Below are 229552 nucleotides of genomic sequence, written 5' to 3' on the forward strand. Positions count from 1 at the left end.
GCCACTTCGTCACATCTGGCCTCCAAGCCAGCAAGCGTTGCAGCTCATGGCGGGGAGCGACGGGTCATCGAACACTGCCGGCGGAGCTCCTCGTAGCTCTGGCACAGTGTGATGACCTCAGCCTCTGCATCGGGGTTTTTGATGAGCAGCATCGTGAAGTCATCATCGTCAATGCCTTTCACGATGTTTTGGATCTTGTCAGACTCGGACATGGTGTGAATGAATTTGTTGCATGGGTCCAGGACATCTTCAATATAGCTGGTAAATGATCGACTAACCAGCCTGCTGAGCACGTTCACGTAAGCGCTGCTCGGCTTGCAGCTTGCGAACGGCAGGGTGGCCGAAAACGTTGATTACAGCGGTCTTAAAATCGGACCAGGTTGCCATATCCGACGCATGGCTGTTTTACCACAAACTGGCTACGCCCGCAAGATATAACACCAAGTTTGTCAACCTGCAAACCTCGTACCATTTGTTGGGGACGCTCATGCGCTCGTGAATGGTGAGCCAGTCCTCCACGTCAGTGCCATCGACGCCTGTGAAGATGGGTGGATCGTGGATCCTGGGGACACCGGGACAAGGGAGTGGCATGGGAATAGGCGTTTGCTGAGAGGTTTCGTTGGGCATGGAAGATGGTAGGGTACGAGGTCGAAGCTCCAAGGGCATCGAAAAGGAACGCAGCACACTCCACCAATTTGTTAAGGCGTTTATTAGCCGGCAACCAGCAATCATACGCTATGGCGACAGTCACGGCCAAGCACGGACTCACAGCGTGAGCGGCGTCCTTGTTTGGTACTTCGTGCATCCTACTGGGTGTTGTTTTGCGTGAAAGCAAAATTGTTTTCGAGTTGTTGTTGGTCGATTTACACTGGTTCGCACTCAATCAGGTATTTTCGACGTGTTTTACTTGTCAAGCGAATTAGGCGTGCCTATCTGCCACTCTAAATTTTTTTCTACTAACACACCTGAGCGTTGTGAGCGTTTCTACACCTGAGCGTTGTGAAATTTGTTGCATTGTCGTTTATCGCGTGTGTAACCTAAACTCGGCAAGGTTTCACATGCCTGTTCTTACCAGGTGTCGCGCTATGCAGCTGCGCAAATTATATATAAGTACTTGTGTCGCATCTTTCTTGCCGTCTGAGTGTAGCTTTTTGTTTCTTACGATGGTGGATCTGTACCAACTAGTGCAATCTACTTGTCTGCTAAATCTGCAGATTAAATAACAGAAAAAATGTATCCTTACCATCAGCGATGCTTGATGCATCTTGGGCCGGACATTTAACGATGGCCAAACGTGCCATAATGAAGCGCCTTCATAATTCGCAAGTGCGCTTCTCTGCAATGCATATTTGCCCAAGTGATGGCGCCACCTGTCATGCTTCAAGCGCACACGCGGTCGTAGTTGAACGTGCTGGGACTTGTCTGTTATAAGTGCTTATATCAAAAGAGTCGACTGTACATTTTCTACGTCATTGTGAAAGTAAACCTCGCTTGAACGGGCTATTGGTAGTAAAAGACTGGCCGCTATTAGTTATTCAACCTGCATAGCAGGAAAGCTAACTTTACAATTTTTAACAAGTTCTATTGAAGGGTATTTTCCTTGCGCATGTTATGAAAATGCGCCCTTAAGATCGGTATTGTAGACGCTGTCTGTGTGTGTTTTTTTCAACTTGAAAGGTACGTGTGCATAACCTAAAATCAGGAATATTTCTTTAGTTCTCGCAATCAACTGATAGGTCACCTTGCTGAATTACTTCTTCATTGTTTAGGTGCTATTTTTGCCATTTACGTCTTATCGCTACACTTATATTTTAATGTCTCGAACATTTAAATGCAAAGCATTTTTTTCATACTACAAGAACTCTTGGCGTATCTATCTATCTATCTATCTATCTATCTATCTATCTATCTATCTATCTATCTATCTATCTATCTATCTATCTATCTATCTATCTATCTATCTATCTATCTATCTATCTATCTATCTATCTATCTATCTCAACGTTACTAGATTAAACCGAGTTTGAAAGCTCCGCTGGAGAGGCGGACCGCGTGGCGGTCACGAGAACTAGCGGCGCTGCAGAACGATCTTGCTTTGAGTTACAGTATATGCTACCTAAAGGTAGCATATACAATAACTCCAATCTTGCTCTATGACGCGGGCGCGCATGTTGTGATCGGCGGCGGTGACGTGCAAGTGGCTACCACGAATGGTGTGTCACTTCTCGAACTGTTCTTTGGCACTGCGTAGTTTCTTGTGCGAAAACGCGTTTGTGATGTATGAAATGAGCGAGAAGGAGCAGATTTATTTACATTGAGATACGCCGGCTAGTTTTGCGCCAGGCTCCAACAGCGGCGAGCGCAATGACGACTCTCCTTTACGCAACTTGTTCATTCATTTCTTCGTTTATTCATTAACCTATTTTCTGCGTAAACACGGTTACTAAGTGGCGCGGGTCAACATGAAAGCTGCTATAAGCAGCTTGAGAACCTCATATATGTGGCCTTCGATCTCTTTCGCCCAGCGGTGATCAGATGACCGATCGTAAGCGATTTTGCTATCCAGCCTTGCAAGTTACCCGAGAGAATTCATATTGTAGTGCAAATAGAAATTATTATTATTATTATTATTATTATTATTATTACTATTATTATTATTATTATTATTATTATTATTATTATTATTATTATTATTATTATTATTATTATTATTATTATTATTATTATTATTATTATTATTATTATTATTATTATTATTATTATTATTATTATTATTACATGCTGCAGCAATTGGTGAATATGGCAGAGGTGAGTGTTATGTATATTGTGTGACAACAAATACACAACAGTCCCAAACAAAACAATTACAAAACTTGGAGGAAGCTTGAGCTTCTTCTTCAAGAGTACACTACCATAACGTAACCGGACCCTGTGCGAATCACCTTCTCAATTACTAGCCTAGTTTCGCTCCCGGTGTATGCCTCAACCGTGCCTTGAGCGATCGAACGACTGTGCACGCAACACTGGCTGTTTCAAAGTATTCTAGAGTATCTACTGCAAGTACAGTTGCGAAGTGCCCACTGCGCCATATTTCTTCGTTTTGTGAATCGGCGAACGGGCCTTTACGCGTGCGCCAAGCAACACGCGAACATGTAGTGAGCGCCCTGTAATGGCTGGGCCTTTCTGACACCTACTGGTTGCGCATTTCACTTGTTTAGATGGCTGATGCGATTCTATGCTTGTATCACTTATTATTGTGTGGTTTGAAGAAATTGCTTCTACTACATGAACAAAAGAAGTTTACACATAAGGCCTCGGTTTTTTTTTATGCTGGACGCAATATAAATGAGAACTCCTATTACATGAAATTCATATTGTTTTTTTTTTTTTCGTATCAGTTTCGACCATTGGTGTGCCTCTCTGGTACAACACCTGATTGCCCCGCAGAGAAGCTGGGATCTATCCTCACTCGTACTGAAATTATCTTAGAAGCTGGGATCTATCCTCACTCGTAATGAATGGTTAAGTTCAGTAACAGTACAACAAGAAAGGCAGCGCGAGGAACAGCGCCGCGAACCGCCGTGGTACGCCGCCGTAGCCGACGATGCGCCGAGAGTAGCCCAAGATCAGACTCCAGCGCCGCTAGTTCTCGCGACCGCCAATCGGCCAATCTTCCTCCGCTGGCGGAGATGCGGAGAGATAGATAGATAGATAGATAGATAGATAGATAGATAGATAGATAGATAGATAGATAGATAGATAGATAGATAGATAGATAGATAGATAGATAGATAGATAGATAGATAGATAGATAGATAGATAGATAGATAGATAGATAGATAGATAGATAGATAGATAGATGTTCGGGAAGCGTTAGTTGTGGTTGCAGCTGCCTATGTGATTTTATAAAGCTTTCATACGGACACTTTTAATAGAGCGGTCACGTCATGTTAATTTATGTAGCAGCCTACAGGGCCAGCATCCTCGCGACCATCAGCTTTTCATATCAGCTTCAATACGCATGTTCCAGCTGGCGTCGTTGCGGAAGTGCAAACAACTGGTTATATAAACATCTGGAATTCTTCAACATATGTCTCTGCGTGCAACATTTGTACATATATTTGGAATCATTTCATGTCGTGTCGCGCAATAAAAACGTTACAGCCCAGTTACATTCCCTCCGCATGCTTCGTATACCATGACATCGATTCCCAAGGTACATGGGATTTGTTAATGTTTTCCATTTTTAAATATGCATACAAAGCTGTGGAATCTGAACGAATTAAACGAACCGTTAGCATGTCCTACTGCCAGCCTCCTGCACTCTGTAGATTGAAAACGTACTATTCGTCAGCCACACACTACCCTTCGTGTATCGCATTTTGCTATTTAATTGAAGGGAAGTACATGCAACGTCACATGCAGTATTTTTCACTGTCGTTTTAGAAGTTCAATTCTGTGCATTTTATCTATAACAGCTCTTATGCGCTGCCCATGCCCCCTAAACATAGGAAATTCTCCCTTAAGCATTACAGACGTTTAATAGTGACTCATAAATTTTTCATGTGGATCGAGCTTATGTGTATTTCAAATGCACTCTGTGTTTCGCGTTCTGCGCAAGGTTACCTTATTGCTGCAGTGTTATACACTTTTTTTTCTGTATTATTTTGCTGTTCTTAACGCAATCGCCCTGCTTCTTTTGTTTATTCATTATATATTTTTTCTTCTTTTTGCTGTTTTTCTTGTCCATGTTGCATGGCTGGTGTTTTGTAGGGGATTATTTCTTTTCACATTTATTAAAGACGAAAAAGAAAGTCAAATTGCCAAAAAGCCCCACAGATGTACCACTTGTACGCACTTTGCCGATTCATCATCGTGTGCGTTACCACATGTAACACCGTCATCACCCTCGTCAGCACCAACGTGGTCGTCGAGCACTATAGACGGTTATTCATAAGCCTGCTCTCGACGTTTCGTACCTACTGGAAAGAAGCAACCGTGGAAACGTGCATATATAGACCCGGAAGTCTATCACGATATTGCCATGAAATATGACAGGCACCATCACGCCAGCACAATGAGCCCTGACAACCCGGTTCTTGCGCATACGCTGAGCACTTTTTTTATTAGCAACAGCATATACAAATAGTTCATTGTGTATGTCAACAGGTTTAAAAATGAAATACAACAATGCCTGCTACATTCTCGCGATTAGCGACACGATCACATGAAATAAGGACAGAGCGCCTATGGTACAACAATAAATAATGTGCAAACGTGAGCTTGCGATGAAGCAAGCACGATGGCAGTAGTGGCGAACCAGGAACTACTGTACAGAAAGGCACACAGCACAACTATTCACACAGCACAACACACATGAGAAAGAGGGAAAAAAAACGAAGGAAGAAGTAAAAAAAGGGCTTCGGAGTAAAAGCAGCGCCTTTGAAATGGCTCAGTGAAAAGTGGAGCATCCCATTTTTTCTGAAGTTCAGTGAATCGCATAAAAATTAAGCCTTCTTGATGAACTTGGCAACTTTAATTCTCGTTTATAGTTGCTGCTAACCGCTCCGAAATGGTTGATGTTTCATCAATGCCGTGTACTAAGGGATCGCGAACACTGAGTGGTTAGTATAAGCTTTGGTTTTGTGTGTATCGTGCAAAACGAGCAGTACTTAAAAAAGTAGGCTTCTTTTTTTTACAAACATACATAACAGTAACACGACCTGCTGCTTTATACTTTATAACTTATCGCCATTTTTGTTTCGCTCACGAGAATCCCACGTGCACTTTTCTGTCGAGCAATTACATTTCTCCTTTAAAGAAAGAAGTCCCCTGCTTCTAGTAGGTTCGTCAGGTTGTTGACACGCGTCAGGTTGTTGACACATACTGAGAGGGAAAACCTCTGGATGACATAAAATAATGCTTCAAACACTTTTGTAGGTTTGCGGTGCATTTAAATGAAAGCACTTCGGAGGTGTTCACGCAAACACACACATATACACACAAAAAAACAAGAGAAAACTGCTTACATGGTCATTGGTTATAGAAGCAAACGTGAGCCAATTATGTCGCGGGGTCATAAGATTAGACACTACCTGCCAGCCACAAAAGGCAATGCCTAACAAAAGGCTATGCGACTTTGAATTCATTGCCAATATTCAGAAATACCATTACGGTGAAATTAATCGGGAGGAAAAATTCGGCAAGCCATAGAGCTAGGCTTAACATCAGTGAAGCCTGCTATTCATTGATAATGAGCGCATACAGTCCACCCTTCGTGAATTGGGCCCTTTTTTTACTCAAGTCTTGAACAGATAATAAAACGAGGCGTACAGGGACATCTGAACCTCCAATTAGCGGAAGTACCGTGACTCGTTGGCTGAACGTAAATATATTGGACTCAAGAAAATGTAACCGCACGTGCACAAAACCTCTCCACAACCAACGCAACCAAAGCCTGTATTATCTAAAACCCATGGTGCTAGATGTCTTCGGTTTCAGTAATTCATAATATAGCACATATCATTAGTGAAGATGACCGGCCAAGAAAAAGCGCACTTGCGAACAAAAAGCACAATGCAATCTGCCCCAAACAGGCTCTGAAGGATGTAGCTTGCATAGACAAAGAGTTTTCACGTCACACAGAAAGTAAAGTAATTGCACTTCTAATGTTTAGTGAAAATAAGCACAACTAGCCTGCAGCTGTTCGAAGCGTCGTTTCAAGAGGCAAGTACCGTCTTACTTATTGCCCAGGAATTTCGCTGCATGAAAAGGCTTGAATTTAGGAATGTTTTACAATCAAATTAAGTGCAGCGTGAAGTGTGTTCTATCGAGCTCATCTTCAGGAAGACGTTTGAACATTGGTCGGCCCAAGCATTGACAACCTTTTCAGTTAGTCGAGTAGCCTTCTCCGAAACAATCTTGAATACTCAAACAGTGGCTTCTATTGCATAATCAAGTGCTCAGCAACGTCGAGAGGTTCCAGGTTAACAGCGTCGATCTCCCCATACTTTATTCTCTCTTTTTTTTTCTTCCTTGGAACCCACACGTTTGCTGAAGTTACAATAGGCAAACATACGAATGAACTAGACGGAAGACGCCATTACTGGTAGAACCTCCTGTTAAACTTGAACTGACGAATTTTACAGAAACCTTGGCGCAACCAAAAGTGGTGACACATGTAACGAAAAGACGCCTTTGTGCAATAATTAGTTGCGTAGTTCACAGTTCTTATTGTGCCCAGTTTTTCATTACGCACGTGGTGGAGTCATTGTTTGACCGTTCCACAAGAGTTAGTTTTTTTTTCAGATTTTCAGTCTTATCAAATCTACTGGTCACTCCATCGCCCGTGCATCAACGTGAGCTTGACATAAGGTAAACACCGGGGCGTCAGGCAGTATGAAAGAGGTGGTCTTCAAGCAACGTGCATCGGGTCCATGCCTTGCTTCTTCGTCGCTTCCGAGGGCGTGCACCTTGACTACAGTTACCGCATCGATAAGCTGCATTCATGTGAGCAAACACAGATAAACAAAGGGGGCAAGCATGACATCAAAATAGATGGAAAAGATTGTTCGCACTGCGGCTATCTGGTGATGTAGTCGATGATGGGGTGATAGGAGTAGTTTATCTTCTTCGCCACGTCTCTGGTCGTAGATGGCTCAGTGGTGGTGACGACTTGGAAGCGCTTGCCGTACGGCCTCTGGCGCACGGGCTCCACGAGCAGCACGTCACCACGTGGTGCCGCGGTCGGCCCGTGGGCCAGCCGCACGTCCGCCGAGCCCTGCGACGCCTGGCCAACGTGCGGGTGCCGCTCTCGCGCCGGTTCGTGGTACCTGCGTGACAGCGGCTCAATCTGCCTGAGCACGACGAACGTCGTGCCTCCGCTGCTTCTTCGGGGTTGAAGGTCGGTGTTAGAAGAAGAGCAGAGCGTGCCAAGAGAGAAGAGAAGACAGGAGACCAGTCAATCAGGTCAGTGAGGAGTTACTGGAAACTGGCTGAACTAAAGAAAGGGTCGGAAACATTGTGCTAAGTTGTATTAGTGGTTAGAATTTTCAGCGTGACCCTTCCACACGAGCAATCGACGTTGTTGCGGTGGTGAACGACGTATATCCTGAAACGTCTCGGAGCTAAGAAAAATATTGTGCTTTCGTCATGTGCAGAGTGACAAAAGGGCTAGCCTTTTTGTGAGTTCTTTTCGAAGCGCAACGAAGAAAACAATCAGCTGTCGTATTTGTCTTTTCCAGTATTCTTTCAGTGTGCTGCAGAAAGATCTTTCTGGTGGAGTCAAAGGTCTGCAAGGCAAATCCTCGTTAGGTCTGCTTGCCATTTTTGCTAACAGGGTGGAAAATATGTCACTGGGTCCTGAAGAATAACAAAAAAAACTAAGGTGCTCTACGTAGGCACCAAACTCTTTCAACTGGCAGCTGTTCAATACAAGCTTAATAAGAATTGTTTGCTAATTGATGAAAAGATAAAGCTTAAAGATTCCAAGGAATCAAACTGTGGACATATACTAAGGCTTTAGTTTGTAAGACCTCCCCCTCTTTATTTTATTCACCATTTATATTGCTAGGACAAAGTGCAACAATTCACGCTTGGACAGTGGAGTCAATCTTTTCGCAACTATGCTACTCATTTCAATTCACGAAAAGCATTTTTTTTGTCATCTTAAAGTGTGCATCGTAGGTTGCAATGTGGTTCTACTTGCCCAGAGGTCACAGCTAAAAGGACTGATTAGTACACTTTGGTGGGTCTCGGTGACGTTCAAAAAGATGAGGGTGAAATTATTAGTCTTTGTTCAAAGTTGTCTGGTTACTTCATTTTACAAAGAGTTAAAATAAGGTAGATGGATTGAAATATGCAAAGGTGTAGGAAAAAAAGATACATAGTGATATTAGAAGTCGTCTTTGACAGTGCATTTTGTTAAATAGACAAAAAAGTTTAAATTGAAGATTGTTGAGAGTGAGTTTTGAAATATGCGTGAAAAAAGAGCCTTTCAAAATGGAAGTAAATTTAAAAAACACGCTGCTAATATAAAAGTACAAGATGAACGTAATTTCAGTGAGTGTCCTCAAAGTCACATGCCATGCTACTTCTGACTGAAGTATAAGCATACACCTAATCTTTTGCGATGCGTGTCTCAACACTTGAACTACCTTTTAAAGAACCTAATTGGTAATCTGCTGCAATGAAAATTACCTTGCATGCTGAAAACGCTACATTTACCTGGTTTTAAAGACAATTTCTAGCAGAGCAGGTGCTAATAATATTAAGTTTGTCGCACTAATACTGAAGCAGCAGAACATTACCTAAAAAATAAGCTATCGTGAGGCTCTAGTTGCATTAGGCAACGCTATCACGCAGTGTGGATGCTTGATAGAACAAATCTTGAAATAATCAACTTATATAAACCCATTTCTGGATCTTTATCAGCAACATATGCGAGAAGTGATATCCAAGTACTACCAATCATGATAAAATGAATTATCTCTCGCGCCCTACTTTTTTATTAGGAAATATTTTCATAATATAAAACACCATATCTCTTACAGCCCATTATTGCGCTCCTTCAAGAGACTTACTTAGTTTAGAAACATTCGAGTGCTTTTAAGAAAAATCTGAAGCGTTAAGATAACTGATTGGTAAAATATCTTAAATCTCCTGTAATGCGTGCCTAATTACGTGTAATGCGATATAACATTTTCGCATCACACGTAAAACCGTTTGTTGACAAATGCAAAGCACTCATGTGGTTCATCTAAACAGTTTGCCAAGTGACACGGGCAGCGTTTGACTGTTCTGCGGCTGCATGGCAGTCTTGGGCTCGTGACTTCAGAGAAATGCGTCGTTGTATATAGTCGTAGTAACAGCTGCCTTTCATAGACAATATCGTTCCTCATAGACGCCGAATACTTGACAAAAGGGCCATTCTGCACATTCTTTGCCCCGAAATATTCTTTATAGAACATTATGAAATATTGAAACTAAAGTACTACTATAGACGAGTCACGTATATGTGGCACAAGATCCTGTGAATTGGCAGTATATAACCTAAACATTTTCTGCCTAGTAGAACTCAATGTTGGGCTATTTGGTACATGTCTGAAATAAATAGTCAACTTCGGGCCAAAATCACAACTACACAGAAGAAGAAAACACATAGACAGGACGAATAACGGCTGCACGATTTCAGAGGCGTATCAGTATGTAAAGTTTTGCAGGTACGTCACTCACAAATTCCACTGGATATAAGCACTTATTATATCCCTGGCACCAATCGTTTTGTGACACGTGTAAACTAGAAGTCGCCATTACGAAACTGCGCTGTAAGTGGCCGAAACTAAATTTTCACCAACCCAGGCCTGGTCAGGCTCTTTATTATTGTGCGCCTTCTGTGGCGAGCTAGAAACTATGGATCATTTTTTTTTACCCGTAGGCAATTTACTATAGCTCGTAGATCCTAGTTAGAAAGTCCTTTACGTGCTAATCGAATAATTTTATCCATGCCAATGATTCTGTCTTTTGGAGCCTTTATTTCTGAGTTTGCCAATGTGAAAGTTTGCGTGGTAATGCGGAATTACCAGAATGATACCTAAAGACTAACCAACTAATCTATATTACTATTATTCTTTGTTGACATACGCATAACTTTTCTTTTTTGAAGTTGAGTTTTGATCTAGGTTATTATCTTTTACTAATACAAAGGCATCATAGTAGTTATATTTCAGTGAGCATCAAAATTTCGTTCTAAAGTTCGTAAAGTTTTCATTTTATAACTTCTTCCACTCTAAAATTGAGTAAGATTCTATAAGACCACTGAATTATTGTCTAATTCCCTACAGTGCGTTTGAGCCACAGCAGAAGGTCAACAAGAACAAAAAAAAACAAGAAGGATCGCCCGTCCTGGCTACGTTTGCTGCTTCTGTGTGTTCATGGTTGGGATTTTAGCGCGAAGTTGGCTAATTTTCTGGCTAGCGTCCTTATCTCCTTTTATCGTCGGCTAAACTCTTGATCTGTGCAAGCCGAAATTGTTAGATTTTAGGAACTGATTAGGCTAAAAGTACATTAAAATCCGAAATAATATATTGCAGTTCGCATTGTCCCTTAGTACCGTCCTTACACAACGCGCTAAGAAGTATCTATAGAGAAGACTGGTTTGATGCGATGGCAATCTGCTCATGCATGCGGCTATTTTCTCATGTTTCGATGTGGTGGTAGATGCATAATGTTGTATTTAGGTAAGTCGACGGTGGGAATCTATGGCTTCTTCTCACGCTTATGGTGTATCTACAAAATTATGCTAGAGCTCATAAATATTGTGACGTTCAAGAGACCCTCTAATTTGTAATAGAAGGAATAGGGTATGGTTAATCAGACTATAAAGCAATGAACATCTTTGAATTATTCGCATCACAGGAGTACAAGGCCTGTGTTCACTAAAATCCCTTACGCGACAATTATTCGTAAGAAAATGTTTCAACCAATGCTAATGCTGGCTGAAGCCGATTAGCAGAGGCCAAGGGGAAATATGACCTACAAACGAAACAATTTGTAGTTTTGGCTTTAGTGTCACCGTTAAACCATTTTCGCGCATCAGGAAAACGCGGTAATTGCTTCATTGAGTAAGCTAACAGCTCATATATCTACGCAGTTACCTGTCACCATTCAATTTATTGCCGTGCACAATGAGCATGAGCACTTCTATCTAACAATATCGCGCTATTCATTTTGGGAGTTGGAGGGGGGGGGGGGGGGCATCGCGTGTGGTGCTTATGGTCGTATGGTTTTCTTGTTCTTGGTAAAGCGCATTCATTTGGTATCGGAGTCAACTACGCGCAACGTTTTTAATCTCACGAAACACCGCAAAGAATGACCAATCGTACTGCTCACAGTGTTGATCTTAGAAGCTCGCAAGAAAGCGCCTTCCATGTAACAGCTAGAGTCTGTATAGGCTTACTGCGACGTCATTTCGGTTGGTTGATGCTTTTTTCGCATCATGCTTCGTACAAAGAGAGGTCATGGCAATGATAGGCGCTGGATCCCCTACATCGATGAAGAGATTGTTTGTCTACGCCCGCTACGTGCAGCCGGCTCCTTTGTGATGCTTCCTCAGAGGTGTAAGCATAATGTCGACAGTAACGGCAGAGGGGAAGGCTTCGTAGTAAACCGCATGATTGGTCAAGACGTGTTATGAATGAAATTGAGTTCTGCACTGAGGGGTAAATGGTGTAAAAATTGACGTCCCAGTGATTGTCCATGGCGGCACCCTCACCTCGTAAAAAGAGCGTCCTCCTCAGACGCCTTAAATGGCTTCTGATAGTAGCGCGGCCTGGCGCCAGGTGGGAGGGCGTCATCTGCTTCATAGTCGGTGGGCGTCTGTGGCTGTGGCGGAGGCCTCCTGATGCGGTTAGGCTGCACGTACTTGAAGGGCTCGTTCGCCACGGTGCTTTGCGACCACCGAGGTGGCGCGGCGTTCAGCAACTGTGGCCTCTCTTCTCGTGTCTTGTGCGTGCTGCCGTAGTGGTGGACACCATAGCCGGGCGTCCTTGTCGGCTCGGTCCTCGTGTATGGCCTCTGGTATTCGTCCGCCTCGTTCCCCAGCTCGCGCACATTCTCGCCTTGCGACAACTGCTCGGCAAGCTGTGGGTACTGCCTCAGCTGCTGCAAGAGTCGAGCCTGCAGAACGTGGGCATGAGGAGGAATGCATTTACATACAGGTTGTAATTGCCTTCTAAACGCAGATTCATTTGTAAAGGACTTTAAAAAGAGAAAAGCGTGATTAAAATTAAGTAACCTATTTTTATTTTCTGTCATGCAGCCTTGTTCATATATCTGCACTTAGTTCGCAATTAGTGTAGAGGCTGTTGTTGAAGTCACTACATTTTCTTGTTGTTTTACTTCTGTTTTGCTTTGTTTTGTTTTCATTTACAATATGCACGATCTGTCTAGGAGATTCCTGACCTCTGCAGAATTTCGTTACATACATTTGCGCATGTACCTTACATTGGCGGCCGAAATGTTCCGCCTTTAGTCTTGGCTGAAACATAAGTCTATTACTACTACTACTGTTGATTACTAAAAGGTTACGGACCCTTAAGCTTACGCTGAGGAGAGCACAAGCGAAACCATAAGCTCTCACGAAACACTCTTACATTTCGCTGCGATAGCGTCATAGTCTAAATGGCATTTCTTTTTACAAAAGTTATAGCGAACACACGATTTTTTTCTTTTTGTCCCAATCTGTATGTGCAGCGACCTTTATAACGTTCATTAGGTTACTTCAACGATCACAGTTGATTGCACAGTTCCTCCTTCGTCTCCCTGCCCCAGCTTTCTGCACGTTTTCTGGAATCAGACAATTTTTGAGATCGGCCCACCTTTGACAAAGTGACGATGTCATGCTAAGATCTCTTCAGATGACGTCATGTCTGTCAAAGTTAATGACGTAATGATAATGTCAAACATTCTGGTGGTATATGGGGTCATGTGAACTTATTTTTATATAGAGTTCGTGATGTCAATTCTGCACGCCAGATTTTTCAACTCACCACTTACATGTCCGACCTACGCCTTAATCAAAGCGCTCATTTTGCGACTGTGCGTATTGTAAAATGCTGTGGGGCTGTTTCCAAGACTGTTCGTTTCTTGACGTACATATTTATCTGCTACAACAATTTTAGATGTAGATTATAAGAATGTCAAAAACTCTCAATCTCGCTTATCTTGCTTATTCAACACATTTACAGACGTACAATCTGAAAAAAAAACACCTGTTAAAAGTATATATTAAAGAATCTGCTGCCGCATGAAGTATGTGCACTCCCCATACAGGTACCCATGTAATCGCTATCGATTTCAAAATATATACTTTTGTTGGCACTCATTGCTTATAGAAGTCAGTGCCTCGTAGTGGTTATTCAGAAGTAATGCGCTCGTACTTTGAAGCTTTCGTTATCCGAAGTCAAGACATTAAGGCTTGTAATTACGGTTACAGGCACCTATGGTGCATACCTTCAAAAGATTCTATCATGGTGACTGCAGTTTTGAAAGCACGACTAGGAGACGTGAAACTCATTTCAATTTTTATTTTAAAGCATCCGCGCTGAATATTTGTGTCAGGGCTCGGACTCACGTGTTCGATTCACTCAGAGGAAACAGTGATCAACTTTTCTGTTATTAAAGGTAGCGCTCTACCAATCATTACATTATACATCGCGATTGACCTTGCATTGAATATCGCATTTGAGACTGCTTTTGTGGCACTTGTGCGACACTCGACACTTGGGGGTGTCGAGTGTCGTTTTCTGACTTGCTGTACTAACGAAGATTAAGGTGCTATAACTAATAATATAGTAGCTATGGTGGTCTAATATCCTAAAACCACAATATGACTACGACAGACGCCGTAGAAGAAGGCTCCGGCAATCGCGATGAGTCTGGGTTCTTTAACGTGCACCGACTTCTGAGTACACGGGCGTTAAGCATTTTCGTGTTCTTCGAAAATGGCCCCGCCGCCGTGGTCTAGTGGCTAAGCCACTCGGCTGCTGACCCACAGGTCGCGAGTTCAAATCCCCACTGCGGGGCCGGACTTCCGATTGAGGCAAAAATGCTGTAGGCCCGTGTGCTCAGATTTGGGTGCATGTTAAAGAACCCCAGGTGGTCGAAATTTCCGGAGCCCTCCACTACGGCATCTCTCATAATCATATGGCGGTTTTGGGACGTTAAACCTCACATATCAATCATTGTTAGAAAATGGGCATGACTCCTGGTGACATATAACAATGTTTAGATCGGTTGTATCATGAACAACTGCGAATATTGGACGATTAGCTGCTAATGAAAGCCTGATTACTTCCCTCGGTCAGTGGAAAAAATTTTGAAATAGTGCAGACTACCTAACGGGTACGTGACCGCTTCAGGGACCTTAAGGTGAGGCAATTAGGAGGCTCTAATGGAAAACCTCACTGTTCATCAAATGGTGCTTTCAAATATCGTCATCACTTTCTCTTACTCTAAGAGCGTGAAATTGCAAGAGCTGTTCCTAGCAGTAAGCACTGCGTGTACAGCAATGTAGTGGTGGGCATAGTAATAATCATATATCTGAGGCCTGGTGGTAGATAGTACCTGCCTTTCATCTCGTCGTGGTCTGTCATGTTTTCAATTACGATAGTTTTTCTTGGGGACCTTCGGCGCAAAAATTTTGGTCTGTCTGTCTTTATGTCTGTCTCTCTGTGCATTTGTCGGTTTGTCCGCCGTAACGAAACTCCAAACGGCACGAAACGATATCCCAAACGGCCAACACCATCCGCAACGCCATTCGCAGCGCCAACCATTATTGGTCAAGATTCAGCATTCATGCTTGTGCGATTGTCGATTAAAAGCAATAATTGCGCATGTCTGAGGCACCATAAAAACACGTCAATACTCTCTATGTGTGGCTTTATACCAGAGAACGTATACATAAGTATTTCCAAGGACCGTAGCGTCTATCACGCTGCGCTGACAATGTAACGCGATGCTCAAAAAGGCAACAGTTTCCAACGCTTCGCTAAGACGACCTGGTGGTGGCACCTGCCCGCCGCTTTGCGTTCTACACCTTATCGCCTCCGAGACATGCGACCACACGTATTCCTTTGTTTTCGAAGTGCCAGATAGCACTCATGTCTAACTTGCCTCGATGCGCTCTTTCGCCTTTGGTGCACAAATTGAGACTCTCTAACGCAGCGCCTCCAGAGTACAATTCACCAATTTTCTCGCACAGAATATCAAATAAACGTTTTGTTCACTCTCTCCTGACGCAATACTATCGTCTTTCGACAAACTTTGCAGTGAAACATGCACATACGGGCCCGGGTCAATTATTTTCTTCTTGGCTTGCCCTCTTCGTATACTCTCATTTTCTATGGTTTCTTATATAACGAGTAGACAGGAATTTCGTCCCATTTAGTGGCAGCTGACAGCCTCGTCATTCCTTTTTTTCTTCGATATATCACTCTCTCATGGATAAAAAAAGCCAGGCCTGCGCGGAAAACGCAGCTTAGTCACAGTGAAAGCTGGAAGAGCGGCCTTTCAGAACCTTTTCGAAACACTAATTGGGTAACACTTCAAAGAAATTTTTTGCCAATTGTCAATGCAGTGGCTGACGACTATGAGGAATCATGGCTGAAGTGGGTATGCGCCACAGTTGATAGGGAAACAAGAACAAGCTTTTGTGATAGGTTTGGGCATTGGACGGTCCACTCGTTACGCTATTTACATATTGCGACGACTGGTTGATCTTTCACTGTTTTGAAACGGTTTATAAGTCATATTAACGCGATCGCTTTCCCGACATCAAGCCTGCCTAAGGCAAGTTTGACAACAAAGCACAATCAGACTAAAGAAAGGTGGTTTAGCCTTGCCACACTTATTTTTGAGGCAGGTTGCATCAAGGTTTCACTTTCTACGAGATCAACATGATCCGTTTTTACGTACAATACTTCAAATCAGGCTAGCATCGGCATTGCCGAACTTTATTGTTACCTCGAATGATGAATTCCGCTATGGTGTCAGCACCTTTCTTCGGGAAGTTGTTGCAGCTTTTCGATTTCTTAGTGCTAGATTTAGTTTGTAGTACTTATCTAATGTCACTCGGAAGAGTTTGTCGAGAGACTTGATTGAAACTGTTTTTCCTGTTTCTTGGTATCATTTTATGTATAGTGGAAGCCAAAGAAAGACATTTTGAAAAGAGTTAAAAAGATGATCGTACCAGCTGGAGTTAAAACGTTCTTTTATAAGCTGCACACAAATACGCTGCCGGTTAAAACGTGGCTAGAACAAAGAGGCGATTTTTTACTGTGGGGATCAAACTGCTTATTGTGCCGAAAGCCCGAGTCGGTAGAGCATGTTTTTATCGATTTCTGGCACGCATTTTTGTTCTGGGATGTTCTACAAAGAACACTTAAAAAAGATTTACCTCTCACTTCACATGGAATTCGATTTTTAGCAGTAGAACCTGGCCTACTAATATATGATATGTTCTTTCTCCTTGGCTTACACAGCATATGGCTAATCCGCATGGCAGTTAGACATTGTGATTTAGACGCACGGCCAGTACGTATTTATTTTATTGAACATATGTGCAAGTTGCGAGAAGTTTTTGCAAAACTTTGCTACATTGATGAACTGCTAAATGTTATGGGTGAATTATGTCATTTGAAACTATTTTAAGTATCTGTGGCAAATGGCTCATCTGCCTTGAAGCCATGAAATGGAGCTAGAAGCTCAGTCCGAGTGTGTTTGCTGTAGTTTGAATGTCACATGCTGCAATAAAGAAAAAAAAAAACGGTGTAGCTCGATGGTAACATAATGGGCTGGTAACCAGCGGACCCGTGTTCGAGCCCCGCTGCCTCATTGTTGCTAGGTTTTCTTTTTCTAATTTTGCATGATGTGGTTACGGACACCGGTGGCAGTGGCGGCGGTGGACAAATGCGCGTGACCAGACTTGTGATCTCATAACAGCTTTTGCTGTAAAACGAAGATGAATAAATATTAATATTATTATTATTAATCAATGAATAATTTATTTAACGTACCCTGGAACAACCATGAGTTATTAGTGCAGGCACACGCAAAAATAAAACAACATATTTTAACAACAACAACAACAACACTCTTTTTTAACAACAACACATATTTCAACAACAGACACTCTTTAGAAAAAATAAAAACACTGAAAACACACAGAAAAAGAGAAATCAGCGCAAATTGGGAAGAATAAAAAGATCAGACGAGAATCATCGAATCGGAGTGAAAAATAAAGGGGAATATACACAACTATGTAGAAAGCTTCTTGAATGACGGAAAAGGGAAGAATCTGCACATGCTGAAAAATTATTATAAGGCATTACAGAGCTGAGATAAAAACAATGATAGTAAACTGTGAAAAACGTCAAGATCTTGAAAGTTACATTATGTAGATTTTGTATTCTGTGAACAGTAGAGGGTTGCAATAAGTTGTGGAATGGTCCAATCTTTCCGGTTAACTTACGTGGAATTCGAAAATATACACCACTGAGAAGTAAAGGGCAGGATATCATAAAATATATGATAATTAAAGTGAATAAACAATTCGTGCTAAGTAATGAAAAAAAGTACAGGTTGTATTAACACACCACTACCATTAACATTCAAAACATCGTTTCTTTACCGCTTTTTCGTTTTTGTTTTTTTAGTCCATAATAGCTGGGACACCATGTAGAGCGCATAACCTGTGAGTTCTCCATGGAATTGTCGAAAGTGTGATGTTTTCAATCAACGCCTCCACAAGAGGATCGACATGTGTGGATACAGCTTCTGTTGATGCATCTTCTACGCATATGGTTGTCACACGCCGTGCTCTCATCGTGCAGCAAAGGTATGACACTCAGACCTCTAGCGCCGAGCTTCTTACGGCGGAGGTAAATGCCGAAGTTAATGTAGGACGTATAGACATCGTCAGCGGCGTTGGTGTTCTACTTGTGGACATTTTGCTTTCAACTTCCTAGTAACAACAGCACTGAGCAGATGAACACCCGCGTGTAAAATCATCAAACACGCACTGAGAAAAACTGCATGGCTGCCGTGTTGTTTAAACTTGGGCTCATGACGTGTAGCAAGATACTTGACATTGTTGCGCAATGACGTTGTAAAGTTCACAATGTGAACAAATAAATGCCACAGCCATTGAGAATCTGAAGAGACACGATGGTCGTTTATGCAAGTGAGTTTGCGTGCTTCCAAAGGTGGAAAGAGGCGGTCGCTTTTTGTAGGTGCTATTATCCTCAGTACTCCACCTGTTTAATCTGGCAGATCACGTTATCTCACAAACGCGAGAAACCACTCAACCCGTCAGCTTACTTCAGTTCACGCTCTTCATCACGCCAGCGGCAACAATGCAGCTGCTGTAACCACCACTCAAACACACGTCGAAGCACTCAGCAAGCACGCACCCAAACGAACGGAGCCCATAGCGATGGCTCCCGATTGGTTACAATATCAGAATTCTAGCTGAGATGAAAGCAACTTGTCAACACGTGTTTTAGCTAGTTGGTTCATACTGTGAAAAATAGTAACAGCGGAAAGCAAAAAAAAAGAGGAAAACAGGAAAGGGCATCCTTTTGCTCTATGTGAAGAATAAAGGTTCACTTTTAAACAGAACAGCCATTTGCGCAATTAAATTTCCGTCAATAAGGCACAACCGCATTACAACTCAATTATGCTTTAAAAATCGTTTTGCTCTCTACGCACGGTCACTGGCGTATCAATGGTACACATATCACATTTAATATTCATGAAGTAGGCCAAGCATTATGCTACCATGCATTGGTATTGCTTTTTCTGAGTATGCGGACACTGATAGGATCTGGCCCAAACACTCGCTATTTACAGTGCATTGGTAAATTTGCGTTAATCTTCCTTGTTGTTGATCAATATTTCGTATTTCCTCCTTTTTTCATTAACGTTGCGGCCGTTGTAACAGACGCATACTTTGGCGCATCTAAGTGACGCTCTTTCCTGTCAGCCTTTGAACGAGATGAGGGCATTTAAAGGTCGTCACCTTGGTTTCCGGATCGAGGTCCTTTCCATTGCCCAATATTATCCACAGCGTGTTGTTCCCTCTCCCACCGCCATTGTCGGGCTCCTTGGCGGCTGCAAGGCTAGTCGCGCTGGTGTACGCGGTTCGGTCGTACTCGAACGGTGGCTGTTGGCGCACCGGTGTGACAGGCTCGTCATGGCGTTGGAATGGGATGAAACCCTTCACGTGGCAGGAGCAGCTTGACGGTACGCGGAATATGTCGATGTGCAGCCCCTTGCCTTTCTCGAAGGTGAGCAGCCGCTGGTAGCTGTATACTTGGCTGCAGGAACTCTGGTATTTCTCCAGCACGTACGAGCATGGCCGATTCGGCCTCCTGTGGTGGAAAATATCCCGGAAGAAAGACTCACATACGGTGAAGTTTTGGAGCCCAGGGAGCAAATCAATTGTAATTAACTAGGTATACACGATAGAAAGCAAACATCACTTGAAGGCCCCAAACTGCTAGAGAAAAACATTCCATCTACAGTACCCAAACAGCAACGGAAGAAAACAGAGAAATGATTATCATGCCGAGATTCATCTGTCACAAAGAAAAAAAACAAGCTTTTATATGAAATATATTCAAGAAAGCACCACAGAAAAGTGAGATTTCTGCTTTTGAAGGGGGCTGAACTGACCAGAAAAGTGAATCCACGGATCAGCGGTTGCGTATGGCCGGGGTAAATTGGACAGACTCATATGTCTTGAATAACATGCAAGATGCAGCAAAGAGGAAGAGTAAAGAAATAATAAATGGAGACTCCGACACTGAAATTCGTTTTGCAGTTTTTCTCTGGTTCCTGCGATTCCTTCGTTTTTCTCTTTGCTTGCGGTTGCTTGGCAGCAATGACAGAAAGAAGCAAAAACCTTGCCTGTGCTCAGCAGTATGGCACGCGTAAACAGCGCCAATCACAAAAGGAGACAGGTGCGAGAAGACAGATTGCCTTTGTCATCTAGGCAACAAATAAATGGGCGATGCATTGGTAATGAAGGTCTTCTTACAGGCACTTCTCCAGGCGCATGGTCTGGCGGTACTCGCCAATGTTCACGATCACCTTCCAGACACCCAGGTGGTTGCGGGCTCGGCGCGGCCGCTCGTACAGGATTTCTGACGGACAAAGGAACCCGCCGTCGGGTGCGTAGTCCCGTGGACGGCCATCGCGCTCGCTGCCGCCGAAGTAGTGGCGCATTGTGTACCGCTCTTCCTGCTTGCGTGTCACGCCATCCACCTGGGGGCTCCGATCACGGACCTCCGCATACATGGTGTCGAAGCGTGATCGCTGCCGGCTGATCGTGTCCAGAATGGCTGCCCTGCAAAACGCAGACATTGGTCAGGAAGCCAAAAATTATCCACAAGGAATAATATCATGCAAATGAGCCCTACGGGGCTAACGAACCATCAAACAATATTGCACCCCCCCCCCCACATCAAGATGGCCTGCGCGTGCAAAGCGTCCCTTCCCACTCTTGTTCTCGTCTCAATTACAGACCATTTGACCTGATAGTTGTCTTTAGATTGAGGCATGCAATGGGAAAGCCTGAATTGCACCTGATGTCGCGGAACATTATGTATACATTTGAAAATTATAATTCAGGTTCAGGAATAAGAAAACATGACTGGAATGCACGGTTGCCCGATTTTGTCAATATGGCAAATGCGTTTGCAGAATCCCGCAATGTGTGGGAAAGGCTTATGAAAAGCAGTATTGGTGGTAACGCGTTACAAGTAATGCCGTTACCGGTAACACCTTGCTTTTTTCGATAACTTCATAATGTATTCTTTACGATTTCGTAACTGTAACTGGTAACGAATACTTACGTTACAATTTTTCAGCAATGTGAGGTGTCACGTTACTCGTTACGTTTTCAGTTTGTAGGTGCCATTTTCCCAGAGCTCACTCCGATGAATTGTTTTGTCGCAGCGTCGGATAGCTATCCGCCTGCATGCTTCGACAAAAAAAGCTGGCGTGGAATAGCTTTCATTTTGTGCAAACTGCGGATATAAATTCCTCAAACGCGCCAACTCTATGTGGAGAGTTTTGGCCCATCGCCACACAAAGCTTGAAGAAAGCCGCAGAATCTGCCACGACAAACTGTGGAAACACGCTTTTCGTGGAAGTGGATTGTAGGAGGCGTGTTGCTGGCCCCAGCGCCTTTCCGGGCCCAGAATACAGGCTGCCCGACAGAAAGTGCATAGGCTGGTTTATTCTATACCACGTGGTGATTGTCGCGCTTCGTACGTGGGAGAAGTAAAGAACTTTTTCGAGATTCTGCAGCAACGTAAAACCGTTGTCTGCAAGTACGAGTGTCAAAGGAGTGCACTAGTTGAGCACAGCGGGGTGAACAACCACCGCATGAAATTGGACAAGTTCGGTATCATAGACTTATAGTCCGATTTATAAGCGGATTTTTGTCAAAATCTGGCCCATCAAGGATACATCCGGTAACTTATCCGGCCTACAAGTGCACTGCCGATGAAGAGCCTGCCTAAACAAAATTCTGCGCATCATGACAGTAAGTTCGACCCCAAGGCAGGAAGAAATCTTTAAAAAGAATTTGAGGGAGACGCTAAACGTCCAAATTTTCTTGTGAAGAAAAAAAAGGTTTTTATTTTTTTCTCGCTCCCTTGGTTGGCTCAGTTTTCGTTACCCATAATTACCGCTGTCACACCAACAGTATGAGTATAACCACAGTTACAGGCAGTTACATGGCAGACATAACCACACTTAATCTCTTAATCGTGATTATCGCAAACTAGGGACTTCGGCAGAAATTTTTTTGCGGGGGGGGGGAAGAGGGGGCACATTTATAGGCTCAAGAGGGGGAGGGGGAGGCAAATGGCGCGCTATATATGTACGTCATGACGAAAAACATTTCAAGGGAGGGGGGTACGGGCTCGGTGTGCCCCCGCTCCTGGCCATGCTACTGTCGCAAGCGGGTCATTCCACGAGAGATACACATGAATCCACAAAAGAATATTTTAGATTCGATTTCATATTTACGCTATAGAACCCAGTAGCCCGAAAATAGTCTCGGTTTTTTTAACTGCATAATTTACGACGCAAAAATTATGGAACATATTTAACACGAAGTAACTAAATTCATGACCTGTAGTTCTCTAAAGTTCATAATCATCCAACAAAGAAATGTTACCGCTACAAGGAAGACATCTTGTGTGCGAATGTCATGTCCAACACAGAGTAAAGGAACATTGTTTGAAAGTTTTAGAGCAAAGACAACTATTTTTGAAGAAATGTGTAAATATGAGACGTTTCATTGTACTTGCAGCAAAATAGTTGCTACAATATTGATAAAAATTATAAACTTTGGTTTAAATCAACCTTTGCTTCTTTTTTTCTGTTAAGACAGCTGCGTTTTTGGTTACTGATCTCCTGAGCCAGTGAGGCTGATCTTGAACTCGTGCACATAACCGCTCGCAAAGTTTTGCGGTGATTATACAAGCGAAAGTGAACGAGCACTTTTTATGCCCAAATATTTTTCGGGTGACTAGGCCAAGAAGCATTTCTTTCGCGAGCTTTCAGAATGGGCCTTTTCTGCGTAGGTCATTCGCGCATGCGTGTCGGCATCAATGAGGTACACGCCATGAATTTTGGTGGTATACCAACAAGATGAAAGGAGTAAGACAGAAGAGCAGGAGTGGATCAATGGACGTCTGGTGTCGCAAACGTGCAAATTTAAAAAGAAAAAAGCACCAGTGCAGTCCTACTGGCGTGTGGCGTGAAATTTCAGAGGCCAAAAACCACCACTTTCGATTTCGACGATCTCAACTTAAGCGGCTGTTCAGACCCGGAAAAAATCCGATTACAACAACTTTCTTGCGAATTTATCGATGCTTTCTTTGTGGCTAGCATGTATGATTGAATTTGATATTTTGTACAATTTCGCATGTAGAAAAAGGGCTTCACCATGTGCCACTGAGTCACAAGCCATCACATGTAATCCCACAAGCAACTCTAAGCCACCATAGCGTTGCTAAGGTCTGGTACATTTGTGCAAATAGCACACTGAATATAAATAATATATAATGAGCACATTGAATATAATCCTTGTTTTAGGTTAGAAGTTTTACGTGACACATAAGTTAGAGATATCACAAATTCCTATTGTGAATTCCTGTAGCAAAGACACTTTGATTGAAATTTAAGATTGTGCTGTAAGAGTAGAGGCAACATTTGTTACTTATTTTCGGTAACTCTAAGGCATTACTTTTTGTTATAGGTATAACGCAGGGTGGTAACACATTTTTTTTGTCGGACTAACAAGGAACGTATTTAGTAACTTTTTTTTTGGTAACGGATACAACACTGATGAACAGGAAGCTTGTCGTCCACCTCTTTCGCGGACGACAGATTGCTTCATAAAACACAGGGACTATGTGAGAGAGCACTAAGCGTTAGACCAATCAGAATTTTGCGGTTTTCAGCTACAGCATGTATCTACGTTTTCCAAGTCGAAAACTCACAAGATAAAGTGAAACCTGTCTTCAAATACAAGTCAATACGAAAGTACGACCGGATGGTAAAGCAGTGTAGAAGGCCATTCTCGACTAATTTCACTTGCAGACAGATCAATAAAGAGCTCATTTCCTGATGACGTCACATTATTATACTGCTGACGTCGTGAGTTATGCCGGAAAGACTGATAACTTCATGCAAGAATATATCGCTCATTTTTGTCCGTTGACGGCGTTTGCGTTGTGCGCTGCAGCTGCCGCAGACGATGATGTTAATTGATTGATGATTGATTATTTGTTTGATATGTGGGGTTTAACGTCCCAAAACCACTATATGATTATGAGAGACGCCATAGTGGAGGGCTCCGGAAATTGCGATCACCTGGGGTTCTTTAACGTGCACCCAAATCGGAGCACACGGGCCTACAACATTTCCGCTTCCATCGGAAAAGCAGCCGCCGCAGCCGAGATTTGAACCCGCGACCTGCGGGTCAGCAGCCGAGTACCTTAGCCACAAGACCACCGCGGCGGCGCGACCATGATGTTAATGACTATGAAGAACAAGCGCGTTCCAGACCACTCATACTCCTTCTGCCATCACGGTACAGCACATTCAAGTACCCACTATACGTCATGACAGTGACGATGACCCTGATAGCGATGATGACATAGGCACTCGTGAGATGTTTAGGCACTGGAACCCTGAACAATACTAAGCAAAAACGGCCGCAGTCTGCAATATTGCTATTTTAGGAAAAAAAAACATGATGAAAGGAGCATATTAAAATGACCAGCCAACACCACCTAGACTTGATAAAAGCATCGGAAATGTTGTAAACCCATATGCTCAGATTTCGGTGCACGATAAAAAACCCCAGGTGGTCGAAATTTGCAGAGCTGCCCACTACGGCGTCTCTCATATTTATATTGTGGTTTTGGGACGTTAAACACCACATATCAATCAACCAATCAATCAATCAAAGCTTGCTCGTCGCGTCCAGTGACATCAGGGACAAGTAATGAAAAAAATAACCATGGAATGGCATCACCATTTAAGAATGACGTCACTAATTGCCATTCCAGTTACGTAATTATTGCGTTACCATGACGTCACGTGAAGTATGACATGATGACATCATCCCATTATATCGTACTTTGTTCAAAAGTCGTTCAATCAGGGAGGCAATGCAAAACCAGGTGACGTGCACCCGATATCGGAGGCAGTGGAACCACGTTAGATGTAGAAAGCTTTCTAATGGGTGTCAGGGAGAACGAATACATCAACTGAGAAGAGAGTGTCATATTAAGTGAATGCTTGACGGAGTTTTTCAATACGGGAGGGTTTCTATGCCGACTCATCTATAAGTGTATAAAAAAATCTCCCATCCCTGTGGCACGAAAGACGAATTGCTATTAAACAATAAATGAACAAAAGTTTTTGTGTGTGTGTGATGGATGATTTCGAATCTCCCGGTGGTTCTACACCCACTGGTCCAAACAGCCACACTCGCAGAAAGTAAATATATCTGATCCGCATGAAAGCGTTGCAGCGCGGACACAAAAAGTGTAAACGAACACTGCCTTTATATGAAGGCTGTGGTAAAACATTTAAAGGTAGTAGTACAGGAGCCCTTTCTACGACAGCAAGTAAAGCTGTCTTGAAGCATCGTAAATCTCACGAGAGTTTCAACTGTCAAAAAAAAAATACAGACCGGTGTTTCTGTACTCGCGGGGCACGTCTTCCATTGGAGTACTGCATAGACTGACGAGCGCTGGAAATGAGTTGAAAGAATCCCTGCTGCTGATGCCTGACTACAGCGTTCTACGGACGGTGGTATCGTAAGTTAAGCGCAGAAATTTCACTCACGTGGTAGAGGACGTCATTGGGAGCTCGCTACCCAACTCAGCTCAGCATAATACCAATAATACGACGAGCGATTGATTTATATGTAGGGTTTAACGTCCCAAAACCACCATATGATTATGAGAGACGCCGTAGTGGAGGGCTCCGGAAATTTAGACCACCTGTGGTTATTTAACGTGCCACAAATCAGAGCACATGGGCCTACAGCATTTTCGCCTCCATCGAAACACTGTGAGCTTCGGGACCAATTAACAAGTTTTTTACGTGTATCTCCTCTTTACTGTAGGTCTTATGCCGTGTCTAATAGCAGATCCAGCACCAGGATAGGGTGTCATTTGCTCTAGCAAGCTATTTGAGCGCAATTTCTTCTACGAAATTTTTTCAGTCGTGTGTTCGAGGGTATGCTTGTGTTTGTGCGTGTGTCTACGTGTCAGAAACAGAGTGGTACAGCCACGGTGTCATCTTGGTACGTAACGTATCACCTTGGCGTTATGACCTCTGTTTTCGGAACTGTATTTTTATAATAAATATGTGAACCAATATGCTATGCATCTCGAGTAGTTGTCCTGAACTGATTTTGAAAAGAGTGACAAATGAGCTCCTATAGAGATATCGAAGAGGTTCGTAAACAGCGTCAGACTGCTAATCGATGTAATGAAATGACCACGACATAAAAAAAAGCTATAGCGGTTGTCTAGTAGCTAAGGTACTCGGCTGCTGACCAGTAGGTCGCGGGATCGAATCCCGGCTGCGGCAGCTGCATTTCCGATGGAGGCAGAATTGTTGTAGGCCCGTGTGTTCAGATTTGGGTGCACGTTAAAGAATCCCAGGTGGTCGAAATTTCCGTAGCCCTCCACTACAGCGTCTCTCATATTCATAAGATGGTTTTGGGACGTTAAACCCAACATATCAATCAAATCAAAATTTTAGCTATATCCTCGGGAACACATATCACGATGACTCTTGGTGGTAACGCGGTTGACAATGAAGCATTGTTGCAACGCAGCAAAAGGCGTCATGTTTCTTTTGAAAATGCTGTGACCTATTAAAACGCGACCAAAACGTTCACGTGTTATGTCTAAGTTGCACGACCGAGCAATGACAACGCGCACGAACAATGACAGTAGCTGCCTCGCTGACCACACACCTGGCATACGGCGATGTAAGCCCAGTGATCCACAGGTGGACGTGAACTTAGGTTCATTGAAGATCAACTACTTCTTGCGAAATTTTTTTCAGACAACGGATGAAACAGACACAAGAACGCACACCTTAGTAATGTATTGAAGAGTCGCAAATACTATACGCGCGTTCATGCCGCAGCCCGCTAAAGATGAGGAATACTGTCTTTAAGGAATTCGTCTCAGGAGAGTTCGCTAGCGCACTCCGCGGGAAAATAGTCAGCGATTTATCATTTTTTTAATGAAATGATTGGGAAAACGTCAGGAACGCAGATGGTGGCTGGAAAAAAAAATTCGTGAAGTAGCATAAGAATGCTGATTGCGTAGAGAACAATAACGAAGCAATCGAGAAATCTCAATCTGATTTCTCAGCACGCAAAGATATGAAATTCCTGCTCCAGATGGTGCCCACTCGAAATTTTGTAACCGTGCGGATGATGTGTTTGCGCTAGTTCCCACCAGGTCGGATCAATCGTTAATTTGCCGGGGGTACTGCCCTCCACCCACCATCTCTACTACACTTTTTGATCGATGAGGTCTTTTTTATCTCCTCTCTCTTACTTATGGTCTTTTGCCGCGTCCTTGCCGTTTCGACAGCGCCATTTCTCTTTCATGTGTAGCTAGGTCGATGAAATTCGCGGTCGATTCCATTTGTAGGCCTCTCTTTTTTCTACTTTGCAGAAATGGGTCGTACCTAAGTCTGTCAATTCTACTGTTATCAAGGCTCCTGTCAAAAACAAACAACACGTTCACTATGCGGGGTTATTTATGTTCTTTGTGGAAGTCTGAGAGGGAAGAAGCACCGCATGCCAGACGGCCGCCGATATATTCACACAAGAAGGCTGTCTTGCCTCTCTGATTTGCTGAATTGCACGCTTTGTAATATTGGCGTCGGTTGCCAAGGAAGCTCGTGGCGGCGGATGCGCCGCAGACCAGACATTCCAGGTTGGCCTTCGCCTCCAACCCTTTGCTGTTCTTCATGTCGCAGGTATACAGTAAAAAGCCTTTATCAACAAAAGACATCGAAAATAGGCATTGAAAACGTCAGAAGACACAGCGTCCTCGTCATTTGTTATGGTCGGTGATTTTGACGTAGCAAAATATTACATATGACGCTTAGGACACAACAAGCTATGGTGTTTCTCGTTCCCGCACAAACATGCCAACGACGAGGATTCCGCTTCGTTTCAACAAGTGAAGTTCCTCTTGCAGTGTATTTACTGGTGTTAAAGCAAGACAATGAGTTACTGTGTAAGCTGCAGAGCAGTCAACGTGCCTGATGTCACCCCACAGTATGAGCACAATTCAAGTTAAACTGTGACACTGGTCCCCATTGTGGGATTTGGCTTCAAGAGCGGCCTAGGCAGGCGTTAGCTGACTGCTTCGTATGAAATTGATTCCCACAATACGTGAGAACTGTGGAAATTTTTAGGTGTGAAGCAGCTCTTTGACAAGTATGTGTAACGCTTCTCCTCTGTGCGCACCACTCCCCTCGCCGCAGGTGTTGGAGCGGTGCCAAGTCGCTCACGCCCTTAAAGCAGTGCGCAGGAACGTCAGCTGTTTCTCGCTTCTCTCTCTCCACCACTCGCAAAACTCGAGCCCACTCCTCACGTGGGCATCGTCTCACCCGCGCCACTTCCTTCCATCTGTCAGCGCGAAGAAGCCGCGAGCCAGATCTTGCGGCCCCAGCATTGTGGACAGTGCGCCACTGTTTGCCGCGTGATCGCGCCGACGGGCGGGATGCCGTCATGGCATGTTTCCCGCGAGTGCGCACGTACCTTTCCTGGCTGTCGCTGGTGTTGCGAGGGTTAGGGAAGCCGATCGGGTACGCGAATGGCGACGTCAACACCGAGCAGGTGCAAGCCAGAGAAGCCGAACACAAGCGTCGGCCGTTGAAGACCAGCAACACTAACGAGGTGTGAGTCAAGAAGACCGATCGCGTTCGAGAATACAGACGACGCCCGGGTAACACCGACGAGACGCGAGCCAAGGAAGCTGAGCGCAAGTGTTTTCAACGCGTCTCGCCTCCCGCGGCTTTCCGTTTCAAACAAATGTTTACTCGAGTATACGCTACACCGAGTTTCGCTTCAAACCATTCTTCCAGCACCCGCGTCTACGTCCGTTTCAACCGGGTCAACACTGTGCGCACCGCTGCTGCTTCGCATCCCAGCAAGGTTCCCGTCAGAAAGATGGTCAAGAGTTTTTTGTTGCATAAATGTGAATCCTTACTGGAAGGATATTAGAGGATGGTTCCGATGTATGCCATAAGAATCTGGCCTAGCGATTCCAAAAGGACTGTTGTTTTTTTTCTTCTGCTCCTCCTATTTCCCGAAGTCTTTTTGCGCCTCAGTCATCCGCACCAAGTTGCTCAGCGAAATACGATTTCCAGTCAACATTACCCGAGTTTTTTTCATGTACACTTTTGAAACGCAAATGTCCGTGGTGCTTTAGTAGGGCAAGGTCCAAAATAAAAAAAAATATAGAACATAACTGAGCTCCACTTTTGCCTCTAAAGCTTTTGTCTAGCGAAGGCTTCTCCCTTAGGCATTTTCTTTTTTTTTTTACATTTTGTGAATTCGCATACGTCAAGTATGCTGTCAAGTGTCATCATGTCGTTTTGCGACTTCGTTAGACACATTGACTACCCGATCGCCAGTCAGATCTATTTCCTACAAGCTCTCTAAGCTCCTTAAACATTTTACAGAGGTCTTGGGAATACCATAGAACCATTTCGTGCTTCGTGCTTGAAGACTTCGTTTTCTGCCACTTTCTACTTTGGCTGGCATTAATTTTTTGCTTAAAACCAAAAGCAAGACAAAGCGAGAGCATGTGTAGCATGCCCTAAATAGTAAAGTTCATTTTAGGCACCTTGGCTAGGGGTAACAGGTTATAGTTGAGTATTGTCATACATTCGAGAGGTTTTAGCTTGTGAGGTTTTAGCTCTAATAAGATTTCATGTTAAGAAGGTTGCTCATGTTCCTCTTTTACAGAAGGCTGCTGTGCAGGAGAGAATAAGTAAGTAAAGAAAGAAAGAAGGAAGGAAGGAAGGAAGGAAGAAAGGAAGGAAGGTAAGAAAGAAAAAATGAAAGAAAAAGACGCGGAGTGGAGAAGGTTTCTGAGAAATAAATGAAAAGACAGAAAGAGGAGCCAGTAGTTATGCTACAGATCTCCCACTTTTCAGTCCTACGCTTAGCAGAGTCCATGCTCCAGGACGATATTGATATATAGCAGTTGTGATGAGCGAGACAGAGAACAAGAGACAACACCCGATCCTGGGCCAGCTGTCTTATTCTGTCCTCATCTTCCTCTACCTTCCCTTAGCTGCCCACGTGCCGAAGCGCCAGCGTCTTTTTTGGTCATGACACTCGGCCATGACTGCGCGTGGGCGGAGCTGGCGGCAAAGTTTTTGGTGGATGGCACTGGCTGCCTCGATCTGGTCACTCTTTGCACGCCACGATGTATTTCGAAAAAGTGCTGTGGACTCAGGCGGCCGGCACTGGCTGCCCCGTTGTAGTCGACGCTCTCGGCCGCGATTTGGTCCCGGTATTTGCGAAAGGTATTTTGGTGGTCGAATAGTGGCTGCATCTCGGAGGTCGGCCTTGGCCACGCTGAAACTGGGTGCCAGAGTCTTTTACAAGTCTATCGGGAGGTCCAGACTGGCTGCTGTCTGCATCTTGAGCGCCAACTTTCTCCTCATGATCTTGGTCAGTGACACCAGCAGTGGTTACCTTGGGCTCTACCGGCGCCATCACCGTAGGCGGTTCAAGCATAGGCGATGCTGGTGTCTTCACTTGCCTCAGTAAAGGTGATATTGGGGCTGGCTTCTCGAACTGAGCTGTATAAGGACTGGTATCAGCCTCTTCCACTGACATGATGGCATCGAGTACCGGCGCGGGTACTGAGAGCAGCAGTGGCATGTCGCACCTGCGTCTGACATCATTCGTAGGACAGGCGGAGAAGGTTTCTGCCGCGCGGCTGGAGGGCTCCCAGGGACCTCCGAGGTGTTGCTCCACTTCAGCTTGGTGTGCGAATGGGGTTGCGTCGGTGAAGGGCAGTGCAGCACAGTCGAGATGATTCTCTGCGGCTGTTTTGTTGGAGCAACGCCCTTCAAGAGGTCCGACTTCAGTAGCGGCCTCTGGCCGCAGTGAACTTGCTTCGAGTAGCGGCCTCTGGCCGCAGTGAACTTGCTTCGGGGACTTCTCGAGTGGTAAGCTGCAGCGCACAGCTGCAGCCTTGAGGTGCAAAGCCTCTGGAGCTTGCTCCTCGATGCCGGCCAGGTTGGACGGGGTGGTGGTGGAGAGGTGGTAAGGATTACGATGGAAAGCAGCTATGAGCTTGCAGCTCCACTCCGCCCGTGACTGCTGCTTCCAGCCTTCATACCGGTACCACGCCGCTGCACCTTCCTGAAGACGGTCTACAGCCACGGTCCATTTCTGAGATTCCGTCCAGGCCTCGCGCATTGCTAGTGCATTGACGGTTACCACCCAGCTGTCGGCGTCGTTACGGACCCCGTCGAATTCCGGCAGTTCGTAGGTAGACGGCGATGGTGGGGCGGCACGTGGGAATGCGGATATCACTGAGGCAATGCCGTCGAGCTGGTCTGAGAGCTGCAGGAGGGTGCCCAAAGCTGCCTGCGTTGCTCCAATGGGCTTGCCTCAAGGTCGTGCGAGGCAGCTACGTCCAACACGACGTTAGTGGCACGCAATTCTGGCAACATTGTAGGAGCTCGCTCGGAGATCGACGCTGTCAGTTCGTCAGTCTTGACGCGGAGTAGCGCGATGGTACGCCGCAGGTTCGCGGCGCTGTCGTGTGTGAAGTCCGAAGCGTTGGTAATCGCGGTCTTCGGATGAGTAGCGGTTGCAGCACTCACGCCGGTGAGGTTGACGAGCAGAGAAGCCTGGACGGCGTTCCCCGGCAGCTCGTATGTTGAAAGAGTGCGGCAACGGGAATGTAAGTCATGGGAAGCGTGAGCGGCATTCCCAAAGGACAGAAGCCGGTGCGGATCCCTGCTTTCAAATGGTGGCAGGGTGTCAATAAGGTCATGTCCTACAACCCCATGGGAGGCTTGAACGCCGTCCACTGGTGGTTTGAAGGGTAGCTGAAACGGCGGGTGGGACCCCTTTGCCAAGGAAGCGTGAACGGTGTTCCTCGATGGAGAAGCCCGCACTGCCGACGAACCACGAAGACACGTACCGGTGGCTTCCCGCAGAGGGTTCACTTGTCGTCTTGCGCTGACGGCAGAATCCATAGCCAAGGACGCTTGGACGGTGTCCCTGGTGAAATGGTACCGGTAACGCCACTGTAGCCGCCGAGGACGCCTTGACGCCGTCGTCAAGCGGTGCTTATCGCAGCTGTCCTGGATGACGAATTCGGGATGTAAGCCTTCTTCTTTGTCGGCTGCGCCATTGTGATGAGCGAGACAGAGAACAAAAGACAACACCCGATCCTGGGCCAGCTGTTCTTATTCTGTCCTCATCTTCCTCTACCTTCCCTTAGCTGCCCACGCGCCGAAGAGCCAGCGTCTTTCTTGGTCATGACACAGTTGATATGGGGCAGCCAGAAAGAAGCGAAGTCTGCTTTATGGCCACGTAGAAGCTGACACATTTGCGTAATTTTGAGTATGGTTCGAGGCAATGGAAACACAGCGCTCTTCTGAAGTGTGTTATGATTCTCACATAGAGCCGCGTTGCTGTCGTCGTGATAAGGGTTGGCTGGAGTGGCCCACAACTACAAAACTCTTCTTCATCGGCAAATTTGACGGCATCAATGAATCATAGTGCCTTATGCATTATATGTAGCATTTTGTGAAGCTCAGAAGCTCATCGATGTTATTTTGGTAGAACATAATATATGAAGTGTGTCGACGTGCATGTTTTTAAGGAAACTGCAGACACGCTTATCATCACTGTCATTTTAGTTACAGTGTACGACAATAATAACGAAACTTGTTGTTTCTTCTGTCCACTTGGTAGAGAAAAGCCCTCCACATACCTTTTTATTTAATTCAATTTACTTTCATCATATTCCTGAAACATACAACAAAAACATTACATACAAGATAACAAAAATAGAACAGATCAGATACGTTAGGTAACTGTAAGTTAGCACACTATCGTTGAACTGTTACAATAACCACGACCGATATATAGGGACAAAAAAAAACTAGCATCAATAGCAGAAGTGCTCAAGAGGGCACTTATCAGACTTCCACGTCAGAGAACAACTCACGTCTTTCTACTGAAAGCTACGCAGCATTCTCCGAATGCCTTATTGCACTAGCACAATGCCGGGACAGAGTCTCAAGATCTATCGCCTTCGAGAGCACTGTAGAGCTTAATCAGGTTAACGGGGTCCGGAAATAAGGACGCTGATCTTCGTAGCGAGGACAATGAAGGCTGCCGGTCGATCACGTTCTCACATCCTCGATAACCAAGACGTCAGACATCCGAATAAGAAATAAAGAAGGGATTCGAGAACCGGATATCACGTGGGAACGTGCTGAACAGTATATAGCGCTTCGATTGAAGTATCGTCGTCGTCGGTTCCTAGTCTGAGATCCTGTAGTCGCCATGGCAATAGAGTGTTGAATGAAGTTAAGGGCGGAGTGGTACTCACGCAAATTCCTTCAAGTTAGCATGCCCCGAGAAACGAACGCTCCCCATGGGTTTAATTGAAAGCGTGACCAGTTCACGTTAGTCAGCAATTATTGAGCGATGGGAGAGGTCTGCTGACGTTAGGGAGTAATTAGGAAGCAAAGGGAGAGCTTCATCCACAAATTGTCACTTATGACACAGCAGGGATCACAATGATCACTCACACCTGTCATTACAGCCGCTTGCGTGATCATTGGTGACCACAAAACGACACAAGGTGACCGATGTTTATACCTGGATGCGACGTATACACCCTCAGACACACAAAACAGACCTCTACCGGGGTACGTCACAGCATGACGTCACCGGCACCCGTGCAAGGCGGCGGTTGGCAATACATTGTTTCTGGTGCTTCAGCGAGGTATAATAGCGTGATGCTTGGCACAGGTTTTTTTAACTTTCTTTACACTCTTCAGCATACTGCGGCAACGTTAGATGTGGTAGGTGCCAGAAAGTCAAGTACAGTGCATGACGAACTACTTTCCACACTGGCTGGCTGTTTATCCTAAAGAAGTAAACACGCCTGGCGGCCTGTACGAGGAACAGCGGCACCGTATTTGAAAATGTACGGTGTTTATGGTAGCATGTAGTGTGCGTTTAAAGGCATCGAAAGTATTGATTCACCTTTATTGGCGGCGAAACTGAGAATATTGTGTGTGGTGTGTGCGGTTTGAATAACGATGTGTCATGTTTGTGAAAATATTGGCGCTCGTTATACGGGCAAGTGGCAGTAACAAGTGTTCGATGGAGCTTCAAGATTCCGCATTTTATTTCAGGTAAAAAGGCATTGGGTGTGGTCATCTGCATGTGGGTGCATTATATAGCGTTTGCACCGCGTGCAGAAAAAGAAAGAGTGCATCATCTCCGGACTGAAAGATAATTACGACTACGCATAAGCTGTTAGCATGTTTTAGCATTGCCGAAGCTGAATATTCTGTGCCATGGTGAATATGAAAACCCAATAACTTTACAACTCGTCATATAGGAGACCTCACACGCCTCAATCGAAACAGTGGATATTCTTGTTTCTCATATACTTGGTACCTTTACGATTCGATCTTTGTGAAAAGGCAATGCTCATTACACGTTGTGTATCAGATTTAGAAAAGCAAAATAAATATGCAACCACGTTCTAGGCATCAGATGCAGTGAGGCAACTGTGCAAGAGAGCATCTACATAATTAGGTTATCAGTTTTAAATTCACAAAAACTTTTTGTGGGTTTTGAGAAACGCCTTAGGGAGAACTTCTGTCTTGCCGCGGTGGCGTAGTGGCTAACGCACTCGGCTGCTGACTCGCATGTCGCGGGATCGAATCCCGGTTGTGGCGGCTGCATTGCTGATGGAGGCGGAAATGTTGTAGGCCCGCGTGCTCAGATTTAGGTGCACGTTAAAGAACCCCAGGTGGTCAAAATTTCCGGAGCCCTCCACTACGGCGTCTCTCATAATTATATGGTGGTTTTGGGACGTTAAACCCCCCACATAAATCAATTAGGGGGAACTTCACTTTCATTTTCACGAGATTTTGTTAAACTCCGCCTAGCCCACAGCAAAATGTGTTTATTTTTTGCTTTTTTTTCCATTCATCTCAAATTATAACTTTTTGTAGTGAGAATTCTACCGGTGACTTCGCGCACAGCAGATCAAAACCATGCTGCTGCCTTTGTTGTACCTCGTGTAAAACTGCCTTAGAAATGACACGACGGACATTTAGTCCGTTCACACCCAGGCCATACAAATATAGCTCAAAGCGCCAGTCACCGTGAACATGCAGAACGTCCGCTTTCTAATAGGATAAGACTTCTTTTGTGGCTACCATATCGCAAATCGCCACATGTTAACCCAACGGATACGTGCATTACAGGCAGTGATCCTTCTCTTTAAAAGCTGCGACTTTAGGAAACAGCAGCAGGAGTTTCTGTCGACGGAATGTCAACAGACGCAGCGCTGCTATGCAGAAAGATTGCACCGGTGGCATTTCTTGCCAACCAGTACCTGCTCCGAGGGAGACGATAATGAGACGGGTGCTCGCAGTGACGTCGGACTGTTTGAAAACAGGGAAAAGTCTATTCACATCTGCTCGCGTATGGCTCGCATTGCCGTTACTCTGCAAGAGAAGCTTATGTAATGTTCTTGTGAAGGTGATTGGTTCAGAGGTTTGCGACTGCAAAATGAAGCAGCGAGCGCCAAAGCTGTCATTTGTGACTATTTGTGACCTGTCTATTTCAAAGTCTTTTGGTCACTCGACCTGTGTCAGTCGCAGGTGTGAATGACCCTGTAGTGCTACAATTGAAAGCCAACAGCTGCTGCGTGTCAACTGCATGTTATACTTACATTCTTTATATGTATCACTTCAGTTTTTATTGCTTCCTTTCGAAGCTTGCGCTATTGAATCAGCAACAGTAACATCTCGGCAACATTTATAGCTTTGTAAGTTTTTTTCTCAGCACACTTTGTTGTAATACAGTGAAGGTCATGCGTGGAGCAATGTGGACGCTAGAGCAAATGCGCCTGCTACAAGTATGTTTTTGTAGCTCACAGAAAATCTTCCTAGAGCGAAAAATAATGAGAATAATAATCTTAAGTGTGTTCAGTATGATATGCCTCGAAATATGTCATCTCTAACTTTTTCTCATGAAAACCCAAAACAAAAAAAAACGAGCACTCAAAATTTTTTTCTTTCATTCATTTTATTATGAAAGTTACTACTACCATGAAATCTATAAAGTTTACCCGTAACCGAAGGTAAGCTTCTACTGGGTAATAAACTGCTATAGAAGCGAGTGACATGGAGAACATCACCAGCGTTCAACGCAAGAGCTCATGCACGCCAGTGCGGATGCACAAAGAAAGATAACAAAAAGTCTAAGCAAAAAAACTTTAAGAGAAGGAGAGTAAGGATGGGGGAATGGAGTACGAGTTGGTAGCTGAGCTCGTTGTTTTGTCCGGCTTACACGAGAGCAATGAAGCTAGAAGCACTTTTCCAATGCACTCAGCCTTGTCTGTCAAGCCATCTGAACTTACTTCAATATTAACGATAAGGTTCTCAAGAGCAGCTGTTACAGCAAAAGAAAACTTTTTATGTCGAGTAACAAGTCACTATATTCTGTCGCTTATGAATGAAATCAAGGATACCTTGAATAGGTAACAATAGCAAGCTGCATGTGAAGCAATGCAACGCAGGAAAAGAAAGCTGATGACACATCCTCAATCACATACACTCTGAAAGTTCGTGCAGTGTTGAGAGGGACGCTTCGAGCTTGTCTGGAAGGCCGTGAAGCTCAATCAACCTTTAAACAGGTACGGCGTGCATACACCGCTGCACTCCAGTGAGTGACATCCTTTGGAGCACTTTTCTAGCTTTATTGCATTTGCTACTGAGTTTGTTCCGTTTCGAGGCCTAAGCCAATGCATGTTTTCTTATTATATGTTTATTGATTGTAAATGTTGAGTTTCACACAAGAATACCTTTTTTCTTTGCTGTCTCTCATTCATTCTATTGCTTGGGTAACTACATATAGGAATTTTTTTTTTTTTGAAATGCGGATCACAGTGCCATCTTTGTGCGCATCTAAGAAAATGCTGTCAACCTTTCACCAGGACAGCAGCGCAGTGATTACGCATAAGCATAAAGAGAAAAAGAGCAGATTTTGTGCTACCGGGTCAGCTATTTGACAGCTTAGGTCCTTATGTTATAAACGCCAACTTATACCGATTTCATCCTCGATCCGTTACCCTTTCTTAATGCAGAAAAGATACCATGAGAGATTTGCGAGAAAAGGTAAAAATAACTGCAAACGAACTTTAAAGACAACTTTAATGCTTTCTTTATACATTTCCGATGAAAGGGGTGCGAACTTCTCCTATTTCATAAGCTCAATAAAAACAAAAGCGGAACTGAAAAAAGGCACCTACAGTTCACGGCTGGTCAGAACCAGCTGCTACCGCGATTGATCTTTCGACTTGGTTGACGCGCGTAACTTTCACTTCTTCTTCTTCTACGCCTTCTTTTTTAGTGTTTTGTTTTGCTTTTTTATTTCTTTTATTTTCACTTCACGTAGTGCGTCTTTCTGAGAAGCGTAGATAGACGGCGGAAAATCGAAGCCCATCAAGGCGACGACAGTGGCAGCTGCCATATCGAGCGCTGCTCACGGGCAACGCTACGTTTGCACGAGGAATCTTCGAACGAGACGCCGCTCGAAAAATGATCTCTCCGGTTGTTTCCACGCCACCGTCATACATGGTCATACATGTACGTAGCAATGGTGACGTTTCGCACGCGTTTATTTTTAGTGGTGTGGGGATATCAGTCAAGTCAGTTTGGCATCGTTCGCAAACCAAATACCCTTGACGCACCTTAATGTTAATCTTTCGCCGTGTAAAGCTTAAATGTTTTATGCGTCGCGATGCCAAATTGCTGACATTTCTATGCATTAGGGAGAGAGATAAAGATGCAAAGAAAGGCAGGGAGGTTAACCAGACGCACATCCGGTTTGCTACCCTGCACTGGCGAAGAAATGAAGGGAAGAAAAGAGGTTGCAGAGAGATAACAAGGCACACACAATCACAAGCACACTCGGGGGAGCACACACAGTCTACAGGCGGTCGCTCATGTTTGTTGTCGTTGAGTGAAGTAGGAGTGCTTTAGTCGCTTTCTCTGCAATTGAGACAGATGCCCAAGGTTCCAGAATCTTCTGCACACAGAATGGTCTAGAGTCAAGTTGGTTAAAAACCATCCGGAGCTGGCATCGCTGCGTGTCGTAGCAAGCGCAGCTGCACAGGACGTGTTCAATGGTCTCATCAGCTGAGTCGCATGTCGAGGTGTCTGCCATACCAATGCGAAAGGAGTACACCTTTGTTAAGGCAACACCCAACCAAAGGTGGCATAACAGTGTCGCATTGGAGCGGGAAAGTTGTGATGGTAGCTGTATCTTGAGCGAAGGATCCAGTTCATGTAAGTGACACCTTTGGAAGATGGTAGACGACCAGAACGTGCGTGTAAGATCTCGAGCCAGCAAGTGAAGTTGTCTTGCTACATCAGTCCTTAATGGAGAAATCGGGACCACACGGGTTTCTTCATGGGCTGAGCGGGCTGCATCATCGGCTAATTGATTTCCGGTAATACCAATATTTCCAGGAAGCCATTGATATATAATATCATGCCCTAATGTTAGAGCTTTATGATGGCAATGTCTTATTTCATATGCCAACTGTTCATGATTCCTGCTACACATGGCAAACTGCAAACTATGAAATGCTGCCTTCGAATCACAGAATATGACCCATTTTCCTGGACGCTGTTGAACGAGATATTGTAAAGCAGCTCTTATAGCAGCAAGGTCTGATGCCGTAGACGTAGTCATATGCGACAACTTAAATTTGATTGTCATTGCTGCAGCCGGAGTTACAGCGGCATCTGATGAGCTGCTGGACGAGACGGACCCATCAGTGTATATCTGCGTTCGGTCTAAGTACAACTCATTTAATAATAGCAGTGTTGCTTGCTTCAATGCTACTCCGGAGTGATTGCTTTTCTTTTTGATACCCAGAATTTCTAGACGTACTTGCGGCTGGTCGAGGCACCACAAAGGACATGCGATTCTCGTAGCTAGCGTATATCCTGATGGAATGCTGTTTAGGTGCTTGCATGGCTATGACGTCTGAAAGCGTAGCACGTGGTCTTTCGGGGGGGGGGGGGGGGGGTAGAAGGGCGACGTAGTGGTCGGGGACATGGCTAGCATGTCGAATGTGCGCTCTGAGGCAATCCACAACTCTACATGTCCTGACCAGATGGTCTTTGGCAAGCCGGATTGTGGCATAAGTAGAAGCGCATCGGGGCAGTCCTAGGCAGATACGCAGCGCCTAACCCTGCAAACTCTCCAATGAATGATGAGTACTGAATTTACAAGTGTTAGTCAGTACCGGCAAGCCGTAGCACAATAGACCCAGAAATAGGGTCCTGTACAGCTGTAGCATGGAGGCGACAGAAGTTCCCCATGCTTTCCCGCACATGAATTTCATTTCATGTACAATAGATAGCAGTCTCTTATTCAAGTAGGCACAATTTGGGCTCCACGAAAGACTTCTGTCGATTATTATGCCCTGGAAACGATGCGTCCGTGCATATTTGACACTCTGCCCATTGATGTAAACAGGGTATGGCGTCATTGGTTTGCGCGTAAACGCAATCAACGCGCACTCCATAGTTGATATAGGCAGGCCTTGTTTCTGAAGGTAGGCTGTTGTGAGGGTTGCTGCCCGCTGTATTCGTGCACGCACCTGAGGGCGAGTAACTGCCGCACTCCAGAGGCAAATATCATCGGCGTATATGGATAGGCACACCGACTTTGGCAGAACCTTTGCCAGACCAATGAGGGCAACATTGAACAAGGTGGGGCTTAAAACACCTCCCTGAGGTACTCCAGAGTAGGTGTAATGTTCAGTAGTTTAACCCTCATCTGTTTGCACACAAAAAAACCTGCCAGTTATATAATATTTTATCTATTGAAACATTTGTCCACCAATGCCCATTGCTGCGAGAGAAGTGAGGATGGCATCGTGAGCTACATTATCATATGCATTCTTCATGTCAAGGAAAAGTGCCACTGATATACGCTTGCGACTTTGTTCTTGCTGAATAAATGTCGATAAGTCAAGGACCCAGTCGATCGAGGAGTGGCCCCTGCCGAAGCCTGCCATGCAGGAAGGGTAGTTGGTGTATCGTTCCAAGAACCACTCGAGATGAAATAGAACCATTCTTTCCATTACTTTTCCGAGGCAGCTTGCGAGGGCAATAGGGCGATACGCTGTCAAGTCCAATGGTGATTTTTTCCCATTTCAGAAGTGGTATTAATCTACTTATTTTCTATTCTCGGGGAACATTGCCGCTGAGCCAGGAGTTGTTGAAGCATGTTAAAAGTTCTCTTCTGGCTTTTTGTGCAAGATGTCCGAACGCAATATAATACCATCAGGACCTAGCAATGACGTGCGCTTAGAAGCGACTAAGGCACCTTCCAGTTCTTCCATGGTAAATGGAATGTCCATTTTTGGTAATCGTGTCTCAGGAACGGTCACGGCGTCGATGCTCTCGATCATAATATTCCCGGCAACTCTCGTGCAAAATTCTTCAGCCACCTCGAGTTCTGTTTTTCATGATGGAGTGCCAAAGCTTTAAAAGGGTGCCGTTGTTGCGGAGAGGTGCGAAGACCACGAACTGTTCTCCAGATATATGACAGCGGTTTATGAGGGTCTAGAGATTCGCAGAATGCTTTCCAGCGTTCGCTCTCCAGCTTGTCAATGCATCGTTGAATCTTTTTCTGGAGCCGTCTTGCTTCCCTCAGGTCGTAAATTGATCTTGTGCGTCTGTATCGTCGTTCAGCACACCTTCGTATAGTTTGTAATCTTTCCAGTTCGATGTCAAACTGTGCTATTTTATACGAGAATTGTAATTTACATTTGTACGCTTGCATAGCTTCCGCGATGGTATTTTCCAGGCTGCAGGCAAGGCCTTCTTGGCAAGCGTGTTCAACACATGACGTAAACATCGACGAGTTAGTGCCAAATGCAACATCGGAAGAGAATTTTTTTCTGATACCATTGATCTTCACGTAGTTGGGTATGTGTCACCCCATAAGTCTCAATATCGCAAAACCATTTAACTTTGTGAGAGAAGCATCATGATACCAATGTCCGGTCAAAACAACTGCCATACGTGAGACCCCGCAGATATGTGGCAGTACCATCGTTCACGATGGAAATGTTGTAGTCGGAAGCAAATATTCCTGCCTCTGGCATTCATCCTAGTGCACCCCCAAAGCATGTGATGGGTGCTGAAATCACCAGTGATTATCCAAGGCCCATTGGTCCTTATTAGGATGTCTTTTAGTCTGTCGCTGTAAAATCGCGATGATGGAGATATAAATCCACCAATAAGTGTGAACGAAACAGCATTCTTCTTTACACGAAGACACAGGTACTGATTGTCGTCATTTGAACTTATTGGGTGTGAAACATAAGTCAAGTCCGTGTGGATGTAAACAATTACTTTGCTTTGTTCTTCGCAAGTGGCTGAACAAAAAGCTTCATAGCCGGACAATCTATAAGGCGTTAATACGTTTGGTTCACATATGACAAGTATAAGGAATTGATTGACCCGAACAAATTGTCAAAAGTCCAAGATACTGGACTTCATGCCTCTATGCATTAAAAGTGAAAAAGTGAATAGGCATACCAATTTAACGGGGAACTCTGTTTCGTTTATGACCATTATGGGACAATACCGCTTCATATAGTATATAAACAGTCCCGTAACAGCTAGGGTTGTTCATTTTGCCGAGTCATTCGTCAATAATTTTAAATAAGCAATAAACGATGTCTCCAAACTTAAACTCATGTATGGAGCTGCTTCGTGCAGGGTAGACGATGATGTCACAAAATACACTGCACAATAGCACTTAGGATTCTTCTGCGGCGCGAATAGCAAGCTGCCAATGTTTTCCGACATAGAGCCAAGCGGTGCGAGCTCATCTGCGTTTGCCAGCAATGAGTTCAGCGATGAGTGCCGCTGTCTGTGCGCGTAAGCATCGTCGTTTGATTTCGACCCGCCGGCGCGAGAAGCAGTTGATGTGCCGTGCATCGATGGCACCGAGCAGCGGCAACACAAAGAAAGCGCGCACGTCGTCTGTCTGCTGCACGAGGCGAGGTAGGCAAGGGATAGACAGGATGCGTCACGTACACAGGGTGGCACGCAATGAAAGGTGTGAATCCGGAAATGGCTACCAATTTACGAATTAGTTTTGAAAAACTCAATGACTTTCAGCTGTGTAATTCGACTCATATAATCGGCATGCTGAAAAAGCATATGTTGCAAATTTTCTTGAAATTGGTTAATAAAAAAAAACACCGGAGTTACCCTTAACGATGTAAAAGGATTACTGAGAAAATTTGAAGGCATCGTAAAAAGGATACTCTTCGTTTCTTTCGAATGCAGTGTCAACACTTTTCTCGCACCACAGTCAGACAACACGTGCAAATTATTTCACTTTGGTTTTGAAGTTTTCCTCGCTGAGCGTCGGCAAGCCAGCTTCACTGCAATGGACTTTATCCTGACAAATAAAGACAGTTCCTGAATTTGCCAGCTCTGTGTTTTGTATGCAGCCTGAGTCACATGAATATCAATCGGGGTCACTGGGGGAAAATTTGCTCATCGCTGTCAACGCAAATCAGGGTAAAATGAGAGATTTTCCATTCGTATACGCCACCCATTGTTGCATCCACGTGATGTCACACTGCCATGAGACGTCACTGAGAGTCCGGCCCCTTGATATAGAAACTGAAAGTGTGGTTTTGTTCAGGTATAGTGGTAATAAATATATACCACGCGCTCCCATGCACCGCAATATTCGTTTTAGTTTTCTCGACTCCCGTACTTTTATTTAGAACATGTTTTTTTTTTAGATTGTGTCAGCACTCCTTTAACCTTATTGCGTTCTCTGCAGAAACTACAGATGCATTTGCAAGAAAACACCGCAAATGAGGAGGTAATCCCGCCTACTCCACAAAAGCAATGTTCTAGCTTGGTGTCGCGTATTTCTAAAATGACGTTCGCATTTTAAGACCATAAAGCGTTTGCGCTCAAGCTTAAAACGCGCAGAGATGACGTGCACACTTGTGTGCCTGGTTGCTGGCACAAAGTAAATTTACAATAACCACTGGATAATCTGTTAATCTGTCGCGTTGTGGGCGCGTGTGTTGCTTGTTTAAAAAAAGTCGTCGCGATCATCATCATCATCATCATCATCAATAATCTCAGCCTGTATTAGTCCACAGCAGGATGAGGGCCTCTCCCAATGATCTCCTGTCTACTCTATCATGTGCGAGCCGATTCCATTTTATCCCTTCGAACTTCCTCATCTTTATACTACATCTAACTCTCTGCTTTATTGCCGACTGCGTTTTCCATCCCTTGGTGCCCATTCTGTTGCTTTCACTGTCCACTAGTTGTCTGTCTTTTTCTTTGGTGAGAACAGCACGCAAAATGTCATATCTTCTAAATATTCAAAACTTAATACGAAACGAAGAAATGAGGCTACGCCCTTGACGATAAATCGCTGTAGTAATCACCACTAGCAAGGTCCTTCTTGCTATAGAATCAACTAAGCCTAAGGAGTGTCGCAAAAATAGCGATGACCCACGAATGTGTACCTACCAAACAAACAATGTCTTCCCTTATTCGTTTCATGAAAACTTTTCGGGTGCTTTGGAATACTTTATTGTTCACGGGTATTTAGAATGCCTGTAACTCCATTTACTGTTTGAGCCGATCAAAAATAAAAACTGCACGTGTCATGCGTCAATGCACTTTAGAGAACAATTACAGAGCTCTAATGATCTCATGCTGATAATAAACTTCAAAAACTGCGAAGCTTCCGTATTGTGATGAAAGCAACTCAGGCTTGAAACATATGTTCTAGCGTGTGCAATCCAAAATCATACCAAAATTTGAGGAGCTGTAAGTACTTTTGAAAGGCACGCTAGTGGCATATGAACATGACTTGGCTGGTGTAATGTATATTGAAAGGTATATTGTATACTGTCGTGAGCCTGAGCGGGGAAAAAAAAACGCCCATAAAACTGCTCGAAAGCCGTGCCCACTAGGGAGAGTAAATGAAGCTTATGTGTTATTCTCTGAAGCTCATCTAAATAACTGTTGTGAAATAAATATATAGGAAATGATCACTACACTTTATTAACATGAACTATTACTTTCTCTGCACCGCAAATCTACGCCGGTATTCAACAGGCGCCTTTGTGGAACAGTCCGGAAATTGTAATGTCGCCCCTCGGATTTTTCGCGAAGCCTCCGTTATATCTGTCTTATTTTAACATACGAACTGTAGAAAGCTTTTTGATGTATCAATATCCCTGCACTACACATTCGACCACTTCTGTATGATGTCGTGTAAACCATCGCACAAACGGTGGTTATTCAAGTAGAATAAGCAAAATTATGTCCTCTCTCTCCTCTAAAGTAGGGTTTATTGCTCTCCTTGTTTTCAATTCTTGTAGGCCCATGTGCTCAGATTTGGTTGCACGTTAAAGAACCCCAGGAGGTCGAAATTCCCGGAGCCCTCCACTACGGCGTCTCTCATAATCATATGGTGGTTTTGGGACGTTAAGCCCCACATATCAATCAATCAATTGTTTTCAATTCCTCCGCCACTTATTGGCATCCTCACGCTGTTGGCAGCCACACCAACGAAGTTCGGTACCCCTGGTCTATAACTATTTCAAGCGTATTAACGAACATTGAATGGTGAAAATTAATGCGAAGTAGCCTACTGTGTCATCGTTTACGATTCGTGCGGGAATTCAGCAGTGAACCAGTACTGAGATAACCCATACAAAAATAACGATAAATTTGAGGCACTTGGCTAACTTTCGCCTGAATGTGTGTAGACAACAGTTTTGCATTTCACTCTGCTCAAGTTTCAGAAGCTTTGGTCTACAAATTCTGATGAAGTACTATCGTTGTTAAATTAACCTGTACAAAAATATTTCTGGTCTGCTCTACTTCACAATATCGCCCAAGCCACAATTAATATATTGTGCATTCATTCGTGCTAATGACTCATGCATACTCTTGGAAAGCTTCTGCACTGCTTATTTTGAGCTATATATTGCTTACAGTTTAGAGCAACTAATTCGCTTCTAGTGACCAAGCCTTACAAAATGATTCCACCATTTGATTTAGAGCTCAAATGGGCATTCATGCGTGTAGATATTTGTACTTGTTGCTTCGTCTTTCATCCTTATCATTTGGAGTCACATGACTCAGAGAAGTTGATCACATGTGGTCTGATCAATTAAGAGATGTGCCAAGCTGCTGCCAATGTTTTGACAACGAGGGTTGCCATCTTCTAGGTATAGACAAACTACATCAGCCAATAGAATGGCCATTCACAAAAAGGTTTTGTTAATGAGCAAGTTGGTGCGGTGTCCTTTGTGTTGTATTGCCGAAACGAAGGATGGTCACCACACCGGTATTAACACGGACACAGACCGTGCAAGTGCTGCGTGTCGTGAGTTTTGTCCCCTCGTGCAAATAATGGTTGAAACCGGATAAATCTTCCTTTCTTGACATCCACCGGTTTTGATCTTTCTATTACCTTCCACTGCAATTCATTGGCATGTAGACGACACTCTTCATAAAAGGACATTCACACTCGCCAGCCTATGCGGGTCCTTACGTCGGATACTCAAAGTCGTCGAGGCAGATGTCTTCGGAGAAGCGGTCACAGCGTGGCTCCTCCGGCTTGGGACGGCTCACGCGGCTGGGCAAGTTGGCGCTGCCCAGGGTCATGGGCGGCCGTGGTTGTGTGAACGCCGACTCGTGCTCGGCGTTATTTGTTGGCGGCACGGGTGCCATGGCTGCACTAGCCTGGTGCCCCACAGCCCCCGGATACGCCGGCCGCACCACGCGCAGCGGAAGGGCAGGTGGTGGCTGCAGAGCTGGGAAGGCGCCACTCTGCGGAAGAAACAACGGCCACGTGAGCGATCAAGAACGATCAACTGAGGTCACACGCGAAGGAAGAGTCAGCGGAGCAGCAAAATCTTTCATTCACACATGTATTAACCCATGTCGATACAAATGTAACACTCTAGTATTCACACCTTAGAGTAGGACGCTTTAGTACCATATGGCATCTTTTAATTTACGAGGAGGACACGGTAAGGCTTGCGCAATCAGATTGAAGCACTCATGTTTTAGATTTTTCACTCATTAGCTAGGTGAGCAATGGTTCCTTCTGAAGCACTAGTCCTTGCTTTTCTGTTGATTCATAATTGGCATGATAAATATGAAATTGGAGACCAGTTGTTGTCACATTACAAAATCGAAGATATATTGCAAGGATTTGAGAATCACGAAAGCTGAAGAATCATATAATGAAATTCACAGAAGAACCTAAATAGTCATGAACACGACGATTTCAGAAAAAAATAAAGTATAAAAGATAGAGGCAGACACATAATAATAAAATCTGTGGTTTTAAGTCCCAAATTTATGACATGATTATAAGCGACGCCGTAGTGGGGAGCTGCGAAAATGGCGACCATCTGTTTTTTTTAACATGCACTGACATCGCACAGTACACGAATCTCTACTATTTTACCTCCATCCAAATACGACCACTGCGACCGGTACCAAACATACGACCTCGGGGTCAGTAGCCAAGCACTATAGCCACTTTTACACAGTGGCCAACAGATATAGACTCACAAAACATATTTGTGCCCTATCTGCGTTGTGTGTTTTTCTTTCTTGTTGTTCTTTTCTTAACGAGAAATGGAGAAATGCCTAGCGCAAGAACAACGCAGCACAGAAGGAAGACACACAAAGATGTGCCAGGTTTTTCTTGCGCTTATTATTGCCCACCCGTATGCAATATCTAGGCCATCGAAAAGTCCTATTAAGCCATACTTTTTTTCTTCATTTCGTGCAATTCAAGATATTTTACTAGAACACACAAACTAGCATGTAAAGACATTCTATTTAGGCCTCCTTATTTACACTGACTGAAAGAAGCGTGGAGCGCACACACACGAAGTGAACTGGCGCGTCTGGTGAGGGCGCGGTGTGTCTGGCCTCGGCGTCACTCGCACTCTTTCGACAGCAATGTTACGCGATAACAGAGCAGTAGGAACGACCCGTCTTATATTGCAAGCAGCCATCTGCTATATTTATTGTACACGACAATACATACCGCAAAATAATGTTCCAGTTCACACACAACACAAGCCTTGTAGGACAGGCATAATACTCACCTACAAAGGAAGCCTTCTGCCTTGAGGGTAAATTGGCATCGCAATAAATGTGCACATTTTGTCTTTTTCAACCATCTATTACTTGCGCCCTGCTTTAACTACGAAGTATGGTGTATCTGGTTGATCACCTAATTCTATGATGCATCTTTCTCAGCTCTCTTCGTCATACGTCAAAAACTGAGTAGGTAGTACATGTCACCACTCAGTCAATGGTATTACAACACGGTGTTGTTATTTTTGTCAGTGCTAAAGTAAACACTGTTAAAAGACAGCTTCAGAGCCGATTTCACTATGTGCTGCTTGCAAATATAATATAAAAAAGTTTCATTAAAAGTATAGCTTTAAAGAATGAACTCAGCTTTGGGGACAGCAATCGTTCTCTGAACTAGGTGCAAAGCTGAAGTGCCACGGAATGGGGTTGTGTAATGTTCGAGAATGCATGCTATCCTTCATAAAATTACATAAATTACAGTTTTCCAGCTCTATTACATGTCCCGTGTTTAAGTGGCATTTATGCGCCCATGTCGCATGCTGCCTGTGGTTTGGTTATGTGTATGTATATTCTCATGAAAAAAACTGCGGACACCACCCTTGCCGAATAAGAGGATTGCAGAGCCGCTTGTGGCCATGGCGAGAAATTTCGTACCACGACTCAAGGCTCCACTTTGATCTGAAACTGCGTTGTGGCTAATCTCTTACTTCTGGTCTTTCCACCGGAATTCGGATAACCTCTTCGTCCTGGCTGCTGCTGTCTTCAACGGAGGACAGGGAGGGCGGGAACACGGCCACAGGTCCCGCGTAAGGAAACCTTCCTGCAACGGTAAAATACACGACGTCGTCACTCAATCAAGGCTAGAGAGGGCGTAATGCAGAAAAAGGCATCATTTATAAATGTTAGAACAAAAAAATATAGACAGCTCGCACTACTGGTGCAAGGCTGAATTGACAGCGAAGCTTGTGGCTGACCATGATTATTTGCAAAGTCTCAATTCACATTACCTTAATAAGCAATGTCTTATTAGCACAGGCCTAGCTATATTGATAATGAAGGTCATGACTAGGTAAAATTGTAGTTAGACTATAATTAGCATGATTATAATTGACAAAAATTAGTTGGCAAGTTCCTTTCTCTATTCGGGTGTTCCTTTCACTTTCTTCCTCTCTTCTTTTTATCGGTTATTTGCTTTTGTTTTTTATAAGGCACCTATGTATTGAAGAAACACCGGCGTTGAATCCATCATGTCAACGTCAGTTGGTAAGCCGGCTACGGGCCTTATTATATGGCAGATTGATAAGCTATGTCGAAAAGTTTACCATTGCTACCCTCCTTTGTCAAATGAACGTCGCCAGAGCCAACTGTCTGTTTTTAGTCAATCTTAAGATGAAGAACTGAAGAAAGACAGCGGGCACCGGCAAAGTTATTGCTTTGCACGCGCTACAGGCGCAGTTTGGTTTTCCGGTCACGCGAAGCTTCAGAATGAGAATCTCACCCAGCTGCGCTTTTGAAATCTTAACTTTTTGCTCTGTCAAACATTTCAAATTTGATTCAGTGGGAAGTTTTACCAGAATAACTTTCATCTGAATACATGTGAATAATGACACATAGGCTGTGTTCCTATTCTTAGACAGCACGTAGACAGTCTACGCAGACTGCTTAGAAGACAGCACCGAGCCCATTCTGTCCGAGAATTGGAACACGTTTACACGGCTGAATGGATGGATGGATGGATGGATATGGCTGTACCCTTTAGATCGGGCGGTGGCAAGCGCCACCAAGCCGTAATACTTAATGAACCAAAAACTATATTTATTTTTTTCCCTTAAATAGTGAGGTTGAGGATTCGTACTTTGCAGTGAAGAGTTCGATTTTCACTCGTGTCTTGACTTTAGCCACCAATCAGATGACCTCCTTCTAGTTAATTCTACCAGCTTAAGGTCTATTTTGCCCTCACTGTCCCTAAACCCCAGTGCTTTGAAAAATTCTGCGCCATCATCCTGAAATATAGGGTGAAGCCCTTTACAGAACATTATGAAGTGTTCGGAAGTTTCTTCTTCCTCTCCACACGCACTGCATACCGTGTCTACCCCTTCGTATTTGGCCCGATATGTCTTGATTCGCAATACTCCCGTTCTGGCCTCAAACAGCAGAGAATTATCCCGAGTATTATCATAGATCCTTTCCTTGGCAATTTCCTGCTTAAAAGTTCGATAGATCTCTAGTGCGGACTTCTTAATCATGCCAATTCTCCACATACTGGTCTCAGCTTCCTTCACCTTCTTCTTAAACCAATAATTCTTTTTGGTTTGGCCCCCTGCTGTTTTCACAGTATTTACCAGTCAATTTTTTGGTTCGTTTCCGCCATTTTGTATCGACATTCTTCATGTACAAGTAGCTGAATACCTTCCTAGCCCAACGCTCCTCCCCCATTTCTCTCAGTCGCTTCTCAAATTTTATCTTGCTGCTAGCTTCCCTGCCCTCAAATGATGTCCATCCCATATCACGTTGTACTCCCTGATTTGTTGTATTCCCGTGAGCTCCTAGGGCAAGCCTACCTATTCCACGTTGCTTAATTTCTAATTTTGCTTGAACTTCTGATCTCATGCACAAGACCGCATTGCCGAACGTCAGCCCAAGAATCATGACGCCTTTCCATATTCCTCTCACTACATCATACCTATTGGCTTTTACGCGATAAGGCGCCACCTCGCGTCGAGAAGAGAAATCCAAAGTGAACAAACGCAAAAGTTGTATTTTCAGGCCTAATTTGTGTTAAAGTCTGAAAAAAAATTAAACGTTACTCAGATTAGGTTTCTGGATAAGCGTCTGCTTGTGTGCAGACGACCATTCTGGTGATATTCGGTCTATCTGAGCGATTCGCTGAGTCGCCATCTTGGTTAGACAGCAAAGTAGCCTGCATCGTATTTGTCTACGATGCGGTCTTCTCGAAGCTGTCTACTTTGCCGGCTACGTGAGAATTGAAATGGGACTTAAGCTAGCCGCCGTCCATTTAGCCGTCTATTCAGCCGTCTATTCAGCCGTCTACGGTGAGTATTGGAACACACCCATAGGATCATTTGATAAAGGCCCCGCCCATTTCATGGCCGATCCCCGGTGGTGAATTGCGTCAGTTTCCATGAGGGTAAACCAACCAACCACCCGCTGTGACACGCACAAGTTTGGATGTGAGGAGGAAGAGAACGTTTTTGCTGCTCTGGTTCTGGGGCAGACGCTAACCTTATCGGTGGAAAATGTTTTAAGCTGCGGTGCCTAAGGCTTGGGACACTGCCACAGGGATGTCTTTGATGCCGTGTGTAATTTCATTATAACTAACTACCCAACGAGTACAATTTTATTCTGGTATTTAAAGTTTTTTTGTAATTTCAACAAGATGAAACCTAACTAAGTTTTCCAAATTGCTCCAATAGGGTTAATACGACAGTCTGGAATACAAGCTCAAAAGCATAATACTTGTAGTTCAAATTCAATGTATTACGTACTATTGTCACATCATTTTTTTTTCATTTTTAATCACTTGCCATTCTTAAAATAGGATTCAAAAGTCTCAACGTTGCATCCTTGACCACTTCCCTAAACTGGGTACGTGCCATATATTGAAGGAAAACAATCAAACAAACAAACAAACAAACAGAGGATGAGTCATCGCTGCCTTTCTTGTTTCGCCCGCGACATTACTCGCGGAAAGGCGGGTAGCAATCCTCGTACCTCTCACGCATATAGCCCATCCCCGAACATCTCGTGACATTATATTAGTCTCGCTAGGCATTCCCTGCACCAAAAAAATTACATTTTTTGTTTACATAAGTAACTGAGTTTTCATTGAGATGACGTATTATTCTACGGCAATTGTTGCGGATAACAATAAAATTAAAGAGCTTTAAAACCTAATAGTGCTTGCTGATGATTTCATATTCTTTGCAAGAAAAAACACCTCTACAATGACAGATAGTAGGTTTTAAAAAATGAATAAACGTGGAAATTTCTCCTAAGCAAGGGTCATCTTAAACAGAAATCTTACCTGCTTGTTATTGCTCAACTAATTTTGCTTACTGTCGTTGGCCACCATGCTAAATCTCTCTGTGGTTCATTTTACATATGCGCAATCGCATTATACTTTTGTGCTTTATCGAAAGGGAACCCAAAATCACTACCTCTCAAAGTTTTTGTCAGCCCAGCAACAAACATACAAAAGCTCCATTAGGATGTATTCCCGCTTAGAAATGAAACTCGAAAAAGGACGATAATCTACTAAGGGAAATAGGAACGTAGTGCAAAAAGACAAATTGCATATGATGCCGAAGGCTTATTCATATTACGTCGCTGGTTGTGATGGTGTTTCATAGGTCCTATGACAGTGCGGATGGACATTATACAAACAGAAACTATATAGCTGTCGTACTTACGTCTTACTGGAACCACAAAAGGGTTTCTGAAGATCCTTCTGAAAGGAACTCTTGAACTTTCCTTGAAATCAGCCCTCTTCGTTGGGATGTTTCCATCCACGAAATGGGGTATGGCCACGAAGCGTACCACTTCGCCGCCTTCATCAGAGCCACTTTGCCTGCCTTCAGGCTTGATGGCCTCTGTTTCGTTGTGCGTTATCTGGGGTGTTGGTAGATCAGGTAGCTGACCCTTCACTAAGTGCACCCTTGCGGGTACGTCGTTGACCAGGCGTCTTCGGCCATTGGGCCTTTGAACCGACTGGGATAGCTCCAACTCGTCCTTCTCGACTGTTTGAGGCACGGCGTCTCTAATGACGGGTGGCAGAGGACGCAGCGACAACTTCGTTCGAGGCCCAAACCCTGGTGACAAGTCGTCGGGCTTGTAGCGCAGGCCTGAGGGCCTTCGACCCAATCTTGCGAGTGGTGTTGACAGCAGCGGGCGAGTAGTTGACGTTGTGGTTGTGCTTGTGCTCGTCTGGCCATACCAGGATGGAACCTTGCGCTCACCAAATATGAAAGGCCGTCTTGTGGAGGTCGTAGTCGTTGTCGTGGAACTACTTGTAGAGGAAGAAGTGGTGCTGGTGGTGGTCGCCAGCACAGGTCGACGTGGAATGGCTGGAGTGTACTTTCTTCCGGGTAACGCTGGTCTCACGTAAGCCCTTCTCGGTGGGGTGGTCGTTGGTGGCGTGCTCTTAGTTGGTTTGCTCCTATACCCACGAACGAGGGGTGGAAGCTGACGACGGGTTACACCAAACTTCCTCGTGGGATGGGCAGTAGTTGAGGCTTCTGTTGCCTGTTCAGTGGTGAACAGTGTGTGCTCTTTCACTGTACTTTCCTGCTTCGGCCTCAGCTTTCGTCGTCTCTTGGCCGGCAACCTGGATCTCTTGGGGAATGGAGGGCTCTCTGGCACAGCCTTCCAGGCACTGGGACTTAATGGATCAACCTCTGGTGGATGGCCACGCTTAATGTAGGTGGAGCTCGTAAGCGCTGCTGCGGTTGTCGATGGAGGAGGAGGAGGAGAAGGGGGTGGAGGAGAAGGAGTCGTAGTCGTTGTTGTCGTCGTTGTCGTAGAACTCGTCAAAAAAATTGCTCGTGGCCCTGCGGGCGTGGTTGTTTCCCAGTCTGGAGAGCTGACGGAATTTATTACTTTAATGAACGATGGTGGTAATAGAGAATCGGAGAGGCGAGGTCTCGGCTTAGTGTCCTCCTGTGGCCTATTCTGGTTTAGCCCGAGAGCACTGGACGCAGTGCTGTGTTGGTACACAGGCCAAGGAATACGATTTGCGCTGTCGTTCAGCTCTCTGTTTGACTTGTCGATCTGTGCGGCCGTTCCGACAATACAACTGAGGCTGAGCAATGCCAATATCGCAGCCACCGGGTGTTTTTCGCCGCATCTTCTTCTCCCCAACTGAAATATACAAAATAAGAAACACAAAGAGATAAATATTTTCTAATGATTACAATACAGATAACCTTTAATGATGGCAAGTTTCTCTGAAATAATTAACTATGCTAACTAGGGATCATCCAGAAATAAAAAAGCAATAAAAAATTTGGCGGAAAACACAGACGATAAAATGAATGCAGCGCAGGTTCAACTATACACCTATGATTTCATGGAAGTATTCACCTTGTGCTCAATAGGAATGCAGTGAAGGACAGTGTCTGCTAAGTGTTAGCCAGATTCGCACATTCATTTGTTTATTACAGGTGCAAGTAACCGGCGGAGCAGCATTAGTACACCACGGCTACAATTGCTTTTGAAAGTGCATCGCTAATGCTGTAGGCCCATGGGCTCAGATTTGGGTGCACGTTAAAGAACCCCAGGTGGTCTACATTTCCGGAGCCCTCTATTACGGCGTCTCTCATAATCATATGGTGGTTTTGGGACGTTAAACTCCACATATAATCAATTATCAACTGCTCCACTACAGATTATTTTACTGAATTTTCGTGAACAGTGGCTCCAATTCACAGTAAATGAATGAAAAGAAAACCCCATGACTAGATCAAGATGCACTTTAAAAAACCTCACGAGGTCGACATTTTTTGACGATGTCTCGTTGCAGTATGCCTAATGATGACATCTTGATTTTGGTACGCAAAGGCTCAAGGGAGGAAAATAGGAGGAAAAGGATGGCAGGCAGGTTAACCAGCCTATAGGCAGCCGGTTTGCTACCCTGCGCATGGGAGGGGGATGGGGCAGATGAAAGATTGACAGGAAAGAGGGAAGAGAGATAAACACAACAGATTCGGCAGCACATGCATGCAAGGCTCAAAATAACGTTGTTTGCACCGAAGGTGCCGTTTTTCTTGGAGGTGCCGATCAAACATGGCTTATCGAGCCAGTTTTGACATGTGAAAACATCGTAAATGCTGTGGTGAAAAGTAAAAGCGCTGAGAATCGACGAAGTAAGCACTAACGCTTTTTTTTCAGGGTCCACAAAGAGTATTTTTCAAAAAGCAGTAATATATTATCAAAGGTGGTTACTCTAACCGAATGCAGTAGAACGCAGCAACGTGTAAAGTAAAACAGGGACCATGGCATGTATCGAAGATGTAGTACACGTGACAAAACAAGAAGTGGTTCATCCATTTTTTGCAATCACTTGAAGAGACTGGCACACTCGCCTCAATTGTCGCTCGTTTTATCTTGTTTACACGGCGTATTCGCGTGTTTTGGGTCACTGTCCCTTTTTTTCTCTCATAAGTGGGCATTGGGCTTCTTTCAGTCTCAAAAGCGAGTAAAGTAGCACAGCATAATAGTCACCCTGCTTCCGCTACTCTACTGGGTATCAAGATCTGTTGAGCTGATGCGCTTAAAAGGCTTCCAGCAGTTATACCTGTACTCGCGTTTCACTGCTCGACGAAGCGCCTATTGTAGGTAACGAGGCAGTCAACGGGGCGGTGTCGTCCTTTTTGTGGGACCCTGTTCCACTCCGGATGCTGACGGCGCTTCGGGTTCGGTCGCCTTCTCGAAGCACTCAAGCTCGGCAGTGATGACTGCCGCTGTCGACGTGTAGCAGGGCAGGGCGCCAGGGTTGTTTTGATGCGAGATTTATTGGAGGCATCGGTTCGTTTAAGTGGCAGTTTGTTAAGATTAAAAATCTAAGAGTCAGTGTTCAAATTTTGGTGTATAGTTAAACGGGTACATTCCTAGTCACATCTTTCTAATTTGTGGAAGATTACATTTCTGTTTTTAAATCCTAACTTCTTCGGAGAAGTGACTCGGCTTTTTCTTGAGGAGAAAACCCCTACGGTACATTGCTTTGTGTTTAAGTAGCAACGCACAAAAATATCGCTTCTTTCGAGGCGCAAGCTGTTGAAAAGACACTGCGAACCAGTCATCGCCATTATGACATACGACGATTGCGAAAGGGAAGCGCGAATAAATAAATAAACATAAATAATGGCTGAAAGTACGCGTTAAAGAAACTCGCTGGTCTTCCTTAGCGTAAGTCGTTATCGTAATTATTCCCAGAACTTTCCTTGTCCATGAACAGATTGAAGGAGTCATCAATATTTTTATTAGTTTTGGCTATTTTTTAAAGCAGAAACTAATAAATATTAAAGAACCGTTTTCATTGTAGTTCTCAAGCGCAGTGTCTCATATGTCTTATCTCCCCTCATCGTTTGGCAGCTGCCATTCGTTTATTGCTTTGGACCTTTAACGCAACAATAAAACGTAGCTAAGTGATGGCACGCTGAAGTATTTTCTTTTTCAACAGTTCGTTCAGTTTTCTTTGAAAGGTAAATGTATACTCGGACCGTTGTCAGGCCGCCTCATGATTTTTAGTTCTTGCCTCTCAACATGCAATTTTTAACTTGTTTTCAATTTGTAATTCTTTAAAATAGCAAAAAAAAACGTGCACTGCCCACCAGAACCGTCCCACAAAGCCGAGAGGCAATGGAGCCAACCGAAGCATAGGCTGAGTTATTCGTACTTTTACATTGAAGTGGCGTCAATATGGAATAAACGGGAACAGAAGTATACACAAAAAGGAGAAACTTTTCATACCTGGTTAATTTATTTACGACTTGGGTGTTACACGTGCACGGGAGTAACAGAGGGAAAACACAGACAAGGGAGACGACATGGATTATGTCTCCGTGTTCCCCCCCCCCCAAAAAAAAAATGCGTTTTGCTCACTTCTTGAAAACAAAGGATCACGCAGATTTAACGAGTTTAAAATGTATAGGAACAAATTAAGCGTACACCTAAAAAGGCAAAAATGCATATTATAAAACTAAAATCATTCCCGTAATCAGTAACTCCAAACCGCTCTGGGGTGTTGTTGATAAAATTATAGGAACGGAACGACCACGTATACCTACCGAATTACACTATAATGGTAAAACAAATCTTTAGCACGGCGCCTGCATATCTGTTAAATTTCCATTTTCTAGCATCAGGTGCTTTCCAAGGCCCTACAGTAGCACCATTCTCATAATGTACTAATTCGTACTCGGCCTGCACGGATTCTATGTTTTTATCACGTACGGCAGACGACGAGATGGTATTCACCGTGTCCACACTGAAAGACACGCGCTCGCTCGGTTGCGATGAAATCAGCGTTCTGTCTTTCAAAAGCTGCTATCTGTTGAATTGCTGCTTTAGCAAATTATATTGCTAAAGCAGCAATTATATCGCTAAATTATATGCTAAGCAGCAAATATATTGCTAAAGCACGGAGTAAAAACTTCGTCAAGAGACATGTGAGTCTCCTTTTGCTTTACCACTTGGAAATATTTTTTGTGCATATATGTCTTAAATAAACAGACTGAAATATTGCGTGTCGTCTCTCTCGTAGGTAGTGTTTGTGCTGTTACTCCCTTGCTGAACACTAAACCAGCTCCCCCCAAAACAGGTAACGATGGGGCTTTACCGATTGGCCTATGGCAGCGGGCGTTCTTGCCTCCGCTATCCTTGGATTTGCTTTAAATTCGTAATCATGGGAGTGCTAGATAGCACCACTCTTATCTATGGCGGCAAACGCAGAACATTCTTCTCAGTGTGTTCTCTCACCACGTCGACCAAGAATGTCATTTTGCCCCGAGTGAGGGACTCAAAGAAAGCGTCAAATCAAGATAACCGCAAGTGTACACTTGATTTTTGGCATCAGAAAAAGAGGGCAGTGGATTATTACAAAAACAAAGAAAAAAAGGAGAGAAACCACCCGTTCTTTTCTATATGGAAGTGGGTACTGGTTTTTTGCCTTTACACTGTGAATGAAGACACGAAAAGGTGGTTACCGTGACAATCAAAACGCACGCATTTAGTATAGTTTTTTTTTTTTGGAAAGAAGCATCGCTGACAAATAAAACCCTGTTAAGAGGATTCTCTGCTTTGTAGATGAAAAAAAACAGGGACAGAAATTTTGCTGCGTACAACGAGCTCCATATTCTAATGCCTTAACGGTCAGTAACTTACGAAATAAATTTTTTTCTCTTTCGTTTGTGGCCTTAAGTGAAACAAAATAAGAGGAAGTAGGCTGCCTTTCAACCACAAAGTCTGTCTGGAGCCTAACGAGTGCTAACAGAGGAAGTGCGTTACGCTATTGTATGGACGCAATGAAGAGAATACCAGGTCGTTTTTTTTCTGTTCGTTTTTTTTTTCGTTTCACCTTTCGGACGACTCCGGCAGTAATCCGAGCCGTCGTTCACTAGGAGAGAAGGGTTTTGAGTAAATTTGCATGATGGCTGCCAGTTAAGATCAGGCACCGAAACGTTCACGACCACACCAACGTGCACGGCGTTTGATACGTTATCATCATCATCATCATCATCATCAGCCTTTCTACGTCCACTGCAGGACAAAGGCCTCTCCCATGTTCCGCCAGTTAACCCGGTCCTGTGCTTGCTGCTGCCAATTTATACCCGCAAACTTCTTAATCTCATCTGCCCACCTAACCTTCTGTCTTCCCCTAACCCGCTTCCCTTCTCTGGGAATCCAGTTAGTTACCCTTAATGACCAGCGGTTATCCTGTCTACGCGCTACATGTAGTAGCGCATGTAGCACGTAGATACGTTATAGCAGCCAGAAAAAGAATATGAAAGAAAGAAAGAACGAACGAAAGAAAAAGAGAAAGAAAAAGGAAAGAAATGAAGAAAAAAAGAATAAAGACAGACAAAAAGAAAGAAAAGAAAGAAAGAAAGAAAGAAAGAAAGAAAGAAAGAAAGAAAGAAAGAAAGAAAGATCAGACCGTGCCGTAAGCAACGAATTCCTGAATGTTCGAGCTGCAGGCGCACCACTTACGTTTTCAATCTTACCATCAGAAAAATTTCAGAACGCGTGGCAGCAATATATGAAATATATGAAAGCTGCCTCATACATTGGGAATGTTTCCAGTCTAATCTAGAGAAACTAAAACGACTAGGTGCAAACAGACCAGATGGTGTGCTCATTCATTCATGCAAAATATTTCCCACTAAGTGACAGAAATGACATGACCTAGAATGCATATGTGCTAGAGGGCATCCACGTTATTCTTTTTCTTGTCTTTTTGATCTTGTTTCTTAGATGATCAATAAAAACTGTGGCACGCGTAGTCAACCTTGGCGTCATTTCTCAAATAAATGACAACCTTGCAGTCATTTCTCATGGCAATGTATTGTTTTCATTCTACAGCAGCTCGGTGTAGTGTTTAAGGTCTTAAATTTAGTTCACCCGCACTGTATGACCTCATGCTAGCTGCCTGGCTGTAACAATACGAGGCTTAACCCTTTCAGGGTCGAATATTTTCGCCAAATGTGACCCAATAGGGTTCATTCTTTGTTGCTCATTTAAATTCATCAGGAAAAAAATAGGTTTTTAAAGCTACCATACATTCTCAAAAAATGTTTTATGTGGTGACACACACAATTTATTCATGAATAATTAGAAAATTTCTATAAAAAAGCTTACAATAGTGTTAAAAATAATTTCTGTGTGTAGCTCCCAGACGTAACAAAAAATTGGCGCCCGAGGTGGCGTCAAAGAAAAACACCGAGGAAGAAAGACATCATTGACCAAGCCAGCATCGTCTTGCTGCGCACTCGTTTGAGATGTTGCCCCGCCGCGGTGGTCTAGTGGCTAAGGTACTCGGCTGTTGACCCGCAGGTCATGGGATTGAATCCCGGCTGCAGCGGCTGCATTTTCGATGGAGGCGAAAATGCTTGAGGCCCGTGGGCTCAGATTTAGGTGCATGTCAAAGAATCCCAGGTGATCGAAATTTCCGGGGCCCTCCGCTATGGCGTCTGTCATAATCATATGGTGGTTTTGGGACGTTAAACTCCAACAATAATTATTATTAAGATACAACCAGGCACCTTGAGAATCGTGGTCCTCTCGCTTTTGTTACAAGATACATTTACTCCCAATAGTAAGGCGGAAGCGCCCAATTGCAGTCAGTAGTAATGAACGTTGCTTTATGCGTGACGGCTTCTTGCAGTGATGTACTTGGATATCAACCCGTGTGAACTACACCAAACGCTTTTACATAGATAGCCCATGTGTAGGAGTGCCAACTTTAGTTGCGTAGCAATTAAAAAGACGCACAGTAGGGCAGCACAAGCTTTAAAATCAACGAAACAGGCAGGTAATGAGTGAACACTTATTCATTTTGAAACACTTACATAAATAGCAACCTCTGCTATGAATGACTGAAGCAGTTTGCACAACAAATTTTTTTTAGTCGGCTCGTCCGTAGAACGAACGGCTCGCCCGCAAAACCGGAAGATATCAAGCGGAATCGGCAACAAACAGGATATGACTTTTTTTATCGAAAAAGCACGTCTTTTATCAAATATCGCTGCAGTCATACACACTCGTTGTTCTGCTTTCAATTTCATGTCATTTGTAGGTTGAAGGTGAGAAGTATATAATTTTACATTTGTAGATCTTCCTTCCTTGGGTTTCGAACGTGTCTAAGGAGAACAAAATCACTGTACGCGATAATATCTGGAAGATTCTCGTCAAGCGAATGCTGTCGTTTTGGACGCGCTTACATTATTTTATTGCAGGCGTGTATGTGAGGTGTACTAAAGCTCCCAAATTGAAACACCCCAATCTAATTCATTGACCACTGGCTCAAAAGGAAGAAAGAATGTAAAGTTAATTATCGTTATTCAATGAATTTCAGCTTTCTGGGCATTTGAGTTTATTTTTTATATTAATTTTCATATACTTACGGAATCAGACCATATTGTACGTCCTTAACAGCGCAGAATTTCGGTTAACACAAGCGACAACGACGGTCATGCGTTCAAAGTCAGGCGACCGCAAAATGTGGCAACGCGAAATGACAATACGCGTCGGTAAAAAACCAGATTGCCATAATTGATCACCGGCGATTTCAATGTAAGAAGTACTGCGTCCCAAAACAGCGGTATGATTATGAAGAAACACCGTATAGCGGAGGGCTCCGGAAATTTCGACCATCTGATATTTATTATCGTGCACTGATATCGCACTGTACATGGTCATGTATAACTGGTGCCTCCATCGAAATTTGACCGCCGCGGCATGGATTGAACTCACGACCATCGGGGACAGCTACCGAGCTGCACCCCAACCACTACTTCATCGTAGTGGACTGATCGCCGACAAGTCCACGATTAGATGATGAGTTATTGAAAAACGGGGCATACATATACGCATACGATGGAAGCCCACCTTCGTGAAGCCGAACTTCATGATTTTCATGAACTGAAGGGGATTCATGAGTAATGTATACGGTGACCTTGCGTAGTGTTAAAGGTAATGCGAGTTACCTTTACTCACTATAATTACTTGCACTCTGATTTTCCATCTTCTTGCACCGTGAACCTGGTTTCATTTAAAACTGTCAAGCTATCTGTTGGAATGCGGCGTTTTGCTCCGTCCCAGACAGATGCTGAAACTGTATGTGATAAAAACAAGACTGAAAACTCAAGAAAGCCAAATAAGATAACATAGGGATCTCGCTTGTTGTTTTTTTTTTGTGCTCGGTGAAAAATCACGTACATACCTTTTTTCTATTTCCTTTCTTTATTTATTTATTTATTTATTTACTTTTGTAACGCCTACAACTGATATTGTAGCACCATCGAGATTCATGAGTTTAAATAAACTGCAAGCAGCGTACATAACTTCCGCAGCAAAACACGAGTCGCATATTTTTTTTTTTTCTCGAAGAAAACAGATTTCTCTCAGGCCAACGGCGAATGACGAGTCTGACAAACGGCACATATAACAATGAAATGAAATCTAGTTTACTCGCTCTCGGGGATACATAAATATTGACTGTGACAATGAACTATCTTTAGAACAGCTTGCTTCTAGGAGATCGCAACCTAAGCATAAATATGAGCGACGCCAGCCATAGGCCTCACTTTTTTACAATCCGTAGTTTTTCTTGGGGACCTTCGATGCAAAAACTTTGATCTGTTTGCCTGCCTGCCGGCCTGTCTGTCTGTCTGTCTGTCTGTCTGTAGAATTGTCTGTTTGTCCACCGTACCCGCGAACCGGGTACTCCAAACAGCACCAGCCGATACCCCGAACGGCCAACCACATCCACAGCGCCCACCAATGTTGCTCAAGGATCAGCGTTCATACGTGTGCGATTGTCAAATAAAAAACAATTATTGCGCATATCTGAGGCACCATAACAACACGTAAATATTCTGCATGTTCGGATTTTACTAGAAAATGCATACATAAGTAATTCTAAGGACCGTAGCGCTTATCGCGCTGCGCTGACCATGTAACGCTCGCACGAAAAAGTGAGTGTTTCCAACGCTTTGGTAAGACGACACGGTGGCGGCACCTGCCCGTCGCTTTGCGTCCTACACCTTATCACCTCTGAAGCGGGCACGCTCACCCGTCTCAGAGGCACGTGTTAGGTTTTTTACACAAAACTGCCAGATGCCGCTCATTTCTCACGTGTTACGTGATTGTTTTTGTATGTCTTCGCGCAGGAAAGCGAAAAGTGCACAAAATAATAACGACTACAACAAAATGGAGAGTGTGATGATCCTCAGATGATACACATGGCGCGTTCACGTGATGCAAAAAACGCGTTCTTCGTTGCAACTTGCCGCTGCCGAAATAATGGCACACGATAAATGTTCCGAGTGCCGGTCGCTTCACTCTAACATTGAGTCAAAAAAAGCCGTGTTTTCGTCCCACAAAAATAATCTTCATCTATCTTGCGCTCCTTTGCTTCAATTATCACCGCGCGTCCGGTAGTTTCATGTCACGAACGGCATACGCGTTATCAGAGTTACATAGCTAGCATTCTTGATAGAAAACTGGCCAGCGCCGAGTTTTCAAGAAGCGTAGGCAAGCCACATGACTATTATTGTTGGTGAACAAATGATTGATTTGTGGGGTTTAACGTCCCAAAACCACCATATGATTATGAGAGACGCCGTAGTGGAGGGCTCCGGAAATTTTGACCACCTGGGGTTCTTTAACGTGCACCCAAAGCTGAGCACACGGGCCTCGACATTTCCGCCTCCATCGGAAATGCAGCCTACGCAGCCGGGATTTGAACCCGCGACCTGCGGGTCAGCAGCCGAGTACGTTAGCCACTAGACCACCGCGGCGGGGCTATTGTTGGTGAACAAAATGACACTCTTTTTTTTTACTCGACGTTTTGCTCAGATTTGGGTGCACGTTAAAGAACCCCAGGTGGTCTAAATTTCCGGAGCCCTCCACTACGGCGTCTCTCATAATCATATAGTGGTTTTGGGACGTTAAACCCCACATATCAAATCAAATCAAATCTCGACATTTTGTTTTTTAAAGACAATAGTCTTTCTTGGGGACGTTCGACGCAAAAACTTTGGTGTGTCTGTCTGTCTGTACATTTGTCTGTTTTTCCACTCTTTATGACACCTGGTACTTGAAGCGGCTGACCACATCCGCAGCGCCCACCAATGTTGCTCAAGATTTAGCGTTCATACTTGTGCAATCGTCAATTAAAAAGCAATTATTGTGCATTTCTGGGGCACCATAACAACACTTATATATTCTGCATGTGTGTCTTTTACTAGAAAAAACATACATAAGTAATTTTAGAGACCGTAGCGCTTATCACGCTGCACTGACCATGCAACGCTGGCACGAAAAGGCAAGTGTTTCCAACGCTTTGCTGAGACGAGATGGTGGCGGCACCTACCCGTCGCCTTGTGTTCTACACCGTAGTACTTCTGAGACGGCTGCGCACACCCGTCTCGAAGCCACGCGCTTCGTTTTCCAAGAAAACTGGCTGATGACGCTCATGTGTCACGTGTGACGTCACTTGATGTGCTCGTTCGCCTCCGCGGCACGCTCGAGGCACTCTAACGCAGCGCCTCCAGAATACTATTTACCAATTTTCTTGCGCAGAACATCAAATAAACGTTTTGTTCACTCACTTCACACGCAAGACTATCGTCTTTCGACGACATCTGCAGATTAACATGCAGATACGGGATCATTTTTTGGAGTGTTCCGTATACTTCAAACGCTGCGCAATCAGAAACTTCTACTGCATTGAATGCAGCTGGTGAGAGTGACGCTGAGGTGTACGTGCGAACAACAATATGAATGAAGAATAAAAAAATTGCAGGAAGGAGAAGCTTGTGATGAAAAATTTGTAAACACGGTGTTTGTGCTGAGAGCGATGTTTCGAGAAGTGGAAATCTCTTCAGTTGCAGGTTTTGGAAAAGACAAGTCCACCTGTCGAAGCGCAAGCTCTGTCACACACACACACACACACACACACACACGCGCGCGCGCGCGCGTCCGAATTCCTGTTGCCAATGCAGCCATGTCTCACCTCTCTTCTCATTGAACGACTCCATACTGTATTTTGGATTGGTATTTCTACCGCGTGGCTCTCGTACAAACTCAACAACGTTCTTGAACAAAACAACAAGAAAAACACTTGCGAGCTGAAAAAAGGAAAACAAAAATTTAACGTGCCGACAGTTCAAACGCGTCACAACAACCGATCTCCTCGCTCTCAACAAAGCACACTGCCGACGCCAGCAATCGGAAGACCCCCTAGACCTACTCTACCCATGCTCAAACAAAAGCTTGTACGATACCGCGAAAACTGTCGTGCAATGCGCCAAGAGCCCCATATTGGGCGCCAGTGTGGGGTCCCAATATGGCGAGCGCCCCACTCTTGGAGTGAACGGATACAGTTGACATGGTCGGAACGAACCAGAACAACACACATTTAATTAACTACTTTTAGAACGACAATGTTGTCAGCCGAATTATTATACATCAATTGTGATCAACGCGTTGAACAACCTACACAATGTCACAGAACACAAAACAACATAACAAACACAATAACACACACAAAGCGGTTTCGCCAACGCCTGTCTTACAACGAGGACCCACGGTAGACAGCCCGTGGGCCCGTCCACGGCTGGCCCACCGCTAGAGACAACCATTTGCGTCAACTGCCACCCGCCAAAAAGGACCGCTCATATCTCGAGTGCCGTCTCCCAGGCCTCCCGCCAGGCGTCAATGCCGGCGCTACGCACTAACTATGATTATGATAGTGGGAACAAACACTCGCGAGCACGACGCCACCTACCACTCGATAGTTGTCACATCTGAATGCGGCTTATGTGCGAGACACGTGCGCCATAAGAAGCGAACTGCTTTACAGTGGGTGTGAGACACATAGCTTATATAATATCTGGGATTTTACGCGCCAAGACGATATGATTAGAAGCACGACATATTGGAAGCCTACGGAAATTACGAGCATCTGGTGTTCTTCAACGCGCATTAACATAGCACAGCGCACGGGCCGCTGACCATTTTGCCTCCAACGAAATGTGACCACCGTGGCTGGAATCGAACCCGCCACCTTCGGGTCATCAGCACAACACCGTCAGTGCCACCCCACTCTAGCGGATTTCTCCTTAAACTTTACGGCATAAAAAAGTGGCCGCGATTGGAAGGACATTTTAAGCTCGTACAAGTACATTTTACCGTTTACCCTTGTGTTCTCACCAACTATAGTACACAGCCCCGAATAAAACTTATAACAACGAAAGGCTTACTGCGCATTAAGTTTCGCCCACTACTTCGTCACTACTTTGCGTTAAAAACAAAAGTTGGCCACTTCCTTTAAAGGGCCACTTACCACGCTTGACAATTTTGAGCTGACAAGCGCTATGCATAAACGAAACGTTCATGATCCCGTCTAACAAAATTTGCAACGCTACGCGCAGCGGAAATGGATCAAATTTCAAGATAAACGCTGCTCCCCCTCCCTTCTGCCGGCGCGCGCATAGAGAATGAGGGTATGACGTGCGCGTGTGAATGGCCTTACGTACACGGCAACGCAGTGACGTTGGTTCTCTACGTAGACGACTCTGCTCTGACGTTGCAAACAGTGGCACGTGACATGGCAAAAACTATTTAACATGGCATGCGTAGTTTATGTAACTTGTTGCTCGAAGAGATTAATAAAACTTTAGATAAATAATGAGACGCAATAAGAGATTGTGAGAGTCTTTTTTTCTATTTTTCTCTCGCAAATTGCAACGAGATGCGGGGCTAATGTGCCGGCGTTTCGCATGCGTTCATGTCCCCGCGGTCAGCGCATGGAGCAGACGACCACTGTGGAACCCTCCTACGCGTTCGTGCACTCATTGTGCTAATCTATTGTGCCGCGTCTATGCCAGCGTTTCAAATGATCCCGCAGAAACAGGCAGAAGACCACAAAATAACGCTAGTCAACAAAGCAACGCTGCTTGCGTGCGCAGAGGTTGGACTTGTTTGGGCACGTCATGCGCACGTCACCTCTTGGTCGGATGCCGGAGAGGGTGGGGAAGAGATTTGGCTTGCGAAGGCTACGTGGAGGAGCGGCAAGGGTTTCGAGCTCGCCTCTCATCCTCGTTTCGCGCCGCTTCAAAAAACCCGTTTTCTCCACTCGTGATGAACCGATTCAAAAAATTTTTGTGGCAAAATGTTCCTCATCGGACACCCAACAACTTTCACTGTCTAAATAAATTTGGTATGGGGCATGGTGAGTGGCCCTTTAACGTCCTAACTTGAACGGGCAAGTGTTTCCAGGACAGTCGGCTCGATGCAGCTTTCAAACAAGGCAATTTTAAACGAAAAATTTCCTCTCCCTTTCTTGCTTCATTTCTCTCTTAAAAGAACTTTACCTCGTGTCATTCTGTCCTGCGCGATTACATTCAAATACCTTTCACAAAGCTGCATTCCTTTCACATGCAGTGCTGTGTCCTGTGCCAGGTGTATATATAGTCTGAATATTTCTCTGGGTTACCCACTTTACATTCGCTCGAAAAGATGGATGGGTAAAACTTGGCTCTTTCTTTCTTTCTCTCGTTCTCACTTTTATTTTATGTCCAAAGCTTCAGCAGTACCTGAATTTCATTGCCCATTGCTATGCCAATTCAGTCTTGCGGCTAGAACAAGAGGACGATGCGAACCATTTTTCTTGTCATTTCTAAAAAAGATTGATTGATTGATTGATTATTGATATATGGGGTTTAATGTCCCAAAACAACCATATGATTATGAGAGATGCCGTAGTGGAGGGCTCCCGAAATTTCGACAACCTGGGGTTTTTAACGTGTGCCCAAATCTGAGCACACGGGCCTACAACATTACCGCCTCCATCGAAAATGCAGCCGCCGCAGGCGGGATTCGATCCCACGACCTGCGGGTCAGCAGCCCACCTTAGCCCACCTCAGCAGCCCCCCTTAGCCACTAGACCACCACGGCGGGGCTTCTTAAAAAAAAGTAATTCAAAGTATGTCCCTAGCAGTAGTGTGCCCACAGCCTTGAATGCTAGGTGATTATTGAAGATGGTTGACGTTCCCACCAGCAGAAAGTCATTTAAACGAGGTGAGCTATAGATTAACGCATAATATTGTAGATACCTCGTCATCAGGAAAAATAAATAAAAACAGAGGTCGAATTCGCAAGCTCTTATTTCGTAGGTGCTCTTTGCCATTCATCAGCCGCTTTCGCTAATGACATGCACAATTTTATGTTTGGCTGAATGCATCCCTTACCAACAACTTCTAACACCAAAAGAAGTTTTAGCGGATTCGGTCACCATTATTTATGTTACTACCACGAGTTTTGAATTGTTCTTGCTACTTTCTTAAACTGGCGCAGGCTCTTATTGCCTGCACCCACTGCCGCTATCTGATTGCAATGGACGAAAAAAGACGGCGGCGTGAAGAAGTAAGAGCTTTGAAGGGGAACTTACCTGAGTGTTTCATATAACCGTGCAGGCATTTGTGCGCCTCACTGGCTTCGGGTAAAAGCTTCGCGCCTTTTCTACGTGCTTGGCCATACTTTACACTCTCATTGTGTGTTAAGGTCACACGCACTTTTTCTAATTTCACGTGACTTTAATTTTTGCAGAAAGCCTAACGGAAAATTTAATTAGGACAGTCTTTATGAGATTCCGTCCTGAATAGAGAGAGAAAAATGAAGACCTGGAGAGTGCACGCTGCACTTTGTCAATCTGTCTTCCCTTATCGTTTCGGCGAGACACGCATTTAGGCTGGCTTTTTTCAATAAGAAAGGAAACACAGAGAGCTCCAGGTTGCGCGTCGTGACGATGGGCGAAGCCCGACGGAAAGTGCCTGAAAGCTTTCGGCTATTATTATTTATTGTGTTTACAAAACCTTGTTCGCGATCCAAACTTCCTAAAGCTCTTTTAAAACTTTCTGGGTTCCTCGAAAAGCCGCTAGTGGCGTAAGGAGTCGCCCAGTGTTGCGCCAATTTAATTGGATGTCTCTAGAAGATTCCTGCACAAAATGCATCTTAAGCTTAACCCTCCTACTAGATTAGGCAAGCACCAGCTTGCTAAGAGAAAGCGTGTTCGGAACGCATGGATAAAATTTCAGCCAAGCGAACTTTTCAACCTGTTGGCTCAGTCAGATCAAACACTGAGATGTCACTGTGCCTCTGTTGGGGCGGCCCAAGAAAAGAAACCGTAATAGAACATGATTGCTTAGCTGCATGGCAATGGTCGAATCATCAAAGCCTACTTTCGTATAAGCAGTTTTTTGTAAGATTAGAACTCAGCCAGCTCCCCATTCTGGCTGTCTTATGTTCAATATCTAGACCCTAAATTGTCATGATCACTTGTACTATAGAAGCTCGTTCTCTAGCTCACAAAATTCATAACAGCAGCATGGTATCAACGCAATGACTGGAAAAGACAAGTTGAGGGCTAGTGCGTGGTGCATGTGTTTGGGCCTGTGTTTTCCGCTTGTGTGTCTCATTAGCACGCTACATACATCAGCCATGCAATGGCGTTAATCACATTCACGGCTGTAAACATAACAGGTTCAAGAACCTGTTTATTGCAGCTGGACCTGCCCCCTGAATATCTTGCTAGCTGCATCGCTATACTGATGGACATGGCACCACGCTAGAGCTGATGTCACTACCGAATATTATGTTTAGTAGTACCAGGGCTGATCTAACCGATTTATTATGATACAATGTCTTGAGTTTGGGGGCATTTTACTCAATACTTTTTATACAGAGATTAATGATGCAATTGCTGGCTTGGTTATAAACTCAGCAATGATTTGCTTACTGCCTTGCTTACCATAAATACTAGTGCACACATTTTCCTTATCTCGTTACCTATATAAAAATTATGATGCTATTAGTATTAAGAGAGTCCTTGCCAGTTCGCTAATAATGGCATTATAAAAATGGTTTAATAATACAATTATTATTCTTTTTCTCTGGCCATCTCACTATTTTCTCCTAGCATTCCTTGATACGTGCAGGCCAAGTGCCTATGCCAACCGCACCGTTCTATCAGACCTGTCTGTCAAAATTGGCAACCTCAGTCCCTGAGCTTCCAAAGGTATTTTTGATCCAGGAATGTTTTAGCACCCAATGCTACTTGATACAGCTGGAGGCACCCTCCTAGTGGGAGGTGAGTTGCCTTCAGGGTATTGGAGTGTGTTGCCAGTACTCGCTCCCCTGCTGGCAGCCGTCTGGATATTTCAGCCAACGTCGTCGTTTTTTTTTAGTATCTGACTAACAAGGATGGTCCTGCCAGCTCGTGTAGTAGAATTTCCGTGATTTATAAGAGTTCACGCAAGCCGCTTTATATATAGCGTCACAGAAGAGATACCGGCAAATGAACTCAAAGTGTTAAGTGCTTATATAGCAGTCAATTACCTTACCATGGACGCCGATTCCTGATCCCTGCGAAGATTACTGCTAGGGTTTCACGTGCAAAAATCACAAGTTTATTTGAGGTGGACCCTTGTGGACGGGCTACAAATAATAATATCTGGAGATTTACGCGCCAAAATCATGATACCATTAGAAGGGATGCGGTAGTCGAGGGCTTCTGAAATTTCTACCAACTGGTGTTCTTTAACGTGCAAGAAAAATGATAGGCGGGCCAGTTGGCTAGTTGGTTTGTTTGCGCTACCAAGTAGCCATAATGATTCTTTAATGTGCACTGACAACACACAGCATACGGACCTCTTCCACTTAGGTTCCATCGAAATGAGACTGCCAGGGCTGGTATCGAACCCGTGACCCTCGGGTCGTAGAAGCACTATTTATTTCGGCCGCTCTGAATCTATGCCAAGGGGGATTTTTTCGCACTTCTTTCTCATAGAAATATGGAAATCATGACTTGGAGTCGAACCCGCACTGCCGAGCTTAGCAGTGCGACACCTCAAGTGGTAAGCTAGGAAAATGACCGAGTGTCGGGTTTAGCTAAGTGAGCCATTCTATTTTAGTTGGACCAAATGTAGCAAGACCAACTCCCAGCAATTTCATTATAGATTTCAAGCGCTAGTCAGTGCCGGAAGTTGTAGTGGCCTGAACGATAATTTGAACTTGAGAGCTTGAGAACAAGTATGTATTGGGATTTTGCCACGCGAAACGAATGGCAGGTATGCAATGTCGCAAATATACATTTGCACTTTGCCTTTTTTTACCTTCACTTCTCTGGACGGCAGCCAGCTGATGCTCTGCACGTCTCCTACAAGTTGTCTACGTGACCGGTTAGGGCATTAAGTAATCAAGACATATTATGAGCAAAAAAGTTTGCGCATTCAGTATTGACAAAGGCAGAGACTGTCACCGAATCCATTAGGCGCAATCACGATAGTCACCTCCTTAACCAAGAATATGATAACGTAGCAACGGAAAATAATATGAAATAAAAGATAGCTTGAGTGTTTTATTCTCGAGCACTGGCGTTGAGTTTTCAAAATCATGCAGCACATGGACTGCCACACGAATAAACATCAATGTCTTATAAAAGACTAATACAGAAAGTTCCTTCAAAGCGATGATCCACAAGATAATTTTTTGTTATCAGGATCATGCCATGCAGGATGCCAGCTCACGGAGCCAGAGACAATTCTACCCAAAATTGGTCATGTGAGAAAACGACGTAGACAGGGGTCGCGAATTCTTGAGGTGACGAGGAAGCGTTTTGCTGAGCTTAGAGAACTCTCACTACGTTCACTGACTTTGCTGAGAGCAGTAACAGAGATTTTTAACACATTGACAACGGCTGTGTGCTCCTATTCACTCTGAAACAACGCACAACAGCGTGTAGTCGGCATGCAGCTCTACGTGTGACCAGTATGTGAGCTGGGTGTACGCCGAGTTTACACACAATTGGTGATGAACTTAAATCAATGTGAATCTCCGAATGACCACGAAGGGGTGTTACTATATGCGTGTTAATAAAACCGAGAGTTTCATTATTTGGTTTGCAGGAAACGTGGGTTCAGTAAGCACTACTGAATACCACGCTTACTTATTGTATCCCTCGATAATACGGCGTGTTGCTACACTTTTGTGCAATGACGCATGAAATCAAAATTAATTGATTGAATAATTGACTGATTTATTTATTTATTTATTTATTTACTTATTTATTGATTGATTGATTCATTGATTTATATGTGGGGCTCAACGTCCCAAAACCACCATGCGATCATGAAAGATCCCGTAGTGGAGGACTTCGGAAATTTTGACCACCTGGCGTTCTCTAGCGTGCGCCCAAATCTGAGCACACGGGCCCACAGTATTTTCGCCTCTATCGAAAATGCAGTTGCCGCAGTCGGGATTCGATCCCGCGACCTGCGGGTCCGCAGCCGAGTACCTTAGTCACTAGACCATCGCTGCGGGGCTATGCAATATCCATCAATCGGGAGAGATATATCACCAAAATTTCTTGCTTACTTGTGTACTGTTATAGATAAAAAGTGACAGTAGCTCTCTGCCATGGCGCCCCACGTTTTTATGGGAAGAACATGCAAGAACATTCGTTATATGGCAAGCTAAAGAACATCAGGAGGTGACAATTATTCTAGAGGCGGGTCTCATCATCTCATAGTTGTATTCGTACATAAAAAACTAGAACGTAATATGACACAGTCTATTTTATTACACAACACAAATGTTCCTCGAACTCAAACACTCCTCGAATCAGAGGCCTGGAGGTCTCCGATTCTTTTCCTTATTGCATATCGTGACTGAGACTTCAGTGCACTGTACGCATATACATTATCACCACAGTCGATTGGTCCTAACCGGTGAATCACAAGACGCTAAATCAAGGCAAAATATGTTATGCGCTCTATATCTATCACATTTGTGTTTTAGAATTTTGATGATATTATGCTCTGAGCATATGAAATTTCGCATTCTCATTCATACACCTGAAACATTTTTACTTTTTCAATCCGACATACATTTCTCTCTCTCTCTCTCTCTCTCTAAATATATATATATATATATATATATATATATATATATATATAGAGAGAGAGAGAGAGAGAGAAAGAGAGAGAGAGAGAAGTGTATACTTAAGGCCTCCTTTTTCCGTGTTTGACACAATATTATTGAGGTCTAACAGACAATAATGCCAAGGAAAATGTAAGCGAAGTTATTAAACAGAATAGTAATGTGGGTATAAACAAAGAAAGCGGGTGAAAGATAACTTGCCGTGAGCAAGAACCGAACCTGTGAACTTCGAACAACGCGTTCATTGCTCTACCACTGAGCTACCACGACAGCTATCACCCTGCCACTTTATTGGGTTTATATGTGAATTAAAGATAAATATATATATATATATATATATATATATATATATATATATATATATATATATATATATATATATATATATATATATATATCATTGCACATAAATCACAAACATTTCGTAGTAAAAATACACAAATAAATAAACGCTGGAACGGCGGACAAGATAGCCAGGAATGGGTGACCAAAAAGTCGCCTTCTATGTTCTTGGGGGCGCCAATGCGGAGTCTTCCATATTCAATACACAGCGGTTGGCCTCTTTCGTACGCAAGTTGTTTTCGAAGCGCTTGCACTCATTCAGCCACGCCGCGCAACTGGTATGACATTCTCGGCGTTCCGTTGCACGGCTACGGGTACCAGCCCTTGTTTATCGCTATATGTTTGCCCTGCTGCGCTTCTGGCTCGCTTCCCGCCTCGCCGCACGCGAAGGTTGGGCGGGTGGGTCCCACGGGAAGTGCTTAATTGCTCTCCTGTAGAGAAAGCACAAGAAAAAAGGACACTGGCGTCCGTGCGCACATACTGCGTGTGCGCCGGTGGTGACGAGGAATCACTTTCAGCCGGCCCTTCTGGGCGGCGTCCATGAGCGTCGCCAGAGCAGGCCAGGCAAACCAGGCTCATACGGTGGGACGTCGACGCGTGGCAGTCCACCACGCTTGTCCTTTCATGCCTTTTTTTATAGGTCGACAAATGGCTCCTACGATCTCTTGGCAAGGCTGTAACTTTATCGATATAATTGCGCTCAATTGTATAAAACCGGATATTCATATACTCTCGCAGCAAATACAAACTGGATTTTGTTCTTACTTGGCCTCAATGTTAATTCATGAACCTCATAATGCGATGGACTTGATCTCCACGCGCGCAACGGAATCCGCTGATAGCCGTGTGCCTTTCAACTGCAATGTTTCTTCGTTTGCAAGTTTGCTCTCTTGTGGAAGAACTTATAACTTTTCATGAGCGTTGCTTAACCTGGAATGCTGCGGCGACAAATGTTTTAAATTATTTAGCTGTTATTTCATCACCCCATATCAACTTTATCATCGTGTGAAGAGAAAATGATGTATAAGAGAGGAACGATAGGAGCATATATATATATATATATATATATATATATATATATATATATATATATATATATATGGGTATGATATCATTGGGTCCAGTACGATAGATGATTGTAGAGAAGGACACACGTACGAAACTTTAATAAATCTACATTTCGTACGTGCATCCTTCTCTTAAAGCATACACGCACACACACACACACACACACACACACACACACACACATATATATATATATATATATATATATATATATATATATATATATATATGCAACAACGGTAGCGTTGTCTACAAGGATAAATATATTCATTTCCCAACAGTTTCGGGAGAGGTCCTCCCGAAACTGTTGAGGAATAAATATATTTATCCTTGTTGACAACGCTCCCGTTGTGCCATATCCCATACCTTCACAAAGACTAACTGGCCCATTGAATTATTACTCCCACTATATATATATATATATACATATATATATATATATATATATATATATATATATATATATATATATATATATATATATATATATATATATATATATTGCTGACTGCACCATTGTAAGGAATACACGAGATGGAAGTTCGAAAAGATTGAAGTCAGAGAATAGAACAGTAGAGCAGCCGGCCCGAAGCAAGGGTGCTATCTCTGTCTCGTTTATACCTTACAATGGCGCAGTCCGACAATTGAACCTCACGTTTAAGCCACGTGTACGCATCCTCACGGGTCATCTGCGGCGCGGGTCTTGCCATCGAGGAACGCGGTCCACGCCTAGTTGATCATGGAATTCGCATCCCGACCACTGCTGCAGCTACCCACCGATTTATCCGCAGACAGCGTCAAGGCCTCTTCAATGGTTCCAGGGTATAACCTGACAGGAACCTTCCTACCACCTTCGTGTGAGAAGGCGCAAGAGGTCTTGTCGTATGGAAACATCACTTACGCTTCTTGTGGCACGGATCTTATCCCTCAGACTTTTTCTACGGGTGAGCATCCAAGAGAGACCGTTCAGGCTTCCTCAGCATTCCGCAGCGCCAAGACAGTGAGCACATCTTTGTTGGCCGGCGACGCTGCTCACACTTACTGTGGCGAAAACCTCTCGCCGAGTACTTTGTCGGCACCATCGAGTGGTTCGGTTCAAGCTCCCCACGACAAACGACCTGCTAGCGTAAGCACAATCACCACATCAAGCGGATTTCCAGATAGCGCCGCGCACTTACGGCGTACGATCGCGCGACTCCGCGGCATGGTAGACGCATTGACAGCGTCGCACTCTGCGCTGTTTCCTGCCATACTGCCAGCATTGTTCGCCGCCGACGCCATGCTCGACATAGCCGTCTCGCATTACCTGGAGGCCAGCCCACCCTAGCAACGCAGAGAGCTTCGGGATGCCCTCATGCAGCTATCGGACCAGCTTGGCAGCTTCCCGTTGGCGCTCTCCGCACTTTCGCCTGCGGTGCTATGATCGCAAGCCGCCTGCGAAATACCGAAATTCCACAGGTTCCAGAACGACGCAGACGGCTGGGTGGCGACCGTCAGTGCTATAGCAGCGCGAGAGGCCTGGACGTAGCCTCAGAAATGGTCCGTGGCTGTAGACCGCCTTCGTTCGGGAAGGTGCAGTGGCGTGGTTTCGGTATGAAGGCGTGAAGCAGCAGTCATAGGCTGAGTGGAGTGCAGCTCTGATTGCTGTTTTCGGCCCTATTGGCTATGACGCCACCAACGAACCTACTACGTCTTTTACTGGGGTCAAAGCTGGAGAAGCCCATCTCCTCTAGGTTGAACCTGGCACGTCTTTTTCAGAGGCCGAGCTCAAGAGGGCCATCTCCTCGAGGTTGCAACCGCAAACTGCAGTTCATCGGCAGATACCTCTGCTCAACCGGGCCTAAAATAAGCCTCTTGTTGAAGATGTGCTCCAACTCTGCCTCGGCAACCGACACCAAAACAACCCTGCCAGTGTCCGAGAGTGGTACCTAGCTATATCTACCGGGAAAACTTCCCCCATGCTCACCATCGCTTGGACACTTGGGGTCACCGGCACCCGTCGTACTGAAAGCCTTAGCAGCGCACCCGTATGTCTCCACAGATGCCGAGAATACGATGGGTGCCCTATCACTACATGATCCAGGCCTATCTGGAGATCCTGACAAGACGAGTTTTGACCAGGCGGACCCATCTGCCTGGCCACCACGACACTTATTGGAAAGCAAGCACGTGGACGTTTGTTCTGCGCAAAGCGTTCTAAGTGCTACCTCCATGGATGATTCCGACGTGCCTATAGTGTCATCAAGAACTTTATGGTGGAGCCTGAGTTCCCTGCTGGTGATGTGAATTCTGAGTGTTACGGCTCTAATGTTTGTAGCACTTTGTCGGGGACCACCACTACGAGCATCTCGGGGAGCACACCAGAGGTACCGCAAGGGCATGGGGTGCATCGATCGTCAGCACAGATGCTCGTCGCCACTTCTTGAGTAACGGGTGAGAGATCCACGAACAGCGCGAGAAAGTCAACCCATTGCGACATTCAACGGTTGCGAATATGCAGTGCCTCGTCCTGTGTGTACAGCTACGGTGGAACATACGTCAATTGGACCTGTGGCGATCTGGAAATAGTCGGGTACGCCCACGAGAAACATTGTTGGCAAGTTTGTAAGAGGTCACACTGTGCGAAAGAAGAAAGACCGGCCGTAGCGAAAAAGCCGATTCCGACTTCCGGAGAACACATAGCAAGATCTGCACGCCGAGGCGCAGCGTGGCTAGAACTGACCACCGCGATTAAGCAAGTGCCGGCCACCAGAAGTATTAACCGCCTCTCCACAGGCTTCACAGTCATGGCCGAGTGTCGTGACGAAGAAAGAGGGTGGAGCTCGGGCGCGCGGGCAGCGAGAGGAAAGTAGAAGAGAAGAAAGTCAGAGAATAGAACAGCTGGCCCGCAGCAAGGGTGCTCTCTGTCTCGTTTATTCCTTACTATATATATACATATCAAACAGAAGGGGAAGAATATATATATAAATATATATATATATATATATGTGTGTGTGTGTGTGTGTGTGTGTGTGTGTGTGTGTGTGTGTGTGTGTGTGTGTGTGCGTGCGTGCGTGTGTGTGTGTATTCTTCTTCTTATGTTTGATTTATTGTTCTTGAACACTGTACATGAAAGTAGTTATACACGTTGCTTTTTCAACTAACCATGCCTACACCACAGTCCAGAGAAAAAGCGATGATGTGCTTCTTGATACATAAGAGCTAACTGCTGTAGAAGACTGGTTATAAGTTGCACTTGAAAAAAAATGTAAGTGATTACCGGTAGCTAACTATAAAAATTCAATGAATTACCCAGAATGCTACAGATTTAAAAATGTAGATAGATATGTGGGGTTTAACGTCCCAAAACCACTATATGATTATGAGAGACGCCGTAGTGGAGGGCTCCGGAAATTTCGACCACCTGGGGTTCTTTAACGTGCACCCAAATCTGAGCACACGGCCCTACAACATTTCCGCCTCCATCGGAAATGCAGCTGCCGCAGCCGGGATGCGAACCCACGACCTGCGGGTCAGCAGCCGAGTACCTTAGCCACTAGACCACCGCGGCGGGGCAGATTTAAAAATGTAGTCGACTGTATTACAAAATTACAAGAAAATGTAATTGATCACAAGTAATCGTTTATATGTAAAGTGTAACTCAAAGTATCTAATATTTCTCGTCCTCAGGATTGGCGTGTCTGGTAGCAGAGAATGGTGAACGGCGTACGAGCGTGTTATGGCGTTTATATAGCCATCGCTGCACACCCAAAACGTAATCTCTCGCGGATGTAAACACATAACTTTATATACTTCAGTTTCGTCATCTCTACATTTCAGACTGTTACGTGTCGGCAAGGTCAGCGTTGTAAGAATGAAAAAAAAATGACTGTTCAGAGGTTTCAAATCGCAGTGATGTAATTATGGAAGTGGTTACGTCTACTTCAAAGAAAGTGTCATAAGCTTCCCATCGAGTATCCCTCCTACTCAGTATACGCCTACTGATTTATTACGTATAACAAGTCTGCGCAGAGTGCACAGTTGCACATGTGCAATGTTTTGTAAGCGCTTTCGCTAAAGACCTCCCCTGCAAGTCATTTACGACAGCGCAATTGTCTCTATGTTTCTTTTTGGTCCCCCTTGTTTTGCCTTAAGGGCAGTGCGAAGCTAGAGCTGTGCACATGTAATACTTCTAGAATTTTTTGTTTAATATAAAAGGTGGCAGGTTCTCTGAGTCTTCAGTGTTTTTTTTAGCCGAGCCAAATAATAAGGGCATGGTCACAGCGGGAATGTACGCAACGGTCTTCCACGCGTTCATTTGCGAGATAAACAAAGTAAAACTATAACAAAAGTACGCAATAATAAAGTCGGAAACTTTCTGTGTAACGATCTCTAAGCAAACTTCCGCTCAGTCAAGCCCATCGCTAATATAAGCCGCCATTTGTAGCACTGCCCCTTCACCCATTCCGGGAATGGAGATATAGACCTAGACATAACATAAGCTTGCGCAAGTATATACCGCAGTCTGCGGGCAGCATGGAAAACGGTTCTGTGAGAGGAGAAGAAAGAAACTGCACATTTGCGCAAGGGCGGTACAGCATCGCATCGTAACAGCCCTTGCAACGCAGTTCGCAAAGACCTTAGTCCTCTTCTGGCGACGGGCGCCGTAGAGATTTAGTTCTTCGTCGACGGACGCGGTGTAGCGTGATGTGCTGTGACAGCACTTCCCGGCATACTTCCTCGCGCTTGCCCTTGAATGAGCTGACCGCGTGAATTACGTGACCAGAACTTGCCGCTGTACCGACCCGAGGCACGCCCTCGTGTTTGATCGTCACCGTGCATAATCTTCCGGAAGGAGCTGACCCGCCTGGCGGCTTGCTCGCTCGCTCTCCGCACACACCCGTCCCTGTCGTGGGGCGCCGCGACACGGCGTCGTGGTATCTGCAGCTGCTGCTGCGAGCAGTTGTCCCGCGTCATGCCGTGGCCGATCACGCTGCGAGGTATGCGGCAGTCCCTTCGGCCGACGCAACATATGAAGGATGCGGCGAAGACCCGGCCCTTGCCTTGTCACGCGGCATTGCGGTTCGGCTTTCCTTCTCCTGAAACCCTCTCCCACTGTTTCGACCTCTTGTTTGAATATTGAGAAAAGACAGGCGAGAAAGAGAGCAAGAGAGAGGGTCAATACGTATGCTTCGTAGTGTCGTTATGCATCAACGTCGAGTACGCGTCATGGAGTTAGGACGCCCTTTTCTGCGCACTGTCTCGCTCGTTTGGAGAGCGGATTACAAGTGCAACAAATTCGCAAACGCCGTGCTATAAAAGTTCAATCATCTGGCTGAAAGCTCATTCGCTTCGCTGTGCCCTTCTACTGTTTTTTGGCAATATTTCATTTTTACCTTATTCAAGGCAAGTGCTTCTTGTTCAATGTTCAAAAAGGGGGCGGGAAGCTGATCTATGAAAAAGTGGCACTTGTATCAGCGGCTTCCAAGCCTCGTTCCACCCAAGCCTTTCCATGCCTACAAACGAAATTAGTGAACGAAACAAAGGGTACGCAAACTGATTACTCTGAGCTACGACTTCAGAAACAAGGGCGTGCTTGCATTCGTATACCTCGCCCCTTTACTAACATGATCCGTGCATAAATCGGCTTGGTTTTACAAAACAGCGCTCTCGTCTTCATACGCTCTGAGCAAGTGCTAGATACAATTATAGCGTTCTTACGCGGGTAATTTGTAGCACTTGCACCTGTACGCGCACGGCTTCCTTAAATGATTATAGTTAGATGGCTGACTCGGGAGGCCTGTAACCACTGCCTGTAGGAAAGAGACATCTTGATCTTAGATTCTAACATATAGCGCTAAAGACAAGCACAGGGATGCCAACGAAGAGCCAATGTCCACGCTTCTCTTTCAGCGGTAGCATTAGAGGTGAACTAGCCCGAATTCCGCCGCCACGATCAAAGGAACAATCGCCCTCATTCTGCGCAGTGCATGCATTACTGTGCCTACATGCGAACACTCACATCTCAATGACCGCGTCTGTAAGAAGAGACAACCCTGCAACGTATATTGTGATTTGTCATCTCATGTCTCAGATGGAGGGAAATAATATTACTACTTTTTTGCAGACACTGTGAGCATTTTATAATACTTCAAATTAAAAAAAATCTCTTATTAGGAGTTTGAGGATAGCAAAGACGCATACTTCTACGACCTGCGAAGGAGTACGGCTACCGTTAACTATAGAGCGCGGCGTAGCGCATTTGGGGGCAGGGAAAAGCGGGGTTAAATAGGAGGTCACCTTCTAAAGAAATTAGTTGCGAATCAACTGCTTCTCTTTTTCGTGACGATTTTCCTGTTGAATCGAAGTGTCCCACGCGGACATGAATAAAGTTGTTATATTCAACAAAAAGCATGGGCACATCAATCAGGCACGTCGGCCAGGGTCCCTGTGTGGGGCACCCTTTCTATCTTTACGAGACAATAACAATGAATCTGACGGTGCACGAACGTCAAATCAAGCAATTCGCTTTGACCTCTTGGCAATTTTCGAGCACTTTATAAGACCCACGCCTTATCAGATGATACAAATCCAGCTACTTTTCCTGCTTTCTTTGTTTTGTTTTCGAATTCTGTTTTCAGCACGGGCGTTCCTCGCCCACACCATTTCAAACTGCAGCAAGAGTTCGCACTGGCGAGCTTATACGGAGCATTGTCTAACGGGCTGTGTGAAGTGGCGACGCCCCGTTGGAGAGTGGCGGCCTCATTATTTTCCAGCGCCGACCGCCACACTAAGACCACCTTCGCAGCACCATTACCACCACTGCCACTCCACTGACAGAGCACGTGGGTACGGAAAGCGGTGCGTTGTGTGTCACTCCGATGAGGGCGGAGACCCCTGGTATACTCACCTTTTGCGCAACGTTTCCAAGAATAACGCGCCCCCAGCTCAGCGACGGCTTCCCAATCTCTTGATTGGTCTCGGAACGAGGAAGAGGAACACAATGGGGCTGACGTCGCGAAACCGGAGGTGGCCGCGTATCGGCACCTCGGACCGGAAGCAAGGAAGGTCTGCGGAACGCTGATGTTTGCGCCGATCATGGAGGGCGATACTACACGCCTCGCGAACTCGCCGCCTCTTAACGGCAGCCGGTGCTTGTTTTCCTGGGCACGGACCATGCAGCGACTGCTGCTTCATTACGCTCTTTTATTTTATATCTTCAATTGGCACTCTCCAGACGAAGATAAAGAAAGAAAGCCAACGCCACTCGAAGTACGGGTTCGTCGAGACACTCGTGATGTGGTGCTTGTTGCGTTCTTTGATTATCGCTGTTGCTTTTTCCTTGTTCGGCTGGAGAATGCAGCTGAAGACTTCGGCATGGATGACACCAAATTGCGTGCCTTTTAAGGTTTGCGTGTACTTGTCTACTCAATCTCCGTGAGGAGTAGCAGGCTAGAAAGCCGCTTTCCAGGCCGACCTGTACTTGTTCTCATTAAACACCTTCTGTTTCTTCTAGTCTAAGAGCACTTAACTAATGTACATGTTGCTTATTTCAGCTCACTTAAAGGTGCGTAGACAAAAATGTATTTTTTTTTTGTTCAGGTTGGAAAACAGAATAGGAGCAATACCAAATGGCTGTTGCAGACTTCTTCAAACCGAGGAAGCTGAAAAATCTTCTTGCATCTTCATTTACCTCATCACTTCTTTTCTGATTTAAATGCATGTTAGAATACATCACATACCGCCACCAAGAGTATAACTGTGCGTGTAGGGGGTTCTGAATTAAACTACGTTATACGCTCTGTCGCGAACTCTTCAGGGCTATTTTGAAGATTCTGTTGCGAAGAAATTGCGCAAAACACACTCTAGTATGCATTCGCCCCCCCCCCCCTCCCATCATCAACCTCCCGATAGATTTTTTTCTTAGAATAATATCCGCTTTACCGCACAGTAGTGACTGCATGCCAACAGACTTCCTGAAAAAGCGCCGAGGTATATGCACTAAATAGTACACGACAGCGGCCTTACTCGCCCAATGAACGGGAAAACGGACAGGACATCGATAAAATGGAAAAGGACAAAGTGGGAGGCACACTTGGCCAAGTGCAAAGCCTTGGCTTCCGCGAGCAGTAGAAGTGTTGGGGCCAACACAGCCAGCGCTTTCACTGGTTTGCGTTATCGTCGAGGCAAAAATGCCGATCGCTCCTCTCGGATGAGAACTCGCCGAGGTGAAGTTGTGCCGCTGGCCACTTCTATATACAGCGGGGCTGGCGCAGCAGTGACGTTGGTCACGGGGAGTGGAACGATAATGAGTGGCGGCCGCTTAAACCTCACCGTGTAAGCATGCATCCAGTGCGCGCCGGCCTCGCTTGGTCAGCCAGCAGTGGCCTTGAAACGTGCAGCCCTTCCGTCCGTGATGGCCTAGATCAATACGAGGGCACCGCGGCTACGCCTGCAGCAGCAAGAGCACTAAAGAGCCGCCGCCGCCTCGAATGAAGCGCGTCGTCGATTGTCTTCGATGTCCCGCGGTGCAGCCACCGGCTATATGGCAAGCTGGCCGCGGTTTCGGCCCTGTTCGGCCTGTTCGCCCCGTCCCGCCCGGTCGGCCAGTTGTGCGGCCGGCTGTGCGGTCAGTGGCGCAGAACAATGGACCCACCCGTGCTCCCGTTGCATCACGCGGTGTCTCCAGAGCACGCAACCGCGGGTGGCTTTCCGGCCGGTGTATGAACGACGCCCGCTGTACACGCGCGAGCCCAACCGGAGAGCACCCATATGGGAGAAAAGCGCCATCCCTTTTCCTCCGCTGAGCGCCGCTTGTTACCATTGTCATTATTTATCCCCGGTCGAGTTGCTGCGGTCAGCATCATCGTATAGCGTTACTATGGTGCACTCGCTGCCGCCGCAGCGGCTTGGACCACCGCGTAGAGCGATGGTCGTGACCGACGCGGCCCATGTCTCCATTTTCCTCGGAAGGGGGCGTGTAGTAGGTGGGAGTGGGAGGATGGCTGGTGGACTGATTTTCGCGAAATACGGGCAGCACCACCCGCCTATAGGTCATCGCGCCGCGCTAACATCAATGTGAGATGCATGGTAGGAGGTGGCTGTGGTATGGCCGACCGAGGAAATACTGGTGTTCCTAAGGCTGGATGTTGCGTAGTCTTTGTCACGCTCGACCTTGCTCATAGTCTTTATCGCATGTAAAAATACAGGCTTGCAGTAAGCGCTTCATGCGAATTAACTATTTGTTTGCTGAGCTAGCTATTGAGTTACATAAGAGATAGTGGGCCTACACTTTTATTATCCTGTGATTTCGGACACACTCTAATCGAGTGCTGTTCATTCGCAAAGATCATGATTTCATTGATTTGTGGGGTTTAACGTCCTAAAACCACCATATGATTATGAGAGGCGCCGTAGTGGAGGGCTCCGGAAATTTTGACCACCTGAGGTTTTTAACATGCACCTAAATCTGAGCACATGGGCCAACAGCATTTTCGCCTCCATCAAAAATGCACGTGCTCTAGCCGGGATTCAATCCCGCGAGCTGCGAGTCAGGCGTCTACTCTTCACGTCGATATGAAAAGTGTGGGAACTCAATCCTGGGAACATCTGCAGTGTCATGGATGGAGTGGTTGCCACTGATACCACAATACCCCAGAAGCCATTGTATATGTATGCCATGTCCTCAATCAACGGCGCAATAGGAAGATTCGTTGGTATGGGACACCATGAAAATAATATGACAGTAACCCTCCTGACTTTATGCAGGAGAGTTGTATGCGGTCACAATCAACGGCCTATTCATCTTTCAGAAATAACAAAAATTGCACGCAATAGCAGGGCAAGGCTTCACCGCCAGCATGTGGCCACGGAATTTGTGCTCTTGTACTACTGCATATCCTCGCCTTGTGTCTGGAGCTATCATCAGATGAATGGTCACAGGAAAGCCTGCTGTCGGTGATATTGTCACCCGAGGCCAATCAGCGCAGTCCTAAATTTCGCTGTACAAGGGGAAATTTCACGGATTTGGTGGCCCGCTCGAGTTTCGGTTTCCCGTGCATTGAACTATACAGCCAAATCGACAGTGACAGGGAAGGCCTCGAGATACGCTCCCAACGTTTTCAGCGGCATTGGGCAAGGTTTTATCGCCAGCATGCGGCCACAGAATAATGTGCTATTGTACGTTCTGCAAGTTAGTAAAAACATTCTTATTCAAAGTGCACCACGAGTTTTCGGTGCCTGATGGTGTTGCCTTGCCCAAGAGCCTTTTGTGATGGAGTGACTGAGTGCTTTGATGCTGCGTGTATGTTGGTATTGCTTCTGAGTGGGGACATTGAATTGAACCCAGGACCTAACAATTCTGCAATGCAAAAGCTACTTAAATGTCAAAAAGAAATACTTGAGGTTATGGGAACAATTAGCAAGAAGCTTGACGACTACATTGTTCGTATGGATCAGAGGTTAGTTTCAATTGAAAGTGAATGGAGTGTCTCGTCGGTAAAAGTGTACTATTTAAAGATTATGAGAAAACAGTGAATAGAATATCGGCAGGCATTGTTCAGATGCAAGCGAAACTCGATGATCGTGAAAACAGAATCAGACGTAACAATTTGGTTGTATATGGCTTGAGGGAAAGTACTGGTGAAACGACTGAATCACTCTGCAAAACTGTTTTAGACGACATTTTTACTGCTAAAATGGGTGTCACCTTCATGGGTGTTGAAAGAATTCACCGCATTGGAACAAAGAAGCGGGGGAAGTACAGACCAGTCATACTACGGCTTTACAACTATCAAGAAAACGCTGAAATCTCAAAAATGTACACAAGTTGAAGGGTTCTGGCTTATCAATCAGTGACGACTATTCCAAGCAGGTGCGTGAAAAAAGAAAGCCCTTATGGGAATATGCAAAATAAAAAAAGCAAATGGTCAAACACTGAAAGTTTCTTTTGATAAGCTTATCATTAACGGTAGAACTTACACTTGGGGTGGTGATGCGCAGGTTGTGGCAACAGTAAGACGTTTGTGACGCGATAACAAAGAAGTGAGACAAAAGCCCAAGATGTCTGAGATATTGTGTTAAAAATAAAGCTGATGATTTGGTTAGCCTTATCAAGTTAGTGAACGCTGACATAGTCACTGGGCCAGAATCTTGGCTTGACAAAGCAGTTTCGAACTCTGAAATGTTTCCTTGCAATTTTCAAACATATTGGAAAGACCGGTCAACGCATGGTGGTGGTGTTTTCATTCTTGTAAACGATTTTTTTGATATCTGAAGAAATCTTTGTTGATAACAACGAAACTGAATCTGTTTGGTGCGGTGTAGTGCAAAATGATTGTTCTAGTTTTATTGTTGGTGCTTTTTATCGACCTCCTGTTTTTGAACCAAATGTTATGCGTCAGCGGAGAAAAATTGTCTGCACGTTTTCTAAAGAGTGTGTCGTTCTTGCTAGTGACTTTAATTTGCTGGATGCTAATTGGGATAACGGTAACAGTGTCTTAAAATCTAATGCAGTGACATATTGTGAATTGAAAACGTTGATTGACGTGCTCGGCCTCGTGCAGTATGTTTCAAGTCCTACGCGTCGGGACAACATTCTGTATTTGTTGTTTTGTAATAACCCTGATGTCATTATTAAGACACAAGTTAGTCCCGGTATTAGAGATCCCAACGCTGTATTTGCAAAGCTAACAAGATCTCGGGTGAATGCAAAGAAATGTGAATCAAGGAGAATCATCTTTTATAGTAAAGCAAACTATGAGCAAATATCAGCTGGTCTTGAGCATCAATTTCTGTCTTTTGAATGCAGTGCAGACAAAGCAACTGTTGAGCATTTATGGCAAGTGTTTAAAAAGCGTATTAATGGGCTCATTCGGTGCCACGGCCCGAGCGTCTCAAGCAATAAACTAAGCAAAATAAAGAAACCTTAGAATAATGGACATCTTATTAAGCTTATCAAAAAGCACAAGAGGGCCTTTTCCCTATATTGCCAAAATGAAACCCCTGAAATTTTTTTAATCAAAAATCTGACATCACTTTTTAAAATTAAATTGAAAGGAGCCAAGAAAAAAATATTTTAAGAGTTTGGCCGATGACTTTCCTAATAAGAAGAGGTTTTGGAAGTATATGAGACGATGTGGTAATGAGAATGTCAGCCCACCAAATCTACGTTATGGTGGCGAGATTGTAACTGAGGATAGAGATAAAGCCACACTTTCCAACAACTTTTTAAAATCAGTTTTCCACCCTCCTACACAAGTGATTGTCGCGAATAAAAAATAACAATGTTTGCCTATGGGTGAGATAGAGCTTTCATTCAATGGCATAGTGAAGTTGTTACAGCGCATTGACTAAAGTAAAGCAACTGGCAGAGATGGCATATTACCAAGAGCTTTAAAACACTGCTCAGAGGCAGTGGCTTGTTATGTCTATGTTATCTACGAAAAATCACTCGATGAAGGCAATCTTCCTGATGACTGGAAAATAGCTAATGTTGTGCCCATTTTAAAAAGCGGTTGTAAATCAGACGTATCAAATCACAGACCAATTTCTCTGATGCCGATTTGTTGTAAAGTAGTTGAACATGTTCTTTTTCTGCTTTGATGAATAACCTGACTTCAATTATGTTTTAATTCCTAACCAACACAGATTTAGACAGTGTTTTTTCATGTACACCCCAAGTAATGGAATTCTATCATGATATAGCATCAGTTTTAGATAATCGAGTACAGATTGATTGTTTATTTTTGGACTTCAGAAAGGCCTTCGATACGGTATCACACTCTATTCTGATTCAAACACTGTATAAATTGAACATTCATCAAACCATTTGCCAATGGATTGCGGACTATTTGACTTCGCGAAAACAGAAGGTTGTTCTAGGTGGATCATGTTCATGTTCCGTTTCGGGGATATCAAGGGTACCTCAGGGTTTCGTACTCGGCTCACTTCACTTTCTTAATTTATCAATGACATTTCGGATATCATTAGGTGTCATATTAGAATGTTTGCTGACGACTGTGTGTTGTGTACCTAACTGACCGACCAAACAGATTTCACCCAGCTTCAAGATGACCTTAATCACGTGGAGGTGTGGTGTAAAAATGATAATATGGTACTAAAAACTAATAAATGCGTTCACGTTAGTTTCACCAAAGGGGTCAATAGGTTTACAAATCAGTACATCTTAAACAATGAAGTTATTAGGAAAGAACACAAATACAAGTACTTGGGTGTCACACTTTCTCAGGATGAGGGATGGTATGAACACATTGCCAGTGTTCTCAGCAGAGCTGGAAAAGCCCTATGCTTTTTACAAAGAAATCCTAAACATGTAACCAAGGAGATTAAACAGGCCGCGTATTGTCGCGACGTGAAGAAAGAGGTCGTATTTGAAGACGCTGAAAAGCAGCAGCGGGTCGGTATTTTTTATTTACCGTGCGCCAGAGAGTTCCTCGTCTTTCTCGTTGTTGCGTTCTGCCTAAAAGCGTGCAGATGCACGTATGCACTGTCGCCTTCGTCTTTCTCGCGGGAAGCACGTGACAATATTACGCCTACGTCAGACCAATACTGGAATACGCCTGTCCTACATGTGTGTGATCCGTTTCACAATGCATTAGAGCACATTCAGTCGACAGCAGCAAAACTTGTTCTGGAAAATATGAACGAACTGAAAGCTCACAATGTATGAAAAGAGAACTTAACTGGCAATAGTTACAAGACCAAAGACGTATTATAAGATTGAAACTATTTTGTTCAATCTATAACAAGAAAACGAGCATTAATCCTTCAGAATATTTAAAACCAGCGCATTATCATTCATCTCGTCATGACCACAAATTTAAAGTGAAGCCATAGAACCCCCGAACATATCTTTTTAAGCATTCTTTTTTTCTCAACATTTGCTGATTAAGTTGGCCGCAAGACTGAGGATTCATTCTATGAAGCATTGTGCCCCCCGCAATAATGCCTAAGTTAACGCTGCGGGTAATCTTCTAAATAAAAAAAGTTATCCAATATTAAGGACATCGAAGCTGGATGCACAGGAAATTAAGACAGCCGGCCTATTGCGTCGCAACGGGACTTCACGTGGCGGCAAAGTGACAGAATTTGAATAAAGACGCGTTGCGGCAGATTCCGCCCTAAAAAAGTGGCAGGTCACCTAATATATACAAAAAAATGGCAGCATATCCACGGAGTGAATGATGGGGAGTGGGGCGAAGCATTCGTCCGTCCATTTGTTCTTGCTTCCGTCCGTTCCTGCGTACGTCTGTGTAACCGTCCATGCGTCCATCCACCCGTCCGTGCGTGCGTCTGTTCGTGCGTCCGTCCCTGCGTTCGTCCATGCATCCGCGCCTGCGTCCGTTCATGCGTCCATCCATGCATCTGTCTGTGTGTCCGTTCGTCCATCTATTCAGCACTCCAAGTACCACCATCTCGCATCTTTTCATCATATATTCTCCATATAGAAGCACCGCCATCCAGCGGACATTTCAAGGACTAAACGGGAGGTGGCACATGCACACTTTCTTACGGCTTGCGCTTCGGGTTTACTTCCCACCTTTAACCACCTCGAGTTCGTGGTATATACTAGTTCACTGTATTCATGGCTATGCGGCCCAACGCTCGCTAAACCAGTCTAAAACAAAGGAGGTTACACCCAGCGAGTATAACGTAGCAACCCTTTTTTGTCAGATCATGCTCAATGTGCATGCCAATAGCTGCTAATGGGGATCGCAGCGTGCGCGTTACCAAAAGGCCGAATGCTCCTGTCTCTCGTTCCCCCTTAGCAGCCATTAACATGTGCATTGAGCACTATCTTTTATTGTTCAACAACGCACAGAAGAAATCTCTCACCTGAACCACCTTGGAGGTCAAAATCATAAGGACCGTTATTTTGGGTATGTGCCACTGGTGGTTACGTACTACGAGGGACGCACAAGCCACGCCATAAGGAGCTTCGCCCCCTAAAAAGGCCACTTATTCTACGCGTGGAGCCGCTGCAGTGGTAGAGTGGCTGCGCTGCTTGACTGCTGAACCGAAGAACGCCACTTGATCATGGTCAAAACGGGGACATTTCGATTGCAGCGAAATACTGTAGCGCCTTATGCATGGATTTACGAATTGTTAAAGAACCTCCGCAGTGTCTGCATGACAGCTGATATTTCTACTGAATCAAATGCCTTCTCGTATTCTATGAAGGCTATGTATAGTGGTTGGTTATATTCTGAGCATTTCTCTATTACCTGATTGATAGTATGAATGTGGTTGATTGTTGAGTAGCCTGTTCTAAATCCTGCTTGTTCCTTTGGTTGATTGAATTCTAATGTTTTCTTTACTCTGTTAGCAATTACCTTTGTAAATAGCTTGTATACTACAGAGAGCAAGCTAATCGGCCTGTAATTCTTCAAGTCCTTGTCATCTCCTTTCTTATGTGTTAAGATGATGTTAGCGTTCGTCCAAGACTCTGGTACTCTTCCCATCAGGAGACACCTCGTAAACAGGGTGGCTAGTTTTTCTAACACAATCTGTCCTCCATCTTTCAGCAGATCTGATGTTACCTGATCCTCACCAGCAGCTTTGCCTCTTTGCATGCTCTCCAACGCTTTTCTGACTTCTTCTATCATTACTGGTTGGGTGTCAGCTGGGTTACTGCTAGTTCTTATAGTATTAAAGTCGTTGTTGTCCCTGCTACTGTACAGATCTCTGTAAAACTCCTCCGCTATTTCAACAATCCTATCCATATTGGTAGTTATTTTGCCCTCTTTGTCCCTTAGTGCATACATCCTATTTTCCTATCCCAAGTTTCCTCTTCACTGCTTTGACGTTTCCTCTGTTTTTCAGAGCGTGTTCAATTCTCTCCATGTTATACCTTCTTACATCGGATACCTTACGCCTATTAATCAACTTCGAAAGCTCTGCCAGTTCTATTTTGTCTGTTGTATTTGAGACTTTCATGATTTGGCGCTTCTTAATGAGATTCTTCGTTTCCTGGGAAAGCTTGCCAGTGTCCTGTCTAACTACCCTGCCTCCAACTTCCACTGCACACTCCGTAATGGTACTCGTCAGATTATTATTCACTGTATCTATGCTAAGGTTGGTTTCCTCACTAAGAGCCGAGTGCCTGTTCTGAAGCGAGACTCTGAATTCCTGTACTTTCCCTCTCAGTGCTAGCTCATTGATTGGCTTCTTGCGTATTGGTTTCTGTCGTTCTTTTCTCAAGTCTAGGCGAATTCGAGACCGTACCATTCTATGGTCACTGCATCGTACCTTGCCAACCACTTCCACATCTTGCACGATGCCTGGGTGTGCACTCATTATAAAGTCTATTTCGTTCTTATTTTCGCCATTAGGGCTCCTCCATGTCCACTTGCGGTTTCCTCGTTTTCGGTAGAAGGTATTTCAAATCCGTAAATTATTGCGTTCTGCGAATTCTACTAGTAGCTCTCCTCTGGCGTTTCTAGTAACGATGTCATAATCTCCTACTGCCTGGTCTCCAGCCTGCCTCTTCCCTACCTTTGCATTAAAGTCTCCCATAAGTATTGTATACTGTGTTTTTACCTTACTCATTGTCGATTCCACATCTTCATAGAAGCTTTCAACTGAAGCGTCATCATGACTGGTTGTAGGCGCGTAGGCCTGTACCACCTTCATCTTGTATCTCTTATTCAGTTTAATTACGATACCTACCACCCTTTCATTAATGCTATAGTATTCCTCTATGTTGCCAGCTATGCTTCTGTGAATTAGGAAACCCACTCCCAGTTCTCTTCTGTCAGCCAAGCCCCGATAGCAAAGGACGTGCCCATTCTGTAGCACCGTATAGGCCTCATCTGTCCTCCTAACCTCACTGAGCCCTATTATATCCCATTTTAAACCCTCTAGCTCCTCGAATAGTACAGCTAGACTTCCCTCACTAGATAAGGTTCTAGCATTAAACGTCGCCAAGTTCAGGTTCCAATGGCGGCCTGTCCGGATCCAGAGATTCTTAGCACCCTCCACTGCGTTGCAGATCTGACCGCCGCCGTGGTCAGTTGCTTTGCAGCTGCTGGGGACTGAGGGCCGTGAGTTATTTGACGTTTGCATGTGGGAGGTAGCGGCCAGATACTGCACCAGGGTGGCCAATCCTTCTCTGGTGAGGGAGTGCGTTCCCGGCGGTGGTTACCGGTGAGGCCGCACCCCAGGTCTCGTAATGCAGTTCCATCACCATGTGGATTTTTTTTTATCCGGTTGGGAACTGCGCGGCACCGGGATTTGAACCACGAACCTTTTTCATGCGAGGCGGATGCTCTAACCACTACGCCATCGCTGCTGATTTAGCACTATCATTGCATAGTGCTAAAACAGACGAGGTTTTTTTTATGTACACAGGTGCTTGTTACATTAGTTGTTTACAAAAATAATTAGCTAATAACCGAAAATAAGCAGCTCACTCATATAAATTACTACATTAAATATTAGGTACACATATATTCACTTTGTGCTGTGGGTGAGAGCTATTCAAAAACATACAGTGTGCTTCAGTGAGCCATGCCACAGCCTAGAATGGACACTTGCTCAATTTTTACATGACAGTAAATAGTAAATAGTCTGCAATAAGAATTTGGTAGTTGTGGTATTTCTCACTTCATTTTCAATTTTCAGTGGAAATGCTGTCATCCCTCATTAGAGTGCATAAGTTTTTGGCATGTACAGAATTAGTTGTGTGCTTCTCGGATAACACACACTTTCATCCTAGAGGTAGGATCCCTGCTTTAGCTGTCTTGTCCATAAACCCTGGTCCAATTTTTATATTTGGCCATCGAATCACAACCTGTAGTTATTTTAACACATGACTGCCTCAGCAGTAAACACAGTCTTGCATATGTTGCCTAATTGATCTAGTCATTTCTGTTTTTAAAAGGACTTCAAACATATCTGCTGAAACACTCTACATGTTGGACACGGTACAAGCAACGAAAAGTTCTTGGTGTGTTGCTAAAGCCAACATTTGAATAAGTTTGCTTTTCAAAATCTTGGCTCCAGCGACACTTAATGCATGATTTGTAACTTTTTGGTAACATAGCAGCCTGCCGATAAACATTGACATTAATTGCGAATGTCATTTGACGTAGCCGTGAAGACCCGGAATGCAAGATCGTTATGGCATTTGTTTTGAATGTCATTCGCTGTAAATCAGAATGCACATGCTGTCTGACAGGGAGGGTTATAGAACATTGTTTATTTATTTTAACACCGTTCTGACCACTGCTAGCATTGTGTTGGGCCTCCATGCGACGTGACACTGGACGAAAAGCTGGACTCTTTATAAGCGCTATGCAGTGGACACAATATCCTGTGCTTCCTGAAGATATGATACTGCAAATTCCATAGTGTAAGTTAATTTTTGGCTTTACTGGCTTTATAGTGTAAGTCAATTTTTGGCTATGAAGTGTCTTTCATAGCCAGAAGAAAGGCAATATATTTTTTAATGCAGGGCAGGGGTCTGACTTGCACGTGTGTTGCTTATCAGCCTGAATTTTCAAGGATACTATAGGATTTTTGAGGCCCCGTGAAGAGATTTTTCAAGATTAACGGCATCAAGTGGTATCCAATGTAACAATTCTTTACAACAGTAGTATTTCCAAGACTAAGATATGCTTCACTGCAATTTAGAAGTGTCGAGCGGTGAAGGATACAAATAGCGATAAGAAATGCCATGCAGTGAAACAGAGTTTCTGCAACATTCACCTCACAGCAAACTATATTGATATATAAATAATCTAGTGTTGGGGGTGGTCTTTTTCAGATTTTATTCATGCTAGTTCAACATGTCACCATCTCCTTCAAAATTTGGAGCACTGCTAGGTACTCACTGATCCTCTCCAGAAAGATGATGTCAAAAACTGCGAACTATACCACTCCAGAAATCCAGCGACTTTCAAAGAATAGTTCTAAAACCTTCAAGCACAATGAAAATACACCCGCTCGAATTCGAGGTTTCAAATAAGGAAAGGATCTGTTCTGTTCCCATTGAGTTGGGATCGGTAAGAACGGAACGCGACGCGCGCGTCTTCCTTCTTGCATGAGTGGGCACGCTGGGCACAGAGGCCCTACGCAAGAAAAGCGCGAGCGCTGTTGAGTCCGACGCGAAGCGCGACCGACTTAGACCAGCATCCGTTGGCGCTCCCCGGCACGTACGGGCGGACGCGTGCATAAGGCATTAAATGGTTTCGCTTAGCAATGTGTTCACGAGCGTCTGAAATAAACGTGGAAATCCCTCCCCGGCTTCACTTGCACAGCAAACTGCTGGAAATCGTTGCACAACAAATGATAGCTTGTCAATTGGTGATCTTGCCAAAATGTGTGTTACAGGATCAAGTTTGCCTCTTTGCCACGGGTTCAGTTTTCATTTTTAAACTGGCGTGGGGCACACGCAACATGAAATGCAGCTGTAGACAGACTCCTGACCACGACCGAATGCTTTCACAATGAATCAGTCAGTCATATTGTCTGCAAATTTACCAATAAAAAAACAAATAATAGAATTGATCTCAAGCTGGCGCGTCATTCACAAGATGCCCTAATAAAATGCCACACCAGGGTACGCATAGTGCGACAAGTACAAAGCCAACGTGTGCGCAACGCAGCCGGCCTAAATGACGCTGTCACGTCAAAGTCCGCACACCTGCGGGACTACAACACGGCATCGGTATTGATCAGTACCACAACAGTTACGAGAAAGTTCACGAAACGTTTCACACTATATAGAAGTCAGCGCTGTGCGGCCAACACTATAGTCTGATTCGTATCACGGGGCAGCGTTGCGCAAATTGAAAAGCACGCTGCTTCACCAACCTATCGATGATTCGACATATGCCCGAGCTCGCGATAACTGAAAAACCCTACGCGCCTCTGAAACACTTACCTGGGTCGATTGCGACTCTGGAATATTCTCGATGCTGCCAGTTAAAAAGGAAAATGCAGCGTTCAACGCACCCCGCAACGCTGAAGTCCAAGCGAACGCACCGAGCCGTCTAAATCGCCATCGAAGTTAAAATCTTTCAGTAAGCGCGCATTTGCTTGGTTATCAATACGCTTCCTATCACGAGCGAGTTACTACAAAACGCCATAGAGTGTTGGCACTTTTTTCTCATGCAGACACGCACACCTTCGTTGGAGTACGTGAACAAAGGAATCGGCAAGCAATTCGCACATTTCATGTTAAAACATTTAACTTCTCAGACAAGCACATCCTTGTTCACACATTGAGAACGTCTACAAAGGAATCGGCAAGCAATCCGCGGATTTAACGTTAAAACATTACACGACTGGTTTTCGCGACGTCTTGGTCTTGAAGATCCATTCAGCATGGCGGCCAGGTATCGCGACTCATTGGTAATTTCGAAACTCACCTTTGAAAGAACGCGAGACGTTGGGCACACGAGATTCAACGAGTAGCAAACCTGTCATGAAGCGGGCTATAAAATCCAACACACATCCACCAAAACATATATATATATATATATATATATATATATATATATATATATATATATATATATATATATATATATATATATATAACGCTCATTTAAAAATGACACGAGGCTTTCGACATAACAAGAGAATTCCGACTTACCGTGAATTCGATCGCAAGCGCAAGTTTCGCGATGATTGCGCCAAGGGCCTTTGGTTGGGGAGTTTTACACACTGATGGAGGCTCGGAATAAGCAGAAAGACCCTGTGTCGATGCCAGTCTAACTGCAGCGCTCCATTGAATACCCGCAAACATAGGCTTTACGACAATAAAAGTAGGCTTACGCAGCACTTAGGCAACCTACGAAGGAGTTTCTGCGTAGATTTCGTTCAATGACGAATAAATTACGGCAGTGGTTTACTTCAGATAAGGAGTATTAGACGAATTACTTTGGGAGAGAAAAATGCTGCAGATCCCGCTCATCGTAGGAATCGAGGATATGCGAGGCATGCATAAAGAAGTTTGCTACGTGGCATTCTCAACATTAGGTTACGAGGTGGGAGGATGTTACACTCAGTAAACATTTCTAGAAATTTTGTACGCATTCTTGTATGTGGAAAACAATTTAGGAACCAGTTATTTATTTTTGCGTAACGATGTCACCACTAACGTGCACAGTACAAACACAAGCGGGACGGTTAAGCTGCGATGATTTTGTATTGCTACGTGATGTTGGTTACACGATAAGCGTACGCCAAATTTTTTGGGTTAGAGGCAAGTGTAACACGAGTGGATGCACGTTAAGTGCAGTAGCTGTACGCACATTGTGGGCTTAACAGGAACGCCCACTCCACTAGCCTGTATTGGTGACTATGCTGACTAAGTTGTGGTCCGGCATAACGTCAGCACTCACGTCAGTATTATGTAAATGAAGTGCACTTCGCGGTGTGGTGACGTGCATGTCACTGATAAATTTGGTTAGCATATTCTTCTAGGATGAAGCAGCGCTTGAATTTAGCTTGCTGAAAGGCTGTAATCCGCCAGCGCCTCAGAATGTATTCCATAGGCCTTAGTCTTCCTCTCGTTAACGCTAACGCACTATATGTACTTTCGGTATATGCGCCTTTATTGCTAAGAGTGCTTTCCAAAAGCGGCGACAATGTGATGAGGAGTGACAGGGAAACAAGATTAGCCGTAAAAGGGAAACCCGTGCTCTTATCGTCGCGGTTTACAAAGTTGCGGTTGACGTGCAACGGTTGATGTGTGATAAGAAAGAACGAGAAAGCTTGTTTTCATACTGCATGAGCGCCCTTGCGCCTCCAGTATTTTCTGACCAATAAACCCGTACAGGGAAATTAAATGCATGGCAGAGAGGAAAGTTTACGTGTGTAACGGCAAATCCAGATAGAGCAACTCAAAGCTGCGACGTAACGCCTCTTGCACTGGTCAGCTTGTTAATCCCCAAACAAGAATCGCCATTAGTTTTTTCCTGCCGTAAATTTATTACATCCCGGTGTCTGGCGGTGACCGAACGATAATACGTGCGGAGAGCAGTTCACTGGGATTTGTATTGGCGCAACAACGGCCATGTCACTTCCACGGCAGTGAGATACACGGGAGGTTTAAAACGAGCAACATATGTTCACATGATTACAGATACAAGCAAATAAGAACTTCACTAAGCACATTATTAGTTACCATCCTTAACGACGTAGGATAAATTTAGCTAGAAACGCTTCTATCGAGGTTCATATGCTTGTATTCAAACACACACATACTCCGACATACATACCTACTCCGACAGCTGTCATCTTTTACAATCCCACATCAAATGTCGTTCTCTGCGGTGATACTGTGGAAGTGTTGTGTATATCTCCCTCTCTCTTTTCTTATTATCTTTTTCCTCCCCCGCGAGCTCACTAATGTAAGGTAGCAAGCGGAATGTTTCGACTGCTTGACTTCTCGGCAATTCGTTTTTTCTGGTATCATCTTCTGTGATGCCTTTCCCCGATGGAGAACAGATTGTTTCTCGGTGTGCATCTGTGACAGCCACCGACCAAAGGAAACACTGGCCTACTGAGAAGGCGCGGCGTCGCGTTACCGGACGAAGATTGAAAAGCCCCGCTTGCCTCGATGGCGGTTGCAGTCTCGCGTACGCATTTTTCTCTTCTGTCTGTACCTATGATTCTCGAAGCGTAACCGGAAAGACGCCGCGAGGCCGGACATCTGAGAGGGCAAAAGAAATAAGAAATAATTACTCGTACTTCTTCAGACGCCTATGCCATAGGGTACAAGTAAAATCTGCAGTTGAAGGAAAAGACCTATTTCTCGGGTTTCAATGCTTCGCTAAATTTCAATTTCACGTCCATACACCGTTCGCACATCTCAATGAGCGGGACTCTCTCAGAGGGGCTCCGCAAGAATTTTTCGAGTAACTTTCGAATGACTTCACGAATGAACGGTCGCAATTCTATTTAGAAACAGTCAAGTACAAGCGGTGTCGCACGCTTTGTCTCCCCTGTATTATAGCGAATGTGCTGATAGCTAAGGGAAAATAATTAAGGGGTAAACCCATTCGTGAGCCCTGTTATGAACATCAGCATTTCTTTATTTTTTTAAACGCGTGGCTTGAATTCCGTGGAATCGCAAGCGAGCGCGCGGGAACATCGGGGCACCTCAAGGTGGTCGCGGTAACTACGCAGCTGTCAATGCTCGAATCAGCCAATTACCGTCGACTTCGGGTTTATGACGTGGCCATTTCAGTTTATGACACCATTTGTCGAGAGAAAAGGGAATAATTTCTAGCCAACTTTGAGAATCAATTGTAAATTCCGGGCCTCGTCTTGCGCTAGCATGTTTGGCTCACATGTTCTCAGGACCATCTACTACCGGTCAGCAATGTTTTCTGACCACGCTGAAGAAGTGCTGTTAGGCCACCTAAAAGCGAGTGAGAGGAGGCAGCCATGGCGAAAACAATGCACTCTCATTCTCGTAGTGGTGAGGAATTGCGCAGCGTTGACGTACAGTGGGAGTGATTCCACTTACACTCTTCAAGTCGTTAAAGTTGCTTCGTCATGGCCCGTGTGCTCCACGTCTATTTTTTCTCGTTTTTTAGTAAAGCCTCTGAAGAACGTCATAACTCCATCTCCACGTGAGTGTAGACAGTCGCTCATTTCTCTTTCTTTTTTCGCTCTCTATCTCTGTTCTCCTCCGTTATCGTGCGGTTGACATGCTTTCTCATCGCACCAGCTCGTATATAAAGTTGAACAAGGGCATAACACAACGATAAATGCAGGACTTGTTTCTTTAAAAAAAAATGACCAAGGTGTGTTCGAGCGTCTTGCATTACAGAGTACGGCTATTTACGTCCGTAAAACCACAGAATGTGGTTATAACGTTACTCGAAGGTCAGAAAAAAAAAAACACACACACACAAGGAAAAAAAATGGTACTTAAGTGCATGTCTCGCTTCACACAACACTCTGTTATGGGAAGTGTGTTGGTTACGGCGATGTTTCTTTAATTTTTATGAGCAGTCAGTGATTGTTTGCTTTAATAAAATCTATGTGGTGCCAGCGAAATGTTGGAAACTGTTGACGCGGACTCTTGAGTACAACACTCGCTTTAACTTGCGCGACCCTTGCAACAGTAGGTACGTTTACACTCTTATTCTTAAGACTGCACTGGGCAAGCAGGTAACCGTACACACTTTTAAGGGAGAGAGAGAGATTGTGTGACATAGAACTAACTTACTAATGATGAACTACCAAGCCTGCATCGCAACTCTCGTTAACTTTGGGCGTCTTTCTCCTGAGTACGAACCCGCCAAGGTAGCCTAATTAAATGCTATGGTGTTGTTCTACTAAGCTTGTAGACGCGAGTTCGACTTCCATTAGGTGTGAAGTTCGAACCGCGTCAGCCAGGGCGAGCAGGAAAAAAAAACCGCGTCTGCCGGGGCGAACGCAAAGGAAAACAAAGAAAAAAAACGCCTATATATGATATACCGTCTTATTGAGATAGTTGGCGAATCGCTTTGAGATATTATATTCAGCCTAAAACGAATGGACACAGAAAATGGTGAACAAAATAGGAAAGCTGCGGCAGACTACCAACTTGGTAAACCAGTCGCTTTCCTCTATATTCATAGCGGTTGCCTCTGTTCCTTCGTCTTCTGGCTTTGCAAACTTCCTAAATTTCGCCAAAGAAACTTGTCCTTCAAACTGAAGAGAAGGTGTCATTCCCAACATTCCTTTTGTGAATGAAATGAGCTATTTGGCTTGATGAGTACACGGCTTTGTAGACAGGAAAATTTCATTTCAGTGTTGTTAGCGTGGCTATGTCCGTATACCGCTGAGAATTGTGCTGAGCTTGTTCAGCGACTTCATATAACTTTCAAGAATGCGAAATGTGCTTCACCTAATGGTACTCTTCAATGTACTCATATGAGAGCCCATCTGCGAAGTAAGTTACAGTTATCATAATGCAAAGAAATCGCAGCTGTACCTGAGCGCCTATCTAGGGATGAATTTTTTAAAAGCTGGACTTTGTATTGACGTCGCAAGCGTCCCTAAAGTGTTTGCGGGAGCCTATTTAGCGTTAGCCAGGAGCGATGCGAGTGAGTTGTCACATATATTCTGTTTGTATATCTGCTTGCGAGGGGGCGGAAAGGGTTGCGGGCACGCTCGTGTGTTCGAGAACTGCTTTAATTCTTTTGAAGTGCAGGAACTTTTTTCTTCTCCTATTGCTTCCTCGGGCGTTGCGAGCAATAAAGGCGTCGGAAACGCCATTTCGGTCGGGTCTACATAGAGGCCCGTTTCGCTTCCTCAGCGGTATAGCTACACGCATAACGTTGTCGCCTAATGCGCGGAATCCTACATAATTACCGTGTACAGCTTTGGCAGTTTTCTTACGCTTAATTCTTAAGAGTAGCGCACCGTGGGTAATGCGTAGGAGGTTTGGTGAACGCGGTTGATTGCCGGTTGCCGCGACCGGGTCGCTTTTTTGTTTTGTTTCTCTCATTCAACGAAGTCTTCGAGTTGCACGCTTGATGACGCCGTTGCGGTTCTTTCTCGAAGCCGTTTGAGCGTAAAATTAAACAAGAGCTATAGCACCAACACGAATGAGCATTTTCGCTGCGCGGTGGCCTGTAATTGGTGCAAAAAATAATTGCGAGCCAGAAGAAAAGAATCAAATAACACCGTATTGTGCGCTTATTCGCGTATCAAGTGTTCAGAAGAACGAAGAAAAGAATTTTTTTTTTTTCATCCACACCTAGATGGTGCGAGTGCAGGTCGAGTTTCGAAAAATATACCTCGGACAGCGCTCGGTTTTGCTCGCAGTCTCAACAAGCTCGTGCCGTGTTCACCACAGTGACGTAACAGGGCGGCCAGTCCGTTAGAGCCGAGGAGTGAGCCTGCGTGTGGACGAGTGTGCGCGCGCTCTCTCGGGCCGGATATTTTGCCGGCTATCCGAAGAAGCCCATCGGCCTGCACCGAATCGCTCGAGACGGCCGAGTGAGCCCACTCGGCACGGCCGTTGCCATTAGCGAACAATGCTCGCCCCTCTCCCCCACAGCGTCGTCGTCCTCCTCTCTCTTTGTGGGTGCGTGCGTGTGGCAATATACAAGCGTGGCGCACTTGTATGCGTGTGCCACTTTCCTTGCGACTAGTGGACGGTATTTTATTACTTTTGCGTTAGAAATACAGAGAGACCGCATTATGTGCAAGTTTTACGCCGAGGTACATTTATACTCTCCTGGTTGTTTTTCATTATTTTTTCTTTAGGTTCATTTCAAAGCGAGAAAAGTGTCCATTAGCCCGCCTATAGATGACGCGACACTGTCACAGGCCGGTGCATATGGGACAATAAAAAAGGGCGCAAGTACTGCAGCTTTTGTGCACCCGCTCACAGCGTTGGCGCTAACCCAACGAGATGGCAGATCATCGAGCCATATTGAACAAGGCGTTTACATAGCGCGTGTCCTGCAGTTTGTGCGAGAAAAATCAATTCTGTAATAATACGTGCACGCGTGCAAACGGGCACACACATAAAGGATCCGGACTACCCAAACCACCCGAGTTAAAAGCCTGGCTAAGTTCCTAATCGAAGAGGCTGTGACAACCGTTTCGATTCTCCGTAGTCGTTCAGAAGTTTGTTGCCGTTACTTTTGGATGTGATAAATCCGAGAACCGATAAACGAGTGAAAAGTATGTATATATATATATATATATATATATATATATATATATATATATATATATATATATATATATATATATATATATATATTTAGCCCGTGAACTCAGTCTTGCCCTTGCTGCTGCCACTTTATACCCGCAAACTTCCTAATCTTAAAGCCCGCCTACCTTTCTGCTTGCCCCTAACCCGCTTGCCTTCTCTGGGAATCCAGTCAGTTATCCTTAATGACCAGCGATTATTCTGCCTACGCGCTACATGCTCGGCCTATGACTATTTCTTCTTGATTTCAACTATGATATCCTTAACCCTGGTTTGTTCCCTGATCCACTCCGCTCTATTTTTGTCTCCTAAAGTTACACCTATCATTTTCCTTCCCATCACTCATTGCGTCGTCTTCAATTTAAGCTGAACCGTCTTTGTAAACCAGATTTCTGCTCAGTATGTAAGTACCGGCAAGATGCAACTGTTACACTGTTACATACCTGTCTCTCGAGAGGATAGTGGCAATATATATATATATATATATATATATATATATATATATATATATATATACACGCCCATATGGCTCTTATCTCTAATGAGCCTGTAAGTTGTCTAGATGGCGTCTACGTAAGATGAAATACATCATGAATTCCCTCGGGCACAATGTACGGCATAAAACTTACGTGCATCCTCCTATGTATTTTAAGCTCATACGAGTATTATTCTTAATCACTGCATGAATGTTCATTGTGATAAACTGTTCTTCTTCGGGATTTACCTGAATATGTGTAAAGAATGAATAAGCCAGCGCCCCCCCCCCCCCCCCGCCAAAAAAAAAAACTTCTATCTCCCTGTTTTATTTTCTTACTTCCTTGGTGTTCTAAGTGCTGTGAAGTGCGTGTTGTCATAGGCAACTTCGTACTTACAAACTTCAAACGATCGTGCCAGTTTTCTGCTCTAAATCTTGATCGAAATAAATGCGCAATGCAAGAACCCTGTCTTTTTGGAATGATGCCGTTTTCTCAATTGCTTACTGTCGCTTTTTCCGGCATTAATGTTCTACGGGGCTCTTCACTTCATGAGTTGCACGGCAAAATTCTTGGTATGCATTTCGTCTTATAGCTGCAAAAGACTATAAATACAAACGCTACGAGGAAATATAGGGGCCCGAAATCGCACTGCGGCGAAGATGGAACTCGATCGTGCATCTGAAATAGTGGCATTTCGCGTAATCGCAACGCATAAACTTCGAAGCAAGCAGCACCATCCCTACATGCGACAATTGCGGCAGTCTCGGAGCGCCTGCGGTGGTTCGTAAAGTATACAGTTTCAAAAGCTGCACGATTTCGCCATCCTGAAAACACCTCTATTACCACGCGACACGACGCTCGGTAAGCGATAAAACGCGCGAAAAGAAAGTGCGGGTGGAGAGTCCACCTTCAGATTCTCGCACCAAACACCGTGACGTCATAGAGTTTGAAGGCATCTACTGAGTGCTACGTAGATTCTCATCGATCAAAATTTGGTAACTTGTCAACTGTGGGTACCATAGACCTAGCTTTTGAAGTAAATTTGATCAAGCCATTGTCGCGAAAGTATAAAAACTATATTTTGAAATTTTCTACGTTACACGCAGGGATTTCAGCGCGAAAGTTAAAAATAAAACTTCAACCTTATTTTTTTCCGCTAAGAATGTACTTATTAGAGTGCAACTTATGGTGTTAGAGTTATTAGAGTGCAGTTGATCAATCTAAACTAAATCAACGTTGGTTTCTGGTGTTCCTTTATGAAAAGGCTGGCAATATAGAACAGGTTGCATTATGCGCAGCACAAGTCACAAACCAGCCAGCAATGTCAAGATAGAATTCAAGTGGTGTTGGTAAATGTTCGCTTTCTATATGCTTTTGAAAGTTACGTAGATATCTACAAATGTTGTTTCTTTATCAATCGATAAGCCCTACAGAAGCAGGCGGAGATCTGATCGAATGTAAATGGCATTACCAAATTCAATTATATATCTATGGCTTTAACGCCCCAAACCACCATATGATTAGTAAACGCAGTAGTTGAGGGCTCCGGAAGTTTTGATCACCTGGGGTTATTTACATGCACCTAAATCTGAGCACACGGGGCTCAAGCATTTTCGCCTCCATAAAAAATGCAACCGCCACGGCCGGGATTCGATCACGTGACCTGCGGGTCATCAGCCGAGTGCCTTAGCCGCTAGGCCACCATGGTGGATTGGCATTGCCAAAGTTGAGGCGAAAATACTTATGTATATTGATAGATAGTTTTTGCAACACACTTGACAGCCACTCGTTGGCCTCAAATTCGCAGTTATTGTACTGCTTTGAATTGCAGGGCGTCTTAGTACGGCGTTCGTGTTGTTACAGAGTGATTCACTTCAACTGCCGAAGCAAGAAGGTTCATCTGTCACACTTGTACAGATGGTGGGCATGACGAATCGATTTGATCATCAGGCACGCACGCTATAGATGCATGTAAATAACTTACAGGCCCATAGTGTATCTATACCGTCTTTGTCTCTCTCTTTCAAGATGCGCACTCAAGAATACAAAATGCCCCGATAAACAAACTATTTTCTTTAGGCTATTGAACACGTCTATTTTGAGAAGCTCTGCCGTACCTCTCAATTCTTTATAATCTTATTTACTTTAGTCACAATGGCTCATCTTAGAACACCACAATTTCCTTTAGGCCCATACCAGTGCATCTCGCGCGCTTGCGATACACGGAGCATCGCAAACAAGTGGGCTTCGTTTTGTTCATTCGCTTTCTTAGAGACTTGGTTTTCCTTGTCGAGTTCACCTGACTTTAGCACACGTGGGACCTATATGTACCAATACGGCTTCTTGGTCAAAATAGCCCTTTCGCACATACACAGCAGTAGCTAGTTACGAAGTACTGACAAGACAAGCGAAAAGTTCACTGTGGTAACATGGCCGTTTTGAGGCTCTGCTACTGACCCGCAGATCACGGGTCCGATCCCGACTACGGCGGCCGCAATTCGACGAAGGTGAAAAGGTAGAGGCCCGAGTAAATGTGCGATGCCAGTGCACGTTAAAGAGCGCCGTGTGGTCGATATTTCCAGATTGCTCTACTACCGCGCCACTCAAAATCCTATAGAAGGACGTAAAACACCGGGTACTTAATTAGACAAGTGAAAATAAGTCGCAGAGAAGACGGTATAGGCGTAATTAGCGTCAGTATACGGCCCAAATTGAACTTGATTTCACTATAGAGATCACATTTTCCGGGGTCGATCAACCTGTCCTCCTGGTCGAAAGACCCTGCTTTAATATACACTGTCAGTCTTTTATGAAAGGAAACACGTGAACGCGTGGCCTGCGCTCAGCGGCGGCTGCAGCCTACAACACCATCAACCGACCGCAAAAGGAAACACGTTCGCTTTCAGCGTCATCTGTTGCCGAAAAAATAAAAAAATAATGAGTTATATATAGCCGGTGGAAAAGCGCTGTTAGATTGCACTCTATCTCTGCTGACGCCTGCAATGTGTAGTCCACCGCCAACATATCAAACGTTGTGTGCGACCACGGCGCAAGCTGCAGTAATCACCCGATATCGCTCACCGCGCGAGCAGTGAGGCAACGTAATCTAACAGCGCTTGTCTACCGGCCATGACTCGTTATCTTGCTTGGTCATAGATGACGCCGAAAGTGAACGTGCTTCCTTCTTTTGTCGGTTGATGGTGATGTAGCAGCCCCCGCAGAACACAAGCCACGCGTTCGCGTGTGACCGTTAATAGAGAACGACAGTTCCCATCCACGTGCCTGTGCGGTATATGGGGTGTATAACGCTAGCAAGGCAAATCGCAGAGCGACAAACCCAATCAAGAAAAGAAAGCTCAGTGGGAGTCTAAGTTTGAATGCTATTGATAGTGTTAGAGCGCACCACTCGTTAAAAAAACTGAGTTCTTTTAATGTAACGAAAATTAGATTCAAGAATATCTAGCAAATATGCAACATTGTATGAACTTAAATACACCAGTTTAAAATTTTCATTACTGTGTGTTATTTTTAGCTATCGAAGGGCAAGAATAAAGTTGTACACTTGAAGGGTCATGTACTGCTTTCTTCTACAAGCACTGATTTCATAATAGAGATCAGTTCATAGCTCGATTGTATGCAGGTGACACTCTGTGCGCGAGCGTCATAGGAAGATAGAATTTATTGAGAGATGTACAGTTTACGTTTTAACAGCGATGAGGGGAGGGGATGTCTTACAATGCATGAAAATTTCAAAACTACCAGTATAGAGCAGAGTGGTATAGGTCCACAATAAAGACCGGCAAATTCGTTCAATCAGTGAACGAAGAACGTCGATTTGATTGACTGGAAATAAGCGCCCTGACTGATATCTTTCCTTTTGTTGGACGCTCTAATATTTACTGCATTATAACATATTACCGAGAGTATTGGAAACTGGCTACAAGTGGGCATCGATACGTATATCCCACGTAGAGAGGTAAAATGACAAAAAGACGACCGCTTTTAGACTGCGATTGAGAAAGCGTAGCCGATTTGTTTTTCCATGTTCTTACAGGCCAAAGCATGTCGACATGCAGTACTAACGCAGAATATATAATGAATTGCCAATGCAGAGGAGCCATTTGTCTTCAGCGAAATTTGATAAGGATTCAAGGCCCTCATTGCTGAGTGGTTCAATCCCCAAGTGACGAAATTCCGTGTATATATATATATATATATATATATATATATATATATATATATATATATATATATATATATATATATATATATATATATATATATATATATATAACTGATGAGAAGACGTCTCTCCAACGAAGCGGACCACACTTCGAATAGCCAACTTGTGTGTTTCAGTGCTGGCATGAAAATACTGAGGCGCCATTTTTAGTGACAGAAGAGACACGTTGAAGGGTTCAGTCACATTCAATGGTGACGAACGGTGTTTAAACGCCCCGTAACAAAATTTCTCGCCTGATTCGGTGTTTAAATATGATGCTAACGGGAGATATCTGTCTCAAAATGTGTATCTAGGTTAATGAAGCGATTTCACTAAAGGAAGCACAATGAAGCAATACATAGGTATATTTGTCGCCAAAAACTAGAGAGGGTCGTCTTCTATGAAGTCATTTGCTTTATACAACGTGGCATTACCTATTTCGATAAATCGGTGATATACAAATTTAGAAGTTCGAGGGACCAGTGACATACTGAAAAATAGCCCATGCTATGCTTGCGTGTACGGTTTGAGGCACGACAAACAACATTCAACATGTTTCAGCCAAAGACAACCGTCTTCTTTTTAGGCTTATATTGTACGTCGGGCTGAATACAGCGTCTTATAGCATGTATATGCTGTTTGAATGTTTAGCATGCGTTGAGTTTTAATGCTGCCTGAAGACCCCTCATTCCAGGGACCATTAGCAACACCTGAAGCAAAATTCAATAATACAAGTCAATCTAATGGCTAATAACCTATACTTACAATGGCATGAAAATTTCAATAGTACCAAAGCCAAAGTTCACGATGTATAGAGCGAAGTTTACTGTTTCCCACTGGGGAAAGAGTAAATAATTCGTGCTCGAAGAGACGCTTATCAGCCGTTACTGTTGCCTATGAGTCATAGGAAGAAGATGATAAACGATGGCCAGTTTGAGTTACGGCTTTCGGCCTGCCAAAAACGAAATAGTTAGTCCGCGAAAATGTATGTTGACATATAAATCCATTTTTAAATGTGTTTTTTTTTCTTCGTCACATCACGACAACACACGAACGAGGACGTGCCGAGAGAAAGAATTCGGGTAGAGAAGTCACGTCCATGACACTTGTTTCAGTAGTCTTCACCCGGAACCTCACGACATACACGTGTCGTACAGCGACACACTTGTTAAAGCGTTTAACCCTGGACTCGACGGCTTTTGTTCTCGGGGCCCCGAGGGCGAGCAAGGCTCGCTTTGTTGCTCTTTGTCGTCCTTTGACGTGAGTAAATGGCTGCGGTTATACTTTAATTCTGTGCGACGCGACAGTAAGCGACGACTGGATATACTTCCTCCGTGTTCGAGCGATGCTACGGTCTTTGTCTTCTCACGACTACGCTGCGCACAAGCGGCAAGAATCAATTCTTTACGGTGTGTTGCAACCGACCAACCGCAGGAGCTGTCGAAAGAAGCGCGGCGCTGTCCGGCATTACCAACTTTTCAGCAGCTTGTTTACGAGTTACTTTCACGACACTAACTCAGTTACCTGTTTCTTTGTTACCCGCTACGGTGGTCTATTGGTTATGGCACTCGAGTGCTGACCCGCAGGTAAGCGGGATCGAATACCGACCGCGGTGGCCGCATTTTCGATGGAGGCGAAATCGCTCGAGGTCTGTGTACTTATGGTTAGGTGTACGAAAGTTGCTTTAGAACCTTTTTTAAATCTTTGGCTGCATCGTTGAAGAATCCCAGGTGGTCTGAACTTGAGGAGTCTTCCTCAGGGGTGTCTCTTATTATTATATCGTGGTTTATTATTATAACGTTAAACAGAACAATTGTTAGCATTTTTTATCGTTTTTGTGTTTTGTTTTTAATGAAGTGTTGACCAAATTTTTGTATTTGTCAAAAGAACTGCTGAGTGCCCACTTACCTATCGCGTTTCTAAGAGGTCAAGTGTTACGCATGCTATTCAGTACACACGCTCGCTACCTCATGGTAATGGTTCGTTAACTCTAAGCCGAAACTTGTCAAAGTAGGACTAACTGCAGGCGTTAAACCAACGGACGAACGGTTAGTCCAACAGGGACTAAATGCATCACAGTGCGTGCCATGCGCAAACTCCCGGCAATGAAGGGACCAACGGGGAGGGTACCTGCGCCGCCATCACCTTCTGTCGATGCTGCACTGCAATGCTCGGCCCGGTCGGCTATCACGAAAAAGAGTTACATCGGCTATACGCCACAGTGAAAACGAAACACTATGAAACGAATGGAAGATGTTATGAGAGGCAAGTACAACATGCAGTCAGCGCACACAGCAAGCACCCTCGCGTTTCCACCACGCCGGCACGGGTGGGCCGAAACCAAGTGAAAGACTTCGCGAACAGGGGCATTGTGGATAGCTCGGTATACAATGCGCTGATTTAGAACTACGAAGAACACTGACAACGCTAAAAAAAGTAAGCGATTCGTCAGTGGTCGTGTACCCGCACAGCCACTGGCTACAACTTCAAAGCGATATATAGAAAAAGTAGGGCTCGTACGTCATCGGTATCAAGCTAGATGCCGGTGTGAGTGCATTGCCGGCACGTTACAATTGCTTTCAAACATCAAGTGCGAAGGCAATCGCGGATATGACTAAGCGTGCAGCCGGCGGTGCACAGCGAGCGACTTACCAGCGCGATGAAAGAACCGTGCCTGCGAACGGTCTCGTCGCTTTAAGTACTATACAGCTATCTACATCACTCTATAAGACACCGCGAACAGTGTACACCTACCTATTGTTTATTTGTGACTATAAAATCGATCGCAACATGAGCCAGCCGCATGTTGCGATCGCCGTTGATCATTTAGCCGTAATATACTAGCCGTACTCCTCGTATAAGCCAAGCGACGCTGTCGGCAAGCCGACATGGTATGGCATCGGCTGGGCACCTGGCTCCTTAGCCAGCTTTCCTGCTTAAGCGCCGCTGCTATGTTTGTGTTTGCAGACTCGTGTACCATCTCTGCGAATGCTGGTTCGGCTGACATGATCGAATGCCAGCTGATATTTCATATTCTCTGACTGGATGATGTTCAAGATTAGATAGATAGATATTATAAGATCGGTGCTCTTCGGTGCTACGAATTAGCCCATGCAAATTTTCACGTTACGTTGTCAATGTTTATTGCTTTCTTAAGCCGAGCAAAAGTCACCCACTGGATCTACATGGGAGGTCAAAATGATGTGCCATATATATGCAATAGTTCGTTCACTGTAGTGTATATAACGCGGGCGGTCAGCGTTTGCGGTGTTTTACTTTAAAATAATTGTGTGCATGTATATATATGGGAGACTACATGTGTGTGTTTGTGTGTGTGTGTGTCGCCTGACCAATATACTGCGTTATTCGGGGCTGATTAAATTGGAATAAACGTCAAATTTGTTCCACAAGTGTAGGGTCGCCATTTTTTGCCATTCGTCCAGACGGCTCAACTGTTAGTCCTACTGGAGCATTCTATGAGGACCAACATTTAAACTAAGTGGAGTAAGTGCTAGAGGGTAACAGTTGAACCCTTGAAGTTGCTCCTGCAGTTAGTCCAAAATTAGTTCATAATCTGTGGCAGCCCATTTATTCCCATAAAAACCCAATGCCATACCCCACTTAAGTTCTTTTCGCCTTAGAGTGTTCCGTACACTTAAAGTGATATCGCCTATGACTGGTGCCATTTATGTGAAGATATTGTCTCTGGCAAGCTCGCCCATGCTGCATATGTTGACAGAATCGAGCTTTACCGTACTAAGCCTGACGCACGCTCTTCTTATACTACTTGGATTATACTACTTATACTACTTGATTATAATCTCTGTACCCCATTTACCCCCCCCCCCCCCCACCCCAAACATAAGCACATTACATCACCAAAACATCATGTTCTCTTATTTCTTCCTTTCTTTTCTTTTGCAGGGGACCACGTAGAAAGGATTAAATGGGTCTGCTGCCGTCCTCGTGTATCTGACCTAATTTTTTTTTATTCCCATAGACCGTCAGTTCACTATGTACAATGCCTTTCGTCAGAAGCTAGCTGTTTGAGTAAAGTTAGTTATATTTCGTGTGTCATCATATATTTATATTATTGTTTGTTCAACTAATACGATTGTGTCCCTTCAGCCCCGAAAGCAGTGTTACTAGGGCTCGTTGGCTACTAAAGTTATTTGTAACAGCTGATACGGCAAGCACGTGATCAAAGGAACACTCTGGGAGACTATATGCAGAGTGATCATCTCGGTCAACTTGCCTGTTACGTATGTACATTTCACCTATGTGAACATTTCTGTTTTGAGAGCTCTTTTGTTCTGTGAACGTTTGTTTCTATTCAAGCATAACCCAAGTGCGGGATAGCTTGTTCATAGGCCTCACTGTGCAAGGTTGTCCACTATATTACGACGACATTTTTTTAAGGAAAGAGAAATAATTTTGCCGCACATACACCACCCTCTTTTTTAATCCATTTACCTAAAAGAAACAAACAAATTCGAAGCAGACAACACAGGTGCGCGACCCATCAGTCTGATCTTGCTTGTACTTCATATTTTCTCTTTCGTCTGTCAAAACGAACGACATCACTGCCAGAAGAGTACAGGAGGCGTTACACGGTGCCATTTTTGCGAAATGAAACCCGTCATGTGGGCCTATAACTCGCCGTAACCCCACGGACATCCTGGATATGGAGAAAGCGTGACATACGAGCTGTTTAGTTCTCAGTTACGTCCTGTTCTAGCTCGTTTATTTTCTACGCGATTTTGAAAGAGATGTTATGCCAGTTGTCGCAGCTGTGATAACCGCAGGCATTTCTCACGCTGCTTGTAATACAGTTATGTGGACGCGATCGAGTAGTCTGCGTGCGCTAGCCAAAATAGAACCTGGTTGCGCATATACGAAGCGCGTAAATTGCATGCGTCCAAAGGTTGTGCGTCGCGTGAACGTCACCAAGATGGCAATAACACAAAGTTTCTGCACGCGAAGCTTATTTGGAGCCAGAAAACCAAAAATGTAAGAAATAAAAAGGCCTGAATCGAGAAAATGTGACTACGCTAGAGCAAGCAAAAAAAAAAGTGTGGCGAAACGGACGTCGTTGACGCCCAGTGCAGTTACGCTGGCTTTGCGGTCACGCGAATTCTTGACATATATAGCGAAGGTCACCACATTATATCTCCTGCAGTGCCTGTCACGCCGCGAAGTCTCTTTTGTCGTATGCTTTTTTTTTTTCAAGGACCAATACTTTCTCAAGTGCTTCACGCGAGCAAACGGACTGTCAAGTGGCTGTCAGCAGCCGAGGATTCCAGTGGGCACATTCGGTCCGCATGCACGGCCCTGCCAAGTGCCACCGCGAATCAAAAGTGCTCTGGACCTGCTGCCTCACGGATGGCTAACCTCGTACCTCTCTCTCTCCCTCTTCTTTTATTGCCTTGCCGTATATTTTTGATAGATAAACCTCGGACTCTGGTTTTCGCACACCATGCATGGCAATGGTGCTGAGCACTGAACGAAAAGCCTCGCACTTGAGGTACTACAGTCCACCTCTTCCAAGCAACCAATTTATAATGGAACAAGCAGCGCAACCTTCTGAAGCTTGTATTGATGAAGTAGAATACGTCGCTCTATTGCTCGTCGGTTAGGCTTCATTTTCATTGCAGCTCCTGAAAGTCGCTAATTCGACTGCATGTTGTGACAAGGAAAAGGTGAAAAACAAAAATAGGGGGCGAAAAAGGGCTTAGTCGCGAAACGAGACTAGTGTGGCGTATGGAAATGAATCTGGGCAAAATGGTTGTAATATGAAAGGAGTCCGTGCCACTGCAAGCATCCGTGAAAGTTCTGGCCAGCTCGCTCCTCGTATTAAAGGGGTCATGACACCCAATTTCGAACCATGTTGCCTGGGTTCATTCTTATACGTTCACAGACAAGCTGGCGAAATTTGGTCGAATTTGGTGGAGCCGTTAATTTAAAACGAAATATCTTTATAAACGAGCGAGCGGCCTGAGAGTCGGGAAACAGTGGCGCGATCACTTGCCTTGACGCCACGAACCACTTGATGGGCGAGCTGCCGCACAGTATGCATTCCGGAGTACTATCGTGATCCGTGGTCAGCTGCGCTTGCAACCAAAACGTAGGGGCGAAGCCCCTCTTAGTCTAACGTTGTCGCGCGTCAAGCGTAACCGAGAGAAGAACAGACGAGAAAGAAAAGAAGGCATTATCTCCCGAACAGTATAATATACGGCGTGGCCTCATGGAAGTACATACAGACTGCAGTTGAGTCAGGATATTATATATGGCGCTGTACCGCTAATCTCCAGTGGCTTCTCTGATTCACTGGATCGCAACCGTACGTGGCGGATCGTTGGTGGGGCATGGACAAAGGAGAGCGGCGGGCGCGTTGAAGACGCTTGCGCTCGGTTTCCTCGACTCGCGTCTCGTCGGTGTTACCCACGTGCCGTCTAGTCTCGACCGCGATCGGACGCATGTATGCATGCATGGACGGACGGATCCCTCACCCCACTCATCATCATTCACTCCGATATGCTGTGATTTTTTTTCTGTGTTGTTCAGCTTACCACTGAAACTAATTGAGTTCGAGGGGTTGAGACAATTTTACCGCATTGCCCATGTAGCGCTGCCACTTGCAGCAAGCAATTTTCGAGGTAGGAAAGTGTCCTGTGAATGTGCAATCCATATGCCGTTTGGCTCTACGATTAAATATTTATTGAAGCTCCTAGCAGGCAGTGTCCTGGTTTAGGGTCACACTTGCTATATTTTTTACTGAAACCAAATGCAATCGACAGAGTCAAGCAAAGATTGCACAAGCATGCCGCTCACTTCAGCTTATGTTTACATATGCCACACACAAAACCAATGGAAATACAATGGTCCTAACGCACAGCATTCCTACGACCTCTTATTTATTATGTTCAGCACCGAAATTCGTGCATTCACGTATACTAGCCAACAAAAATCTGCACGCTTTGCCCATTCCACGGCGCTAAGTAACACTTGATCGCGCATGCAGCGTCGATGGACCCCCGTATTCAAGCTCGCTTTTCAACCTGACACTTGAAATAAAGCTACTTATCATTGCAGAAAGCCGTCTTCAATGTGTGCCGCAACGGCGAGGTTGTTGCAATCTTCGTTCACACCGTTTTCGACACTTTCTTCGTCGCTTGATCTGGTGGCGATGGAGTCGAAGTCAAAATGTGCAACGTACACGACGTCGTTCACGCATATGGTGAAGGTACCGGTAAGACACCGCAACACTTGCAACCCACTGACGCGATGCGGACCACGTGGCAAGCAACACGTGCAACACCACTGACCGCGTGTGGAAGGTGATGTTTGGTACCAGATGACGACACTGCTCCTACGGCTTGTGACGTCAAGCACGCCATGACAAAATTGCGCTCGCCAGCGGTGGGTGGAATTTACAGCCGATGACTTCTACGCTTTATTTTGGACTGAAATAATCTTTTACAGTCCAGTTTTCACACGTGTACAGGAATATTTGACCCTCTACTTTCGTTTTTAGCCGAGTTGGATGACCATGTCATGACCTCTTTAAGTGTTATATTTCAGTCCTCACGGGGCAGCGGCATGAGATTTTGCCGCGATCATGGGCATGCATAGAGGAACTCGAAGCCAGGAATGTGTTGGTTTGACTGCTGCAGATATTTGAAAAATAAGGCATATTCGCACTTGCAGTGTCAAGCTGGATGGCCTCCAATGCATTCCATTATTTCCCTCTGGCTTCATCCCTATCTTTCCCTTTCTCTCCTCTGTTTTGTATATATATATATATATATATATATATATATATATATATATATATATATATATATATATATATATATATATATATATATATATATATACTTTCTGTATTTCTCTCTCGCTATCTTTTTTGATTACCTCTTTTCCGTCTTTCTTTCTAGGCTATGCTTTGCTCTCGCTACTTCTCCTCACCCTCACATCTCTCCCTTTCAATCTTACTTCCCCGGTCCCGTCCATTTGCTATGCTATGACATACTAGGTTCTTTTTTTTTGGCTCTGTTTGAGTGCCTAGCCGAGTGATGGAACGCGTGCCTAGCCTAGCCGAGTGATGGCAGCTTCCACCCGTGATATCTGCCACGCAGGTTGACTCCACTGCTCGTTATTGCGATAGCAATTATGTGAGCAGTCGGCTTTAGCGGGAGTTGGTGTAAACTTTTTCGCCACCACCATCGCTGTCAAAGAGCCGGAACGATGAAGGGAGGAGTCTACGGCAGTGCGGGGAGCTTTTCGTATGGTTCGGGTGCTCGCTTCATGGTTTCGCTTTGGCTACCGTAATGTTTCCGGCGTTAAGCCTGTAGTCGTTCTTGCAACTTTCAATCATGATCTTTTGAAGCAAAAGACTCATGAAATGTTGTTAACAGCTACAAAATTTATTGTCAGGAGGCAAAGGTTACAGGAGGTCAGAGTTAGCACTCTGCGATATGCGCGCAGCCAAATAAAATTACCATAATGAAAAAAAGGAGGAAAAATAAAAAAGAAAGAAAGAAAGAAGAGAAGAGAGAAAGAAGAATCGTAATGAAAGAAAGAAAGAAAGAAGAAAAAAGAAAGAAAGAAACAAAAAAGAAAGAAAGAAAGAAGGAAAGAAAGAAAGAAAGAAAGAAAGAAAGAAAGAAAGAAAGAAAGAAAGAAAGAAAGAAAGAAAGAAAGAAAGAAAGAAAGAAAGAAAGAAAGAAAGAAAGAAAGGTTTCCCCAGTCACGAACCAAGCCGTGTTGACTATGAAGACTCTTCAGGTTTCCACTCGACCGCACGCACAAAATTCCGCGCCACTTGCACACACAAGTGACACGGAAGACGTAGGCAAACTCACCCGGCCGCCCCAGGCGTGTAACGGACGGCAGGCGTTGGGTACTTGCGACGGCCCGTTTCTTCCTCGGGAGAGCGAAGGACGCGCGGCTTGGTATTCTTGGAGTGGGCGGGGGCCGGTGCCGATAGGTGCGGCGAACGTTATTTGCTCCGCGTCTCTGAAGCAGCGCCGTCTTTCTCACGGCTGCGAGCGCAGCGGGCCGCACTGGGCACCCAGCGCCGCAGGGACAAGGATAACGGGTCCCCGCCAGAGCGTAATACGAGCGCGAAAACGTCGCGCGCTGGACGCGCCTGTCAAAGTGCGTCCGGCGCGGTTCCCTCGACTCACAGGCCTGTATTGGGCGCCGATTCCTGTGGTGGCCCGTGCGAACAGAAGTGGCGCTCCTCACCCCCAATAAGGCTGCTACGCATGAGCGCGTAGTCCGTTTCGCGCGGAGCACCTGTAGGCTGTCTCCTGCTGCAGCTGGCGCTATATGTGGCCCTTCAGCCGTTTTCGGCACGTACGCATACACTGCACCGGCGTGCTCGAAGGCGTCGAACCACGCGCCAGTGACGAGAAGTTGGTCGAATTCAGTGCTACCGTGACACATGGTCATAAAGTGGCTGACAAAGGAAGTGCTATACCTTGTCGGTCAAGGAAATAGACCGACAATGCATGCATACACAACCACCGCTGCCACTTTTCCTCTTTAGCTTGCCCTTCGGCGTAGATCTCCGTTCGCTGTTGTCGTTATCAGAAGCGACAAAAAATGCGGAAACGTAACGCTGAGTCGGTGCCCAAGGCTACTGTTACCGGTGGTTTGTCACCTTCGCATAGAGACCAGCCCGCTCGTTTCAAATAAACGAAACGTGGAAGAGGTGAACTACGGCAATTAACTTATTTGGCTTAGCTTAAATTGCTTCCGAAAATTTTTGTTATATAACAGCTAGCGTGAATGGTACAGTGAAAAAATTGTAGCATCGACATTTACAGCATGTTAAGCCAAACTACCTCGCAGAGTACATGGACGGAACATCATACCATACGCTGACAGAATAGTGGAAAACAATCTTTAAAAAAAGATTGGTGACGTCATATATATGTCAATAAAACTTGTTGTTGGACTAGTTTGTGCTGTTGGTTTTCCACAGGCGCAGCTCTGTTAATTATTGCCTTTGCGCATTCATCTGTACATATATCAGAAGGTCATATCGGTGCAATAAACAGTTTGTAGTGAGCACTGCGTGTCATGTGTGTTACTCGGGTGGATGTGTGAGTGCTTGTGTGAGTGTTTGCAAGGGTCAAGGTTGCGCTAAATTCTTACAATATGTCATTCGTATGTCTTTACGCAAAAGGATACACACCTTATTACTGAAATAATAAGTCCAAGTTACTCGAGTTTCCATTAATTTTTACATTGAAGCTGTCAGTGCTACCTCGATGGCCCGTTAACGTATACATAAAATGTTGGCTGATGCCGGACGTAGTGCGATACTAGTTCGACCCGCAGCCCAGTAACGACCCCATGCGCAATGAAGGGTAAAAAATGTGCTCTTTAGAATGCGAAGTTTGTGTCAACAACGTAAAGCGGCCCACCAGTCCGGCACTATACTCAGAGTTGTGAGGCTCTTCACGTAAGCCTGTCAGCAAAATAAGTCGAGCTGAGCGAGCAATGACCCCAATCTAAGAAAACTGCGTCGCCATGCCATATGACATAATGAGTGCACATACGCGTCCTTTCATTTTCGCATCCATATCATCTTGCTCGCTTGCAGCGTACCAAGTGATTACATGTAGCATTGTGCGCCAGGCGTCGCTTTCTTCGTTTCATCCGTGACGCGCTCCTTTCGGCGGGGACAAAGTGGCGGTGAAAGGCATGGTCCAACTAAATTTGTCACGAAACTTGGAACGAAAAGTTTTGGAAACCTATCGCCACTGATTGATTGATATGTGGGGTTTAACGTCCCAAAACCACTATATGATTATGAGAGATGCCGTAGTGGAGGGCTCCGGAAATTTAGACCACCTGGGGTTCTTTAACGTGCACCCAAATCTGAGTACACGGGCCTACAACATTTCCGCCTCCATCGGAAATGCAGCCGCCGCAGCCGGGATTCGAACTCGCGCCCTGCGAGTCAGCAGCCGAGTACCTTAGCCACTAGACCACCGCGGCGGGGCAGCCCTCCACTACGGCATTTCTCATAATCCTATGGTGGTTTTGGGACGTTAAACCCCCCAATATCAATCAATAACACCCGCTAGGTGGTGAACTTGAGGTTCTGCGGAAGAAACGTACCATCGTCAGGTGGAAGCGCCATAAAACAACCCACAACAGTACCAGAAGTAAAGGGAACGGACATAACACAATGCAAAATGTTGGCTCATGTCTATTCAGGGAGGCTGCCGAGTTCGTGTGACAACATAAGCTGAATTTCACAGTTCATGCCCAGAAGTCGGAGCACATGCAATGGACAAGGCAAGATCCAGCAATATCCAAGTGAAGCTCAAGCCTCAACGCCACAAAGTGCGTGCCAATCAAGTTTATCTCAGGTTTACTTTCATAGATTCCCTGACTGCTTCGTCCTCATCCTCAAATTCAAATCACTCACCAAACAGGAAATGTATTCAACTTGAAGAAACGTTAGCGACATGCGTTTATATAGCCTATCAAGTCACCATATACCACCTATGTGCAAACTATAGCCCATGTCATTCGTTTATGCATGCCAGTCTGCACGAAGTGCCCATTCACAAGGACAGTCTACGACGTAAATGATTACCCGCCAGTAGTGGCTAGCACTCTTTATTCCTCTGTCGTCGCCTGTGCACCCCGTTCCCACGCTATGCGTGCACAACGCCCCACCCGCTTAGCTATTCTGCTACAGCGAGAAATGGAGCACTCGCCGAAACAATCCCGTCCTTTGTTTCCGGCTCAATAAACCGTGAGCGCTAACAGATGACCCGATACGCCGTCATGAAGTCATTCAGGCAGCGAGCTAATCATGATCGGGAAGCTTTCGCATTTTACTCAGAGAGAAAAAACGAGACATGGAAAAACAAGGATTGCAAGTAACATTTCTTCACTCAATACAAGCGCGTCTAAGAGATAAGCGCATAAAGCGTGCCTCTTAACATACTTGTGGTATTTTTGTGATATTTCTTGTCGCCAAGAGATACAAGCCCCGCAAAGTACCACCTCACCCCCTGACCCCGACACGCAGGCACACAGAAAGACGCTTGACGCGCCGCGCACGAGCAACGTGTTCCCTCTTACAACTATATACGCATTCACTGTACTACGTAGTAATACGACGAGAGGTAAAACCTTCTGACATTTTCTGTTATGAACCCCTACTTTCGCGAAATGCTTTTGCACGATGATACTTCTGTAAAAAAAACAGCGATGCTCCATTTTGTACTCTCTATTACCATTGTTCGCGAAGAACAGACTGTCGCAAGCAACGCTACCAAGAGCGGAGGGGGGGGGGGGGGGCGACAAAACTTTCTCTGTATTAGAACGCTGGTAAAAGGCGGCCGGAACGTTGGCGACGTTCTTGAGAGATGACGAAAAAGGAGGGTGGGCGAAATTTAGATCCCATGGCATTCTGACGAATAAATGCCACATGAAGCCAGCCGCCTCATTTGCGGAGCCGTCAAGAAGTTACCAAGACTCAGTTTGTCGTCCCGCTTGCACCGTTATTAATGCGATAAAGGAGCTTCCTTCGAAGAGTCTCGACACTGGTTGCCCATTGCACGTGCGGAGGAACTTCCAAAGATCTTGATTGAAACGGCTCAAAAATGTGTGCACGAGGCACTGTCAAGATGTCGGCAGTCCAGTATTTGCTAAACACTCTCACGTCGGCATAAACCACTGATGAAGATCTGGAAAATGGTGAGAACAGTTGGTCATCAGAGCTCCGAAGTAGTGCGGCACTCAAATATTTTGCATTGGCTTCAAAAAAAAAAAAACGAAACAGAGCGTCAAGCGAGCGCGTGCCAGCTGTAAATGACATTCATCCGTTCACCCAAGATGTGCTGCTGAAGTCGTAAAGTGCACGATATATGAAGAGAAAATGGAAAGTGTGCGCGCGTATACGTAGCTGGGTGTGAGATTGTTTTTCTTGCTGTTGTAACAAAACTTTTAAACAGACCCTAAATATAACACAAATTTTTCTCATATAAACAACTTGCTCTTTCGCAATTCTAAAATCACTGCCCTCGCCTTGAGAAGGCACATGATAAATGATAAAATGCACACAAAAAAAAAATGCGGGCGCCCACGCCATCTTTAAGTTGCCGCAGCAATTGCTTTGACACCGTAGATATATTTAGGGCGCTTACTATAGGGCCTGTATAGTTCGTAATCGTTAAATATGAAGCGAATTGCCCTCCGTGTGTGTAAGGACCAAGCATATAAAGTTTTAGAAATATAGTTGGCCAGTGTGGCCAAAGTACGAATAAATTATCTTGAAATTCAAGACGTCATGTGTGGAGCTACGGCAAAAAAATCAAAGATGACTTTTCTACCTTCGTTTTTCCCCTGTACTATGGAACCTATATGATGATGTCATTATCAACAGAATTTTAAGAATATATTTTTCATTTCAAATTGGTTCATTGTGTCATTTTAGTGCGACTTGGAAAGAGGTAGCAATCTTGTAATGAATTACTCCTTTTCTGTCGAGTCATAGCTGCCGAGAACGTGCATCTGCAGAATATGGTCTTCTTTTCATAATATAAGCCGAGTGCCATGAATGGGAAGGTGTTGGAAGTTGGTGTACCCAAACTGCTCGATTACATTTATTTGCGATAGCGCAAATATTTGTTCACGAATGAGGGTGAAATTGCGGCAACCTTGGTGAAACAGCTTTGGTTTGCAGTGATTACCGGCAAAATTGTGACATGGAGATACATTTAACGTGCCGAGTTCTATAAATCGCAAAATCGGGCTCAGGGGCCGGAATTTCTGAAGCTTTTGCTTCCCAAGTGCTATTTAGATGTCGAGCGGAAGTATTAGCTGTAAGTTATTTTCTCTTGAGCAATCTTCGCATACGACTACTTTCACTGTGTGTGTATGTGTGTGTGTGTGTGTGTGTGTGTGTGTGTGTGTGTGTGTGTGTGTGTGTGTGTGTGTGCGTGTGCGTGTGCGTGTGCGTGTGCGTGTGTGTGTGTGTGTGTGTGTGTGTGTGTGTCTGTGTTCCAGATAGAGAAACAGATGAATATTGGAAAGGTACAGTAAGGTTAAACTACATCCACTGTGCTATACGTACTCAAAAAGAGGAGAATAAATGACTAAAAGAGAAATTGAAATAGAGAATGACGGATACACTTTACACCACACACACAGTGCAGTGTTTCACAAGTGGTCGCTCAGTGATGCTGCCTACAAATATTCCAGGAGGGCTCGTCTGGCTTTCTGCGTTGATGTACTGTGAAACCACGCTCACAAGATCTTTTCTTGAGTAAAAGGCTGATCACTGAGTTTTTTAAGGCATTCAGTGAAGCTGGCATGGGCCTATCTCTTTGAAGCTCCCTTCGTGGTAATGAGGGCAGAATATGTCGTTGCTAGATTAAAATAATTGGACAGCAGTGGGAGCCTGGAGTAAACGAGGTTCTTTCAACCGCTAAATTAAAGCTCTTGTTCTGTTAATGCAAAAAAGTACAATAGTTTACGTTATAAATGGCCTGTAACCAGCTCAAACGTATAGCTTTCATGAGTTTCCTTTTATCTAGCAATATTACATCACGCTTTTTAATTTCAATTTTGATTAAACGTTCTATACTATGGCCAAAAATGGTGTTTGTAGTGACATAGAAGTAAGTTCTTTATGTTTTTCACACGAAAGTGTTTGATGCTGGTGTCTAATATGCCTTCACTAGCTGACGTATTTCCATGACAGAAATACGTCTGTGAAATGCCGATGACAAAGAGAAACAGGAAGAGAAGTTGAATTGAGAAGAAGATTTCGATAGTCTAGGATTAATACCCACAATCCCTCTGTCCACGACGATAGGTGACGGGTGCTCTACCCACCGGGCTACCAGCACACGTGCTTAAAGGCTCACAAACGCGCTTTACATCTCTCAGAGCTCCTCACTCTTATGGCGCTAATAGTTTGCAGAGGCATGGTCGTCGTCTATTAGCTGTGAAATACTGCGTCTTAATAAGAACAAGCACCGACCGGGAGCGCTTCGGTACTGTAAGCGAAGCGGGGACTGTCTCCCCAATTTTCACTCCCACTTTCTTTGTTATGTTTCATAAAAGTTTCATAAATTGTGTAATCTATAGGGGTTTATTCATGATTATGCACATTATTTGTCGACATGGAGTTGTGCCACCAGGCGTCAACGTACCTGCATCCGCAACGAACGGTGCCATATCTGTCATACACACAGTGTGGATGCTCTCATTCCTCAACTAACAATAATCATCAAACTACTTCTTTCGAGGCACGTATCACTTTCGTATTTTACCAGTTCTTACGGTGGATGTATCGGCCATGTTTGTTTCTTTAATGAATACATGATATCCTGACTAACACCATGTAAATCTGTAGTTGCATACCAAGCGTACAGTGTTTGTTAGGACAGACAAAGTTTTGACGTTAAGTTGTATTTCATTCAGCATCAGTATTACCCGGACGTATTTCGAACTCCGGCTTTTCGATGTCATGTCGTCACACCCAAGAATGTGCTTTCAAGTAGCACAGTCGCAGCAGGCCAAATAATACAGATGATTGTCTGCAATACGATAGCTATATGCTCTTCTAATCGCAGCCGTTGTGCAACTCGTGTTTATTGGCGTCTGTTATCGGTAATCTAGGAGGGGTGGGGACTCACAAATGCGCTTAACTGTGTACGTCCAGCGCTTTGTGCACCGAGTAAATGGACAAAGGAGACGCTTGCTCTTACGAATCACGTATATCCATGCTATCATCGGCCTTCTTAATTCATTGTACCTCTTGCAGGTTTCCTTACTCTTTCGAGGCATGCACAGCATGCATTCGTAATCTGTAGCAAAGGCTAGGAGACAGCCGAGCCGAACAAAGGGTTGGGGTAGTAGCATTGCCGAGAAGGGCTTTGCAATAAAACAGATGCACTCTAGAAGTGCCCTTTTGGAGACGAAGCTTCTAAGAAGAAGATGAAAGTAGTCTTATCATCCTCTTTCTTAGTTTTGCTTACGACGTCGCGACGTTCCAGAAGCAGCGGGGAGCAGGCCTTCGCAGCAGCAACAGATAGTGCGCTTTTTTCCATTAACGCGAAGGAGAAGCTGCAGGCGAGCTGCTGCTCGAAGGAAGTACTCCAAGGAGGTTGTACAACGACACCGTGCCCATGCCACTCGCTCGAGGAAAATTGACCATAGTCTGAAAATTTTTCTTGTTTTCTATTCTCTTTGTTTCCTTTATAGTCCGCGCAGAAAGGCACACAAACGATACAGCCATCTGCACCTTTAACACGAACACTTCTATGTGTAGCCAGGGCTAGTTTGATTGATACCAGCCGTGAAGTTCTGGGCGCATTTGCCGATATAATTCCACGGTACGCTTGTATAGTATGTATAGGCATGTATGGTTAGCATCTTGGTAAGAAAACCCAAACATACGTGATGTTAGCGTCAATCAAACTGCTGCAGGACACGTGGCAGAGCTTTCGTGTTAAAGGTGCTGACGGCTGTACATCATGGTCTACACATTTTGTCACTAAAGCCGTGCAACGTAGCAAAAGTTACGTGAAACGCTGGGAAGTGCGCGCGGCGGTTATCACAGCGAAGTGGGAAGTGGGGTGCCGCGTTTTCTGCTCTAATCTGAAATCTACGTGCGTGTCTCGCATGCGACTCAGTGCGTGGTCCACATATTAGAGGACCACCTGTAGCTTTCACGCGCCCTGATAAGCGGGTAGGAAATAAACACGCCGCTTTGTACTCCGCCTAGCGAGGTGTTCAAGTATAGTACATGTAAGTGTAAGAAATATCTTCGGCAGTTTTGCGAGTGGTGAGGATTACCTAGGCTTTCACTTCAACCTGTCCTGCGAGCTTTACTTCCTGTACAATGGGGCTTTTCGGAGCAAAAAGCAACAATATCTGGACATTGCGAAAATGTCCTGAATGTAAAGGATATTTGAATGAAATGCCAACAGCGCGGCGCGCTGTTTTCATCGTGCTCTGACCTTGACGGCAATGCGAAGATACTAAATGGTCCTTGAATGTGTCATGGACTACTCTAGTGGCTTTTTATTGCCATCCAGGTTACAACACTAGGAAAGAAATGGGAAACAGCAGAGAATGTAGAAGCCGAGTTGTTCTCGTTTCTTCTTGTGACGTAGTGTACGTACGCGTCTTTTGAATGCAGTGCGTTAACACGAAGGCCAACTTGAAACGCGTCAGCCCTCCCCCGTCTCCCTCACCTTCTGATTTTTCTTTCGTATCTTGTATACAACATAGCTGTACACTAGCCGTATGAACGCTCTGGGTATATGAGAGGAGGTGACACGTAACATTAAAAGGTTGGGGTTGTACGGCAATATTAAAATTTATTAAGGAAGGAGTTGGTGGAGAATAGGGAGCTTGGTCTAGGGGGGGGGGGGGGGGGGGGATGAGGAGGTAGTATTGCGAGCTAAGTGCTGCTATATGGTCACAAAGCACGCTGTAGTGACATCTCTCAAGAAGACAGAAGTTGCGGAGAAGTGGAATACTCTTGGATAAAGGGGCGGGAGTCAAAGCAACTTCTTTGAAGACGGCCTGTTGAAACCTTATGGATATCTGGGAATTCTAGACACTACAATCTTACATATTTATATATATATATATATATATATATATATATATATATATATATATATTGAGGACTGTGACACGTTGGTGTTGCTGCATCTCGTCCTCATTAAAATGCAGACGTCACGTTCAGACATCAAATTCATGTCCTCCTCGAGGTTAGCATCACAACACAGTGCCCGCGGCGAAGTTACAGTGGCACGTAAATTACGGCAACGGCTCCTGCTTCAGCCGTGAAAGAAGGACATACAAGAACCACGGAATGTGAAGCGCTGATGCCAAATAAGGTCTATAACAATTTACTTCGATTAACATATTATTCGCCAATATATTATTCGCCTTTCAGTGTGTATGTCAATGCGCGTGCCTTCGTAGCTTTGTGCATATGAAACACCATGCGTAAACCAGCTTGAAATTGGTGCTTATTCGCGTTCACATTGTCTATACTTCCTCGCCCGCTGCGGTAGCTTGGCCTCTAAGCTTAGGGTTTCGATGCTCGATGACACGGGTTCGAAGCTTAAACCCGTGTTAAAACCGAAGCTTGAACCTAATCTCGAATACACGGGTTCGAGTTGCAACTATAGTATACTGTGACCTCGCAGCGATGAGGTCGAAATGCAAAACACTCCCATGCACTTCGATTTCGTAGGTCAAAATTAATCTGGGACCTACCATCACTATACGGTACGTCTCATCTTAGGATGTTTTTTGGGCGTAAAACACCAAAGCGCAAGTTTTCTTGCTTGTTTCTTATCCACGCTCCTCGCAATCTATCAAGTTGTAGGCTGGTACTGTTCACTCTACTCAAAACTTCTCCGAAATTTTAGTGCAGCAGCCTTCGGGCAGCACTGCACACATCGCATTGGAGAGGCGCAATATGGAAAGCAGTGGCTGCGCTGCCGGCACCGGTCTGCTGCTTCCACTTGAATATTGCTAAAGGCAGGCAGACAGAGAGGAAGGAAGGTTGTATAGGGATATGAACAAGAGAGGCCCGGAGTTTGGAGGGCTCGAATTCACGCTCCCATTGTTGCAGCGTGCACGCTCGCAAGCGAGCACTGTTCTGTTCACTTTCGCCAACGAGGCCTAAAGTTTCTTCTTCTACGGTGTGTTTTCTTTTTATTTCATGTTTCCAGGAAATGGTATATGCCGTCTGCGCGCTTATGCGGCTAGGCATTGCAACTTCCGCGCTCTCGGAACACAGGAATTACCTCAAACTGAGGAAAGGAGGCAGCAGATATACGGACGCAAGCGGAAGGAAAGAGTATACGTTCTCCGCGACAAAGGAGAAAACAACTCGAGAAATAGACAGCACACGCTGTTCTCTGCCGTGCCTGAGGAGTTGAGAGGGGAAGACTAGAAGGAAGCCGTTGGTACAGATGAGAGCAAAACTGAGTGCAGACCGAAGTTTTAGCAGAGATTCGTCACGCTTGGTTCTTTTTTCTATTTTTTGTTTCTTTCGGCATCGAGTGTAATTGGTGTGACGTGCGCGCAAATGTTGGAAAAAAAGGCGCCCAGATTCGAAGTCGAAACTTAGTTTGCCTCTGGGCACCCGCAGAAAGAGAATGGCAGCATTACGTCGGTACACGGAAATCAAAATGGAGCAGGCCCTCTTTTTTTTTTCTCTAGAGTTGGCTGCTTTTTGTTTTCTTTTTGTTTTATTATTTCTAGACTAGTTTATTGAATTTTAGGCTGGTGCCTACTTTCACCCGAGTCCCGTGAGGTGGACTGAATGGCGTTTATTGGCTGCTGCTATGGCCGGGTCGAAGTAATTATAAAGTGTTCAATTAAGCGTACTCTCTTTTAGGTCACAGCGCCGTCTGGCCGCTTACACCACCTCGTTTCTTCCCTTCGAATGTTTACACGCCACAGCCGCGCATGGGACGGACATTTTATTATTTATCCTTCATTCTTCGACGCTCTTTTTACTCGAGGCTTTCGTGGACTTTATGTGTCGGTGTGAAGTTCTCGGTTTCGTTTTATTAAAAGATTGACTCGAAACTGGAGTATAAAGCCTTGATTTCGTTCAAGAGGCGGTCAGTTAAACTTTATGACACGGCGCTTCTAGAAACGCTCACATGTGCGTGCTGTACGCGTAGTACGCAAAAAGCGGATAGGAACTTTGTGGCCTCATACTAAAGGGTATATATTGTGCTATCAACTAAGTGGTCCTTCAGAAAAAAGAATTGTTCTTCGAGGAGCTTGTAATTTTCGGGCATGCAGAGCATTAAGTTACTTTTTACCAAAATATTGGAAATGAATCTACTGTCGAGGATGTAAATTAAATTAAAAATTGTGCTGTTTGTTTCGTTCAGAAGTGTGGTGGTGTTATTTTGCTCATTTATTTAAACTGTATGTTCTTGTTCATATTTTGTTTAGATTGACCAGAGCGTGTCTTTTCTTTTTTGAACTGCTGAAGGCTGAAAAACGAGGTCGGCGAAGTGATACAACTCGTATTACGTCCACAGCATGCAAGTTACAAGAAAACCAGCATATAGCTCAGCTATAAGCAGCTAAATGGAGTTACGCGAAAGCAGAAAGGCAAGCAGTAGCACATTTGTATCCTCGAAGCTACATTATGCTTGAAATTGCCATTTCAAAAGGTATATGGAGTCAATAATAGATACCTGAATATTGTTTTTCGTTTTGTGGGTGACACTATTCTGGTACATTAACGTGACATTATGCCCATATGACGGCAGACAACCCAAAAACTGCGTTAATTAAGTTTTCACGGCTGTCAAAATGAAACTATACTTTCGGATATTTCGCTGTACGCCGGGTGAAATTGAAGCATGCTCAATTGCTGAATAACATTTCGCTGGGTGAATGCTGACAACATAAAAGACCCTATACTAATTGGCCTACGAATCCGCGCTTCAAGGAATTCATATTTTTCATTCGTGTGGTGATAAAGGCAGGTCCTTGTTTTTTTTCGTTAATAGATTCAAGCAGCCCTGCCACGGTGGTCTAGTGTTATGGCACTCGACTGCTGACCCGAAGGTTGAGAAATCGAATCCTGGCCATGGCAGCTGCATTTTCCACGGAGGCTCAAATGCTTGAGTCCCGTCTACTTTGATTTAGGTGCACGTTAAGTAAACCTCAGAGGGTCGAGATTTCTGGAGCCCTCCACTACGGCGTGTCTCATAATCATATTGCGGTTTTTAGACGCTTAACGCCTCCTAATATTATTAATATTATTATTATTATTACAATAAAGTCAAGGCAGCAATAAGTTTCCAATACCGTATAATATAAAAAACACTGTACCCTGTTCTGACACATTGTGCCCTTAAGTGTATCTTCTCGATCTCACTAGTAGTCTATAAGCGTCTGATTATATCCTTAGAAACGCTGGTCGTCATTGATAAGCATTATGCTTGCGAAAAAATGAAATACAATGCGGAAGAAGCAATATATTCGGATACCATGTCAAGTCGACAACACCGATACAAGGTAAACGTGCTGCTCGAAGCTTGAAATGTTGGCTTCATCTCACTGATATCTGCTCATTGAAAGTGAGCAGCTACAACAAAGTGAGTTTTTGCTTTCTCGAAAGCAATTTTTTTCCTCCTCTGCCTTCACGCACGCTGAAAACCTGAACGAAGAAGCGGACATTATTAAGTTTTCAATTAAATTTTAGTGTTCTTAATTTTTTGACTTAAATATTTTCAATTCATCCCAGTGATTTATCAAGAGCTGAATTTACGTAGATTTATTTTAGTAGATCTCAAATGACTCTGCATATCGTCCTACAATGTATTCAGCATCAGATTGGCTGAAATTTTGTGCGAAAACTGAAACCCGGCGGTACGGGTTTTTGTGCACGCGGGGGCCGGTGGACGCGGGAGATACGCTCTGTGAGAAGCTTATCTCCATGCATCTTCTTTTTGCGGATATCCTAACTGCTATTCTAATACCTCAATCTTTTGCACTCGCTATCTCACGTGATCATTTAATTACCCAATAGACAGCGACGTGCCACGACGTAATGATATAATCTCCCCCCAAAATAATAATATGTGAAGTTTCACGTTTCCAGACCACCATATGATTATGAGTGACGCTGTAGTTGAGCGCTCTAGAAAGTTTCGCCATCTGGTGTTCTTTAACGTGCACTTAAATTGCAGAGTACACGGACCTCTACCATTTCAACTCCATCTAAATGCGACCGCCGCAGCCGCGAATGAATTCGCGGCCTCTGGGTCGGCAGCCGAGCGCCATAGGCACCACTTCACCGAGGCGGACTATCTCCCAAAACGGAAGATGGCATTCCGCTGACACTCAATTGTGCAACTGCAGAATTTTAGCCTTGATTACAAACAAGCTCACGCAGCCGATAAATGCAGAGGGAAATTTCTTCCGAGGATACGAAAAGACTTCACTCTCCATTTTATGTATCATCGCTACTGGATACAGATAACTTTGTGCGGCGAACCGCAGTAGCCAAATGCGACTTGTCAGTTAAATATAGGCTGAGTGAAAAAAAATATTAATGTGGGTTCATAGCAACGATAAGTTCATTCTCAGCAACTGCTGCAAAAAAGAAGAGTAAAACGCCAAGATGAAGAAAATGACCCAGCTCACTATTGTGCAAGCATGAAGACGGGGTATGAGATCTTTATGATATAACAGAATGCAGCGCGATCACTCATGGAGCATAATGCCACTCAAACAAACGTACTATACATGCCTCCTTGCCACTATATATCAGATAAGTAGAATTCTCAGTTTCGCCGTGTCATATAACCGTCCTAAAAAAGCTCGTAACAACGGTCATGAAGAAAGAAAGCACCGATGGCCCATTTTTTTTTTTTTTCATCCAAGGCGTGTTAATCCTTTCGGGGACAGGAAACTAATATTAGTCTCTCTACTTCAAGTTTGCGACAAGAAAACACGCAGTTTTTTTCACGACGTTATTGCATGATTTGTTGTTGTCTACCACGAAAAAAAAAAAAAGCAAAAGTAAAGAAAACTCAACAGGCGAGTTGGTGGCGTTTCTGTTTTGTTCCTCCGGGCCACAAATAGTGTAAGCGGCCAGGCGCGGGACGTTGTCTCTGATCTTTCCGATGCTCCCAGTGTCACAAACAGCATCCGCGGTGTTTCTCTTTAGTCCGCGACGTTTGACACGGCACACGGGGTAAGAAGGGCGGCGAGAGCCAATACCAGCGGAGGCTCTAGCCGCGCTTCGGGGCCAGGACAGGAAACACGCAGGACAGCACTATTTACTCACCATGGCGCTTCGGCTTCGGTGCCGAGGTCCACGACCCCCCTGTGGCAGCCCGTAATCCGGTGACACCAAGAGCGACAACGCGTCGAACGAAGGCAAAAAGCAGCCGTGGGCGTCGAAGACGGTGCAGCGCAGAGAAATCGGGTTGCGTCTCCCTTACTTCTCACACAGTGGCAGTGCTCATCATCCCGCTCTTGGGCGTCCTCTTCTCCACTCGGGTACGGATTTCCGTCGCCAGGCAAGATTTTCTCGGAAAAAAAAAAGAAAGGAGCACAGCCGCTACTTATGAACGTCTCTTCGATGACCGCAAGCTGTCACTGCCGTGTGGGTGGCTTGTTCATCACGTTTACGCCGACGGGCTAACTCCTTCCGCTCTCGTAAGTGCGCGACTGGCTCGCCGGTTCAACGGTGTCGAAGAAGTAAAGCGGCAGTGCGTCTCAATGGGATGCCGGCTGCTGCTGCCGTGGTCCGCGCACAACTGTAACGACGCTTTGGCGAAGGAAGGGAGGCGCGCGCACACTGTGGCAGACGGTGCTGCTGTGTGATCCGCTGGCTGGGGCTAGACTGACCTTCTTGAGACAGAGCAAGGCAGCCGGCCACTCACCCGTGACACTGAAAACGGGACTTCTCTCACCGAGGGTCCGGCCCCTCGCCGCCACTCAGGTAGACCCGCGCCACGCGTACGCACTCTCTCAGCACGAGCACACCGCCACTCGCCTCCTCACGCAGGAGAGCACACGCGTTTCTCTTCGCCGTTGTCGTTGGGAGTTGCGCGCTTGTTTAAGCTTTCAATTAAGGCTGCTGTGTACAGCGCTCCAGGAGCTGCTTCCTTTTTTTTTTTTTGTCGTTGCCGAATTCATGTAGTCATTTGTGCTCTTGCGTGACAAAAAAAAAAAAAGAGAGATGAGACACTCGCGTGTCCGCCACGCGGTGAGGGTGGCGGGAAGGGGGGGGAGTGGTGCATCATTCACCGCGCGTGCCACTACGAGTGTCCCGAGCTGCTTCGTGCTGAGATGCCTTGAGCAGCCCTGCGGAAACCTCATAACACGCCCGGAACGGGAGAGTGTACCCGACGTGGGCAGCGGCGAAGAAAAGTGTGGCGTTTTCACGCTCCAGAATTCTCGCCGTGACGGGCTGCACGCTGTGCCAGGGTGTTTGAAACCGCCCGGGAGAATTGCTTTTCCTGCCGCTTGAAATTCACCCGAGGCATCGTCTTTTAATATTTATTTTTTTGTCTTTCCACAGGTGTCTCTCAGTCGCGCGTCCGCGGATGCTCTCGCGCCAGACGAGCTTGTTCCGTTAGCGTCCCCGATAGTGAAAAAGGCCGCCGCGTAACGCGGTCAGGTAGAACAGATACTACTGCACAGGCAAACTCGATGGAGCCCATAGCGGCCTCATTCACTGCTTTAGTTACCTCATTTATTGGTGGTGCGACACGAGTATTGCTTTCAACGAGCGATTAGGCGCGACGCATGTCGTCTGGCGAGATAACGCAGAAGGTAGAACATAGACACTGGTGCGCTTTCCGTATTTCATTAGTTCGTCACGGAGGGCCAAAGAATCGACAATCATTCGTTGAAAGGAACCAGATTACATTACAGATTTCTTCACTGAGGTTTTTTTTTTTTTTTCAATGTAGTGAAATTACATTGCAAAGTGCAGCTGCTCGAAAATATAAAGTTAGATTTCTGTTACTCTTGAAAAGTGATGAAAAAACTTGGAATTTACTCTAACAGGAGTTCATCATTCATGAACTAACTGATACGACTTTACGTAGCGTCTTTTTTTTTTTTTATGACAGGCAACCCGAGAGCTCTTGGCCTGCGCTCTTCCGCGGCTGCCTATACAGCACAATCAGCGGACAGACGAAGAAAGTGCGTCCGCCTTTGGCGGTGTTGTCTGTAGCACGACCAGAGCGGGAGGGGCAGAGCTTCTCCAACGATCATAACTCGGTATTTGTTTTGCTAATAAATGACGCCACAAGCGAACGCGCTTTCTTTATCAGTTGATGGTGCTGTGGGAAGCCGTGGCAGGAGGTAGGCCACGCGCTCGCGTGTTTCCTTTCGTAAAAAAAGGACAGTGTACCGAACTAATGCACTGAAATCTGAGAGATCATCGTTGCGTCGTAGAAGCACCTGACACTTCATTGTGAGCATCAGAAAGGTGTCATCGCTTAATACAGTTGCCACGCGGTGCACTTAAACCCGATTGACATCACAATGCTCAATTATGATTTGGCGCATTCTACACGTTGCGTAAAAGCGCCCATAACGATTAAGAAATTCCATCTGGATTACATGTAATCATAGTTCGGCGAACCCGCTTACGAGTCCACTCACTCGCGTTAACTCAGAGTCAGATCAAGTGCTGGTCTGAGTCTTAGTGAGTTTAGGAGAGTAATCTTGTGGTGAGTTTGAATCTAAATGAATCCGGCTAAAGAAAATTTTCGTGAGCGTGAGTCCGGTTCAGTAAAGTTTTGTTGAGTCTGGGTCCAAGGGAGTCCAAAACGCAAGATATATTTCTTGGGTCGGTCTGAGCGACTGCCGCCTTTAATTCTCGACCAATGGTCATATCTTCTCCCGTTCAGGCTTATTACCAGCTTTTTCTGGATTCCCGTATATACTCACGTCTACTTGCACGTATTCCAAAGCATGCGCCTTTCTATATTCATTGGTAAGGCACGTGAATTACGCAGGGTATGATCTGTGTGGTCTTCTATTACCGCCAACTCTTCCAGGTAGAATCATGATAAATATATCTTTTGTTGTCATCTCTTTGAATGATAAGGTCCTTACTGGTTTACCACCACTCACAACTCGTATTCGTAAGTGCTGTATCAAAAAGCGCCAAGAAGAGCACTGATTGCGTGAGATATTGATGTTAACTAACACTGAAACCTTGTTCCAAAAAGCTAACTTAACGCGAATAGACTCATGAGCGGACTCGCTCAGACTCTGACAAAGCGATGAGCCAAGTTCGAGTCAATCCGTTGAAGAAAATTTTCGTGAGTGTGAGTCCGGCCCACGAAAATTTTAGCGAGTGTGTGTCTGAGTGAGTTCTAAGCTCAAAATATATTTTGTGAATCAGTCTGATTGACCTCCACAGTTTTTGCCGACTTGCGTGCGTGATCACGATCATAAGTGCTTGTGTGACATCAATATTATTACATTGCAGATTTATTTCGCCATGGTAAAAAGTGTTTCCGGTGGCGCGGATGGCGAAACAATAGTGACACTGAAGAACCATACCCATAAAAAACAACAGGTTCTTCAACTCAATCTGACACTTATCCGCGCCAATGAAGCGGCTTTTCAAAGTTACTAACGGCACCCTGTTACTTAAACAAGGACAAAATAGAGCCGGCTCAGCGATGCCACTGTTCCTCCAACGCTGGTGTACCTGAGCTGATGGCTGAATGGGTCTGGTGCTCCCAATTTTACAGTAGTTGTCGTTGGCGTCGGTGACTTTTGGAGTGATGTCGGTGTAATACACGCTCACAAAGAGATCTTTCATAGTCGCGCCAGACTAGCTGCCAATTTCGTTTCAAGTTGCTACGTTGCTGAGATGTGTGTTTCAAACGTAATCTGGTTTTCGCAACTGGAGTAGCAAACTGCAAAATAATCATAATTGTTGGGATTCATCGTCCGACAATAACCATAGTTATGAGAGACGCCGCAGAGGAAGACTCCGGAAACTTCAACCACCTGGGATGTTTTAACGAGTGCGGCTAAATCTAAGCTCACAGTCGTCTAGCAATTGGCTTGCGTCGAATTGCGGCCGTTGTGGCCGGGATTCGATACCGCGTCCTTCAGGTCACCAGACTTTCCCCATGACGACTACACCACTTCGAGGGTGCAGACTTTTAGATAATAAAGGATTCGAAAAAAACACAGTACATGAACGACAGAGCCAACGACACCTGCGCATCTTAGAACAGGTATTACAGAAAGTTTCTTCGTCTCTGTCGTCTTTCGTGTGCTGTATTTTTTGCGCAATTCAACGTACCTGAAATAATGCACTAACAAGCCCCAATACGTGTACTTCTAAGGGTTCGTGAAAACTGCAAAATAAAAATAAATTCCAGTTCAGTGCATTTTAGTTCAGTAACTTCGTTTATTTTAGCCTCAATCACATAAAGTTTGAAGCCTTGTGTGTTTTGCGTTTCTTCCACGCATCATTGCAAGCGCTAAGGAGGCTCTTCGCCCTACATCACAATCGTGTTGGTTATTTTCTTCTTGTTTTCTTTTTACACTCTCAAGCTGTAAAGAGGCTGTGGTAGAACACTTGCTTGCCCCGCAGTAGTTCCTAGTTTGATTTTCCACTCGAACCAAGCTAATTCATTATATATTCATTTGCATGTTTTTAAAGATTGCGCTCACAGTCAATGCCAATTTTTCGCTGTCATCTAACGACACCGACACCGACCGTTTAAACTTCAATTTTATTCAATGAACTCTTTAATACTAACGTGCTAAGAAGATTTGTAAACTATGAGATGACATTACAGGAGAGCTTGCATCTCAATTCTTAGAAGTGAAGCTCCTTAAGGCGTGAGTCGTCGGTCGTCACCTGTATGTATGCATGTATGTAGTAACCACCTCAGAGCATATCCACGGAGTGAATGATGATGAGTGTAGCAAAGCATCGAAGGGTTTTATTGGCAAACCATGAATAATCCACTGGCCACATTCGTCCGTCGTCTGTCTGTCTGTTTGACGTACGGATGGACGCACGGATGAACGCATGGACAGACGGAAACGCGGACGGACTGACGGATGCATCTCTCCACTCATCATCATTTACTTTGTAAATATGCTGCGTTTTTTTTTCTTAGGCGGTAAGCGCCGATGATTCAAAGCGCATTTAAAGGAATCATCCCGTCGGCGAAATCTTATCACGGCAGGCCACAACTCGTAATGTCTTCTTTTTTTTGTCAAGGTTTAACGTCCCAAAACCATGATATAATTATGAAAGATGACGTAGTAAAAGGCTCCGGATATTGCGATCACCAGGGATTTCTGACATACTACTAAAGCTAAGCACACTGGTTTCAAGCATTTTCGCCTTCATCTAAATTATGGCTGCCACGGTGGAATAATAATCCCGTGACCTTCGAGTCATGATACGTAGCGTCGACAGCGTGAGCAACGGTACAGTACGTGCTGCTGTGAAACTTCTTCTTACGGTTTATAAATAGGGAATACATCGGTCATGTATTTTGACAAGTGTGAATTAATAGATTGGAAACGATAATAATGATAGACCTTGGTTGACGAACTTGAGCCCTTGATCCGCGTGCACTCTGCAATTTTTCGAGCTGAGGGCATCTATAGAACAGTTTCGCCGAGAGGGTGAGGCAGGGAACTACATAGCAATGAATTCGAATGTTTCAAGAAATAAGGTCAGCCGCACACTTTATTAAGAAACGGAGCTGCTGCAGCTAGCGAAGTGACCTTCGTGCTGTGTATGACATTAGCGCAAACTTCGCAATGGGGGCACGACACGCACAAAAGTGTGAGCCTTCTGTTGATTGCCTCTAAAGATACGGTGCAAACGACCGTGAAGTACGTATTTCCTTCCAGAAGCATTCCTGCACCCCACCCCGGCTGGCGCGCTTCCTCTCCGCCTGAGCCGCGATCATCGTCTACCCTCATGCGCTTACACTCTCGCATAAAATATACGACGCATGGTGTAATAGTATTTCAGTTCTATTTTATATGCATAACCTATCGGCGACCTCAACACACAAAAAAGGTGCTCCATCAACATCACAATAAAATGTCACTCGTGTTGTTGCTGTGAAGAACTTGTCGCACCAACCTGTAGCAGTGAAACTATTACAAAAATGTCACCATCCCTGTACTGCCTTGCTCCTAATCTGAGTTTTGAATAGTTATGGGCACATCGTTGGATCATTGAGCATTATTATGGCGAAGGAAGGTCGTTGTTGTTATAGAAGTGTGTCTACTTTGACTTGAACAAAATGAGGTCATTTCAGTGCTGCGTCTGCTCGGGGCATTAGTAAGCGCACTACCCCATGAATATAATAAGTAAGCTGGAAGCTGCATCGTGAACCGTCAGCAGAACAAAGAGGGCCGGGCTATATATATATATATATATATATATATATATATATATATATATACATATATATATATATATATATATATATATATATATATATATATATATATATAATTAAAATAAGTGAGAGAGATTATCAACGTAAGTATGCTTTTGCTGGGGTTAAAAACCCTCAAAAGAACACACAAAATGTTTGCTAATTCATATTAATGGCCAGCAGAGGTAGAACGACACAAAAGCGAAACGAGAACATGAGAAAGTCATTGCTTATGGTGTTGTTTTCTGTCATGGACCCTTAGCAAACACCACAGCCAGTGAACGCGAAAAGGAGAGAGTTATTAGGAGGAATGGCGCATCGGTTAATCAGTCATATAATTATGTTTAGTACTGTACTCTGGCGATTGTAAATACAAGATGAAAGAATATCGAACGAAAACACGGATGCGCCACCTAAAATCGTTGTGATCGCATCGTTCTTCAGAAAAGTCCAGCCCGCTTGCAGGGACGGCTGAGTAAATATCTGTCGATGCCGGAGATATATATTTATCTGCATTCAGAAAGTTCGCAGATGCCCAGGTTGTGAAGAGCAGGGCAGGGCGCATTTTAGTTTACGCAGATAGGGTATTCGCATGGTCAGACGCGAGGTGATTTCGTAAAAATGATAAGGACACATTAAATATTGCCATGAAATTTCTGAATACCCCACAAAGGCATAGACTGCAGCGTAACGTTGCTGAAAGGGCTGGCAGAGATAGCGTATGATTAACAGAGAAGTCTGTGAATTCATGTATGAGAACGGGCAGTACTGCAAGTTATTGTACATGAAGCCTGCAGTGATGGAATAAACTTATGTTTGCAGAATCAATTGAAACTTTCTTTACGAACTCTCTTCTTCTCTTTCTTTTAATCATGTAGTTAGAACATCCGAAGTGAATGCATTGATTGATTGATTTGTGGGGTTTAACGTCCCAAAACCACCATTTGATTATGAGAGACGCCGTAGTGGAGGGCTCCGGAAATTTTGACCACCTGGGGTTCTTTAACGTGCACCCAAATCTGAGTACACGGGCCTACAACATTTCCGCCTCCATCGGAAATGCAGCCGCCGCAGCCGGGAATCGAACCCGCAACCTGCGGGTCAGCAGCCGAGTACCTTAGCCACTAGACCACGGCGGCGGGGCTCCGAAGTGAATGCAAGCAAAGTCAATTATGCAATATATTTACTTGTAGGAGTTCGATCCAAGTGATTCGAGTCAAAAGTAGAGTTGACTTCCCAACCTGACTGAGCTTACATGCATCTTTGTGAATGAGCAATGTGAGGCCGCCAATCACATGTTGGACGTGTTCATTGGACTGGCAAGTATGTCCACGTTAAGGTACTGCAATTATGTCGACGACCTCTTGTTTTGTTTTTGTTGTTGTTTTTAGCCCAACAAGCCAACACAACACACGATGAGCGCCCAACTTGACATTGTCGGTCCCGTGAACAGTGGCAGTCACATTCAAGCAACAGAGACAAATTACTAGAAGCCCGTGTGCTTAGGTGTAGGTGCTTAAGTGTTGGCGACGGACCTTAGGAAGTCGACAGTTGTGAATCCCGCCACGACAGTGCCCCTCATATTTAAAACGCGGCTTTTTGACTTAAAACTTCATTTTCAATCTTCTTAAGAAAAACGAGTGCTCGAGCCGGATACATATTTTGATACAACCAGTATGCAACCAAAAGAAGGATGCCCTTTTTTATGTAACTCATCGGAACCAGCATGCACTGTATACAATGTCTTTGGAGTGTATCGCATTCTTTATATGAATTGAGCTTACCGGCGATTCGGGCTCTACAAATAGACGAGTAAGACATAGACCAGCAGATGATGCGAGCAGCGATGTACAGAAAAAATTGAAATTTAGGTGCTTGAAATTTGAATAGCGAATTTCGCTTGAGTTTTACTTCATCGCGTTTTTTAGTGCATGAAGCATACGCTAATACATTTTATATAAACTTTGATTGTGTAAGCTTGTTGCTTCATTCAGTTCGCTGTGTCCTTATCACGAGTACACAGCATACATTAGGGTTCAAGTGAGCAGCTTGCTGCACCCGCTACTCTGCTCTTTTATCAAAGTCAATGTATAGGTATTCGTTTTGCTGCCTTGAACATGAGCAAGTGGTAGGAAGAGGTAGTCGCTTCTTTGCACGCTCTTTGTTTTCTAGGCTATATGTTGGTTGTTGCCACCCCGCGAAGAATTCGTGGTACATTACGCAACGCGAAGGAACTCCGCTTCCTTCCTGTCTATATAACTTGCGATTACATGTACGTACACGCCTGGAATGCGCGAAGACGCTTGTTATTTTTTAAGTAGGCTACTCTGAAATCTAGAACAGCCAAGTATTTTTTTTAATAATTATTTGCCGGCAGACAGAAAATGCGCAGCGTTTCTCTGCCGTAGCCTAAAAAGGGCACAAAATGGTTTCGTGAACGTTGCAATTTCGCTCCTTGCGCAAGCTCGGGCTAAACGCACTTACTGGCACGGAGTACGCAACGCAGGCTGCCCGATTGCGGGGCGTTAAATAAGCGCACTTCATAATCACCGCCATTACGAACAACCCTATAGGCTCGCGTTTTTGTTTTTCTGCACCCAGAAAACATTCTACTGCGTGGTCGGAACCGCAGGCCGCTGACGTGGAGTGCTGCATCGAGCCGAGCACTCGTCGTATAATTCTTTTGAGCTGCTTCGAGGTTAAACTCGTCCCACTTCGGCTGCAGAGTGATGCTCGGACGCTCTGTGGCACTGCAGCTGCAAAAGACGGGCTTGTGCCGCAGTACGCCCTGCGGGGCCCGATATTGCCCGAGACTGATTACGAGCGGCAACCACAAGGAAGCGGGCGTAAGAATTCTCGGCGACGACTTCCTCGTGAGGAGGGGCGGTCGTCGGCGGCGGCCGCTGCGTGCGCTGAGCACCACCGTCCGCTGCTATACTATTATACCCGTGTGAACGTGATGACAAGCGCCCAACCCGCCTCTGCCATAACTTAGTTTCCACTTGTCGTCCTCGTCTATTATTTTATCAAAGTTCCCGACACAGGGGCTGCCGCCACGAAGTACAGCGAATGCCGCAGTCTACCATACTGCAGTGTTTCTCTTTTACAACGAGCAACAGTCGTGAGTTTATGAGCGTCAGAAATGTAGTGTCCTGCCTGCCTGTCTGTCTGTCTGTCTGTCTGTCTATCTGTCTGCCTGTCTTTTTTTTCTTTCTTTCTTTTTCTTTCATTCTTCGCACATATAGATGATGAAGTTGAAATCATTTATTTATTTATTTATTTATTTATTTATTTATTTATTTATTTATTTATTGATATAGAAATACTGTCAACACTCTAATAAGGGTGATTACAGGAAAGGTACAACACACTGTGCAAACAAACTAGGCACATAACTATACATCTCAGAATGATAAACCCGGTATACAAGTCCATAAATGTTCTGCATTATCCAAACAAAAACACACACCTCAATTCCGGATGCAACAGATAACAATCGCAAGAATGTTTAAATCACTTAAATGTAAATGCAGTGAATGCACAAATTCATTAACATCATCCGCATTGACTATATTACTCGGCAACCTCTTCCATTCTTCCATGACATCACGCAAGCATAACGGCATGCCTTCGTTCACCCAAAGTAAGGTTTGAAGTACTCGTGTGTGGTTTGCCCTCTCGCTTCATTTTCCAGGTTGTTGTACGTACTCATTTGTGTTACTTTTAAACTCGCCTTCCGTGAATCGACAAAGAAACATTAATCTATTTTTAAGTCTGCGATTGCGCAGCGTGTCCAAATCACATTCTACCTCAACGGTAGTTTCTAATGGCTCACTTGAAATGATGTCAATAATAAATGGTGACTCGGCTTCATTACCCTCAATGTAGTGTTGAAAAAGCACGAATTATTTCTTACAGAGTTATCTTAATGATTATTAACTGTTAGCAAATATTAATAGCAACTTTGTTCAAATGCTCAGTTGAGTCGATTAGTGAATAGGCGTGGAGGAGCAGGGGGAAGGGGAGCTTATGGTATCGCGAAATCCTTGCCGCGTAATTTTGATTCTGTTGAAGAACTCGTTAGCTAAATTATTTCTTTATATTTATTCTGATTCAACACAAATACACTAACATTGTGTCTTAAAATGTTTGTTCACTTGCCCACCAGAGCCACACTTGTCTGGGTACGGTGAGAGTCTGTTAAAAAGCAAAAAATAATTTGAATGTTGACGTGTAATTCCCTTTTCTTTTTAGAGGCGAAGCTTCTTTGGGCCGAGCCTTGTTGAGCGTCACGCTCCTAAACCCAAATCCCAAACTGAACACCTGCACAACGAAAAACAAAAGCGTGTATGTGAAAAAAAGGAGTTTGTGTGTGCATCAATCCAGTATATGACAGCGCAACACATGATCACCTGCTTCACCATTCGTGTGCCCGTTCGTGCATACGACCGCGTACGTCCATCTGTCCATCCTTTATTTTAGTCGGCAACTTCAACGTAGACATTACGGACCTCAAGACCTTGCTTCGCCCACTCGTCGTCATTCATGTCGTGGAGATGCGTGGCTTTTTGCTTACTTGACATTGACTCGCGCCACTAGAACGTCTTATGTTAAACACTCACTTAGGTGTTTATGGCACAAAGTAATTAAAATGCTTGCGTTGTGTTCTTTCTTTTTATCTACTTATCGCATACTCGTAATGTCGCCGACTTCGTGTTTCCTTAATATCACTGGAATGTCTTATGTTAGACGATGGACGACGGCGAATTGCCTACCTAGCAGTACGCTGTTCGATTATCTCTTGCCCTTGTTTTTTTCACAAAACTATGTGAACCTCGTGAAGTCTACCACTGTGCTCATCAGTGATGTGCAAGGACCAGCTTGGATATCTGCTAGGCTTTCCGGCGTCTGTGGTGGCCCTGTCGATGATGTAGGCGAATGGGCTCTCACTGTGACAGCGAGGACACTGATGTCGACTCATTAACAGGTGAGGGGTCACCTGATGACGACTTCGTACTTGTAACGAGCTGAAAGGTGAAGACGCGCAGAACCAGGACCTCTTCATCCCCTAACACACAAAATGAAGAAGCGCCTCAAAGGCCCGATGCCAACACCATCATTTTCGTTCTTGTTGAGCCCAATGGCAATGTGAAGCGCCTCAACAAGAAATTTGTTTCGGCGCTGCTTGAGGGATGCTTGAGGGACTGGTACCAAATGAAATCATTGACGTTGGAGTGAACCCTGTAAAAACGTGATGGCAGTTGATGTTTCGCATGCTGCCGCGCGGAACATACTACGCAATGTGAAAGAGGTGGCTGAAGCGAAAGTCTGTTCCTACATCCCGGTAGGCTTCGATGTCATCGCCGGCGTTATTTATGACGTTGACACTGCCATTCCTAGTTCTGACTTGTGTGGCTTGGCCAAGACAGCTAATGAAGACAGCGTCATCGGCAAGGTTGTTTGTTTGGGAACCGCACACGGCTTAAGAATAGATTTTAAAAGCACCTGTCTACGTTCGTACGCGAAGGTGGGCCATTTCCGGGATCGCGTAAGATCTTTTGTGCCGAAGCCAGTGCAGTGTGACACCGACATGAAGCTCGGTCACGTGGGCAGCGTATGCGAACACAAGCAATTATATTCTCGCTGCTCTGAATCTCATTCCACAGACGGCTGTAAGGACAATGTTCTCAAGTGTTTTAATCGTAATGAACCCTAAGAAGCTTTCTCAAAAGATAAGCCAAAACGTGAAAGAGAAATAACCGTATTGAGACAAATGGCAAGAGACCATTCGCCGCATCACGAGGGCGCCTCGACTGTCTAAAAGTGGTGTCGTCGACGCCAAAGTTCATCAGCGAAATTCAATGCATCTGCATCCGTAGCGTGCATTCGATGACCTGCTTCACCTCCTTTGCCCCCCGGACTCTACGCGGCTGGTATGAACCAGAATACAATGAAAGGGACGGCTAGTGTGCATTCCTCTAGGTCTACATTGCTGAAGTCGCAGTCACATGCATGGCGACGGCCGGCCCAAATCAGAACACCTTGCAAGGCGCGAACATAACTGACACAGCTTGGCCTCCGTTGGTGATGTCGCAGCGGTATGCAGACTCATTGTACACATCAGCAAGTGCGAACAATGAATCAATGACTTGCAAGTTGCCAGAAGAAGATAGGTACATCATCGTAGTGCTCCAATTACTGTTAAGCACACTTCACATGTTTGTCGGCAGAAAGAGATCACCATACCGCGTAATGGATTCTCTATGTCCAGTCCACAACCTCCTTTATAAACTTACGACCTGCCCATTGGCCCAACACCTATGGAGGCTTTCGTATCTACAAATTCGTGCATAGGGACCAGAGATGCCGCCAGATGCCGCTACGACTACCCCTATAGCATAAGACGCACGTACGTCGTGGTGCACTAGCGTGTGCACGTTCCTTTCATTGTTCTTTCAGTTTCTAGCGAGTGGATTGAACAATTCACAAATTAAGCGTCTCAAAGCAAGATTTTAGCTGTCAGAAGCACCACAGTGGCTGGCTACGGGGTCTTCACTACCGGACTTCAACCACTGCGTGAGCGCCTAAGTAAAAAAAAAACCGAGCGAACGCGCGCAAGCACGTGCAGAAAAGCGGTTTGGTGGCTCTAGCAATGGGGGTAAGTTGTAGCGTCATGACGTGCTGATCCTTGTGCTGTGGCACTTTAGGGAACTAAAACAATAAACCAACAAAAGCAATTATGGCGACACGGGAAGTGGCGGCATGAGCAGGTCGTAAGTTTATAGAAGAGGTCTTGGTCCAGTGCTGGCAGACCTTCAGTAGGGACCACCACTAGATGGTATATAGTGAAATAGGATACGCCAGAAATCATGCGTCCATGAATGTCGAGTGCAGCAGTGTGCTTCAAACTCGGGTGTACGTTTTGTTCTTTCTTTCTATTTATTTGATTTTATGGCAAGCCATCAGTGCGTCGGAGAAGACGAACTTGCGCCGCAGCTGCTCCACGTGTTCGAGCCAGTACGAGAGAAAAATACGCCAGCAAGAACGACAGCGTCTATGGACGTCCATCCCAGAGCAGGGATAAGTAAAATATGTTGGAAACCAAAACGCCGCACGTCTTCCTACAAGTGGTGACCCGGGCTTCGAGCCGCAACGCACACCTACTCGTCCTCTCGTCAACGCACCAAGCGTCACGGTCAACTCAGCTTCTTCAGCCCCGTTCATTTCAGCTGATCATGGACACCACACCCAATAGCGACGCCACGCTGAGTCTCACGGTACCTGAGCCTGTCGTCGCTACTCTCAAGCTCCCGGAGTTTTGGCAGGTGGACTCTGAACTTTGCTTTCTGAGCGTTGAGCCACCCTTCCGACGACACCGGGTAATGTCGCAAACAGCGAGGTACGACTGTATCATCGGCGCTTTACCACCTGCGGTCATAACTATCGAAAGAGACATTCTGCGTTCTCCACCTCCTGACAACCCGTATACGGCACCCTTAAAGACGAGCTCATACGCCGGACAACTGAGTCGAAGCAGCATAGGCTGCAGCAGCTACTCACATCGGAAGAACTCGGTGACCGAACGCCTACGGAGCTTCTGCGTCGCATGCGACACCTGATTAGGGACCACTCTGCTGCATTGGATGCCTCCATCCTACGCGAACTCTTCTTACAGTGATTGTCACAGCAGGTGCGGATGATTTTGAGTGTATCTTCTACAGAAACCTTCGACTAACTAGCGCGGATGGCCGTGCTAGTGTTTCGCGTGTTCGAGCCAGCATGAAAGAAAAAGACGCCAGCAAGAACGACAGCGTCTGTGGACGTCCATGCCAGAGCAGGGATAAATTAAATATGTAGGAAACCAGAACACCGCACGCCTTTCTACAATTTAATCCTTCAATTCCTTTCTCCAAGCGTAGTATATATAGGAAACCAGACGTGCGTCTGGTTGACCTTCCTGCCTTTCCTTCCTCCATTTTTTCTTCCTGTCTTCCTTCCTTCCTTCCATATGTTACACACTCGGGTGTTTATGGCACTAAGTAATTAAAAGTACTTGTGTTGTCTTCTTTCTTCTTATCTGTTATTCACATGCTCGTAATGTCTAAACTTTCTATTTCCTTAATAAACCGAATATTCGTACGACAGCTAGTCTACAGAGATTAAGGGCGGTTACTAATCATTTCAAACCGTAGGAAAGGGCTGTACGACTACTCCATATAGTACAATTGTTTGATTCTTTCCATTACACTTGACGATTAGGACAAACAATTTTTAAGTTTTTTCTTCTCATCCTTTCAAATATTTATTGAGCACCTACTACTCAGTTGGAGGCAAAATAACTTTCACTTTCGCTAGTATTTTCTCATTATGAATCATTTAAATGTTGCCGCAAAACTGGAAATGTAATTTTGGCCCATTTACCGAAGAAAAAAGCCTTGAGTCTTCCACACAGACAACAATAACCCAATAATATACGACACTAAGGAACTAAAATATTTGGTCGTTTCCCCATTCTAGAGCAGAACTCGTTCAGAGTTCTCTGTTTATGACGTACAGATATCGCCGATTTCGCAATTTTGCCATATGACTCCATCGGAATAGCGGACATCCATGTTTGTGACGGCTGTGGTAGTGAGCAGATGATTGATATGTGGGGTTTAACGTCCCAAAACCACCATATGATTATGAGAGACGCCGTAGTGGAGGGCTCCGGAAATTTTGACCACCCGGGGTTCTTTAACGTGCACCTAAATCTGAGCACATGGACCTATACCATTTCCGCCTCCATCGGAAATGCAGCCGCTGCAGCCGGGATTCGAACCCGCGACCTGCGGGTCAGCAGCCGAGTACCTTAGCCACTAGACCACCACGGCTGGACGTAGTGAGCTGACATTACAACATGTCTTGTGAGACTGTCCCTACGTGCATTGGCAATCACTCGCAATCACTCTAGCTCGCATAGACCCAGATCGATGATGGCAGTAACTGTGTTGAAATATCGTCCTGACACGCCATTGCGAATCAAGGCGACGAAGGCATTGCTAAATTCTTGAAGACAACAGACTTGCAGCGGTGATTATCGACTATATAATGGTGGTGCTGTGACTCTGAATAGTGTGACTTTGTATGTGTGACCCTCCCTCTCTGTCTTTCTCTCTCTTTCTCTGCTTCGAAAATTGAAACTTACCTGTCCCTCTTCCCAGGGTAGGGTATAGCTTACTAGTTTTTTATATTTTTAGACTAGTTAACATTCCTGCCTTTTCTCTCCTGATCGTTCCATCCTGGCGGATTCCGTGCAGCGTTTTCATTGTAATGCTACGCTGAACCATAAAGGACGCAGTGACTAAGTCAAATACTAACAATGTCCCGATAAAAGGGTTCAACTCGATCAGATATTGATTTATTCCTTTAATATGCAGCTGCCAAGCTTTCGCGTTTTATAGTGAATGTGCCTTGAACAGCTGTAAGGAAGAAAGCTGGCGCTCCCGGTTAAATTCGGCCAATTTGAGAGCCGCCATTGGCGATGGGCAATGATCGACTATCACATCACTACAATACAAGAATCACAATCACTATCAACTGTACATGCATCATCCCAAGTGTTCTTTCTCGTGAAAAAAAAAACCCCGAGTTAGAAAGTGTGTCAGTTGCCATATTTTGGCCATAGACATCCAGTCTTGAATGGCATTACAACTTGCGGAAAATCTAATCTTAAGGTTATGAGGCACCAAAGAATAGTATTGTGTGATTCCGGGTAAAGTGAATGAAATCAAAAGAAAGAAAGAAAGAATGAATGAAAGAAAGAAGGAAAGAAAAGGATGTCCCGGCATTCTCTGCTAAGATGGCCTTCATGGCACTCGTTTGTATAAAGGGATTCTGTCACTTGCGAACTTGGTTGAACCTGGAACTTCTGAACTCTTTTTATATTTACTTCAATAAAAAAACAATGATGATTCCAAAATTGAGTTAGATTATTAACCTTACAAAGCTACGGAGTTCGACATGCTGTTTCCAGACAGGAATGTTATTCAGGAATAAAAATTATTGGCTAAGCTGACAAGCATAGTCATCCGCATATTGGGGAAGGGAAGTCCTCATGTCCAGGACGCTGTGGTACCTCAGCGCTATAGTGTAATCGAGCACACTCGTCGAACGAAAACAATGCTGTTGTTTTAAAGAAAATGATACATCAGGGAATAAAACCTGAGCACACAAGTTTATGCAGTATACTGTTAAATGGTTCTAGAAAAATAGAAACGAGTACGGCAATGAAGCGCCGTGAACACAACAACAACAAAAACAAATTCATGTTCCCATGCACGTAACGCCTGAATATATGTATATGCTTACGCCAGGTGCTGAGATAAACAATGTTCTCCAGAGCAGCTTTGGCGGCCCGAATGAGATTGCAACCACTGCCTCACGGCTTTGATATCACGAAGACTAGAGGAAATTTCCATACTAGGGATAAGCGAATAAAATAGAAACATCGTCTATAGCTACACGTGCCGCAGAGGCGTTTGCTTTCCGGCATGATCTTCTTGTATTCGTCGGTTATCAAAGCATGTACGGCCCTTGGCGAAATGCGCACGTGCCAACCCGCGTCAGCTGAATATGCCGTGCTGGCCATGCTGCGGAGCTCTTGCATATTGCATTTCCCAGCTCCTCAATGATCTCGAAAAGCGCATACCTGTCGTGAAAACAGATTCGATGAATTTGAAGAGTAAGGAGTGCTGCAAGCGATTTACAATGGTAAGACTCTAATAATAAGTCGCTTTTTTCAAATTTCTGAAATTTCCGACGCCAGTGAATATCATTTTAAATTCTTGGTGCAAATTCTTGTTTCATTTAATGCAAAGCTATATCATACAGACTTCGGTAATTCGCTATATGCATTGTACTACTCCTAATCAGTTACGCATCTCGCCTTCTATGAAGTATTTCTCCATCTTTCTCGCTCAATAATAGTGGCTGTAACACACTTATTTTGTTTCCGCGATTACGTTACTACATTGCAAGGGCGAGCTGCAACGGGAGATTCAGTGTCCATAATTTGTAGTGGCGCAACAAAATACATATATATATGGAACCTACGCCCTGCTTGCTCCTTCCTCGTTTATAAGCACCCCAGTGTTTTTCAGAGACGTCATACCAACAAGCCCACATTGCAACGTTGGAGACAGACAGCATTGCGATAACGCCCCTGCCCATCACCGAACTAAGCGCGGTGGCCTAAATTGTAAAGTCTGAGTGACGGGGCCACAACGCGCTTGCTTACGTATAGCTCTTGTGTCTATTTGCAATCTTTTTGCAGCGCGGTGGTCGAACAAAATAAAGCGAAGAAAAGTACAATAGGACACACGAAAGCGTGGACACAATGGCAACGGGGTACCCGACGCCAAAACTCCATTTTCGTACGTGAAACGTCGCCGTTGACCGATCGGGTCTTTCGTGACCTCCGAAATGTAGTCAACAACGTGAATATATGTGTACTCGCAATGTTCTCCTGCAATACTTACTACGCAAGACGTATGCTATTCTTCGGTCATAGGAAGAGGAGGAGGAAGAAAGTTTAAGCGGAAAGACAGGGAGGTTAGGCAGTTCTTAGACCGGCTGGCTACCCTGTGCTGGGGAAAGGGGTGAGGGGAATGAAAGATGTTGAAAAGAAAGGTTGCGAAGAGAGGGAGAAATTACAAATAAAATTGTGACAGAGAAAAGGCAACATCAAAGAGTATAAGACACTAAAGTCTGTCTCTGAGGCCAGTTGTCCGCAAAAAGCGAAGCAAAGCTTTCAAAGCCTTCTGGGCTGAGGATGAGCTCGGCCAATGACCCAGAATCCTTTGTTCCGACAAAGGCCGATCGTCTAGTCTATCCAGAGCTGATGTGAGTTCTTGTCTTTGCGCGTTGAAATGAGTGCACTCACACAGAAGGTGCGCGATTGTTTCTTCGCAACTGCAGTAAGTGCATGTAGGAGAGCTGGCCATCCCAATGAGATAAGAGTATGCGTTCGTGAAGGCCACTCCAAGCCACAGGCGGCATAGAAGAGTCTCCTCAGCTCGAGATATCCTTGGGGGAAGACGAAGCTGCAGATCGGGATTCAAGTTATGCAGGCATGCGTTTGTGAAGTCTGTTGAGTTCCACTGTACCAGTGTGAGGTCACGTGCAAGCGAACGAAGTCTTGTAGCTGCGTCGGTTCTTGAGAACGGGATGGCTGTGTATTGGGTACCATCGTGTGCAGATCTAGCGGCCTCATCTGCGCGGTCATTGCCATATATACCGCAATGACCTGGTATCCACTGATACACTATGCTGTGCTGTTTTTCGGTTGCTTGGTGATGAAGAAGCCTTATTTCAGCTACTAACTGTTCATTAGGTCCATGGCGAAAGGGTGATATAAGACATTGAAAAGATGCCTTCGAGTCCGAGAACATCGACCAAATTCCCGAAGGTTCTTTCACTATAAACTCCAGAGCTGCACGAATGGCTGCAAGTTCTGCAGCTGTCGACGACGTCAAATGCGATGTCATGAATTTAATTGTGATGTCCCTCGCGGGAATAACTACCGCCCCTGCAGAGCTTACTGAAGACACCGAGCCATCCGTGTAAATGTGAAGGCGTCCGTTGTGCTTCTCTTGCAGGAAAAGTAATGGGGCCTGTTTCAGGGCTAGATGCGACGACTTTTTCTTATTTTGGATGCCAGGAATTGTAAGAAGGGCTTTGAGTGGGTGTAGGCGCCATAATGGTATCGGTGGCTGTGCTGCATGCGTGAAGTGCAATGGAAGCACTGCGCAATGCTGAGCTACAGTTGCGCTGAACGCTGAGTGGGGCCTGGAAGTTCGAAGTGAGGTGAGGTGATGAGATGGAAGCCGAGCGAAATGTCTTATGTGCATTCTCAAAGCGTCTACGCGGATGTATGCGTTGACTGGATAAACACGCGCAATGATGACTGTCGCTGCTGTAGACGCGCATCTCGGGAGACCAAGGCATATTCTCAGGGCTTGGGCTTGGATCGACTGAAGGACGCACAAGTTTGTTCTTCGGATTCCGCAAAGCATGGGTAAGCTGTATCGCATATAACCGAGGAACAGAACAGTGTAGAGTTGGAGCATCGCTCGTACCGATGCACCCCACGTTTTTCCAGCAAGAAACCTCAGTACGTGGGTGATCATGGTGAGTTTAGTTTTCATGTGGGCGATGTGAGGGCTCCAGGAGAGATCGCGATCAACTATGACTCCAAGGAATCGGTGGGTCTTCACGTAGTTGATCGTGTGTCCATTGATTTTAATAACATATGGGCTCATAGCCTTATGCGTGAATGCTATAAGCGAGCATTTCTCTGATGACAGCTCTAGTCCCCGTTCTTCCAGGTACTTTGTCGCTATTGTAGCCGCTCTCTGAAGCCGGGCACGCAAATGAAGGCGTGTTACGCCTGACGCCCAGATGCAGATGTCATCTGCATATATTGATAGATGGACAGATTCTGGAAGTGCGTCAACCAGGCCGAGTAGCGCTAGACTGAAAAGTCTGGGGCTAAGAACACCGCCTTGAGGCACAGCTCGACAGTTGCAATGGTGCGTTTTTGTCATTGTCCATCTGTACAAAGAAAGTTCTGCCTTTCAGATAGCTGTGAATTCATTGGTAAACCCGACCTCCTAATCCAACATTTTCCATGACATCAAGAATGGTTCATGTGATACATTTTCGTATGCACCTTTCATGTCCAAGAACAACGCCGCAGATAAACGTTTCAGTCTTTTTTGATGCTGAACAGATGAGACCAGGTCTATAACGTTATCAATTGCGGACCGCCCACGCCGAAAGCCCGTCATAGCATGAGGGTATACCTCGTGGCGCTCCAGGTACCACTCTAGGCGAGTCAAAATCATCCTCTCCATCACTTTCCCGAAACAGCTGGTTAGCGCGATGGGGCGATAAGAGGTCAAGTGGAGAGGAGATTTACCTGGTTTGAGCGCAGGGACGAGGCGGCTGGATTTCCATGAACGAGGAATAAATCGGCTGCTCTACGAGTCGTTGTACATGGATAGAAGGGCCCGTCGAGCTGCTTCTCCGAGGTTGCAAAGAGCCATGTACGTGATCCTATCCAGACCAGGCGATGAAGATCGTTTGCATGCCGTCAAGGCCGCTTGTAGTTCCTCTAGAGAGAAAAAGGTGTCCATTCTTGCATCTCTGGAAACTGGAGCGTTTTCTAGGTGGCGCGTGGTGCACGCGGACGCATGACCGGCAACTTTCATGCAGAAACCTTCTGCTACTTCAATTTCACTGCGTCCTTGGTGGAGAGAAAGACACTTGAAGGGGCGATGTTGATGTGGCGGTGTTCGTAGGCCACGGGCAATCCTTCATGTCTGCGTCAAAGGCTTGTGTGGATCCAAAGATTCGCACAGATATTTCCAGCGAAAGAATTGAAGTGCAATGATTCGCCGCTGAATTTTTTTTTTCTGTAGGCGCCTTGCCTCCCTCAAGTCGTGAATGGACTTAGTGCGCCTATATCTTCTTTCTGCGCGACGACGGATCGCTCTGAGCCGTTCCAATTCCGCTTGATGTTGACAATAACCTGAAGTATGTTGAATATGATAGGTCGCTTCTTGAGTAGCACCTCTAATCATATCCTCGAGGGTGTCAAGAGGAGGCGTTTTATTTTCTTGACTCCTTTTTTCCGTCAGTCACCTGAACTTTGTCCAGTCGATGCGAGTCGAAGTGTCGTAGTTTGGCGATTTTTCCAGGCCCTTGGTCTTCAAATATGTTAGTATGTGGTCGCTTCCATGAGTTTCATAGTCTGCGAATCACTTGACCTTTCCATTTAGGCTTCGTGACACAAATGTCAAGTCAAGGCAGCTGCTGTATGTCGTTCCCCGTAGAAACGTTGGGCTTCCGTCGTTTACACAAAGCAGCTGCTGCTCCAGAGCAAAGTAGAATACTTGCCTTCCACGACTATCTGTCTTCTGACTTCCCCATAGTGGGTGGTGAGCGTTGAAATCTCCAGTGATGATCCATGGTCCAGGTGTGGCTGTTAACAGTGCACGTAGTCTTTCAGGTTCAAAACGGTTTGAAGGCAATATATATGCGCCTACGAGCGTGAAATTGAGGTCTCTACGTTTAAATGTCAAGCAGACATACTGGTTGTCATCGTGAGGTGCTACACGGTGCTCGATATAGGTAAGGTCGCATCTAATATATACAATGACTTTACTCTGTTCGTTGCCGGTAGCGGACTTGAAGGCTTCGTACCTGGATAGTCGTATTGCATTGTGTAGCGTTGGCTCACAGATAACAATAATTGGAAACTGGTTTTTAAACACAAATGGTCGGATATCAGAAATGCGGGGCTTGAGACCTCGGGCATTCCACTGAAATATCGGAGCTCTTTTGTCCTCTTTACGAAAGGCTTGCAGAGGTGGAGCCATGGTGCCTTTCCAGACTTGATAGCACCGGCTTCAGCGCATCCACTAACTGAAGTGCACTCTTTGCAGCCGGACTGTTAATGCTAGTGAGGAGCATACGAATGGTATTCATAAGGGCCTTTACCATGGCTACAATTTCTTTGTCGCAACTATCTCCGCATTCTCGTTCCGAAGTGATCGTAGACGAGCGATGCGGTGGCTCAAACGGTGGGTCTATCGTTGGCAGCGCTGGCCATGCTTCAGGCGAGCCGGTGATGCTCTTGTCTTGCTTGGAGGATTTGTTGTCGGCGTGTCTGGACGCTTGAGGCGGTATGCCGGCGGTCATTTGGTGAGGTTCAATCCTTGCTTCAGCACTGGGTTTCCTCAGGGGCCTCCGGCGACGAGACCGCCGGCGTCGTACTTGGGCAGCGGCCTCCCTGTGAGTTGAGCCATCCCGGACCATTTCCCTCAACACTTGCATTTCCTTTTTCATGATTGGGCAATCTTTTGACAATGCTTCGTGAGGGCCATGACAGTTTCGACATTTTCGAAGTTCTGCCTGGCAAGCGTCTGCGCTATGTCATTCTGAGCATAGCGAGCACACAGCCAGGTTTGTACAAACAGCACTGACATGTCCCATTCTATTACATTTCCGGCATTGAAGGGGCTTCGGTACAAAGGGTCGCACTGTGTGTCGAAAATGGACGACCTTGATTTGCGATGGAAGGCTGTCACCCTTAACACAAACTTCACGCAGCGTGATTTGCCAAGGCGACGAGCTTGCAGTATAGTAAGTTCTGCCGACACCGGTTTGATGAGAGCCGCAAAGTCACTTTCGCTGATAGAAATGTCGACGTCGTAAATGACGCCTGCCGTAGAGTCGCGGCCATCAGGTATATATGAGCGAACATTGATGTTATCCAACATCTTGACGTTGCTCAGCACTTCCAATGTGCTTCGTTGAGTGACGTCTACGGCGAGGATATTCTTACGGCCATTGATCCGCACGTCCGCGATTTCTCCCTGGGCAAGTTACTCAAGAAACCTAGACGTGACTTGACGATTGAGCCGGTTGAGACTATGAGCCGCATCGACCGGCACAAACAGAATTGTGTATATCGTGGGCTCTCGCGTCGTCGTCACATTCTTACTTGTTGTTGGAGACGGCGTCACTAGTCTTCTTTTTCGCTGCCGCCTTGTCACAGGCACGAAACCGCCTTCATCGGAGCTTTCGTCACTGGCCGTAGAGTAAATCAGCGTGTCTTCGCTGTCGGCATCACTCGGGTGGCCCGTACGCTTTCTCGTGGTAGCTGCGGACGACGTCGATGGTTGCGGTGGAAGCCCAGGCGAATCCACGTCCATCGCCGCAGTCACTGGAACGGTGTCTTCCACAGAGTCGCAGAAAAACTTTGAAAAATTACAGATAGAGACAGCAGTGTTCTGCGCCAGAATCACTTCGTCGTCGTCCGACCTCATCGGTCATAACATATAACAGGCTCCTAGAAGCTCCGCACTAATACAGATCTACGAGTTTATGTTGAGCAAAATTTGGTTTTCTTTGTCGTATGTGGTTAGCGTGAAGCTCAACGCGAGGACGTAGTTTGACGACATGATAATGATCGAATGAGAGTGAACGGGGCGGATTCACTGCAAAATAGAAGTACGAGAGGATGGACACACAGCTTTAACGAATCTATGTCGTGTCGTTCACCGAAAAAAGCGTGTGGTTCAGTGAGTGTTATATCAAGCGTTATGAGCTTCCATAAATAGTCATAAGAGGACGCTTTTGCATTTAATGAACAGTCGACAGTGAAGTTTTATGCTTTAAAAGAAAGAAGGGGCATAATAGTGAACATAAATATAGAGGGCAGTGTAATTGCGAGTTATCATCTGGCATTGCGACTTCGTTCCCTGTAAAGACTGTAAAAACTGCTTCCTCTTCTACCTGCATCTTCACTGCCTCCCCCGCTATTCATTCTCTTGTTTTAAAATATGCAGTGACCTAATACTTACACTTCATCGATGAGCTTTTGAGTATTAAGACCATATGGAAAGTACAAGTGCCACGAATAAAAAAATCAAACGTGTTATCGTTAGGGAGTAGAATAAAAATTAAGTTATAGCTAACTATAAATAGGAATACATAAAACAAATAGAACTTAAATGAAGCGTAATAAAGTATAAATTGTTTTAACAGTGAATTTTTCAGGCCAACTGCGCAGAAAACACTTCGAATGAATGAATAAAAGGCACAAGTGATTGTAATGTGCACTTAGCAGGATTTTCGCATTTTTTTGAAGAGCGAAGCTCCTCCTACTCTAACCTTGTCCCATGTCATGCAGAACCAGCAGTATCTCCCAAACATTATATTAGATGGCGCTGTCTCCCAGAAGTGCATACAAATTGCAGTTTACTGAGAATATTATAAATGGCACTGGACCACTACTCCAATTGGCTGTCACGCGGACTCTGCCTGGGTGTGCTTGGAACGAGTGCCTCTCTCAGTCTGCCGGATAAACGTCGTACGTGTCGCATAGTTGGTGGGGCATGGACGAAGCGGCAGGCATGGATAGCCATGGCGGCTCGTGCTCGTCGCCAGATAGACAGACAAACAAATAGACCTGCAGAGAAACGGACGCACACATGGACAGACAGGCGGACGCATAGAAGGATGGATGCATGCGCGGACGGATGCATGCATGGACGGAAGGACAGATAGACGCACGCATGAATAGACGGATGCCCGGATGAATGGATTGACGGACGGATGGATAGACGCTTCACCCCACTCATCATCATTCACTCCATGGATATGTTGTAATTTTCAAATGCTGTTTTCTGATACCTTTGAAATGAATATTGAAACACCTTCGTAAAAAGTGTTCCACAAAAGTAAACGTGTTTTCCCCCATCGCCTTGACATCATATGAACAATATCGACACAGAGACAGAGTAGAGTTTAACTAGAATTTAAACCAACGGTAAAATATACAACACCGCTCAGCGAAGACAAGTGTCGTTGAAGCGCAGTCTTCGTGCTTGCAAGCATCATTGTCATCAGTTTTGCAAATATTTTTATTTCTTTTTGAGAACGAAGATAAGAGCGGTCTATTTTCAGTGCAACTGTAAGACGGATTCCTCCGTAAAATTAAGTTTTTTCTGTGTTTATTCTTGGAGCGTTCAAATTGAACGCGATCATCGGAAGCGAAATTGATCAATCTATAGCAGCAGGGGATGAAATACCGCCTGGCATTGCAGCTCGAGGTGATTACTGTTTAATGGGTTGCGTAGAGTCGGAAGTAGTCATGGAAACGAAGACTTTTTCGAAACGTCATACCCCAAGTGTTGTTGGTATACGGTCGTATGAGTCAGCATTTTGTACCAACACTTTGTATCAAAATTGAACCTTGGCTGATCAGGATAACGTTTTTTTTTCTCTCGTCAGTGTGAGATGGCTTGGAAGGTACATTGTCAAAAATACCTTTTGCTCATTCAATGAAAAAAAAATGCAAGATATTGTTAGAGCTCTTCTTACCATGCTATACTGGGTGTAATACGGTTTATATATAGCAGAGGCCGAGGTCTTTATTGCCGCCAGCTCATCTCTTCGTATGACAAACAATGTTGAAACCACACTGAAAATTGCAGAAACGAAGATACGGGAGCACTTTCCCTATCAGGAAATGGGAAGCAAGGGAAGTTTGGTATGTGCGTGACCTACTGTATTTCTTTTTTTTTTCATCCCATTACGCTATTCACCCTCCTGAATTTTCCTTCCTCCATGCCGGGCGTTGGATCTTAACGCCCGTGCTTATAGTAGCACCGCGCTTCTGTTGCTACGGGGAAAACCGACGCTCATGCATTCATATGCAGGCAACAACTAACTGTGACAACGTCGAGTGACAAGTGACCGTAATAAAGGACCAGCCTTGCCGTATCGTAAACACTTGAGATACCATCGATTATTGTAAAATGCTGCATATAAATGCGCATGTGGTCAGCGCATTTTCGAGAGCCGTTTTTTTTATGTGAAGCATTTCTCAGCGAACTTTGGCGAGTTTGAGTCTATCTATCTATCTATTTATCTTGTTAAGGCGTTTATGAGCCGGCAACGAGCGAGAATATACAATGGCGACAGTCACAGCCAAGCACGGGCTCTCAGCGCAAGCGGCGTCCTTGTTGGGTAGCCCCACTAGAAGGTACTCAAGAGTTCGACCCATTTCATAGTTCGGAGGCTTCTCTACAATTACCCCGGGGTCGAAGAGGGAGCCGCCTGGCGACCTAACAGCTTGTTATTATGAGCGGGTCATAATAAGCCTTCAGGCGCTCGACGTTGACGATGTCTCGCCCACGGCGGCGCATGTCCGAGGATTGTTCAATGGGTTCGATCAGATAGTTGACGGGTGAGGTGCGCTCGATGACACGGTAGGGGCCTTCGTATTTGGGACGTAGTTTGGAAGAGAGGCCAGTGGCAGAGGTCGGGATCGAGAGCCATACAAGCGCACCAGGAAGGAACGTGGGCTCAGAAGTGGTGGAGCCATCACGGATACTCTTCTGCCGCTCTTGCTCTTGCGTCGTAAAAGTCTTGGCAAGCTCGCGACACTCTTCAGCAAGCCTGGCTGTCTCGGAAATAGGTGTACACTCAGATGGATCCGGCGTGTACGGGAGTATCGTGTCCATGGTGTGCGACGGGTGCCTTCCGTACAGCAAGTAGAAAGGTGAAAAGCCAGTCGTGCCCTGAGGGGCGGTGTTGTAGGCGTAGGTGACGAAGGGCAGTATATTATCCCAATTAGTGTGGTTGGCAGCGACGTACATAGAAAGCATGTCGCCGAGGGTGCGGTTAAAACGTTCGGTGAGGCCATTCGTCGGCGGGTGGTAAGCAGTAGTTTTGCGGTGGACAGAATGGCACTCCGTCAGAATGGCTTCGACGACTTCCGACAAGAAGACACGGCCTCGATCGCTGAGAAGCTCTTGGGGTGGTCCGTGGCGCAGTATAAATCGATGCAGCAGGAAGGACGCAACATCGCGCGCAGCAGCCGCAGGGAGAGCGGCGGTTTCGGCGTATCGCGTTAAATGGTCAACGGCAACGATGGCCCAGCGGTTACCAGCCGACGTCAGAGGAAGTGGTCCATACAAATCAATACCTACGCGCCCAAAGGGACGGTCAGGGCAAGGTAACGGTTGTAGACTGGCGTGCGACATGTGGGCTGACGGTTTACGGCGTTGGCAAGTGAGGCAAGAGCGAACGAACTGCTGCACATAGCGGTACATCCCACGCCAGAAGTTGCGTTGTCGAATGCGATGGTAGGTTTTGAATACCCCAGAGTGCGCGCATTGCGCATCATAATGGAAGGATTCACATATCTCTGACCGCAGACTGCGGGGTATCACGAGTAACCACTGCCGGCCGTCGGCGTCGTAATTGCGTCGCTGTAGGACGCCGTCACGAAAGGCGAAATGGCGAGCTTGACGACGCAATGCACGCGTGGATGGCGTTGCGGATGGATCAGAGAGCATGTCGATGAGCGGGCCGATCCAATTATCCTTTCGCTGTTCGCTAGCGATGATGTCAACGTCAATGGCAGAAACAGCAGCCGAGGATACTGAGCAGAGCACATCACCTTCAGGCAGAGGGGAGCGCGAGAGGGCGTCGGCGTCAGCATGCTGGCGTCCGTTGCGGTACAGCACGCGGATATCGTAGTCTTGTAAGCGAAGAGCCCAACGGGCGACACGGCCTGAGGGATCCTTCAATGATAAAAGCCAGCATAGTGCATGATGGTAGGTGACGACATCGAATGGGCGACCATACAAATAAGGTCGAAACTTTGTAAGAGCCCAGACGATCGCCAGGCACTCTTTCTCCGTGACGGTGTAGTTTTTCTCGGCTCTCGTGAGCGTACGGCTTGCATATGCTACGACATATTCAGGGAATCCGGGTTTTCGCTGCGCCAGGACAGCGCCGAGGCCTACTCCGCTGGCGTCCGTGTGCACCTCTGTTGGGGCTCTAGGGTCGTAGTGGCGTAGAATGGGAGGCGACGTCAACAAATGGCGGAGCTTCGCGAACGCGTCGTCGCACTCGGATGACCACGAATTGAAGGGCCCGTTGCTTCCAAGGAGCTTCGTCAGCGGTGATATGATCATGGCAAAATTTCGTATGAAGCGTCGGAAGTATGAGCACAGGCCCACGAAACTACGCAGTTCTTTGACAGATGCAGGTTTGGGGAATTCGGCCACGGCCTGAAGCTCGGCAGGATCAGGAAGAATGCCGTCTTTAGACACGACGTACCCCAGTATGGTGAGTTGTCATGCTGCAAAGCGGCACTTTTTCAGATTTAGTTGTAAGCCGGCACTGCTCACACGTGCGAAAACTTCTTTCAGACGTTGGAGATGCGTGGAGAAATCCGGAGCAAAGACAATGACATCGTCGAGGTAACACAAGCACGTGTACCATTTCAAGTTGCGCAGAACGGTGTCCATCAAGCGCACAAAGGTCGCAGGTGCATTACATAGACCAAACGGCATGACGTTAAACTCGTACAAGCCGTCTGGCGTGACGAAGGCGGTCTTTGGTCGAGCGTCGTCAGCCATGGGTACTTGCCAGTACCCCGAGCGCAGATCGAGAGAAGAAAAAAAATCGGCTCCATGAAGGCTGTCAATCGCATCATCAATGCGTGGCAGTGGATAAACATCCTTGCGAGTGATCTTATTGAGCCGTCTGTAGTCCACACAGAACCGCACAGAACCGTCTTTCTTCGCAACAAGAACAACAGGAGACGCCCATAGATTGTCGGAGGGCCGAATAACGTCGCGTCGGAGCATATCGTCTACCTGATCATTATTTACTCGACGTTCAGCAGGCGACACGCGATATGGACGTTGCCGCAAAGGTGGATGGCCACCAGTGTCGATGCGATGCGTAACAACGGACGTGCGACCGAGAGAACTTCGCCCGACATCGAAAGAAGAACGATATTCTTGTAACAGGTCCAGAAGTTGGGAACGCTGTACGGCCGTAAGGTTGTCAGCAATGGAGGGGCCAAATACATCAGCAGACGACGAATCAGAAGTGGAAACAGCATTGATGGTACACGACCTGGGAGCGCGCGTGTCATCGGGTACGTCCAGGACTTGTGCGTCGTCGACTGGTTCCACTCTGCCGAGACATTCCCCTCGAAGCAAGGTAACAGCGTACGGGAACGGGTTGGTTACAAAAATAGCAGTGTTGCCCTGGTTGACCTGCACGGTCGCGAAAGGTACTAGCAACCCTTTCCTGCTGCAAGCGCGGTCAGATGGCGAAACAAGTCCAATGGTGTCGGAGAGACCAGCGCAGTAGACAGACACAGCCGTCGTCGAGTTTGGAGGCACTGTTGTATCGGCTTTCGTTAGAATCTTGCTCAGTGTCGGGGGACTGTCTTCCGGCGTCAAATGCGAGAAGGGTGAGAGCTCAATTTCGGCGGCGGCACAATGGATGACGGCGTCATGGCGGGAGAGAAAGTCCCATCCCAGGATGACGTCATGAGAGCATGCCTGAATGACGATGAACTGGGCGACATACAGAACGTCCTGGATGACAACGCGAGCTGTGCACCCTGCTGTAGGATGAATCCGGTGCAAACTTGCAGTACGGAGGGATAACCCAGAAAGTGGCGTCATCACTTTTCGAAGTAAGCGGCAGAGTTTTTCGTCCATAACTGATACGGCAGCTCCAGTGTCAATAAGAGCCGATGCACAAACACCGTCCACAAGCACGTCAATGACATTCGAGGGGCTGCTCTGAGGGCTTTCACATTGCGATAGCGTCGCAGTTCTTGCCTCAGGGACTGCGACGACTAGTTTTCCCGCTCATGAGCTGCCGCACTTGGCCGCATGGGAGACAGGGAACGGCGTCGTGGAGACGGTGATCTTCGAGATGGACCTGGGCGAGATCGAGGTGGCATAGACGGCGGTTCTTCGCGATAAGGACGGCTGAGTTGGCCAGCAACAGGTGAAGAAATTGGAGCCGGCTGTACGCGATGGCAATAACGGGCCACGTGACCGGCGTAACCACAGGCAAAGCAGATGGGCCGGTTGTCGGGTGTGCGCCATCTGTTCACCGGGGTAGGTCTCACCCATGTCGCAAGGCCTGATGGACGGAACGGTGTGGACTGAAGCTGAGGCTGAGGGGTTACGTCAACATACGTAGCGGGCATACCCGCTGCAACGGACGGAGGTCGTGCAGCAGCTTCAGCGTAGATCAGAGGGGCGGGTGCTTGAACGACTTGGGGTGGCCTGGCGACCACTTGCGCGTAACTCAGGGACGCAGGAGCCGGAGGCTGTTGGGGGTGGTAAGCAGGCATTACCTTCGCTATTTCCTGTTCAATCGCTCGGCGGATGGGAGGGAGAAGGGTAGTAGCCGATTGTTGAACAGCAGGTTGGTGGGAAAAGGGCAGGAGGGAGAACTGACGCGCGATTTCCTCACGGATAAAGGACTTCAGTTCTGCCATCAACGCCACTTGGTCACAACTGGCCTCCAAGCCAGCAAGCGTTGCAGCTCGTGGTGGGGAGCGTCGGGTCATCGAACGCTGCCGGCGGAGCTCCTCGTAGCTCTGGCACAGTGTGATGACCTCAGCCACCGTGCCGGGGTTTTTGGCGAGCAGCATCGTGAAGGCATCATCGTCGATGCCTTTCATGATGTTTCGGATCTTGTCAGACTCGGACATGGTGTGATTGGATTTGTTACATAGGTCCAGGACATCTTCAATATAGCTGGTGAATGACTCACCAGCCTCCTGAGCACGTTCACGCAAGCGCTGCTCGGCTTGCAGCTTGCGAACAGCAGGGCGGCCGAAGACGTTGACGATTGCGGTCTTGAAATCGGACCAGGTGGCAAAATCGGACGCGTGGTTGTTGTACCACAAACTGGCGACACCGGCAAGGTAAAACACCAAGTTGGTCAGCTTGCCGTCCTCGTCCCATTTGTTGGGGACGCTCACGCGGTCGTAAATGGCGAGCCAGTCCTCCACGTCAGTGCCATCAGCGCCAGTGAAGATGGGTGGATCGCGGATTCTGGGGACACCGGGACAAGGGGGTGGCATTGGAGGAGGCGTTTGCTGAGAAGCGTCTTGGTACATAGTAGATGGCAGGGTACGTGATCGTAGCTCCAAAGGCATAGACAGGGATCGCAGCACTCTCCACCAAATTGTTAAGGCGTTTATGAGCCGGCAACGAGCGAGAATATACAATGGCGACAGTCACAGCCAAGCACGGGCTCTCAGCGCAAGCGGCGTCCTTGTTGGGTAGCCCCACTAGAAGGTACTCAAGAGTTCGACCCATTTCATAGTTCGGAGGCTTCGCTACAATCTATCTATCTATCTATCTATCTATCTATCTATCTATCTATCTATCTATACGCCTACGACTTTTATCTCCTGGTCGTTTCATAAATAGTATTGATACCAAATTTGGTATGGCATAACATGACTGTATGGCGAGCATAATTGACTGATCATAACATTATTAGCATGACATATAAGTCATGAACGTCATGATTTACATTTTATGGTTTTGCTGCTCTTGCGATGGTTTCGTTCACATGGCATGTCGAAAATATGGTATATGGTACGGCATGACTGCATGGCGAACACAAGTGACAGACTCTAACGTGTAAATCATGACATGCATGTCGTGTAAGTCATGGGACATGACTGCACGCCACGGTCATGAAGCGCTCGCGGCCGTTTTTCTAGCTTCACATGTGTCAAATTCGGCATTACATAATGCGAACGCACGAAAAGAGTAATTACACGTACAATAATCATAATCATGACATGCGTGTCTTGTAACATTACTTCATTCCACACTCACGATGCGCTCGTAGCTGTTTCGCTAGCTTCACATATGCCAAATTTGGTATTAAGTCACGTTAATGGATGACGAAGGTATGTGACTGGCGCAAACGTGATAGTCATAAAATGCGGGTCGTGTAAGAACATGACTACAAGAAACACACAAGGCGCCAATACACTTCAACGTGACCCGGCGCGCGTGCGCGTCGGCGTTCCTTTCGTCGCGTCACGCTGGCGATGCAACGCCAGGTGCCGACGCTACGTTGCTTTCGCGCATGTGCGTTTGAGCGCGCCGGCGTCCCTCCGTCACCAAGAGAGGCAGACGTAGTGCTGGCTTGGTAACGTCATCGGCGCGAAATGCAGCAAGTCACATTTCGCGCTGGTTGCCGCCAGGCTACGCTGACGGACGTTGGTCCCGCCGGTCGTGCCTGGCGGCTGCACTCGCGTTTTGCTATCGTAGCGTCGTTGCACCCAGAGTTCGCACGCGTCAACGTTACGTCGGAGTATAATGGGCTCTTCTTGGTGCGCCCGCGGCCGTTTCGCAATCTCCACATATACCAAACTTGGTGTTACGTGATGTCAATGAATTACAAACGTATATGATTGGTGCAAAGCATGATAATTATGACACGCGTGTCATGCGAGAGCATCGCAACATACCACGCTCATGAGGTGCTCGCGCCCGTTTCGCTAGCTCAACATACCAAATTCGGTATCATGGGACGTGAATAGGTGACGAAGGTAAATGACACGTCCAAACATGATAGTCATGAAATGCGTGTCATGTAGAACTTGACTACATGGTAGGCTCATAGCGCGCTCGTGGCCGTTTCGCTAACTCCACATATACCGAATTTCGTATCAGGAGACGTGAATAAATAACGAAGGTAAATGACATGCCCAAACATGATAATCATGGCATGAAAGTCATGTACGGCATAATTTACCTCCGACTCTTAACGTTGTGCTGATTTTTAAATGACGTATCAACCTCCCTCATTCTTGCTTCGCATATCACCGATTTCCACTGTACCTGGGATCTGCCATTCTTTTTTTTTTACGTTTGCCATCAACACGTTTGTTTTTTTGTTTTTTTTTTGCTTACGACGCCGCTAACTAAATCTGTCGGTCGCATTGAGGTTTCCTTGGAAAAGGCACAACAGCCAGTTAGATTATATCCAAAACATTTGCTAAGCCTCCATACACGTGTTCTGTGAACAACTTAATGGGCTCAAAGGAGTCAGTAAAACTTCGTCTATATGCAAAGGAAGCACCTCAATCTAAAAAAGACATGGTGATTTTTTTTCATTCAGGAAAGATGAGTCTTCAGATCTTAATTGCATCAGCCAGCTTTCCATAGCACTATCAGGTGCAGAAGCTTCATATCTCACAGATAGCTTGCACGTTTCATTAGCCACATAGCGATTTATAGAATTTTGTCACTTTGAGATTGCGCGATGGTTCTTTTCTTGTATTTGCTTTGCTTTTTTTAGATGTCATATATTCTGCTTCTTTTAGGAATAAACTTTAGTTGTGAGTGAGCGCTGTAGTTTGTCTTTTATTTCGCGTCCCTGTTTTCGTCGCGCTAATATTCGTTTAAGATGGAAGTGCACCAACTCGCCCAATTGTCCCTTCTGATGCAAGTCTTCCGATGTTAACTGGATGATAATTCCTTAAACGCTTATACAACCATTAGCTTGGGACCCTTGTGATGACATTAGTCCTATCATACCTGGCGAGTGTGTGAAATAACTTTATTACGTCCACAATACACGCGAGTCAACTCAGCGTAACCTGTCTAGGCCCAGTCGGTGACGGTCAGGTTAAACTTGACCGCCCTCGGACAGGCCCTCTGAACAGCCAGGATTTGAGAGGTGAGGTTCTGGGCCTTAATAAGCTTGTTTACTTTCTCTTGCTGGAAAGGGGGGCCGGCAAAGGCACAGCTCCACAGGACATGCTCGAAGTTCCCACAACCGCCACACAAGGGGCGATTGAGGCTTGAGAATCGTTCGGGGTATATTGTGTGCAGTGCCGCACGGCCCGCGTAGGTTCTTCTTCGGAGCACTCTGAGAGAAACAGCTTGTGCCCTGCACAGCGACGAGTGTGGCAGGGGCAGCACTCTTCTTGAGAGATAATGGTGCTTGCGTCTCTCGTTGTACGCGCAGAGAGGCTCGAATCAACCAGGAGATGATGCCATACCTGGCGAATTTTTTTTCTTGAGGGCCCAGCCTTTTGTCAAGTATGCACCGAACCGACACATGACAGAGAGAAACCGAATACATCTAGTTTATTGTTCTGTGACTTCAGGGTACACTGGGAAATCTACGCTGACAGCATGCGTACCAACCCCAAAGCTTGTATCTCTAAACCCTTTTTGAATGATTGCCAAAAGAACAAATTGAACGAAGCTTGCACACGCCGATCAAGCCTTAAAGAGGCGGTGATCCGAAGATTAATCTGGTTGCTTCTGGGTCGTTGCTATAGCCTATTGCTAGGGGATGCTGGGTTGTTTCTGCGTTGATTTTCAGCGCAGACAAGTTTGAGTGAAACCACAGGCAGCCACAGATACGACATCGTCAAGTGGTCGTCGGCGTAGGCCTTTCATTGTTTCGGGGTCTTGTCGCATCCGCCGTTGCCTTTCGCGTTCTCTACTATTCTCTCGCTGTACGTACTCGGGTACTTCAGCTCACCGCCGTCGCTTCGCAGCCGTTCGTTGGGCTAACTGTAGCCTTCTTATTTTTTAGCAGAAGCTGGTAGTAGTGGGACTTGAAGAATGTCTCTGGCACATACCCATGTGTGTTGAGGATAGTTGTTTTTATTGGCCGCTCAAATTTATTTGGGTGCACGTACGTTTGTTGCGGTGTCTTCTTCATTTTTAGTAGACCAGGGGTTAGCACAGCGGGATTTACCTTAATTTTGTGGCGCATACTCTTTTGTGATGTTGATAGCTTAGGTGCGCAGGGAAAGGAACAATTTGTTGAGCAGCTTCGCAGTTTCTAAAAATAAAAGCAGCTTTGTAGTTGTGAAGCCAGGCCAGAAGGGAGTGAGGAGTTGGTCGGCCTTCCTTGTTTTTCTTTTCCTCTTTCTTTCATCATCTGTTCATCTACCTTTCTTTCATTTCCCAGTTTTTCCGTCTTTCCTACTTTTCTTTGTTTTGTTCTCTTTCTCTCTTTCTTTATTCTTCTATTTCTTTTTGTTTATATGTTTCCTCTTTTTTCTTTCCTTTCTCTGTCTCTTCTACTTCTCTATAAATTCCTCTTTATGTTTTTCTCTCGATGTATGACTTTTTATTCAAGATTCTCTTTTTCACACTCTTTCTATCATTCTCCTTCTCCTCTTTCCTCTTCCCCTCACACATCTGCTCCTCATCCTCACTTCTCTTTTCTACCCCCTTGCTATATTCGATACTGCACAATGCTCTACAACGTTCTGTCAGCGTGACTGGATAGGTGAGTCATAAGCATGTCGAGGATGAAACTTTTGACAGCGCTCAAGGACCTTTAAAATTGGATTCTGTCCAGTAAGACTGACACTATTTGCTCGTTGTGACCCCTATGTCATTGTTTATGTACCTAATGTCGGAGTGCAAGCAATAAAACAAAAACGATAGGCGATCTAAGTATAATGAAAGGTACAGCGGAGGAGGAAAGAGCGTAGATAGTAAGTTTTTATATGGTGTCTTGCGTGAAAGTGTATACAAATATTTCATTGAAAAGCGGGTTTTAAGAAACCGAACTTTTATAGCCCATAATGTGTTGAAGCGGGTGTGAGAGAATGTATATATCTCTCTATTCAAAAGCATTCTTGTATAAGCTTCCTTCTGAAACACCAGCCGTTAAAACTTGGTTACAAAGCAACCTTATTTTTGTCTAGACGGTTGATAGCTGTCTCTGTGATGTACCTGAAACACTAGAGCATTGTTTCGTGAGCTGTTCTGGAATGTCCTCCAAGAAACTCTACAGAAAAACTTCGTAAGTAATTCATACACTGCTTGTTATCTTATGCCAACATCTCTTGATGAAGTGCCATACGATACGTTTTTCATCATCGGCATACACAGTCTGTGAAAGACACTGTATGCAGGACCACAACGTTGCATTGTTGAATACGCTTCAGATTTATCTCGTAGGTTTCAGGTTCACCGGCGGGGGCATTCGTGTTTCTCGTAGAAGCATATTTCGTTGTTTCACATGAAACAACTGGAGGTTTGCGCCTATGAGGATGATGGTATGTTTATTATGGTCCAGTGAAGACACAGGGAAGACCCTGGGCCACCCGGCTAGTGTTACATAAGGATCGGCAAGCCCATTGAGCTTGGTGGTCCGTTCACAGGCCCTCTGGGCACTCATGGTGTCTATTTCTATTTTGTACGTGCGTGTGTTGTTCAGCCAGTCGCAAATCAATACCAACTCGGCCAATTGTCAGTACTAGTTCTGCGAAGTTATCCAACGAGGTGGCTTGGCAGTAGGGTGTCGCTAGTTCGAGGCTGTGAGTTAGATTTCCCTGGCCACGGCGGTCGCGTTTCGATGAAGGCAGAATGGGGAGGACACGCGTGTACTTAGAATTACGTGCATGTTGAGGAAACAACCGGTTCCAAGCTTAATCTACAGTCACTCACTACTAAAAATATAGATGATCATTTTTGGAGCGTAGCGTCCTAGAGCCACGATCTAATTATGAGAGACACCGTAGTGGAGGGTTTTGGGAATTTCGACCAACTGTGGTTCTTTAACGTCCACCTAAATCCATGTACACGGGCCTCAAACATTTGTGCCTCCACTGAAAGTATGCTCACCACGGCCGGGATTTGATCCCGTGACCTGCGGGCCAGCTGCCCAGTGCCTTAGCCACTAGACCTCCGTGGCGGTTCGTCACTGATTATACGGCTTACCTCATGATTATATGCGGGCTTTCGCGCAATACACCACAGCAGTTCTTATTAGCTCTCGAAACGAAGCCGTGATCTTATTGCGCGCAAAAGGGTTACGCACTGGAGCCGTTTCTATTTTTTGATGGTTTTTCGTGAACTGAATTTTTTAAATGTCATTGTGGAGAACTATCATCACCAGCATCAGCCTGAATACACCCACTGCAGGGTAAAGGCCTCTCCCGTGATCCGTCAATGAACCCGGTCTTGTGCTTTCTGCCCACTTTCTGTCTCCGCTTCGTACGTTTGCCTCCCTGGGAATCCAGTCAGTCACCCTTGATTACCAGGGTTATCCTGCCTACGTGCTATGTGCCCGGCCTATATTCATTGATTCTTCTTGATTTCAACTATGATATCATTAATGGCGGTTTGTTCCCCGACCCACTCTGCTCTCTTCTTGTCTCTTAAGGTTACACCTATCACATTTTTCCTTTCCATCGCTCGCTGTGTTATCCTCAATTTAGGCTGAACTCTTTCGATAAGCCTCCAGGTTTGTGCTCCGTAGGTAAGTACCGGCAAGATGCAGCCGTTATATACCTTCCCCTTGAGGGTTAGTGGCAGTTTATCATTCATTATTCGCGAATGCTTGTCGAATGTGATGTACAACCTAATGTACGAATGCTGGTGAACCTTGTTGGTTCACCAGCACCAGAATGCGGGTGAATGTTCATTATTATAATTATTATTATTATTATTATTATTATTATTATTATTAATATTATTATTTATTGCCTGTTACGTCTTGTCCACGATGGTAGAGCATTGGCTATAGTGTGCTCGTCTGCTGACCTGAAGGTCGCAGCTTTGATCTCGGCTGCAGTGGTTTCGCTTTTGTGGAGGCAAAATGGTAGAGGCACGTACACTGTGCACGTCAATGAACACAATATGGTCGAAATTCCCAGAACCCTTCGCTACGGCTTCTCTTTTAATCATATCTTGGTTTTGGGACGTAAAACCCCCAGATAATATTATTGCTGTTTTGTCTTCTTGAGATTAGCCCAAGTGCTCAAAATTAAGTCCCCCACCCCTTTTTCTGTGAAGTTCAGCTTGAATGCTACCGACAGGGTGCGCGCGATGTTTTCACCGTGGGGTTGACCGCCATATCGCCACACATCTAATTCACTCCTCAAATAAATAAAAATTGAACACAGAATGATAGCTGCCGACGTCGACTGCAATCGAACATCAGGCCTTCCTGCGCCACCTACGCCATATGTTCTCATAACGCCGGGGCAGCGATCCTCACAAATCAGTGTAAACCTTACTGCCTCACTCAACGAACCGTTCTCTTTTTGCTTCTGTCTCTCTCTCTCTTTTAATGGTTCCTCTCTAGATGTCTTTGTTTTCTGACGCCCACTTCCACTGAAAAAAAAAAAACTACGCTATAACACACACGCACATTAGAAATACGCGGCAACAAAATGTTTCTTCTCTGAACGGTTGCCTTTGCATTCTGTGTAATGTAAAAAAAAAACTGATAACTGCTGCTTTATAAGCACGCGCAGCCTCCGTACATCGCAAGGGTGACCCGTTATCGGTCTAACCCCGGTCTCCGAACAATATATAGCGTGCTTTGTGGTTTTTCATCAAGCCCGCAAATTTGTATAACAGGGGTTGCCTTGTCCCATATTTTTAGACAACATAAAGAGGGAAAAGAAGGAGCAGCTATTTCTGTCTTGCGCGTATCCTTGATCGGAGGACCACGATAAGAGATTGCTGCTGCATCTGTTTGCTCTTTCCCCGTTATACTCAGGAAGCCTCCGAGATTTCTCTAGTGTCCCAAGGCCGCCATGCTAACAGGAGTAGGTAGAAGTGAGAGAGTGAAAGAGCAACAAAATAAAACACCTTTGGAATGAATGCACTGGCACACGTTAATGGCAAGCGGCCACAAGGGCTGCCTGCATGCGCACACCGTAGGGCAAGGTAGCAATGTTTGAAGACGCTATAGTTTCCTCCTTGTCTACACAGCTACTCCTCTAATTAATTTTTTTTCTCTGTAGCGAGAATGAAGCGAGAAGTGAAATAGAAAGTAAACGAGGTTAAAAAAGGACAACTTGATGACGTTCGCCAATCTTGCGGAACCGAGTTACCTCGTCTATATTTTTTTATGTATAATGACGGCTCCACAAAGTGTTCGCTCGTGATTTGTGTGGTAGAACAAAGCAGATGTGTTAATTTTGTCGGCTTTATCTTTCGCAAGATATATATATATATATATATATATATATATATATATATATATATATATATATATATATATATATATATATATATGTGTGTGTGTGTGTGTGTGTGTGTGTGTGTGTGTGTGTGTGTGTGTGTGTGTTTGTGTTTGGATGCACCTAATATTTCAAGCAAAAATGTGTAAAGATCCTCAAAAATAAGCAAAACGTTATGTCACAAGTGCTTTTTCGTAGCCTCAAGTATCTTGAGGTGGTTAAAGACATCATTTGAGACAGTAATGAACAAGGGTAAATTATTTATATTTTAATTGTTAGAATTATGCGGTTATGTCAGAAGCAAAAATTGAAGTTCTTCCAAAGAAAATTGCATTGCAGCAAGAACAGATAAAAAAAAAAAAACGCCAGGCCTGTGCGGAAGTCGCACCACAGTCACAGCGAAGGCTAGAAGGGCCTTATTTTTCTTCTTCTTCTTCTTCTTCTTTTTTTCTCTTCATCTCATGGCTCTTACCCAATGCAGAGGATTGGTCGAGTGTTAGGTGAATTTGCTTTTTTTTTTTGTTTCTTCGCAATACTACTCGTATATGTTAGGGATATGTTTCACAACAAATAATTACTAAATAATAATATTTTTGTAAACACTCATTGTGCAAATGCTGCAAGTAAATATGCTGGATGCCCACTATGGCATTTATAATAATAATAATTTCTTGGTAATGAGCTGGCATTCGCCATGCTATCCTTTGTCATCTTTCTAAGAAGCAAGGTATCCGCTAAACAATTGCAAGAAATTTTGTGCCAATTGTTCATGCAGTGGCTGACGTTGATGGGGAATTATGCCTGAAGTGGGTATGCGCCACAGTTAATAGGCGATCAAGAACAAGCTTTTGCAATGAGTGGGAGCATCGGACGATCCACTCGTTACGCTATTTGCATTGAGTGACGCCTGTTTAGTATTTTGCTGCTCTAAAACGTTCTACTAATCATATTACCGCGATTCCTTTCCTGACATCAAGCCTGCCTAAGGCAAATTTGCGACCAAGGCAAGAGCACCACGGTGGCTCAGTGGTAGAATACAGGGCTGGCACGCAGCGGACAGGAGTTCGAGTCCCACTGTGCACTTGGTACCATGTTTTTTTTCTGATTTCGTGCGACAGTGGTTACGGAGACCAGTGGCAGCGGCGGACTACTACGGCTACCACGCGTGATCTCATAACAGCTTTCGCTGCGAAAGCGAATGCAAACAACGAGAACCGCGTACTAATCGACCGCATCATATATAGGCGCGTAGCGGCAGGCGCCGAAGACTGCTTTCCCTGCATGACGTCTACCAGATCTTCTACAGGCGACGCCACTGCAACATCTTTGGCCTAACAAGCGCAGCGTAAAGAAGAGCCGCTTTGTCGTGTGTGGCATGCATTTCCAGTGCATTGTGAAACACACTATGGTCTTTTTGATTATGTATTTACGTAATTTCTACTAAAAGAACACACCACGCAGTAAAAATATATTGGTTTCGTGCCTCAGGCATGCGTAATTTTTGTTTTTGGACGGACAATGTTCCCAAGTATGAATGCCGCAACCAGTTCAAGATGTCTGGACACCCAGCAACAGCTTAAACTTCAGCCCGATGGCTCGATTGTGTAGACATGTAGTAGACGCTCAAAACTTGTCAGGACGCATCTGGGTAGTGCAGGCCCTCGGGACAGCTGTATGCTCTCCCATAGTAGAGTACCAAGTACTCTAAATCGTTAACCCTTTTTTCTAAACACAGGACGTATCTGGGACGACGAAATTCTCTCCCATAGTAGAGTACCAAGTACTCAAAATTATTAATCAACTTTTTTTAACACACATAAATGTCGACAATGGTTAACAGTGGTTACAGTGAGTGCTCTGCTGTATCCCGAAGGTCGCGATTTGTATTCCGGCCTTGACAATTGCAAATTTCCTGGTGGAGAAAGAATAAACGCCCGTGTACTATGTGGTATCAGTGCATTATATACCGGTGTTACACGGGCACTTTTAATCGCGATCAGGGCGATCGGGATAAATTTTCTTGATCGTGATCAACTTTATGACCGCTGCTACATGACTCAAGCTAATACGGTTTGAGCTTGGGTCAGATGAAATGCCCCACGTGGCATTTGCGCGCCGTAAATCATGCCACTGACAAACCTCAGCGCGCGGTATATATTTAGAGCCCTTTATTACCAATGTTATTTATGCAAGAACCACTCGACCGTCAAAAACTTTGCACGGCACTACAATAGTAATTTCATAAATATATCATTCCATAAAATTTTCCTAGTATTTACCTGCATTGCTGTGTGAGATTCTTCGTTTTTATTTCTGATGGCCCCCGCTCTTAGCCGTGTTGTCGCAGCAAAGCGCAAATCTCGTTGTACGCGCCAGTGTTTCACTTCTAGAGCCTCAAGTCTGTTTCAGTCGCTTCTGCCAACGGTCACTATCTCTAAGGATCTCTTCATTGTACCACGAAGTGTGCGTACTTCGCGATGTAGTCGAAAGGCTTGCAACACTCATAATCGGTTTGCTTCGAGGGGCTCCACCAGCTCCGACGGGGCTAGAGTTGAACTAAGCGCAGAAGGCAACGGTCGACTGCTTCTCGTCTGCTTCTCCAGTAACTACATGCGGTCGATGCGAATCCTAAAATATGCAATACTTCAGATATTGCTCCAATTTCAACAGTTTATATTTCCTTTTGTATGAACATCTAGCTGCTTTAAAGTTTTTTTAATTACCTATACTCGATTTTCTTGTTTACTGTGCTTTCAACAACCTTGGCTAGGGGATGAAGACGACCGCAAAATCGCGATCTCGGCAGATCACGATGATCGGATCGCGAAAGCCTTGATCTAATTCACACCTGATCGTGGTTAAAAGTGACCGTGTAGCAGCACCTAATCAGGATTGTGGTTGATCTGGATTGACACTGATCGCGATTGAAAGTGTCCGTGTAACACCGGTATTAAAAGGCACCGGACGGTCGATATTCACGGAGCCCTCGACGACAGTGTTCCTCATAATGAAACAAAGTGACTTTTAACTTCATTTTGCTTGTACAAACATTGTAGTGTGAAGCTAAATAAAACGCCAGGCCTGCGCGGAAGGTGCAGCACAGTCACAGCGAAGGCTAGAAGAGCGGTCTCGGAGCCTTTATAAACATTCGATGGGTAACTGCTGCTAGCACACTTGCTGGGTACCCACTACGGCATTAATAATAATAATTTCGGGGTAGTAGGCCAGCATTCGCTATGGTATTTATCGTCATTCTTCTGAGAAGCGTTGTATCCGCTAAACACTTGCAAGGAATTTTGTGCCAATTGTTCATGCAGCGGCTGACGACGATGAGAAATTATGCCCGAAGTGGGTATGTGCCACAGTTAATAGGGGAACAAGGACAAGCTTTTGTAATGGGTTGGAGCATTTGATGACCCACTCGTTACGCTATTCATATCGTGCGACGCCTCGTTGTTCTTTTGCCGTTCTGATTGATTGATTGATATCTGAGGTTTAACGTCCCAAAACCAATATATGATTATGAGAGACGCCGTAATGGAGGTCTCCGGAAATTTGGACCACCTGGGGTTCTTTAACCTGCACCCAAATCTGAGCACACAGGCCTACAACTCTTCTGTCCCCATCGGAAGTGCAGCCACCACAGCCGGGATTCGATCTCGCGACCTGCAGGTCAGCAGCCGAGTACCTCAGCCACTAGACCACCACGGCGTTGCTCTTTTGCCGTTCTAAATCGCTTTATTATTCATATTAACGCGATACCATTCCCGAAATCAAGCCAGCCTAAGGCAAGTTTGCTAACAAGTCACGAGCACCGGCGTCGCTCAGTGGTAGAATACTGTGCTGACACGCAGCGTACACGGGTTTGAGCGCCACTCTGTCCTTGCTAACAGGTTTTTTTGTGATAGTGGTTACGGACACCACCGGCGGTGGACAACTACGTCGTCGCGTGTGACCCGAGTTTTGATATCACAACCCTTTTTGCTGTAAAAATATGGCTAAGAGTTCAATCATAATTTCATTCTCGTCGATTTAGTGCCTTCGGCTGCGCCATGCTTAAACCTTCTTTTTTTCTCTTTTTTGTTTTTCGGAGTGGGTTTTTTTTTTTTACCTGAAACCTGAATACAAACATGGCCCAATGGACTTCTATTACTGTATTGTATAATATTCACCAACTTGCTGATCAGCGCCATATTTCTCAGGTATCCCCCTTTATATTGGTTGAAAAAACAATACGTCTCCTATAATCAGTGCGACACCCGTATATGGTTGAGCGTGAAGCCCTCTTGCAAGTACAATAATATTGCCAGCACGAAACGTCTTCAACAAACATAATATTTTAATCGTGATTAGATAGCCCTGCCGAGATGGTGTAGTGGCTAAGGTACTCAGATGCTGGCCCGCCGGTCGCGAGATTGAATCCCTGCTGTGGCGGCTGCATTCTCGGTGGAGGCAAAGGTGATGTAGGCCCGTGTGCTTAGATTTGCACAGAACCCCAGGTGGTCGAAATTTCCGGAGCTCTCCACTACGGCGTCTTTCATAATCATATGGCAGTTTTGGGACTTAGTGACATTAAATCCCACATATCAATCAATCTTGATTAGGTAGACGCCAGCGATTGTTTTTTTTTTTAAATTTTGAAGAGCAGAACAAATACCAGAGGTCGTGGCCGCGACTATTAATTGGAAAGCTTCGCCATCCGCAAAGAACCCGTGAGAGTGACGGAATTACGGATGTTGGCTTTGCCCGCACGGCATATATATATATATATATATATATATATATATATATATATATATATATATATATTTATATATATATATATATATATATATATATATATATATATATATATATATATATATATATATATATATATATATAGGTATGGGATATGGCACAACGGGAGCGTTGTCAACAAGGATAAATATATTTATTTCCCAACAGTTTCGGGAGGGGACCTCCCTTCATCAGGGGATGAGTTATACTGACATGTCAGTATAACTCATCCCCTGATGAAGGGAGGTCCCCTCCCGAAACTGTTGGGAAATAAATGTATTTATCCTTGTTGACAACGCTCCCGTTGTGCCATATCCCATACCTTCACGAAGACTAACTGGCCCATTGAATTATTACTCCCACTATATATATATATATATATATATATATATATATATATATATATATATATATATATATATATATATATATATATATACCTTATGAAATCGGGAAATGAGCAAACAAGAAGTGAGAAGTTCACAACGTGGGATTCGTAACTTAGCAGGCAGCACTGTTTGTTTTTCACGCCACCAGTGATACGACCCCTCACACCACTATACATCAGCCTATTCTTGCAAGTTTATAAATGACTTTTAAAAGCAAATTTCATCATTCAGCTTCGAGCTTATGGCTTCACTGAAGCACGTCTGTCTTGAAGGTCTTTGTTATCCTTATTGCCCCTTTAAAGGTGCAGCAAACGAGACGCTAAGATTCAGTTGTTATTCAAGCTCAGAAAGACGCGGTATTCCTTTTGGTCACTGACACGCGCTGTATAGCCGACGCTCCGGTTTCCAACGCTGCCGGGCTGTTACATTTTTCAAAGATTCTGGAAGATATGTGTGTGTTTTTTGGAATCCCACATCACAGCCGAGAATCACATTGCATGTATCATGTCAGTCAGCCAGCCAGTAAGCCTTTCTTTTTTTCTTGTTTATTCTTTTCTATCTTTCTAACTTATGCTCCAGTGTCTACATTCGATTCGACATGTGTGAGCGCGCGTGCACTGGCAGCTTTCGAAATGTTTCATTTAACCAAGTGGGTCAAGCTGAATATAACAATACGCGAAAACTGTTACAGTCACGGGAAATATTCTTTGTTCGTTTTAGAAGCAAAACAGCTCTTCGACTAGCCTGTGTAACGTGGTCCCTCCGTACACCTTTACTGCGCATGCTCGCGTCTCATGCCAGCCCAGGACTACACCCAGAAAACAGCGCTCCCCTCCCCCTTTCTCGCCTCGCAAAGTCGCATGGACTGTCAGAATGTTCTATTTCCTTTCAATTCGTCTGAAATAGTGTGTGTTTCTCCTACGGAGTGCTGTCAAAATATTTTAAAGCCTGCATCCTTGTGCTTGCAGAAGTGTGAGTTCTGTTTTTCTTACGGGCCTGAACGTCACCAAGAAAATATGCTATAATATTTATTATTTATTATTTATTTACAGGTACTGCAATCACCATTCGGTGATTTTAGCATGGTGCTACATGAAGTCAGTCATGAGCAAAACGGCAAGTACAAGGGTATATAATAAATACAGGCTATACCGTGTGTATAAGGCAGATAGGAAATTCCACGGCCAAGAAGATACAATAGGATACAAGAAAGTGCAATAAAAACTGAAGAATACCACATTTATACAATAAGTAATATGATTAAGTTTGTCAGAGCGCTTTCTAATTATAATGAAAACATTGCCAATTAGCAAGTAGGGTGCTGAAAAAATCGCAATAATTACTTTATTCCACTCTAGTATAGTGGCCTATAGTAAGGTCGGGTATATAGCCATAGCCCAAACTGCCACTCATTCGAGTACCCGGGCACGCGCAATCCAATGGCAGAGAGCTGTCTAGTGCGGCACGAGGAGAAACGCTATTTGATATTTGTTCAAGGTCGACTTTAAAGCTGATGAATGCATGGTGACCACGACCTCTTGCAGGCCAGATCAAAATCCAAGTGCACTCTCGTTCGCTACTCTAGCTTTAATTTGGCGCGCTTGTACGCGGAAAACACGAGCGGCATGCACAGAAGTTTCATTTTCTTTTGTTTGTTCGTTTGTTTATCTGTTTTTGGTTTGTTTGTTTGTTTGCCAGCGTAAGCCTGTTGTGCTTTACATAAGTTGGGAACATAAAGTGAGTTATTTTGGATGTACGCCGGGAAAGCAAACATGGCAGGCTGCGCTGTATTGGGCATCACGTTCGCTTAGAGTGCTCGTATAGCTGGCAGCAACCTACTTTCGAAGTGTACTTTCTCTTTCTGGCATTTTTTCGTACTCGAACTTGCCATGGAATTTCATGAAATTTAAATAGGAAACAAAAAAAACGTGAAGACAGCGCAGTAGATTTTTTCCCGTCTGTCTGCGAACTGAAGCATGGTCGTGAAACAGCATGTAAATAATCAAGTGACGAGTATGATAAAAAAAGGGCTTGTAACTGAGTTTTGAACGGAACTATTGAACATGCACAGATAGAAACATTGCCTCTGTACTGCAGAGTAATCATTAATGCAGTGATCTCGTGGGAATGGTTCCCAAATGGATCGGCTGGCCAGAGGTGACGGCAAAGCGAGGGTGCTTCTTCCAAAAATAACATAAAATTGAAGTCCGTACGAGCAAAGTCTGTGTACACTTTGGTCTTAAAGGGCCACTTACCAGGCTTGACAATTTTGAGCTGACAAACCCGATGCGTAGATGAGGCGTTCATGATCACGTCTGCCAAAGTTTGCAACGATACGCGCTGCGGAAAGGAGTCAAATTTCAAGATGAACGCTGCTCCCCCTTCGTTTTGTGGGCGCGCTCCTAGAGAATGAAAGCATGACGTGCGCGTAAGAATGGCCTTACGTACATGACAATGCAGTGCGTTGGTCATCTACGTAGACAACTGTGTTCTGACGTTGTCAACAGTATACCACGTGAGTGAGTGAGTGAGTGAGTGAGTGAGTGAGTGAGTGAGTGAGTCAACTTTATTTTGTCCGGCAAAACACGACAGAACGCGCACCTGGCGGATCCCACGACGGAACCGACAGGTCTTGCCTGCCGGCTCGATCACGGGCACGCTATAGACAGATTTTATCTTCGAAGACGGGACTTTGCAGGAGAGTGTCCCACTTTTCCTTGTAGAACGTCGGGCCCAGCGACCCGCACTCCCAAAGCATGTGAGGCAAGGTAGCAACCTCGCCACAAGCCACGTAAGAAATATTTGTGTAAATTTCCGGATAGATACTTTTAAAGAACGCAGGATTAGGGTCAGAGTTGGTTTGCAGGAGTCTGAGCGTGACCGCCTGCGCTCTGTTTAGCTTGGTACGAGGTGACGGGAAGGGCCTTTTCTCTAAATAAAATAATTTTGTCATCTCAATGTGCTTGCTAGGAGTGTCCCTGTGTCAAGGAGGCAAGTCACCCGATCCGAGGGCAGCGTGGTGTTAAGGGTAGCTGGCACCCCGCCGTGGTCCTGCCTGCCACTGAGGGGGCGCGTTAAAAGAGATAGAATGAAGGTTTATTTACATGATAGATCAAAGATAGGAACTGTACAGGGATCCAGAAGGTCCCGCGTTATGTGCAGCAGAGATTCAGTTCATGATTCAGCTCATGATTCCTCTTTTATTTACAAAAATGCTTCGGCTTTTATAGCCCACCGTCCCCTTACACGAAGGTTCGAAGAAGGCGGTGAACACTCTCAAGACAAATCAGGTGAAGAAGTCTCAATGGTCCACCCACCAGAAAGGGTGAAGATATCGCACCACTCGGCTAGGCAAAGCAGTCCAATGGTAGCACGAGCACACCACAAAATGACGCACCCGGCCCCTGCTTTGAAGGCACCGCAGGGTGAGGAGGTAGAGTCCGGAGAGTGAAGGTTGAGCTCCTCCGGGGAGATGGCCACCGACCCGAACGTCAGCTTTTTCGATGCGTTCCAGCGCTTCCGGGCTATCGGTGCGTTGCGATGGCCTGGTGTAGATGACAAAAGCCAAGTCGAGAGGTGGACTTCATAAGACCAGCCACAGTGGTTTCATCCCACGCTGTGCGAGCCCGTTCAATAAAAGGCTTGTCTCGTGAAGCTTTCGTTGAGACCCGACTGCTTCCTGGAACATCTACACGACAGCGTCTTGCAGACTGGGCGCCGATGGGGTACAAAGCATCCCTAGCAGACCGGCTTACGCACAATGGTGTATTCCCAGGTGAACTGCCGGGTCAAACGTAACAGCGGTGAGTAAAGCCACGTGCAGCCTCGTGGGCAGACTCGTTAAGGCTCAGAGAAACCCCCTCGATTGCCCCGACGTGAGCAGGGAACCATAAGATGTTGTGTGTGGCGCTGTCACTGTTTCTGGCACCTTTAAGAATATGAACTACTTGCCGTCCTACCCGGCCGTTCTGAAATGCCCTGATGGCTGCTTTGGAGTCGCTATTCACACTGTCTCTGCGACCGTCTTGCATGGTGAGTGCAAAGGCCACTTGCTCGACCACCAAAAAAGCCTTACCATTTTGGTACTCGGAGGCATCAACGAAGCTTGCCTCGATGTTGTTCTTGAAAATTTGCTGAATTTGCCACTTTTGCCTTGCGACGACCTGCGTTGTGCACTGGATGGACATTCCGGGGCAGTGGAGCAACGATGAGTTTCTCCCTCATTTGTCTCGGTAATTGTGTGTTGTTGGCTAAAGTCTTGGCAGTAGTGAGTCCAAGTTCTTCTAGTATCAGCCTTCTGGCCAGCGTGGTAGAGAGCCGAGATAACTGAGCCCATTCCTAAGCCTCGGCTATTGTCACAGAAGGAGCGCTCAAAAAGGGCGCGCTGCCGAATTCCCGCGACGAAACGCCGGAGTGACGCCGCGAGGTAAAAAGAAAAAGAGAAAAAAGAAAACAAGCTCCCCGGGCACGCTCCCTCTCCTCTCGGAAGCGTGGCTTCGCCGACGAACCTCCTCACCCCACATCGGTGGCCCAGCAAACACTAGAAATTTCTAGAAGGAAAGAGGCATGGTGGTGCCGGGTTGAGTCACCCGTCGGGGATGGCCCTCGTATCGTCTCGACCTTTCCCCAGCCTTCGCTGCGCATCGCGCCGACGAAATGATAACTTTCTGGAATCTCGCGCGGAAGGTATTTAATCGAGCAGCCGAGATGAGAGTTCAGGAGAAGACGGAAGTTAGCGCCAGAGCGCGTGGGGATTCCACCGTGTAGTCGGCGAAGGTTTTGTTCGTAGAGACAAAGCAGGAGAAGAAGATGATTTTCACCTGAGGGGTGACGACTCGAGCTACAGGCAAGAGTGTGTGTTTACCGCTATCGAGCGAAGACGCGTTGCAACAGCTCCGTGTGTGAAGCCGACGTGTTTCCGGCGAAGAAGTTTGAAGCTTGGAGAGTGGCCAATTGAAGACGTGAGGTTTCCTGGAAGAGAAACTTCGGCGAAGTTTCCTGGAAGAGAAACTTCGAGGGCCGCGGAACGACAACAACGCTGGACTTTGAGTGAGTGATTCTCGAAAGAGTATCATTCAGTCTTCTGTTCCAAGAACTTTGGACTGAAAAGCTTTTCTATCTTTTTAGTCTTTAAGTGTCTTGGTTGTTCAGTGCATGCGACTGCATTGTAGTGTGTATTGTTGTCTGTGTTCGTTGTTTCGATTGTGGCTGATTGTACTGTGTAGTACGTTGTTAGATTGGTGACATATTGTATGCAACTATTGTGGAGTGTGCATTCTTGTGTATTGTTTTCGATCTGCCATTATTGAGAATATAATTTTGTTTGTCTATCAACTCTCGGCTCTGACTTGTTCTTTGGGCCACAGCCGGCGTCCGCTTGCGCGCCAAAAAGGACCACTTCTAAATTGTCCACGCTTTCCTGATGCGGTTCGGGGGCCCGATATTTCGGCCCTTGGAATTAGCCCGGCGATCGCCTCCCTAATTAACGGGACCTGTGTGACAAATAATCTGGCGTCCGCGACGAGGACCTTTTGATGCACAGTGTGTCCAAAGTAGTGAGAAAGAGCCTCGAGTTGTGTATGGTGCTATCGGAACAATTTTGTGTGTTGTTAAGTGTTCTCGTTAACGAGTGCAGGGGAGTGTTCCAATAGACTGATTTAGGCAGATACTTTTTACACGCGGCAAGACTTTATTTGCGAGACACCATGGATCTCGAAAAGTTAGTTGCTCTTGGTGAGAAGATGGGTCTTTCTGGCGCCGAACTACGGAAATGGGTAAGCCAGAAGGAGAAAGAGGTGGTGGAGAGAGAGAGTTTGGCAGCTGAGAGAGCCAAAGAAGAAAAGGCAGCTGAGTTGGAGAGAGAAAGGCTGGCCGCTGAAAGGGCGAAGTAAGAAAGAGAGCAAAAATGAAGTTGGAGTTGGAGAGAGAGAAGTTGGCAGCCGAAAGGGCGAGAGAAGAAAGAGAGGCAAAGGAGCGACAGCTGAAAGAAGAAAGAGAGGCAAAGGAGCGACAGCTGAAAGAAGAAAGAGAGCAGCAGTTGAAGTTGGAGCTGGAGAGAGAAAAGCTGGCCGCTGAGAGGGCAAGAGAAGAAAGAGACGCAAAGGAGCGACAGCTGAAAGAAGAAAGAGAGGAAAGGGAACGGCAGCGGCAGCACGAGATGGAACTCGAGCGGCTCCGTTTGCCACAGCGAAGTGAAACTCCGGTCCAAGCTAGAGTTGAAAGCAGCGAACGGGAGGACCACGGCTTCCGCTTGAACCCAAGCAAGCTGCTCGTAGCATTTGATGAAAGGAAGGACGACCTTGACGCGTACCTTCACAGATTTGAGACGATTGTAAGGAGCCAGAATTGGTCGGAATATCAATGGGCAACTGCTTTGAGTACTTCCTTGAGTGGTGAAGCACTCAGTGTGTACGGTAGGCTGACGCCGACCGATGCTGCCAACTATGCAAAGGTGAAAACTGCTTTGCTGAAGCGATTTAGATTTACTGTGGAAGGATTCCGGGACAGATTTCGGACGGGAAAGCCAGCTGATGGTGAGACGGCTACGCAGTACGCCGCCCGACTTTGCCATTATTTCGACAGATGGATAGAACTTTCAGGCACAGCGCAGGTGTACGATGAGCTTAGAGAGTTCCTAACTAGAGAACAATTTCTTACTAGTTGTCACCCAAGCCTGTCGCTGTACTTGAAAGAGAGGAAGGCTGAGTCACTTGAAGGAATGCTTGAATTGGCTGATAAATTCTTGGAAGCGCAAGGTGGAACTAATTTGGCTAAGGTGATGAAGGAGTGTCCCGAAGACTCGAAAAATTCGGCACCCGAACCAAAGAAGCGTGCACCGGAGAGTGTTCCGCGATGTTTCCTGTGTCACCGAGTGGGTCATCGCGCGAGCAACTGTCGTACTAACTTTACGAGCCCTACGGTAGTAAAATGTTTTAAGTGTGGTCAGGCTGGGCACAAAGCAGACGCATGTCGAAACGGGGCGAGTCAAACTCACCAGGCATCCTGTGTGCAAGCGGCACCGAAATCCTGTAATAATGCCATAACCGATGGATTCGTACAGTTGAAAAATTGGGAGAAAATTCTTATTGTGGGTGCTGTAATGACAAGAGAGCCCACCGGTGTTACGAAGGGAATGCCAACGCTGCCTGGAAAAGTTGCGGGCAAGAAGATTACGGTGTTAAGAGATACCGGCAGCTCCACTGTTATCGTGCGGAGAAATTTGGTATGGGAAAGTGAGTTAACAGGCAAAATGAAACAAGTTTGCCTAATTGATAGTACGGTTCGTATGCTTCCCGAAGCAGAAATTGAGGTTGAAACCCCGTATTTCAGCGGGAAGGTTACCGCTCTATGCATGACAACCCCCCTGTACGACCTCGTCATTGGAAACATCGACGGGGCGCGAGTGCCGAACGAACCAGAACGATTGGGAGATGACCCTAAGATAGAGCCCTCGCCAACCCAACGACCGAGAGATACAGTGAAGGAGCATCCCGTGACGGATCTCACTCGAGCCTAAGGTGAAGCCGCGGTGCAAGATACAGTGAATGAGAAGATGATCGTGTTGAATGAGCTCACGTGCTGGGCAGCGGGACTTAAGTTGGCACGACCTCAACCAACCGGCAGTGTGAAGGTGACTGAGTCGGCCGGCCAAGCCCAATGTCGTGACCTGAACAAGCGGTTGACTGGATCGGTTGAACGTTATGACCCGTTAACGGTATCGGAAGTGACAACGATGGCTCAGACGCGCCGCCTCAGATATCGTCGTTGGGAGGGGCTCGCCGGAACAAAACGAGCAAAAACAAAAAGAGATCGAGAAAGCACCACAAAAAAGGGCGCAAGCGCCACTGCAAATGCACCGGATAGGTGTCGAAGTCGATTTGGAATGTGTTTGACAGTGCTATATGTTAAGTTAATGTGATTTTTTTTCCTGTGCCACAATGTATGTCGAGTGAGTCAAGATGTTTAATACGGTGATGTGATGTATAGTATTGTATAATTGTTGTAATGAGAGAACTTTGTACATTTGTATTGTTTGGAATATGTGATGGAGTGTTGCATTCATGTACCTGTGACTATATTGGATGTGTTGTGGAAATGAATTACAATGTACAATTGTATTGAGCGATCTAAAATGAATGTGAAGTGTCATGAGCGACAGATTGTGTTACAGTCTGTGAGAGTGTGTGGTGTCTGTTCGTGCTCGATTGTGTGGTTTTGAATATTATGAGATAATATTCTTAAAGTGGGGGGCAGTCTCACAGAACAAGCGCTCAAAAAGGGCGCGCCAATACATTCCTGCGACAAAAAGCCGGAGTGACGCCGCGAGGTCAAAAGAAAAAGAGAAAAAAGAAAACAAGCTCCCCGGGCACGTTCCCTCTCCTCTCGGAAGCGTGGCTTCGCTGACGAACCTCCTTACCCCACATCGGCGGCCGAGCAAACACTAGAAATTTCTAGAAGGAAAGAGGCATGGTGGTGCCGGGTTGAGTCACCCGTCGGGGATGGCCCTCGTATCGTCTCGACCTTTCCCCAGCCTTCGCTGCGCATCGCGCCGACGAAATGATAACTTTCTGGAATCTCGCGCGGAAGGTATTTAATCGAGCAGCCGAGATGAGAGTTCAGGAGAAGACGGAAGTTAGCGCCAGAGCGCGTGGGGATTCCACCGTGTAGTCGGCGAAGGTTTTGTTCGTAGAGACAAGGCAGGAGAAGAAGATGATTTTCACCTGAGGGGTGACGACTCGAGCTACAGGCAAGAGTGTGTGTTTACCGCTATCGAGCGAAGACGCGTTGCAACAGCTCCGTGTGTGAAGCCGACGTGTTTCCGGCGAAGAAGTTTGAAGCTTGGAGAGTGGCCAATTGAAGACGTGAGGTTTCCTGGAAGAGAAACTTCGGCGAAGTTTCCTGGAAGAGAAACTTCGAGGGCCGCGGAACGACAACAACGCTGGACTTTGAGTGAGTGATTCTCGAAAGAGTATCATTCAGTCTTCTGTTCCAAGAACTTTGGACTGAAAAGTTTTTCTATCTTTTTAGTCTTTAAGTGTCTTGGTTGTTCAGTGCATGCGACTGCATTGTAGTGTGTATTGTTGTCTGTGTTCGTTGTTTCGATTGTGGCTGATTGTACTGTGTAGTACGTTGTTAGATTGGTGACATATTGTATGCAACTATTGTGGAGTGTGCATTCTTGTGTACTGTTTTCGATCTGCCATTATTGAGAATATAATTTTGTTTGTTTATCAACTCTCGGCTCAGACTTGTTCTTTGAGTCACAGCCGGCGTCCGCTGGTGCGCCAAAAAGGACCACTTCTAAATTGTCCACGCTTTCGTGGTGCGGTTCGGGGGGCCGATATTTCGGCCCTTGGAATTAGCCCAGCGATCGCCTCCCTAATTAACGGGACCTGTGTGACAGCTATCTCATCCATAGTGTTGTGCATGCCGATCCGAAGGAGGTCCTGGGTTTGCGTTCTCACGGGCAGCCCGAGGGCTCTCTTGACAATTTTTCTTAAGCTTGTCACACTCTGCTCTTAGACAGTTGTTCATGGCCACCGTGTAAGTAAAGTAACACCGTACAGAGGCGTTGATGAGCCAAAGCAGGTTGTCCTGCTTGAGGCCCCAACATTTGTTTGTGACTCCTTGAAGGAGGCAAAAAGCGTTGTCGGTTTTTGCAGTGATCTTGCGCAACGCAGTGCCATTGCCGCCACGTTATCCGATATACACACCCAGGACTCTGGTGGTGTCGACCCTAGGTATTGGGTCGCCACTCCGCGTGAACAGGTGAATGTCACTTTCAGAGACCGGCGTCCAACCCTTGGGTCTTCCCCCTTTTTTTCTTTTCATTAAAGCAGGAGTTCGGACTTAGTCGTGGAGTATCTGAGTCCGGTAAGTAGGAGGTACTGTTCCGCCGGTGCACCAGATTGTGATGTCGTCGGCCTGGATGGTGTGGTTGACCACTTGACTTGGGGCAGTTTCTTCGAAAGGCCGACCATGCAGATGTTGAATAGAGTAGGCGAAATGACCGAGCCTTGCGGTACACCCCGTGGGCCCAGTAGCACCTCGTCAGAGACATAGTCACCCATCCGCAGTTTCGCTTTCCTCCCGGTCAAGAACGAACGGACGTAGTTATATAGTTTGGGGCCTAGGTCGAGGTCCGCGACAGAAGCCAGGATGTATGAGTGGAGAGCATTGTCAAACGCCATCTCGAGGTCGAGTCCAAGCAAGGCCCTGGTGTCCCTAGTACGAACGTCAATTATTTGATGATTGATCATCTTCGTGGCGTCCTGCGTTGACAAACCGGCCATTACTAGAACCGGACCCAGTCGTGGAGGCAGAACGGCTCCTGGAACGGCTCCCAGAATGGCTACTGGATCCAGATCTGCCCCTGGACCTGGATCTGCTTCTGGACCTGGAACGACGTCCGGAAAGTCCGGAGGTAACTGACGAAGAGGTGCTCCTGGAGCTGGAGCATCCGCAGGCTCCGTGGTGACCAGCTTGGGCCGAGAAGTGGCGGTTGTCCTTAGCGAAAACAGGAGACTTGCTTCTATTTCCACGGGATTGCTCTGCGCGTCTGCATCTCACAGGGTACGGAATCTGGTACCTATACTTGCACTCCTTGGTACCGGTACAATGCCAGCCACAACACAGTTTGCACTTGGGGTCGCACGTGTGGTTCTTATCCAGATTGGTGACGCAGCATCCCCTGCACACGATGTTGTCTGGACTGGGGCAGAGGTCTGCTCGATGTCAAAGACAGCCACAGGCGTAGCACACCACTGCTTGTTTTCTAAACAAGGTACACCGGATGAGAGTACCACCATACAAGACGTAGTTTGGCATCCTGTAGCCGTCGGAAACCACAGCCATGGTGCTCGTGTTCTCGAGTGGTTTGGCCACCAGGCCCAGCGGGTTCTTTGAGTTTGCTATCTTGCGGTTGAGCTCTGCCGGACCTTCACTCGGTGCAATGCCACGAATGACGCCGTTTCTCGTAGAATCGGGAGCCGCTTCGCAGGCGTTGACATTGTGCTGCTGGCCCCTAACAACAATGCATTCCACCTTCGCATAACGAATTGCGTTCTCCCTGCAGGGCGTACTGTCGACAGTGATGTCTTGTAGAAAATTCGGGCATATAGTGTCCACGTCGCGCGACACCGAGTCGATGCCGACTATTTTCCATATGGCCTCGGCCACAATGGTCAGGCTTACCTTGCTGATGTTAAGACCTCTCATCGGCCTGACGATATCTTCGCTTCGTCTTTGGGCAGTGGAGGTATCCTTCCGCCACAAAAAATCCGGGATTTAGCTCTCCCGCAGTCTCGAGGATTCTGGGCAGCCACATCGTCGTTCGTGTGAACAGCGGTGGAAACAGCTGTATCTTGCTTGACGGACGCCGGCTTGTCTCGGGAGCACCTGGCAGCAAATGTTTTTCATCCTGAATTCTCGGCGAACTCTTCGGGAGTCAGAAGCTCTCAATTCACTTCCATCACTGTACAGTCTCGATTTCCGCACAAGATAGAAAAGAGGCGGACGCCGCAGCAGCAGCACCGCGCCACGTCAGCTCAAACACAGCCAACAATTGCTTCGAGGTGGCGGGGGCCGAACAAAAAAGTGCGATAATTTCGCGAAAAGTCCACTAACCTCCAAAATCTGGGTATAGGCGTGATTGCTACACCTTTACGAGTTCGTTGGTGCTAAAAGCATCGAACAGGGCACAAATGAAACGACCGAAATTATTTACGTAAGCGGGAGCCCGTCCTAACACATCCGCAGCCAAGCGACGCTCCCGCGCATCTCCCACCACGTGACATGGTGTATATAATTTAACACAACAAGCGTAGTTTATGTAGTTTGTTGATTGAACAGATGAATAAAGCTTGAGATAAATAATGGGACGCAATAAGGAAATGTGCGCGTCTTTCATTTTTCTCTGTGAATTGCAATGAGATGCGGAGCAAATGTGCCAGCGTTTCGCATGCGTTCGTGTCCCCGTGGTCAGCGCATCGAGCAGACGACAGTCGTGGAACGCTACGCGTTCGCGCACTCATAGTGCTTATTTATTCTACCGCGTCTAAGCCAGCGTTTCCAAACCATCCTGTAGAAACAGGCAGTGCACCTCAAAGCAGTGCCTTAACAAAATAAATAAATAACGCCGCTCGCGTGCACGGAGGTTGGGCTTGTTCGGGCACGCAATGCGCACGTGATCTCTTGGGTCTGATACCGGAGAGGGTAGGAAATAGATTTGACTTGCGATGGCTACGCGGAGGAGCGGCAAGGATTTTGAGCTGGCCTCCTCTCATCTCCGTTTCGCACCGCTTGAAAAAACAGTTGTCTCAGTTCGTAATTAACCAATTAAAAAATTCTTAAGGCAAAATGTTCCTCATCGGACACCCAACAACTTCCAAGTTTAACTAAAATTTGGTATGGGGCCTGGTGCGTGGCCATTTAAAGAACGGAGGTATTTCGGTCAACCTGAAAAGGGACCTGGTGGAGCAGTTACCTGCATTTGTGACAAAAATGGACTAGTGTTAACGCCTCTGACTCTCGGTGGAGTTCCACACGCTACAGTGAATCCACTGTCTCTCTCTAGGTTTTTTTTCGTTTCCTTATTTTCCCTCAGCACTCTTCCTCATCTTTGCATTCCCCTTCCTTAATCCCCTAGTGTAGGGTAGTAGTCTTCCGGCTTAACCTCCGTGCCTTCTCCCTTTCTGTTTCCTTCTTTCCTGACAAAGATGCATCGACCAGCTACTTACAGCTTCTTCCTCTTTACCAGTTTTAGACATCGCTTCTGTATCAATGCAGATACCAGTTGCCTTCATAGAAGCTTCCACTACACGTAACTTAAACGTCAGAGAGGACTGCGTTCAACGTCTTCAGTAGCGAATGGGAAGTATAGCGTTTATTGTGCCACCGTCCTCAGTTCCCATCATAAAGACGAGCACCGTCCAACGAATCGCTACAAGTTGACGATCAGCAGTTGTCCGCGCAGATGCTGCTCGGGCGCCATCCTCATAGTACATTTCATCGGGCAAGAAGGTAGTCAAGGTACTTTTTTAGCTTCTTAAGGCTGACTAGTCTTTTTGAACACCTTTGAGTGGTACAGCCCACGCTCGACCGTATAACCACAACGCATCGTGCCTACCCTCAACCCTTGCTTTCCAATTGATGCTCCCCTCGTCACCCAGCGGACTGCACCCAAGCCGACAATCGTCTGGTTCCTGCCTTTCCTTTTCTCTTGCTCTTCGATTTGCTGGCTTCACTGTATTCACTTATTTTATCCTGTTTTTTTTTCTTTCGGAGGTCAATACGAGCCCTACCACATGCATACGGTGGACGAAGACTGCACTCAATATCGTAAACTTCATCCTTATAGATAGCATTGTCCGAGGTAATAATCTGAAGCTGCAACCTCATAGTATTACATGGTTCAATGTATCGACAGATTTTTTTTCATTCTTTTTTATTTCGCGTGCCCTCGTTCTCGACCAACATCGCTTTTATGTATACACCGTGAAAGCATACTACCTCTTTAAAGGTTATCCGTGCGAAAAAGTTAGATTGAAGCCCAGACATCACGGGGATATGTTTTGATGCCATACCACTGCTTTCACCAGATTGGCACATTCCAAGGCATTGCTGAAGTATTGAAGAACTTTTTTTTCTTTTTACCTAATCTATTTCCGTACACTGTCCTGTTTCATTCTCTTTAACAAATGCATGAAGGCAGCGACGACGTTATATAGGTTGCATTGAAAGAAAGAAAGAAAAAAGAAAGAAAGACAGAAAAAAAGAAAGAAAGTAAGAAAGGAAAAAAAGAAAGAAAGGAAGAACTCAATACGACAGCGTTGGTTATATTCGTCCCACAAAATCACCGCATTCCCTGGTAATTTGCCGACAGCGTGCCACATGCTTCCGGCTTTGTTTTTCTTATTTTCTTCTTGGAGGTATAAACCCTCGCGAACACCGAACAAAAAGTCAGAAAAAAAAAAAACGTTGCTCTAGCATCCTTCGTGCATTCCTGCATACGTATGCTCCGGTGTTGTATCTGTCCATCGCTACGTTGTCGACCTCGAAAATGCATCAACGCCTCCCACGTTACGGTTTCCATCGGCACCGAGTACGTACGCGGCCGCCTTCTCCGAAGGCTCTCGACTTTCGAAGGCCCTGAAGCCGGGGCTCTTGTGAGGAGAATAAAGAAATAGGCATGCGATGTGGTCACGTGTCTTCTAGTTGCACAAACTTTAACGGCACTAGAAAACTAACGTCGTGTTAATGATGCATCCTAGTTCCCTATTTTTCTCGAGTCACTCGTCTAACTAACACATGGTGGCGGGGGCGACGGCAGCGGAAACAGACAGGATGACGATTTCCACATTATAGTTTCCTAAAATAAACTAGAGGGGACTCGGTCGCTGCAATCGTTCAGCGACCATGGTAATGATGGGTAGTACACACAATTGCCTAGTCTTCGTACTTGCAGGCAGTGAATCGTACTTGCGACTTCATTTACTGCCGTGTTTCGGTTTCGCTTTGAAAGAAAGATTCAGCCCCTTTGAACTTCGTGACCCGATTAGGAAAGGTAAGTCTAATAGAATAAGGTGGTGAAGCGCAATCGCTGAACATTTGCTGATTTTTGTTTCGTAAGGAAACAGCTCTAAGCCACAGGAACACACACGGAGCCGAAAGCAGTCCAGAAGTACGAAGATTAGACAAATGTGTGTTCTACCCATCATTCCCATGCTCGCTGAAGCGCTGTGCGTTGCAGCACCATAGACAATAGCGCCAGAGTTCCCTCTAGTGTATTTTAGGAAACTCTGAGATTCCGACATGCTTGATGATTACATGATTGTGCTTCATCGTGTCTGAAACCATGAAAATTGTCGCGAACTTCAAGTTGCGGAAAGCTTAGTTCTCGCGAGAAGCCGGGGAAGGAGGGGGGGTTATAGATTCAAATACGCGTGCATGTATGAGCTGTTATATGACTGGCAATGCATGGACTCCGCCTGCAAGGGACGATCATCGGCGAGCTCTCCAAACGCGGTTCACGTCTTGCCGGAACGCGAGAGGTGTCCGTGTGTGCCACATGAAACACGCATCGGCGTCGCTCAGACGCGCCGCGGCGTCGGACAAGGAGAGCGTGCACGTACCGGGGGTTATATAAAGAGCGTCGCGTGTGCGCTGCACGCTCTCTCTCTGGCCTTCGCTGGCCCTCTCGTGTTTCATGTAAAGGCATGTCTGCTCGCCTAGTTTGCCGAGTTCTGTAAATATCATCTTATTATGTAAATAAGTCGTCAGTCATTTGTGTGAGCAAGAAGCCTCTCAAGAGTTCTTCCCCGGCGCCTGGGCTTGCCACTTGTGCCCCGCTCTTCGGTCACATCAACTCGTTGGCAGTGGCGTGATACGGTTGGATTCGGTGGTGTTCTTTCCTGGTACCGATGCTAGCAAGTGCTTGCTTTCCGTAGAGATTCTACCAGGTGTTTTGGATGGATAGTGAAGTTTATCTAAAGAGTAGCATTGGTCGCCGCTTCGTTAAGGCTATTGTTTTTCAGAGGTACCTTCACAGCAGCTTGAGCAATGGAAGTCTGTACTCGGTGACGATGGATTTGAACAGGTTAAGAAAGCCGGATCAAGTATTTATGTGCGGAGAGCTGAGGATTTATACGTTGATGATACATAGAAAGCCACATTTTATACAGGCGATCAAAGACTCCAGAGTGGAAGAGGAGAGGTCTTGTGATTGTTCGAAACTCATGCAGGCCATGCGTAAGGAAGCTGAAGAACGAGAACTGCTTGCTTTAGAGAGAGAGAGAAAGAAACCACCAGGCGTAAAGAGGAAGCTGCAGCTTATGAAACGAAAATGGAACGATTGAGGCTTGAGCTTCAGATTGTCCTGGCGAAACCTGCCGGTGGTCAAGGCACAGTAAATGCAGAGTTTTATGATAGACCTGGCACGGGCAACATTGAGCGTGAGGTTGAGCTAGCTGGTAAGTAGGGCGTCCGTCACTGGTCGGAAATAACAGCGGTCCTATGCATGGCAGAATGTCAGGATGACTCGCTCGTAAAGAAAGGCTTTTCCCGGCTTAGGGCAGATGCGCTATCAACTGAGCTGAAAGAGTGTGCAGACGCACTCGTCAAACCAGAAAGCACAAACCGGAGGTGCTATGGTCAGTAGATAGCGACGTGGATAGACAGGATCACCAAGCTAGCAGTTTGAGTTGTGTAGCATACAATGCAAAAACTGGAGGAAAAAACAAAGGAAGTAACTGATTTCCAGTGCAATGCTTCTTCGGCGGGGAGAATGCTGAGGTATTTTCTGTGGCTTCTGCGGTTACAGAGAGCACTTTCTCAAGAATAACTGGTCTGCCAGACTTTCAGCCAGATGAAGGTGTTAGAATGCAGGTGGGGGTTGTTGAGGCGCTCCTTTCTCCGTGCGCACGGAGACAAATCTTGTGGTTAAACTCTCGTATTTGCTGATATGGAGAGAAATTCCGGGAAGCGTCCCGGCAGAGTACATCGAATTTTCAGGCATGCGTCTAAACGAACGCGCTTCAAAGAGGCTTTCTGTGCAGGGTAGGTTGAGCGCGTGAAAACGTTGGTTTGGAACGCTATCACGTAAGCGGCAAGTTCACTTGGTCACCACCATAGTGTAGGCTTCGGTGTGCAAAACGTTAAGCAGGGAGCCCAGAAGTAAGTTCAAACCTGGTGATCTTCGGGAAAGCAATAGCCTCTCGGGGTCCATTTTGGGTTTGAATGCACCGCTTTCTGCTTAAGCCATGTAAAGTACAGCTATGCCTACTTACTGGCCCCACAGCTCAGCAAAGAGGGCACGATGAACCAGACTGTGGACTGCGGATTTTCTGCGGGGTTTCGTGCCATGGTCGAGAAGGGAACAGCCAGTTAGCGGTGACCGTGCCGTGGCAGCTGTGGAGCTGCATGTTAGAACCCAGCAGTTGCTGGTAAGCTGTGGATTGTGGCTACGCCGAAATGCGCTTGTTGTGCAACCTGCTTTGTGCGGCATGTGTATCAGTCGACAATCGTTGCGATGCGTACGGACAATCGCAACGATCCCCGTACAAGGGCCACTTCAGGGAGCACAGGTACTGCAGCCCTTACGTCACCTCTTCGGGCGGAAGACGGGCTGTTATGACTGTCATTGCATGGACTCTGCCTGCAAGGGACGATCGTCGGCAAGCCCACCAAACGCGGTCGGTGTCTTGCAGGAACACGAGAGGTGTCCGTGTGTGCCATATGAAACGCGGATCAGCGTCGCTAAAACGCGCAGTTTGCGTCGGACAAGGAGCACGTGCATGGAACGGGAATTATTTAAGGAGCGTCGCGTGTGCGCTGCGCGCTCTCTCTGGCCTTCGCTGGCCCTCTCGTGTGTCTTGTCAAGGCACGTCTGCTCGCCTAGTTCGACAAGTTCTGTAAATATGTAGGTAATCATCTGTTCTTGTGTGAGCAAGAAACCTATTAAGAGTTTTTCTCCAGCGTCTCAGCTGGCCGCCTGTGCCCCGCTCCTCGGTCACATCAGAGCCATATGCGCCGTTATGAAGTCTTATTTTTGGTGCTTGCTAAGGGGGCGGCTTTTGATTGGAACGTTTTCCATGTAACATCCTTAAAATGCCTTGCCTGCTAAGTTACAGCGTTGTTCGATGCTGAGACTTCAACTGCTTTTTTAAACCACTCGGAAAAAATATAATCGAAATAACTGGTAGTTCTCAGTGAGCGTAATTCAAGAACAGAACTAGCTAAGAAAGCGTCTACCTAATTATCGTCTTCAATTATGTCCAGATTTCATCCGGAGCTCGCGAAACGTTTGTCAATGATAGAGAGAGAGAGAGAGAGAGATAAATATGCAAGGAAAGGCAGGGAGGTTAACCAGACGCACATCCGGTTCGCTACCCTGCACTGGGGAAGAGATAAAGGGGAGAAAAGAGGTTGCAGAGAGATGAGAAGGTACACACAATCACGAGCACACTCGGGGAGCACACACAGTCTACAGGCGGTCGCTCAGGTTTGTTGACTTTAGGTAAAGTAGCAGTGCTTTAGTTGCTTTCCGCGCAACTGAGGCAGATGCCCAAGGTCCTAGTATCTTCTGCACACAAAATGGTCCGCGGTCAAGTTGATTTAAAACCATCCGGAGCTGGCACCGCTGTGTGTCGTAGCAAGCGCAGCTGCACAGGACGTGTTCGATGGTCTCTTCTGCTCCGCAGTAGTCGCATGTAGGAGTGTCTGCCATACCAATGCGAAAGGAGTACACCTTTGTAAATGCAACACCCAGCCAAAGGCGCCATAACAGTGTCGCATCGGAGCGGGAAAGTTGTGATGGTAGCTTTAGCTTGAGCGAAGGATCCAGTTCATAAAATTGGCACCTTTGAAAGCTGGTAGACGACCAGAACGTGCGTGTGAGATCTCGAGCCTGCAGGTAAACTTGTGTTGCTGCATCATTCCTTGATAAATGAATCGGGACTACACGGGTTCCTTCATGAGCTGAGCGGGCTGCATCATTGGCTAATGGATTTCCGGTAATACCGATATGTCCAGGCAGCCATTGCTATATGATATCATGCCCTCGTGCTAAAGTTTCATGATGGCAATGTCTTATTTCTTGTACCAATTGGTCATGACTCCTCCTAAGCATGGCAGACTGCAAACTCTGAAGTGCTGCCTTCGAATCACAGAATATGACCCATTTTCCTGGACGTTCTTGAACGAGATATTATAAAGCAGCCCTTATAGCAGCAAGCTCTGAAGCCGTAGATGTAGTCATATGCGACAACTTAAACTTGATTGTCATTGCTGCTGCCGGAATTACAGCGGCACCTGATGAGCTGCTGGACGAGACGGACCCATCAGTGTATATCTGCGTTCGGTCTAAGTACAACTCATGTAATAATAGCAGCGTTGCTTGCGTCAATGCTACTCTGGAGTGATTGCTTTTCTTTTTGATTCCCGGAATTTCTAGACGTACTTGCGGCTGGTCGAGGCACCACAAAGGGCATGCCATTCTCGCAGCTGGCGTATATCCTGATGGAATGCTGTTTAGGTGCTTGGCTATGACGTCTGAAAACGTACCACACGGTCTTCCGGAGAGTAGAAGGGCCAAGTGGTGGTCGGGGTCATGGCTAGCATGTCGAATGTGCGCTCTGAGGCAATCCACAACACTATATGTTTATTTATTTATTTTATTTATTTATTTTATTTATTTATCATATACTGCGAACCATTTAAGGTCCAAGCAGGAAAGGTACAGCAAATTCGAAGGTAAAATAAAGGTACAACAAAGTTACAACAAAATTGATACTGATATACACGAAATGTAAGAAAAACATAGAAATAACCATCAAATTATACTCGTTTCCAGAGGGCTGAGTACACCCATTGCAACACAATCCATAAGCAAAGCACCACACTCTTAGGCACACAACAAGTTGTTAAATCAAACAAGTATTGTGAAAGCCAGGAAACACAAGGCGCATTTTATGGTGAAAAGGAAAGAAGAGTAGAGTTTCGGGGCAACAAGTTCCACTCAGAGATTGTTTTCGGGAAAAAAGAGTGTTTGTATAAATTAGTTCTTGCGAAAATTGGCTTGATGCTACAGCTGTGTTTGTGACGGGAAGGCCTGGAAGAATCCCTTACCATGTAGTTGTCTGGCTTTATTTCGAGTTTAGAAAAATATATTAGACGGAGTAAGTTAAGTCGAGCAGCTCGTCGTCTGTCCTCAAGAGGTTCAAGATTTGCCAACTGCAACATCGCAGAGGGGCAATCGCGGCGTCTATACCTACTGTAAATAAAACGGGCTGCTAGGCGCTGAATTTTTTCTATCTTTTGTATATTGCTTTTTGTGTGAGGGTCCCATACTATGGAGGCGTACTCCAAGGAAGGCCTTACCAATGTTTTGTAAGCTTTAAGCTTTAAGGAACTTGGGGAATTAGCTAATCGATGCTTTAGAAACCCTAGTTTTTTACGTGCGGAAGAGCATGTATTTACTATATGGGTTGTCCAGTTGAGGCTTGAGGTTATTGTAACACCCAAATATTTATATTCTTCGACTTGTGTAATCTGTGACTCTTTTATAACATATTTAAAGTGAAACTTGTTGATTTTGTTGGTGATACACAAGTGAGCAGTTTTTTCTAGATTAATTACCATGTTCCACTCGGAACACCAAGTTTCCAAGTTACCGATGTTTCTGTTTAAAACTTGTTGATCTGCCATTGAGTTAATGACTTTGAAAAGAATGCAGTCGTCTGCGAACAGTTTAACTGATACGCTGGTATCTATTGCTTGAACCAAATCATTAATATAAATGTTAAATAAAACAGGACCGAGTACGGACCCCTGCGGTACTCCGGAAAAAACGTCTAAAAAACGCGAGCGCGAACCCTCAATCTCTACGTATTGTTTACGGTTTAGTAGGTAAGATGTGACCCAATTTGTTATATCTGAAGGAACGCCAATTGACTTCAGTTTATTTATTAATTTTTTATGGGGAACTTTGTCGAACGCCTTCGAGAGGTCAAAAAAGATCACGTCAACCTGGCTACCAGCATCTAGGGCCTTCGCAAATTCATTAATTGTAGTTAATAACTGCGTAGTAGTAGAAAGACCTCGTCGGAAACCGTGTTGGTGCTCAGTGAGAATATTTTGGGATTGAAGAAAGTTATCGAGGTATTTTGCGATAATATGTTCCAGCAGTTTACAACAATGACAGGTGAGAGAGATGGGCCGATAGTTACAAAAATTGAGACGGTTACCCTTCTTATACACAGGAGTCACACGTGCAATACGCCAATCATCAGGTATCGCACCAGACGAAACGGATTTCTGCAAAATGACTACAAGGAACCTGGCTAACAGTGTAGCATAGCGTCTGAGAAATGCGGAAGGGATATCGTCAGGGCCGGTCGATTTTTTCGGATCCAATCGCAAAAGCAATTCTGTGACACCTTCCAAAGAAATCTGAATGACCCCACAATCACCATGTCCTGACCGGATGGTCTTTGGCAAGCATGATTCTGGCATAAGTAGAAGCGCATCGGGGCAGTCAAAGGCAGATACGCAGTGCCTGACCCTGCAAACTCTCCTATGCATGAGTATTGGATTTGCAAGTGTTAGTCAGTACCGGCAAGCTGTAGCGCAATAGACCCAGAAATAGGGGCCCTGTACAGCTGTAGCATGGAGGCCACAGAAGTTCCCCATGCTTTCCCGCACAATAACTTCATTATATGCACAATAGATAGCAGTCTCTTCTTCAAGTACGCACAATGTGGGCTCCACGAAAGACTTCTGTTGATTATTATGCCCAGGAAACGATGCGTCCGTGCATATTTGACACTCTGCCCATTGATGTAAACAGGGTATGGCGTCATTGGTTTGCGTGTAAACGCCATCAACGCGCACTTCACAGTTCATATAGTTAGGCTTTGTTTCTGAAGGTAGGCTGTTGGGAGGGTTGCTGCCCGCTGTATTCGTGCACGCACCTGAGGACGAGTAACTGCAGCACTCCAGAGGCAAATATTAGCGGCGTATACGGATAGGCACACCGACTTTGGCAGAACCTTCACCAGACCAATGAGGGTAACATTGAACAATGTGGGGCTTAAAATGCCTCCCTGAGGTACTCCGCAGTAGGTGTAATGTTCAGCAGTTGTACCCTCATATGTTTGCACAAAGAAACCCCTGCCAGTCATATAATCTTTTATCCATTGAAACATTCATCCACCAATGCCCATTCCTGTGAGAGAAGTGAGGATAGCATCGTGAGCTACATTATCATATGCACCCTTCACGTCAAGAAAGAGTGCCACTGATATGCGCTTGCGACTTTTTCCTTGTTGCACAAATGTCGATAAGACAAGGACACAGTCGATGGAGGAGCGGCCCCGATGAAAGCCTGCCATGCAAGAAGGGTATTTGGTGTATCGTTCCAAGTACCACTCGAGACGAAATAGAACCATTCTTTCCGTCACTTTTCCGACGCAGCTTGCGAGGGCAATATAGGGCGAAACGCTGTCAAGTCTAATGGTGATTTTCCCGATTTCAAAAGTGGTATTAATCGACATATTTTCCATTCTCGGGGAACACTGCCGCTGAGCCAGGAGTTGTTGAAGCATGTTAAAAGTTCTTTTCTGGCTTTTTGTCCAAGGTGTCCCAACGCACTATAAGTAATACCATCCGGACCTGGCGATGACATGCGCTTAGAAGCGACTAACGCACCTTCCGGTTCTTCCATGGTGAATGGAATGTCCATTTCTGGTAATCGCGTCTCACGAACGATCACGGCGTCGATGCTCTCGTTCATACTATTCCCGGCAACTCTCGTGCAAAATTCTTCAGCCACCTCGAGTTCTGTTTTTCCATTATGGAGTGCCAAAGCTTTAAAAGGGTGCCGTTGTTGCGAAGAGGAGCGATGACCACGAACTGTTCTCCAGATATATGACAGCGGTTTATGAGGGTCTAGAGATTCGCAGAATGCTTTCCAGCGTTCGCTCTCCAGCTTGTAAATGCGTCGTTGAATCTTTTTCTGGAGCCGCCTTGCTTTCCTCAGATCGTAAATTGATCTTGTGTGTCTGTATCGTCGTTCAGCACGCCTTCGTATAGCTCGTAATCTTTCCAGTTCGATGTAAAACTGTGTTATTTTAGACGAAAATGGTAATTTACATTTGGACGCTTGCATAGCTTCCGCTATAGTATTTTCCAGGCTGCAGGCGAGGCCTTCTTGGCAAGCATCCTCACCACGCGATGTAAACATCGACCAGTCAGTGCTAATTACAACACCGGAAGAGAAATTTTTAATGATACCATCAATCGTCACGTAGGTGGGTATGTGATCACTCCCATGAGTCTCAATATCGCAAAACCATTTAACTTTGTGAGAGAAGCACCGTGACACCAATGTCAGGTCAAGGCAACTGCCATACGTGAGACCCCGCAGATATGTGGGGGTACCATCGTTCATGATGGAAAGGTCGTAATCGAAAGCGAATGTAACAATGTTCCGGCCTCTGCAAATCATCCTAGTGCTGCCCCAAAGCATGTCATGGGCGTTGAAGTCACCGGTGATTATCCAAGGCCCATCGGTCCTCATTAAGATATCTTTTAATCTGTCGCAGTCAAATCGCGATGACGGAGATATATATCCACCAATAAGCGTGAACGAAACTGCATTCTTCTTTACAAGAAGACACACGTACTGATTGTCGTAATTTGAACTTATTGGGTGCGAAAGATAAGTCAAGTCTATGCGATTGTAAACGATTACTTTGCTTCGTTCTTCGCAAGCGGCTGAACAAAATGCTTCATAACTGGACAATCTATAAGGCGTTGATACGTTTGGTTCACATATGACAAGTATAGGGAATTGATTGGCCCGAAGAAATTGGCGAAAGTCCGAGATACGGGACATCATGCCCCTGGCATTCCACTGAAAAATCGACGCACTTCGACGCACTTTTAACTTCAGTGCGGAAGATGAGACTTTGTTGAGCCATTGTGCTTATACGACGTTAGCAAGAACTGGATTCAGTGCATCCAGTATTTGCAGTGCACTTCTAGCATACAGAGATTGTATGCTGCTCAGTAGTGTGTGAATCGTGGCAATTAATGATTGCACGATTGCAGTCACTTGCCTGTCTTGGTTGGAAAGATTTCGAACCGGGATCGCGGACTGGCCGTCATGAAACTCCTTCGGTTCGCTTTATGCTGCTTCCCTTTGAAGTGCAGGCCACACTGTCGCAGTTAGGGTATGCTCATTGGCTTTGTCCTTTACAGACTTTCCCACGGCATGTGGTCTGGGAGGCAAAGGAGGTGGTACTGATGAGGGATCTGGCAAACGTTTCGAGGAGGTAGCGGGCGTCCTTGAAGACTGACGTCGACGTGAACGGCGCCTTCTGACTTTAGCTGTGGCTTCTCGATGAGACGAGTGATCGCGCACCATCTCCTTCAAGATGGCAATTTCCTTCTGAATCCGCGGGCAGTCCTTCGATGTGGCTTCATGGGATCCATTGCAATTAGCGCATTTCTTGACAGTTGCGACGCACTTATCCGCTTCATGGGGCTCGGCGCAGCAGTGGCATACCACCGAATTCTCGCAGACGCTGCTCACATGTCCAAGTTTCATGCATTTACGGCACTGGAGAGGCTTTGGAATGAAAGGCCGCACAGCATGTCTGAAGTACCCCACCTTCACATGAGAGGGGAGTGATGTGCTCTTAAACGCAATCTTCATACAGCGAGACTTGCCTAGCCGGGCGACATCAACAATTGGAGTATACGTTGTTGACTTGACAAGAAATTGTAAGTCATTATTGGAAATAGCCACATCTATGTCGTAGATCACGCCGGTTACTACATCACATCCCAAGGGAACATGAGAGTGCACCTGGTTGCCGTCCAAGTCAGTTACACTGCGCAGAACGCCCAACGCACTTGCATGCAAAACGTCCACAGCCAGTATATTCTTTCTGGCGTTCACTCTTATGTCCGTGATCTCATTTGGCACGAGCGTTTCCAGAGACCTCGACACAGACTGTCTGTTAAGGCGTTTCCTGCTGACGGTAAGAAGTGCAGGCAGAAACAGGATGGTATAAGTGTTCGATTTTGGCGCTTCACTTACAGTTTGAATAGTTGAGGTTGAGGATGTCCTCATGTTCCTCCTCTTCGCTTTGCGGCTTAGCACAGATTGGAAACCGTCATCTGAAAAGTCCTCATTGCTTAGATAGTAAGCATGAGTATCTTCACTGTCGCTGTCACTCGCTTGTCCCATCCGCTTCCTGGAGGCGGCCGCCGCTGACGCCGCTGGGGCCGGCAGGCGCCCGGGGTGGTCTACATCCATCCCCTCCAAGGGAGCAGCGAAAACTGATCAACAGACTTAAATTACAGTTGAAATACGCCGGAGTTAGCAGAAGTAGCTCCTATTCAAAACACAGTTCTTTGTCTTCCTTGTCAATGATAACGCACACTTAGGGTAAATAACTGCGCGCTGTAGGCTTAGCCAGTGGTACAAAACGGAAAACTATCATAATCAAGAACAAGCACGTGCTCTCTTTGTGCTCTTCTTCACCTTCCGCATTTCCGGACAGAGAACACGTGCGCTGATTTGTCCGCTGTGATGTGTAACAACTCTGATAGGCAAGAGAACGTGCAAGAGAGAGAGAAAGAAGTCTAAAGAGAGAGATGGTTCGCGACGAAAAATTTTCTTGACCAGGCGTGATTGGAAGCCGCTTACCTTCGATATGTAGGCGAGTGCCGTAACCAGTCGGACACGCAGGTGCACCAGTAGAGCAGAGCGTCATAGCTTTGTATATTGTAGTATAGCAAGGGGGTGGGAAAGGGAAGTCAAGATGAGCAGGAGAGATTTGGGAGTAAGGAGGAGAGAAAAGAAGGGAGAGAGTAAAAAGTAGCTTGAAAAGAAAGAGGAAGAGATAAGTAGAAGGGAAAACAAGATAGAATGCGAAAAGAATAGAGAAACAGGGAGAGTCAAAACGAGAGAGATAAAGGCAGAGACAAGGGGGAAGTGAGAAATATGCACATATAAGAGAGAAAGGCAGCAAAGATGACAGAAGATCTAAAGAGTGGATCAAAAGAGAGAAATACGGAGTCAAGAGAGAAAGTACGAAAGACAGCGAATCGTCAGAGAGGCTTGTTTTCTGTATCGCACACATTTAATAAAAACCGACTGACAATCAAGCCAATGAGAGCTTTCTGTAGCTTTGTCGGTCAGTTTCACTAGATATGTATAAAGAAATATAGAAAGAAAGAAGTAAAGATTGAATAAGGCATAAAAAGCACAAAAAAAAGAGAGAAATAAAGAGAAACAAAGGCCGCCAGCTCCTCCTTTTCTTTAAGCTTGGCACCGCAAGCGTGAAGCTGCCCTAATATTTGCTTTGTTTTGGTATTCAACGATCAGCAACCCATATTTTCCTCCAGCGAACCATTACGACGAAACGTGCGTAAGCTCCCAGCCATTCGGTACAGCTCCCAGTTTCAAGTTGAAAGCAAATGCTTTTACAAGAGAACAAGGGCAAGCAGTACAACGGTGATATTACCTAATTAGCACTACAACGGCCTGATTATGGCGGGCTTTCATGCTAGTAATAGTAATAATTATTATTACAATGTCTGGAGTTTAGCGTGCCAAAACCACAATATGAATATGAGGAATGCTTTAGTGGGGGGGGAGGCAAAAATTTTTACCATCTGGTGTTTTTTTTTAGCGTGCAATGACGTCGTGGAGTACACGGCATGAGCTTTCGTTTCCGTGTCAGCTGAAAAACAGACAATGAACGTTCAAATTGCCACGTACCACGCCTCTTTTACCACCCATTCTTTCAGTCGCTAAAGACTGTCGTTAACTGACACGGTAGGAAGGTTTTTTTTACCATGCATATGTATATATGCTAATTTTACCCTACAGAATCTCGCTATCGTGCGCACAAATACTTACATGTACGCCCACACAAATGCACACTTGTTATCTTGCATGTCTATAGAGTGAGCAGGCTCAGAAACATATGCGACCTTGCTCAGGCCATTGCATTTCTTTGTAACGTTAGATTTATCTTTGCTACAACTCACTGCTTCAATGATTAAGGCTCGTGAACACCAAGGAAAACCACACAGTTCCAGACAAAAAGCTGCGATGAAGACATCATTAGGTATGACAGCCATGCTATTTGCAGCCGCAGCCCTTAGATCCTATGATGCAATTCCTGTAAAAAAACTCTATGCTCACATTGGTGTAGAAAGCGGTCGAAACAACTTGATATCACTTAGTCGAGTGCAACTGATGTAGAGTTCATGAATTTCTCAATGTAGTATTTTTTTTTCTTCTGCTCAGGCGAACAATGCAAAATGGGTGTCACAAATGCCGCATTTCGCGCTTCAATGGTTTCCTGTTTGCAACAAAAGTATTGCGCAGTTTCGCAGCTTTACATTAACGCTACGTTCTCGCTCCACTGTATTTCGCCATTTTGAATGTCACCACAATAGATCGAATCAAGGAAGACAACCTCAGATTTAACTGTTCGTCTATAATATGCAGGTTTCTCAGATTTATTGTCGAAGAATAAGCGAGCAGCGTATATGTTCTGCTCAATGTTTGCATACAAGCTTCTTAGAAAAAAATCTATTATGGATCACACTTCTCATTTCCGATTCCTTCCAAGCTCTAAGCACAGTGGCGCGTAATTGCGAAAAGTAACCGTGGAAAGTGGTAAGTGATGGACTATGTAGCAATACCACAGACGCTCAGAGCACTAGTAAAGACAGTGTTTACAAACAATCCTACTTCTTTGCTTCTAATCATATAGTGGTTTTGGGACGTTAAACCTCACATATCAATCAATCAATTACTTCTTTGCTTCTGCTCAGCGATTCCAGTCGAATGTTGTTTTTTGAGAAGGCCGATCACGTGCACGCACGCAAGCCCACACACACTCACTCACTCACTCAATCACTCACTCACTCACTCACTCACTCATTCTTTCTTGCATACAGATGCACGTGCACACACACACACACACACACACACACAGACTTACACACGCATGCGCACACTCGCACTCCCTCAGAAACACACGCACACAAACACTTCCTCCTCCCCCACACATTAACCTAACCTAACGTAACCTTAGAAAGAGCAGTCGAAGTCATTAAACGTTCGTATATTTGCTTTCATGGTCACCTATAGAATATATGAGACCACTTTTCAAAAGGCTGCTTGGGAATAAAAAAATGCACATTTATGAAACGCACTTGGGCCTGTTCTCAAACTTACGCACTTATCTTAGCCTGAGAATTCCCAGACGCACTTTGGGTAGTTAAGGCGGGTTGGTAAATGCGCGTATTTCTTTTTTTAAGTGTGTGCATACCAACCTGCTCGAATAACCTACAAATTTAGTTGCGCGTCCGCAGCAGCCGTATGCGATAGAGGCGAAAATTCTGTGAGCCCATGTGCTCAGATTTGGGTGCACGTTAATAAGCCCCAGGTGGTCGAAATTTCCGGAGCCTCTCATAATCATATGGTGCTTTATGGGACGTCAAACCCCACATATCATTACATCAGCAGCAATTTGGACGCAGCCTCCCATGGCGAAAGGCTGGCAGGCTGCGTTTGACCGTCTGCTGTGGACGCGCAACTAAATCTTTCTAGCATCTACTTTAACTCCCACGTTCCTTTCAGCTTGGCACATTCGTGAATGCAAGTTCTACTTGAAAGCAGTCGTAAGTTCTCTTTCTGTTAGGTTCATATATAAACGGGGAAAAATCTAATAAAGACAGTATAAGCATAATTCTGGAAGACCAATCGACTAAAGTACAAAAGGAAGGGGCGTTAATCAATATCACGCATTGTTCGCTTGCGCAGCATACGAATAAGAGAAGATGGACATGAGAAATAGAATAGGGAGATCTAATGTGCACATGTCAGTGCGCAGAAGATTTTTACTCTCACGTGCACAGCTACAAGCGTTCGTCTACTGTGGTTGTCTCCAACAATCGTGTTGACAATGCCATGTATTTTTGCATACCAAAGGTTTCCAGTCGGAATAAATCATGGTATAACAACGCAGAAGATTTGTGCTCTAAGTGGCTAACGCTAGAACAGATGATGCCATTGAATAAGGAAATTTTCATCAATAGGAGTGCGTGGGAACACGAAAGAGGTTCTACCCGAAATTCGCTGGGCGAACTGTTGAGGTGTACAAAATCCTAGAAAAAAAATACAATCTCATATACATGAAATACAGTTCACTCAAACTCGCCTCATCAAGTGAACTGCAGCCACGCAATTTAGTTCCACAAGAGAATCGTTTTTTTTAAGAACCAAGTGCAGAAACAAAAACTAGGCTGCATTTCACGGGAACGTAAAGCCCGCCTAAGTATCTTCTACGTCTAGAAAAGCTCTAATCGAAATGGGGCAATTTCTTATCGTAACGTGAACTCAAAAAGGAAGTTCCTAAATAAAAATTAGCCAAATACTTCAACTGTTTCAATCAAACTGAGCCACATTCTATAAACAATCACTGCGCACCAAATGAGCATTGAACACCTAAAAAAACCAACTACATCTTATCCATAATGTTTAATTTGTTCCTAGTTGCTGTGTTATCGTGTTTATGCTCTCCAAGTAGGTTTTCTAAGGCAAGTTGTCACTTACTGAAGGGCGTGATGTTCAGTTACAAAACTCGATTATAAACAGTAAGATGCTCTGTCTCCTACTTCTCTTTGCATCTTAGTTATTCTTTTCGATAATGGTGGTACAGTATCATGTCCTTCGCTCATTCAAACGTGGTATATTTGAAATATTATACACATGGTATGAAGATCTTTAGCACCAATATCTATTTCTTAACGAAGAAGTCCGAAACGGCATGGCATAAAACAAAATAAAACACTTTCAAGGCCAATTAAATGCCAACATAAGAAAACACTGATGACTGACCATAATAGTGAACTAAAGACCACACGCTCTTCAAGTCTAGTAACCGCCATTACGCCCATGCGACGAAGCACGGCTGCGACGGAAACACATGGATAATGTTAATTCTATTGCAAAATATTGATGTAACACACATTTTAATTGATTTACATTTACTTTACGCATAAGCATACCCAAAATAAAGCTCCAATGTGTATGAGCCAAAAACAAACTTTACCTATAAATACTGGCGATATTGAGCTATGTAGATTTTAGCCCCAATATAGATTCGCGGAAAATATGGGAGAGGGACATGCTGGCGAAAAGCTGTTTGAACAAGCCCGGACCATATTGTCTGGAGAAAAAAAGGGCGTTTTTCACTGTTTCAGTTAAAGTGCATTGGGCTATTTTAGAACAAAGTGCTTCAAGGGAAGTTGGTAGGAACGGGGGAGGCAGGCTGGCCGGAAAGCGGGGAGAGTTTAAACAAAATCTCACATAAAGTGGCTATTCAAAAAAATGTCTTTCCCATATCCCATATATCGGTCATTTGTTTGACGTCAGCTTAAAAAAAAAAGATATCACAGCATATACACGAAGTCAATGATGATGAGTTGGCAAACCAGTGGGATTCTTCAGTGTTACTCGGTGTTGCCGTAAATCACCCGTGACATTGACCCCTAACGCACGTAAATGAATGCCCAGTGGTGTACAATTATATACAATTGTAGTGGAGCATACGCACCAACGCGTATGCTCCTACGGAGGAGGAGGAAACGCCCATGCTCGGGTTAAATAAACCTCATCACTCATTGTTTATTGGTCATGACTGGTATGTTGGGTTCAGTAGTGAATTTCGTGTTGCCTTCATTATTACTGCTTTGTGGTGTCGAATCTAGCCTGAAGTTAGCAAAAACAAGGTCTGGGCATGTGTCCCATGGTGATTGCTTGTTGTTTCCAGCGATAAGAAATGCATCGTAGAGCATCTCGAGACGTCGTATACTACGCAAGCCAGACGTTGTCCATGAACATCATCAGCGTGATCAGCGTAATCGTGATCGTCATGGCGTATGGGTAGGTGGGCGCCGTGCTGGCTGAGAGAGGTGGTATGGTCTGGAACGCGCTTGTTCTTCATCGTCATCAGAATCATCCTCATCGTCATCGTGCTCAGCTACGGCAAATTTATTTTCACAATGACAGAAATCTCGATGCCGATTCCTAAATAGAGAGTTTTCGTTCGACGATAATGTTTCAACTCATAGTGACCGCATGGTGTGCCTCTCGAAAAAAAAATGATTGAAACCTTCCTATAGCTTACCCAAGCAAAGCGCTATGAATTGCAATATATGAGAAATTGATACGAGTACTATTTAGCAAGGAGAAAAAGTTTCATTTCGTGTGAAGCCGCGTGCTTGAGACTACTCATGAAAGTGGAACCTGTTTTTGTCTAGGGTTATTGAACTCTAACTTATACTGGTGAGCACGCGTGAATGCCCAACAACCGTAATGTATAGGCGAAAAAAACGCCACATTTTTTGGACATGCATCTACAAGAGACAATGACAGGGGACAAAACTGACGCATTCTGTACAGCTCCTACTTTGCGTGCCGTAGTATTCGAGCGTAGGCCCAAGTTATTTATCGACCAGCCGCGTCCAGTGACTTATCCAGGAGGTGGCACACCAGGCTCGTGCCCCTGCCCTCCTTTCCTCTATACCTCTTTTGTATGTGTGTATGCCACGGCACACCGAACACTGAATGACATTCGACCACATGTGCTTACCGGCGCCCCCTTCAGATCAAGGTGTGGCCCCGCTTTCCGCAAAAAAATTCTGCCTACACTCCTAGCCACGTCCATAAAGATCGTCAGCACACAGGGGGGGGGGGGGGGGTGCATACCGCTGTGAATTTGTCCTTTCAAGTACTCTGCTCTCTTGATGCTTGTTAAAAATCTTCCTGTAGGTATCACATTCAAACGACCTCATTCCGCGTCAGCCATTTCCTCATCTATCCCGAAGATCTCATACATTTTGCACATACATCTAAAAGCAGAGACATCAAAAAGGGACGAAACGTCTATTGTGAGGGCTTTACCTAAGCGATAATCTAATGTGTAACTATATTATTGATTGCTTGTGAGAGATGGCTTGCAAAATTAAAATAGATAGCATGATGCGCAGGCTGCTAGATAATTAATACAAGAAATATTTTTCTGCATTATTTATTATCGTCACCTTCTCTAAACATATATTTCCCGATCGACCCCCCGCTTGAAGAATAAGAATGCTTTTTAATATGGAAAGCAGATTTATTCATTGATGTTTTTGGTCATTGATCATCACCATTTCTCTTCGTCCCGCATATTCGAAAAAGAGGATAGATTTACGCTTCGCGGTAGCTCACAGCTAACCGCTACGTCGTCTTTTTCAAAATACACGCAATATAAGTGCTTCTAAAGAACAAACAGGTAAATCATTTCAGTGAAATTTTCGTGGCGTCTGAAATAAATAAAGTTAAAGTTCTAGTGACTCTACAAGAAGTAAAACTGCGATTTATGGCCTGGAATGTGCTGCAATTGTTCCAAAACTTTGTACGTTCTGAAAAAAAGTTCAGGTATTCCGAAATGATTACTCTGCCAATCGGCACCAAGAATGCATATCATGGTTTTATAGAATAAATATATTGGAGGTTGTTTGAAGCCAATTCACAGATGAATATACGCCTTGCGGAAAATTGTTAAGACTTTTACGAATGTTTTGCGAGGAATTCCTACTCCCAGTCAGGTATGCAATCTGAAGTTCTCAGTGATAATGCACAAATTTTATTGACTTTTTTTGGACTAACATAAGGAGTTCCCACAATGTCGATACCTTTAGTTTTATTTTTCCTTAACATTCAGTTTAGTTGTTGTAAACTGATGCTTGACTTTTGTGTTTATTTTTAAATTTTTTAGAAATTTATATAGATGAAGTATTTTAATAGGTAGTTTGCTTATTGTTAATGTCATGAATACGGCTTTTAGTGGATACAAATGTTATCGAAAACGGTGCATTAGTTGCTGAGCAAACCGACTTCTTCGTTTTCATGTCAGAATAGAAAAGCCCCTTCTCCCTTCCCAACATGTTGCCATTTTCTTGTAAGAATATTACCAGTCTACATTAGAGCTTAGTTTTCTCTTAAGAAAATGTGTGATCTGGCAAGCTCAGTGCACATACTACCGTTTGCTCGCTCTGTATAGCAAACTGAATGCTCCTGCTGCAGCACCATCACCATCACCACAGTACTACTGATGGCGACCACTTGTAGAACCAGCCTCGAGCTTGAGGAAAGAGCGTTGAATATGTAACAATAGGATTTTTTTTCACATTCAATCGCACAACTATGTTTGTAGCTGCTAAGTGCCAAGTCCAAACTTAAGTAGAGAATCTCATTATGCATTCAAATTTTGTTCAGGCGTCGAAACGAAAGGAATGCACAATCTAAAACTCAATGGAATCTGCGCGCATATGCACGTATTTTCCCCCTTTGCGCATTTGTGCTCCGTGGCTCGGCCTATGTTTAACATCTCGACTCAATTAGCAATTAAAATTGGCAGATTTGTTCTATCTAAAGTTCTAAGAATAAATTCCTGTATAGATATCACATTGTTAAAATGCGCAAATGCCAAATAAAATAAAACGAACCTGAAAAAGTTCCCGTACCTTAAGGGGCTCCGACACGAATTCGAAAACTTTCGTCGATCGATCGCACTGGCTGATTTGCAATTCTATTCTTCTGAGTGAGCGCTAGCAGAGTACCTTGGCTTCTTATTACTCTTGTTTGATCTGGAATAAAGCGAATGCTTGGAAGCCAGGGGAGTAGGGTGGTTATATCATGAAGTTTTGGATAAGATACTTGTAAGAGGTGAGAGTTACCACGGGGTGAACTACATTCGGGTAATGTGGTAGTATATGCAGGGTTTCATTACGGGTAACCGCTTCAGTGCTATCCGAAGTGTTTGGTAATAATTTCATTCGCAACTATTTGCGTCTTCTCGTGCTCGAGCCGTCGTGAGAACTTAGCCAAGAAGAACAATGTTAATTCTGTCTTGTTGCTCGTAAGCACGAGACCATAGGCATGAAGTCTTGAAGGATAACGTAAAGCTTGTCACTAAGCTGTATTCAGAAGCTGGTGTTAGCAAACAACAGCTGCAAAAGGGGTAGCACAAAGTAAGAAAGCGTAAAAATTAAAGAGCGACGGCACAGAGAAAGAGAGAGAAAGAGAGTACACTGTGGTGGACGGAGTGACTTAGAAGGTGGACCATTAGACAAGTTTATGAAGGTGCGGCCGCCTGAGCCTCCAACGCGAAAAGCCGCGTGAAGGGTGTTATGCTTCTTGAGATACACGTCTGCATTTACGATAACCAGTAATGCAGTGAAAGATAAATGCTTCAATACGTATACGTACATGCATGCTGCGAACATGCCTTTTCATGTTTTACAGCGAGAGCTGTTAGGAAGTCACAAAAAGAGCCAATTTTTACGTCACAGTCATCTGCCGCGGCCACCGCTGCCGGTGTCTGTAAACACTATATCGCACAAAACAAAAAAGCTTAATAAATACGAATACCTAGGGGGCTAAGAGACTTTCAGCCCGGCCCTCCTGGAGGCAGCCTATAGTACTATGAGCTGCGAATATCTGTTGCGAACTGGCCCTGCATGTCTGTGAAAGAATTGTGTTACCACGTGAATATAGCGTTTCAGAACAGTAATACCGTAACAAACCGGCGTCACACATTGCGAATCGGGTAAGTAGTGGGTCGGTGAACGCTACAGCGTAATTCAAAGGTCTCCAGCATATTTATTCTTCGTCGTCAGCCCCCAAATCGATAAAGTGCCCATAATGCCTTGCAAGTATGTGGCGGGTACCACGCTTTTCAAAAGAATTACGAGCAATGGTATATTGATGTTTTCATGCTACACAATAGTGATTTATGGCATATTAGGTATATTATTCAAGTGTGCTTGTAGTAGCGGCTTGGAGAGTGTTTCAAAAAGGCCTCTCTTCCAGCTTTTGGGTGCTGCGAGGGTACGACCGTATCGGATGTGGAGCACACCGGCTCCGACCATTTTTGTTCGGAACCCCGGATTACCTTATCGAGCCTCCGAGAACGTCTCACCACCATCACCGGACTGTTATTCAGTTCATCTGGATACCACATTTTGGCATGTGAGCCCCCTCTGCGTCTCCTACGGGCGATTTACGTCTCGACAACGCCAGCGGCGTCGCTAGGCTTAGTGACCGTGGCAACTTCCGGTAGAACGGACGGCCGGCTTCACACCACAGCTGCAACCATGGCGGACACCCAAACTAAATATGATCCTCACAGCATGGTGTGGACCAACTTCCCGTCTTCCGACAGTCTACAGGAGCTGCCTGAATCCTTCAAGAGCACTGCACTTGCGACCCCGGTCGCTCGCCGAGAGCAGGCGAGCAACGCACTCACGGCGGCCTCTGCCAGCGCGGCGTCTCTGGCCACGATGCCGACGCGGACGCTGGCGCCTGCTCCCCAACACGTTCGTTGCCTGTGACGCGCTCCGTGGGCCCACATCGGGGGCACCGAAAGCCTTTGTGGCGGTCTCAACTCCTGCCGAAGCCGAAAGCAACAGACTTCGTCGTCGTGCTCGAACCCCGGACTCCGCTGTCCCTCGCCGACGCGTTCCCCAAGAACGGGCTGGACGCGCACTCATCGCCCACCTCGGAGGGACTGCGACATGGCTAATCGCTGTTGTGATGGTGCAGGAACAAAATCTGATCCTTGTCTGCACCTCAAACCCGCACATAGCGGACAAACTTATAGTTTGCGGTTCCCTCACCGGTCGGTCTAGTGCCCCTGTTTTGGGTACTGGCGTGCGCACACTCAAGACTCTTGTTATAGAGTAGTGACAGTGCGAAGCTCCGACACCAAAGATGCTCTTCGTGAGAGCTTTTGGTGGCCCGACGGCGACATTCAACACGTGCGGCGACTGGGCACCTCAAATAAGGTGCGTCTCACCTTTTCCGCAAGTTAAAGCTGAAGTATGTTGCTTACGACGCCCTGCTCATCCCAGTGCAGCCATACAAAAACTATTCCAGCCTGCGGTCAGTGGGGCTGCTAAGCTTAAGCGGATGTCTCAATTTCAAGTGCGCCGACCTCTTTCCCAGGTAGCCGATATAGACGCAGTCAAACTGCGAGGTCGCAGTTTGACTGCGACCTCGCAAGAGAGCACAGGATCGAGCAGTGAAGCCTCTATGACCCACTTGGCTCTCCCGGAGGCCGCCCAGACGCTTAGTTCTCGTGATGGCGGGCAACGGCTTCAAATGGCACTGCCTCCACACAAATTCGGATCCTTTTACAATACTACAGTGGAATTGTCGGGGATTTAAGGCACGCACTAAGCGGGGAGCTCTCCCGCTCCACTTAGAAACCTATACGCATTTGCCCGCGGTGGTTGCTCCTCAGGAGTCGGGTGAGCACGCTGGCCTTACAAATTATACCGTGTAAGAAATGGATGCACAAACCGTACTGTGTCTGCACAAAAATTACACCGCCAACCTGCTGGATCTCGACTGCGATACACTTAACTCCTATGTTATGGCGACTCTCCTCCCGCTTCGGAAGTACGACCCGTCAGTACACTTCCTAAACATCTACAGTTCTAAATTGCCGAATGTAACACACGCTGATGTATTTAGCAAATCCTTTACCGTGGAAGGCAGGGAGCCACTAATAATTGTAGGCGACTTTAATGCCCCTAGTCCTCATTGGGGTTACCGTACAGAGGATCGGCGTGGAAGAAAGTTGGCGGAACTTATTTTTACCCTGGGTCTCGCTATTCTGACGGACCCTGCACACCCGACCCGTATTAGTAACTCTGTAACACGAGATGCATGTCCCTATCTCACAATTACTAAGCTCATCAAGTATGCACAATTGTTAAATACCGAGAAAACCCACGGCAGTGACCACTGCAGTCTTCTAGCTACAATACGGACATATCCCCTTACCCGTCCCCAGCAATAAGCTAAACTTCTCAACTGGGACCAGTTCTGTTTAGTGTACGCGACTCTGGTACCCATAGCTCAACAAAGCTACGCCTCTTGGTTTCACTACCTTGTGACGTCACTTTGCCAAACAGAGCAGACGGTTCAGCTCTCGAAAGCCACGCCGGCGGTAGATAGCCATCTCCTGCGGCTCGGGAACCTCGGCATAGCCTAGTCTGTTGATGGCACCGACAAAAACATAATTGTCAGCTCAAAATCAACAGAGCATCGCTCACTAATGAAGTAGTCGACTACGCGGCCCAGCTCGCTGGCTCTGATTGGGTTAAACGCTGCAACGGTGCCGCCAAGCATAACTCAAACCGCAACACGTGGCGTTTCTTCAGAGCGCTTATCGACTCTAGCCAAACGCGCACATAAACGCAAAAGCATCTTCAACGCACACTTCACGCCTGCGCGGGCAACGCGGAAAAATTGGCACAGACCCTTAGGCATAAATATTTCTGTGGCTGGCAGGACCCCATCGGACAGGCGTTCTCATATGCAGGCTTGGAGAATGCAGACTTGGATCATTGCTTTCAACTCCAAGATCTGAAGGCAGCCCTGTCCAAAATGAAGCGAGGAATAGCGCCGGGTAGGGATCGAGGGATGGTTAGGCTTCTAGCCAACCTCCCCGACCCGGCATACCTGCAGCTCCTTGAGCACTTCAAACAAATTTGGGAGGGTCACGAACCGCTGCCAATTTATTGGAGAATAATTTGGTAACGCTTATTCCCAAACCAGGCAAATATATAAACATCGAAAATCTACGAATTATTTCCTTAACTTCGTGTGTGGGGAAGCTTATGGAAACGATGGTTGGGGATCGGCTCTCCGATTACCTCGAGGGCCGGCACATCTTTGGTGACCCTATGTACGGTTTTCGACCACATCGCTCTGCTCAGAACAAACTCCTGCAACTTCATCGTGACGTTATTAAGCCGATCGAGCTTCCCAGCAATGACAAGGTAGCCCTCATGAATCTCAAAGGGGCTTTTGATAATGTCACCCACGAAATCATTCTTACCCATCTGTCCCAAACAGAGTGTGGGCATAGTGCTTCCAGGTACATACGTCAGTTCCTGATTCAACGGCAGACGTACCTCCGCATCCAAGACAGTGAGCATGGCCCATATTCTTTGGGTACTCAAGGAACACCACAGGGAGCGGTCCTCTCTCTCCTTCTGTTTAACCTCACCACGGCTCATCTCCCCCCATTGCTCAAGGATATTCCCGGCGTACGCCATCCCATGTACGCCGATGATATCACGCTGTGGGAAACCCATGGATTCCCTTGGCAGCATTGCGCCAGCCTGCAACAAGCAGCATCGGTCGTGGGGGACTACGCCCGACTCTTCGGCGTCCAATGCTCTCCAACAAAATTGGTGTATATGTACACATGCGCTCCAAACCCAAAAACACGACAGAAATAGAAGTTTCGTTGCGCACCGCGCAAATCCCGGAACACGATGAAATACGCGTCTTGGGGATTTTATACACAAAAGCAGAAAAGCTGACACAACCCTGCGCAAGCTACGTACGGTCGGAGATCAGGTAGGCCGCATGGTCTGTCGGATCTCGAACTAGCGAGAGGGTCTCAGAAGCCGCGTTGCTCTGAGCCTCGCCAACGCTTTCGTGACCAGTCGGATCCTGTATTCGACACCCTACCCACATTTGCAGTAATGTGATGTAAACACGCTCGAATTCATTCAACGCAAGATATACAAGCGCGCCCTCGACCTCCTGATCTCGACGTAACCAACGTCTTGCTGATTTGGGTAGGACCAACACGTACGGGGAACTCAAGGAAGCCCATCTCAACAACCACTACCTGCGGCTTACCAAGATGCACGCTGGGAGATGTCTCTTACACCGCCTCCATATATCCTACACCTATCGGGCAGAAGAGCGGACCACGATCCCCAAGAACTGGCGTAGGGCGTTCGTTATTCAGCCTCTACCCAAAAACATGGCTAGGGATACTAACGAAGGCAGGCGAACTACGCGGGTTACAGCCTTGCAAGTACGCTATGGGTCCCGTTTTGGAGTATTCTACACGGACGCGTATGGCCCTCACCACGGGGGGTTGATACACGACAGCCGTAGTCCGTCAAAATGTTCCCGTTCAAGGACCCACTTTTCGAGCCCCGAACAATACTCACGCGGAGGAAGTCGCCATAGCTCTCGCCATAGCGGACCCCACCTCTAGATCATCATTACCGATTCGCAGAGTGCGTGCCGAAATCTTTCAAAAGGTCACATCACCAGTCGCGCGGCTCGAATTTTGAAAGGGTGTTATTATCTGGACCGCCCAAACACACGTTTAGTCATCTGGACGCCACCTCACGCAGGACTATATTTGGTAACGAGGCTGCGGGTCCCTGAGCTCACGCACTTCATTACCGGGAACCTCCTCGTCCTCCATCGCCTAACGATTGAAAACCCTATCTGGTCACCTCCTTTCGCTAAATTACAGCGATGTACAAATTGAACTGGCTCCGATTTCCGCCTTCGCTGATGGGCCTAAATAAAGCAGACAAGCGCTAGCTGGCCCCGCCGTGGTGGTCTAGTGGCTAAGGCACTCGGCTGCTGACCCGCAGGGCGCGGGTTCGAATCCCGGCTGCGGCGGCTGCATTTCCGATGGAGGCGGAAATGTTGTAGGCCCGTGTGCTCAGATTTGGGTGCACGTTAAAGAACCCCAGGTGGTCTAAATTTCCGGAGCCCTCCACTACGGCGTCTCTCATAATCATATAGTGGTTTTGGGACTTTAAACCCCACATATCAATCAATCAACAAGCGCTAGCTGTTACACCTCTACAGCAACGCTGTATTGTGCCCGGCAATACTTGGGCATTTCAATCCGGCTTTCTCAGGGGAACGCCCACATTGTGATTTTCCGCTTGCTGATACTTTCTACAAGGTGTGGACATGCCCATATAACCCGGTGGTCCTCCTAATCACCCCCCCTTCACCCGCTTCCCGAGTGAGCTGGGAGGCTGCCCTGCTCAGCTGCTCGACCTCGGAGGGTCAAATATCCCTCGTGGCCAGGGCGCGTACCGCCTCAGAAGCCACAGGGGTCCCGGACTATGGACTCCTCTTAGAGCTTATAGAGGATGTGGCCTTAAGGCCGCCCTTATCACTCTAACTTGTAAATAGTATGAATAAATGTTTTTCACCATCACTACCTCCAGCTTTCGCTGTGACTGTGCAGCACATTCCGCGCACGCCTGGTGGTTTTTGACAGCGGAGCAGTTCAGAACAAATCTGTGGCGTCCGTGCAGACTCAACAGAAATTATCATGAACTGGCGCGTACTCTCTTCTTCCTGTTGCTCATCGTCTCGGTCAGTTCCCGCTTCACTCCCTGAACGCGTGCGCGATTTCTCCGCCACGGGTTGCAGTAACTCAGATGGGCAAGACAACGGGTCCAGAGAGAGAGAAACAAACCGAAACAATCATGGAGAAAGGGACAAATGCTAGAAGGCAAATTTCGTGTCGAGACTTGATTCAAACCCGCTTACCCGTGACCCGAAGGCAAGCGTCTTTGCTACTCGGCTACCCGGACACCCAAGCAAATCTTAGTGTTGTATAGTTAATTAGTAACATCTTTATTGGTAGTCCTGCAGAGTGACCCAACCTTAGGTATACCTCGTTGGTACCTTGCGCACCTTTTGGACGCCCAAAGTTGGTCGCCGGGACTGGGGCTGCGCGAGGCAGCGACCCACCGCGGCGGAAGGTTCCAGAGTTGGCACCTTGCTGCTTCTTATTACAGAAGTACATTTTAGAACATACCTATTTTTCAAATAGTATTGTATAGCAGAAGGTAGTGGTTAGTGGTTTGAAGAGGAAGAAGGCACCTAATTTCTGTAGCCCGTTGGGAAGCACGGCTGAGTGCCTATAGTAAAAGGCGCCCCGCCGCGGTGGTCTAGTGGCTAAGGTACTCGGCTGCTGACCCGCAGGGCGCGGGTTCAAATCCCGGCTGCGGCGGCTGCATTTCCGATGGAGGCGGAAATGTTGTAGGCCCGTGTGCTCAGATTTGGGTGCACGTTAAAGAACCCCAGGTGGTTGAAATTTCCGAAGCCCTTCACTACGGCGTCTCTCATAATCATGTAGTGGTTTTGGGACGTTAAACCCCACATATCAATCAATCAATCAAGCCTATAGTAAAAGAGTGGGAGTAAGAAGTGATGGGGATGTGGACATATATGAAGGTAAGGAGAACGGGAGAAAGCGTACAGAGAGTCGAACAAAAGGAATAGAAAGAAAAAGAACAAGATAAATATATGTAAAGAAAGACGAGCAAAGAAAGATAGAGAAAAATATCGAGAAAGAAAGCAAACAAAGAGAGAAAAAGAAAGAAAGAGAGACAACGAAATAGACGAAATAGACGAAAAAGAGATAAAAATTGAAACGGTTAGACTATTGAGAAAAAAAAACACCAGAAAGCACGCTTAGCAATGTATATAGAATAGAAAGGTGTGTGAAAAAAAGAGGTAAGGGGGCAAAATTTTTGCCAGGTACCCGTCAATTCCGCTTTGACACTGGCTTGCGCTACTTAGCGCCAGTTTTGGTACTTTTTTATTCTCGCTTCGGTCTTTCCCTGGTGCCGATTAACTTTGTTTCTTTGCCTAATGTGAAGCTAGCTGCCCTTTTTCCGCACTCCTTGCCCATGTTTATCCGTGAACCTATGTAATGTTCTAGGGTCTCCTCCCTACATCTGTACAATTTGGTAGGTTGGCTGCCACCTTAACAATTCAAGTTTGTTTGCAATATCAGCTACGAATGCTTTAATTTTTCAACGACGAATGCAAAAAACAATTGTTCATTCTTCGGTTAAACGAACTCTAAAGTGGGACAATTAACTGCTTTAGGATGAGAAGTTGTACTCTGAGAACTTAGATGTCGGTAATGTCACCGTCATCTGTTTATAATAATGGAAGAAATCAGTCAAACTTTCAATTTTGAATGTGTCGCTGAAATTTCCAGGCATGTCGTCGCAAAATTTCAAGCATATTTTTCCTATCTTGGGGACGTCGGCATGATGAAATGTCTAGAAACTTGATATAGTAAGGCTATGGCCTCTTCATAGGACGATATAATTCATATTTAACGATTAGGGACTACGTACAACCTAGCAGACATCGTCGAAATTTATGACATCAAGTGGTTTGATCCGGAAATTTCAAGATAGCGTTACTATAATCACATTTTCTTTTCGTGTTTTGCGAAGCAATTTGTCGCGTAGAGATAGACGTTTTCGGTATTGTGAAATTGTAATTTACTGATACGAGAAATATCATTTTGATTTTCATTGGCCTTTTAGGTCGAACCAACTGCTCCATGTAAAGGAACCCCTCCAAACTTTCAGTTGAATCAGCAAAAGTGTTTGCACTTATGTCATCGCTCCAGTTACATACATTATCCATCCTATGGTGAAGATTTCAACAATTATTGAAATTATTCTTGTAATACGAACTCATTTCTCGTTCTCTCTACTTAAGTGCACTCACCCCTCTTCGGGCTTTTTACAGAGGTGGATAGTGTATGCTAAAAAAATAAAAATAAATATTTAAGCTCACTTCTACGTTTATGACTGAATAATAGTGATGCTTATATGTGCCAGCGCATTAAAACACTCTCGTCTTGTCGTCTACTCTTTTCATTTCAGAGCGCATCTCTTAGGCACCTGTTTTTATGTTGAGCGGCGTCAACGTTGGCGTTGTCGGCATAACCGATAGAGCGAGCGAAGATGAAAGAAAGCGGACGCGGAGTTTGTCGATAGCACATTCCACTGGACTCTAACCTCTCTCTCTTCCTTCCTCATGCGCTCTGGTCCCGTCGGTCGGAGTTCATGTGGATGAAGAGCTGGCATGTGCACTGCAGCTGGCTTCACTAGTCATAACGTGGCTGTTGGCAAAACAGACTGTAAGTCTAGTTGGCTATCTATGACCAGACAAAGAAAATGGCGACATGTGCCTGCTCTTTGTTTTTGGTGCTCGAGCTCGTCAGACGGAGTTTGCGACCACCATGGATGCCATTGAACCCGCAACCTTGAGCAAATTCAGCACTTAATTTGCCATCATATGAGGACTTCACTCTCGGAGGTGCCTCCGCATCTGATATCAGTCCCACCTGCGAGACAGCGCTGATGTACCCCACATTTAGGTCCATGGATGCCTGTCGGCCTTCCACTTGTTTCCCGACGCCGCCTGAAATGCACAGAGTGGTATGTGTAGCGTTCGAGCGCTGGTGGTTTCTGTCGTAGTATTTAAGGTTATGTTACTTCGCTAAGACTACGGATAGCCAAAACACCGAACACAATTTGTGTCTCCCCCCCCCCCCCACAAATTCCCGCTTCAAGTTCGCACTAGGGGGTGTCGTTATTGTCGGTAAATTTTTTACCCCTAAATTCATTCTCCCTTTATATAGTAGCAAACTGGACATGTTTCTGACGCCTCCTTTCTTTCGTCTCTCTATACCGCTGTAGCACATCAAGGAAGTGGAATTACTACTAGGTGGGCTTAACTCATTGTTATTATTATTCGCATACCTAGCATGTTTAGTGTGATGCTTACTGAGCTGTACGAGAAGTGCTCTTACTACAGGACTGCACTCTGATAGGTAGCAGAATAGTGTGTGGTTACATGAGTGTACTGTTTCGTACACTCCCCATCATGTTAGTTCCGATTGGGCCATACGTCTCTTTCAGCATCTCTCCTTGGCTTAAAAGCCCACCATTCCAAAACACGCAATATGGCCGAATTTGACGGGGCTCCGAAAAGCAAAAACTCAAGGCCTGTGACAGGGGGGTAGGTAGATTTTTTTTTTCAGGGGCTGCACCTTTTTGATCTGAAGTGGGAGCTTGGCCCGCAGATGTGGTCAAGTGTCGTTTTAGGCTGTGTTTGACATGGTGAAAAAAAATCAGGGCGGCAAGGGCTCGGTGTGCCACACCCTGGCTACACCACGGGCCTGCGTTAATTGTGTTGTCTATATGGAATACAGGCAGTGCTCACTGAATCCAATCTAAGAAATTCACTCAATTCTAAGCGTATAAATAAGCGCCACCATGCTCGCGCTCTTTATTGTATCGTGCGGGGGACAAATAGAAGGAACCGGGAGAGAGGCGGGGAAGGTAATTGAGTCTAGCTTAGTATTGTACTTTGTGGAAACAGAGGTGGGGAGAAATGCGAACGGGCTAGATTATCAATACAAGCAGGAGAGTGAAAAGCGGACAGAAAATATGACAATTGGCACGATATAAAATGGCTTCGTAGAATGGTGGGGCTGGCACTCCGAATGCAGTATGCAGGTCTACAGCAGTGGCATTGTGGTTGTGCTTCCGTGGACCTAAGTGCGGGGTACATCGGCGCTGTCTCGCAGGTCAGACTAACACCAGATACGGAGGCACCTCTGACAGTGGAGTCGTCATATGATTGGAAACTGAGTGCTAACTTTACCCAAGGTCGCGGATTTGGTCCCGGCCACGGCGGTAGCATTACGATGGAGGTGATTTTGTAGAGGCCCGTGTGCTGTGTGGTGTGGGCATGTTAAACAACACCAGATGGTCGAAATTTGCGGAGTCCTCCCCTACGGCGTCTCTCATAATAATATGGTGGTATTGAGATCACGATAGGATTGGCATTAATTTTGCCCAAATACAATTTCTTTGTTTTCTGTGTAACGTTCAAATTGTTATGAAGAAGAAAGCTCGGTAAATTGTAATGGCTGCATACGTTTGAATCAGCGCGTATGGGTAACGACGGAAGACGCTCAGGTAGCATGGAGACAGCGCAAGTGGCGCCTAACAATCATAATTTAATAATAGATACACTGATACTGCGTTCCAACATGGACACTCAGATTAAACCACGCGATGACGTAGCGAACGACAGCGTGTCTTTTCTCCTTGTCTTGCGTGCTATCAGTAGAGGCTGTAGCGAATGAAGCTTCCAAGGTCGTCGCCCCGAGTCGCAGGTGTAAAGGAATCCCCCGTGGCCCTTGCCTCTCGCTCGCCGCAAAGAATGCGATAAAGCCGAGAAAAAAGAGCAGGAATAAAGAACGAAGCACAGTAGCGGGGTGGTGCCCGCACTTTCGCGGCGCGTCTAACGTTACTGCGAGGACGACCGCGTCGCTAACAAGCTCGTCCTTGCGACCTTGTTTCGCTGCTGGCGTGCGTCTTTTTCTGGTTGTTCTTGCTCGCTCCTTCTCCTCCTCCGGTTTCTGTTATTTCGCCTGCTCGCAGCACCTCCAGCTGGAGAGCGCCCGTCTTTGTTTTTTGTCGCAGCTAGCGGTACCGCGCGATAGCCATCTCGGAGGCGCCCCACGTGATCCGGAAGCGTTCGTTGTCCGATCCTCACGCCGCCCCGTGGCTCCCGCGCGGCGAGCCAGCGCGTTTGGCTAAGCGCAGCCGATGCTTGCAGCCTCGCGCTCTGCCAAGCGCGCACGACCACGCTGGCCGGTTGGATTCCTTTATACGCGCTGGTTGGCTAGCTCGCAATGCTGATTAGAAACTGAGATTAGCCGCTGTCTAAATGAATTTTTTTCCTTTTACAAAGCCAAGGTCTCTATGTCGGACAGCGGCTCATTTCAAATGGGCTTCCTTGGCGGGCGCGCATATATGGGCGCCAGCACCAGCAACCTTCGCCGTTCAACTTGTTGCCGCAGCGTCAGCGGGCGCGTCCGTGGCGTGGCTGCGCAGGAAGTGTGGGGTAGAAGCACGACAGAGCAGCAGTACTCGTGTTTTTGTGCTGTGCTTTCGTTCGTAAAATAATTGGTAAGGCGCGAATCGACAGTAGAATTTCGAGTGAAGTACGCAGCCCTTTTGCTTCGCAGCAAGTTCCGAGTTCCGCTAGCCACCGGTTAGCTTTGCTATCAAATGACGGGGAACACATCGTCAAAATTAACAACACGCTGTGTTGTGCTCATTGTTTGGATTCGTTGAGTATGTATATGTATAGCTCCTGAAAAGATTTAATGACGACAGGAGAAGTATACGTGCGCCTAAAGAATGTGCTTTTTAAGTTTTTTTTTTTTTGCTTTTTCGCATATTTTCAACTCACCAGAAATAATTCCAAACTTCGTGTTTCTAGACCACGCTATACACTGTTCAGAAGCACTTCCAATAGACTGAAGAAACGGTAAAGTAGAACTTAGAGACACGAGCTTGTTCATAGCATTACCTGCTGTGCACCCAATATTTTAGTTTTCACTAGTTGACCCCCACATATCAGTTTTTCTCATTACGCGGTCGGGACAGATTAATCATCAGTCAGACAGATGCGGGATAAATCGACTGTTATGAATATGCATGCTAATACAGCGTGCAAGCTACTCTTTCTTGTTCCGCGTCTTTATTCTCCTTGTCGTCGTCCAATCAGGGAAAAACGAACGAGTACAAAATACTCGGTCTAGCAAACAGGCTGCCGCGTATTTCTCGTCCAACAGCAGGGGAGGGACCCTTTATCCGGCCCGCACTGAGCCGATTGCAATGTGCCATCGCTTCGGGCGTGTCGTCCCACAGCGGTGACCCTTCCCGATAGGAAAAAGAAACGGCACATGGCTGGTCCACGCGCAAAGTGTGGTGGCGCGGCTGGCTGTGCCCGCTGGGAGCTCCCACAGGAAGCCCAAAGAGAAAGGGCCGATGCGGCGGCAGGCACCGTCTTCTTCTCGTGTCTATTTTGCATCTTCGCCAGCGGCAGTCGTAGGTAGCCGAGCGAGCGCCGCGATCCCGTTCGCTACCATCGTAGCGGGAGCTCCAACTTCAGCGACGACCACGCCGGCGGGCCGAAAGCGAAGGGCGTTTCCTGCGTTCCAGATTCCACTGGTCGCCGCTCCGTTCCCTCGTCGACGCGGTGGCCCGAACACTCACTGCTGTATAGTGCGCCAATCGCCCCGCAGCTGGCCTTTCCACACACGCTATACATTTCGCTCACTGGCAGCTTTTCGCTTTGCTCACCTGGCTCCTTCTTTGTTGGCCGCTACTCCGCTGGCGTGCCGTGCGTCTCGGAACAGACATCATGTGCGCCTCAATAGTTGCCACATGCACCAACATTTGGCGTGCGGCTGAGCGCACCGCTGAAATTTGGCGCTCTAATGCGTTTCGGGGCATGTATCTTGTATAGACAGGCACTCGGGTGCAGCGTTCGGAGCAGGAGGAAGCTGCGTAACCCGGTTAACTGAGGCCATTTAAGAAACTATGGTTGACGGCAAGCGAGAGTTTTCGTGGAGAAACCAGTTACGTGGCAATCAAAGCGGTCTCAACGTTTTTTTTTTCTTTTTTCTTTTTTCTTTTTTGTGGGGATTATGTTGACAAGTGAATGCTCAGAAGATGATATAATTGGTATCGACATTTTGAGTGGCTAGTTGGTTCATTCTATGATGGAAAAAGTGCCCTAAATAGAAAAGGACATCACAGAGAAGGAACGTGATCAGATCGAGAGCAGACTATCAACTGTTTTATATACCGTAGATCGTTGGTTAAATAAGCAAACTCGCGTTTTTAGCTACTTCCGAGGATATGCGTTAAACCAATGCGGGCATGTCAACTGCGCGTACAAATAATGCTATATACGCCTGGCTTTACTACAATGAGTTCCGCTCTTTGATTTCGTCCATCAATTTCGGTCGGTGTCTCGTTGTTCATATATCTGCATTTATTCCACATATCTATTAAAATCGTACATTTCTGGTTGTGTTCGTTGAAGCCTCAGTTGCTGGAGGGCGTCGCATGTCATGGACATTACAAAAGTAAACAATGCAGAGCACGTGGCATGGTGGCACTTGAATCAAACTCACAATATCGGGCTCTGCAGAAGATGATTCGACCGACAGCTCATGACATTTTTTATTTCAGCAAGCAAGCAAGCGTCTACGCTTAGTAACGAAGGTGCCTCAAGCACGTACCGCCGCTGCCATTTGGTTGTTTTGAAGAAATTGACTACAAAAGAGGTTCGGCGATCTAGCTCATTACTGCATATTTTTGTCAAGACTGCTGTTCTCTTCTGCGTTTGAACTTGCATTTCTAGAGAGAGAGAGAGAAAGAAAAATAGATCAAACGAGAAAACGGGAAGTTAACCTGGTAAAAGAAGCGGTTTTCTACCATGTACAGGACTGGGGATATAGGGATCAAAAAGAGCATACAGAGACAGTGAGAGATGAAATAAATAAAAACACCCAGTAAGTTCGGCAACAGCTCCCATCTAAGTTCGTGCAGAAGATTCTTTTGCACTAGAAAACTATTTAGTGAGAGGACATTTTAGCAGTATTTCATTGATACGCACCGTTGGGGTTACCAAAGGAAGTTGGTAAAGGGGAGCCACTAACATAAGTAAACCAGTGAAATCGGTACTCTTTATTGCGGTATCTTTCAGGCAAGTTCATTGTTGCTTTATTCTTGCTGCCTATTGAGGCGATATTTCAGCTGGCTACACGCTGTTCACAACACTTTCCCTTGCTGCAGGAGAATGTATTCGTAAATGTTGTCGCACATCACGAGCAAGTTCAGCCAAAAGCCCCTCGCAGCCACCGCTAGCCACCGCATCATTGGTTCATGCGTGCAGTTCGTGCATGTTAACTTCACGCTCCGTAGCCTTACGTGCGTTATTGGATATGCGTTGGATCACGTAGCTGAACGGACCGGAACGAATCCGGGACATATAGCGGTCCCTACAGGGATGGCGCGGGGCTCGGGACGCTGTATGAAAAGTGGGGACAGTACCACAAAACACGGGGAGGCTGCTTACTCTACGTACCACTTCAATTTATTCTACCCAACTCAATGGAGGATGCAGATTCCGAAGTGATATGCGTCTTTCCCTGCCCAGTCCACATGCTTTCCTCGGAAATATTTTTATTGTTTTTTCACCAACCCACATGGGTTCATCGCATGGAACTAAGCGTATTTCATTCCTGCCTACTTGCTAACTTTTATTTCTAAATAATCATCCTTGAGGCACAGACTATAAGTACTTTTTTGTCAAAACATGTGTTTGGGCTATGTCGCTTATTCAAAATTTCCTTTCTGTCTGCAGACTTCTGTCGCCTTAGGTCGCGTATTGTGCATTGAGATGAAGTATTTTCCGTGAAAAATTGCATTCAGTAGAGAACTAGAAGTATGGTTCAGCGCACGCAAGTGCACGTGCGACCACGTCATTTGCGTACAACTTTGAAAACGCATTTCGCCTTTCACCCTGAAGGCATGGAAGCTTTATGTACGACATCATGACTCAGTATGTGAACTATGGTATAATTCAATATAACAGACTATAGCAATTGTCTAAGGCACCGTGAGCGTGCTTCTTGTATGTTATATACTTTTATTTAATGGTTGCAGAAGAATGACTGCTCCTTTTTTACGCACTATTACTGGCAGCCATGGTTAGAACACCTTGACGCTGGGAGACAAAAAAAATTAAAAAAACGGGTTTGCGTCTAGAATTTAGAACACTCAAATCTGAATCTGCATGTTAAGTGTTTGCAGTAATAAATATAGACGAGATGTATGCCTGTCATTATGATCGCTTGAGTATGCGTGAAAAAACAGAAGCCTTATTCGAAATTAGTAGTTTGTGTGCGTGCGTGCGTGCGTGCGCGTGCGTGCGTGCGTGCGTGCGTGCGTGCGTGCGTGCGTGCGTGTGTGTGCGTGTGTGTGTGTGTGTGTGTGTGTGTGTGTGTGTGTGTGTGTGTGTGTGTGTGTGTGTGTGTGTGTGTGTGTGTGTGTGTGTGTGTGTGTGTGTGTGTGTGTGTGTGTGTGTGTGTGTGTGTGTGTGTGTGTGTGTGTGTGTGTGTGTGTGTGTGTGTGTGTGTGTGTGTGTGTTTAAGAGCGAATCGGCGCTGCAAGGCGAAGCTGTCCGCAAATATAAGCTATAGTGGATGGCCTGCGGTGACCGAATAGAAAGATGTAAACTAAGTGACACATCGATCTTCATGTTTTCTGTAGGATCCAACTCATATACGCCTGAAGGTGTTTACAAAAAGCCGTAGTTTCAAAGAGAACAAACTCGCACTAAATGAAAACAAACAAAACATGGACGTGCAAAAAAAAAAAAAGCCTTGCACTTTTGACTGTCTTTCGCCACAATTGCTCGGTACGTGAGATACAGCCACCACCACCATATCGTCAGCTCTAACAAGGGTGTCCTATTTCTATGCTTTCGTTTTGAGTGCGCGGCCGTCATCAATGCGCTGCGTCTTTTTGTCACACTGCTTGGCTGCGGCACTTCGGGGTTCCTTTACGAGTGCCTGGGGGGCCGACTTTTCCGCAAACAACAGTAGCATGTCGTGTTAGAGGACACTCACGCTTCGCTCGGCGCAAGATGTGCGTTTATTTTTGTCTAGCCGCTCCTAATCGCATTGAGCAACGGCGCCAAATCTCACTGAGCGCCCCAGTGTGCCAGGACCCGAGCTTTTTGTCAACCATATTAAAATAATCAAGCATTGACCCCGTTTCAGCTTACAGCGATTGACGACTTCACGTAGCCTTTCTGATGTGCTCCCCAGATGTCATTTGTAGCTGGCTAGTTGTAAGAGACTACGATGGAGGCATGCAGATGCACTGTATTTCGACGTCTCTGTAACACGGTCAAGTCGGGCAGTTTTTCGGCTCCTCCGTGCAATGGCCGAAGTCGGCTCGGGTATTGGTATTTGAATATGTAGGCAAATTCCAGAGCAATTTCAAGCACTTTGCTATGTGAAGATGCCCTCCTATTAGGTATAAAAGTTTTCTCCTGACTTGGGGCTTACAGGCAAATGTTGGGCCCACTTCATGTCATAATTCAATGAATAGTAAAAAAAAAAATCAGATGATGAGCCGTTTTTTTTTTTTGCTTTATAGGAAAGTTAAATGAAGAAGCTGGATACATGAATCAGACATTTGACAGCCTTGATGGGCTTTCTTTAAGGCTCGACAACTTGCATGCGAGCAATTTACCATGCGCAAAAGCGTTGGCCAGCTAACATGACCTTCGTTTCTGGGCACAGAAAGGCTATAGCGTTAGTTATGAAAATTATTATGAGAATTAGTTATCAGAATTATTTATTTTATATTAAGCAGTCATTCACAACCAAGCTCGTTTCTACATGAGTCTCCAATGAGGATGCTCTGTCATAAAACGTTCTTCCTGTTTTACAGTGGGTTCATTGTCTTTAGGTTGCCACGTTTTAGTCGCCTTAATGTCTGGTTTCTTTATGCTGTTGAGGCGAGCATACGCAATGCAGTGTTTGAATGAGAGCTGTAAATGTGCACTATCATGTTAAACTGTCACAATGTGCATTTTAGTGTTTTTGAAAATTGCCATGCGCATCTGTATAATCAACTATGCCCTGGTCCAGTTGTGCCAAGAAATTGTATTCATGGTTGTTACTTTACTAGTTTTTGTGCATGCGGCCTCTTGATATGTGACACTACAAAAAGGCACTTTCCTCAAATGAAGCTCAGTTAGTAGCTCAGCACTGGTCCTCTTGTATTGTTTTTTTTCTTCTTCCCGTCTTTCCTAATAATAATAATAATAATAATAATAATAATAATAATAATAATAATAATAATAATAATAATAATAATAATAATATAATGTGAAGAAGATGGAGGAGGAGAAGGAGGGGGAGAAGGGGAAGAAGGAGAAGGAGAAAGTCATCTAGTGTTTTACACCACAAAACCACCATGATTATGAGAGACGTTGTGGAGGGCTGCGGAGATTTTGACCATCTGGTGTTCATCGCACAGTACACGGGCCTCTATCATTATGCCTCCATCAAGCACCACGGCCCGGAACCAAACAGCCTTTGGGTGAGCAACCGAGCAGCGTAGTCACTGTTCTACCTACAGGCTGTTGCGAACGTGCTACGACCCGTCACCGCAGGCAGTCGACATTTCTGGAGCCCCCCCACTACGGCGTCTCTCATATTCATATGGTGGTTTTTGGATGTTAAACCCCTCATATCAATCAATCAATCAATCAATCACTTACGACTCACCACCGTGAAGCTTCTCGCAGACTGAACCTCGAGCATGACTATTTGGGAATGTGCCGCAGAACCAAGCCGGAGTAGTGGTACTGGTTCAAAGAAAGGAAGAAAGCCACCAAATTTCTGTCAGCCTTAAGGCGACATGGCGCAGTGCCTAGTTTGCTGAACACCCAACCCCTCTTGCAGTACCCTCTACCTTATTGATGTCCCTCGCACAAACTATGCGTGCGTACGTCACAGACACCAAGTGCGTCTGCCAGAGGCACTGGGTGCGTCCCTCAGAGACGCTGTGTGTGTCTGAACCGCGGAGCTCCCCCTTCTCGAACGTCTAGGCGCCTCTAAAACACCGGCGCATCTAGCATCGAGCTGCTTACTCGTCAGCGTTTTGTACATACGTTATAAATAAACGTTTTTTTTTCTGGCTGCTTTTGACATGCCACAGCCTGGATGATCCGTGCACAATCCATTGGCCCTCAAATTACGCTACTGAAGAGACCCTAGGGCCTCTCGTAACAACGCGGACATCCCGTCTCTCTTGCTGATCTTTTTTTTTCAAATTCAACACAAACTTGTCCAGACAAAAGCACAGTTAAGACACAGGTAATTATTTTCGGCAAACATGAAGATCTAATCTTGCCCGGAAATTTTGAGAGCCGTTAGTGCACTGTCAAGTATAACAGCACATAAAAAGGCTTTTTACAGTGAGATATCTGCGTACAGCATTGCATGTGCTTTTTCTGATCTCACAAACGAAATTCCCGAATGCTTCAGAGCATGTAAGTTCGGACGCTTGAGAATTCGTCCTGGCCTCTCACGGTGACCTTCAATGGCAAGAAAAAATGTCCTACCGAGGATACATTCGGTACACTATGTGTAATCTATCCCTCACACGCTTAACGAATATTTTCTACATCCTTTGAAGTTTTATTCAGGGTGGCTTGCTCCTCTTCGGGAACGCCGACGAGGCGTGAGGCATTCGCTTATCTTACACAGGTAATATGCGCCGTGTCCGGTAACCACCAACTGTTCTGCCTATTTATACTTCAAATACGTCATACTAGCTCACGTAAAAGTGAACCACTCGGCGCATATTGCACGAAACAAACTCCTCGCGAGTGCTAAACATATTTACACCAATTTCCCTATAAAATCTATCCGATACGTTCCGGTGATGTGGTTGTTATTCTGAAACATTTACATGAAGCAAGTACAAGCCTCCCGTGTGTGGATGTTGCAGATTTCTGTCGTTCTACGTGTCACACTTTATTTACAAAACCAGTAATAATGCATTCACAGTTACAGCTATATTTTGCACAATGTGGCGCAACCAGGCACTTTCTTGTTTGTACCATCAGTCAAAGAGAATGGAATCCGCAACACTATCACAAGCACGATTCCTGCTGTAATTTCTGCAAGCAGATCTAAACGTGCGCCGCGTTTCTCACGCACAAATATAGTGCACGAAGCTTACTCACAGGTACAGATGAACGCGATTAAGCGTGTCAGTTGTTACTTCGCTGTGTCTGAAAAGCAAGCGCTTTTCACGAACGGAGACTGCAATGATTGCCGTTACCTTTGTGCATCCGGTTGTTACAACAGAATCATTCCAGGCAAAGCCCAAGCTAGCCAAAACGTACGATCCTCCCCGCCTCCCCACCGCAAGATAAGGGCACGCGAGACTCCTGCTGTATAGTGTGCTAAATTACAGAGTAGCGACAAGTGATCACACCGAAAGAGAGCGAACGCTTCATACAAGAAAAAAAGTCACAGTTTCGCCAAAAGGGCAAAGCAATGAATGCAATAGCGACATATTCGAATGTTTTACGAAGCAAGGCTAACTTGTTTGTGAGCTACATAATTGTAGTAAACACGCGCTTGCTAATTGACCATGTTTCCTGCGGCACGCTCGCAGTAGACGAACAAAACAAGGCTCGTGCGTAGGAACGGCGTTTGTATACGAAGTGAGGCTGGCAGTGAACTCATTTAGCTTCGATCTCACGTAACTCCAAAAGATGCTGGTGTAAGAGAACACGGCAGCTTCAGGTACTACACTTTTGGCCCCGTTTTTGCAGCTTGAGAACGCAAACCATAGAAGCTCGCGCCTGCTAAGGGGGCACAAGCCAAGAGCTGGTTGTTTCGTTTATCAGAAATAACACAGCAACCATGAGCCCTCCCCCCTTCCTTGTGTGCTATGTTCGCTCCGCAGAAAGAGAAGGCTAGCGCACCCTTCCCCGTATATATGTATACATACACAAACGTGAAGGACGGCAGCGGCAATGGCAAAAACCAGCCGAGATGGTCCCTATCATTTCTATCGCAATAAAAAAATTGGCAGATCCCCCGTACAGTGGGAATCTATGATATGCGAAGCACCAAGGAAGAGAATATATATATATATATATATATATATATATATATATATATATATATATATATATATATATATATATATATATATATATATGTGTGTGTGTGTGTGTGTGTGTGTGTGTGTGAAAAAAATGTGTATACCTAAGGGCTCGTTTTTCCGTGTTTTAACACAATAATAATGAGATCTAACAGACAGTAATGCTAAGGAATGTACAGTGAAAGTTATAAGAACCAATGGAATGTAAATAAGAAGAAAGAAAAGTGGATGAAAAAATAACCAGCCATGAGCAGGAACCGAACCTACGACCTTCGAATAACGCGTTCGATGCTCTAACCACTGAGTTACCACAGCGGCCTTCCCTCCATCCACTTTTTGGGGTTTATATGTGAATTTAGAAGTAGAATTTAGAATTGTATATATATATATATATATATATATATATATATATATATATATATATATATATATATATATATTGTGAGCGCTGATTGTGTTGCTCATCATTTTCACTTTCACCTGCGCATACAAAGCACCGTGATCATCATCATCGTAGCGGCTCGCTGCTTGTTCGGTTGCTGGCTCGCGCGTCTGGGTTGACAATAAAACGGTCGCTCCTTCGTACCTGACGTCGTCTCACAAGTGGTGGAGCGTGCTGTGATTCCCAAGTCCTCGTGCACTACCGGTCACCCCTGGAGCTCCGATCAGGTCGACGGCTGTGCTTGCCAACAGTGATGGCGCAAAACGACCCACCCCCTACCGCCTTCTTCGCACCACCCGCTCAGCCTGCTGGGCCTCACCACACCGTGAGTACCTCGCAACGAGACCCTCCAGTGTTTTCTGGCCTTCGCGGTGAGGACGTAGAAGAATGGCTGGACAGTTACGACCGTACCAGTGCTTGCAATTACTGGGATGAGGCACATAAGCTGCGCTATGTACCCTTTTATCTGAAGGAGGTTGCTAAGACGTGGTATCATAACCACGAACGCGACTTTCCTGATTGGTCAGCATTCACGGTGCAGCTGCGTCAAATATTCGGCACTTCTACAGGACGCTCTGAGGTAGCTAAACAGAAGCTCGCTACCCGCATCCAGGGGCCTGACGAATCGTACACATCGTACATTGAAGACGTTCTGGCCCTCTGCCGCCGCGCCCAAAAGGACATGCCGGAGGCCGATCGTATTCGGCAAGTAATGAAAGGCATCAACTCCGTCGCCTTTAATGCTCTTGTCATGCAGAGCCCGACAACAGTTCAGGACATTATTACCACCTGCCAGCGCCTGGACGCACTTTACTCAATGCGCCTTCCACACGCCTCCTATGACACTCGTCTTACTGGCGAGCATGAGCTGCGAGCTCTAATTCGCACCATAGTGAGAGAGGAACTTCACAGCCTTGTTCCTGCCAGCGCACCGACTTCACCTGCCCGCTCACCCCCTCCTAACCTGCGGGAAATTATAAAGGACGAATTGGCGTCGATGACGAGCGTCGCACGTGCCCCGCCTCCTGTGCCCTTACATGTGCCTACGTATGCCGAAGTCGTGTCACGGCCTCCTCCACCTACTCCACCTGTAACTACGGACGTCGTATACGACCATTTGGCCGCGATGGCAGCTAAGGCACCACCACAACCACACTTCCCTGCCTGGCGCCCTACACGCCCCGTCTGTTACTACTGTGGCATAAGAGGACATATCTCCCGCTTTTGCCGTCGGCGCCAGCAAGATGAACGACGAGGTTATTCTTCGTACGAGAGTGACCGGGCTGCGAGGTCTGACCCCTACGTTCCAGGAACCTACATTCCCTCGTCACGACGTTCGCCTTCGCCTCCTTTGTCCCACGGTGAACCTCGTTCTTCCCGCTCACCCCGCCGTCGTTCACCATCGCCCTTCCGCCGTACTACTTCGCCTTTACGTTCTGCCCTGATGCCCCTCGACAGCCACTCGGAAAACTAGCAGCTGCAGTTTTTGGAGGAGAAACTGCCTGTCGTCGAAGTGTCCCAATTCCTCCTGCGCGCCCTGCAAATTTACTAACTGTTTGTGTAGAAGGCATTTCGGTTGACGCACTCGTGGACACTGGAGCAGCCATTTCGGTCATTGATCGCGAACTATGTCATCGTCTACGAAAAGTGCAAACTCCATATGTTGGTCCGGTGTTATGTGGTGCTAATGAAAATAGAATTTACCCTATTGGACAATGCACTGTTCGTGTTCTGATCGACGGAATTCGTCACCATATACAATTGGCTGTGCTTTCTTCATGTGCTCATCCGATTATATTGGGCTGGGACTTCCTGTCAGCCGCTTCCGCTGTCATTTCGTGTGGTCCGCCCGTTATTCGCATTACGGACACTGAAAATTCTAGTGCTTACGATTTTTCGTCGCCTCACCTTGTTGCAGCTGCAGACTTTGTACTGCCCCCGGCCCAAGAACGTATCCTCACCATTAGATCCAGCGATACCATTGACGGTGACGCAGTGGTTGTCCCCGATCAGCGCTGCATTTTCCGAGGAATCGCCATCGCATGTTGTCTAGTGCGGTTTTCGCGTGGTCATGCCAGTCTCACCGCCTACAACACGACAACAGAGCCACAACTACTGCCAGAGGGGTCCACTGTTGCCAGCCTTATCGACATAGCACCGGTATGTGTCGTCACTGTATCGTCTCCGCCGTCAGTCGCTAAGTGTACGCCACCAGGAGGCTCATCTAATGCGCTTAAAGCCACTTTGAGTCCATATCTCACTCCAACGCAAACTAATGACTTAATGGCCCTTTTAACAAAACACAAGACTTGTTTTGACGTTTGTTCGGATGGCTTAGGTCAAACTACGGTGACCTCTCATCACATCGCCACAGACGGTTCTCGTATTATCCGCCGTCGCCCTTACCGCGTGTCGTCTTCAGAACGCAAGGTCATCGAGGAACAAGTCAATGACATGCTCGCACGCAACGTTATCAGACCTTCCACAAGCCCTTGGTCTTCTCCTGTTGTCCTAGTTAAGAAAAGGGACGGATCAGTGCGATTTTGCGTTGATTACAGGGCACTAAACAAAATTACGCGCAAGGATGTATATCCTATGCCTCGAATTGACGATGCACTTGACACCTTACAGGGTGCAGAATATTTCTCAAGTCTCGACCTACGATCTGGGTATTGGCAGATCCCGATGCATGAGTCTGATAAAGAGAAGACAGCGTTTGCTACTCCTGATGGTCTCTTCGAATTCAATGTGATGCCTTTTGGGCTCTGCAATGCCCCAGCCACATTTGAGCGGATGATCGATACGGTGCTGCGTGGCCTAAAATGGAAGACCTGTCTTTGTTACCTGGATGACATCGTCATCTTTTCATCCAGCTTCTCGCAACACCTAGAACGTCTAGACGAGGTGCTCACATGTCTAGCCAAAGCCGGTCTCCAGCTAAATACCAAGAAGTGTCGGTTTGCGAGCCGCAGCATCAAAGTGTTAGGCCACGTTGTCAGCAAGCTTGGCATCGAACCTGATCCCGACAAAGTGGCCGCTGTGCTGCACTTTCCTAAGCCCACCACGCTCAAAGACCTTCGCAGCTTCCTCGGCTTAGCCTCTTACTTCCGCCGTTTTGTCCGTGATTTTGCCACTATCGCGGCTCCTCTTCACAAACTCCTGACCACAAGTGCATCATTTCTTTGGACAGATGACTGTGAAGCTGCTTTCCAGACCCTGAAGCGATGCCTCACGTCAGGGCCAGTTCTTCGCCATTTTGATCCCACAGCCCCTACTATATTACACACTGACGCAAGTGGGCACGGAATCGGCGCTGTTCTGCTGCAGCGTGACCAGGCTTCACAAGAGCAAGTCGTGGCTTACGCGAGCCGTACTCTCTCCCCAGCGGAACGCAATTACAGCATCACTGAACAGGAATGTCTCGCTATCGTATGGTCCGTGCAAAAATTTCGCCCCTATTTGTATGGCCGCCGCTTCACGATCGTCACGGATCATCATGCGCTCTGTTGGTTGTCATCATTAAAAAACTTGTCAGGACGCCTCGGTCGTTGGGTGCTCCGACTGCAGGAGTATGACTACAGTGTCACATACCGGTCGGGCCGCAAACACCAAGATGCCGACGCTTTGTCACGCTGTCCGCTGTTGCAAAATCATGACGCATCTACCTGCTGCGCAGCACCTCCCAGCCAAGAGACCACGCAGATGACCAGTCTTAGTCCCATCGAGCCCACTGCACCGGATGACTTCCTTCAATCCGCAGACCTCACCTCGCTCCAACGTGCAGACACATACTGCCGTACAATCATCGATCGGCTCACCGGCTCATCTCGTGCTCCCAACAGCCGCTTGCGACGACAACTCACGCGTTTCAAACTTCATGACGGAACGCTACTTCGACAAACTTACCATCCTCTCGGTAGCCGATGGGTCCCGGTCATACCTCGCTCACTTCGACTCCAAGTCTTAGAAGCCTTTCATGACGACCCGACGGCTGGCCACTTGGGTTTTCATAAAACCTACGATCGCATTAAGACTCGCTGCTTCTGGCCTGGCCTCTCCACTAGTGTTTCCAGGTACGTCACTTCCTGTTCATCATGTCAACACCGAAAACGTTCGACATCTCTTCCCGCCGGCCCTCTACAGCCTCTCCCGTGCCCATCCGCTCCCTTCGAGTTCGTCGGCATAGACTTA

General features: G+C 45.7%; 1 protein-coding gene across 2 annotated transcripts; it reads right to left on the reverse strand.

The window, feature by feature from the left end:
* Window positions 1-5096: 5096 nt before the first annotated feature.
* LOC119161449 (uncharacterized) lies at window positions 5097-128005 on the reverse strand. 2 transcript variants are annotated; one of them, XM_075879257.1, is made up of 8 exons: window positions 127440-128005; window positions 52011-53457; window positions 48288-48400; window positions 46013-46290; window positions 20597-20905; window positions 19577-19928; window positions 12272-12675; window positions 5097-7832 (listed from the first exon to the last, which is right to left on the reverse strand). In XM_075879257.1, exons 1-8 carry the CDS (start codon window positions 127440-127442, stop codon window positions 7583-7585), a joined length of 3156 nt encoding a protein of 1051 aa, XP_075735372.1. In that variant the 5' UTR covers window positions 127443-128005; the 3' UTR covers window positions 5097-7582. The 2 variants fall into 2 exon arrangements, with proteins under 2 accessions (XP_075735372.1, XP_037269816.2); XM_037413919.2 differs by having other exon boundaries at window positions 5097-7889.
* Between the last annotated feature and the right edge of the window lie 101547 nt (window positions 128006-229552).

The sequence above is a fragment of the Rhipicephalus microplus genome, chromosome X (assembly GCF_043290135.1).
Source record: "Rhipicephalus microplus isolate Deutch F79 chromosome X, USDA_Rmic, whole genome shotgun sequence".
In the NCBI taxonomy this organism is placed as follows: Eukaryota; Metazoa; Arthropoda; class Arachnida; order Ixodida; family Ixodidae; genus Rhipicephalus; species Rhipicephalus microplus.

Bases quoted from the DNA above. Each gene is read 5' to 3' on its own strand.
- LOC119161449 (XM_037413919.2), bottom strand. The intron at 48,401-52,010 runs GTAAGTACGACA...TTACCGTTGCAG, and splicing joins TTTTGTGGTTCCAGTAAGAC to GAAGGTTTCCTTACGCGGGA. The intron at 7,890-12,271 runs GTGAGGGTGCCG...TCAACCCCGAAG, and splicing joins GAGGACGCTCTTTTTACGAG to AAGCAGCGGAGGCACGACGT.